Genomic DNA, 288,358 nt, shown 5'->3' on the forward strand with positions numbered 1-288,358 from the left:
AATAGCTATGTCGGAAATGGACAATCCTAAAGGAAAGACAAGTCCATCTTCAGCCACAGAATAGGTTATTCATCTATTTTCTTTCTCTATTTTCCCCACCTACTCTTTGGGGCAACTACTAAAAGAGTAATGATGTCAGAATGAATCAATGAGTATCATTTATTTTGAGTATACTGTGTTTTTTACCATGTAATTCAATTATGGATTTCTCTATATATGATCTTGCATCAGAGATGATGATCAACCCAATACAGTATCTGGCTTGCTTCTATATTCCTCTCAAAAGATCAAACCTAATCACCCTGCTTCTTTTGGAAATAATATCAGTTTTGCGCCGTTTCCTTGAATTTGTATCATTAGAATTTTAAAGTAAGTTACAAAACAAATCTCATCAAAAGACTTTATTTTGTATTTGTTGGCACATGCTCAGCAATGTTTAAAGATGAAAATACAGTACTAAAGAAGTGTCTTTATTAATTACTTCACTGTACACCATCTTTTTTTGCACTTCAGTTTGATATACAGAAAGTGACTTTAATGAGCTTCACATATTATGGGAATGAAGACAACCATATTTTGAGTAAGCCAATGCTTGTTAAATTGCTACTGTATTTTGCTAGCTCATTTTGCTATATTTGCTTTTGTCAATCCCTTTTCATAAATACAGGCTATCAACACAGATTTTGTCAGACAGAAGGCATTCTTATTCTTATCCAGGCAAAGTTAAGGAAAATAAACATTTAATTTGGATGCAATATGACTCACTTTCCAAAACACGAGAGGAAACATGACAGGCCAGATGTATACACTATTTTCTAGGCACTCTTCTTTTTTACTGTCTTAAAAACTAAGGTTATGTCACATCATTTAAACATTTTAGAAGATGTTAAAAAAAATATCACTAGCGGTTTTATTGGTTCACTTAAATAAATGTTGGAACCTTTGATTTATCTTCATTTACATTATAGAAAAGGTAACTTTCCCAATTTTAGAACTCCTCAAGTGTCTGGAAAAACTGGAATCAAATGTTGTGTTAGCAGACTTCTCATTGTACAGTATGTTCTCAACCTTTTCTGCTTTCCTGTAGGCCTAGCAGCCCAATAAATTTATTTATTTAAAAATGTGTATTCTGCCTATTCCCGTATTATGCCTCTAAGCAACTAACACGGACAAAACAACAAAATCCCAAAATCAGTTGAAGCCCACCAAAAATTTATTTAAATTTAAAACCATTTTAAAAAAGAAAAAGCTGAAACCCCTTGTAATCATGGTGGGATGGACAGACAAACAATTTGGTATAGTGGTTAATGTGCTGGCCCAGAAACCAGGAGTGTTTTAGTTCTACTGTAGGAATGTAAGCTGGATGGGTTGACTTTGGGCCAACTACTCTCTCTCAGAACAGGAAGGAATATTATCTCTGTTTGCTGCCTTGAGTTACTCACGAATTAATTAAGGGTGGGATAAAAATATAAGAAATAAATAAATCTGTTGAGTGTAATCTGTTGAGTGTAACAAGATCTTCTTAAACTTTTTAGAAATAAGCTGTGGTCTTAAGTCCACAAACCATGGTGCTAATCAACTTTTCCACTCATCAAATTCCAGTACTACTAGAACTGCATCTTTTAAAAATGTATGTATTGTATTACTTAACTAACATCTATGATTATGGAGACAAGACTATAAATGTAAAGAAAATAAACACAAACAATAACATTGATTTAAGATCTGAAATTGCTATAGTTAATACAGCTGTTTTTTAATCTTAAGAAGTTCATTGCATTCAATGATTCAACAATCCTATTAACAAAATCACATATTTAATATTTTAATACAGAACTGAGCATTGAATTTTTACATACTCCGGTGGCTACAACCTGTTAGAAATACAGGCATTTTGAATATTTTCTGTGTTGTCCTTTTATCTCTAGATAAAAGGAAGTTTACTCAAATAAATATTGAACTACGGCATATGAAAATTTGGACAATGACTCATTTCCTTCCTTTTTAACACAATTAAAGTTTTCACTTTTGTGAGAATATCATGCCAAGGAAATCTTGTTTGTGTGTGTGTGTGTGTAACAATGCCTATTGGCTCCCATCCATATAAAGAAGAAGACTGCCCATTTACATGTAAGAACATTTATAAAAACTTTAAAGCACAGTTTCAAAATTTTCAGAATTAATCTTAGTTATGTTTAAGTCTCCATAACAATTAATTCAATAATGGCATGTTCCATTCCTATAAAATAAGTATATTTTGGTTTAAAAGCTTTTATAGATAAACAAAACAAAATGGAAGCCCGTTTGAAACTCATCAGTTGCTTTTATTATTAAAATCAGGGGGGGAAAACAACTTATATAGTATTTCCAAAATAAGTAATTTTGTGAACTTACTTATATCCACTCATTCTTTCTTTTTGCATAACAAAAACTGCAACAAAATTATTCACCAGGGACCCCTAGAAACTTCCATCCCAGACCAGAAGTCAAGAATTCAGTGTGAAACCTCAAAAATCTTAACCCTTTTCTTTTTTCCTCCCAAACCAAAAATATCTCAACCTATTATTTTAAAACCATAACAAACTAATGAGAATGCATCTATTACATAAGGTTGTATTTTTTAAAGAAAGAATATATAAAGGAGCTTGTGACAACTGGGAAATCAGATCAGAAACCTTGCATGCTACATTGATGTTGAAAAGTTCTCACCCACCTTCCCACCCATCTTCTAGTTTTATTTCTATCCTTCTTATCACTAAAGTTTCAGTGATGTTACTTCAGTAGTCCATGGCTGCTAATGAGATAGTTGATCTTTTGGTGTGTTATATTTAAAAGGGAAAGCAGCTTTGCAGGGGAGGTCTATGAATCCTCCCAAACTAATGCAGGAAGTCCTCGACTTACAACAGTTCATTTAGTGACTCTTCAAAGTTACAATGGCACTGAAAAAAGTGACTGAGGACCATTTTTCACACTGATGACCACTGCAGCATCCCCATGTTATGTGAGTTACGTTCAGATGCTTGACAATTGATTCACATTTATGATAGCTGCAGAGCCCCAGAGTCGTGTGATCCTCTCTGGTGACTTCCTGACAAGTAAAGTCACTGGGGAAATCAGATTCACTTAACAACCATGTTACTAATTTAAGAACTCCAGTGATTCATTTAACAAATGTGGTGAAAAAAGTTGTAAAATGAGCAAAACTCATTTAACAAATTTCTCAGTTAGCAACATACATTCTGAGCTCAATCGTCGTTGTAAGTTGAGGACTACCTGTATTTGAAGTTCTCCCAAAATGTTCAAATGCCTCCCAGTCTTTTAATAGGTGGTTGCCTAGACTCCATGATTATCCAGTTAAGTTTGAAAGCTCAACAGTATGTGTGTGTCACACATATACTGTAGTATATACCAGGGGTGGGTATACTGAAGCTCTGTGGGCCAAATCCGGCTCGCTGGGTGCTTAGATCTGGCCTGCAGGTGCCTCTGCCAGCAAAAATGGAGCTTGGGAGGGCTGCACACTCCGTTTTCGGCTGTGACAGCCTCCTGCAGCACTCTGCCAGCGAAAACATAGCTCAGGAAGACCGTGTGCGGTTCTCACAAGCTCTGTTTTTGCTGGAAAATTGCCATTGCAACCAAAAATGGAGCCAAAAATGGGAGTGCTGGCAGAGTGCTGCACGAGGCCATCGCACAGGGGTGGGATCCTACCGGCATAACAACTGGTTCACTTCACGCGCATGCGCACCAAATGCACGTGTGCGCATTACTTATAAATTACTGGGTCCAGCAAGCATTCACCTGCTCCAGCTGAACTGTGCCGCGCAAAGCAGTTGAGAAGAAAAAAGCAGAGAATAAAGGACAGCCTAGAGCCCCAGCAGGTGGGTGGACCAAACAGACGACCAGAAGATCGTCCCAGAGAACCGGTTCTGTATCAGCTGCTCTTCAGAGCTACCGGTTCTATAGAACCGGAACGAACCGATAACATCCCACCCCTGCTGTCACAGCTGAAAATGGAGCCAAAAATTGAGCTCCATTTTTGTTGGAAGGGTGCTAGCAAAACAAACTACTAGCAAAGGTGGCATTTGATCTCACATGTGAAGAGCTGGCCACACCCACCCCAGCCCTCCAAGATCAAACGCAACTGTGATGCGGTACTCAATGAAACTGAGTTTGACATCCCTGATATATACTATACACACCCATCATCCTATCAGCTTTGTCTCTCTGGTAAAATATTAATTGGAAATCTTTCTCACTGCCATCTTCAGGTTAGTGGCATTGGCTGTTACTTCTACCCAGTGATGAAGCCTCTCTTCAGCTATTCTGTTACTCCTTTTCTCTAAATGTCTCAGCTTATTTTCAGGATACCAATTAATAGTATCTGCAAAACTGCCAATCTACCCTGCTCAGAAAAACATGTGAATCCCCCTTTCCCTGTAACAAATCCTGATAGTTGCACTATCAAATTGTTTCAGATGCTTCAAAAATAGATCGCGATGTATTTCTCCCTTTACTTTTATTCAATTATATTTCTTTTCTATATTTATCTATTTTATATGTTTTTATTCACTATACCTATTTTTCCTTCTGACTTGCTTTATTCTCTTCTATCTTTTATTCTCAATTGTCCTCTTCTAACATTCCTCCAAGGTTTTATTAGCTCAATCAAACATAAACACACAAAAACACAAAACATAAAAGAAACTTGAAAGGATATGTATGTGTTTATAAGGAGATGTGCCAATGGTGTATAAAATGTTTTATTTGTTTTGTTAAAATTTACAAATAACTTTCAGAAAAGAGGTTTTATGTTCTTATGTTTCATGTTTTGTATGTCTTTAAAAATTAATAAAATTTGTTCAAAAAAAAAAAAAAATAGACCGCGATGTAATAGAATACAAGTCTTCAACCATGGCTCAATTATCCATACTATTTTTTTTAGTAAATTATGGCAAGGCACAGCACATTTATGAGTAATAAGTATCAATACAGGAACATGTTCAGTTTGAATATGAACAAGTTCTGACAATATACAAAATATGCAATTCACAAATATGTGACTTCAGAAGAGGTTATATTAATATATATAAAGCCTTCAGCAAAAAAAGTTGAATAAGTACAATTATTTAAAACATCCCCACCCCACCTGCTTTTGCTTAGCCTTCTTATTTTGCAGAAAAAGAACATTCCTGTCCAAACACTTTTTCCACAATTTTTCATCAGAAATACATTTGAAAGTTATTAAAGTATTCATACTTCCTTTCTATAAGAAATGTTTCCACCATTCTCCTGATAATCGAAGAAACAGGCAATGCAACAAAACATCTGCTTTGCACTAAACAAATTAGATTGCAGGACAAAGAGCTGCTTCAGACCAAAATTAAAAATCATGATTTAGCAATATATCCAACAACCAATGACCGTTGTGTCTTCATTTGAAATATTCCCTTACCGAAACAGAAAATCCCTATGACCAAGGGTAAAAAAGCAGTGGGGATAGGAGCAATGTCCAACTTCCTGCCAGCTTGACTGCAGCTGACCAGTCTATGGCAACTGATAGAAGGATCATTCTATCTCGCCTCTGGAGGATTAGGGGGAGACTGGTCTACCCAATCTCCAGCAGCTGAAGGAAGAGCTGATCTAGTTGGCCTCTGGAGGTATAGGGCAGGATTGGTCTACTGAATCCCTGGGTGGTAGCACAGCAGTGCAGCGACACTCACGATGTCAACTCCTCACCTTGTTCAACCAGTACCATCCAGGACTGTTTTGCAGGCAACTAAGACTGGAACAAAGGTCAGACTCTGCTGTGATCCCAAAACATAAAATGAGAATTTATAATCTAGAAAACCAAAACATGGTGATGAAATACACCAAATCAAATGGCGGATTATACAACAAATGTGTTCTTTTCTCTGCTGTTCATCAATTTGTTTCCAACTTTCAGCAAATGTTGAAGAAGTCTTACTTTCCTACTAAGCTATGATTTAGCCCTAACTGCAGATACTGCAGATTACATAGTCTCCCTCCTTTTCCCACATATGGGAGTTTCTGTCTCCATTTTGGAGTAACTGTAGCTTGTTATGACATCTGAACACAAACAATGTTTTGTCAACAGATAGTGGGGAAAAATTCCAAACTAATGCTTATAAAGCAGACTTATTTTAACATACCATTATTTAAGATATTGCATCTTTATGGTATTGTCAATCTAAAGTAGGAGAACTTTTAACTGAGCTGAAAAAGAAATCAGGACTGATATCCAAAACTGACTGCCAATTCAGTTAACTCAATTCACAGTCACCCATAAATACAGTTTGCAAATTTCTACTGAGTTCTCATTCTAGTCTACCAAATTGCACAGTTAAATATTGTGCCAAACTCTAGGCTTTCTCAGTCATGTGAATTGAGTTTGTCTCTTTTCACCTAAAAATAGAAGGCTGCTAGGGAATAATGCCAAAATATGATTTAGTACTATAGAGATTCACTAGAAAAATTGTCTACTTTCAGATGTCTCTTTTCTTCTTCTATTCGACTTAGAAAAAATCCACTTACTGTTTGCACCAAGGCAATCGTGATTATGTAAATTAAGGTGCTTTAAGTTTACATAAAATAATAAAATCTGGTTGGAAATAAGGTACGAGCTGAATATTGTAATTTTTTTTCATGAAGTGGAAGAAGAGAAGCAGCAGTAGCAGCTACAATTAAGGTGGACCCATATATTAGTCTGGGATTCAATACAGGTAGTCCTCACTTATCTGTTATGGCCTGCCGGCTGCCAGCAAACCTAGCTGCAGAGTCAGACGGGGAGGAGGTTGAGAGAGAGAGTCTGGACCAGCTTTTGAATCTTTAGAAGGCTTTGATAAGGAAACAGCAACAGAGGCAGAGCCGGGGCCTTCTGTCCTCCCCCAGGTGGAGAAACAGCTATCTTGGGGCATGAACTCAGTGAGGGGGAGGAACAGATGGGGCCCATCCCAGTTGCGCATATGCACAGAGAGAAAAAGAGAGGAGAGCAAAGGAAAGCAGTAAGCCGGCTCTCAAAGAAAAGCAGACATGGACACTAGCTAGCCCCTCCCTGGCTGGGAAATAAATAGTAGGGGTTTGGGAATGGCCGGATGTCACAGACAACTGTTCACTTTTAGGATACAGCAAGCAATTCGGATTTCATGGCCAGGTCTGTTGGAACTAATTACTTATGATTTTTGTTTATCCACATAAATAAAAGACTGTTCTTATCCTGTTTGAAAAGGGGTTTGTTTGTATTTGTGAATAAGTGACTTATCATTACTTGCTAAGGGCCGGTCAGAACACTTATCAACCATTTGTTCAGTAACCATTCAAAGTTACAATGGTGCTGAATAAGAAGACATATGACCAGTCCCAAATGTTGCAGCTGTAACAGAATGCTCACAGTCACATGATCACAATTTGTGTGCTTGGCAACAAGCATAAACTTTATGATTTGCGTGATGATTATAACATCCCATGATTTCTAACCTTCACAATTAGCTTCTGATAAGTAAAGTCAGAAGGAAACCTGGCAGGAAGTTGCAAGCTGTGGTCACATGACATTGCACTTAGCAGCTTGCTGTGATTCGCTTAACAACCACAGCTGGATCTGACGAACACCATTGGGCACCATCATATGATTTTTCATTTTACAACCGTGGCACTTAGGGATAGAGTTGCCAGTCCCAATTGTGGCGGGCAAAGTGAGAATTACCTATATTATATTTGGTTAAATGGGTAAAACTAATTTCTACTAAGTAGCAGACTGATTGCTTTTGTTTTTGCAAATGCAAAATCAATAGGTTCTTAAATGATAGATTTTTCAATATTTCACATAGGGAAAAAATAAACAGATAATTCAAGATGGTTATAAACTAAGGTCTATGTCCTATGACCTAATGTCCTATGACCTTGATGGCACGCAGAGCCATTTGTGTGGGCACGCGAGCCCCAGACAAACTTACCTTTTTTGGCCTCCCAGAGGCTTGAGGAAAGCGTCTGCAGCCTTTGAGGCCGAAAAATGTTTTTCAGTCTCCCGAGGCTGCAGAGGCTTCCCTCGAGCCTCTGGGAGGCCGAAAAAGGCCTCAAATAGGCTGAAAATCAGCTGGGAGGCACGCGCATGTGCAGTGCAGGTAAGGGATGGGGGGTTGTGCGCACATGCGCAGGGGCATTGCATTGTAGGTGCCGGCACGCGCATGCTTTTGGCACACCACAAGAAAAAGGTTCGCCATCACTGTCCTATGACCTCTCAATTTAGGACCTGGACCCCCGACTCATTTGCATGTACAATTCAAACCATTGTTGGCACCTTTAAAATGGTTTCTGTAGTTCCTTTTCGGATCACTTTTGGAAATTGCTTGTCAACTGTTTTTCAGCTATTAGGAACCTTTAAATCAACAAAGTAGATAAAGAGTGGATATAGGAAGAAGAGATAATTTTTTTGTAATTTAAGAGAAGGTAATAAGTTATTAAAATTGTTTATGCTTGTTATGATGAAGGGAAAAGTCATTCCTTTACATATTTCTCTTTTTTTCCTTACAGTGTGATTTTTTTAAAATTTGTTTCTATTTTCTGTTTCTTTTCTGTACTTTTTTTTTATTCTTTTACATTTTTATTTTGTTAAGACTTTTATTATTGTAAATGTAATAAAATTAATATTAAGAATAAAGACACTATCTTTGTGCTGGTCAGACAGAAATGAAGGTAACTATATTTTCACACTATGAAGACAACTATGCAAAGATTGGATATTAGATGAATCTCAACATAATTGTGAGTTATACCTTGAGGATTCCTATTACAATCCAATAAAAAGAACTTTGTATGGAAGCCTTTTTAGTGTTTAACTTCTTATCTCAAGTATTTGAGAAGATAAATCTTGCTTGGGACAAGACAATCTTTATATTTTAAAAAAACCTACAACATACTAGAAAATTATTTTATTTTTATTTTGTCATTTATATGTGATTTATGAAAAGATATTAAGGTTATGGTTTTCACCTCTTTTATTTTTTAAATAATTTTGGAATGTGTCTAGACCAGGGGTCACTAACCTTTTGGACCTCAGGGACCACCAAACTCATAATTTTAAATCCCAGGGACCACTAACTGGTTCTGTGGGCATGGCCTAATTTGTGGGTGTGGCTTGGTGGTCATGTGACTGGCTGGGCATGGTTTGGATGTAAATATTATAAATATTTATATAAATATTAATTTTTTTATAAAAAAGAGCAACTTTTATCCAAAATCAGGCAAAGCAGGCAGGCAGATTGAGTTGCTCACAGAATCACAGATTCATTCAGAGATCTATCTATCTGCCATCGGCTAGCTCACTCTGTCACATAAAATTTGCTAGCAAGCAAACTCACAAAATTAACTCACAACACACCATGTATGTAAATATTGAATTTTTTATTTTAAAAAAAAGAGCAACTTTTACCCAAAATCAGGCAAAGCAGGCAGGCAGATTGAGTTGCTCAGAGAATCATTCAGTGATCTATTTATCTGCCATCGGCTAGCTCAGTTTACACTGTCTGCTGATAAAATTTGCTTGCCATGAATCTGCACTGAATAATAGAACCTTCAGTCCTAAGGGAGGTTTGGCTGTGCTTAAAAGTAGAGCCGAAGATCTAAAGACTAGCTAGAAGGCAAGAAATTCAACCATTTCCTGCTTCCTAGCTAATCTAAATCTCCCGGCACAGCAGAACAGCTGATGGTCGGAAAAAGGAAAAATAGCAATTTAGCAGGCAACTTAGCTGGGTAAGGAGTGAATGGGTGGGGAGGGTTCCTGTGTGCCATATGGGCATCGCAGCCTTGTGTTTCTATGCAGCCTGGATTAATTGCTTTGGGGGGTACTCTGGGGTGAGATTTCTCTGCGGCCCACCAAAATTTTCTCACGGCCCACCAGTGGTCTAGACAATATCAATTATTGGCTGATTAAATAATACAAAGAAATCAAATCACTACTAATAAATTATTGCTATTATAAATCTACTAGGAAGTAATTCAATTCGCAAAATGGGAAGGGATCATTTTGGAAGAGTGCACGAGATAGCTATGATTTTCCTCCAACAGGCAATTTATGCTACAGACAGAATACAACAAACCTCACTGAGACAAAAAGACGATACACCTCACAACCTCTACTGATATTTGCAAATCCCAGAATAGGCTCTCTGTGGCTAACCAAAAGCATTAGAAGATACTTCAGGATCTTTTCTGACACACCCAGCTATTTGAAAAATCTACTTATGATTCATGAATCTACTGTACGTACCCAGTCCAATTATTCAGTCACAATTAACTAACATTGCCTTGTCCTAAAAGAGTCATATCATGCCTTGTCCTAAAAGAGTCATATTGAGAGCTTTTCCCAATTAGCCCTGGCCCCCTCAAACTAGCTTCAAGACAGTCAATCAAGTTATTTAGTAATTTGTTTTAAGTGGTCATAGAAACATTTTGCCTTTACAAGTCTCTGTGAAGTTGACTTAAATATTTCAGGTAGAGGTGCCAAAGACAGTTTTAAATATCATGGACCACTGACGGTTTTAAATATGACATTTTAAGTTGTAATTTTAAATTGGGGTTATATTATAAAAATAACCAAATGATTAGGGGGATTGGTGGGATTCAGTTCTCTGGGCGTGCCTTGGTGGGCATGGCTATGTGGTTATGTGACTGAGTGGCATGGCTATGTGGTCATGTGATTGGGTGGGCATGGCTATGTGGTCATGTGACTGGGGGGTCAAAAGACAGAAACTCACTTTCTGGAGCAGGGGTTTGGATTAGATGGCCTCCAGGTACCTTCCAACCCGGGATTGCTGTGCTGTTTCAAAGCATCCTCTGAAGCTGCGTCTAGTCTAATTGCAAGGTTTGTGGTCCTTCCTTCCTCTCCTTTTTGCCTCCCTCCCTCCCTTTTTCTTTTTTTCTTTCTCTTTCTCTCTCCCCTCCCTCCCTTTCTTTCTCTCCTCCCTTCCTTTTTCTTTCTCTTTTGCAACATCTCCCCGCACCTCATTTTTGGCCTAGTGGGCCTCAGGGAAGCCTCCTGCGAGCTGAAAAAAAGCAGCATTTTGAAGCGAGGGGGGGGAAATCAGCTGTGCCGCACGATTTAGATTAGCCAGAAAGCAAGAAATCCAACGATTTCCTGCTTTCTAGCTAATCTAAATCTCACGGCACAGCTGATCGTCGGAAATACTGGCTTGGCTGAACTGGCAGATTTTTTACTACCAGATCAGATGAACTGGATTGAACCAGTTGAATACCACCACTGGAATGCTCCCAGAAACAAGGAGCTTCTTGTTTCTTCAATATGGAGCAACCCCTAGAAGACGTGCATGGACAGCCATTGTATCCAATCATCTGCTTAGTGCAAGAAAGCAAATTAAAATACCCCACAGAAATGGCTTTACAATCTCTGCTTGAATATCACCCCCTTTGGTCATGTGTTTTCCTTTTGTGAAGTTGCTCTTATTGTTAGTAAGTTTTTTTTCCTAATATCCAGTCAGATATGGTCTTCCTGCAACTTAAAATTGATTGTCCTGGGTCCTGAATTCTTGAATGAGAGAGAATATCTTCTTCCATTGTGACATCCCTTCAGATATTTGCTATCATACTCCACCCCAGTCATACTTTATGTTTTACAATATTGCCTCAGTCTTTCCTTGTAAGACTTCTATGGTCTTCTGATCATTCTCACTGTCTTCTTTGCACTTTTTGAATCTCACAATATAGTATGTGGCAGTGGATATGAGACCAAGTACATGTCTGCCCAATATAGAAGGTAGTGGAACTATTATTTTCTGTGGTTTGAAAACTATACCTCTATTGGTGCATCTTGTAATTGCTTTAGTTGTATCGCAGCCATGTCACATTGCAGCTGACTCATATGCAACTTGTGATCAATTTCACTTCCAAGATTTTTTTTCCAGTCTTCTTTTCAAAGCCAGATATTTCCTATCCTGTACTTGAGCCTTTCATCATTCTTTCTGGTGAATATTTTTGCATTTATCTTTCTCTATTCTATGAAGATTTTGGATTTTTTCCCTGTCTTCTAAAATATTATGTGGGAGACACTTCATACAAAAAATATATACCAACAACAGGCTGTTCAACCATCTTGACATTAGTCAGATATTCTGAAAACTTTTTTGTCAGGTACAAAAGACTGTACTCCCATAATATGAACTAGCAACTATGACTCAAAACTTTTCTGACTTAAAAGAATAGATTATAGATTATTAACCCTAAGCATGGCCACTAACTCTTTCTGTTGTCCAAAGTCACTAAACCAAATAGACTGACTCACCCTCTCTTTAAGTATTTGGATAAGTTGTAAAAGGGTTTGTGACTGCACAAAGCAAATGAATATATTCAAATGTGTATTCGTATGATTCACTCGATGTAAAAGACCAATGGGCCAATAAAAGTACAGCCCAATGCAAACAATCAGCTTTAAAAATGCAAACTGAAAGAATGTCTATGGTATCACCCTCTTCTCCCCTTGATTTTTTCTCCCAACATTTTCTCCAATCCTTGTTTCCTGCCTCAGCAGGTAAAAATTTAGGAATTGGCAAACTTCACCCTCCTCAATTCTGATGCAAGTACAATTTTCAGAAAACAGCAGCTGTTGTAAATCCCACCCCTTCTGTTGGCTCATCCCTCAGTCTCTTCAAGCCCTAGCAATAGAAGCATACAGACCTCATATCCACATTCTAATTCAACTCCAATCTGGAGACAGTAAACAACTCAGTGAGAATGGCTGCTCAATATGTATCAGTTACTAGATGACACAAGATAAGCCACTAAGGGGACTGAACTTGGAGAGGAAAGAGGATGTGAGTAATGACTGCAATGGAATTCCTATGTCCTGATGAACTAACAGCAATTGAGGTTTAATATACTTCATGTGTATGTTAGGTACACAAATACATATACATATATATGTAGGTACACACACACCCACACCCACACATATATGCAGTAACTACTGAGAATATTTGACTTAAGCATAAGTATATCAATTATTCATATTGTTCGTATCTTTGAAAAATGAAATCCATTATTGAATGGAACAGATACTTTATTATTACTTGTCTTCTGCAACAAGTGGAACACCTGGGAAAATCAGCTTCTCAAATGAGAATAAGAAGCAAACTGCATGTGATCTGGGCAGCCATGTTTGTTGCTTAAGCCTCTGCACATCAAAAGTCTGTCAATTTCAATTACCATATCTTACGGTGTATACGATGCACTTTCCCCCCCCAAAAAAGTGGGTAGAAACGTCTGTGCATCTTATACAGCGAATACAGGCCCCATTTTTGGTCTCCCAAAGCCTCTGCACGTCCCATTTTTGCCCTCCCCAGAGTCCAGAAGCACTCTGCAGGCTAAAAACGAGTACATTTTTGGCCTAGAAAGTGCTTTTGGATGCCAGGAAGAGCAAAAATAGGATGCACGGAGGCCTCTGGAGGCTAAAAACGGGCACATTTTTGGCCTGCAGAGTGCTTCTAGATGCTGGGGAGGGCAAAAACGGGATGCGTGGAGGCAAAAAAATCTTTCTTATTGTTTTACTTCTTTAAACCAAGGTGAGTCTTATAGTCCGGTATGTCTTATACTCTTATATATGGTAGTTCCTTTGCCTCATAGCAGTATATTGTTCAGCCTTAACATAAGAAAACACTGAGACATCACCAATCTTTCTCAATCAGCCATTCTTATCAGTTAGGAGTGGGGTACCGCAGCATTTTACATTCTACTTAAATCTTCATTAAAACACATCATCCCTTCTAGAATACATAAGATGAATATGTAATTGAGTTTATGTCTGTTTGGAGAAGTGATAACCCGGGAGCATGCTGTTCTCCAAAAAAAGATATTTTATTTGTATTTGTATGTTTTGTGAAAACCCAAATAAAACTCTATAAAAAAAACACATCATCCCTTCAAAGATTTGCACAGCTCTATTCTTTATAGTAGAACCTCTATAGTAGGTTTTCCCCACTATACATCCTGCAAAACACTGAGCAAAGGGATGGAGTAGTTTTCCTGTCAATTTTTCTTGAAAAAGTGGGCATCCTTCCAAACAAAATGCTAAGTCACAGCTATCATCCATTTTCCAAGGAATTCTTAGAAATAAATATGATGTTGGAAGCTGCTCTGAAACCTGTCAGTTTCCCATTTTATAAATTTTATTAAAGTATTTTTCAAATAAATCAGATGCGTCGGAGAACGTAGCAGGCACTAATGGAGACGTCTGAGAGGACAACACTGCCTCACCTTGCATTCATCAGAAGTTCTTACTTCTTCTTAAGTTCTTCATTTTACTGATCTACAGTAGCCAGGTTGCTTGCCATCTGTTTTTGTCCTCTGCTCACAGACCATTTTATTGAATTTAAAGCCTTGTACATGCATGAGTAATTTGCAGTGTTTTGCTGGAGCAACCAGCCAGGGTAACAGGAAGCAAGCCTCAGTCCTGATAAATGCAAAACCAAAACAAGGACTTTGGATTTTACAAGGTTTTCCTCAGGCTGAAAGCAGGCAGATGTTTTAAATATAAAATATGTTTAAGTATTTTTAAAAAATTAAAGCTGTCATATACTAGGTTCTGGCAGAGACACCAGGCCCTCTTAACAAGGAACCAGCCTCCTCATTACTAGCCAACTGGAGCTGCCCCACTAAAGTCATAGTACTTATTTTGTGGCTAACCAAATGGGTGGAGAACACTTTATGTCTCAGCTTTAGTACAAAACTTTCCAGCTGTTTTATGAAATTACATCCTTCTACCCTACTGTCGCTGTAGAGCATTATTTATGTGAAAGAATGGACTAGAAAACAAATGTACTGTATGTAAAAGGAAGGAAGAAAAAATATAAAGGAAAGATGTTCAAATTCAAAATCCAAACCAGAAAAGTAGGAGTTTGGGAGTTAGATCCATTTGATGATGTAGTTTTTACTACAAAACATTTTTGCCTACCAAACAAGACAATTAAGCACTTTCTAAGGATTAAATAACTTGGTCTAAATTAAACATCATGTCCTTAAAGCAAGCAATTGCCATTCATTTATTTGCAAAACTTATATAACTTGCTCTTAATTTACCTATTTTGTCATGTACAAACAACTTCATCAAATTAAGAACTAATCAAAACATCAAGCCCAACTGAGAACAAGGAAGACTATTTAAAGACAGAAGCATTCTGTTCCTGTTCTGCAGATGTTCAACAGAATATTGCTTTATAGAAGCCATTCATAATTAGTCCATTTGCATTTGATTGGATTATTTGAGCTAGAAAAATGTCACAGTCTACTCACATGAGCAGCATATAAAAAGAGTCGGATAAATTGTCCCTGAAGTGTCCGTGTCATGAAAAAGTTCAAGATCTCCTTACAAAATCTGTGCTCCCACATGTAGAGCAAGCAGTCAATTAAACAGGCTTTGATCGAAATTGTGGAACTTTTATTTATTATTTACACAATGGCATCAGTGCCTTATCGTTATGCAGGAGCTACTCTGGTACAGTGGTCAAAGCACTGGACTAGAAACTGGGGTGTCCCCTTAACAATAAAGCTCACTGAATGAATTTAGGCCAAATCACTTTCTCTCAATCCAATCCATCACAGAGGGTTGTTGTTGTTGGAATACAGGAAGTGGAAACATTGTGTTTTCTGCCTTGAGTTACACAAAATAAATCTGCATATAAATATAATTAATAAATTTACATCACATACTTTGGGTGCCCACTGACATTCCGAGAATGGCTGACAGTAAAAAGCACAAGTTGTTATGTTACTATCATAAAACAATTTAAGTAGTCCCATTCTACGATGGGTTAGTTTGTAAAGTAGAAACAAAAATATGCTTCTGTTTAAACAAGGAATCCTTTTGTGATCACCTGAGTTTTCAAGCCAGTGGAGGCTCCTATTCATGGAAGAGAGAACACAATCTTCATCTTATTTTTTTTTCCCCTCTTTCCTTTAAAATCTCACTCCCTTTCTCGGGTGTGAAGAGATACGGGACATCAATGAAACGGTCTTACCAACCTTTTCTTAATAAGTACATAGAGCGCCACTAGTAAACTCATGCCATTCCCATTTTAGATACAGATTAAAATTCTCACAATCGATTCCCTGGAACAAAAACCCATCCATGCACAACTTTAGCACTTCAGAATAAGTGTTTGATGGAATTCCAGAGGAAACATTCAGCCCTGCACACTGATTAGCATTCTGAAATAGTACAACCCAAGCATATGACCTCTGTGAGAAGCTAGCTTTGGTAACAGAAAGGATTTTAAGACAACTAGGTCTTCAAAGTAAACGTTTAACAAACCTTTGGATTTCTTTGGTTAATAAACAACAAACAGCGGTTAATGGCACTCCTGATCTTGATTATGAATGTTTAATTGGCAACGTAAAAGTTAACTTCAGGACAACAGTGGGAAGGATTTTGTGTAGAATGCCTCTCTCGGCACCATTTAATTTAGAATACAGTTCAGTTTGCATTGTCTGTGCCACATGCAGCCAGTAATAAAGGCTCAATAGGTCAAGTATGACATGACAAAGGAAAGACTCTGTTTTCCCCGTGGCTGAATGGATGCCCAACACCATTTCAGTCCCTGCAAATCAAGCCATATTAGCAACCAGGTCTATTTTGTAGATGTTTACAATTGCAAACTGTTGGTATTAACCAAGCTCTCACAATATATTTGTCATTTCTAATACTGCCCATTCTGGGCAGGCTGCCTTGGAAGAATCAAGGCTATTCTGAGCAGGTCAGCAGCTTGGAAAGATTAAGGAAGAAAATATTCTGCAAACTAACTCCTTAAAAATTCAAGTGTTTACTCAGGAAGGGAAAGCCAGCCTTTTATCATAAAATACTGCCGTGATATTTAGCCAGTGCCAGGATTATTACATCTAAAAACCTTGAACGTGGAACCAAGCAATTGACAAGCATATTTAAAAATCTGAAATGAATTACAATCAGGTGTAAGACAATATATAAATCACCACAAATACCAACAACTCTTGGATCCAAACAAACAAAATTGCTCCAGGTTATCATTTGTAGCCCTGCTAGAAAGAACATTCACTGGATCCAATCAGAGAACTGTTCAAGAGTCCTTAAGAATTTAAAGAATTCCATTTCCACCACCCACTCATTTAACACAATAAACCAAACCCATACTAAAACATAAACCATTTAAAAAGCAAAGTAAAAAAGGCAGGGTTTTAAGGAGTTTTATTCCTCTTGAAAGGAATAAGACAAATACCTAATTTGGTGTGGCATTTTCTTCTCATTTCCAAAAATCATGCAGGTCCTGGCACTTCCCTGAAGTTTCAAAAAAATAGATCAACTATTTTTTCTTAAGAAATGCATTGCTCTGAATGAACCTACAAATCTGCCTCAGTATCAATTGGCAAATAAATGCAGCAAATGAACTATCACAACAATAGTTTATCGAATGGGCTGACAAGTTCTTCCTGCTATTGTGGAGAATTCTGATATGGGTGCATTTAAGAAATCTAAGACCCTGTCATATTCATCACAAGAGGGGTAAGTAACCTAAGGGAAATCTGGAGATATATATCTCTCTCTGTCTCTCTCTCTCTCTTTATATATATATTCATCAGGCTTCACAATACAGAAGCCTGATGATGGCAGATGAGATTCTGCCGAAACGTTGCTACAACTTTAAAAGCACAACTATAATGACGTGGGAAAATACCCGAACAAAGCTGAATACCATACATGTAAGTACCCGCGAAAACTTAAGAAATATATACATACATACATACATACATACATACATACATACATACATACATACATATATTTATTTATTCCAAAGCCTTCCCCTTTTTAAAATTCTCACAATAGGACAGCATAACGCTGGCTCTAGAACTGAAGTAATATGATGCTAAGTTGGAAGGTCGTACCCAAGGATCCATAAGCTGTCCCAACTTTCATCTTGGCTAATTTTGAGAAGAATTAGATGTGAATGTTTCAGGGGGGAAAAAACAGGAAAGGAACATCCAGCTGATATTTCCTTCTCCAGTCAGCTGTTTCGCATTCCCTTTTTCAAACCTCAAAGGGAAAGTGTTCCTTCTTAAGAACCATAAGATTGTAACTTTAATGTATTAGTCTGCTAAGACTCACAAAAGGCAGATTTGTTTAATAATTGGTTGCAGGTAATAATTGCCAGAAAGGACAAGAAAAACTTTCAGTATGTTCAGGCCACAGGCAGCATTCTTCAGTAGTAAAGCTATTGTTGAATCATACGAAAACTCCTATTCAGGAAATCCAGCCATGAGACTTTACACAAAAATATCAGGTGATCTACCAGTCTTATAAGATTTTGAGCAGTTATCATTTTTAATTAAAATTAATTTCAATTTAATTGTTGGGAGACTTACAGGCACTAATTTTAGGAGTGACTGAGACTCTTAAATGTCATAAACACTATTTTGTTCACCCTGCCTACCTTTATGTCTTAAAGACTTAAATCAACTTCAGCTTTAATTGGCTTGGAACAGCAGTATAAAAACTTTACTTATTTTCACATTATAAAAGTTGTACACCAAATTTAATCATGTTTAGTTTATAAAAGCAAAGCACAAGCATCTTCATTCACTATAAATCTTCTGTTAGAAGTAATGTGAGATAACAGAAAGGGTATTTTATATATTTAAATACATTATGAAGGTGTGAATTCCATCCAAGCAATCCCTTGAATTGATTCCTATATTTGAAATACCAACACACAATCTTCAGAGATTTCCAGGCATACCTATTTATACTTCACAATAAATTTAGGTTCTTTTTCCATGTAGAGTTGTAGACTATGCTGAGCCAATATACAGACATTAAAATAGTAATAAAAAACATACTACTACTTACATAGAAATATAAAGATCATATAATCTGAAACTTAACTGATTAAGGCCATTCAGTTAACAAAAGTACACCACAAATGCAATTTATTTATTTTATTCATCCTATTTCTACCCCACCCATCTCACTTAAGTGACTCTGGATGCCCATACACTATATCAATGGTAAGTTTCAAAGTAATTTACCACCGGTTTGGTGGGCGTGGCTTGGTAGGCGTGCTTTGCACGTGCGCGCATACTTTGTGTGTGTGCATCAAATGCACACTTTGTGCAGGTGCAGAGGCTTTCCGACTCACCTCCTGCAATCCTGCACTCTCCCTGTTGCTTCAGCAGCTGACGCGCGGCAATCTGCTGTGCCGCGCAAAGCAGCTGTGCTTCAAAAGCAGGGAATTAAGGTCAGTATGGCAGCCCACGCAGGCAGGTAGGCCAACAGCAGCTCCTCAGAGAGAACCGGTTCGGTCTCTGCTGATCTTCGGCACTACCGGTATGCCAGAATCGGGCCGAACCGGCAGAATAGCACCATTGATAAAGTATATGTTTCTGGCATTAAGATAAAAATAAATGACCAAGCACAAGTATAAATAATGATGAATTCTGACTGAGAAACAAAAATAGCTATCATCCTGCTGCAGCCATTTTTTTTTTTAATGTCATATTTCACTTCTGAAAAGTTTAGAGTACAAGAAATAGCCAAGTTTATGTAACTATAAATCTGTTACCATGTATTAAAACTTCATAACCCTTTCCATGGGAGGATAAGAACCTAACATTAATTCTGATGTACAGTATTAAAATAAAGATCCAGCCAACCCAGCATATTCCCAGCAATGGCTCAAATTCTTATATACTGTGGATGAAAATAAGCATATATCTTCTAACAGCAAGGTCCGTATGCAAAAGAAAGAATGAAGTACCGCACAGCTCACCAAAACCACCAAAATCTGCTGGGAGGAAGGCTGGGAAGCTTCTTTAATGAATATTTGTAAGGACATGAGGGATTGGGGCTACAGGTGGGAGGAAAGGGATACAATAGAGATTTCTATTCCACAAATAACATTCATCCAATTTGTTCATATGTTGTACTTATCCAAAATAAACGAGCAGAAGAAACATATTTTGATTCTTCCACTGACTCTCTGCACATTTACCCAGAGAGTACAACTATGAATATAAGATAACCAAAAAACTTAGAATTGGCCATCAGATGAAATTATTTATCTCTCTTCAAGGAACTTCTCCACATAGTGTGTGTGTGTGTGTGTGTGTGTGTGTGTGTGTGTGTGTGTGTGTGCGTGCATACACACATGCATATATATGCGTGCCTATGCCAGAAATTACACTATATTACACTATATACCCTATAAAGAATGGCACATTTCTAAAATTCATTCCCGATCTGCATCAATTTTCTTTCTCAGAAACAAACCATTTAAACACACATTGTCTACCACAGGGGTGTCACACTAGTAATCCGCGGGCCGGATACATCACGTGAAGGCCACACCTACCCCAGTTCTGCAAAGTCATGATATGTCATGTGACGGCAACGTGACGCCACAAGTTTTACACCTGTGGTCTACCACCTTCTAAGTAGAAACAGCACAAAGGAGTTTACAGGACAAAAAGAAAGTACAACAGAAAAGATAAAAGAGGATGAACAAAACTTGAGGAAAATGAATAAGAGGATGAAGAAATGGAGCAGGGAATAGAAGAGATGCCTTGTTAGATACTGTATTAAAAAATTCAGCAGATGAAGCTCTTCTCATCCTGCAGGTAACCTTCAGGCTTTCATACTTTTCAGCAGTGATGTTTGTAGACATGTGCACCTCCTACCCATCTGCCTGTTTTCAGCAACAGATGACCATCACTTGTTTTCACAAGTACGTCTTCCAATTAGATATATATGGCTCATCAGTTCTCAAAAATCTGGCCTCAAGATGAAATGAGGTAACTTAGAACTATATCACAAATTTGGTGGGTGGAATTAAAACTGAAACCGGCATAGGGTACGTGATTGAGGTATACAAAATTATGCATGATGTCAATAAAGTGGACAAGAAAAAGTTATTTCCACCTAGCTGGATACAAGTGTTTTGGAGACAATTCACACGAATTCTTATTTGTCAACTGTTAGGTCTCATGCAACATCTTCGTTTTTAGACCAGATAGCTGCCATCATGTGACTAAAGAACCATCACTGAGATGAGTTGATTTTTCACTAATGCATTCCTATATACATAGCATACTGCACAATCATATGAATGAACTCATAGCTTCTAATTTACATTTCGGCCTTCAGCACCAGAATGGTAAATTATAGGGAGAGGAAACTCAAAGATTCCCATGATCCATTCAGATACTGAGGTTCATGAACCTGTGTCAAATGGCAGAAATGACCATCAAAGGGCATGATTCAGAGAGTGAATGGTAGTTAGTCAATCTAGAATGACCTACACTGATTACAATTCCACACCTCAAAGGTTCTAAACTTCATCTAGATCTGTGCCAAGACTGTCAAAGACCAGCAATAAAAATCAGAAATAGGCATCAAGGCATCAACTTAGTAACTCCAGCTCTTCAAAGCTTATTCAGAAATGCTTGATGCCAATTTTGAAAACACTCAAATCTTGTTGGAGGATAAGGAAAACCAGATCCTGGCTCAGCATCCCAAGATTAGAAAACACTACCAACTCTTGAAGGAATACTATTATCCTTATTGGTGATGAATTTCAAGATTAATATATTTACTTTGGGTTCAGACAGCACTTTAGGTGTACCTTGTGGTTACTTAAGAATGTACCAAGAAATAGCACAGGTACAAACCATCTGTCCATGACATGTTTAAGGCGCCTGTGCTGCTGAATGCGAAGTGACAGCCTCTTCTGAACAAACTATAAACCCATCGCAACATGTTCAAACAAACTATATATTAAATCTATTCAGTAAAGGACAACAAATATACTCAGAGATTTAGAAAATAAGTCCTTTGAGTAGAGGAATAAGAAACTAGAAGTTTTTGGAGGCATACAGTAAGAGAAAGAAGGATAAGATAGCACCTGTAAGGAATGTCACACACACATACATACATACATACACACACACACACACACACACACACACACAAGATAATGACCCCAACTTTCAAAAAGGAAGATTCTGTATGGAAGCTATTGAATGCCTGAATTAGTAAGGTATGTTTGACAGTGGAACCAATTATTCAGACAATTGGGAGGGAAGCTTCATTGGTTATCTTCACTCAAAAGGCTGGGGAACAAGTTGTTGTTGGTATTTACATTTGGATTCCTACATGGAGCAGGGGACTGAATTCAAAACTTAAATGTCTCCTTCCAACAAGCCACAACTTGTTGATTTTTCAGCTCCTGATTTTTCAGGTTCATTAATGGGTAAGCCACAAGTTACGGTTGCCATGCCAATCAAAAGCACCATTAGAGACTTTAACATAGATGGATAACAGATAAATATTTAAAGAATATAAAGTCTCATTTCAGATCTGGGCAGCAATGAAACCACAGCTATATCATTGGTCCTGAATCACATAAAGACATATGCAGAGCCTATAATCTTTTTGTTGTTATTCAACAACCCTTATGGGTCTGTTACAAATAACCAAACTGTGCCAATATCTAATAATAATTTTTAGCCCAACCTTTACCTACTTTCATTATATTTTTATTTAAATTTATGTTGAATATATTTATGTTTTACGATAATTAGTATTTATAGACAATTGGTTTTTTTTCTACAATGCAGGTGATACTTTAAAACAAAGCTCTTAGTTCTTAAAGCTTAGAATACATTTTCGACAAAAGCCTTTTGGATTATGGGAAATGTAAATTGTAATTACAGGCTCACCTATTATTAAGTTAGATTAAAGAAAAGTCCATCTATTTTGTTACACCATTGAACACTTTATTGTGGAAATATAATTATAACAGTTATTATTTATAATGAAAATCAGGAAGTTGGTGAAGTTCCTTCTGTTCTGCAGGAGTTAATCATGAAATTATTCAATGACTCAAAAAGTAACCAGCAATGTTTTAAAAGGTGTTTCTGATGACAAGGGAATCCAACTGAAGAAACAAGTATCAAAGACAATTAAAGCAATACAATATTTTTGCCCCAGGCTTGTGAGCCTGAATATTAGATGTTCATATCCTGGGAATGAACGATGTGGCTATTTGCTTGAATGTAAGGTTGACTCATATTTTTAGCTTTATTTATTATTATTTCAATGTTCTTCTAGCTGGCCAGGACTACTCTTGGGGAGTGAGCATATAATTAATAAATTGCATATACATACACATATATAATTTATGTATTTATTAAAATATATCCCAAGTTATATTCTTTTGTTCCCAAGTTTTGTTTTGTTTTTGTTTTTTCAATTCACTTTCATTTTTGTTTTAGTTCTATTTTCCCCCAAAGTTGGGTGTTTTTTTTAGTTTGCCATTTAGCTTTATTTATTGCATAAAATATATATACCAAATAAATACACATAAACAAATCGTTGCAAGTATCACTTTGCAGGTACCACTTTGAAAACTGGTTCAGCACAGGGAGGTATTTCATAGCAAAATTAACTTGGCCACTATACTTAAAAATGTCATGTAAGTTGCTTTTATGAGTGGGTAGCAATGGGGAATGTCAAATAAAAAGGCTGAAATGGAGATTCTTCTATGCCGTAGAAAAATGTGACTGGCTGAAAACTATTATTTTACTCAGAGCGTATGTCAAAGAACTAATACAGCACTTACACATAAAGTATAATCTATTGAGTGAACTGTCATCCTACTCTTAACCCTTGATGTATGGGTTAACAATGCAATTATGGGTAATTTTTGAGTTATGAGTATAATGGAGCCTGCTGCTTACGATCCTAATGTTGTTTTTCTATTTCCATTTCAAAATCTGGAAATTACTGTACTGCACAGCTTTCCAAGAATGCATACGCTACATATGCTCGACACTGAAGGTCAATAGTAGAGCTGCTGATTCACATGCACAAAATCCCAAATTTAATTCTAGTCTCCTCCAAGTAGGACTGGAAAAGATGCCTGCTGGAAATTTGGTAGGTCAGATTTTGTTGACAGAATTAATTTAGATGGATCAATAGTGTAATGATGCAAGGCAGAATATTATATGACAGGCACTGGCAGAAAATTTAATGATCTAAAATAGAAATGGAGAGCTTTTTAACAATACTTCCAAATGATCATTCTGTCTGCAAATTGTGAGGGTTGTAGCGCAACTCATTTGGAAAGCACCAGCATGAACATAGCATTCACATTTTCTAACTTCTTCTCCACTTTGTTACAAAAAAGAACTGAGTGCCGATAAGTAATTGCTAAATAAAATAGAATCATTAGGCCAGCTCAGAAACCTAGTTTTGATCTGCTAAACCCATAAGTGGAAAGGCAGAAAGCACTGAGCCCCCATGCTCCACCCTTTTCTTTTTTTAATTCCTTAATTGTCTTGGTAAACTCAAAGTTTGGGCAAAATGGGACATTATGGTTACAGAGAAAGTTCAAATAGTCATGTTTTTTCTTGCCATTTTATCTATTGCCTATCCAATCATGCAGAGAAAGTCTGCATAAGGGGCAAGTGATGAATGTTCCATTCCAACTTTCCCAATGTGATTACACTCTCTAGATAAATGTGTTTTCTGACTTCCAAAAAAAATGACTAAGGAAGCCAAGGTGATAAATATGAATTAGGCCAGGGAACAAACTGGACAAATAAATACTGGAATAGATCTGTGCTAAAGCAAGAGAGATCCAAATGTTCTTTAATTCTGTGCTTCCAAAAATCTGAACAAAAGCACAGAGTGCTGTATCAAATATCCATTACCCACCTGCTGCTAACAAAGTAAGAATAGTACAATACATTGTCCAGGGAGCTACCCAAGGGTGGGATTCAGCCGGTTCGGGTCAGTGGTGGTATTCAAATAAAGTTGCCACCGGTTTGGTGGGCGGCTTGGTGGGCACACTTTGTGTGCACGCGCGTGCCAAACGCGCACTTTGCGCAGGCGCAGAGGCATTCTAACTTGCCTCCTGCAAGCCTGCACGATGCTGGTCGCCGCAGCAGCTACCGCGTGGCGCTATTCTGTGCCACGCAAAGCAGCTGCACTTTGAATTCTGGCCATAAAAGTGAGTATGGGAGCCCGGGCAGGCAGGTGGGCCAAACACAGAGTAGCGGAGAGAACCGGTTCTGTCTCTGCTGCTCATCGCCGCTACCAGCTCTCCAGAACTGGTCAGAACCGGTCGAATACCACCACTGGTTCGGGTGAACCGTATGTTAATTGTATATCCAGTTCGACAAACTGGTAGTTCCGACGACCAGGTGGCCCCTCCAACCCTACCCTGCCTCTCCCAGGAGTTCCCACGAGGCCCGTCTGGCTCCCAGGTAAGTGTAAGGAGGCCTCCTGGCAGCAAAAATGGGGCACAGGGGGGTGCAGGGCCACCCCCTCGCACCCCATTTTGGCTGCCAGGAAGCTCCAGGGTGGCTTTCTAGGCCCAAAATGGGGCATGGGAGGGTCTGGCGCCTCCCCCTCATGCCCCGTTTTGGCTGCCAGGAGGCTCCAGGGAGCCTTCAAGGGAGAAAGTAAGCATTCAAGGAAGAAAGAAAAGAAGGAAGAAAGGAAGAGAAAGAAAGGAAGGGAAGTGAAGAAAGGGAGAAAGAAAGAAAGGGAGAAAGAAAGAAAGGGAGAAAGGGAGAAAGAAAGAAAGAAAGAAAGAAAGAAAGAAAGAAAGAAAGAAAGAAAGAAAGAAAGAAAGAAAGAAAGAAAGAAAGAAAGAAAGAGAGAGAGAGAGAGAGAGAGAGAGAGAGAAAGAAAGAAAGAAAGAAAGAAAGAAAGAAAGAAAGAAAGAAAGAAAGAAAGAAAGAAAGAAAGAGGGAGGGAGGGGAGAAAGAAAGAAGGGAAGGGAAAGTGAAAGAGATATGGATGAAGGGTGGGAGGGAGGGATGTATAGACGGAAGAAGGGAGAGAGAGAGAAAGGAGAGGAAGAAAGGACCACAAACCCTGGCACTAGACGCAGCTTCAGAGATGCTTTGAAACAGCACAGCAATCCAGGGCTGGAAGGGACCTCAGAGGTCATTTAGTCATCTGGGTTATTTTGGTGACTCACCCATGATCACCAAGCCTTGCCCACCTGCCCAGTCACATGACCAAGCCACACCCACTAAGCCATACCCACAGAACCAGTTGTTAAAAAATTTGAATCCCACTCCTGGAGCTACCTCAGGATCATTCAGGAAGTTTTTTTTTAAAGGCAGATATGTGACTATGAAGTGGACTACCACACTCTGAGGCAGATAAACCATTCAACCATAAGGATTTTGACTGAGGGACAAGCTTTATTGCTTTCTGGTCCTCCATTCTTTACTGCAATGATATCAGGCCCTTCATGAGAAATTTATATTTCAGAATCTTCTTTTCCATATAGGAGATGGAAGTATTAAAAATGAATTGATACAAAAACAAGCATAGCTCTGATGAATGAATAGAGTGGCTTATCTGTAAGTGCTTAATTGCTTTGAAGAATAACTGCTGAGTAAGGATAATGCCATTTCAAAAGCCTGAATACAAATATGACTGAAACTGGGATGTTTTATGCAAAGGAGAGGAAAACATAATAGAATTTCCTTTCCTAAACATTTTTTTTATTTGTTCATTTCTGCAATCTTCTATCCATAGATTCCATATTTTCCCACCACAAACGCAAAAAAAAAAAATGCATAGAATACTACAGTATGATAGATACCATCTGGTTCAAGGATTCTTATCCAATAAATAAAGTGGTCTTAGCTTAATAAATGAAAGCCTTTTTAAAAAGTTACAATGTAACTATCACAGAGTTACAAGTATACACAATTTGAAACAATTCTGGTTTTGTATCCCAATTAGAAGACAGGGCTTAAACCAAACATTCTTGCATTCATAAATAAACAAAAATGTAGATTCTAAAGCAAGTACATTCCCAAGCATGCAAAGAACATGATAAAAGAGATAAACAAGCTGAATGCACAATCCCACTTCAAACCAAAAACTTGCTGTTGTCAGTGCAAAGTTATTTTCTGAAATATGCAGCCTTTACATTGTTTCTCTATACAAAAAACCTCCTCCTATGTCTAATTATTCTGTATGAAGTAAAGCAGTTTTAAGACCATGAAGATTTAAATACCATAGGAGCCATTTTTCTATTACAAAAAAACACCTTATCTCATGAACCATGGCTGGCTCAGAATTCTGGGAGTTGAAGTCCACAGGTTGTAAGGAGCCACAGTTGCCCACTCCTGCCTTATCCCAAGGTATAAGAAAGAAACCATTTCAAAAATGAAATCTATGCATCCATTGCCCTTTCCCTCATATTCCACATATCACATGTTATTTATTTCGTCATGTACTTGTTGACATAATGTTCCCAAAAGCTGAAGTTCATTGATAGTATCTGTGCTTGTTTCTTGCCGCATTATATGTTTGCTGTATCAAGCTATTACTTATCTCAATGGTTTTTACTTATTTTTCTTGCCTTTTTTTCTGCAATGGTGTCAAGCAATTTCTCTCCTCATTAACAACACATTTCAATAATAATAACCAAAAGAACTCTTCTGCTTTTTATGTATCTTGGAATTATCTTAATGCAGCTACCTGATATTGTAAAAGAAAATTAAATAAATGACCAATTTAAAAAAAATTAAAAAAATAAAAGTGCCTTAATGTTTATGCTTGAATTCTAAAAGTTCTCATTTGACTCACTTTTCCTGCTCATGAACAAAGAAGTCTTGTTTTTAATGTAATCATCAAAGCAATATCTAACATTACACTCACCAAGTCTGAGAAAATAATAACATGGAAGGTATTCAGCATTCTTTCTTTCAATAATGCTTTCCATGCATCCTACAACTCAGCAAGAAAGTTACTGGCTGGGGGGGGGGGGGGCACACAGTAAACAACACTGTAGCAGGCAATTTTTTAAGTCTACATAATCAAACTGGGGCAAAATTCACAAAAGTAAACATTACTAACCAATTGTCCATTTTGAGAGAAGAATTATACATAGGCACTTTAACGGACAACACAGACTTCAATGTAAAAACACCAATGACAAAATGAAGCAGCACCCCAAAGGCAAATGTTTATGGTTGACTTATCTGAGAAGGAAGCGAGGATTAGAAGTTTCAAAGCAAAGCTATAACAGGGAACTGTCATAGAAAGACACATGTGGACCTAATCCTTAATGGGATTTGTTTGTGTAGGGTGTTATCTGAATCTAGACAACTGTGATCTACCAAACAAACCATAACTTTGAATGGTATGTGAATCCTATTTACAGCAGACTAGTTTGGTTCAACTGAAAAAATACACAATGTTGCATGACATGCTCTCCTGATGCTCCCTCTTAAGTAGGGCTTCTAAACTAAGCACTGAACTACCAGAACATCATCACCCTTTTTAATCTCTGAGAAAGCTTATTTGTCACCCTTTGGCTTTTTTTGCAGATAAAAATCATGCGGCTTGCTTTGCAGCAGGCAGATTTCCAACTCTGTTTAGTTAAAATCATGTTTTTAAAAAGTCAGGCATGGTAGAGAGTCTAGCAATGTCATCAGGAAATGTCAACAAACATATTTATGCCCCACAGCATTAGCCCAAGGACCCAATTTCTTAGCTAAATATCACTTGGGAGCAGTTGTTTAAAATGACGACATATGTCTACATTAATCCAATGGTTTCTGCCATTTCATTCCAACATTCAATTACTGAGGATGAGATGAAGGAAACATTTCCTATCTTAATTCCAATATACAGTATATGTTTTAAATAGGTTCAGAAGCCCAAAGATTAAAATATGAAAAGTACAAATATAGGGACATTTATAGGTTCGCCTATCAATTTATTCTGTGGTTTATTTAACTGTGGCTTATTAATCACAATTATCAGGTTTCACACATGACGAGCCTAAACAAATTATTCAATAGGTTTGTACCATGTGAGAATCCAGTCCAATATGGGCATCCTGTACATGTGTTAAAGAAAAAGAAGAGCACAGAAATCAAACCCAATGTTAGATTAAGCAATTACTTGATCATTTTAGAGCAGAACTTTCCTCAGTTTCCTGGGCCAGACCTAGAACATTTGTTTTGGGATTTTTTGGGGGGGGTAGTCAATAGCTTTTACACAGCAAGAGCCTGATACAGCAAGCCTATTAACTCAGGTATATCTTGACTGTGTTAAAAACCTAAACAGAGTTGGGTTAGGATCTGGATATGAGGCCCTCTATTTCTACAGGCAATACATAAAAAAATAAGAAATAAAAACCCCAAATTATACCAACAGATGACAGTGACAAATTCTTTCTTTATTGTTGCTAGGAGAGTTTCGTGGATATGTTCTGAAGACACCTAAAGTCAAGCTTGACTGAAAGGAGATTTTACATAGAAAAGTTTCATTTCTCCTTCCCATACGACCTATCCATCCACTCCAAATATTATAGATCCAACTTAGACCGATGTTAGCCCTCCCAGTAGAACAGACAGGCAACACAGTTAGATCAACATAACTTCATTTTATAGAAAGGTTATAGATGGAGGGTGTGAAACTGGTGGTGTCACAGCGGCATCATGTGATGTATCAGGATTTCTCCCCCTTCACTAAATTGGGCGGGGGTGGGTCCAGCACGTGATGCATCTGGCCCATGAGTTTGACACCCCTGCTATAGATTGACAGAATCTTGCAAGTTTAGTAATACAAATCACCTGCTGTCTCTTTTATAATCTGATAGTTTAGGGACATTTCTTTTTGAAGTTTTTTTCCCCTGCCCAGTAAACAGCTAAGGCCTCTCTCCTCTGATTGTTCCCTAGGCAGCATCTCTTCCCCGTCTCCCAAGGTCATCCCAACTGACCATTATAACATACAAACAGCATGTAGGCGAAATGACAGTCTGAAATAAAGAGGTTTGATTATACTCTACACAACTGACTGATAAATTGTCTGCAGGCTCTTCTGAAATTCTATTACAAAGAATCCAAGCAATATGCAATCAATTGCCATTTGACACGGCTAACACTGCATAAATTCCCAGTCCTAGGCATGCAGTTGCCAAAAGTATGTCTTGTTCAGAAAGGTCAAATGTATGAGAAACACTACATATAAAAAATGCAATCTATCCTATCAGAATTGTCCTTAAAGTAAAAAAGGAGTGTTAATATAATGTATAACTAAGAGTAGACAGAGGAAGGAGGAACAGATAAAAAGAACTAATGAATCATAAATTATTATTAGCACAGAATACTTTTCTGTTACTATTCAGGGCTTAATTCTAGGAAATATGAAATGTTCTTAACTGATGTATTCAACCAAAACATAAAAAATAAATTGTATTTAAAAAGGAAAGGCATACTATTAGTTTATGAGCATGACGCAAGCCTGTGATGCAAGAATTATAAACATTTGTGCTGTTTATTATTGAAGGAGGTTCTGACATGAATATACTGGCTTAAAGATTTCTTCTTTGACCTTGGATTGGGCCACTTCCTCTTTTCTGGCACTGAGGCAAAATGGTAGCCTTCACTCACCATGGCATACTTCAGATGTGTGTGTTTCCACCTCCAGAATTCTCAACAATGCCTTGTTAGCTTGAGCATTCTGGGGAATTTCACAGATGTAGGGGGAGACCAAAGATGCAGTATTGTGTGGTATGCTGTTGTTCAGAATTAATTGGTTCTTTCATGTAAAAATTCATTATCAAGACATCATAGTCTAGCAGAGAGTCTGCAGTGGAATGCAAGCTAAGCAAAATGAGAGAAAACCATTTTCTTTTTGATTAGATGCCACTTAAGACAGCTAGCAATTCCTTGATCTGCCTTTTGTCTGACCAAGAACACCTCTGCCTAATATTATCAATAATAGCTACAAGAAGAAAAGTTAACTGTAAAAACTATTTCAGAGTCTGATGGTTTTCATTCTGTGAAGACTTTATTCAAAAAAGTACTATAATGTCTTCATTAACCAAATATGATGATTGCCCAATTATATTCCTTTGTCCTCCTCTCAGAAGAAATGAATCAGACTCTGCTATACGCTCAAGAATGTTCAATATATTTCAAAGATGGTCAGAAGGGTGATAATTCAGTGTCTAGTGACTGGAATTTCAATTATCTATTGGGACACTATAGCTCCTAGAACAAACAATCACAAAACAGCAGTCAAAAGGAACAGAAAACTCTTCTTCAGTGATGCCACCCTATAGCTACCTGGATTTTTGTAGCCCAGTTATGTAGCTGTACCAAAATACACCAGAATTATAGCAAAATACATACCAGAAGTACATTTGATTGTTGGTGATGTCACTAAGTCGTAATACTGAGATTTCAAAGAGATTGTTATTGTTTAGGTTCTGCTTGAAAAATACTAATTGTAAATATCATGATTTGGCTCCCAAAACAGAGAAGAAAATCATTTTCACTCTGCAGTTTTCTTGGCTCCTTCTCCCACTTCAGCCCCTGCATTCCTAAAAAAGTCATTTATAAAAGTCAAGGGACCATCTGTATTTGATAAGACTGCTCTGCAGAAGAGAAAGGACTTTTTATTGTTATACATATTTGATTTCAAGCCAGTATTTCTTTTGGTGAGCAACATTAGTTTTATGGCAGAGCTACCATTCTGCTCCCCCCAAAATTGTCTGCTTGATTCACGATGTATCCAATTTAAAAAGTCAGAGATCAGTTAAAAGGAGAACCAACAATCTGGAGAGCTGTTGAAAGCAGAACAGACAATACCGGCCTAGCTGGATCCATAACCTAGCCTGGTTTTAGAAATATTCTCTGCTGAGCCACCTCTAGTTAAATATTTGCTGGAGGCCCGAATTAGTTCTAGGGATCACTACTATGACAACAGGAAGTTTTGCTGTTATCAATTATTCAAGTTAACAGATACAATTACTCTGCAATTTTTCAACATGATCCACTAATTTGTTGTCTTCTCCAGATATACTTCATTGAAATTCCCACTGGAATTATGAAAACAGTATATATGAAAATGCCAGGCTGAAAATGATTGCTGAGGTCACCCAATGTAGACACTCTGCAGATGTGCAGATCGTAACTGCCTGAATTCCCTAGCCACTGAGAATTCTGAGAGCTGAAATGTGCGCATTTGAGTCTTCAGAAAAGTTAGCATAAATATACAACTTAGAAAAAATATATATTTTTATTAAATCAGCCAGTTTTTTACATGAAATTTGCCAAAGAGAATTATTACAGTAAAAATTAGACACTGAATCACTTCTTTATAACAATGTTGAATACTGAACACATTTATTTCTATGTAAAAATTCCCATACCTATTTCTTACTTTTAGCCCTTTCTCTTTTCAATACACTTTTTGGCACAAGAAGGTGGAATAAAGGTCAAATATATAAATGTCTATTTTGACAACAGGTGTTTAACTTGTTGCCCAATATACTATAAACTATGGACTTTTCCATCAAGGAATTCTTCTACTATACAGTCAGGAGCACCAAAGTGCTTCTGGATTGAACGTATTGAACGGTGATGTCACCATTGCTTGGGGGAACGGTGGCAATGGAGACTACTTTCACATCCGCATAAACGGCCACCAAAGTGGTATTCATGTATCTACACCTGGTCGCCCTCTTTTAAACTGCTGGTTTGGCAGGAACTGGAGCATGTGGTAGGAGCTCATCCCATCCTGCAGCAGCAACTGGGTCTCAAACATGAGTCTGGTAATTGTCAGCCCAGCATTCTAAACTCATCAGCTACTGCGCTTCCTAAGAAATTTTCCTGAAGGTTCAGTTCATGTCTCAGGTACATAAACTGATAAATAGACTGAGGACAATCCACAAAGGTTGACAGAGTCACTGATGGCAAGATACAGAATATAATTTTTATAAATAAATAAGATAGACAAACTTACTTTGATTTTTGTAAACAGAATTTAACACTTCCTTTCTGGTTAAATCAATTGAAGTGAGAGAACTTTACACACATCTACTTGGTAGTAAAACCATTTCAAACAATAAGAGGTCTTTGTACTAACGTCTTACTGGATTTTAACCCAACTATACCATTACAAAGATCTGAAAAATAATGCCTAGGTTTTTAATGCCTAGGTTATAGGGAGAGGATATTCCCAGAAAACCTACCCAGTAGAATTACTTTTCAAAAATCAAAAAAACATTTTATCAAAAACCACATTGTCTGCATTAATGCACGCCAGTTATGGTAGGCTGATCCTTGCATGGTGCAAGTTTACACCTGAGCTCTTTTAATTTAAGCAATTCCACCTTGTTAACATAGTTGAGAAACCTTTAGCAAGAAACCCCCACATCCAAAATGTACACAAAACCTTCCTCCCCACTCACTGCTACATTTCTCAAATAAGGCAATATGCTGAGAGCCATGAAATTGCCCCTGCAGATTTACAGAGCCTTTACTCTCATTAGTATATTTAAACGTATTAAATAGTGCACACGGTACATTTTCCAAGTCGCAAACAGCAAAAGCTGCTAGATAATTCTATAAAGACAACATTGGACATATGGCACTTTATAAAACCCAGTGCAATTGGAATATGGAGTAGAGAGGAGATTAAATAAACAGACTTGACTTGAACCACAGAAAAGCAGAGGCCTGTAATTATTATTATTACATTACAATTGCCTCAAGTGGTTTATCAAACTGAAGCAGGGATTCAAGTCCCTAACAAAAGTTTTGACAAGCAGATGAATCAGAAAGGAACGAGAAGGAAAAACTCCACATTATGCAGTAACATGTCCCTTTTGTTGTTAAAACCACAGGCTGGAAAAAGTTGAAGAATTGGAAGTCAGTTGAAGCACTGAAATTTATCTCACAGCCCTGTATAATACACATTCTTCTACTGCAAATATGGGACACTGTTTGGAAGGGAGTGAAAAAGAGCAGCAGAAATTAGGATAATGGCAAAAAGACAGAGGACAAAAAAAGAGTTAAAAGGCTCTGCCCTGCAATTCTGTTCCTCTGTTCGAATCACACCCTTCTTAAACAAGTTTTTCCTGTTTAGAGGGACATCATGCACTTGTACATAACATGCATTCTGGCCCTTCAATTCCAGTCAAATAAATAGCACTTCCTTTGTTTTTACAGTGGAATGTTCCTAGGAAAAAAATACTTGCAAGTGAAACTTACCAGATCTGGATTTAATGATGTTGCTAAATTCATTGTTACCTCCCTCAGATTCTTTATCAATGTCCAAAACTTTGGCCATCCTTTTTTCTCCCAGTTCAAAATCACGATATAGAATTATTTAAAATCTCTGCATGCTGAACTCACACTCTTGGCTGTTATGAAATTAATATCTGAAATGTAAACACACATGCAAAAAACATAAATATACTTATTTTGGAACTACGTACCGTATTTACTGTATTCCATATACATTCTAATGCAACATATAGAGTGTATTTGTACACAATTATTTCTCTGAATGGAGTCCAGTGGATAATTCTATAAAAGTATAGACAAACGTGCAACCTTGCACTTTTTCTTATCACTAGCACTGTATGTCTATAGACCAGAAAACTGTCTAGAGTGGCAGGATTGATTCCTTACTAACAAAATGTTGCAAAGAAAGCACTTTGCTCTCTATCCCAAAGTCTGTCTGGAGGAGTTTGGATAACTCTTGCAAGATTATTTTGGGGGATATTAGTTAACTAAACACTAGTTATCAACCCTACATTTGTTCATTTATTTATTAAACTCTATAAAATAGGAGTTATATACACTAGCAAAGGCACAATGCATGATTAATACTTTTCTGCAAGGGCTCAGAATCGATTCTACACCACATGTTTATACAACTACACCTTGTAAAGTTCAGTGGGGCTGGGAATAGAGTGGAGAATTTCTGGGGGTAATTTAAGTCATACTAGGAATAAAAACATGAATCAGGAGATCTCTACTAATATAAGCATATAACTACAATGGGAAACAGCAAACAGATCAAATAGTAAGATATGAAAATAATGTTTAAGATAGGGAAATTTTATTTAGACTTTTATTCAGCTCATGATCATTTCCGCTACCAATCAGATTTTGCACATAGCACAGAACTTGGTTTCCATCCAATTTACTTTTCAGCCCTTTCCAGTTCTGCAAGCAACCTGTGCGTGCACACACTCTTTCTTCTACAAGCACACAGCATGTAATGGATACTCCAGTTGCTCATTCAAATGTATCACTGTGACTTTCTTCCAGAAAGTATTTTAAAGTGTCCTCCCCTCAAAATTAGCAACAGAGCCAAACTCCTACTCAAATTATTATTTTGCCTTCCCCTCAAACAGAAGCCCACTTCAGCAAGCAAGTTAATGCCTACACAGGTTCCAGCCTACTTGCAAGCAGAACTTGCAAGGATTTTAAATTAGAAAACAGCAACAAAGATTAGGTCATCCTATTCTTCCTTAAAATAACCAGTGACTATCCCCCCAAAAAACCTCCAGATATGCATCAGGAAGGAGGTGGACTAAGATGGATGATAAAGAGGATTGCAATTACTTTCCGCTTCAAGTGAAAGCAACAGCTGTTTTCTTCACTCACTTTACAGTGCCTTCCCCAATCTGGTGTGCTCCAGAATTTTGGGAACTGAAGTCAAAAAAATCTGGAGGAAATTCTGGAGAAATCTTGGGGAAGGCTGCAATACAACTTGATCACAAACAGAAGCAGCACTTCCTAATATATTAAAGCAATTCAGGAAATATCAATGACATAGCTAAGGTTAAGCCTCAGGACTGTTACCTATCCCTTCCCCCACCCCCAATGCATGCAAATGCTGTTATTGTGAGACCTGATAAATATTTCAGAGTAGTTTTCACATGCCAAGAAATCTAAAAGTTAGTGGGACAAGAAATCGATTTGCAGAAATGTACTATGTATCAAGAGGTTAATAGAGGTCACCTCTCCCCAGCTTTCAAAAAAAAAACACTTTAAAGAGATCCATAAAGTCAGCAGGAGTTAAACTTGGATCAACTAACTTTATCTAGCATAAAACACAACTAACTTTATCTAGCATAAAACACAACCCAATGAAAGCTATTTGCATTTTTTTTTAAGGCGACAAAAATCTGGGCATGACTTGGTGGCAGCAAAGAGATTATTTAGTGCTGACTAGCGGCTGCCCGGAGTTTTACAGGTTGCATTTGGTAGTCAGTCTCCAACATCCATCCCCAATACTCCGGGTAGGTAAAAAAATCCCAGAAAATGTCCTCAAATGGAAGAGTTCCCTAGATCATTCTAAATAAAACATGTATCAGCAGGAAGTTAGATCGCTAAACTTTATGCCAAAGGGAAGGGGGCCTTTTGATGAGTTACATTGTTTAGTTGCGTGCATCCAAAAGGTTCCTTCTCAAAGATAACAAACAACCTAAAGATCTCCCCTCTTTCATTTGCTGCAAGGAAGCCAGGGTGAGGAGGGGTGGGGGAAGAAATTCCAAACAATCAAAAGAGTCAGAGAAGTTCTTAAAAGGAGCGCTGGAACCGACTCAGTAAGCCAAATTAATAATAAAAGTGCCGTTCCCACGTGGAGCAAAACTTTTCCACAAAAGTTGTCACTTGGCAGCGAAATCCTCCAACCTCTGGCTTTACTCTAAGCGAAGATAACTCACCCCCGGTAGCAATTCCTCAACGAAATTGCCCCAAACCGAGAATCAATTACCGTAACGACGGCGGGAGAGAAGTCGGGAAGAGAGCACTGGATTCTTCGGGTGCCCTTTTGTCCTCCCAGCCCTCCGCCTGGAGGAATCGCATTGCTTTTATTTTTTGTTCTCCTTTCCCTTCACCGTCAATTATTTACCAGCTTACCTGCGGGAGGGTGAGGGGAGGAGGAGGAGGCGGCAGAGACTTTGAAGTGCGCCGGACGGTCGATCCTCCGTGGCGGTTTTGCTGCGGCTTCCCCACGAACCGTCCCAAAGAAACCCAAAGCGCTCCCCTCCCCGGAGAAGCAACCGCCTCAGGCAAACCGCCCCCGCCGCAGCTTCTTAAACAAGTCGCTAAAAAGCAAAGCCAACTTTCGCCCGACGCGCTCGGCTGCTCTTTCGTTTGCAGCCCCGAGAACCCTTTGGCCGCTCCGCTTCCACCGGCTGCTAAGGAGGGAAGGAAGGAAGGAGGGAGGGAAGCGCCTTTCTCTCTCACCAGCCGGGCAAGCTCAACTTTAGAAGAAGGGGGCGGTGGCGACGGGGCGGTCCCTCGGCTCGTCCCGGCCTTTCCCCGGGACTCCTCCTTTGTTATTAGGTGAGAGTAGAGCTGGGCAAGGAAAGGGAAGCGGAGGGACGGGGGGAACTCCGCGAAAAGTTATCTCGGCTTCGGCCCCGGCTGCCTCTGCTGCCAAGGGAAAGGGAGGCGTGTGTAACTGACGGAGGCGAAGAACCTCCGCCCGCACTCCGGGCATTGAACTCTTTCGGCGAACTTTCCGCTGCGCTGGGAAGTTTCCTTCTGCGCGGCCGCGCTCTTATTATCCCTTCGCTCACCCGCCCTGGTAGAGCAGAACCTCTCTCCGGCGGAGGGAGGTGGCGTGACAGGAGCCACGTGACCGCTTGCCTTGTCAATCACCCGGGCCGCTGGCCTTTTCCTTTGCCGAAGGTGCTGCTGCTGGTCCGAAGTCGACGTCATCAAGCCCTACCAGGAGGGAAAGCAATACACACACTCTCACTCTCTCCCTCCCTCTCCCTCCTTCTCTCTCCCTCTCTCCCTCTCCTTCCCTCCCTCCCTTTCCCTCCCTCCCTCCCTTTCCCTCCCTCTCCCTTCGTCTCTCTCTCTTTCTCTCTCTCTCTCTCTCTCTCTCTCACACACACACACACAGAGACTCAGAGATTCTCTCTCTCTCTCTCTCTCTCACACACACACATATATTTATGTATGGTATTCAGCTTTGTTCGGGTATTTTCCCACGTCATTATAGTTGTGCTTTTAAAGTTATAGCAAGAATTTCGGCAGAATCTCATCTGGCTTCTGTACAATACAGGCTTCTGTATTGTGTTCCTCTGTGAGTCAGACTTTTACAGTTGTAAAAGTGTACTGTAACTGTAAAAGTCTGACTCACAGGCGAACACAATACAGAAGCCTGATGATGGCAGATGAGATTCTGCCGAAACATTGCTACAACTTTAAAAGCACAACTATAATTACATGGGAAAATACCCGAACAAGTTGAATACCATACATGTAGTACCCGTGAAAACTTAAGAAATTATATATATAGAAGAATAAGTACCGCCTGGATGAACACAAAATGCAGTCAAAAAGCTGGAACACACTTCCTCACTAGTCCAACACATGGAAGCTACAGGTCATAGCATCAACTTCAATGGCACCAAAACCCTGGCCACTATGGAAAACCCTAGCCACAGAGTCATCAGAGAAGCCATAGAGATTGAAAAAGACCAGAAAGCATGAACAGAAGAGATGATTCCACCAGGCTGTCAATCATTTGGAAGCCTGCACTCACAAACAAAAAATCTCCACACCACAAGCCAGGCAAACACCTGGGCACAAACAGATCCCCTCTGATACCTCCAGCTCAAACACACCCCAACCAGGCACCCAGATGAAACCCAGCTTCCTAACTAATGATAGCCGTCCATTTACCCGAGCCAAGCTGCACTAAAGGCCTCCATTAAAGTAACACAATGCTGCCAGCCAATCAAGATACAAAAAGAGCCAAAAACAGACAGAAGATATCAGAGACACCCATCAAGCAGAACACAGCAACTCCGAGACCAATAAACACAGACCAAGACTCCCAACCAATCAGGATGAAGAAAAAACCATTCTGGCACAGCAATAGGCTGCCCCAAATTTAAATCTGAAACCACTGTAAAAGTCTGACCCACAGACGGACACAATACAGAAGCCTGATGATGGCAGATGAGATTCTGCTGAAACGTTGCTACAACTTTAAAAGAACTACAATGACGTGGGAAAATACCCGAACCAAGCCGAACACCATATACATATACATATATACATACATACATATACATATACATATACATATACATACACACACACACACACACACACACACACACACACACACACACAAGCCCTGCCAGGAGGGAAAGCTACACACAGACACAGAGCCTCCCTTTCCCTCTCTCTCTCTCACACACACAGACACACACAAGCCCTGCCAGGAAGGAAAGCTACACACAGACACAAAGACTCCCTCTCTCTCTCTCCCTCCCTCCCTCACACACACACAGATAGATGACTCTGGAAAACTAAAAACCAAGAAAAGATGAGCCTGACCAGCCCTTGGACGGGAGACCACTAAGAAATCCCAGGTCTTGTAGGCAAGATTGGGAAGTCTAACGTCCAGGGAAAAGTCCCAAAGGTGCTTTTTCAAGAGGCAACTGGACTTTCTGGTTTCTCTTTGAAGACGTTTTTGCTTCTCCATCCAAGAGGCTTCTTCATCTCTGCAAGGAGTATAAATCCTTCCATTCCCCACTGTTAGGAATAACATTGGTTACCTAACTTAGTTTGACGATATTACATAGGTGATGATATTACATAGGTGACGATATTACATAGGAATCTCCTCCTTTTCAGTTGAGGACTACCTGTAGAATCTTGCAGGTTTGAAAATACTGTATAAATATCCAGCCATCTCTTTTCTCAACCATAAGATAAGAGGGGATCCTTTCTGGATTTTTTTTTTTGGCTTGTTATGCAGCTGCAGGCTCACTCCCAGCCCCGTCACCCCACTATCTGATCTTTCCTAGGCAGTATGTTTTACCCCATCCCCCAGGGTCTTTCACACATACTATTACAACAACTCAGTACAGTACCTCTATTAAATCAAAGTCTTAAAAATAGAAGATGAAATTATAGTTTCATTTGATGTCACAGAAGTCTTCACTTCCATAGATAAAGAACTAATAAAAGAATCCATGCAGGATACATATCTGACCTTACCAAATGCATTTATGATTGAAATACCAAGAATCATGGACCTCATCAACCACTGTCTTACTATTTTCAGTTTGATAGACAAATGTATCAATAAATCAGATGAACACCCATGGAATCACAATTCTCACAATTCATAACACAGACCATGGTGCAGCGTCTAGAAACTACCACACTCTCATACCTACAACCAAAAGTATGGACCCAGTATGTAGATGATACCTTCATCATAATAGAAAAGCAATTGGAGAAGATTCATCAAGCTCAAAATGGGACAGTTGTTAAGTGAGTTGTGCCTCATTTTAAAACTTTTTTGCCACTGTTATTAAACAAATGACCTTGTTAAGTGAATCATGCAGTCGTTAAGTGAAACTGGTTTCTCCCATTGGCTTGACTTGTCAGAAGCCAGCTGGGAAGTTTCCAATGGTGATCACATGACCCTGGAGTAATGCAATTGTCATAAATATATGTCAATTGCCAAGCAACCAAATGTTGATCACATGACTGTGGGGAATGCTGCAAAAGTCATAATGTGAAAAATGGTCGTAAGTCATTTTTTTCAACTTCAGACAGTCACTAAACCAATGGTTATAAGCCGAGAACTATCCGCATCAACTACAACTTCAAAGCACTAAAATTCACAAAGAAAGAAAGAAAACAACATGCTACCCTTCCTGGATATCCTTGTCAGCAGAGGAGATGATGGCAAATCAGAAATACAAATCTGTCAAAAAAATAACCCACGCTAACCAAGTGCTTCACTACCAAAGTAGTAAACAATCTCCCACAAGAGGAGCTGTGTAAGAACATACAATATCTTCCAACAAAATAGATACAGGTAATCCTCAACTTGTGGCAATTCTTTCAGTGACCATTTGAAATTACAATGGCACTGAATGAATTTACAAATTTTAGCCAAAGTAAAATTGCTGCAGTGCCCTTGCAGTCTTGTGAACAAAATTTGAGTGCTTTGGCAATCCATCTGCCTTTATAACTGACATGGCTGAGGGATCTGATCGCCCCTCTGTTACTAGAAGGACATTGTTGAGGATGAGAATGCCTAAGCGGAGGTTGCTGGAGAATAATAACACACTGTGTAAAAGTGGAGAGACGCAGAGTCTGGCCCACTTGTTGGACTGTGAATTACTACAGAAGTATCTGCTGAAAGTGGTTTGTTTCTGGCCAACGATAAAGCCAAAAAGGTGTCCTCGTTTTGGTAGTTTAAGGTTGGATCTGGACACAAATAAATAAATAAAAACTGGCCACAGGGATACTCTAGCAATCCCCTGAAGGCTGTGAGGTGGGAGAAGCCTCATTCTAATTAAGATAGAATCTGGGAAAATAAAGCTATGTCTCTGGAAAGGAAAGCCTCACTGGAATGTAAATGACACCTATACAGGTAGTCCTCAACTTACAAGTGTTTATTTAGTCATCTGACTGGATGGTGGGGAATGGAAATCCAAAAAAAAAAAAGAGACAGCCATGACTTGGATGACTGAGAATCTCCATAGACATCTCTGAAAAAGTGACTTATGACCGGTTTTTACACTTACCACCATTATAGCTTCCCCATGATCATGTGATCAAAATTCAGATGCTTGGCAACTGGCTCATATTTATGACAGTTGCAGCGTCCCAGGGTCATGTGATAACTTTTTGCAACCTTCTGACAAGCAAAATCTGTGGGGAAGGCAGTTTTACTTAACAACTGTGTTATTAATTTAACAAGGGCAATGAGTCGCTTAACAACTGTGGCAAAAAAGTCATAAAACAGGGCAAATCTCACTTAACAAATTCTCCCTTAGCAACAGAAATTTTGGGCTCAATTGTGATTGTAAATTGAGGACTACCTGTTAAGAAAATTGCAGTGGGTTTCAAGCAAAATGAGAAAATTTGCTGTACATCTCAAATTCTTCTATTTCTCCTTCCAAACAAAAATTTGCCTTTTGTACTATACTGTTGTGATGAACAATTCTGAAGCACTTCAATGTATGTACCAGTATAAACTTTCAATTCATCCTGGTTAGTTCATGGACATTTTGCCCAAATCGCAAATCCTTGATTCTCAAAGCATTCGTGAAGTTGTCATAACCACAAAGGGCCACTAGGGGCCACACTTCTAAAGAGATTTTTTTTCTTTATTTGCTGAAGCCATACATTTCACCCTGGAACAAATACTACTTAAATGCTGAATCTGTTTCTAAAACTGTCAAATGTTTATAGTAAATGGTACTAAATGGTACAGACTGCTCTGTTCTCAGTATTACCATTGGGGTATATCTTTGAGAAGAAAGAAGCCAAATCATGTATCTGGTTAAATACTATATATTTAAATATTTAAATACTATGTATATGTTTATATTATATGTAGAAATAGCAATAGCACTTAAGACTTATGTACTGCTTCACAGTGCTTTTACAATCCTCTCTAAGCGGTTTACAAAGTCAGCTACAGTGTAAAGCTATACTTGCCCAAATCTCCTTTTTTAAAGGAAATTTGCTTTTATCTAGTTCAGTATTTAGAGAATGTTCAGTGTGTGGACTTCAACTCCCAGAATTCTCCAAACATTGCTCTAAAAAATAAATTTTATTTATTTCATTATTTCTGGAATTAATATACAGAATGGCTCACTATTGTTTAGCCACAGCCCACATGAAATGTCAGACTAATCTTCACCCACAGGGCGAAATAAAGGTGATTAAATTATAACTCAGTTAAGAATTCATCTCCTTCATTATTAAATGCCAACTGTTGGATTTGTCTTGTGCTGTACCTTTTGCTATTCATAATTAAGACTCCATGACAGGCTTCACAATATAAATTGATTAGGTAATAGATGGATCATCACTAATGTATCATCACATTGATATTTCTGGACTGCATTCTGTTTACATACTTCCCTGATGTATCATTTTAACTTCAGACTTTATATTGTATCAAATCCTTAATATGAGAGCCAGGCCAAGACATTTATTTACTTATTTATTTATTTATTTTTTAATATGGTCTTCTCATAATCTCAAGGCAGTGAGAAAGACAGTAAATCACAATAAAACCCATCAATCCATGCCATGGACCCCTGGCAAAAACTAGACCCCTTCTCAGAAAAATATATTTAAATGCATGAAATAAAATACATAAAATTATGGTGTGTGAGAGAGAAAAAGAGAGATGGGTGCAATGCATTAAATCAACAAGACAAAGTAAATTTCAACTAAAGGTTGTTGGGTGTTTTTTCCTTCCTTGGACTCATTTAAATCTATTAAAGTAACCTGCTGCTTATTTTTTTATTTATTTATTTTGTCAAGCAAATATAAGATAACAGGTATAAGTATAAGCATAGTTATGAATACATGGATACATATAAGAAAAATAAAAAGAAACAATAGGACAGGGATGGTAGGCAAATTGGTGCGCTTATGCACGCCCCGGGCCTACAGGCCTCTTAGGAAAGGGGTGAGGTCAATAGTAGATAGTCTAAGGTTAAAGTTTTTGGGGTTTGGGGAAGAAACCACAGAGTCAGGTAGAGTATTCCAAACATTGACCACTCTGTTGCTGAAGTCGTATTTTCTGCAGTCAAGTTTGGTGCAGTTTACCTTGAGTTTGTATCTATTGTGTGCTCTTGTATTGTTATGGTTGAAACTGAAGTATTCATTGACAGGTAGGACATTGCAATATATCATTATATATATATATATAATGTTGTAGTGGTAATCGTAGCCCTGACTGTTATATAAAATTTCACTTTTTTCATGGATCCTTCCATGAAATGCAATTAATACATTGATGTTTCTTTTTGGCGTCTGTATTACAGAAGAAGAAGGTTTGTTTGCTTATGATTGCTAAGCCCGCACCCCACCATCACCTCTATTATATCTCAGTCCTCTATCCTTCTCATGCTTCGCTGGAAAGATTGGGAAAGTAAGGATACAAGGACAGGTAGCCCGAAGTAAATGGGAATCGAAATTTAATTATGCACCACATAATTATGATACATTTTATCATTTTAACAAAACAACATATGATATAGCATATATGTGTACAATATAACACACTATAATGATCTGCACACAATCAGATTCCACTGTGGTTATTTTCTGCCAGGAGTTCAAAGTAAAGTGTTTCCAACATAAAAACTTCTGAGGTAAGAGGCCTTTGTGAGAAACATGTCAGCCTCTCTGATGTGGGATAAATCTCCTAAACACTGATGATGTTACCTAGTTTGGGTAATGAAACAAGGCAACAAAGCAAGCTGAGAGAGCACCAAGGGCCACTCATTTCAACTCTGAGCTACAAATATTCTCCTTTATTGATACAACATAGGGAAAGGGAGGGGATAGGAATGTCCACCCCCACCCCCCAAAAAAAAACCACATTCCTATTATTTGTTTGAATGAAAATCAATCCGCTTGCAGTTTATCATTCTGGAGATTCTGTAAGAAAATCTTTCGTCTCTGTTCCGATGCTCTCCATGTGAATTTAGATTATGGGTAGTTGGGCTGGCCAGGGATGATGGTATCTGTAGTCCAACACAGCTGAAGATCACCGAAATAAACCTCTGGTCAACTCAGATCAAACCCTCTTCAAATTGTACAATAGTGTCGCTTGAAAGTCGTGATTTCTGCACCCCTATGCACCACGGAATGGGGAATGAAGTGGCGGGGGGGGGGAGAAAAGAAGCGTCGTCGTTCATATGTTTACAATTTTACATCGAGCCCCGCGAAAATGACGCGATCTCATTTTCGTGCAACCCAGCCTCGCTTTGCTTTCGGTTATCGTTGCAGAGAAGCGGCACCCAGCGGGAGAAGGCGGAGGAGGACTCGCTGAAATGGCGGCTACATCCTGCCGGGCGTCCGTTCAAAGGCAGACGCCTCACCTGATGTCTTCTGTGGAATTTCTCCCGTTTCCTCTTTCATTCCTCTTTCATTTTGCTGGGCAGCAAAAAAGCCATTTACCAGGAGTGGGGTTCGAACCCACGCGGACATACGTCCATTGGATCTTAAGTCCAACGCCTTAACCACTCGGCCATCCTGGTACGGTTGTAAGCCCCACCAGCAGGCACTCTTACATAGAGCGAGCTGCTGGGTCACCGCCTCGTTTTTCTCGTTTGCTCCCGCCAAGGTACGGCGGGCCCCTCTTGAGTACAACTTACGGGCGAGGGGAGAGATTTAACCGCGTTCGGCGACTTCTTCCTTCTCTTCTCTCTCCGCCCGCTCTAAGCGTTTATATTCGGCGCGCGGGAGGGCGCAGAAAGAGAAAAAAGTGCAACCCGGATTTCAGGGGAATAAAAAAAGCACGCGAGCGGTCGGAAGTAGCCTCCCTTCAAGTACCCTCCTCAAACAAGGGCGAATCTTTAGCAAATTTCGCGAAAGCAGCTTTTTTAAAGCTACCACCTTTCTTCGTTGCCAGCAAGTCGCACAACCGTGTTCTGCCACTGAAGGGAGGTTGGGCTGCTTACATGGCCAGTGACGTAGTTAAATGTTTGGGTTCACACATTGCATAAAGCCCAGGTTTGTTTTAGAAGACTGAGCCACCTCTGGCTGGCTTGGGCACAGCGAGCTAACTAAAGTTGGTTTAATGATAGTTTGAATTAAACTCTACTTGGCTGCGTTGAGACCAGTGAGACCAAACACATCCCAAGATGGCATAAGAGGATCTGTGAAGCTTTGCTGACTTCTGGAAGAAGTCTTTTCTTTAACCTAATCTAGTTCACCTTGCTTTCTTCTTACCTGAGGAGGTGTTTATTCTTCCCCTCCCACCTTATTGATAATAGGTATATTAGAGGCTGTACTATACAGGTAGTCTTCAACTTACAACCATGCCTTTAGTGGCCATTCAAAATGCACTGAACAAAGTGACATGACCAGTTTTTTTTCACACAACTGTACTTTTTCTAGAGTCAACATCTTTTTTATATAACCACATTATAAAAAAAATGTTGAGACTCTAGAAAAAGTACAGAGAAGAGCAACCAGGATGATTAGGGGACTGGAGGCTAAAATATATGAAGAACAGTTACAGGAACTGGGCTTGGCTAGTCTAGTAAAGGGAAGGACCAGGGGAGACATGATAGAGGTCTTCCAATATTTGAGGGGCTGCCACAGGGAGGAAAGGGTCAAGCTATTTTCTAAAGTGCCTGTAGGCCAGACAAGGAATAATGGATGGAAACTGAATAAGGAGAGATTTAACCTGGAAATAAGGAGAAACTTTCTAGTAAAGGGAAGGACCAGGGGAGACATGATAGAGGTCTTCCAATATTTGAGGGGCTGCCACAGGGAGGAAAGGGTCAAGCTATTTTCTAAAGTGCCTGTAGGCCAGACAAGGAATAATGGATGGAAACTGAATAAGGAGAGATTTAACCTAGAAATAAGGAGAAACTTTCTGACAGTGAGAACAATCAACCATTGGCTTTGGAAGTTGTGGGAGCGTCATCACTTGAGACTTTCAAGAAGAGGTTGGACTGCCATTTGTCAGAAATGGTATAGGGTCTCCCGCTTGGGCGGGGGTTTGGACTAGATGACTTATAAGGTCCCTTCCAACTCTGATTATTTATTAACTTTAGCACATTTCCCAATGTCTTGTGATCTGTTGGAAGAAATGTCCTTCTGGATTCAGTTCCAAATGGGGAAAAAGACACTGGAAACATGGAACCCGCTTGTAAAGATGGTTTATTGATGAACAGGATGGATTCCTGGGCAGAAAAGGGAAGATGCTGAGAGCCCCTGGGTTTTATACCCTCTCTGGCTTTGAACTTCCTGGGGCACAGGAAGAGTATCCTGATTGGTTGCTGAAGAGTATCCCGATTGGTTGAGGTGATAGCTATAGATTGTCGGTGGGCTAAGTTTGGTTCAAACTTGGTGGGTGATGCAATGAAGGGCAAAGAAATGACTCTGCTTGAAGGAGGTAGACCTTTGTTATGTAGAATAGACTGGCCCAGGCCTTAAGGGCCCATTAACAGGTGGGGGGAGGGAGGGCTGAGTTTCTGCCTCTCTGAATGTCTACTTTTCTTTTAGGGGAAATATTCTGCCTTTTTCAATATATCTTAAAATATTTCATTTTTCTAGGAGAGGAGTGGATTTTAACTTCCAACAGATCAAAATTCCAGCACTTGGCAACTGCATGTCTTTATGATAGTTGCACTATCCCGGGATCACATACTCACCATTTCTAACCTTCTCAGCTGGCTTCTGACAAGCCAAGTCAATGTGGAAAGCTAAATTCACTTAATGACCACTTGATTCACTTAACTACAGTGATTCATTTAACAACCCTGGCAAAAAAAAGTTGTAAAATGGGGGGCAACTCACTTAACACTTAGTAAAAAGGCAAAATTTGGGCTCTAAGTTGAGGACTACCTCTAGTTCCCTTGCCTGTACATTTAATACTAACTTGTCTAGTGAAATATGCTGCTTTGATCATTTAATACTGAAATATAATATTAAACATAGATCTAAATAAATATGTGCTGGGGAGAAGGAGAGGGAGAGGAGATGTGGGCTATGGGGATAGTTCATCATAACTGCTTGGGTTCCTTCCCCATCAGGTCCCTTTTGATGTCTGCCATGCAGTTGCTTTTGAAAGTGAGGGGCCTTTCAGAATTGGTTTCTAATATAACGAGGCAAGAATCTAGTTCCTTGGGGGGGAAAAAGGCTGTCTTACAGGATATGGTAACCTGCTGAATGAAATAGCTCTTTGCATTCCTTCTTCTTCAGCCTCGGTATTTGTGCTTCAGGATTAAGATAGCCCCAAGCTTTTCTGTAAAACTTTACTGGCTTGTTTACAGAATAACTTTTGTGAAAAATGAAATATAGCTGGTTTACAAAAAAAAATATGAAATATAGCTAGTTTGCAGAATGGTTTACAGAGCTAGTTTACAGAATTAGTAGTGTCAAAATGAATAAGTAAAGGCGTGAATGAAAAAGGAAGCAAGTAACTCGAGAAAGAAAAAGAATTCAAACTCAGTAATGAATAGTGTAGAAGTAAACTGAATTGTTCCTGTTGAGGTATTGCCCAAATGTATTTTGAAAATATTGGCTAAGCTCTCCCATATTTCTCATATATTTATATTTACTGATATAAGCTCAAAACCTGACGTCTGGCTTCATGAGCCCTACATTTCTGATGCTAAATGACACAGTTGTTAAGTGAATTTTGTCCCATTTGATGACCTTGCCACAGTTGTTAAGTGAATCACTGCAATTGTTAAGTTAGTAACATGGCTGTTAAGTAAACCTAGCTTTCCACTGACAACTTGTCGGAATGTCGTAAAAGCTGATCACATGACCCCGGCCCATTGCAACTGTCATAAATATGAGTCAGTAGCAAGGGTCTGAATTTTGATCACATGACCATGGGGATGCTGCAATGGTCTTAAGTGTGAAAAACGGTCATAAGTCACTTTTTTCAGTGCCATTTTTAACATCGAACAGTCACTAAATGAATGTTGTAAGTCAAGGACTGCCTGTATTATACAAGGAGAAACACCCAGAAGAGAAGTAGAAAAAGAATAAGGGACTCTTAACAACCACTTTCTCCAGAATGATCAAAAACTTAAAAAGTAGGACTTTTTCCTATGGTCGGAAATGTCAGCAAGGTCTATGGCATCTAGAAAACAGTCAAATAGGTTTCTGTAGGACTCCCTACAGAATAGGACTCCCATGTTTCCGCTGTTGGCCTGAAAGGCGGGAATGCAGGGTTCGAAGTCATCTCGATTCAGCGGTGCTGTATCTCTCAGGAAAGTTGAAATTCGCGCTCGCAAATAGTGATGGTAGCTCTTTAAATGACAATCAGCTCGGTAGTGACTTCGGCTCTTTTTTGTAGTGACTTCGCTCAGCGATTCTTTGCCCGGTTGCCTCTTATACAGATCCCGCCCTCATCGCCAGTGTTGTAGAGCGGCGGAATAACCTGAGGCAAAACTCGGAGCGAACTTCAGCTATTTCTTTATTTAGACAATAAAGGGTTGCCGCGGCTGCCGCGCTAACAAGGCAGCCAGCTGGCGGACAACAGCTGATGCCGTTTGACAGTTCCTTTTATAGCTGTCTGTCAAACGGCATCAGCCAATAGAAACGGTCTGTCTTCCCGCTGGAAACACGGACTGGAGTGAAGACTTCGGCTTAGTCCATTGCGAACGCTACATGCCTCAAATGAGAACTCTAGATCAATTTCTTCTATGCTCTATTAATTTGTTTTTCTTCAACACCCAAATTCAGAAGCACTAACATTCTTTTTATCCTGTGTTTTCTTTGTTTCATACTTAAATCAGTGCAGTTCTGATCTTAGAGATGTGTTAGGCCATCTGAGTATCTTTTCCAAGGATTGTCTGTGAAGTCTGATTAATATTATTCAGTCACAGATTGCATTATGTCTAAGCAGTGTTCCTGCTGTTCCTTCTTTCTTTTTCATGTAATGAGTAGTATCCAATTTCAGTCCGATTCAGTTTCTTGATGCCTAGTATCTCAATATACAATCCATTTTATCTCTGAGTTGAACTTTCCATGTTTGTACTTCTTATGTCCCACATTCACCCTGTAATTCTTTCTTTGCAACCTTGCTTTCCTTCTCTGCATGGCAACTTTAGCAATCAAATGTCTGGAAGGCTTTAATGGATACTAACCAAATGTCTGGAAGTAATCATAGATCCTATTAGTACTTCAAAAGATCCTCAGTTCTTCTAGTAACATGTAGTTTGTCATTTGACCTGACAGGCCCATCATCTGGCATTATCGGTAATTTCATTTAAATTTATTGGCCACTCCAATTTTATAGTGTCTATTCATGGGTTTTTTCTTGATAAAATAGAAGTAGTTTACCATAGTCTTCTTCTGCACAATACGAAATGATGGTTTTTCTGCTGTCACTAATAGGATCATCTTCCTCCAATATTCTCCTATACTGTATTGCTGGAAATAGTAATGCAAACATGCTCATAATCTATTAAATTATTGCTTCTAGTTTCAGTGTGTTTTCTTAGGGATTATCTTGTTGGTTATTAACTACTTTAAACTATCATAAGAACATTCCTATTGAATCAGACATTTGGTTTCTTACAGTAACCAACCAGATGCTTAAAGTGAAAGAACTACAAGTAAGTGAGATGCAAATATACATAAAAACAAGTTCATTTAATGGAAATACTGATACAAACACAAATAAAATATATGGAGCTGAGTAAAACTTTCCAGTTTGTAAGCAAGAAACCACAACCGATTCCAGCTTTTGCTTCTACTGTATATCCGATGTGAAGACTGCTGTTCTAATTCTGCACTCCCCTCTCCCTTCCCCCAATTATATTACATTAACTTGTGACTCAGAAGTTAGGAAATGGCCCTAAAAACCTCAAAGAGCTTTAAATATCACCAGATGACACTTCAGATTAGTTTTAACCCTCAGTTTTAACACTTTTTAGCTGAAGTGACAAGAGTCCAAGTCAAATGATGGATAGAGCATGAATGCTTAATATGTGCATTTTTTAAAAATGACAAAAAGCAACAGATCTATAGTTACAGTCTTGAAAGACCACTTCCTGAGGTTTAACTTCCAATGCAAATAGCAGGCAGGATAAAATATCCCCACGGGGAATTTTCTACGCAGAGAGAAAGAGAGATTAATCTCTCCTATCACACGCATGCCCTAATTTCCTGCAGCTGCTTATTGAAATTTTTAAAAATGCAAAAAAATTGCATTTTTGCAGTGATCACTACATTTAAAAAATGAGCATGTCAACGATTCATTTGATTGTGTAGTATATACGCCCTCTTAAATTACAGTTTAGAAATCTTAATGATTTCACATCTCTACTAGACTCAACCTTGACAAGTTTAACATGTGTGGACTTCAACATCCAGCATTCCCCAGCCAGCCTGCCTCTGGGGAATGCTAGGAGTTGAAGTCCATGCATCATAAAATTGCCAAGATTGAGAAACCCTGCACTAGACAGTGGGAATGACTAGATGGGGATCCTCATTCATTATCTCCCAACCTAACCTCCCTAACAGATTATCAATAGGAAGGGTGGGGGGAAATCGTGTATTATGAGTTCTTAAAGGAGAGATAATTAAGGCAAACTTTTTTTTAATCTGTTAAAGGCAACATGGCTGCATGGGCAATATGCTGGGAATTGCATCATATGCTTTCTGCAGAAATCAAAAAGTCAGAGCCAAAGATGATGTTAGGGCCACTTATTTACTTTTATTCCTAACCTCTTCTTTTGATCTCTGATACCTTCTTTCCTTTCTTTTTTCCTTCTACATTCAACCGGCTATGGGATAACTTTTCTAAAGGTCAAATATAATCAGTTGAAAGAACTTTGGAAATTATGTTGGTCCACATGAAATTAAATCCAATCAATCAATCACTCCAGTTTATTGCTGTCATAGACTAGTACAAATGAAAAACAAAATAAAGTTTAAGACAGGATTAAAAACCAGTTAACTAACATCTATAACAGAGATCCAGGATGTTGACTATATTAAAGTATAATGTGAACACTAAAATTATGAAATTAAGTCAAATATTCCAATTGGGAATTATTTCAACGAGAAAGTGAGAAAAAAGAAACAGACTTGGGCAATCACACAAGTCATTTCAAATTATTTCCCAATTGCTACGAGTTTTTTAAAGTGCAATTCCTTTTGTTGTGACACTCTGTGGTCTGCATTTTATAGATTGACTTTGTGAAGGTTAATAGAGCTATGGTTTTCTGTTTGGGAATACAGTAATCTGTTTGGGAATGACACAGATTGATATGTTTGACAGATACATTAGATCTAGTGCTTCCTTAAGGAAAATGACACAATTGTGTGTGGCCTTCAGGTTCTGTGGATAGAGTCCAGGAAAAACAAAATAGTGTTTATTATGTCATTTTTCTTTACTAAGGTGATACAAAACTATTGCATTTCAGAGAAGGTTACCAAGCAGATTTGTGCAAAATCATCTAAGAATGTTAAGAATGGAGACACAACTTTTTATATAAGGAAATAAATGACAGCATAGACAAGAACAGTAGAATTAGCAGGGAGGAGGGGCAGTGAAAAAATCAAGATGGCAGTGTGAGCAAAGCCACACCTCTTTGTGTATTTGTGCAATACCCACGTCTCTACAAGATGAGCAGGAGTTTTGATTATGACACTGTGACCACTTTTGACTTCTTACCCCTCTACAGTATCATTGTATGAAAGACACACTGGCTTATATATAAATGTTGATTGAATTGATGCATAATACTAAACATCATATGCTTAGTTATAATGATTTCTCTCTCTCTAATAAAACATGATTATGATTTTTGACTTACCACAGAGTGAATCCTTCTTTGAAAATGACAGTGGTTGTGTTTGTGTATGCCTCTAGCTTCACATGTTGTTCCTGTTAATCAATTATGGTCACTGCTAGACAAATCATGAAGACTGCAGTGCAGACTGCAAGGGAGATGAGACTGATTCCATCACTTCTGAGCTCCAAAAGTACCTCAAGACTTGGTTATACTAGCCAGCCTAGAGAATCCACGGGACTGGGGAGCTAGTGAGGTGGCTTCATTATTGCTATTATTGTTGTTGTTTGTGTCCCTTTGTCTACTATTTCTGGTCTTAGCTTTGTTTTTATATTTTTAATGTTTGATGATGATGTTGGGTATTTATTGTTTAAGTTTTGTTATTTGGTGGCCAGAGTCGCATGTTTTGTGAGATGGATGGTTATATCAATTGGCTAGATAAATAAATAGTCACCTTGTAGGGGGAGATGGGTAGCATAAAAATTAATTTAATAAATAAATAGCCCTGCCACAATCTACAGAGACTAAGCATTCCATGCAAACACATGATACCCAGATTCATTCATTCTATTCACAGCATATTCACATCTGATACAATTGCACATCTCTCCATATATCTTTAGTGAAGTATGCATACTGAATCCTGGTTTTTATATACATCTCTCTTCCCTTATTAAAGGAAAGTACTTATTCAGTCTAAGGGGCAAGGCTACAACTCTCTTGTCATTCACTTAGTTGAAGCAATTTACTTTGCTTTTACTTTTATGTAGTTCTAAAATGTGAAATGGGCTGAGAAGCCAAAATGAAGTAATAATATGTGTATTTTATTACTATACACACTGAATTTCAGATTTGATGCAGAATACACATTTGGACAAAGACTTGGTTCAATTATCAAACTGGCTCACAATATGGTTTGTTTGTAACTTAATCTCTTACTCAAACCCAGCCACATGTGCTTTGTTCTAAGTAAAATATGACTTAGTCATTGCATAAATTCATCTCAATGTGAACACACATATTACACTGAGTAATGGCTTAACCAAGGCCGACAGAAGGAATCACAAATGGTTCGGTTGAGACAATATGCAGTCAAAACCAAACAAACAATTTAGCAAGATATGTTAATAAGATCCTGTGCTCTACAATGTGGACAGCTAATAGATCTCTGGAGGATTTACACAGATCAGCAAGAATTTCTGACTCATTACTTAATCAGCAGCTATGTAGCCCCCACAATCTTTCCACTTAAATTGTGTATTACTGCTGAAATGAATAAAAGGTGGAGGCAGAGAAAAATAATTATGCATGTGTGGAAGGAGAGATATGCATTTCCTTCAACGTCATTATTTATTGGTTAATGGATCTTACTGTTCCAAAATAAATTGGATCCTATTCTTCTAAGAATTCATAGAATATTGATAACCTAAAGATTTATAGTTTAGGATGACAGTAATGAACATAATAACAACAACAAATATTTTGCTCTGAATCTGATTTTCTCATTTATAAAAGAGCAGGACTCTTATTTCTAATGTTTTGTTCATCTGTTTAACAAAAAAAAGCATAAATTTCAGTAACAGAACTTTTTGAAAAATCCATTATTTAAAAATGGTGATTATTCATTTAAAAAAGAAAGTACAAGCATATAAATGAAAAACCTATCAATTTTTAGAAAAATATTTTAATTAGTGAGTTAATTATCATAAACTTACAAAATACTGCAAACAAATTTACATTACTTATTTACATTTGTCTGAAAAAACATGATACACCGAAAACATGAATTTCACACACCAGTCTCAAACATATGAACGGAATCCTATTATTATTTTTGAAGCTGGTCTTTCAACAATTAAACGAAGGAGGTTCTTGGTTTCAGCTTTTTCTGCTGTGATTATTCTTTAAAAACAGACAGACAAACTAGCGTGACTAAAACAAATCTTAAGCATGAAGATCTATTGCTTTGGATGTTTCTTTTGGGCTTAATGGGTTCATGTAGTTGTTCAATTCTCCACTATACCCTAGCAATATATAGATGAAAGCATCCCTTTTGCTTCTTCAGACACAGTTTGCTAAAATTCAGGCAAAGCCTAAAGAATGAGTCAAATCCCATCTCCTTTAGGCATCTGTTGAGGCCACAAATGGGATGCTAGCAGGTTGCAGGCAGTCCCTCAGCCACACATTTTGCATGCCAGCACAAGAAACAGCCACACAAGTTCACAGTGTCTGATTTCTGATCCCCTCTATTGTCATTCCTATAAGACAGGGGTGTCAAACTTGTGGCCCGCAGGCTAAATGTGTCATGTACTGGCCATGCCCACTCCTGGTTTAGCGAAGGGGTGGTGGAAAGTCACAATACATCACGTGATGACAATGTGATGTTGCAAGTTTGACACCCCTGCTGTAAGGCTTCCAGATTGCTATTAGCTCCAGAGATAATGGCTCCAATCTAACTTTGGCATATTGTGTAAATGAGACCTCATTTTCAAATTTTGTGGACTGTTGGGTTATTACTTTGGTTCCATTATCAGCAAGTTTCTCTCCGATAATCTAAACTATGGGGTAAAAAAGAAGGACTTTCTTTATATAATAATTAGAATAAATATTTTTTTCATTTAATTGTATAACAATGCATTTTAGAAATGTATACTATTTACCTTATAGGAAATCTTTTATCAAAACTCTAAGCTCAACTATGACTGCCAGATGTCTAAACTGCATTATCCATGTAATACAGTTTATATATAATTTATAATTAGGGTTCATAATTTCTTCCATATTTATTTTCTCCAAGAAAAAAATTGACAATTGCAATTGCTCCCTTAAAAATCCATAGGATGTATTTATTTGGGAATAATTTATTACCCACCTCATCAAAATTTCCCATGGTTTTACATAGGTTCTGGTATGCCTTTCATTTTGGTAGCAATGTGGGGGTTGGTAATCTTGTTTCTTATTACATAAATTGAAATATATGAATGGGCAGGAATCTGTGGCCCTTTAGATGTTTCCAGGCTCCAATTTCAATCCACCAGCATAGCTCATTATCAGATATGATGTAATCCAACAGCATCTACGGAGTCACAAGTGCCCACAACTTCAGTATGTATCATACTGCTACTATCCTTTGGTTTTAATGAGAAACATACACATATATAATTAATAACAAATATGATAACCATAAAGAGATGAGTACAAATTATAAGCATTCCCATAACACTGATCAAGTAGCTTCAAGAGGGCAGTTAGCCTTTCATGCATGATAAACAGCAGCAAAGGATTGTTCGGCAAGGATGTTTTCTCCGGTATTCAAGTGCTTTCCTCACTTCGTCTTTAGCATCCCCAACATATTCTTGGACATTCTGCATGTTCAATGCAATGACATCAAAGGTGTCAGCCTGCTCTTCCACCAGCAATGCCACCTGTAGGAAAAGTTCATGGACCTCTTTGATTCGAGATTCAAGCTTCATCAGCTCTTTGTGCCGAGTTTCTATCTCATTCAAGGCAGAGCGAGCTCCTTTTGCGTCAGACAGCAGGTTCTCGGAGAATACATCCCATCGGCCTTGCTCAATTATGTCCTCTATCTGGTTTCCAGATACTTCTTTGCCCATGATTTCCAGCTGCCGCTGAATCCTAATTTTGCAATTGTCTCGCTCTTTCATCTCAGTTTCATTGTACTTAAACATAGCTTCCTGAAAAGCATGCATGAGATCGACGTAATGGTCCTTGCACACACGGGTTACAATTGTATTTTCACCATATTTTGTTTCTGCATCTTCACTCAGATCTCTCAGAACCTGAAGTTTTCTGTGGATCTCTTCCCCACGGGCCTTAATGTCCTTTGCTATAGTGTTTGTGTCTCGCTTTATGCTACTGAAACGACGCATTGATGTCAGGAAACGGCTGTTTTGTTTGCCCAAGCGTCTCACATCTTCCTTCAGACGGTGATTGTTTGTTCGAATCTCTTGAATGTTTTTGTAAAGATTTGCTATGGCATGGTCAGTTTCAAAAAGAAGCATTTCATGAGGTCTTTGAAAGTCATCCTCGGCATCTCCACTATGTTGGCTGTACAGCCTAGATAATTCATAAAACTCCAAGAGTCTGTCTCTCATTTTTGTCCTAGGAAGAAAAAGCAAGTAAGTCAGATCGCAGTGATGAAGACAGATTTCTTTTAATTACCATATATGAATTGAAGTTTGATATATCACATCTTTCCATATTAATCAGAAATATTCCATATTAATCAGAAAAAAATACTATCAGAAAGACACTAACTTTCTGATTAATTACTGAATTTCATGAATCCCTTTGTCCTATTGACAAATCAGAATATTTATAGATCCCCTTTGTAGAAGTAGGAAATATTTAACTCAACCTTTCCCATTCTAAGACCCTCCAAGTCTAAATTTAGAATATTCTTACTGAGTAACACAGTATATCACAGATATACGTAGAGGATACTAGGCTGACAAATAGTATAAATCACAGAAGTGTACATTGCAATTCAAATAGAAAACAAAACTGATGTATATCAAAGCCAAGAAATTTTCTGTGCAATAATTCTGTACAAAAGCAGAATTTCCCACATGAAATTTAAACCAAAAACCTGCGGAAAATCTTATTGATATTGGAGTTATTCAGAGGTGGTATTCAGCAGGTTCTGACCCGTTCTGGAGAACCAGTAGCAGAAATTTTGAGTAGTTCAGAGAACTGGCAAATACCACCTCTGACTGGAGATTTTACACTATCCTTCCCCTGCCATGCCCACCAAGCCACACCCACAGAACCAGTAGTAAAAAAAATTGGAGTTATTTTAAGAAGATTCTCCAGTAGATATTTTTGCTATTTGTGCAGTTTCGCTTCTAACTACCTCAGAAGAGCTGATCTCATAAACTTGTCTACTTACTGTTTTATGTCCACTTTTGAAAAGTCAGTCAAATATTTAAATATTATTCATTACTTATCATCCAAAGCCTTCCAGTATTTCATTTATTCATTATACTTTTATTCATCTGAAGATTTCAGGGGGGTTATAGCTCTGAAAAATAGGCTGGGCTGAGACAATAGTGAATGGATCAATTTAAACTCTGGGCTGGGCTTCAGGTTCTGTCTTACCTTAGCACTACATTCAGTCCACTACAATTGACTGCTTCTCTTGGACACCAAGTGGCAGCTGGAAAATAAATACTTCCATCTGGTCAGAGTTTGAGTTTATAAAGATAATAGCCACAAGCTCAAACCTCTTAGATATGAACCCATAATTCAGAATTAATTTATTAAGAGGCCATTAAATATGCTAATGATTTACTGAAGAGATTCCCACACTTTTCAGCTCATTGACCCCTTCATGAAGTTCCACACTGTTCACTGAACCCCATGCTACTTTAAGTAACAGTACTATGAGTAATAATGACTTTGAATAGTCACATTGGCCATTGGAAGTCAATATTGATGATTTTGGGGACCCCTACTTTACTGGGATTGTCATGCCAGTCAATCAGTCGAACATCATCCATGGGGTGGTGGGGGCATAGATGAATTAAAATATCAAAGATACAAATATCTTCCATTAACTATTTTAAATATTATCAGCTGAATCTTGACCAGAGTAAATTATTCCATGAAGCTTTATTTTATTTTTTTTGCACTTGAGTCAGAAGCCCCAATGCACATCCAGGTTGAAAGGATTAGACACATTTGCCCTTGGGATGCCCAGTTGGGGGCTCCTTTCATATCGCCAGCAGGAGCTAGAGTGAAAGACGAGAGCTCAACCCCACTCCTTGGCCTCTCGGGTCTCGAACGTGGGCTTGCTAACCTCTTGCCCAGCATCCTAACCACTTGTGGCACCACACTCTTGTATGAAACTATCATGCTGGCTAAATTTGAACTATTTATCTGAGTTGCAGCATAAATCCTTCCTTGGCATAACGTTTCCTAAAAAAACCCAGCTTTTATTTAGTAATCTTATATACTAATTTTTATTTCCTTTTTTAAACATTGAAGCGCTTGATAACTAGAGAGCAGATGCAGCATCGTAAATTAATCACCTCTACAGACACATTAAACACTAGTAGTTAATAAATTCACAATTTCGCAACTAAACTTTACAAATTATATAATTTCAAATGTACTATTTAAGTAAAATGACTGTTTTAAAAATATTTATCCAACATTTAGCTTCTCAGTAAATATCCTTTTTTGGTCAACCAAATACCCATCACTAATGTTTCATAAGAAAATGCCTTTAAAGTAAAACCTTGTAATAAACAACAGCAAGGTAGAATTTGAGATTTATATACATAGAGTACAAGAGGATTTAGGTATCCAGAAATAAACTAAGGTTATGTCAAGTTGAGAATGATGCTTCCATCTTTCCAGTCAAACTGCATTCCTTACTCTTACCACACTTTTCATGCTACATCTACATTTGACATGTTACTCAAGATTAGAAACCTCTGTCCTTCCACTCAGTATTCACAGCATAATATGTTTCTTATTCTTTTGAAACAAGAATCAAGACGTGCACTACTTTGAAAATAATCGCTGTTGCAGTAACAAACAGGAAATTTGGCATTGCAAGGCATTACAAATATACCTGCCCTGGTGAGATTTCACCTCCAGTACTAAATACAGTTCAGAAGACCACCATTTAAGAAGGATTCAGACAAACTGGAACTACTTCACAGAAGGGCAACCAGGATGATTCAGGAGCTAGTAATTAAATCCTGTGGGGAAAAAAGGATACAAGCATTTGTAATATTTAGCTGAGGAGGATATGATAGTAGTTTTTAAATACCTGAATATTGCATGAGGCCAAGACATGTTCCCAAGCATTCCAGATGATAGGGAAGAAAATCATATTTAAATTACAGGAAGCAGATGCCAAGAAATTATTAGCAAAGCCTCCTTAATATAAGAGCAACTGAATAGCAATAGCAATAGCACTTAGACTTATATACCGCTTTATAGTGATTTACAGCCCTCTCTAAACAGTTTACAGAGTCAGCCTATTGCCCCCGACAATTTGGGTCCTCATTTTACCCACCTCAGAAGGATACAAGGATGAGTCAACCTTGAGCCTGGTAGGATTTGAACTACCAAATTGTAGGCAGCTGGCTGCAGAAATAGTTTGCAGTATTGCACTCTAACCACTGCGCCACAGAGGCTCCTTCCTGTGAATGGTGGACCCAGAAAGATGCCGTTGGTTCCTAAACTCCAAAAGGAGTTTAGACAACTATTTGCTAGGAATGCTAGTTGGAATCTAGCACTAAGCGCAAGATTTTCAACAAGATTCAATGGAGTAAAGCAGTGATTCTCAACCTTGGCAACTTTAAGATGTTTGGACTGATTCTCAGGGTTCCATACATTTTAAAGTTGTTTATGTTGAGAAACGTTGTCTAAGCAACTCCCCTTCTAGCTCTATGGGGCTATAATTCTGTAGACAGTTTCTGTCTACAACTGGGAAGATGGAAGTCAAGGATTTTCTAATAAGATTCACTCTTAGGTCTTTCAGTCCATCCCATTCCAAACTACCGTAGTTGGTTGGGCCAGTATGTAGATTCAATTTCACTTACAGTTAAAATTAAATATATTTGATAGTTTCCTGTCAAGTGTTTAATCATGTGCCTTTTTTGTCACAGTACAAATGGCAGTTTGATAAGGGCTTCTAGAGGTCTGTGGGAACTATATGGATAGATGTGGTTTAGAAGAAAGACAAAAGGAAAGCTTCTAACCATTTCCTCCCTGTGTTTTATGAGATGGCACAATCCACAATACATCACATATCTGATTAAATTCTAAATTCATAGGTAAACCAGCGGCAGCCAGACTCATCAGCTAAAGGAAATATTGCTAATCACATCTTCATGCAGGAACACCCACAGTTCTTATACAACAGCCATGGCACACATTTTGAAAAGTTGTGAGGATTATGTTGCATTAACACTACAGCCACAAAATATTTTGAAAATTTTTGTGCTGTCTGTGAATTATTTCAATCAGACAACCTTCAAATGCACATAATAAACTTAGTTTGCATTGGTCCCCCAAAATCCAAAATCCAGGAACAATACAAAATTAGAATAGTTAAAATTCTATCCATTTATAGTTTTTATTATATTTCTGTTTTTAAAAAGTGGATGCCTACCATCTAGATATCTAGAAGGTCTAATAATGTAAGGGAAAAAACTCTTTTTTGTAGAAATATTAAAGAGGTACGGCTTATAGGATAAATAAAAGGAAAATAAAGTAAGGAGATAATTAATTACAGTAGAAATGAGGGGAAACCCATGATTTCTCTCCGTCAAACTGACCTTTCACTAATCTCATCCCATCATTTTCTCCTGGGTTTTAGTTTGTATTCTATAAGATTTGGCATTGATTTAAATTGAAATTCCCCAAAGTGGTCAATATCAACAACTTTGGGATTGATAAGTGGCTGGAAGTGTCAAGGGGAATCAGTAAATGTGTGATAATTAATAGGAACAAACTGAATCTACAGTAGAAGAGCATGGTGGCTACTAAAATATACCAATCTCCATCCATATATCAGTACCTTTATTGATGCTCATCAGATGCATCCCCCCTATTTATGATATTAACAGTTTCAGTAAAAATGATATTTTATATTTTCAAATTTTAAATATTGCCTATTTTTATGAAGTCATTATTGTTTTTCAAAGATTAAAGTAGCATTTATTAAATTATTTTCATATACATTTTTCATAGTCATCATATCCCCTATAATAAATGCTTGGGATTTGATGAGCAATCTGGAACTTCATAAAGGGGTTCATGACTTTGAAGAATTTGGGGGCTTCTGATTCAAATGATTAATAATGTAGCATGATACATTCTGCTTCAGAAACCCCTCCCATTGGAAGTAGAATTTGCTTCATATTTTAGGACAAGAATTGCTGGTATCCTTTAGAGTGTCATTCTCAGAATGAAGCTTTTAGATAATCATACATGAATTTCCTCTATAGCTGTTTTTCTGCTCACAGCTGGCAGTTCTGTTTTTCATCACGAAAGCCCCGAAGTGACCAAACTGCTACTGTATATGGCTTTGCCTAGTAATGCTGTGACAGCAGAGCTCTTTGGCAGAAGGCTCTTATAGATCTGTCACATCCTTCTAATTCTGCTACAAAGACATCCCACTAACCACTCTCAGAGAATGTGTTCTTGAGATATTGTCTTTATCTTGTTCCTAGTCCGCAGCAGAGGCGAGCTTTCATTGGGCTATGGCTGTAGTTTCTCAACGGTATTTGTTTTCCTTGACAATCAATCAACGAAAGCACTCATCAAGTCTTATTTGGGTTCTCAATTTTAAAATGTGATCAATCATTTGGTGAGGGCTGGGATCACGTGCCCAAATTGGTCACTTTAAGCTGCCCCCCCGATGGTTTAGTATTGTTCTACATGGCCTTTTTGGATTGGACTTCAGGAGAGATTGGATATCTGCTTTCAGAGAGGTATTGGCCTAAATATAGACCTGACCAGGACCTTCCAAAGCACTCATCAAGTCTTATTTGGGTTCTCAATTTTAAAGAAATAGAATTAATGCATACTTGATCTATCACTGGCCTCCCTTGTACGGGCCCTCTCTTGGGTTTAGGATGACAACAGGACTACAATGGTCATATGGGACTCACAACAACTCAGCAAATGCTGGTTTGGATTTCATTGAAATACACTAAAATCTGTTTGACTAATGGTTTAAGTCAGGGGTGTCCAACCTTGGTAACGTTAAGCCTGGAGGACTTCAACTCCCAGAATTCCCCAGCCAGCTTTGCTGGCGGGAGTTGAAGTCCTCCAGGCTTAATGTTACCAAGGTTGGACACCCCTGGTTTAAGTGTTCCTTTGGGGGTCACCTTAGAATTAATCAATCATTTTTTAAATCTCCAAGAGTTTCTTCAGACAGCCACTATTGATCTGCAGTTGATTGCATGGATTCGAGCTTCGCTGGGAAAGGGTATTTATATATTTCTCCTGCTTCATTGTTTTTCATCTCAAAATCCCCATTTCCTTCTAATTTGGATCACACATTTTATTCAATGAGGCAGTTAGCAGTCCTGGAGGAAAGCCAAGTAGGGTGGGTGACTTTAACTGAGAAACTGATTAACGGGAAAACATTCAACTCTTTTCTTCAAGCGGCATGCCACCAGTCTTCCTGCTAGACACCTTTTCAAAAGAAGGCATCTGTGATGACTCGGGACATGGCACAAAGGCAATACAGTCAGATAAGCAATAAGAGTCCCTTTATTATCTCCAACTTTGCCCCCAATGTCCAGGTTACGTTCTGGCTGGAGAAAAACTCACCCAGGAACAGCCTTTGACTGCAGGAAATGAAGTCCAAAACATGAGCAACACAAACTGTAACTTAAAGTTCAAACAAGCCAAACTGAAGTAATTAGTTTGGCAGGGCAGGAGCAAGAATTTCAGACTTGAAGACACGGCAAAACTCACACAGCTGGGAAGACGCCAGGAACACAGATAAGCCACGACAACACAAGACAAAGTCACGTTTGCTCCCAACAGCTAATGAAGGGAATCAGGGCTCTTTCCTCCCCCGTAAGCCATGCAACCCACGTTGCTCTCTTCTCTATTCCTCCCTGCGTGCCCTAGATGAAGAAGGGGTGGGCCTGGTTCGTCCTCTGAACTCCCTTTCTCTTGTTCTATCTCCCTCCTGCTCTGCCCAGCCAGACTTTGCCCTTCCCTAGCCTCCTCCACAGCCAACAGAGCCACACTCCCATTCCTTGTCAGCGGTCTGGCTTCCTCCTCGGATTCAGACTCTGATAGGGGCATGACATCATCGTCTGGCAGAGAACGTAAACTTAGGCTCTATTTTTGATAAGCTGGGATAATCACATCCCCATCGTACATATGAGCATGCCTGAGAGAAAATAGGACACTAGCTTGCTTCAGTAAGAAAGAAATTCAGATAAATGGCTTTGAGGCCTAAGATAGTTAACCCAGGAGCACACAACTTTTTTTTTTTTGTTAAGCAGAAGATATGATAATTGGAGGCTGTATGCCAAAAGGTAGCAAAAACCAGGACACGTATTACATCTAAAGTTAATTAAATGAAATAATTACTAGGCTTGTCCTAGTAATTTAGCTATCCAGGTGAAAGTGCCTTCTGAGCGTGCAGGTGCCTACCCTAGGCAATTCCAGCTGGTCTTAAAGGAACCATGCCAAGCTTTCATCAGTCACTAAAAGAAGCTGATACAGAAGAGATTGTCAAATGTTTTGCACAGTGAATACGATCCCCTTGCCATGTATGAAATAATTTCCCCTTGTCATATTGAAAATGAGCGTGTCACAGCAAGTCGGAGGGCACTTCAGGGACTGTGCTCAAGGATTTAGGGGGCTGCCACAGTTTATGCTCCCCTATTTAAATTGTATCTAAGCAAAACAGAAGGTGAGGGTCTATTGTTAATAAAGGAAGTGTGAAAAACATTAACAGCTTCACTGTGTTTATATTTTGTATCTAGTGCCAAATATCATCACGTATCTCTTTCAATATCTCTTAAACTCATAGATTAGCAGGGTAATACAAGTCATAAGACACCATTTGTAATTTTACATGCTAATCTCTAATTGTCTTGTAACAGCTAAGAAGCAAAATATGCACTGACGTATTATGACTAAGCACAGAGAGCTCTGGGCATTCTGCATTGTTACAGCACCTGTATTATCTAGTCACTTGATACATCACCCTTATAAGGTATATACTATTAAGTGACACAAAACCTCATGATTTTCATGCTCATAAGTGCTAGATGCATTATGTAATAAAGTTGATTACACAAATACTAACATAAGTTATCCAATTACTGAGCACAAATTCCCAGCGTATCTCAGATTGTTTGTTTTTATCCTATACATTTTCCATGATATATATCTATGTATATTCATGCCCAGGCATACAAAATGCTGAACGATTTATAACAAGCAAGAAATGCATGCAAAATTTAAAATAGCACTCCAAATAACAAAACCATTGATTGCTAGTTCTGACCTTGTGTTTTGTTCCATACATTCTGAGACCTTCCTTACAGATCTTAAAACAACGTAGGATTTGGAAGAAAGCTCCAAAACCTTAAATTATATTGTTTTTAATATGTTAATATGGTAACATTTTAAAATTAAAATAAATTAAAATCTTAATAAATTAAACATATTAATTACTACATTAAAAATTAAACAACTTTGTTATTGCTCATGAAGAAAATATGTCATATGGTCATTGCTTCTTAAGTTACTATCAACTGCATCCTATTCTTCTGTACTCAGAAATAAGAGCCACTGAGTTCATTGGAGCATAATCCCACCAAATGAATACCCTGTTTCTCCAACAATACGGCCTCCCCAATAGGAAGTCCCAGCATGTTTTATAGGCATGAAATGAAATTAAGCCCCTCCCCCAATATTAAGGCCTATATTAAAACATGCAAAATGGGGGGCAATGGTGGGGGGGCTTGCCGTTAGGAAGTACTTTTGTTGCACACCCGGATATGGTGCTGCCTGTGTTGACCCACCAACACCGAGGTCAACATTCAAGCCGTCGCTGCCCGCCCGCCCAAAGATGCAAGGGGGGGGAATTAAGTCACCCCCGAAAAGACGGCCTAGCCATTTTTTCAGGGCTCAAAAAAAAAAAAGACCCGGCCTTATTATATGAGAAACACGGTAGTTATATAAAATTAAAAATAGTAGCTGTAATCTAAGTGAGATCTATCATTAAGAATAATTAATAAACACTCTCCCCACACATTGGGTTCCAGAAAAACTATTCAAGTTGTATTCCTCTTCATATTTTTGTTGAATTTCAATAAGAATAACACTTACTAATTTTTTTATCGCATTTGCCTTAACTTATATCCCAGACAGGTAACCGTAATACATCTCCATCTTTGACAAGGTTTATTTTGAAGGGACTGCATTAAGTGGCAAACTATGTAACTTTAATAGATGCTAGTTTACATCAACTTCAGGATTGTTCACTTTCCGCCCCAATTCTCCCTTCTGCAGATAGAGCTCTGGACACAAACAAATGTCTTGGAGGCACAGTCTTATAGAATTCTTCCATATTACAATTCTTAGGCTATGCAGTATGAAACTAACATTTCAGTTCCCTCAACTTTCAATCCATATTTTACAATTGCATCCTGATATACTAGACAAAGTCACTGAACCTTAGTTTTAGAAGGCTCTTGAGTATGTGCAAATCTGTATCTCATTTTAATCCAAGATCAAGCATAACACCAGTACAAACAGTGGAACTTATTTCTGCTGCCCTAATTCTAAAAACATTTATTTGGGAACCAGCATTGTTTTGTTGTAGAAAAGAATAATACATCCTTAAGGAAAAAAACAAAATTAGTATCTGTAACTATATGTCTGCCTGACTATCTCTACGGAGATTCTCAGCCATCCAGGTCATAGTTGTCCCAAAGATGCTTTTTCAAGAGGCAACTGGACTTTCTGGTTTTTCTTTGAAGACATTTTGCTTCAGATCCAAGAAACTAAAGAAGCTGAATAAGTTTCTTGGATGAAAAGCGAAACATCTTCAAACAAAAACAAGAAAGTCCAGTTACCTCTTGAAAAAGCATCTTTGGGTCTGCCTGACAAGTTGTCCCTTTGCTATAAACTGGTTTTAAAAATGAGAAGTTAAAAATTATGCTGCTTTGAAGAATTTAATCACCAGGGTGAAAATGTCAGCATGTCTGTGCCAGTCCAGATACCATACTGGGACTGGATGGTTTTGTCTCTGAGCAATCACATGTTATACTGTAATTATCCAGACCTGCAGGGCTCCAGGACTGATGTTCTGTCCGAACAGCAGTAGAAGTCACATATTTAAGATCTAGCCTCACTTATCTCATACAATATATACTGCTATTGGCATGCTCTCTCATCTTTATTCACCTGTGCTTGCCGACCTTCTAAATTTACTTCCGTCTCTTTTCACATCACATTTTTTTCCATTGAGCTGAGAGATATCCTTTGGACCTCCTTATATTCTCTCACCTCCCACCCAAAATCCAGCCCTGTACCTCTTCTTGGACCATTATTTGATTTCAAGCTGAAGGACTGTAGTATTTTGGCCTGGCATCTTTGAATGATACTTATGAGATGTCTAGAAAAGCTAGAAACTTGCTAACTGGGGATTATGGGACAATCAATCTGCCACATCAGGTGGGGACCAGATGTGGTTCTCCTTCGCTCATGACAATAAAGGAACAAAGTTCATTTTGAATCAGTTTGGGAAAAGGCAGAAATATTTTCCTAAAATACCATTTTATGTCCAAGAGAGTAAGTAATATAACACTAATATACATATAAATACATATCCAGGTCAAAACATTATAAGGAGTATAATGCAGATTATATTTGTTACAAAAGTTACAAAAGATTTTAAAACTATAGTAGGCATGGAGAACTACAAGAAGCTTTGAAAGTAACCAGCTAAGAAAAATAAATGTAATCCTACTGAAAGTCTGAGTTTAAAATATTTATTGAAAAAAATGTCCAGTGCAAGTTCTTATTTCATGGGTTTCATTTCATCAGCCAAAAACGGAAAAGAGTTTTTTTTCCCTTTAATTAACTTTCACAATAGAATTGTCATGCTAGTACAATTCGCAATAAAACCTATCAGCTTTAAAAATCATGGGTGCTCAGGACATACCTAATATAGGAGTAAAACATCTACCAAAATTCTGTAGATCAGAAGAAAGAGCCACTTTAGACCCAATTTGTTCCCAAAGTTGGAAGTCACTTATGTAATCACTAGCATGATTAGTAGCCACAGATAATCTTATTTTTCCATGAATTGTTATCAACCATTTAAAGCCCTCCAGCAGATACTACAGCTGAACTGTGTTGCCTTCAAAACTTCCTCTTGCTTGGTTTCAGTTTTCTCATGGTCAACCGAAGTGATTTCTGTTACTCAACTCCCAGCAAAACATTTTTTAAAAATATCTCTGCTCTCACTTCCATCTCAGCCTCTTTGCTAAGCCCCAAAGCCACACGCACAAAATGCTTGTGTCATTTCTTCATAAGAGAGATTTTCCTGCTTCTTGACAGATTTTGGTAGCTCTATCTTCTTCAGCTATATAGGTGGGATGATTAAACTGCCCCTAAATCCTCTATTTCTCCACCATTCTCCCGAGAAAGAGGACTTTCTCGGGAGAATGGTGATGCCTCTCACGGACTAAACTCCAAGGGAGAAAATCTTTGACTCAAAACTTTATCAAACCAGTCAGCAGTTAGTGCAGGGGTTTCCAAACTTGCCAACTTTTAAGACTTGTGGACTTCAACTCTTAAAGTTGCCAAGTTTGGGGGACCCCTGGGTACAAAATAGATTCCCAGTGCAGGTGATAAAAACCACAATTGTCGTGGTTTGGGACTGTGCAGTAAAGACTCCTTTCAAGCAGAGAACACCTCCCACAACACCCGTCTGGGAAATGAAGCAAACACTTACCGCCTTGCGCCGGGAAGAGAGCAATCGACTTCCCGCCGGGTCGCTGTCCAGCCAAGACTACGCTGCCTCGTGGAAGAAGCACCTGTCAAACCCTTCCATCCTGGGAGTTTCCCCGCGGCAGGTCTTATCCCCGCCCCTGGCCCCGCCTGCGCGAAGCCCATTGGCTGCCTCCGTTGCTTTTTTTTTTGGAGTGCGTCAGGGATGAGCGATGCTCTGGTACGCGTGATGAGTCGTAGTCTTGTGAAGGGCGAGCGGGTGGGTGGAAACTGCCTGGAAAGACAGCGGCGGTGTCCGGCTCGCTGCTGCGCGGCAGATACCGGGCTGCCCGCGTCGATTATCTGCTGAATTCTTGGCAGGATCTCCTGAGGTGTCATCGCAGCAAAGGCGTGACCCTGAAGCCCCGGTGTCAGCATCAGGGCAACTACGCTACTTCGATTTCTCTCTTCATCCTCAGTTTCGCTTTCAAAAAGCCGGGCCAAATTCCTGCCGATTACCTGCAGAGAATATATAGGAAAGATGAAGTACAAAACGCGTACTTCAGTTTTTTTCGGTATTTTTTTTTTAAATTGCACAGGTGTTTTTGTGCAGCAAAAACTCCCTGGAAGACAAAAGTTAGTTCACGGATTGATTCCATTTCTGGAAGACTCCTTGGGTTGGGTAGATGCTGAAGTTGTTTGGAAACAAAAGTCTGAACATTAAAAGGAAGGCGGGAGAAAGGAGTATTGTGCAATTTTATCAGAATGGGCATACTGTACATGTATTTCGACTCTTTGTTCTTATTGGAATAATATTTATTTATTAATCACATTTATACGGCCACCCATCTCACACAAAAACGCTGTCAATTATGCAAACTTCTGAAAAAGTCATCACCATTGTTTTTGGGAATTTAAAAAGACTATTTACAAATCAACTGCATATACTAGTTTCTGTTTTAATTTCCTTTTTCTCCCTTTTGCTATGCTCTCTATAATTGTTAATAATTTAACTGTACATCACAAGATGAATATATGTGGTGAAATATTTTTTATTAATACATGGGAGTACTTATATTTGTTAATATGTACATGCTTATTTCTCTTCCCTTTTCTTTTTTGCCTCTTTTTTTGTATGTAAAGTAAAATTTAGAACACTTTATATAAATAGTGTGCCCTGGAATCAGGTCATCATGAATAGGTATAAGCACATTTTAAAAAGCATTTAAAAATAATATTTTTATTATTAATGGGAAGGAACCACTAAGAGAGATTTGCTGAAACATTTTAAACAAAATGTTTTAAAGTATGTGTGTGTGTATATAATATATAAATATATACTTTTATATATAATTTATAACTACATACTTTTATATATAATTTATAACTATATACTTTTATATATAATTTCAGATGCTGCTAACCACAAGATAATGTGCAGTTATGTTTAGACCCAGAAGTAATAAAGGTGAAAAAGAGTGTTGTGTATATTACCTGTAAACATTTTCAAAAGAAGTTGAATGAGGCCAGCTAAATTAAAGCTATTTTCTCCTCAAATTCCATAAGAAACATAATATTTTCTAAAAAAACATAATATCAGGGCCCTAGGCAAGGTTAAATTTTGTTTTTCCTGTAATGCACATCCTTACTTTCCAACATATAATGAATAGTACCATAACAGATCATGTAATGATAAAACATTGATTGCCATATATTGGTTTTCTACTTTTGATAAGTGGAATTAACATTTTTCCACTGAATAATTAACCTTTTAAAATATTCCCTGTTGAGTTATGCATGCTTATACAATTGGGTGGCCTAGTTATTTGGTCTAGTTATTTCCCAATCAACTTACATATCTATGTCCATTTATTTAAATATTATATTCACTAACAAAGTATGAGATTTCTGAGTAAATATACCAAGATTTCTTGTGTACGTGAAGGGATCAGAGTATCTATTTTAGAGTTTTCATAAATTTGTTTTATTCCAGTAAAGGGGTTAGCTAAGGGATCTTTCCAGTTGGCATTTTCTTGCTCATATTTAAGATTTTATTTTTACACAGTAGTTAACATAAATATTGGCAGTTCTGGGAAATGCAGATTTTTTTTCAGTGGTGGCGAAATTCTTCATTTCCTGCAAATGGTATGATGTGTGGTGTGTGTGCTTCTCCTTTCACTTTGGCCTTGAACGGACTTCCCTTTTTCTGTGATTTTGCAAACTTTGAAAAAACAGCACAAGGTACCCATTACAGCTTATAGGTTGAAAATTTTGGTCATGTTGGGTTTCCCCTCTGAATACTTTTATCCTTATACTGAATTTATATAATTCTTCTTTGAAATGTCCAGATGGCAGAAAAGTTGTAACAAATACATTCCAGGCTTGCATCAGAAACTCAATAAAACCCACGGTCCCCATTTAGAAAAATTAGCTTTGCATATGGAATAAAAACACAGACAAAAGAAAGCATAGCTAGGAATAGGTCTTAAAAAGACAAATACTATGTTAAAACAGGAAGAATGCAGAAATTAAAGATAGGGCTATGAAAAAAAATATAAGTGGCAGAGCAGTTCCTTCTGTAAAAGAAGGGCATAAATGGAAACATGGAAAATATCTAAACGGGTAATGGGGGTGGGGTTGACAGGTTAGAGTAATCATGGTTTGCTGCTGATTAAGGAATTAATATATAATAAATGAGACTGCAACCTCAAGTTTAATACTTTACTTGGATCTTACAAAATTTATCATGCTAAGGCTAAGCTATGAATTCCATAATAACCAATTAGTTGTATTCAATGTTCTAATCATAAACCAGGTTTTCAGACAGATTGACAGATTGGCTAGATTGACATGACATGCTAATTAAGTGCAAGCTTGTAGTAGACCTTAAAATCATAGATTTGGAGTAAGAAAAATAGGGTAAGAAAAATAGTCAGTTTGGAACAGGAGACAGGATGATGAATGCCAGGCTTACCCAAAGCAGGCACAAACTGGGGTATAATTCTACAGAGACTTGGGTGAACACAACAAGAAACTAAATTGCCATTCTGAACAGCAGCTACAACAGAAAATTGGCTGTCTCCATTAACCAGGTAGGAAATGTACTTCAGACCCTGTATACTCCAGTGCTTCTCCCTTCTGCTGCAGAGAATACTTACAGAAATAAATAAACAAGCTTATACATTAAATAAATAAAAATAAGAGAAGGCTTATCCTAATGGGGGAAGGCTAAGGAAAAGAGCACAGATGTATTTCATCTGTTGAAGACATAATGTTACATTCTTTATATTTTTTATATATTTGCCAACAATTCCCTTCTGCTAGATCAGATTCTCCTCCCTGATAATAGATCCCTGAAAATAGATCCCTGAAAAGCAGAGGAGATACACCTTGCCAGATAAGAAAATAAGAACAGCTACCATAGTTGGCATTCATTACAATGAGGAGCCAAATAAATATGTATTAATTGGAGGCTTCATTTATGAAGTGTGTTGTATGTCAGGAGCAAGGATCAGGGATGTTACCTAAGATTCCTCTCTTCCTGCTGTCCTAAGTAGGAGCAAATAATATGAAAATGAATAATTACCATTTTATCATTATTTACTTGGAAGATCCAGAAAGGACATTGGAGCACCAAGGGCTCAGATAGACTTCCCATTAATTCAGTTCTAGAAGAGAACTAGAAAGAGAAAGAAGAATAAACACCATTATGTAACTGGCAAGGCAGATGGTATAAATGAGGCTATGGTCTGAGGCTATGGTTATGAGTTAAAAGAGTGAAGGATTGCTGGTTGGAATGAGTTGCATCTCAGAAGGATTGATAAAAATGTGTTTTAACAAAATGTGCTGATATTGCTTACTTCATATAATTATTTGAGATGTAGGAGATCAAATCTTGACATAAGGCCCTCAGATAAAGAGGTAAAGGTAAGGAAAATGGAATGTTTCTATAATGTGGCTTATTAAGCTCAATGAAAAATCACAGGGGAAAATGGCTTGTTAACGCACACAGTGTTTGTTGTTTCCTCACAATATGGGAAAAAAACCAAAATAAGACCAAATTCAAACTATAGGAGGGCAAGTAAAATTACATTGATTGCATGGTTTGTTGATTGGAATAATAAAGAGTAAGGGAATCAATTTCTTCAATCAGAAGACAAGAAATGTTAAGGGAGGAAGTGTCATACAATATGTTAAAAGTATCTACACACTTACTTAGAAATCCAAGTGGAAATCAAATTCCAGTCAGCAGAATATCTTTGCCATGTAAATGTAACTGTTTTCAAGGCTGGCCTACTGTTAGGCAGAGTGAGACTGCTATCTCTGGCTCTAATACCTGGATATGTGCTAGAGGAGGAAGGAGCAAGAGCTCTATTAGTTTATTCTTGGGCGGGGGGAAGAATCCGAGTTTGGTGGTTTGCTTGCAGACGTTTCATTACCTGACTAGGTAACATCTGATGTTGTTACCTAGTCGGGTAATAAAACGTCTGCCAGCAAACCACCAAGTTCAGGGAGTGCCTCGGCCCTGCCTCCCTCAGCCCCATCCCTCAGGTGTCTCCCTCCCTCCCTCAGGTGTCTGCCTCGTTCCTCTCTCAGTCGCTCACTCGCTGCTCCACCAGCCCAGGAAGAAACTGCTTCAAAGAAGCCGGGGGTGGTGGCTTTTCCTGTCGCCACAGCTCCTCTGAAGCGCCCGTTTACCCCCACCCCGCCCGCCAGCGCGGTTCAACCCAGTGCTCCGTTCTGCCTGCCTGCCTGCCTGCCTTCGTTTCGGAGCAGCCCGGCTGATAAAAAGAGGCGAATAGTTATTATTCTCAGCCGAAGCTGCTCCCAAACAACCAGACAGGCAGGCAGGCAGAACGGAGCACTGAATTGAAGCGCGCGCGGGCGGGGTGGGGGTAAACGGGCGCTTCGGAGGAGCTGCGGCGACAGGAAAAGCCACCACCACCACCCCCGGCTTCTTTGAAGCAGTTTCTTCCTGGGCTGGTGGAGAGCGAGAGAGCGACTGAGAGAGGAACGAGGCGGGAGGAAACCGAAGCTGCTGAGCCAGAGAGCAGGACAGGCTTCGGTTGCTTCCTCCCTCCCCTTCTTTCATTTGTGTCCTTGATCCCCGATCCCAGGAGCATTCACCGAAGGCGAAGAAAGCCGCCATTTTTTTTAAATTTTTTTTTATTTGCGGCCCGGTACAGAGTGCTCCATGGACCGGTACCGGTCCGCGGCCCGGTGGTTGAGGACCCCTGGTTTACAGGATCAGCACATCACCCCCAACAATCTGGGTCCTCATTTTATTCACTTCGGAAGGATGGAAGGCTGAGTCAACCTTGAGCCTGGTGAAATTTGAACTGCCAAATTGCAGGCAGCCTGCAGGCAGCAGAAGTAGCCTGCAGTACTGCACTCTAACCACTGCACCATCATGGCTCATATGATGATGAGCTGATATTAGGCGGAGTTGTCCACTTCTGTTGAAAAGCAGACATCTGCCTTATTTTATGCCCACTTAGAATCTTATAAGTACATTCCACACTGTATAAGATCACCCTTCTGTCATTCTATGATAAATTGACTGATTTAGATAGGATTTTGACAGGTACTGATGAAAAAGGGATCAAAAAATTATATAATTATTTGTTGGAAATTAAATTAGAGGAAGAACAGGTTAAAGAAACAATGATTGCTTGGGGGAAGAATTTTGGATATGGGATTGATTTAGAGAAATGGCAAAAATTGTGGTCTCAAAATTATAAAATGACAATGTCAACAGCATATAAAGAAAATTTGTATAAGATGTTTTACAGGTGGCATTTTCCCCCGACAAGAATAGCAAGAATGTTCAAGAATAAATCTGAAAAGTGCTGGAAATGTCACCAGATCCCTGGCTCATATTACCATATATGGTGGACTTGTGAGGACGCTAGAAAATATTGGACTAGAATTCGCATATGGTTGGAAAAAATGACAAAGAAACATATAGATTTGAAACCAGAGATTTTTTTATTGGGAATCTTACCTGATACATATAATAAAAACTTAAAGTATTTGATTGTAAATGTATTAACAGCGGCTAGGATTGTATTTGCTAAAAATTGGAAGAATGAGAAAATACCATTAGAAGAAGAAGTTATTAAGAAAATATTGGAATGTGCTGAAATGAGTAGATTGACATTTGAAATTAGAGAACAAGAAGATAAACAATTTTATGAAGTTTGGGATCTTTTTTATCAATGGTTAGATAAAACAATATAATAATAAAATATTTAGAAACCTAGGAAATAATGAATATACATTTTTGGGGGGGGTTTTGATAATATTTTGATAATATTTTATTAAGATAGACTTGGTATGATTTTATGATTTGTTAGAAAATAAATTAACTAAACTATAGTTATCTCGCTTAAGTATGAATGAGTAAAATTATAGTCAAATGATTGTTTAATAATGATATTAGGATATATAATTGTTGATTGATAATATGACTTATTATGTAATATAATTACTATGATGACTATGGATGCACAAAAAGGAGTGGTAAACCAACCGATACACTGTCTGTAAATTTATGAAGGATGATGATGTTTTTATGTTATGTTTTATGTTTTATGTGTTTTTTGTTTGTTGTTAAAATTAATAAAACTTTTACTTAAAAAAAAAAAAGATCACCCTTCTGTCCAAGAATGGAAACAACTTGATTATTTTTGGAATTCCATCCTATTCTCCACTGAAGGCCCTTTGTTTTTTCTTTAAGTTGCTACTGCCATTTTCACTCAACAGCAGGGCTGACTTAGCATATGTGAAAAAGTATTCAAAAGAAATGCTTTTGACATTCTGTGTGCACCCAACATATTTCTCTGAATTGCTATATATATATATATATACATATATATATACATATATATATACATATATATACATACATCATATACATATACATATACATATACATATACATATACATACATACATACATACATATATATATATATATATATGGTGTTAAGCTGTTGTTTTCCACGTCATTGTAGTTGTTCTTTTAGTGTAGCAACGTTTCAGCAGATCTCATCTGCCATCATCAGGCTTCTGTATTGTGCCTGATGATGGCAGATGAGATCTGCTGACTGCTAAACAAAGAACAACTTGGGAAAATACCAACCAGCAACACCTATACAGTAAGTACCGCGAAAACTTAAGAAAACAAATATATATATATATATATATATATATATATATATATATATATATATATATATATATATATATATATATATATATATATATATATATATAATTATAATATATTATACTATTATACACCAATATGTGCACCTACACAAACAGGTACAAATGCATACTCATCCAACATAAAAACAAAAAGATTTTTTTTTTAATTTCATCTGTTGGGATAAAGGATTTAGAAAAATGTGGAGGGATTACACACATGCATATACATGTTTTTATAAATGAAATTGAGAAGAACATCCCTCCCCTGTCATGTAAATTGAAGGGAAACCACACCATAGTTAGGGTTATTTTCACGTGGAAATTGTGGGTAATTATTTTCTTCTGGAGGTTCTGCCTTTTGTGACCATGAGATCACAGCCAAATGAGGTTGCCCACTAAGGCTCCTTGTGATTGTTTCAACTGGGATCCAGTCACCCATCTGTCTTTCTGTATTGGTTATAATACCATTGTTTAAGCATTCCAGGGGTACATAGACAGCAGGATTACTCACCCTAGGGAGAGATGTTTGTTATCACTTCATGAGTCATCATTTTAGCTTTTACCTCCTAATCATGAAACAGCCCACTGGATTATATAATGCTCTCATAGACCATGGCAACCTGATTGGTTGGATTCAAAGCCATTCTCTCTAGGTCAGTATTTCTCTACTTTGGCTGGTCTAAGATCAGTGGACTTTAATTCCCAGAATTCCCTAGCTAGCATGGGAGTTGGTCCACCCATCTTAAAGCAGCCAAGGTGGAGAAACTCTACCTTAGGTTCTTTCATTCCACCTGCTTCCTGAACTTTTTATCAAAGAGTTAGGGGATTAAATCAGGAGTTTTCATCCAGAGATAGACACACACTGCTAGCAGGAAGTTGTGTCTTTTTCCTGTAAAAGAAACTCATACAATAGTCAGAAGCAATTCTTCCTCTTACTCCCCAAATACTAGTCTTTTACACATGTAAGGGTAAAGTGTGCATGAGATAGCAGAAGTGGACAAATTCTGACTTGGAATCAGGTCAACTAAGAAAAAAAACAATGTGATAAAGAGGCTAGAGGCAAAAGAGAAAAAAACCTCCTCCCCCCTGATGTCTATACAGTCTTTAAAAACAAAAACTTGATTTTCAGTTTACTGCTATTCTGCAGCAAGAATAGATTGCCTGTATTTCTGAGGAAGGATCTGACTATAGGAACTGTGTCTTTTTGTGTCCTTTTAAGTAATCCTCTTCCTTGGGTGAGTTAGTTCTCCTTTTGAAGTTCAATATGACTGAATTAGATTTGAGCCATTTTCCACCCATGCAGGTTATTCTATATAAAAAATAAAAATTTTATTTATTAATTTATGATTTATTTTATTTTTATTCTTTCCCTTTTTATTTTTATTTTTTTTTTTTTTTTTTTTTTTATATTTTATATATATTTATATAAATAAAAAATAATATAAAAAAAATTAATAATTTTTTTATTTTTAAAAAATTACCCTCACCCCCCCCCCCCCCCCCCCCCCCCCCCCCCCTTCCTCTTTTCTTTTTTATTCTTCTTTATCTTCTTTACTCCTTCCTTTTAAATAAATATAATTATTTAGTTAGCCAGAGGTGGTATTCAGCAGGTTCTGACCAGTTCTGGAGAACCTGTAGCGGAACTTTTGAGTAGTTCGGAGAACCGGCAAATACCACCTCTGACTGGAGATTTTACAGTATCCTTCCCCTGCCACGCCCTCCAAGCCACGCCCACAGAACCGGTAGGTGAAAAAATGTGAATCCCACCACTGTAGTTAGCCCTTGGCAATTGTATAAAAAACTAGCTTCCATTTAGAGTAAGAATTAGTTTTACTTACTAATAAGGATTATTTAGATATAACATTAAGTATGGTAGTTTCTGCAGATAATAAGACCCATAAATTCATTAATTAGTGCATCTAATTGTGGATTCAAAGCGTTCACATGGATCTGCATCAATTAAAATTAATAAATCAGTACTAGAATAGTTTAGCTTAGTGTTAGTGATCTCTCCCAATTTTCATTTCCCCTGGATGATCAATACAGCTTTTGTTGTTTTTTAACAAAATACTTCAATTTGTACAGAAGTTCTAGAATACAAACATACAGTGGTCAGATCATATACAAATGAGCTGGACATACCAATAGATCTTTGACATTTCCTGTCTAAACCAAACAATGTTACATGATTATACAGATTATACAGATTATAAACCAAACAATGTTACATGATTATATATAAACATGATTACCAAACATTTGCAGTTCAATATGCACTTACATTTTTTAGCCATTTGTCTTCTCTTCCTGACCTGCTGTCATGCTATTCCTTTTTTAAAATGAAACTAGTATAAAGCTAGTACCAAAATTTGAGATTTTTAACATCTGATTTTCCTGGAAAAATACTTTATTAGTTTTACCTTTAAAAGAACAACATAACTACAAATTATGTACAACTGTTTTCCCTACTCTATCCTTCCCCTCCCTTACTCTTCCCTTTCCCCTCTCTTAGGCTTTCCTCTCTCTCCCTCTTGGCCTATGCCAAGGCCTATTTGTCTTTTTGTTGTATTTAACATCTGATTTTCAATGAAATATTGTAGTGCTCCATTCCAAAAGACAATTGGCATTTGGCCCACAATAACCAGTATTTGTCCCATATTCCAGAAAGAACCTATATATAATAATAATTCTTGCAGTACCTGTTTTACAGGCCTAACATGAAAAGTATTTTTACCCTGGTCAAAACAGTTATTCAGTGAAGAAAAGGAATATAACAAAACAGGAGTACATTTTATCTCATCTGGCCAAGCTCTGAATTTTGAAATAAATATTATATGAACTCAAACAATTAGAATTATTTCTCAAGTTAAACTCCTTGATTAAATAGAGAAATAATTCATGCAGTTTTCAGAGCTTCTATGGTTCAATTACTAAATCGTTCACTGAGACTGTAAATAGGTGCGGCAGGTTGAAGACTTTTCTCACCATCTTCCATTATGAGATAACACTGAAAATATTGCATTGAAGAATGTATTAATATCGAAACTGTGAAACTTTTTAAAATATAGTAATATAGAAAATATTGCATTGAAGAATGTATTAATATTGAAACTGTGAAACTTTTTTAAATATAGTAATATAGAAAATACTGCATTGAAGAATGTATTAATATCGAAACTGTGAAACTTTTTTAAATATAGTAATTGTTTAAGTGTATGAAGGAAATCAGAATCCCCATGGTTTGCTCTGCTCCTGTATCAAAACAAAAGAATAGGAAAGATCTCCTACAAAAGCCTTACAACCAAATCCTTATTATTTGACTGTAGATAGCTAACAGTAAAGCCACGTGATCAGAGATAATTCCTTAAATTACTTAAATCTTAAATCTTTCATACAAACGCTGGTGAAAACACTTGGCTGCTCTGAGAAATGAAGACCTGGCTTGCACAAGAGTGATTTGGGATTAGCTAATAGATAGACACATTCAATATTAAGAATATAGACAAGTTATTCTCTTTGAGGGATTGCTTTATACCAGCCACCCAACTTAATCTAGAGATAATACTAAGAGTTTTGAACTTCCCATATTGAAGTTATCTGGAAAAATAAGCAAAATTCCGCCTCTTTTAACTTCTGCCTAGGAAACTATGCCGAAGTCATTTTAAAAATCCCAGAAGGTGGCAGAGCTAAAAAGCATTTCGTAGCGCTGCCGAGAAAACTACTACAGTAGATTGTATATATAGTGTCTCCTGCTTGAGCAGGGGGTTGGACTAGATAACCTACAAGGTCCCTTCCAACTCTTGTTATTCTATTCGTCGTGTTCTTCATCGTCACATGAGAATTCCTCTCCAAAGACTCCAACCCCCAAGATGCACTTCGACTGGCTCTCTCTCTCTCTCTCTCTCTCTCTCTCTTTGACATTTTAAAATTAAAAAGGAAACCGGCCGTTCCATTCGTTTAAAAAAAAAAAAAAAGGCGGGAACAACAATTACTGGGCTTCTTAAGGATCTAAAGCCCGCCCCTTCCCACCTCGTGAAAATTATGATCGTAACCATCGAAGGAGGGCTAGAGCGGAACACTGGCCGCAAGGCGATCTGCGGGTCGTAAAGCCGGAAGCGGAAGTGGCGTCGGGCCGCCTTTTTTGCTTCAGGTTCCATTTTCTTGAGGACCGTTGGCGTGTGGTGGGGCCTGTTTCGGGTTGGCGTCCTAACTTCCCTGCGCACCATGACGGACCGTTACACGATTCACAGCCAGTTGGAGCATTTGCAGTCCAAGTACATCGGGACCGGCCATGCCGACACCACCAAGTGGGAGTGGCTCGTGAACCAGCACCGGGACTCCTATTGCTCCTACATGGGCCATTTCGACCTGCTCAACTACTTCGCCATCGCAGAGGACGAAAGCAAAGCCCGCGTCCGCTTCAACCTCATGGAGAAGATGCTGCAACCCTGCGGGCCGCCCGCCGACAAGCCCGACGAGTCTTAAGCTTTGCAGCCGTGCAGCCCACCCCGAGCGAGGAAGGATGGATGGATGGATGGATGAATGAATGAATGAATGAATGAATGAAGGAGCTCAGCCTTGCCGACCCTGCGGACCCCTCGCCCCACTTGGGGAAACATTGGATTCTGTACCGCCTCCTTCCATCCACCCGTGACTGCTTGTGGACTGCCGCAGTTAAACTGATCCCGACGTGTTTCGTACACCCTACATGGCGGGGAGGGCATTTTCTGAACTTTTGCCCTCTGTATCCTGAGGGGACTTGGGACGAAGACGGAGCAGAGCGAGGCCCGATGGTTTCACGCAGACGGGCACGGGGGTGGCTTGCTTTAAAGACTTGCAAACGGATCTTTTTTTTCCCCCTCCCTTCATTTTCCACTTTGGAATGTTTGGGAGGCGTTTTCACAATTCGGTTTAATAAAAGAGGATGCTTTTTTTAAAAGAAAAGTAAAAATAATTGTGTGGGTAATCAATTGAAATAGCAAACCAAGGAGCCACTGACAGATGGCATAATATTAATGCAGCTCCAAAATAATCTCAGTTTGTACCTGGTGGCTATGCAGCCCTTGAGCAATCTCAGGTTTAAAAAAATGTATAGTTGGCCATCTGTATGATGGTTTCTGTACAAAGATCCCTATGCTTGGTCATCCTATTAAATTAGCTTTAATGACAAAGCCAAAGGTTTTTATTTGTTAACCAGTGCATTGATTAATAGCCCTGTCAAACTGTTTTGCATAACATATTTTGTGATACCTAACTGGGTGGTGCTGCCAGATAAAACCAGTACAAATTTTGGGGTCCTCCTGGATTCTGAGCTGCTCAATGAGAAAGTAGGTAACTGGTCAGGAGGGCTTTTGAACAGATCTATTTGGTGTACGAATTATGTCCTTTCCTGATGAGCAGGCCATTCACACAGTCATTCATCCCTTAGTCACTTTCCATTTGCACTATTGTGATATTCTCTGCAAGAGCCAGTTTAGTTGTTAAAGCAACATGCTAGAAACTGGGGGACTAGGAGTTCAAGTCTTAAGGTTAAAAGTAGCAGGGTGACTTTGGGCCAGTCAGTCCCAGACCTTGGAAGAAAGCATTGGAAAACCACTTTGGGAAATTTTTGCAAAAGGAATTTCACTCGGGGTGTCTAGTTAGCTACAGGGATGTTTTTCTCCTATGGTTACTGCCTAAGTAAGATCTGAAAGAATTGGAGACTTTCTGTTCCCAGCTATAAAACACAGACCTTGTGATACCTAGAAGACATTTCTTGATAGCTGTCTTGTCCTGTGGAACAACATGTCCACTGAATTCTTTGTGAGTCAACACTTTGAGGCTTCCATAAAATATATTTGTACTGATACTGTTTCATTGTTTTTAGTTATTTACCGGACATCTTAGTTCTATTGTGTAAAGGCTCTAGAGTCATTTTTTGATTAAAGCAGCATAGGAGTTGACCAAAGGGAAAAAATAGAAAACATAGACCATAAAGCCGGAAACATTCTTACTTACATAAGATTATCACCTGTAAAAACTGGAATATGACTGCTAGTTTTATTATCACACTTCAATCCATCATACAAGCTTTAAAAGAGATGAGAGGCTGAATGTATGTAAACTGGTTTGCTGAACTCTTCTAATTCAGGTGCTGTAAAAAGTAAAGGCCTTATACTATCAGAAGTTTGGTGGGCATGTTCTCATCTTCTTCCTTGAGTTGGAGCCCTAAGAGCAGGCAAGCATTAATTTAGGTAGTCTAAAATAAAGCAGATGATAACAAAGCAAGCCTGATGGACTGGCCAATTTGAGAAAGTGCAATATGGTTTCACAGTTCATTAGTAGATATATTTGTTCTAGTATTACATTGCATCTTTGGAATATAGAAGAACAAGTAGCACAGGAGAAAAGGGAATATGAACAAAAGTTGGTTTAAGAGGCTGAGGGAAATAAATTAGTTAAGTATCTACAGGATGGGAAAAAATGGGAAATAATGTGCTATTGATAGCTCCAGTTTACAACTCTTAAATTTAGGTCAACTCTATATCAATCACTACACCAATAACAAAGCCAGTTTGATGTAGTGGTTAAAATGCTGGCCTAGAAACCAGCTGGCTGGGTGACTTTGAGCCAATCATTCTCTCAACCCAACACTCCTCAGGGTTATATGGAAGAAGTATCAGGCATGTTTGTTGCCTTGGGTTATTTATTAAAAAAAGGTGGAGTATAAATAAACTGACTAGGGAGGCTTAATAATTCACAGGAAATATCAGAATTTTGGAACAATTTTACAATATTTTATCACTAAAGCCTTTGATAAAGCTGTCAGTATAGTAGTTATGTTTAACTAAATTGATCTGTGGCTTGCTATTTCAAGTAAATCAAATGTATATAAATCAGAATAAGTCATGCAAATGGTATGTTTATGTAAACATAAACATGAAAATGAAGTAAAAAAAATTGAGAAATAAATAATATGTCATAGATATGAAGCATACAGTAAATGCTACAGTTTTCCAATTCTAAATTGAAGGCTACCTGTACTCTACTTATCTAGGAATCATATGGGCCCAAATCCTCTCAGATCAATATGCTGGATTAGACTATAGCCTTTTAATCTATATAATGTATCTTACCCAGATTCTGTTCCAGAGGAAATGGGAGATATTTTTTTGTGTACTGCTCCAGCTGAAATTTCAATACCATGTCCTTTAAAACAACAAGAAAGAACTCTGAAAAAATACCTTGAGAATGATATATTTGAATGAATCAGCAAATTCAAGTAATTTGAAGCACTGTTAATTCAAATTACATTTGCCCATTTTAAATTAAACACTGGAATTTAACTAGCTCAGTAGTTAATCCTAAATCCACTTTTTGAACATTACTCAAATAGAGGTGGCTCAGGGACGCGGTGGCTCAGTGGCTAAGATGCTGAGCTTGTCGATCAGAAAGATTGGCAGTTTGGCGGTTCAAATCCTTTTTTTTGTTGTTGTTGAGCAAATAGACTGCAAGCTTTTGCATCCCATCGCGTAATGGAGTGAGCTCCCATTGTTTGTCCCAGCTTCTGCCAACCTAACAGTTCAAAAGCATGTAAAAATGCAAGTAGAAAAATAGGGACCACTTTGGTGGGAAGGTACACCTTCTGTGCACCTTCACTGTTTAGTCATGCCTGGCCACATGACCACAGAGATGTCTTCGAGCGCGCTGGCTCTTTGGCTTTGTAATGGAGATGAGCACCACCCCCTAGAACCGGAAAAGACTAGCACGTATGTGCAAGTGGAACCTTTACCTTTACAAATAGAGGTATGATTTGTGCTGCTTGTATGATTTTACTTTGAAGTTAAGTCAGAGTAAGATTAATCAGCAAAAAGATCTTGAGCATCAATTTTAGCTCACCCAAATGCTATATGCTAATATACTATATAATATGTAACTGGGGAAGCAAACATTACAAATTATACAATCCTGTTTTTAAAATAATAATGTAGAACAGCAAAAAACTTGCTGAAAACTATACATTAGACTAATGTACTGTTCCATTGTATGTTAAGTTAATATCACATAATTATACATGACTGCAGTTGGCATATAATTAGCTAAACTTGATTTATAACATAAGATTTATATAACAATCGAGAAGATTTTTTTAAAAAGGATTTCCAATAAATTCTGTATTGGACATAAAATTCTACATATACAGCAGAGGGTTCCAGCCTTGGCAACTTTAAGACCTGTGGACTTCAACTCCCAGAATTCCACAGGTTGAAGTCCACAGGTCTTAAAATTGCCAAGGTTGGACACTTCTGATATATAGTATCTGCGAATATGGCATTACTGGTGAAATACTCCAGTAGGTGTTGTGTTTCTGATGGGATGACTTTAAGCATTCAGTATTTCTAAACATTTCAGATATGTTGCCTACCTGTTAAAGATGGGCCAGTATTTGCTCCTTGTAATCTGTTCTGAAGTAGTGTCCCCACAGCATTTGTTAAAGTTGGTTCTTTTTTGGAAATTCCTTGTTTCCCCTAGAAAACAGCATAAATAACTAAACAGCATCACAACAGAGGCTCAGAGTATAATATAATCTTGTTTATATTTAAAAATATCTTCAAAGGAGCAAGAATAAAAGAAGATAAGACACTGATATTGATTGAACAATTTTTAGATATTCCCAGTAAACTTCACTTGGAAGGGAAATTCCTATCTAAGCAATTTTCCTAATTCATTACTGTCTACCACATAACTCTGATTCTCAGTTAACGGACTTTGTCATAACAAAATGACATTGAAAATTCTTTATAATTGTTGTTGAGCAAATAGACTGCAAGCTTTTGCATCCCATCCCAACCAAAACCTGGAATACTTTGGGAGAAATTACTAGTTCTCCTTGCTTGCTAAGTAGTAAAATAGAGTATTACAATCTAGTACAATTTTCAGTTAGTTATGTGAATGATAAGGTTATAAAGGACAATTCGGTGAGTCTTGATAAACATGGCAGTATTTGCAGAAAACCATCAAACTCTTGCTTCCAAATAGAGCTTTAAAATCTCTTGTATTCTCAATTTTTTTATTTCAGCTCTACTCATAACCATGCTGCTGGACAGAATAAAAAATAACAATAACACTTAGACTAATATAGTTTCATAATGTTTTACAGCACTCTAAGCAGTTTACAGAGTTAGCATATTGCCCCCAACAATCTGGGTCCTCATTTTATGAACCTTGGAAGGATGGAAGACTGAGTCAACCTTGAGCTAGTCAGGATCAAACTCCTGGTAGTGGGTGGAGTCAGCCTGTAATACTGTGTTCTAACTACTATGCCCCAATGGCTCATTATTAATATAATAAATCACAGTTTATAGTATATTAATAAAAACTTGTTTGTTGCAAAGTAAAGCCAATTCTTTTCACCTTTGGAAAAGTCTTTAGAAAGTGAAATTCCAAACTTCTACAAATGACAGAACCCAAAATTTCTTCTAAGATTTTCCTTTGATTTTTGCTTTAAGCACAGCATGTAAAACCACATAATCCTCCTCTGGTCATTGAACGAACTATTGTCTTCCAAAAGCATTCACTTTGAATACATTTTAGTATGGTTAGCTTTTTTTAAATTATGGCTTCTGAATATTTTATTCACATAATTGATCCACCATCTTTTTCTAAGTTTTGGAAAAGATGACCATTAGGAATTCTAATTTAATATTCTAGTCCAAAGAAAGCTTTTATGTAATTACATGAAGAATAATTCTAAAACAATTAACTTAAAGGAAAAGTGAAGAACCATTATTGGAAAAGAAAAAAATGTAGTTTTCATCTGTTCTTTATTCCAAAAGATTACTTGTCATTTCCTGAACCTGAAGTGAAAGAGCCACAACAATGACAACTTTGGTCAAAATTCTATAGTGTATGATGATCCTTCAAAAAAGGATGAGAGAAAAATGGTAGAAGCAAAGAGCTTGAATAGAGTCCAGTTACTTACTGAGGCTGGTTTGCCTCCCTTCTGGCCTGGTGCAAAGGATTGTCTGGCAGCTTGTTCTTTGCAAAAGTTGATGTGCCTTTCTGCAGCAGTCTGATTAAACCTTCTCATACAGTAAGGACACTGAATATAATCTGAATACAATAAAGCACCATCGTTATCTCAAATGATACTTGGAGGATGAGTATATGAATGGCAATTTAATAGAAATGGAGCAAATGAATGAATGGTATTTTATTTATTTATTTATTTATTTATTTATTTATTTATTTATTTATTTATTTATTTATTTGATTTGATTTGCCAATTGTTTACAAGATAATAAGTATAAGTGTATACATAGTTGTGAATACATGAAATGGGTACATATAAGAAAAATAAAAGAATAAGAGAAACAATAGGACAGGGACGGTAGGCACGATGGTGTGCTTATGCACGCCCCCTACAGACCTCTTAGGAAAGGGGTGAGGTCAATAGTAGACATAGTTTCCATAGTTCTACTCTTAAGAAAGCTATATTTAGTGTAAAGAGCCACAGAAATGACCTTGGAGAAAAGGTTATCAAAACAAAAGCATACATTAAGTCCATGAAACAGAAAGTGTGAGAAAGAAATTCAGACAGGCTGAATTCTAATTCACCGTGATGTGAGAGAAGGGCAAACACACTCCAGCTTTCAAGATTTTAATTATAACTATATCAATAAAGCCAAAGTTTCCTGCTCTTCTCCAAAGGTTGACAGCTGGTTTCCTAATATGTTTTCTTCAAAACCCTTCCAAATTATTTTTTAAACACTTTCGAGTTTTGAGATTAGATAGAAACACTATTTGAAAATATGAGGGCCACTACACATTCACTGAATCACCATCTGGAGCCATCATATAGTAGGAAAAAATTAGGCTGAGAAACCTTTAGAGACTATTACTGTCTACAACCATGAGCCAGAGACTTGGTTCTTCCAAGAAATTTCTACTTTTAAGTCAAGATGTAGTTTCAGAACAAGTAAATCACCTGGGTTAATGGACGGAGGTGGTGGTGGTGGAAGAGGACGGCCTTCTTTCATGGCTCGAGTTGCAAGTTTTGCTGCTCTGATGGCTGAAATAAAATCTTCATGCTGTTGTCTCCAATTCGACTTTTTCTCTCGTCCATTCTGGAACGGAATTAGATGTTGTTTTGAAAAACAATTTTAAGAGATTTTGAACAGATTACAAATAAGATAACATTCCAATGGCTATTATAAGAGGCAGCTTGAATAATAGTATCCCCATTTCTGGATGGAAATGGGGATACTACGGTATGAGTTTTAGTCCTGCCTTAGGCTGGACTAAGCTGGGTGTCCCTGGGGCAGTCACACCCTCTCAGCCCTAGGAAGTAGGCAATAAAAAACCACTTTTGAAAATGTTGCCAAGAAAACCGCAAGGACTAGTCCAAAGAGTCTCCAAGAGTCAATATTGGCTGGAAGATACAAAATATGTATATTGTTATCATTAGTTGTTTAGGACAAACATAATTTTCCCAAATTTGCTTTTGTTGTAGGAGAGCCAATAGTCATTGGATGGGAATGACGAAAGTTTGGAAGAGAAGATTGCTTGGGAGGTCTGACAGACTACTAGGACAAACGGAAGGGAAGGTGAGAAGCAGCCCATTTCATCACACCTTTTCTACAGGAACATAAATCAGCATACCCAACACTCCCTCATTTTTCCCCTCCCACCACAAGCCTGAGAGATATACTGGGTTCAGATGGAATGACTGACCCAAAGCCATTTATTTGCCATGGCTGGGTATATGGATAAGGTGAGAAGCTAAATTCATTCACTCAGGTGGAAGAACATGGTTGAATCCTGATAGCAGCTACATGGATGAGGCAAAAATGGTACACCCTTGAAGTTTACATTTCTAGGCCTGGAAATACAAATGTCACCTCTTTGCAAATAAGGGATGAACCCAACGGTGGTATTCAGCAGGTTCTGACCCGTTCTGGAGAACCGGTAGCAGAAAGTTTGAGTAGTTCGGAGAACCAGCAAATACCACCTCTGACTAGTCCCACCCCCATCTATTCTCTGCCTCCCGAATCCCAGCTGATTGGCTGGGACTTCTTTTCTTCTTTCTGGGACATCAGGAGAACGGAGTGGGGTGGGGAGGGAATGGGATTTTGCAGTATCCAACCCCTGCCATGCCCACCAAGCCACGGCCACAGAACTGGTAGTAAAAAACATTGAATCCCACCACTGGATGAGCCCCCTAATGCTATTCCTGTTAACAGGATTTATTTCAAATGAATGTTGGCAGGGCAGCAGAAGACAAATAATGTTCACCCCATTTTATATCTGATAAGGAAAGGCTGGAATTCCATGCATTAGCTAAATGTTGGTGATCAAGTAATAAATGTTAAGGGACTTTCCAAGATCTCTATATTAGGTCAGCCCCAGTCTACAAAAAGAATCCAGCTTCTTCCTTAAAGCATATTGATGGAAACCTGGGAATGGTGTTGACAGGTCTACCTTCGTGGGTGGCTTCTTTTTCACTGTTGGGATGTCAGTTCCCTGTAGTCGTTGTTTCAAAGAATTGAACGGTTTGCGCTTCTTGTTGAAAATTCTTTTGCATATCAGATTGTGCCTTAACTAAAGGAAAGGTAAAGTCATATAGTCACATTCCTAAACTAGCGCAGTCGTATATTATTTATTGTACTTCAAACTCTTCTCTCCCCTCCCGCCCAGGGAAAATTATGATCATCTCAACCTTTAGTGTATTACAGTATCTTGATGCTTAATTGGGAATAATAATGTGCTTGTGTGTCACACAAAGTTACAGGTTCCTTCCTTCTGTCTACCCCAATTCATGGCATGTAATCACTGTTTTTAGTAGGCTAATTGGCCAATCTGTTTTGAGTCCAGTTTAACAGGAAGGATTGCATACCACAGAGAAAAACTGAGCCAGTAGCTATTTTTAATCTGTATGTATCAAGTTTATATCCCACTTTGTTTATCACACAATCTATATGTGGCATGCTTGTGTAGTGACTCCAAATGTTCTGTTTAATTTTCTCTGAATTGTGATACAGATGCTGGGAAGATTTATAAACCATTACTTAGACCCCACTCAATTAAAATATTAAGGGCTTGGGTTTTCCCTTACCTAATATGTAGTTACAGGTAGTCCTCAACTTATGACAATTGGGACCAGAATTTTTGTGGCTAAGCAAGACAGTCATTAAGTGAGCTGTGCTGGATTTTATGAACTTTTTTTTTGCCACAATTAAGTGAATCACTACAGCTGTTAAGTGAATTGTAAGATTTTGAATCCTGATTCTGAATCAATAAGCATAAATTGCCAGAGTTGGGATATATCACCACTTTCACATTTAGTACAGAATTATATTTTTATGAACAACTCTGCTTTACAAAGGCTTTTGTTTTGCTTGCATAAATCAGTACAATTGTCATCAACCTGCTAAACATCTTCCTGTTTTTATTTCAGTTGTTTCTGAGGAGATGTTCATTGAGTTTGAGCAAAACAGGCATTGGTTCTTTTTTTTAAAAATCACTTAAGTACATTCAGTACAAAATGCTCTTATTTTACCAGTGCTTCTGGTGCAAAATGCCTTCCACAAGTGTCGCAAAGAAACAAATTTGGTGCGCCAGCCTCTGTGTGGAACAGGAACAATGATTATTTACCTCTAAAGTATAAGCAGTTTTCAAACATCTCTGTAAATATAGTCTTAAGCATCCTTCCTAAACCTAAAGGAAATAGATTAATATGTAGTATCCAGAACTTATTTTATCTACTATGAAGGAATAACTGAATAGTATACCCTAGCTGAGTTAAAAGAAAGTTCCAGTGCTCGATAAAACTTAATTCTGAATCAGTACAGACAGGATTGACCATTCAGGCTGAATATAATGACTTAATACTGTTATGAATTGCATTGCAAGAACTGTCCATTTTATATTTCTTAAGTTATATGTCTATAGCTTTAAAAGTGAAAGATATCTTGAATCTTCTGCCTCCACTGAATTTCTTAATATAACTTTGAAGCAGAGGATGCAGAATTTTAATGAAAATCCTCAGAAGCTTAAGATAAAAATTGACAAAATTAATGGCATCATCTTGCATGGGCTATTTCAGGAATTTTCTTTCAACAAATTTCTTTGAACACAGATACCTTAAAAATAAAATATTGCAGCAAGTCATCTACACATTTATTTTACTGCTTTTAGGATACTAAAGAAGCCTAACAAATGTTGCTTGAGATAGCCTGTTGGAAATAGGAGCCTACATGCTAAGCAGAGTAATTACACTAAATAAATATTCTGAAAACAGTCACTCATTTAAAATATTTTTATCCCAAATATTAATTCAATTCTCTCAAGGTAGAATAGTTTGCAAAAATAATGAGTTTGTGGGGCTATTTAAAAACTGTTTAGGAATCCATCTGAAATTATCAGAGTATGACAGAGCATACTAAAACATAAGTTTATTTGGCTTTTGGCTTTGGCACTGTAGCTTATTCAAAAATTATCAATTGCCTTAGCATCATTTGCAAACCTGGCTAATGCCAAGTGTAATGTAATTAGAGAATCATGGCTACACAGTCCTGGCCACAAAGTGGTGTATGTGTGTGTGCATGTGTATATATTCCCTCTTTTCCCCTGAAGTATGGTGAATCATCATGATCAAATATAGGGCATAATACAGGAGTAAATTAAATATCCTTAATTGTGCATTTATATTTTAATTCTTTACGTTCTTTACATTATGCTGAACCTAAATTGAGGAGTCCTGGTGCTCTCTCAGCTTGGTTGTTTGCTAGCGGACATTTCATTACCCAAATTATTTATTTATTTTTATTTATTTTATTTTGTCAAACGATTATTAGATAAGAGGTATAAGTATAAACATGGTTATGAATACATGAAATGGATACAAATAAGAAAAGAAAGGAACAATAGGACAGGGACGGCAGGCACGTTGGTACGCTTATGCACGCCCCCTAATTTGTACTGTCAATACTAGTAGGGAATGAGATTTGTTCTCAATTCTGAAAGTAAACAACTAAGCTCAGAGAACACCAAGGACGCCTCATTTCAACCTTGACCTACCAACATTCTCCTTTTAACATTCTATTGGTGTCCACAAGTAAGAGTGTTACAGAAACAAACATGTCCTCTCCTAAGAAACCATCCAGGATGAAAAAAAGACACGTCAACAATGGCTACCTAAAAAGAGTTTTTTGTTTTTTTTAAAAAAAGATTTTTTAACACAGTTACATCACTGCATGGGATTTATCATAAGATAGTAATTGAATAAAGACTGCAGATACTTCTAAACACATCATAGCAGTTTGAAATACTTTTATATAAAAACACTGTCAAATTGTTTCACTGTGATAGTTACCCAACATTCAAATTAGCTACGTTGTTGGGTACTTCATACCTGTGGCACATGCTGTGCTTTCAGAATCCAAACTCATTTCATAGCGCAGTGCTTTCAGGTTCTCTTTAATTATTATTTTTTTCAGGAATACAGATGTACCCAATAGCTGACTTTCTGTTGTCTAGTTCCCTTGCTTGTAGGATTCCAAGTGAAATGTCATTGGCTGACCAATTAAACAATTATGACACAGCCAGTTCACCCATTATGTAATGATGCACAGTATTATGTATTTTTGATGCCTTACTTGTAAAATAATAAAGGTAGGATAGAAATTTAATAAATACTGTAAATATGGAACCTTTAGCCAGTTTCAAAGCTGTTTTTAAAGATAGTTTAAAGAGCAGTGCCAAAGTACTGTAGATACTATTAATATGAAATTATACAGATTCCTGTAAAATCTTAAATTTAACTCCTGCTATCTAAGCCAAGTAATTTTCCTTGAATCACTCTCCTGTATAAAGCAACCAAGAAATATAAACATAAATTCCTCCTCCTCCTCCTCCTCGCATTATTCCCGCAAGTGCGGGGTCCAATTTTTGAATTGACAAATGCCATCTTGTATATCAAACGTAGCATCCAGGTCCAACTGGGCAAATTTCATGTCTGCATTTCTTGTGTCTTGCCATCTCTGCTTCAGCTTTCCACTGGGTGCTTGCCATCTGTGATAAAATGGAAGGTGATGCAGATGAAGGTGTGGGGTGCTGCTCATAAGACATGGCCACACCACTGTAGGGGTTTCTCCTGCATTTTCTCAGGTATTGGTGCAATGCCCATTTGCTGTCTGTGTCATTGCTGACATGGTCAAGAAGAGAAACACCTAATGGCCAATAAAGCATGTGCATCTCCATGGCGTGTAAAGAGCAATGAATTTTGTGATTGGCCAGCATTCAGCGCCATAAAAGTGAATTAATTTTATTATAAGGAAAGGTGACAGATGAATTTGAAAAGGGGTTTTATTGTTACTGTGAAAATAGAAAAACACCCTAGTTTTATTGTTGTGGTAACCAAAAAACTGTTTCCATGTAAGTAAACATTGGTGGTTAGACATGTTTAAACAACACAGTCATTATTTCTACACTTCTGGTGTGTTAAATCAAAAGTATCTTTTCCAGTTAACAACCAGAAGGAAATGGCCATCGTCCTTAACAAGAAGCAGTTCTTCCATTATGACAGCTTGAGTCCTTGAAGATTCTGTTTCATGTTAAGCAGCTCTTTCTCTTGCCTTGTCTTCTCTTGCTTGAAGGCCGACTTGTTTGCTTTCTTTTCTATCCTGCGTTCCTAATAGGGAAATAATTTACAATATTAATATATTGCTTCATGAAAATGTTCTCAAAGCAATTAGCATTGCAGATACAATTTCAGCAATATCTTTCTCAGAACTCTTGGCAGAAGAGACTTAATGTACTGAAAGGATGCCTAATTTTTCAGATGTTAATAATTCACTTCATACTTTTTAAAATAGGGCACACATCTTCCGTTTTTCTTTTCACTGCAATAACAGTAAAACAAACAACAAACAAAAAAAACCCCAGGAATTCCCCCCCACTCTGCATATAGTGTATGCCATTTAGAGATGATCTAATCAAATCAATATAAACACCATTCCAAATCATTCTACCCATATCTTGCCTAAGGGGCAATTCACAAGCCTTAGCATCTTATGTCTCCCTGCTTCTTCCTAAAGAAACATTTTCCACAAGAAATAAGAGGAAAAAAACTCACTGAAAGGGACAAAGTGAGTAAAAAAAACAATGGACTTTTGGGGAGACAAAAAGAAGGGGCAAGATTTGTTCCAGTTTTATCTTACCAGTAGTCTGTTGTGAAACGGGTCTCTCTCCTCTATAATTACTAAGTTACAGTGGAAGACATGGAATTTGCTAATTGACATTGAGAAGTCCCACCCCTTTTGCTCTGGGATTCTGGGATTATTTTTTTAAACTAACAGGTTTTTCCACAGCTTTGAGTTAACCTTAAATATTTTGACTGAGTTCTCAATTACTGCCACTGAACCATGTAAAACAACAATTTCTATTTTACTCCGCTCACTTACACTTTTTAAAAACTCAGGACAATTTATGAAAAGCAAACAAAAACAATAAGGGTAAAAAGCAACTGTCACCTCTTTCAAAAATACCCCTCCCCCCCAAAAAAACCAAACAAACTATAAAAGCAGCCCATGGCCATCATCTGAACTAATCTATGGAACAAGATTCTTTCTACTGCCTTAAGTAGAGCAAACCCAAATCCTCAATGGACAATGGTATTCCATAATGTGAGAATTGCCATTGAGAAAGCATGCCTGCAGGTCCCCATACCTTCCACTTCACAAGAGCCAGCCCCCTCAAAAAGAACATACAAGATAGCCTGAATCTGACAGGGAAAGAGGGCATTGTAAGTACACAAGTGGCAAGCCACGTTAGACCTTTACTGATTAAAACCAGTCCTTGAACAGTATTTGGAATTCAATTCAGTTCCAAGGAAAGGCCTTGGCCTCGTGGATTGGTGGAGGGCCTGTGCCCTATCTCTGCCCCTTCCCACCCAGTGTTCCTTTTCCTCAGTGTTCCAGTTAATGACCCTCACATTAACTTAATGATTGCTTTGCTCGATTACCAAAATTCAGGGCCCAGTTGTGGTCTTAAATGGAGGACTACCTATAACTTAAAATGTTTTTTTTTAATCCCCCTTTCTCTCTACCGTGTAAGAAAAAAATGAGCAATTTATTGATATTACCCTTAAATTTTACCTTAGGCCTTCTATTTAGGTTCATGCCATTTCTTTGTTCATTGGGATGGCTTTATAGTTGTCAAGTTCTATGTGTGTATGAAGCCACAATCTCACTAAAGCTAAATTCAGTGCCTAAATGGGTATCCTAAATAATCTATTTTGAGTTCCATACTGTGGGAATAATATATACACTAAGCAACATTTCTGTTGTTTAATACCTTATATAATTGAGTTATGACATAACAGTAATCCATCTTGCTTCAGTCAATTACAGGTTAATAAGGTTAATTAATTAAATACATTTATTTTAAAAAAATCAAATAAAACTTACTTTTCGCTCTTCTTTAATAGCTTGTTTCCTAGCTTTCCGATCCTCCTTACTCTCATCCTTAGAGCGTGGTTGTGTGGATATTCTTGGCAAATCACCGTCATTAATCTTTTGCATGCGCTCAGTCTGTTTAGCTGTAGGTCCTCTCTGAGGCAAAACATCTATTGGGATTCCTGTCTTCTTAGATACTTTAATTGAGTTAAGCTATAAAAAATACATGGAACTAATGAATTTTTTAAAACAATGAGTTAACTGGCTCAATGAAATGTGCAGAAACCAAAATACTAAGCCCGCCAATAAACCGAATAAAATGTTTAGGTGCCATTGGGGGGAAAAACTGGTGCCTATGTTAATTCATATTTGATATGTGAATTCATTATACATACACTATATACTCATTCACTCATTCATTCCTGTTCAGCACTTTGATAAGGTACAAGCTGGATCCTTCCTTCCTTTCCTCCCTCCCTAAAAGGGCTAACTTTCAAAGAGACAGATCACAAACTCTACACTGTTTCTACAGTATGTTCCCTCTCCCTCTCTCTCTCACACACACACGGCAGCTCAACTCACACAAAATAACTTTGGATGGTGTACAATTGAATAAAACAGCAAATGGATAAAAATGATTATTATAAAAGGATAAAAAGAAATAATTAAAATAAGGTTATTATCAAAACATTTTAAAATACACAAACCCCATGGAGAGAGCAATATCAGTCACAATGGAGCCAACTATAATTGTCTCTAGTTCCCAAAAACCCAGTCTGGATGACATAACTAGAGGGACTTCCTAAACAATAGCAGGGAAGGAGTGAGCCTAACTTCAGGGGGGAGAATGTTCTACAAGGAGAATGTCCTGGAAGAGAAGGCCTGCCTCCTGGGACCCATCTAAGGAAAATCCCTGGCTGCTGGAAACCATAACACATCTTCCCTGTTAGATCTAAAGGGAAGTTAATCTGTGACTTTTTTGCCACTTCCTGACGTTTATTTCCAGTTTCCAGCAAAATTTTGCAGAAAACAGATTCCCTTAACTGTCATAAAAAAAGTTTGTAACTTTGATTCCAGTCACATGATACCTCAGTGTACCATTACAATGATTTACGACCATAATTCTGAGTTCAATTACGGCGGTAAGTCGAGGACCACCTGCATTTGAAATTAAATATCCCTTTAGTCAAATTTTTGAATATACCTCTTAATAGTTCTTTGGATCCCACTCATTGCAATAAGAAGTTTTTAAAGTGTAATGGAAATTTCCACTCACCTTTTTTGGCACCTCAATAAGTTTTGGATGGTTGTATAAGTTTGAATAAGTACCTTAAAGAGAAGACATAATATCAAAGGTTAGCTTCTTAAGAAACTAATTTTCTCCTGAACTTTTGATTTGAAATGTCTGAAACACCTTATTAATAAACCATTTTTAAACCTATGGATGTCTTTGAGGCTAATGATAATTCTGTGATAAATATATTAAAAAGTGAAAGCTCTTAAAAGCAAATAAGTAAACTTGACTCTTAGCAAAAGTAGGATTATTCCTATAAAAATATTCATAATTCTGCATGAGGGGTCCTTGGTACTCTCTGAGCTTGTTTTCTTATAGATGTTTTATTACCCCAACTAGGTAACTCTGTATATTGCTGTTGCTATTAAATGCCAGATTAATAAAGCTTCTTTTATGGCTGACCTGATGTGGATTGTTGAGATGTTACTAGGTGTAGAAATTTCTCTTGGAAATGTGCCTATATGAGTTCTGGGTGAAGCATTTAGGGTGAGGGATGGTAATTGTTATTTGGGAATCTCGGATGGCTTTCAAAGACACAGCTCCACAAGTTACTGGATGTGAGATTCTGTTCATTAATTTGGGATCTAAGGATCAGTTGAGATCCCTGCATCCTGCTGCGTAGCAACATCCCTACCTGTGCTCCTTGACACCATCTTAGGGTTGGTAGTGGAAATTCCCGGGCCTGGGGAATTTCAATTAGCATTCCTTGGGAGTAAGCTCTAGAGTTCCTCAGGAGTTCATGGCCACCATGGGCCTATTCCAGGTCATTCAGGGCCAGTGGTCACACATTTGACTTGTTGTTTCTCTGTTGTTGTGGCAGCAGTGGTACAGTGATCTGGAATTGGAAGTCCTCTCTGTGGCTCTTCTGTCATGGTAACCTTGAGATTCTCTAGTGCTGCCCTCCACCAAAGGAAGACTGGACCTGTTCGATCAATTCGTCTATGGCAAATGATGGGCCTAGAAGGGTTCCAAAGGGGTTGGGGGTTGTCTTAATGGTCTGCAGCATAATCTGGTTCTGGCTGTCACTTGGAATAAGAGGCAAGGCTTTGGATCACATACACATGCAACCTCCTAGTTCATGGATCCTGTCACTTTCCAACTTTCAAGGAAGAGCTAAGGGAGATGAAATGGGTTAAGAGATATCTGTAGTGTTTCTGGAGATCAGTGAGGAGTGAAACTTGAGGGGTTTTTAATGATTTTTATACAGTATATTCTTTTATTATTAGATATGCCATCCGGAGTCACTATATGAAAAGAGCAGCTAATACAAATGTGAATAAATAAATACTTACTTAAAATGGATTCACAATCCCATTTTTCTTTTGGTTCTTCAATGATTAACGTTACCATTTCTTCAATCTCATCTTCTTCCTCATTCAAGGGCAACTCTGCTTCTTTCTTGGTTTCAATATCATCAAGTTTCACACAACTTTTAAAGAAAAAGAAAGATACAGAAGGCAAATAAATTAAATCTTTTAAAATACTGTCATTTTAAAAAAACTTGCCAGCTTTTCTTTCTTAAACCAATATTATTTAGCTATTTACCTGACAGTTACGGTAATTAAATAGATCATGGGACTGATTTTATGACCTTTTTTAGTGGTGAGGTATTAAGTGAACATTGCGGCTATAAAGTCAATTTTTGCCAGAAACAATGCCGAATTTTGGCAAAAACATTGTAAATTGCAGTCATGTGACCATGAGAAACTAAAAATGTCTGTAAATGCAGGCTGGTTGCTAAACTCCTAAAAGGTATTCATAGTTTGGAACTGGGTCATAAGTACCTTTTGAAAAGGACATTGTAACTTAGACTGGTTGCTAAACAACTGGTTCGTGGACCTGTTAACATTAATCAATCCAGATGTAACCAAAGTCTTAACTGAGTTCTTTCCCCAAACGTGCCACAGCCATATAAATTGTTTACATACTCCTTTGCTTTCTCTCTGAAGTAGTCATTCAAAACTTCTTGTAATCGAACACTGTCACTTTGGATGAAACCTTCTAATTCAGCATTATCCAGTGGTCCAATTTCATCATCATCAAATTGTTCGAAAAACTAAATGTGAAAAAAAAATATTGTATTTAAATCAATCCCATAAACTTTCAGTAACAAACTTAAATCACAACACTCAGATACATTTTAAAATGAATTTAAAATGTATTTGAGGACAATTATTTTTTCCACTGATGAAAAAAGCTCATGAAACGAAAGTTATTGTTATTCCAGTGATTGAGTCTATCTCTTTGTGTAATTTATATAGCCACCCATCTCACAAACAGGTGATTCTGAGTGGCATACAACAAAACTAAACCAATAAATATCCAAAATCATCACCACTGGCAAATATTAAAGTGTTAAAAACTTTAATTTCTTTTAGTGAAAAAATAAGGAAAAATTCAAGGTAAGTCATTGCATTAGATGCAGTATTATAAAACTCCTCAAAATTCTTAAGAAAAAGCACATTAATAGAGCAATACAAGGAGTGAAGAGATCAGAATTAAAATTAATATTTTTGAAGTATATGTCAATAATTACAATAACCGTTGTAAGTTTATTTCACCTTCTCAAATCTTTCATCCAGAAGTGTCAGTTGTTCATTTCTTTTCATGACTGAAGAGGTCATGGAATACTCTGTGAAACGGCTCTTGGTCTCTTCTTCCATGAAGAGAAATTCTTTCATCTTCCCTTTAAAATCACTGTCATCTGACAAAGGACCCTCAGAATCATATTCTTCATCACTCTGAAAATCTTCTCCCTCCTCTTCCTCCTCCACATCTTCCCATGCATCCTCATCTTCAGATAAGCTGGCAATAGCATATAAATTAATTGGCTTCCTTAGATTTACACTTCATCTTACTAATATGCTGATTAATAGTTCATGTTTTTTCATGTACTACTGTAAAGTATAATTAAGAATGAAATAGTAATCAATGAAGACCTGAAAAAGGAGGGGAATAATTTTGATACACCCAGTATTGGGATTCCCTCCCCAGTAGAAAACTGAGTAAAATAATAAAAATATAGTAGTATGGTTTTCATTCCATTACCAAGAGAGTTCCTTCCCCTGTTTGAGGCTTCCAGGTTTATTAGCTGTTAAGATGAAGTCATCTTCAAGCAGATTATCTGGATTTTCAAAATCAAAGTCATCATCTAGTGCTGCAATAATGTCAGGATCAAGATCCGGTCTAGGCCCTATTGTTAGATAAAAGACGTTTAAAAAAGCAGTGAATTAAGTCATTTCAAAGAATTGTCAATTTCCCTGAACACAAATTATTTACCAAAAGAAAAAAATAATTAACTACAACAGCAATCAGTTAGAAAACTACTTTCTCCTGTTACTCTCAGATCAAACCTTGGAATTTTTCAGAAGTGTTTTAAGACTAAATTGAATGGAATAGTAAACAGTGCTGTCTTCTTGATGAAAATAATGTGCTGCCTCAGTGGCACAAGGTATCCATCAAGGCAAGCAACAGTTATCTTATGCACCCTTGTAATTTATCTCTTTTTACAGATTAGGACAGTAACAGAAGTCCTCAATCACATATACGTCACTAATAATGTGAAGGACAGATTAAAAATGTATTTTAAAAAGTTTCATTTTACAATATAAGTGCACATAAAAGAATATAGTGTAAATGAAGTACCTGGAACAGGAGCAGCTTTGTTTAATAGTCCCACATCTTCTTCAAATTCTGATGCAAATACTGAGGAGGGCAGCTTAATGGTGGGAGCCTAAAGAACAAAGAATACGTAGCATTTTCTTTTAAAATGTCCAAGACACCAAGTATCCTCACTGAGTTTCTAGCATACTTTTCATTTGATACAGTGCACAAATCTTTTAATGCCTCATAATAAAAAATTTTGGAATGCTGTCAGTAATTTTATTAGCACCACTAATGAATCAAAATGTAGTAGTTTCTATCATAAAAGAATTCAATGGGTGGTTGAAAAAAGGCACATGAAAATCAAAAACATTGTTTAAAAATTTAAACTTTAAATTTAAGAAGTACTACTAGTTTGATTTGAACATACATATGGTAATCATAAGAAATACCACCACAGCAGCCAAGGACATTTTTACTTACTGGAATGTGTTGAATTTCATCTTCTACCTCCCCTTCTGTGAACACTACAATCCTGCCCTGATTTGGGAAGCTTGATGGAACAAGTTCAGAAGATCCTGAAGCTTCCTTCAAATGTTGCAAGTAATTGTAATCATCATCAAAAAATACTCCATATTTCCGCTGTTCTTCTTTTCTTTTTTCATCATTTCTCTAAGGGCATTGAAGAAGGAAATTAATGAATTCAGCTAATGTTGCTGTCAAACTTAAAGGGAAAAAAAGCATAATGGTTCCAATTACACATCTTCGTACCAATGTTGATTCTCAGAAAATTCAGAATTCCTCTATTAGGAAGAACATATGGAAAGCCTTGACATTTTTTCTGCAGCATCCTTTTCCCACAATGGTCAGTCAACTCAAGTATCTCCTGAAAGTCCATCCATAGGCAGAATAGCCCTTCCCCATCCTTCTACCTAAAGTAAGCATTAGCCTGCTTTTCTTCAGCTTTGTCATTTCTTATTACCTTTAATGTAGGCAGCAGAACTCTCTGAGGTGCACTATCATCAGCTGTCAAAGGGTCCTTCTGACTTCTGTGCACTACATGAAATGTTACAGCTTTTTTCTTTTCGATGAAAGGTTTTTTCCGTCTGTGAGGCTACAAAACAAGAGACAGTTCTTTGAAAATGGAACAAAACTGATAAGGGTTTCATTGCTTATCTATGTAAATGGGTTATTCAAATCCTCCCATGGAATATAATTGTAAAAAAACAATGTTTTATGATGCACAGAGTCACATTACTTTGATCTGGGCAACCATATAGACCAAATAAACAAACAAACAAATCTGTTTCATCTTTAGTTAACATACATATTTAGAATTCTTTTAGTTTTTAAAAATGTGTTAAATGTAATAAGTTGATTGAATTTTGTTGGGATGGCTTATCTGATTCCAAATTACACAGAGTAATTTGCAGAGCTCTAGACATCTTCTGGCAGATATGTTTGGATCATCCCATTGCAGAGAATTCCACACTGAATGTTTTTCCCTTTGATAAGTTTTATGCTTATCTCTTTCAGGACATCTAGATGATTCTCAAGTTACCTGACTTTATATACTGTATACTAACAAAATATCTCTTCAGTGTATAATAAAAAGCATGAAACCAGACTCCACAGTTCCAGTAAACCTGATACAGAGAAGACTGAATTCAGGTTGCCAAGAGAAACCTTCATCACAAGTAAATCATCTCAGCTAATCCCAGCATATCAGAGAGGGAGAAAAATGGAAATTATAAAGGAGACATTTGCTCAGTTAAACTTAACACAAACCATTTAGATTTTAAAAGTAATAAGTAATTTATATCTCATCAGGAAACAAATCACCAACCAACACAATGCCCTCAGCATAAGAATTTGACTCCACCGTAACAGCATCTAAGAAAGTAAGGTGAACAAATACTTCTAAGTGTCACAGTTACTCCAATCTTCATAAAAGACAGGAGAGGATAGTTATGATTCCTTTTCCTGGTCAAATCCCATATCACATGCAATTTGCAGTTACCTTTACCAGGTAGGTACTTCACACAGATATCAAAGTGGTGACAGATTGTGGAAGCTACACATATTTAATGGCTACACAAAGCAACACCAAAAGATTTACCTATTCACAGGAAATTATATCGTGCAAACCTAGAAACAGTTATGTTGTTGTTGCTATGTGTTGCTATGTGGAGGCCATAAAATATGTGCAGCATCCTGACTCTGTCACCACTTGGATTTCTGTGGGAGGCTTCCTGCTGGCAAAATCCTAATTGATCTGGTCACATATCCATTCTTTTACTAAGTTTTCAAATGCCAAGCTGTTCTTGACTCCACACCATTTTCATTAACTGTCAGTACAGTTGCGTATTTCAATCAGCTGCGTTTCTTAGTAACGCAGCCTCAGATTCAATGCCTGCATGGCATTACAGGGCATCAAGTGCAGGTGCCTGAACGTGCTGGTGCCTCTATTTGCATTTCTCTGGATTTCACCCATCCCGAAATGTTCCCCCTGAAAGTCACAGCAAGCTCATAAATGCTCTGCCACTGGTGAGATAGTCAGATTAAACAGAGTTGGAAGGGATCTTGTAAGGTCATTTAGTCCAACCTCCCCGCCCAGGCAGGAGACCCTACACCATTTCTGTCGATGACAATCTTTCCCAGATTATCCACCTTCCTCCATAAAAGGGTGAGAGAACGGACAGCCGCAGCCCAAGACTGCCAGCCTGCTCAAGGCTGAACTTCACGCCCCGCTCACCATTGTGCGAGGCTCCGACACTAATGGCCGTCAAGCGCCGAATGATCCACCGAACTCGCGAACCGAGTTCCCACACCTAACGAGCTTTGCTGCTCCCCGTTTTTCCGGTTCCGGAAAGAGATCGGTCTTCCGAAGTTGTCGCTCTCCGTTTCCGATCTCGTTGGTGCACTTCGAGCCATCTTGGACTATACCAATTGTTGTTGAAAAGGGTGGCAAGCAAATAAATTGTCTGGCTACAATATCCAGCAACGCTAGAAATATCGTCAAGCGAGAATGGAGTATACAGTTTTTCTTTCCATGCAATAATAACGTATTCATGCCGGGAATGATCCCAAGAAAACCATAAGCTTCAACAATGCGCTCTCCCTTTTCCGGCGGAAGTATTGGTAGAGAAGAGAAAGGGCTAGAGCGGCATAGTTCATATTACAGAATGATGTCTTTAAATAAAACCCTATAGTATACCGGAAGTGCCCATAAATGTATCGTTTCTTTCACGTGAACTTTTGTGGCTTACAGCTTGCTTACTCCGAGTGATGGTCGTCATTGACGTCTATTCTGCCTGCCCTGAGTGATGTTCGTCACTATGTGAAAGAGTATTAACGCACTATAAATCTTACGGTTTGTAATACTGAATTACGGAATAACAGAGTTGCAAGGGTCCTTGGAGGTCTTCTAGTCCAGAGGTCTCCAACCTTGGCAACTTTATGATTTCCTCAGCGGAATTCTGGGAGTTGAAGTCCACAAGTCGTAAAGTTGCCAAGGTTGGAGACCTCTGTTCTAGTCCAGCCCCTGCTCAAGCAGGAGGCTATACCAATTGGAACAAATCCAAAAAGTGCTTTTTCAAGAGGCAACTATAAGCTTCTTCGGCTCTGCTTCCATTTCCCACCAGCCACCCAGAGCCTAAGAAGCTTCTTGGATGAGAAGTGAAAGGTCTTCAAAGAAAAACCAAAAAGTCCAGTTGCCTCTTGAAAAAGCACCTTTGAGACAACCATGACCTGGATTGTTGTGATTTGAAATCTTCTGCCAGGTCTAAGGAACGAGCGGGAGCGTTTAACAGTGCTATATAGAGGGCTGTCAGATGCGATCAGCTGTTGCCTATCAGCCGCTGTGTTAGCGTGCGGTTTAGATATTTTAACCCTGTTAACTTTTAAATAAAAGGGTTACCCTGAATCTGCTGGTCTGTCTCAGTTATTTCCCACCACTGGCGATGAAGATGGGATAAGAAAATGGAGACAACCAACTGAGAGATTCAGAGCTTAAGTATTCAGAGCTGAAGTCACTCAGAGCTGTCCATTGCTGACCATGGAAATGGCACTCTCCTTTGCCTCATATCAGTTGGGAACTGATACATGGGAGTCCTATCTCGAAAGATTCGAGTGTTTTATCAAGGCAAACGATTTGAGGGACATCTCCGCTGAGTGGAAAAAAGCGTTCTTTTTGAGTTTGTGCAGTGCTGAAGTGTTAGACATGGTGGCAGCGTTTCTGTCTCCTCAGACAGTGCATGAGGTAACTTGGGAAACCATTTTGACAGTCCTGGGAAGCTATGATGCCCCCAAGCCTTCCAGAATAGCTTGAAGGCATGCTTTCCATAGGTGTTACCAGGCTGAGGGAGAAAATATAAGCAGGTACATGGCTGATCTAAGGAAAGCCGTTCAACATAGCAGTTTCAGAGCTTTGGACGATATTATTTTGGACCAGTTAGTTAGTGGGGTTAAAGACCTTCGACTTCAGCATCGTTAGCTAAACCAGATTTGACACTGCAGCAAGTGATTGATGAGGCTCAGGCATACGAGCTGTCCAATCAACCAGCTCCTAGAACAGGGTTGTAGTGAAACTATTCCAGCAAGAGGGAATCAGTCTGTACATATGGAACAGACTGAGGATGAGGATAGCGTAGATCCTGACCATGATATTAATCGCCTTAGACTAGAGCACCTATGGCTAGAAAGTGGTCTGGAGAAGCCAAAACCTTGCCAGGCAAAACCTCTGTGTTTAGGCTGTGGAGGGAATCGCCCCAGACAGGCCTTTAAATTCAAAAATACAATTTGCCTCAGGTGCCAAAAGAAAGGGCACTTAGCCAAGGCTTGCAGGACTCTCCTACCACCCCTTCAGAGCCCTAATTTCCAAAATACTAGGGAGAAGGGCACTGCGTATTACGAAGACTGCTTCACATTGAAGAGGATGGATAAGAAGTTTACAATTAATTTAAGACAAACAAATAGACTGGGGGAAAGAAATTTTTCGTGAAGATTAAAATTGAAAATAGTCCATGTAAAATGGAAATTGATACAGGCTCCTCCCTATCAATTGTTTCCTGGAGTACCATTAAACGTTTAGTTCCTCAGATATCAAAGAGATGGATACAGCCCTGCAGCCTTCACCTCAGAGACTACCAATCAAACCTGGTGCCAATCATTGGAATACATAAATTTAGGATAAGTTTCTAAGATTTCGTGGGAAAGCTGCCTTTAGTTATTGTGGAAGGTTCACTTCCAAGTTTATTAGGTTTGGATTGGTTTAAATCATTGGGATTGGACATAAGTGGCATCAATTCCATACAAGAATCTGAGTTAGAAAACCTCTTAATGGAATTTAAGGATGTGTTTGATGGGACTCTTGGCAAATACATAGGCAACCCCATTACATTCAACCTGGATCCTCAAAGCTTACAGGGTTCCTTTTGCACTTAAACCAAAAATAGATGCACAGTTCGATAAGTTTATTGCACAAGGTATATTGGAGCCTGTTGATCATTCTAGATGGGAGACGTCCATAGTAACACCTACCAAAAGTGATGGCTCAGTAAGAATCCGTGGAGATTTCAAGTATACCCTTAATAAAGCTTTATAGGTACTCTTACCCAATACCTGTGGTGCAGCATTTAATCCACTCTATAGGCCACAGCACTATTTTTGCAAAATTAGATCTCTCTCAGGCATATCAACAATTGCCTGTGGACAATTTAACCGCAGAGGCACAAACCATCATTAGACACAGGGGGGCTTTTAGGTGCAGGCACCTCCAGTTTGGGGTAAGCGTAGCCCCAGGGTCATTTCAAAACTTAATGGAGTGCATATTGCAGGGTATACAGGGCGTAATACCATATTTGATGATATTCTTATAGCTGCCACCTCAAAATAACAATTATTCTAGCGATTACGCATAGCCCTTAAAAGACTACAAGATGTAGGTCTGAAAGTTAATAAAGAGAAATGCAGGGTGGGAGTTCCCAGGGTAGAGTTCTTAGGCTACTCTATTGATGCCACAGGTCTCCATCCTATTGAATCTAAAATTACTGCCATTCAAAAGGCATCAGTACCTCAAAACAAAACAGAACTGCAAGAGTTTTTGGGGTTATTAAATTTCTACGCAATCTTCCTACCACACAAGGCTACCTTAGCAGAGCCTTTACACAGATTGCTGGACAAAGGCACACCTTGGGTCTGGGGCAAGAGGCGGGCTGCTGCATTTCAGGCTGTGAAATCTCTTTTGACATCAGACAGTGCAGTGATACAATTTAATGAGAATGTACCTTTAGTACTAGCATGTGATGCTTCACAATATGGCATTGGGGCTGTTCTGAGTCATAGGTTGTCCAATGGAAGGGAAACCCCAATAGCCTTTTTCTCCAGGACTTTCGCTACAGCAGAGCGAAATTATAGTCAAACAGACAAAGAGGCTCTGGCTCTGATGGTGGGAGTTAAAAAATTTCATGAATATTTATATGGCAGGCAATTCGATCTAGTTACAGATCATAAACCATTATTAGGATTATTGGCTGGGGACAGACACCCCAGGCGTTATCCCCACGTATGATTAGATGGACAATTTTCCTGGCTGCGTATAGTGTACACTGTTGCATCAAGCTGGAAAAAATGTATGCCACACTGATGCTTTGAGCCGCTGCCCCTTACCTATAACTGTCAGTGACCCAGCTCCTGTTTCCTCCATTTTGATGATAAATGAATTGCAAGCACCTATAACAGCTTCTAATGTGGCAAAGGCATCTACACGAGACAGGGTAATCTCTCAAGTCATAGACTGGGTTAAGAGGGGGTGGCCCACTCAGCAAAATTCTAAAGAGTTTCACCCCTTTTACACAAGACAGCATGAACTCTCAACACAAGGGGGCTGTTTGTTATGGGGTACCAGAGTAGTTATACCTTCATCATTACAGAAGCAGGTTTTGGAATTCCTGTACGAAGGACATCCAGGAATGGCTGAAATAAAAAGTTTAGAAGGAGCTACGTCTGGTGGCCCCAACTTGATAAAGACATTACCAGTTGGGTTACTGGGTGCCAGCCCTGCCAGGCCTCACGCTCTGCAGCCCCAAAGGCAACACCAACAGAATAGGAAAATATGAAAAAACCATGGTCAAGAATACATATAAATTTAGCTGGCCCATTCCAAGGGAAAACTCTTATGGTTGCAGTAGACTCATATTCTAAGTGGCTGGAGATTGTGTCCATGTCCTCCACCACTTCTGATGCCATAATCAGATCATTGAAAAGACTGTTCACAACTGAGAATTTCCATAAACAATCCAAGCAAATGGCTGTCTAGTCTCTTTTCTAAAAACCTCCCATGATGGATCACCTACTACTTCTGAAGTCAAACCACTGATTGTTTTTCACTGACACGAAATTTCTCACTTAATTCTAGGTTTGGATCTCTTTTTGTAAAGCTTCCCCATCTGTTACTTCTTGTCCTGCCCTCAGGTGCTTTGGAGGATAGGCTGCCGGCTTTGTTTCTGTGACAGCCTCTCAAATATTGGAAGATTGCTATTATGTCAGGCTGAGTCCTTCTCTTTGTTAGTCATACTCAGTTCCTGCAACTCTTCAACCTATGCTTTAGCCTCCTGTCCTCTATATTTATCTTTGTTGCTCTTCTCTGTACTCAGTTTCTGAGTCTCAACATTTTTTTTTGTTATTGTGGTACTAACACTTCACATGATCCTGATGCTGTCCCTCTGGGGGTGCAGCCTAGGACGGCATTGGCTTTTTGGTAGCTGCATCACACTGCTGGATTAAATGATTGGTCAGTAGGTCTCCTAGATCCCTGTCACAGTTACTACTGTTAAGCCAGTTATCACCTATTCTATACCTGTGCGTTTGGCTTTTCTTGCCTAAGTATAAGATCTTATTTTTCTGATCACTGAATTATATTTTGTTGGCTAGGGCCCAATGCTCAAGTCTTATCAAAATCCTCCTGTATCTTGAGCCTATCTTCTAAAATGTTGGTTGTTTCCTCCAGATTGATGTTGTCTGCAAATTTGATGAGTTCCCTTTCTATTCATTTAAATCATTTATGAAGATGTTGAAAACTTACTGGGCCTAAGACAGAGCCTTGTGCTATTCCACTGCATGCTTCCCTCCATGTAGATGTAATTCCAAGGAGCACACATTGAGTGTGATTGATCAACCAATTATAAATCACTGCTGATGATGCTCTCTGTTCCATACTTTTCTTACCAAGAAGAAAGCTTGTCAAATGCATCACTGAAGTCAAATTTATACTATGTCCACAAATTTTGCTGCTCCACTAATTTAGTTACTTTGTCAAAGAATGCAAAAAGTTTTTGTGGACATGATCTGTTATTTTTTTTGTTTTTGAGTTTGACTATACTAAAGTGATCTTCACTATTTATTTATTAAGCTTACATGTCACATATGTTGCCTAGAGGTGACTTACATGGTAGATATATGGCCTATGTATAAAGAACTTATAAATTTAAAACTAACTTTAAAAAGTTAAACTATAAGTTTGAATATTTACAGGAGTTCATTGCTTTATATTAACATCAAACTAAGTTGCTTATACCATATATATTCCTGCTTTTAGACCAGACACAATCTCAGACTGTATCTGCCTTCAAACATTACAAAGTAAAAAAATGAAATGAAAGCAATCAAAAAAGAAAAAGGGAAGGCACTAATTTTTAATTTTTTATCTTTATATCACAACCAAAATTTGTTAAAATTGTATATTACAATTCAAAGATTTTAATACTCCTCCAATATTGCACAGTATTCTAAGTTAAAATATACAGCTAGTCTGTGGATGGTGCTGTATAGCTATATTTTTGTAACTTGTAAAAAAAAGGAAAAATGAAGAATAACTCAATCATTTGATTCCAATAGAAGACACTATGTATTTCTGGGTTGAATTTACAGTAGAGTCCTTGGTGCTCTCTGATCTTGGAACAAGGAACAACTAGAGAAGACATATTAATAGTATTAACATTATCTTCAACATTGTTGGGTAATGAAATATCTGCCATCAAACATCAGAAAGCACCAAGGAATCTTTTCATTTGAGTTTGAATCCTGGGACTATTAAAGGTACCATATCTGAAATGATCTATAAAATCTGCAAATATTTGGATAATCACTAGATGGCACTAGAAAGGCAAAAAATATATGGTACCAGTGGTTATCTGGATTTTTTCTGTCCAAATAAATTAGCCTTAGACTATGTGGACACATCCATAGTTTTCTTGGTAACAGTGCAGGAAAAAAATACATTTTTCAAGATTGTTTAACTTCTAACATACAGCCTTGGAATTATCTGGAAGTTTTCATCCAAATAATAGTCTATCCTGATCCTGCTTAACTTCCACACTCCAAGTCTATGGCAGGAGTCTTCAAACTTGACAGCTTTAAGACTTGTGGACTTCAACTCCCAGAATTCCTCCTCCAGTCATGTTAGCTCAGGAATTCTGGGAGTTGAAGTCCACAAGTCTTAAACTTGCCAAGTTTGAAGACCCTTGGTCTATGGAGATTCTCAGTCATCCTGGTCATGGTTGTTCAAAAGGTGATATTTTTCAAGAGGCAACTGAAAGTCCAGTTGCTTCTCTCCACACTCAAAGAAAATCTGCAATAGGCTGATCATCCTCACAACTCACACAGATCTGCTGGAAGCCCCTCCTCTAATTATTTTATTTTAATCTACTTAAGCCTAGTTGGAATCTTCAGTTTCTTGTTACAAATAGTCCTGTTTGAACAGCCTGTTGTGTTAAATCAGTCACACTTAGGTTACTTTTTTAAAAAAAATTAGAGCTCAATGCTGTATACATTTACATAGGTATATAGTTAGGCTCTTGGTAAACTCAATAGGCCTTATTTCTAAGGACATACATATAAAGTCATTCTGATAAAAATCTTAATTTCTCAAATAAAAGAAAGGAATAAAAGTTCTGACGTTAAAAAATCATGACAGACATCATTTATTGCTGAAAAAAATACATATCTTTTATCATTAGGAACTAAAGAGAACACATGGACAAAAAATAAATGGTAGTATGTACAGACTTTAAAAAGGATAAATAATACACATATATTGTAATACTGCAATACATACCCTTGTGTATTTCAGGTCCTTAAGCTTTACCGTGTACATTAAAAGGATAAATAAGTGCTAATATAAGACAATTTTTAGTGTAAACAATGTCATAGGCTTATAATAAGCCATCATATTTAGGACCAACATAATAAAGCACTCCACCTTTTACTGTTATACTAATTGGATATTCACAAATACAGTTACAAGATAATATAAAAGTAGACCATTTGCTCCACATAACCACACATAACAAAGGCTGTTAAGTTTAAAGCCCCTTTTGGTAGTTTTCTCATGGTCCTAAATGAGGATTTAATAGATGTCTACAGCAGCAAGTCCCTTTCCCATTAAAGCATGCCATCAAATTTGCTAAAGCAAAGGACAAAACCTGAATCCTTCCAAATGCTGCTAAACTGCAACACTGGATACTTTTAGTCAACATAATTCAAATTCTAGGTTCATAAAAGTTTGGGAGGGGGGAGTATTTCCTGACTCTGATGAGGGATCTTTCTGTCATATAATAATGTTCTGCTTTGTCCCTTTGCTTCCTTAGAATGGAGATGTTCAGTGCAACAGGTTCTTTGGGAACAGAAGAACGATTCCTTTTGGATATCCCCATTATTCCTCTTCTCCACAGTGGAAGGATAGATTGAACACAGTTAAATGTGGGCAAGGCTCCCATTCCCCAGGCTGACTGGTGTAATGTCAAAGAAGCAAAGGAAAGAGAAACAAAGCACTGTTATGGTAGGAATCCATCCATGTGCAGGTGGTGTGCTCAAGCAGGGAAAACTTGTGTCTGTAAGAGTTTTATTTGCAAGTACAGTAAAACTCCAAATTAATTGGATATGGTTCAGATTCAGCAAAAATCCACTTGCCATTGTGCATATGTATATTGATATTTTTACTTGTGCATAAACTCCTATTTGCCTTTGAACAGCCATTTCAGTGTAAAGGACACTTAAACTGAACAAAGAAGATTTACTATAGTCCCAAACATGGCAAAGTGATGCCAGTTTATTCTGTGATTTGTCAGCCCCCTTTTCCCCCAAAAAACTCCTGTCGTGATCTTTCCTATTCTGATAGAAATAAATCCTGATTTCAATATAAATCATTCCTTAATCTTATATTGTTCTTACTGATTTAAGGACCAATTAAATATAGCTCAAACTATCAAAAAGGGGGGGAAAGTGTACATGTGTATTTCATCTTTGTTGACTTTTCAGTTTACCTTGAAAATCTGATTATCTCTATTGTCTGATTAAGCAAGATTAAAGATTATCTGTTCTTTTCACAGCATTCTTATTGTCTCACATTTTTTAAATTTCCTTAACATATTCTTCAATTGATTCATAATTACCGAGAACCCTTGGTGCTTCTTTTAAATTTATCAAATTTAAAAAAAGTAATTTGTGTTGTAGTCCTAAATAATAAATATACACTTAGCGGTTTTAATGTTGTACAACTCATATAATTCAGTTGTACTCAAAACTGCAACTCCCAATGGACATTTTAGAGGTCATAATCATACAATGATAAACATAACTGAATTGTACTAATTACTGCCATATTCACATATTACACCAATATGTGTACTATTTATGAGAAGTAGAGTTGGCAATTCTCCAAAAAAGACATTCTGGAAGACAGAAAAAGAATTGTTCACATTCCTGGTTTTTCATGTTGCTCTAGTAATCCAGTCTCTTCATATACTATAAACTTACTTCCATGAAGAAGAAAAAAAATATTCTAAGTATATCAGTTGGCCTACAAATAGTAGTTCAGCTATGTCTGTTCGCATTCTATTTGAAAGTGGATTGTTCTTTCTTCCTGTCAATAGTCATTTTCAGTTCACCCCTGTCAACTGTATATAAGGAAAAAAACAGTAAGACTTTTTTATTCAAAACAAAATAGTAAACATTCATATTACATGGCCAATTTTATATTCTTTTCTGTATCTCTTCTAGTTGTCTCTTTTTGTTAAATATGAAGACCTACAACATAGAGTAACTTCAGGTTTTAAGGTGCTGCAGACATTTCAGTTGTGATATACTCTGAGCTTCAAAATGGAGGACTTTCCTCAGGAAAGATAGTTGTGCTCAGCAACAGCGTATTTTCAACACTCAAGGACGATGAAACCTGAAGGTGAGAAATAAAATGTTTTGATTTTTTCTCCCATCATCCTCAAGCTACAAGAAAGATCAGTACAATTGTAAAGTTCAAATATTCAAATTCCAAATACTAAAACATCCACACAATACCCATACCATACATAACACTTTCTTTCTTAAATTGAATCCATATTTCAAAAGCACATTCAAGTCTGACTAAAACTGCTGCTAAATTTTTAAGTATTAATGAATACATGTATTTACTTCGTGGCTCATTGTGGGCTATGCTATCAGGAATAATATTTTAACAACCCCACAGATTAAAATGAGTTATCTTGAAAGATTTAGAAAGACAAAACATTTCCAAACTAGCGATGAACAGATCCCATGGACAAAAAAAATGTATTGACGGGAACCCTCTGTTTAGACACTGTTTCACATAACTGGATAATGCTGTTCAATTTAAGAACAGAATGTCGCCCTATTATTGTTATTATTTCATTTGCTACAGAGATGGGAGAACTAATAGAACAAAAGTCTTGCATCATTGGGTACATGTACAGGAACAAGGATTTTAGAAGCTTTTGATCATGTCTGAAGCCATTCATAGAAACATATCATTTGTGCCTCTACAACTTTCAAATTTATGGGTTATCATTATAAGTTATTCTTGTCTGTTTCTTGTTATAATGTTTGCAATAATTTGAAATTGTAACCATGTATATGACAAGTACCAGATTACTTTAGTCAGCAGTTTAGAACATTTGAGCCAATAAAGTTGTAGTTTGAGAACTATTTTTGGACAATAAAAAGACAAAAGTAAACAATCTGAATAAAATACAATGCCTATTCTGTCAAGGCAATGTCAGAAATTGAGTCACAGGCTGATACAACTATATTATATACACCATCAATGTGCAAGTTCCAGCAATGTGATACAAAAGTGGAAAAGAAGAGACGCATAAAACTTTAATCTGGACAGCAATGTATTTACCACTGGTCCAGAGCAATTACTGCATTGCTATATACCGAGAAATCACCAGAATGGGAATGCCTCTGACAAGCAATATAGCAACTCAGTATTATCCACCTGTCTTCTTACACTGAATATTGTTGATACCATATTCATTTAAGACAATAAACTCTTTATAACTCTGAAGATTCCATGCAATGCTGAATGCACAGCCTATATTTGCACATATGCACACCGACATGTACATACCCAAACCCCACTCCTAAACTATGCTGAAGAAGATTAATATTTGAAAGTTCTTTTCCGGCACACACTCTTTCCTAGCACAATTATACTCTTGCCAGTCTACCAATCAACCAAATGATGGACCACAAGACTATAAATGCACTAAAAAAGAAAGTAGAAGAGAATAGTCATTTCTGTGATAGGAAGAACAGTAGTGTGAATGTAAGGGGTTAGGGGATGAATTTGTGGAAAAAAGTAACAGGTTCCCACAGTGGACTATAGAGGGAGAATTGCACTATCTTGCTAAGACGCTGAATTTATAGGAATAAAATGCTTAACTTTTTGCTGCAGCTAAAATATTCTGGAGAGTTCTGTTTCTCCCTAATCCAAATAAAGACCACAAAATCAGTATATCAGTATAATCAAGGAATTGTTGATAAATTCCTAAGTTAATGTTTTTAAAATCTTGCTTTCATATGTCACAATAAAGTGGCAAATAAATCTGTTAGAATACTGTTTATTAAAAAAAACCTATGTTTCTTAACAAAATTAGTTTTCTTGATCAATCAAATAGTTGCTTAGCATTTATATTGCCAGATCAAAAGCAAAACAGAATGTATTTTTAGCTATATCACTGCTAATTTTAAGATATCAGCCTTGGGACATAATATCAATATTTTAAGTGAAGGGTAGATGATATGCAAGTGAATCTTAGGATTCTCAGAAGTATGTATCATTTTCTAGCCACCATTAGCAGCTTAGTTGGGGCTTATAAAGTCTCCACATTTTGTCAATTGCTAAGACTTCGGAGGCTGAAAATTATTCAGTATCTGGCAAGCTAGCAGTCATGGTGTTAATAAACTGTTCGTAGGGAGGGATGGTAGAGCTTGTGTATTAATCATCCTATTGAGATTCAGAAAATAAACTACTATTTTAAGTTTAAGAAGCAATCTATCACAAATTAGTGAGTCCTTATTGATTCTTTTCTTTAATAAATGGTAAACTAATAATCCAATGTTTTTTTCTTAATTTAAAGAGAAAAGTTATCTCTTCAGCTCAATAAACAATAAATAATCAGGAGTAACTTGTTTTAAAAGAGTTTGCTATCTGTGCATGGTTTCTTACCTTGTAAACTGTCTACTTTCTTCATGTACTTCCATTTCTGTGCTTTTGAATTCATTCAATTCTTTCCGTATGGCTGCCTGATGAAAAAACAAAACAAAATGTGAACTCAGATTGCTTTAAATGGAAATACATAAATACCTACAATGTAACAAAGTGGTCAATCTCCAAAACGCGACAAAATACATTTTGTGAGTCAAATTTCATAATCCCTAACCATTGCCTAAATTTCTAAGTGTTTATAGGAGCTAATCAAAAGCTGTTTGCATCCCCTTTTGTATCCCCTTTGAATACTTACTCTTGTTAGCATATGTTGCATTTAACTTGCTTTTTTTCTTCCTATATCATGAAGTTTTATTTGTTTGTTCAATTTATGTATGCAATTCTATAGTTACTTTATATTTAGTAATGCTAAATACTGTATTTTACTATGTGAAATTGGACAGTGTAGTGTTTCAAGCTTAATTAAAAAGTAACACTCAAACTTACCCATAAAGTATATTAAGAGAAACCTACTACTCAAAATAGAGAGAGGTCCCAAAACTTACTGTGAGTTTCAAATCTATCAAACCATTGCTGAGGAATAATTCACAGTTATTTCATATATCATTCTGGTAGAATTTTCTTTACAATTAACATAGGCCTAAAATATCTTACATCTCTCAAAAGAACAAACTGCTCCTAAAACTTTCGCATCTTCTATTCTAGAGAGATATATAAAGCACAAGACTGAGAACAATAAACAAAACACAAGATACATTAATGCATAATGTTATTGGCATAAACCCAACAAGTTGATTGTTAAGTTAGTTAGGCCCAATTTTACGACCTTTTTGCCATAGATCTTAAGCAAATCACTGCAGTTTTTAAATGAATCACATGATCATTATATGAACCTGGCTTCTTCCCACTGTCTTTGCTTGTCCAAAGCTGGCTGGGAGGGTCACAAATGGGGATTGCATGATCCTGGGACACTGCAACTCTTTCTTTCTTTCTTTTTTTTAAACAAGCATGGAATGTAAAGTAGCATCTGCCTGGCCATATCTAATGACTATGTGTCCAAATTCAAAGTGAAGATGAAGCAGATACAGCTGGCAACTTCTATCCATCTTTAACTAGGAAAGTAACTGGGAGGATAATGGGAATCTTTTGAGAGACGTAGACAGATATTTTAGGCCCATTTTAATTGTAAAGGAAATTATACCAGAATGATATATGAAATAACTCTGAATTATTCTTCAGCAATGGTTTCCCCCCCCTCCCCCCCCATACACCCTGTTTCTCCTTTATGCATGCAAACAGTTGTGTTTTCTATTTGCTTTTCCCTTCTTTCTCCCCCCACCCCTTCCTCCCCTCTGGTGCCAGTCACCACTTTCCTCCTCAGTAGACTCCAGTGGATTTCCCCACCTCTGTAACTGGTTGGATAGTGAGGCCACCAGGAGAGAGGAAGCCTCCCCCCACTGCCTGAAATCCCCACAATTGCAGCTAGGTAGGACCTGGGTCCCTGAGTCTATCAGGCCGAGTGAGTTAAGCTTGACGCTAGTCAGGCAAAGGCTGGGCTGAGCACTGCTGTGATGTACATGAGGGAAGCCACTAGTGGGGATAGTCCTATTGCCATTGCTGTGTGTGGCGAAAAGGTTCAGATTGGAGTAGTTTTAATGGCCACCCATCATTCTGGCCTGGCTAATTCCTACTTTCTATCCTGGAATTATTAGAGTGGTGCATGGTCCCAACCCTCAAGCAAGGCTGGGCTGGGGCTTCCCAGTGGTTGGCCCTTCGTTGAGGGGGCTGCTTCACTGCCATTGGAATTCTTGCATATTTAAGAACATAGGTGGGGGAAGTTCCTGGAGGTGGACAATTGCCAGGTGCCTGAATTTTTATCATGTGACTGCGGCAGTAATACAATGGCTGTAACTTCAGGCCCAGGTTGTAAGTCCCTTCATTCAGCACCACTGTAATTCTGAATGATTGCTGAATGAATAGTTGTCAAACAAGGATTACCTATATTCCAACATTCCAGAAATACTATGATATGAAAAATAATTACTCAGAGGCAAAGGAGCCAGATTTAATGCGCTGTTCCTTCTGAACAGAACTGTAAAAATTATTTAAAAATAGTTCTAGAACAATCATATTAAAAGAAATCATGTCTGGAAGTGCATGAAATCTTAATTAACGGAGAATTATTTTGAGATACAGAAAGACAATGTATTTAAATTTTCAACTCTTCAGCCATTCATTCATTCACTTACTTACTCACTCACTCACTTATATTTAATTCATGCAAGATTTATGCCTCTTACCTTGTCTGCAGGTGTTAATCTTGCCCAGGGTTTATCAGCACGTCGATCATAATCTGGTGAATCTGTTACTTCCACATATTCATTAAACCGTAAGATTCTTCGTGCCTGAAGTTCAGCCACTGTTGGTCTCAAACTAAGCTGCAAAGAAGCAAATTTAATAAGCTTTCTCCCAAAGAATCTGAAGGTTAGGGTTAATTTAATACAAACATCAAAAACAGGCAGAGCATAGAATTAAAAAAAATAAACATAAAGGTTAAATCATGTTGATGAAGTAAATTCACTGATAAGTGTCATAGTTTCTGCTTGATTTCAGGACAACCTTGCATTGTAAGAAATCCCTAGAATTTAGTCTTAAAGTCTTGTTTCCTAGAAGTCAAATCAATGGACTCAGACACCACACCTTCTTGAGCAAAAAATTCCACACATTGACTTTATTTTATACTTCATTGTCTTAGTCATCTGGATAATATTGATCAACTTCATCACATACTTATATTCCATTTGGCCTTCTGCAATGATGTTCCAGTTGGGACTCAGGATTTTCTTAGTCGATCTCCCATTTTGTAGGAAGTCACCTAAGTTAGTATGTATAACTGTAACACCACAGCCAAAACTCTTTTTATGTCCACCCATTGCCAGGTGAACATACCAACGTACCCTGCCTGTTTATATTTTCATCTTAATGTCATTTTTAATGCCATTATGTTAGTGTTGTTGAAATTCCCAATTATTAATTTGATCTCTGAGCAAGATATTTAACTCTGGCGCTTCCTCCTTGAACTCATTCTCATTATTTACATAACAGCTATTCCAACATTTGAAAATAGTTCCGTCATCATTCCCTCTCCCCATTAAAGTGTCTCACTCAACTCATTCAATCTTTCCTCAGAGAACAAAATTTCCAGGGCCTTCTCCAGCATTTATCAGTTGGCAATGCAAAGGATGTCTATGTGTACATGTATGGAGGAAGACCTCATACTAGTGAGAGAAAATGTTGTCGATGTGGCCTGATACTGGGAGAATGTCATTTAGGTTTAATACTATTTATAGGTAGTCCCCAACGTACGACCACAATTGAGCCCAAAATTTATGTTGCTAAGTAAGAAATTTGTTAAGTGAATTTTCCCCCGTTTTACGACTTTTCCTGCCACATTTGTTAAGTGAATCATTGCCGTTGTTAAATTAATGATATGGCTGTTAAGTGAATCTGGTTTCCCCATTGCCTTTGTTGTCAGAAGGTTGCAGAACGAGGTCACATGGCCACAGGACACTGCAATCATCATAGATGTGAGTTAATTGTCAAGCATCCAAATAAAACTCACGTGACCATAAGGATGCAGTAATGGTCATAAGTGTGAAAAACAGTCATAAGTCACTTTTTTTCAGTGCCGTTGTAACTTCAAACAGTCACTAAATGAATTGTTGGATGTTGAGAACTACCTGTATTTTACATACTTTTTACACATGCTATATTTCTATTACTAATTTTATACCTATTTATTTGCTCAGTGTTGAATCTCATACGTCTATACTTTGTAGGTGTTTCTGATACAAAGAAAGAAAGAAAGCAAAGGATCTTATGTTGAACAAAACATTTGAATTACCTTTCGGCTGAGACTGCGCTTCAGTTCTCTTTTAGCTTCTTGTTCTTCTTCTTCATTCTTTTCTATTTCCAGATGAAAGAAGAAACATAGGCATAGTTATGGCATGATGAATATGTAACAGACTTGTTACAATGTAGGAAAATAATCCTCATTCATATTTTAAATCCATTCCAAGTTGCATTTTCTTTCATTTCTTAAACTAGTCTTGTCATTTCTATGATCACTCATAGGATAAGGATCAGAGAGTAGGCAGCCTCCATTAATTTCTATTCCTAAGGTTCAAATAGAGAGCCTTCCAATGGAGCAATAGTTAAGCTACGTGTGTTAAAATGATTATTCTATCTAATGATGATGTGTTGGAGAAAAATTCATTTATTTTTCTCCCTTCACTCTCATCCTTCCTGATCGGCATAATTTTTTCTGCCTTTTCTGAAGCCATATATATGGTATAAACATATATACTGAGTAAGTTAGTAACAACATGAGTGGTTATCTCCCAAGTTAATCTCAATTTAGAAAGGACCATTTATGCCTTATGCAATTGAAGGGTAGGAGCTTCCAAGGACTGCACTGGTGATTTATTATCTATTTATATATTTGAGATCTAGGAAAAAATGCTTGTCCTATTTAAAAAACAAGTGAAATGAACAAAGGGAAGCAACAGAATGAAGCAAACAAGCTGAAATTGGTTAGCCTGTGCCACCATACCTGTGGCTTGTCTTCAACTTATGATAACTCTTGACTGTACAAGAACTTTCCTGTCCATCCTTACTCTAACAGTAGAAATATAATCACAGCTTCTGTTTTTACTTGCAATATCTCTGTGTATTTATATAATTCCAGCAGCCTGTACTGTTCAGGGAATGGTAATGCACAGGCTTAGTGAAGATGCCCAATCTTCCTCATTGATTGCCATTCAGGATAGTAAATCTCTTGCTATTCATCTAGAAAGCTGCCACCAGAGACAAGATAGAGAGTTTATGACATGTTCAACTTTTGTTATCCTTAAACTGTGCCTCTAAATGTCAAGATTAATGAACTAAGAGCTGGGATCTCTCACGACAAGAGAGTTGAGCAGATAACCTCTCAATAGTGGTCCATCCATTTCTGTATGTAATTCCTACCCACTTTTAAGCATTTGTTGTTTGGCTGTTTTGGAACATAGATACTAATTTTAGGTGGATGAATTAAATGTTACATCTCATCTGGTATACAGACAGTAGCAAATTATGCAGTAGATGCACCAAATACTCAGTTTCAGTAAATCGGTAGTTCTAGCCTATCAACATGACATGATTATAATATAGAAATGTAACCGTCTGGACCAGATTACACTGTTGCTAAAATAACTTATTCACCCACAGTTGCCACTTACCAACTCAGTTTATGTTGGCCATACTATTTATCACATCATGAAAATGCTGAAAGCAGATTGATTGAAGATGTGGTTAATACAGATTTGAGCTAGGAAAAATATGCTTGCAATTTCAGAGCCACTCTTTTGTGAGGAGAGCAAATGCTGGCATCTTATGCCAAGTGTCTCTCTGATCTACTTGGGAGGGTCTCCATCAGTCTCCATCTGCTTTTGACATTCAGGTTTGTGTCCTAATATAATCTAGGAAATTAAACCTGAACATTCCACCATATCCTGTGGGGATTTATATATCTGGGTAACAATGCATGTTTGCTAAGAAAACAAAAAACCTAAAGTAAACAAAGCTCTACTCTACTGGAATGCCACAGAAATTATTCTATCTGATAGTTGTTCCAACAATGATAATCCTTATTCTTATCTGGCACAAAGAGCTACATTGTGTTTCTAGAAAGCCAGTTTTTGGCAAGAATAGCAAACTTACTGCCCTAAGACTCCATATTTGCAATTTGCTAAATAAACAATGCCTATACAATGTAAAAGGTTAAACATATTTACATATTTAAAATAGTTATAGTTAAACATATTTAACATATTTACTGTGTAATGCACAATCAGGATGCTCAGTTCAAACCACTGGGCATGATACATAAATTGATTCATAATTTTGCATACTAAGATTTTTAGATCTAATGTTCATATTAGGATCAGTATTTCCCAAATGTTGTTGTTCCCCTGCTTACTGTCTGAGGGCCACTCCAGTCCTGCCTTGACACCAAATGGCAGGGCACACTTCTGCAGAAGTGCTTATGTTTCTATGAAGTCAGCTGCAAATTGTACATTCACACTCTACCAGTATACATGGTTTAATATTCTGGCTACACTTAGCAAAGAACTTGCAGAATTATTCACATTCATAAAACCAGGAAGTGTGACCACTCTCAAAATATAACATTATTGCCATTGCAGAATTAGATGCATTAAAGGCTTACGTTTCAGGATGTTTCTTTGTTCTAGTTCTTCAGAGGTGGGCCTTTGACTAAGCCTCCTGCAAAAAGGAAGACACACACATTATTTCCCAGTTACAACAGCTTCTTATGCAGGCATTGGGCTTATCTAGTTTAGAAAGAATCACTGCCAAAACAATTTCTCAAATACCAATTACTAAACACCATGACTTTACATATTACTTTTAATTCCAAACAGGAGTAATTTGGATTTGCAAATAGATGCATATTACCAGTTACTGTTACTGAACTAAATGTGTGTATAGAAACCACATGAATTAAGCATATAATGAATTTTGTAACTGCACTTGCTTATAAATATATACCATGGTATTATCTATAAAATGTGATCTGCATTTTTAGAAGTATCTACTTAAAATAAATAATCAAAATCCCTATTCAGAAGATGTTACAGGGGGGGGAAACGTATATCGCACATCAGTTTAAAAAAATCTGTTCTTTCAAGACAAAATTATCTTGAATTCATGGCAAGTAGAATAACTGTTGTATTAAAAGAACCTGTGGGTTGTCTAATTGAGCAAAATTTGCCTTCAATCATTTTTTTTGCAATGGGAGAGTATTTGGTCTAGCTTAAATAGAACAAGTATGAAGACCTGAAACTGAACTGCAGGATTATAAATTAATTATCATAGTGGTCAATTATTTATTTCATATCACCAATTCAAAAAGCTGATTTTTCCTATGCCTGAAGCCTCTTTATATTCTCCCTTTTTTCTCCCAGCCAATACCTCACTAGTTTTGTGCCGATCTGATGTCTGAGTTCCTGTCTCTCCTCTTCAGATGTTCTCTGTAAGATGTTTTTATCTTCCAGTTCTTTTATGGATGGCCTGTTGCCAAGTTTGATTGCGAGAGTATCCCTACGATGTATTTTACTTGCTAAAGAGCCTGCATAGAGAATGAATTTTTTAATTAATTAACGCTCACACTTAAGCATGTCAAGATCCAGCCACAACTTGGGACATTCAGTACATGAATTTAAAAACCTCTTTCTAGCTTTTCGTCCTTTTTTGTGGGGCAATTTTAGTTCATATCAAAATCACTTTTCCTTTCTAATAAAAATGTCTTAGAATTCATCTGCCAACTAAGGGAGAATTAGAACATTCAACTTTCCCCACCTCCCCCCCCAAAATGCTTATAAAATAATTTAATAGGAATATTCTAGTTGGCAAACTGGAGAATAACAGAATTGAGTGTCCTTGAGTCAATGCTGACTCTTGCAGATGGCTCGGATACGTTTTCTTGGCGACATTTCAGAAGTGGTTTACTATTAGCTGCTTCCTAGGGCTCAGTGTGTGTGACCGGTCCAAGGTCACCTAGGTGGTTTTGTGCCTAAGATGGGACAAGAATTCATGGCTTTCCAGTTTTTAGGCTCAGTTTCTGCAATTAGAAGCAATATGAGCCTCACTAGCAAGATTATAAGGAGAAGGAGGCAGGTTTATCTCTCAACCCAACAAAAAATTCCTATTTCTTTTAATACATAAATATTAAAATTTAAAATTAAGGTAATAGTATATACATTTCCTTTTCATATTTGCTCTTATAGAAATAAGCTACTGTAATTAACATGGCTAGGAGTGTAAGAATGTCCTTTGAATAAAGGAGTTTCTTACATGCCTAGTTACGTTAATCACAGCAGTCAAAGCTTTACAAGCCCTACATGGAGATGCCACTCATTAAATTAAAAAAAATTATGTGCACATCTAAAATACGAAAGTGCATTATTTGTTGGATAATCACAGGGAGAGTGAAACCAATTTTCAGCCTTTGATGCTAAGTGATTCCATCTTCCAAAGAAGGGAAGCAGAACATACAGAAAACACATGTCAAATAATAAGGCTTGCAAATATACATTGTGCCCCAAGAAATACATCCAATATATGAACTCATGAGTTCACGTATTTCCCAATTTGCTTATTAAGGACAATAGCAACTCTCCAATAGGGACATTCCAACCGTAGAACAAATATGTAGCATCTGTTGTCAATGCAATGAGTAATCACTTTCCAAAGAAGGCAACAAGTCGATCGGCAACCTCAATTTTAGAAACTTTTCTAAATGTTTTGGTTCAGAAGTAAAACAAATTGCACAGCATTCATTATTTCTTCATTTAAAATGGCAAATAATTGTTTATCAAATCCTCTTACTGTCACTGCTTGCATTTTCATCATCATCTTCATCATCATCTGTATAAAGTATAGGCCCATCTGAATCTGAGTCACTGGTATGATTATTTTTGCTGTTTCCAATTTCTGGATTTTCTTCAGAAGTTTCAGAAAGTTCATCTGTCAGAAGAGGACTAGTTTGCTCAGGGATTTCTTTTTCCTGATCTTCTTTGATAGCAGAACTATTAGAAAAACAAATACAGAAGACCAATCATACATGAAATATAACCATCCAGGAAAAATATGTAAGATAATTTATTATTTGTAATTAAAGATAAATCAAGCTACATGACTCTTAGGAAACAATCAGTTCTAAAGATCTAAAACTAAGCTCCCACAAACAACACATTTCAAATTTTCCTATACTCTAGTCTAGCATATCACTATGATTGTTACTAGTTTTAGGAATCTTACTTTAAATCCAGTGCTTCAAATTAAAAGCTCAATTTTTAAGAATCAATCTTCCATTTATGAACAGAAGGCAAATTTCTAACTCTTACAATCATATAGATGAATTAAGAAAATAAAAATAAGTTCATAATCAGTCATATATAATATTAAGCATATGTCTGACCAGCTTTCAACTCATATAAAGCAACCTTCCTCCATCTGGTGGTTTTCAGGTGGGCCATTTCATTCTTGATGCTAGTCAGTATGGCCTTTGACCATAATTGCTAAGAATCTTGGGGGTTGTAATATAATACATCTGGAGAATACTTGATTAGGAAAGGCTGATGAAAATCATGTAACTTTCATACCTTTTTTTTCACTGTGACCTCTTAGCAATAGCACTACCAGTAGTACTTAGACTTCTATACCACTTCATAGTTCTTTACAGCACTTTCCAAGTGGTTTACAGAATTAGCATATAGCCCCCTATAATCTGGCTCCTCATTTTACCAACCTCAGAAGGATGGAAGGCTGAGTCAATTTTGATATGGTCAGGATGTTCAATGTTGATTTGTACAGTGTCCCACATAATTTTATTACCTTCCATCAATTCTTAGACTACTCAAGTGTTCATTTGAAATACTGTATTTAACAAGATATAGACATACTGTAAACTGTATCTAAAAAAAATGCACAATCTTTTTCTGTTCTAAGTTATCTGCAACACAATCCTTTTTCTCTGTTTTACATCCAACACATTACAACTTTCCTTCTTTATAATCTTTATCCACTCTCCCTTGGGTAAATATTTCTCCTCATATAGAACATCCTTCATGCTGGTCTTAGAGTGGCAATTATTGAGATATAACTATTCCTGGTGTTTTCTAAATGCAGACTATATTTAGATTTTTCTAAACTGAATTAATTTACTTTGCATGCAGGCAATCAAGTATACTCAGAGAAGTATAGGAGAGAGCAAGAGGCAACATACAAACAAATGAAGAAAAGCTGCTTTTAATAGGCATAACCCTGCCACTGGAACAGAAATGGTACTTTCTAAACTGGTTCTGTAAATGACCAGGGAGGGGCTGAATTTTCCAAAGTGGTTCTGTAAATGATCAGGGAGGGACTGAACTCATTTTAATTCTTCCTTTGATGCCTCACAAATGGGCTTATTTATTTCCATTAGCTTTCTTTTCAACCTGCTACCCTATTTTCATAAATGCAGTGCTAAGATAGATTCCACTTAGTACCTGCCTTTTTAATAGTTGCTGAGGGTGCCATTTCACCACAGATTTTGAGAGCTATTCTGTCAAGATTTTCAGCAAGCATCTCCAAAATAGCTGTAAATTTGGAAACCTAAGTTGTAACTTTGAAAACTAATTTGTAGAGTTAAATGGAATCAAATCAGTCCAACCAAGCCATTTTAATTTTCTTTTCCTTGTCTGCTTGGAAGTATGAAAATAGAATTTGAAGTGTTAATTGGATTATATTTGCTCATATCTTCCTGTTTTGATACATGTTCAAATTCAAAGTCAAAGTATACAAAAACTTACCTGAGTTGTTCCACCATCTCCCCAAATGTATGGGCATCCCAGAATTACAGAACTAGCTGAAAACATGTAGTCTTACCATTCTGTGTCTTCTCCTCCAATCTCCGAGCTATGGTCTAAGACAGCATTGCTTGAAGAACTTTCACTGTCCGCTTCTGTTTTTATATGAAGAACGTTTAAATGTGTGCCAGGAACAGATGGGCCTGCTTCAATACTAACTGGCACATGTTCTGTGCCTGAGAAGCCAGCGGGCTCACAGCCTGCAGACAAAGTTGGGATGGATGGAGGAAAAGGAGCTGGAACAGGAGGAGGAGGGGGAGGAACAGTCATAGTGCTGTTCTGGGTTGTATCTCCAGCTTCAGGGATAATATGGAGAGATTCTTCTGATTTAAAGTGTTCCACTTTGGTCTTTGAGTTCTCTACTGTCGTGCTGGAGGCAGAAGTAATGTCCCCATCAGATGGTGTTCGTGTAGTCACCTGTTTCCCATGCTTCTTCTTATCCCTGGGAGTCCCTGTGCTGGTTTTACTTGTTGTTGGTTCTTTAGAAGGTTTAGAGCGAGATGATGTGGAAGAAGGAGATGATGATTTGGAAGCATGTCCTTTCTTTAAATTAGATGAAATAGCTGAAACAAGAGGGCATATCTTTTTGTCATAATGGAAAGTTTGCATTAACCTACCTTGTATTGCTAGGAAGGCTTTCACATTCTTAATACAGTGGTACCTTGGTACTCATTGTGAATTGATTCTGGGAGTACCAAAAATGATGAGTACCAAACAGTTTTTTTCCATAAGGAATAATGTAATGAATCACAAAGCAGCCGACCACGACTAGTTCTAGCTTACCTGTTGAGTACCAAACAAATGATGAGTATTGGGACAAAATTTTCACATCAAAATGTGTTGAGTACCAAATTTGATGAGTTTCAAAGCAGTTGAGTACCAAGGTACCACTGTAATGGAAAACCTGAAGGTAAATAAATGGTACTTACAACACTTATGTAGAAGTATGTAAATAATTACATATTAGCACATGTAAATAATATAATAGCAGTGCTCTTCCCCTCTACTTACTCTGAAATGTGATTTGTCTTCTGGACAAATCTTTAGGCACTACTCCTGGGCCATCAGGACCAATCAGGATTCTTAATTACTTAGCATTACAATAAGTTTTAAACTATAAACATGAACAAATTAATCACAATTAATATAGCAAGGGCATGTTCTCCCAACAAACATTTTTTGGGGAGGAGTTGAGAAGCTTTGGTATACATGTGCATAGTTATGACCTGGTGACATTAAAATTCAAGATACATTTTAAAATGTAAAGGGTATATTGATTTGGGTTGCTTGAATACAGTAATTGGACCAAGCATTTTTTTTTAAATAACTTGCAACAACTCTTTTTGCAAGCAAAAGACATCAGCAAAGAACAACATGGCTGCTTTTGCTGAGCTTGCATTTGGCAGGCAGGCTGGAAAAATAAAGCATGCCAAATCTGTTGTTTGTTCTTGCTAAATAAGTGGAATGTCAATGATTCCAGAAGAATTGGCAAAGAGGTTTTTTTTAAAAAAATCCTAATAATGAAGTAATCTATTAGGCATTATGTGCTAATTCAAAGGAATGTGAAAGAGGTATGTTTCTGCCCTTTGATACAGTAGAAAGATCTCTATCTGTTTTCTTGGTTGATGGACTGGATATATTTTTTTGATTACAGATTCTAATTTAAACTTATTTTTCAGATGTGAAAGCAGAGTTGTGTTACCCACGGTCTCCTAAAGGGACTGGTTTTAATGTTTTCAAAATCATCTCACTTTCTGCCATTTGGGTACATCCCATTTTATGGATCTAAGATGAAAAACAAGGGAGCAGCAACCGGTTTCACATTCTCATTGTTTCTTCTAGTGAGTACAACCGAAACTTTTTGTTCTGTTGGGACACAACTAACTTAAAATGCTCTGTGGAAACTTTTTCTAGGATAAACTTAAAAACAAAATATGTTTTTTATTTTGTATACATACTAATCATGAGCTTCTTATTGAAATCTGGGACTTTTTAACACTAAACTAAGAGTTTTCTCAACCTGATTACTCCAAAGACATTTTTAAAAGTAAGATTAATAAATATTTGTAGTAGAATCAAAAAATCAGAAACAAGGAAAGAGAACCATATCATTTTTTAATTATCTTTTAACTCACATATTTTCTTTCTTTCTTTTTGATTATTAAGCAAGCCTTTAATTATGAATCTATACATAACCTTTATTAACCTATACATACAAAAAGGAGTTATTTTTACATATTTTTTTAAAAAAGAAGGAAACAGGTGGGGGGAGCGCTCTTCCCTTCCCTTCTATCCAGCCCTCTTTGATCGGGGTGAGGCCGGAGAAGAAACAACTGGTGTTCAGAATTTGCTTCCGACGTTTCTTCAGGGTGGGCTGGATGGCTTGGGCTCCCCCTGAGGATCCAGGGGGTGGGAACGAGGCCTGGAGGGCTACCAAGGCTTTGGGCTCCACTGCGTCTTCCAGGATGTTTCTTGTGGGTGTGACTGCAGGGGGCTCAAAGAAAGTGTCCCCACAGGCCACCTGGGTGGGATCTTCCAGGCTGAATGTCTGGTTTCGAACATCCTCCATCATCTCATCACTGAGTAGCCCCTCCCCAAAAATCTTCTTCCTCATGTCTCAGGTGATTTTGGCCGGCACTTACTCCTCTTCCGCTTCTTCGACTGAGTCGCCTGATTCTGAGAGCAACTCCTCGGTGCTCATTTCAGATTTCGGCTTTGTGCTGGTCATCCGGTGAGGCTTTGGCTGCTTGAGGGCTTCCACCTCTTCGCAGAGTTCCTGATTCTCCTCCAGCACCTCTTTCAACTTTCCGAACTCTTCATCCTGGAATCGGAGGCATTCCAGAAGCTGCTCCTCCCGTTCGGAAGTTGAGGTTTCCAGCCTTTTTTCAGCTTCCTCCTTTTGCCGGACTTGGCTGAGCAGGTAGAGAATCTTCTCCTGGTACTCCTGCTCCACCTGGACCAGCCACCTCTCCAGCTCAGCCTCCTTCCGCTCTTCCAGAAGTATCTTATGGATGTCGACGCAGGTGGTTTTACTCTGCTGAAGGCGGCTTTCTACTTTTCCATTTTCCACTTTGGAAGCGATCAGTTCACCAATCAGGTACTTGATGGCACACTTGGCTTCTGACATGGTGGCTATATTTTCTCAGCGGTGTTTGGCCCGGTCGCTGGTCTTGGCGTCCAGCAACTTCTGCTGTAGATCTGCAATTTGGGCGCTCCTGAGTTCCATTTATATCTCCAAACTCTCGATCTGCTTGGTGATGGAATGATTGATTTCCAAGGATTGGTAGGAAACCGTGTGTCTCCTGTATTTGGACGGGAGGACTTCCCCAGCCTCCTGCTTCTCTTTCAGCAGAGCAATTTCTTTGGTCAAAGTTTTCTGGTCATCCAGAAGGTCGTTCAGGTGATGCTGAGCTTCTTCTATGCTCATAAGGACTTCAACTTCATTCACCAGCCAGTTCTTCACCCAAGAGACGGCAGCTTCGAATCCCCGGTTGTTAACATCCTGTTGCTTCACTGCTGCTTGTTCTTGCTTCTGGAGAGCTTCCTTCAAGCACTTGCTAGCTGCTGCAGCTTCTTCTGCTTTCCATCAGAGGACCTTGGAGGACCTTTCCATCAGAGGACTGCTTCTGGAAGTCCTGCTCCAGCTTGACCAGTTCATACTGCTGCTTGCGATCCTGGACCTTCAGCTGGATGACTTCCTTGTCCTTCTGCTGTTTCCACTATCGGAATTTCTCAGCATCTTCTTTCATCTCCCGAATCAGTTGAACCTGTTGATTTTTTATGGCCTGGATCTCTTGGTGGAGTTTGGAGATGGTCTGCTTGCTGGATTTTTTCATTTTCAGCAGCTTGGATTGTTCCTTCAGCTTCCTCTTTAGCTCGCTCATCTCCCCTTCCAGCTCCTGCAGATGTTTCCGGAGACGCTCACTCAGCTTGGCTTGAGTGACGTCTTTCTTGGTCATCTGAAGGGCGAGGACCAAGTCTTCCTTCTCCTTCTGCATCTTGGCTACCTCCCCTTCCAGGTTCTGGATGTTGTTCTTTGACTGGCATTGGATGGGTTCCAGTTGGCGGTCGCTCTGGGAGAGCTTCCAAGCCAGGGCCTCCTTCAGAGCAAGGGTTTGGTAGAGTTCCAGCAGCTCCTTGGACATCTGAGCTTGCTGGAGGGCATGCTGAGTGGCACAGTTGTCTGAAGACTGGGGAGGGGGCTCCAGGTCTACCGAGGACGTAGAATCAGAATGCTGTTCCATTACGTCCATGTCAGCTACAGCAGGAGGATTTTCTTTCAGCAGCTGAGCAATAATTTGTTGCAACAGGAGAAATAGTTCCAGCTGTTTTTTCAGTTCTTCATCCTCCACAGATATCAGCAGCTTTTGCAGGTCCAGTTGTAACACCGCGTGTTCTCGGAGCTCTTCCAGGTTCAGGGTAATCCTCTCATTCTGCTGTTCCGTCACAATGACCCTCTCCAACATCTGAACAATCTGACCGATCGCTTTGCTCAAGCTATAGCTGAGTTTTTCATTCTCTTCCAGGAGCGAGTGTTTTTTCTCCATCAGAGCTAGGAGGTTTTCTGCAGGTTCACCTCGAAGAGACACCAGCAGAGTTCCCCCATGTGCTTGAAGCAATAACACTTGCAATTCTTGGACCTGCAGCCTCAACTGGCTGATTTCGGCTGCATGAGGATCAATATTCACAATCGGCTTGTTCTTTATTTTTCGGGCCCGATTGGCATAGCGGAGAGTGTTCTTTCCCCCCTGCTCCAAAGGTTTTTTTATTTTTATTTTTTACACGTCTTCACGTGAGCAACGTGATTCCAGATTACAATATTTATACATAGTCATAGTTACACTTTCAACTTTCTTAATTAATATCACTTCAAATTATTATCCATTCAACTAATCTTTAGATAAATTTCCCTTTCATATTTCAATTCATTAATTCAATATCAAAATCATTTCATCCTCACATATATTTTCAATTCTTTATCCCCTATTATTTCCATTTTCAGCTTACCACCTATTTTATATTATGTATTGTTATCATCTATAACAGGGGTGTCAAACTCGATTTCATTGAAGGTCACATCAGGATTGTATTTTACCTCGGAGGGCCAGAGTGGGCGTGGCCAGAGTGGGTGTGGTCAGCTCGACATCACTCGTGTCAGGGGTGCCTGTGGTGGCCCGAGCCCTCTGCCAGAGAAAACAGGCTCCTGAGCTCCATTTTCGGCTGCAACGGCCTCCTGTAAGTAACCCTCTGCCAATGAAAACAGAGCTCAAGAGGGCTGTGTGCAGCCCACCCGAGTTCTGTTTTTGCTGGCAGAGGCACCGCAGGCCAGTCTTTCGCCATTTCCAGGGTGGCCTTGCGGGCCAGATCTAATCACCCTGCAGGCCAGATCTGGCCCCCGGGCCTTGAGTTTGACACCCCTGATCTATAACTTTCTCAAGACTTATATATAATTAGATAGTCAGTGAAGAAAAAAATGAGTAAAAGTAAGATTAATACATTTAGGATCCACATGGTATATCCCATCTACAATATATCTTAAATCTATTCCAGAAATATTCATATAATCATTTCATATTTTTTCTGTTTCCAAAATTTACCTATATAATTTTAATAAATTTTCATTCCCCTGCTTTTGATTATAATTCATTCATTATAAATATTTTACATTCCCACATATCCCCTTCTAGTTCATTATATTTTCTAATTTCTCATATCCTTTATATAATCAATTGTATTTTCTACATCATGTATACCACAAAGAAAAAAAATAAAATAAAAACAGAGTTAATTTCCCCCTTTACTTCCCTTTGACCAATTTCAACCTATAGCATTTATATAACCCTAATTCACATTTTTTAAACATAATACCAGATTTTCACCAAAGTCATCATATTCTGTTTTCCTAATATCATTTAAATAGTCATTAGCATATTTTAGAATATGTATATATATGTGTGTGTGTGTGTGTATATACATACATACATATTCATACATACATACATACATACATACATACATACATATATATGATTAATAACAATAGAACCCCTCTTAATATCACTTACTCCATCTTCATTTTTCTCATCTATAATTATCTAGTAATCTTAAGGTAATTCCCAGTAAGTTATAAACTTCAAAACTCCCCATTCTACATTTATAATAAAAAAATACAAAGATACATTCCCATGTGGTGTCCCCCTTATATGCTATATCTAACCCTTATCTCTAAATCTCTCAGCCTTGTCATTTCTCTTAGTTTTAGCCAGCTTTCCCTTTACTGAGTTTTCCTGGCCTTTCCTCTTTATCCCTCTTTTTCCCTCTAATATTACATTTATTTCCATCTTCCAGTCCCCCATCTTTCCTCTCCCCCTTTCCTTTTCTCTTTTTTGAAATTTCTTCTTGTACAACTTCTTCTTTTGCTTACTCCTGGGAGTTTGCAGTTCCAACTTAAATTCTTTGCTTGCTTCTTCCATTTTTTAATCAATGGTGTTATTCTTTATTTTATTAAAGTTAATTGTAATCCTTGCCAAGAGACTCTGTTTATATCTCTTTTCCTTGTTGGTCCTTCTGTTTCCTTTGCTCAGTCAACCCCCAACAGTCCCAAGATATTGCCTTCCTTTGTCCTCTTGCTGCAATCTCCCCCTTTTTCTCTTAAGCTTCCGGGGGTTCTTGTTATGTTAAAGTCTTTTATTTCATGTCTTTTCTCATTCACACATTTAACAGACCAGTAATTTTCCATAAAGCCATCCAGGAAAAAATGCCTTGTACCATTAGGTGGCGCTTTATATCGCTTCTACTTTTCAAAGTTCTTTTTTTCCTTTTTTCAATTATATTGTTAATTTTCTTTTTAAGTATAATCAATTCCAAGCAAGTTCAGCATTTTATTCAATGCCTAATTAATGCCAGGTTCAGTATATTATATTAAGTAAAAGGTTTGTCCTTGCCTAGAATCATCTGTGGGTCTCCAGGAACAAAAGACAAACATATCTGGCAACCCTCCGCAATTTCTTTGGGAACAAGCGGGCGGCATCTCAATGCTACCTTCACTGGGATTACACTGTCTTCCTCTTTGTTGTTTTTTGAGAGGGGAGAAACACTGAAGCGTCCCCCCCCCCTCTTTCTCACACTAAAACACACAATAAAGTGGGAAATGACGGGATCCTGAGGGGAAGGCGGTTTTTCTTCCTTCCGGCGGGTTTCCGAAGCCTTCCAGGCACAGCTCCGGCACGCGGGGGGGGGAAGAAGCGTTGGGCCTGGCAGCCCCACTTGCCTCAAGGGCCGACCGTTAAGTCAGCCAAACGGGCTAACTCACATATTTTCAAGTCCATTTATAAAATTCGCTGAATTCTAAATTGTATTTGGTAGAAATAATTATAGTTTCACCATATAGAGAGTAAATGAGGAACAAATTGCAAACAAAATATATGAAGGATGAGTTGATAACTTGAGTGGAAGGATGAGACAGAGAAAGACATGGATGTGTAGAGCTCAAGAAGAGCGAAATGAAAATTATTAAACAATGTACAGACATGATAGAAGCAAGGATGGTTTGCAAAATAGTCAAGAATAATAAATAATAATAAATCAGTTTACTGTTTTTTATCCTGTTTCTGTACCTTCCAAAAGCCCAGGTTTGAGACCTGAACATTGCCTGATGGGTTGAGCTTGCCCTGTCCTTGCCCTGCCTAGCAGCTCGAAAGCATGCAAATGTGAGTAAATAAATAGGTACTATTTCATTGGGAAGATAACATTACTCCATGATGTCATGCTGGCCATATGAATGTGGAAACGTCTTCAGACAGCGCTAGCTCAAAGGCCCTTGAAACGGAGAAGAGCACCTCCCCCCATAGTCAGCAATAATTAACGGAGTAAAATCCACATCCCAGAACTGTCTTTTTAACTATGCTATTATATCTTCAAATAGGTCTTGCCGATCAGGGGGGTAAATAAACAGTATTCTTACAAGCATTTTTAGTTTAAAAGAACTTAGTACAGTAACCACCAAATAAGCTCTTGCATTTGGCTGCTGTACAGGAAGCTCCAAGTTATCCACCCACACATTATGGAGACAGTGGATAAGACAACAAATTTAATAATAATCATTCACAGCCAACTAATGTTATATGCTTTTTTTTTAATGCAGCTGTAGCTTTTGTTCAGCTTTGCACAAATTATCTAGGAAATATTGCTTCCTATTAGACTTCAACGCTCAACACTGGATTTTGTGAGCCAAGGTGAGCTGAAAAATTATAGATAAGGGCAAGTAATAAACATAAATCCAATTTGGATAAGATTAATTCCAATTTATTAATAACTATCCACAGAGAGAATATGGACACTGCAACATTTAAAGCAAGCAATAAAGCAGCACAAATCCAAAGCCACATGTGATATTTACCAGCTTCTCGAGTCCCACTGCGGTTTGTTGGCTTGGCAGGTGGGGCAGAGGTCTGCTTGGAAGGAGATTTGCCCTTTTTTTTAGCATGTGGCACTTCATTAGTTTTATGGCTAGTTGTAGCAGCAGCAGCAGCATTTTTTGGAGGAATGGCTGCTTTTTTAGCTTTAGGCTTAGGTTTAGGAGGCGGTGGTGGTAGAGAAGGCGGAAGAGGAGAAACAGGCACGGCTGATGTTTGAAGGCCTTTAGGCTTATCTACAAATAAGAAAGTGAACACAAGCATCTGACAAACGGACAACAAGGATAAACTAGACAAAGAAACAGATTTCTTCCTGCTGCTCTGCTTTCCTGAGAATAAGGGAGCGCTTTTGTTTTAAAAAAGAAGGGTAACCAAACTACGCTTTACTGTCTAGTGCAGATTTCAACAGAATGTTCAGAATGGCTCTCAAAATGCAGAATCAAAAAGTTCATTTATTTATTTTTACAAAAACAATCTACCTTCAATAAAAGGAGATCAACTCTGCTAATAGTTTGGGGCCGTAGCTGCTGCTGCTGCTATTATTATTATTATTATTATTATTATTATTATTATTATTATTATTATTATTATTGTTGTTATTGTTATTATTTTAAAAGTCTTTTAAGCTACCCTAACTCAATTTCTCAACATTTGGTCATCAACTTGTGAAAGATGAGCAGCATTCTCATTAAATTAGTAGATGAAGACAAGCATATGAAGACAAGTACTGCAAGCTACTTTTGCAGCCAGCTGCCTACAATTTGATAGTTCAAATCCCACCAGGCTCAAGGTTGACTCAGCCTTCCATCCTTCTGAGGTGGGTAAAATGAGGACCCAAATTGTTGAGGGCAATATGCTGACTCTGTAAAACCACTTAGAGAGGGCTGTAAAGCACTGTAAAGTGGTATATAAGTCTAAGTGCTATTGCTATATACAGTGTGGTTAAGTACACATGGTAGAAAACATTCATTTTGCCATAATGGCTTTCAGCAAAACAGCTCCATTTATTGGAAAGGAAAGATCATTTACAAGAAGTCCTCAACAGTTCATTTGAGACCGTTTGAAGTCACATCGGCACTGAAAAACGTGACTTATGACCATTTCCCACACTTATGACTGCTGTAGCATCCCCATGGTCATGTGATCAAAATTTGGATGCTTGAGAACTGACCCATATTTATGACAGGTGCAGTATCATAGGGTCATATGATCACCTTTTGCAACCTTGTGACAAGTAAAGTCAATGGGGAAGCCAGATTCACTTAACAATTAGTGTTACTAATTTAAGAGCTGCAATGATTCACTTAACAAACATGACAAGAAATGTCATAAAATGGGGCAAAACTCACTTAACAAATTTGTCACTTAGTAGCATAAATTCTGAGCTCAATTTTGTTCATACATTGAGGACTATCTGTATAATATAATCTTTTTGCAACAAGTTCCTAGCCAAGGAAAGTTTAAGACAACTATCACTATGATAGCTTTCATTTATATTTACAATTTGGATAATTTATATATTTAACTATATCTATCTTTCTAAAAATATGTTAGGAAAAGCTGATCAGATTTATAAATAAAGATCAAGGACAAACTTCTTAATTGAGTGTATCATCAATAATCATTTACCTAAAATAACCAACAAATGAAAATTTGTCAGCATTTCTTATTCTGGTTCAATAGCTTCCTTTTCATTTTTATGATTGGCTCCTATTTCATCATTAAGACTACTATTCAAACATAGAAAGCATTCCTAAGCATTTATTGTATAAGTTTTAGAAGGTTTGTTTCTAGAGCTGTTGTTTTTTAGCTTTCCCTTGAAATATTTTTCCTTGTACCAGCCTATTAAGCTCTAATCACCTATGTTCTTAAAAAAAAAATAGAATTACTAATTGGGATGTGTGTTATTCAATGAATCACAGAACAATGGTACTGAGGGTATTCATCATGTCATCTGTCTGACATCAACAAGCAAATGTGCAAATTATAACATATCATTATGGAAAATGAAGTAAATTGCAGCAGAAATTTGGAAAATTGCATTGAGGTGAAAGAAAATGAGGATTTACAGTAACTGCCGTTCTGTTGTTAGTCTTTTTCAATGCATAATCTTGCGTTTTGTTATGTATAAAGCTTTCCTGATATCAGCATAGATCATGAGTGTTGTCACAGCGTCGTCACATGACGTATCGCGACTTTTCCCCCTTCACTAAACCGGGTGTGGGTGTAGCCAGTGTGTCACGCAGCAGGTCCATGGGCCGCAAGTTTAACAGCCCTGGTATACATATATGTCCATGAGCAGAATTGTAGCCACATCTTTATATCTCATTTGTCAGAGAGAAAACATTAGAAGTATACACTTTAAAAAATTAAAATGAGCAAAAAAGCACATTAACTTGCATTACTATTGGCTAAAATAGGAAAAGTTTTCATTTTCATGGATACAATTCATTTTGTAACAGATCACCTAACTGCAGCAGCTAGCAGCAAGTCCCAGAGGAAATATTTGTGCTTCTATGTACAAGGCCTATTTTCACACGGCCTAAGAAAAGCTAGGATAAGACTAGTAGCTTTGTTAAGAATTATTTTATTCCATGTTAACTTCCCAAGTATACAGCAATTGCTTATTACGATTTTGAGCTTAGCCTTCTTTCATTTGAGTTCTGTCTTCATATCGATTGTCTTGACACTGGTAAGGAGTAATGATAACTCATAAATGACAAGTTAGTAAGAACATGCATTAATCAACTAATTTAAGAATGGAAAAAAGGTTAGAAATTCCTTAAATAAATCAAATCCTCTTTATCCCCACCCCATCCCACCCTCCAGCTACTGTTTTCAGAAAATAGTAGTGATGGTTGTTAGTTTTTTTTAAAAAAAACATTATTGTTATGCAGCTTTCTTATTTTTATCCTATTTTATCCCAAATAATCTTGTGTGATACTATATGCTAACTTGATAAGACAGAAACTGCTCATCCCTGAATTTCACAGCAGAGTAAGACTTCAAACTTGGTTTGAACTACATCCCATAGATTCTTGTTGTGTATCACCAGAAGTTTCATGTAGTACTATAGGACAGAGTTCCCAAACCTTTGCAGCTTTGCGGATCTGTGGGGGTAGAGGAGGGAGAGAGGATGGTTCTGTGTGCATGGCCGGCAAGAGTACACGCAGCTCCATTTACATGCACTTGCCATTCATGCAAATGGAACATGTGTGCATGCACTCACCCGCTGCTCGCACAAGTGGAAATGCACGTGAGCATGGGTGTACTTGTCTGCTGTTTCCGCAGTCCGATTGCTGTTTCCTCATGGCCCACCAGTGGGCTGTGGCTCAGATGTTGGGGACCCCTGATGTAGGACAATCAGAAACCTGCTCTTGTTTTAAGACTTAGCACTTTTCCTCCCATTCCAACAGTGAACTCTGAGTTTTTAGTTTATCTGTTACTAAAAATGTCTGACTCTGAACAGAAATTTACTTTTCTGATTTCTATTTATTCTGCACCAAATTACACATTATCCCTTATAGTTATAAACAGGTTTGTTTTCATTTTTTCATAATATACACTGGGTGATTGTATTTTTAAAGTGGCATATACATTCTGATACATTGCATTTAAAATACCTTTTTTATCCTCCTTTTTCTCTTCAGAAACAGCTGCCTTTGCTGATAATGAACCATTGTCTTCTACATTTTTTACATTTTCTTCCTGTATGGCTTCTTCTGTAATTACTATTGTGTGACCATTAGAGGTTTCATAATTCACGGTGGCATCCACATCTGAAATGAAAACAAGAATATTGGCTAGTTCTGAAGACATTACCTTCATTTATATGCAACTAAGTTGTCTTTGTTTTCAAAATGGTACTGATATCTGGGATAGTACTACTCAATGCATAGCATCCTGATTAGAGCCAGTTTTGCTATGCATTTCTAAACAACGTCTTGCATACTTAACATGTGTTGTGGTACTAGAACAGAGGACTCCTCTCCATATTGGGGAGAATTTAAAGAAACCTTTCACAAAGTAATCCTTCCTCCTCCCTCTCTGATATTTTTACTCCAAAATAGCTCTGGGTAATGGGTGACCATTCACAAATGTCTCCCATGATCAGTGGGGTCAAAGAAATTTCATAAAAAAACTAACTGATAGGAATAGGAAGATTAAAAACCTGAACAAGAGTCTGAATGTAAGGTAGAAGTGGGAGTTCAGAGGAAGAAACCCAATCTATTCCTTTACAACCCCTAAACAGTTCTCTCTTTTACAAAATCACCCCACCAATTCTCTCACTCCATTTTCTACCAGCCAAAATTCTCTCACTCAAGCCACTCACACAGCTATTTTTTTTTCTCTGTCCCATATGAAATTCCACTGTCTTCCCGTGTTAGGTTGTTTTCTGTGGCTCCCCAGCATCCCTAATTTATCACGAGGCAGATTTCTCTCTTTCTCCCTTCCTTTGTCTTTCAGAGACCTTTGAGTCTCTACTTTACTAGCTTTTCAAGACAACCTGAGCAATTCTGAGGAGAAAAGAAAAGAGGTGGCCAAAGCTCCTGGAGTTAAAATCAGTTTTTTCAGTATTATTTTTCAACCTAGCCCTGTATTAGATATGTGACAGTCTTATTGTCAGTCTTAACTACAAACTTTGTCAACAAACTACATACATTTTAAAGCAATAGGAATAACATTTGTCATCATTCAGATTCAATATAAGGTCTATTGATCTACATTAATTGTGATCACCTTGCTCATTTATTTCCTTTAGGACACCCCTTCTTATTAGCTCCTCTCTGCTCTGCCTTGTTGATATCTTTCTTTCCAGCACTTTAAAAAAAAAATAGAGAAATTAAGACATTATTCAGTAAAAAAATAAACTAAGACAATAAAAAAACAAGTAAAGGTATTTTGGCTTCCATATTTATTATTTAGCAGTATTAGGATGAGGACAAGGATCTAATTGCAAACAAGTGTTTGAAGGAAGAGTGGATAGGTCAAAAGGAAGGAGAATAACAGGAAGCAGTAGATGAATTGCTGAAAAAGAAATTTGAGGAGTTTAAATAGCAAAAATCAATGTATAGAACAGTACATGAAAGTACGGATATGTGTGTAATTACCTAATAAGCTATATTGGTCAGAAGATAATGCTATGAAAAGGCAGTAAGCAAGTTTATATGAGTAGATTTATACATTCTCTGTTCAAGTACAGAAGCTGCATTAATTATATTTCAAGGACATATTCTTTTCATTTGTGCTGAATATAGGCATTTCTCTCTCAGAAGATAAAATGAAAATTTAAAAACAATATACTTCTGAAAACTAAAACATCACTTACAGCCTCATGGTTCAGGAAATTAAAACATCATTTACACAGTGGTCCCCAACCTTTACCAGGGACCAGGAACCTTTCAAGCGGGGGGCAGGGTGGTTTGCTTGCGAGGCGTTTCACCTGATGGACGGCGCCTCCAGAACCCGTTCAGGAACCATTCCTCCTCATTGCAACCCTGCAGACTCTTCTATTGGAATAAACGGGGGTCGCGCGAGAACTGCCCCCCCCCGCTAGCCCCCCAGGCGCGCCAAAACCGCCCCCCCCCCCCCCTCGCCCCGGCCACGGCGTCTCCGCCGTCAGACAGTCCCTGCAGGAGGCTGGAGGCCCCCCCCCGCCCCCCCCGCCTCCTCAGCCCACCTCGGGCCCTCCTCCTCAGCCCACCTCAGGTGGCCCGTTCCCTCAGCCTCCCCTCCACCACCCAGGGAAACCCAGAAGGGCGGGTGGCTTTCCTGTCGGCGCTCTTCAGCTCCCCCCCGGTTCTCCATCTCCGTCCCTGCCTCGTCTGGTGTTTCGCGCGCTGGAAAGGGCGTTATCCGCTGAGCGCACCCAAATTTACAGGCCCCCGCTTGCTGGCTGGGCCAGCAGGAGGGACGGCTGGGCCCCTCCCTCCCCTTCTTTCTGTCTTGATCCCTGACCAGCACCCCAAGCGCGCCTCATGGTTCATGGTTCAGGAAATTCCTTTAGCTAATCAATTTCTATATCACTAGCATATGTCATAAAAAATAGACAAAACATTTTTAAAATCCACAGCAGTGAGATAAAATTCAGGAAGATGCTCCCGATTCATTGGAATATAAAAAAGGGAAGGAAGTACAGAACAATCTGACTTGTAAGATTCTGTTATTATAGCCAATCTCAATAAAGCTAATGTTCCTGAGTTGATTTCCTAGTCTGTTCTACCTAGCAGAATTGACATGCTATAATTATAACGTCAAGAGAATATCTCCAAACTCATCCAAGGTTTGGTGATATGTGTACCACATTTTAATAATCTTGTTTTATGATAATCTATATACTGTATGATGTAGCATGATATAGCAGGAACCTGCCTACCAAGTATGGTTCTGACCAATTGGTCTAAACATTAGGGAAGGTATGTGCGGAATGATAATTGAAATTAATATTAAAAGAACAACTAAAAACACAGGAATATGGGAATATTATAAGAGATGGCTAATGTGCTATTCATAGCTTCATGATAGCCAGTCACAAGCATCCCTTATATTTTTGCATGCTTTTTATCCTCGTTTTTGTTTAATTGTTTGTCAGGACTGTCTATAATAATTTTAGTATAGTTTATAAATAAAAAGATAAGACTAATACAAACTAGGAAAAATATAAAAAGTAAAGAACAGAAGTACAAAGAGGTTAAAAAAAAGGAAAATACAAAAAAAAAAATAAGAAAAAAGATGCATAAAAATGATTCCCATGTCCCTCCAGGCAAAAATAGACAGCTCCAGTAGCTTAACACCTTCTCTAATATTTCACTTTTTAAAAAAACCCTTCTTCCCATATTTCATCCCTTATCAATAAACAAATTATTAAAAAATCATTCTATCTTAAACAGCAAAAGGTTATAGGCGAAGAATCGATTTTACTGGATAAAACAGAGACTGAGACTGATTTGAATGTGGATTTAAAAATGGATTTTTTTTAAAAAAAATCCCACTTTTCCCCCTTTCCTTTAATTAAAATGCTGTCAGAATGCGTAGCTCATGAAAGAACTTCCTGAAGTTAACAGTTGTATAGCGACATGTTGAAAACTGCATGGAAGCTTGTGCTGATCTATACTTAAGAGTATAGCTTTTTTTCTCTTGGACAGTTTTATTAACTAGAGATTGTGTGTGTGTGTGTGTGTGTGTGTGTGTGTATGTGTGTAAGAGTGATATGGGAAAAGTTGTTGTGGATTTGAAAATGGATTTTAGATGCCAAATTACAAGAGTGATATGGAAGAGAATGCCACAGGGGATTTACATTTGAAATTGGCTGATGTCTTAATAAGTAAAAAGTAATAAGTAATAATGACATACAAATAACAAATCAGAAGAATGCTTTGGAAAATCTTCTAACTTGGATACAAAGGGGAAGCGTTAAAACTACTAAAGTTGTTCCTGAAAGGTGATAAAGAGAGAAATGACAAGATAGCAACTTGTGGGACATTATTTTATGGGATTAAAGCTCAAGATTTTAAAAAGTAAACAAAAGAAATGTAAAGTGAATTTATTTGACTATTGTTAGTCCTCGACTTATGACCACAACTGAGCGCAAACGTTTGGTTGCTAAGTGAAATATTTATTAAGTGAGCTTTGCACCATTTTACAACCTTTCTTGCCACAGTTGTTAAATGAATCACCACAGTTGCTAAGTTAATGACACTGTGATTAAGTGAATCCAGCTTCCCCATGGACTTTGCTTGTCAAAAGGTTGCAACAGATGGTCACATGACTCCACCTTTATGACTGCAGGCGTCATAAATATGAAAACGGTCATAAGTAACTTTTTTCAGTGCCGTTGCAACTTTGAACAGTTATTAAATGAACTGCTGTAAGTCAAGGACTACCTGTATGTATCTAGTGGTTTCTGACAGCAATTAATGGAATTTCTTTTTGACCAGGACTAAATGACAAGGCTTTTCAGATCTGTTTACAAATGGGGAAAGATTGCTGATTAGGATGGAATGATGAATTTTTATAATTTAATTATTGATAGGAGATGAGACGGAGTAAAGAAATGTCTTTATCCTTATTAAAATATTAGAGGTGTTAGTTTACTGCAGCTGTTTCTTCTTGTCTGGAGTCACCCTTTATATATCTTTTCTCCCCCACCCCTAATTTTTGTATTTTCTTTTTCTACCTTCTACTTTTCATTTTCCTTACTTTTTAAAAATGTTTTATCTTTATATTTATAAACTTATATATATGTATGTATGTATGTATGTTAGTTATATATTTAATATTTAAGACTTAATAAATTATGCAAGTGGCTTTTAAGCATTGTTTGGGCAGAGAGAAAGAGTGTACAAACCTCTACACATAATTTAGATTAGTATTTTGAACACTCAAAGGAGTAAAAGTACTCTGAACTCAACTCTTTTAGAATCCAGAACTGTATATATGTAACAGGATATGTACAATATATACAGCATAGTTCTTCACCTAGTTGTACCTCTTTCTTAATAGTAAAAATATATTAAATGTGCAGTGTCTCTTGATCTCAAAAGGCAACTATCAGGATTATTATATTCCAAACTTTGCCAATGAACTATGTTCATCTCCTCTTTCTCAGTATACCATAGAAAAGTCACTCCACCAGTGAAAATGTTTATGCACAGAGCATAAATATTTATCTTAAGTTGATACATCATCACTTAAATTGTTGAGACATAATTATATTGTAATGACACTCACACAAAAGGAGGAACATTTTTCTAAAAAGACACCAATTTACTAATGTGTTATTAAACTTACATAAATAAAAATAAAATCTAGAGAGATTATGAGACAGTTCACCATAAATGCACATTTGGAATATATTATTGTTTCATTTGAATTACATTAAAATAATTAGGTTCTAAAAGACTTAGCATCTGAGCTTTAATCTGTGAAGAATAATTTCCACCCAACTGTTTGATTTTTAAGCATCTTACAGCTCATTAATTGCTATAAAGAGAAAGCTGAAGTGTGGGTGGCATTCAATGGATTAAGACACAGTATCAAAGCAATAAATCTGGAGTCAGGGGTTCAGGGTAACAAACATATTTTTTAAAGAAGTATTTTGGCACAACTACACAGTTCATTCAAGGAGGGCAAACATGCAGGAGTACAGAATGGTACAGAAGTGTTGAAGGATAGAAATGCAAGAAAATAGGTAATGTCAGGCACGTTTTTAAGAACTGGTAAAAATCATCACGAGAAGTAGGGAACAACATTGAAAGCGTTCAAATCTAAAAGGTACTATGGTAGAACTAATTGCGTGGTTCTTTGCAACTCTAGCAATTACAGATTGTCCTCGACTTACGACCATAATTGAGCCCAAAATTTATGTTGCTAAGTGAAACATTTGTTAAGTGAGTTTTGCTCCATTTTACGACTTCTCTTGCCATAATTATTAAGTGAATCTAGCTTCCCCATTGACTTTGCTTGCCAGAAGGTTGTAGAAGGAGATTACATGTCCTAAGGACACTGTAACCGTCATAAATATGAGTCAGTTGTCAAGTGTCTGAATTTAGATCACATGATCATGGAGATGCTGAAATCGTTGTAAGCGTGAAAAATGGTCATGTCACTTTTTTTCAGTGTCATTGTAACTTCCAACGGTCACTAAATGAAGTGTTTTTAAGTTGAGAATTAATAATAATCTTTTCAAGCTTCATAAAGTATTTGTCAGTATTAACAATCATACCTGCTGAGGTTTCTATAAATTTTTCACTTGTTTTCTTCTTTCGCCATTTCCATGGTTTGAAGATTTTACCGATGGTTGAAAATTTGCCCTTCCTTTTAAAAGGAGGAGTTTGAGATCCTGGATTTGTCCCATCTGAGTTGGCAACCGATACCTTGTCTATCCCATCAACTGTATAAACAAAAAACAAATATATACATATAGACAAAATATATACAACATGGGAAGACCATCCAAGTTTCAATTTTAAGATCCAACCATTAATTTATAAGGGAAAAATAAGACACTCCTTACAGGTATTATGGGTGGATTATTAAGGGTTTATTATTCTTATTATTAAGATCACAATTGGTTGACTCCACACATCATACAAAACCATTAACCGAGTAATGCTACCTAATTGCTTAGTTTCATACAAGAACCCAGGCAGTTTGTGATCGTGTTAATCGAAGGCCCCTTAAAATTAATTTTAAATGTAATAAACTATAACGAATACCAAATGTTAAAACTTGATATCACATACCTAAACACACATGAGTACAGGTAGTTCTTGACTTACGACCACAATTGAGCCCAAAACTTCCATTGTTAAAAGGCAGTGAGTTTTGCCCCAGTTTACCACCTTTTTGTGCCACAGTTGTTAAGTGAATCATGGTCATTAAGTGAATTTGGCTTCCTCCATGGACTTCGCTTATCGGAAACCAGCTGGGAAGGTTACAAATGGTGACCACGACAGTGAAACTGTCATAAATACACGCCAGCAGACAAGTGCCCAAATTTTTTCCATGTGTCTATGGGGATGGCTGCAACAGTCGTTAAGTGTGGCAACCACTTTTTTTCAGTGCCCTTGTAACTTCAAACGATCATTAAATGAATGGTTGTTAATTCAAGGGCTACCTGTAATGAGTTTTGGCTCACAACCAGAAAATACAGCAGCAAATGCAGAAGCAGCATGTTGAATATCAGGCTTATAGATATATTACTATAATATTTATTAACAGGCCAATATACTTAATGTTTAAGTCAACACTGGTATTCTTAAACCTCCACATAATAATTTCAGCATTGATATTTTTCTTACTGTTTATATTATTGAGTGAGGATGCCACATCACTACTCCATTCTGAAAAATTGCTAATTTAACTAATATAGAACCCTAGAATTTATGTAACTAGGCCACCAAGTCCCTGGCTCACTGCTAAAATCTTTTAAGTTCAAAATAGCTTCCAGTTTACTCTAACTTGAAATTCACATTCTACTGTTTTCCAGATTTGCACAGTATATTCTGAGATATTATTCCCTGAAACCTAAACTTACTGTTAATGATGCACATACTTATTTTTCATTATTTGTGGAACAGCTTGCCTTCAAAATATGTGGGTGCTCCATCACTGGAAATTTTTAAGAAGAGACTGGACAGCCATTTGTCTGAAATGGTATAGGGTCTCCTTCCAACTCTGATATTCTATGTTCCACAATTCATATTGATTATCTACATCATAGCTAAAGGATTGCTTTAATTCCTATTCATGGTAATTAGTATACATGGATTTGTGTTCTTTGTGTTCAAGATTTTATAGATTAAGGTAACTTTGTTCTTTGTACAAAATGTTTGCATTTTTAAAAAAATCTCACAAAAATTTATACTTGGGTTTGTCAGCAAATTTTTCCAAAATTAGTATATTTACACAGCTTTCCCTAATACCTGTGTGTCTATTTTCTACACACACACGCACACACACACACACACACACTGATTTGTTTTAACTTTTGAAGTCAGAAAGATTAGAAAAGTTCCATATTTATTACAGGTAGTCCTTGACTTACAACCATAATTGAGCACAAAATTTCTGTTACTAAACAAGACATTTGTAAAGTGAGTTTTTAAAGTGAGTTTTGCTCCATTTTACGAGCTTTCTTGCCACAGTTGTTAAGTTAGTAACATAGTTGTTAAGTGAATCCTGGCTTTCTCATTGACTTTGCTTATCAGGTCACAAAAGTGATCACATGATCCTTGAGCACTGCAACAATCATAAATATGAGTCAGTTTGCAAGCATCTTCATTTTTATCATGTGACCATGAGGATGCTGCAATGGTTGTTAAGTGTGAAAAATACTTATAAGTCACTTTTCAGTGCCATTGTAACTTTGAATGGTCTCTAAGTGAACTGTTGTCAGTCGAGGACTATCTGCACTGGATTTTGTTCTAAGCATGGCAAATGCTTTTACAATTACATTAATGTTGGTCTTCTAGACCAGGGGTCCCCAACCCCTGGGCCAGGGAGCAGTAGCGATCCATGGCCTGTTAGGAACTGGACCACACAGTTGGAGATGAGTGGCAGGTGATCAAGTGAATGTCATCTGTATTTGCAGTCACTTCCCAGCTCTAGCATAACCATCTCAGCTCTATTTCACATCATCAGGCATTAGATTCTCATAAGAACATGAACAGATAACAGATAATCAGAGTTGGGAGGGACCTTGTAGGTCATCTAGTCCAACTCCCCCCCGCCCAAGCAGGAGACCCTACACCATTTCTGACAAATGGCAGTCCAATCTCTTCTTGAAAGTCTCAAGTGATGGCGCTCCCACAACTTCCGAGGGCAAGCTGTTCCATTGGTTGATTGTTCTCACTGTCAGAAAGTTTCTCCTTATTTCCAAGTTAAATCTCTCCTTGTTCAGTTTCCATCCATTATTCCTTGTCTGGTCTACAGGCGCTTTAGAAAATAGATTGACCCCTTCCTCCCTGTGGCAGCCCCTCAAATATTGGAACACTTCTATCATGTCTCCCCTGGTCCTTCTCTTCACTAGCCTAGCCATGCCCAGTTCCTAACTTCATGTTTTAGTTTCCAGTCCCCTCTACATGTAAAGTGTGAACTCTACCTGTAAAGTGTGCATGTGAAGGATCTAGGTTTCATACTCCTCCTCACCTACCCCCACAGTTCCGTGGAAAAATTGCCTTCCATGAAATCGATCCCTGGTGCCAAAATGGTTGGGACCACTGTTTTAGATCTCATCCATTTTGAGTCCCTTCATTCCTTTTAGTATGATGTTCTTCTTGGTTCTTTATAATCTTCCAAAAATGACTCAGTCCCTCTTGCTTAAAAAAAATCACTGCATTGTTATAGAGGATATTTTACAAATAAAAGCAATTAATCATGTGTGTATTTTTATTATATTCTTTTCAACCTACTTATAGATTTCCTTAATGTTATCTTATTTCTTCAGCTATTAGAGAAACACCAATTTTTAACTCTCCCACCTATCCATTTTGTTAGTTATGCTTTGATTTCATATGCAAGGTCATTAGGAAATAGAAAATTCAGTGCATTCTATTGAAAAGACTGGTTCAGATGTCATCCTCCTCCGAAATCAGTCCATTGCAGGATGACGGCTATGAAACATAATGTACCAGGAAGATATGGCACAGGTTGGATGTTTTGGTTTGTTTGATTTTTTAAGTTCCCAGATTCAGCTGCAGAAAGTCACTGGGTGGCTTTAGACTAATAATTCTCTCAGATTTACCTATCTTACAAGATTGTGGTAGGAAAATGAAGAGCCGTAGTGCTATATATGCCACCATGAACTCCTGGCAGAAAGGCAGGATATATACCTAATAAATCTCTTCATTTTGTTTGTTTCCTACTTAGAAGTGGCTCTGCGCCCCCCTCCCCGAATTAATCTCTAGTTAATAAAACTGTCAAAGAGAAAAAAAGCTATATTCTAAGTATAGATCAGCACAAGCTTCCATGCAGTTTTCAACATGTCGCTATACAACTGTTAACTTCAGGAAGTTCTTTCATGAGCTACGCATTCTGACAGCATTTTAATTAAAGGAAAGGGGAAAAAGCTTGGGTATTAATGTGGGTGGTTGAACAGTAATTTCCAGATGGGGCTGCCAATGCTAGAAAATGTTAATTAAGCCTCCTGCTAGAAAAGAGATTAAAAGTGTAGGTAGTCGGGCTTGCAAACGATCCCTGACTTTTGCCTTAATATTGGGAACATGGGTAGAGAAATGTATCATAGAGGTAAGCTTCCATATATTTACTGCTTTTGACCTTGAAATATGCGAGGTTGCTCAAGATTTTTCAAGAGTTCAAAAAATGATTTCATCATGTTATCTTAACCAACTTTTTAATTTTTAGTTGTACTTATTCTACCCGTAATGATTAATTAATTTTTCTGTAATTTATTTCTATACACGGCCATCCCTATCTATGCAAACTTTGAAACAAAATCTAGCAAATATGTTTGTTTGCCTAGATAGAATTTTGTGTACAGTACTTCTGGACTGTTTTACAAATGCAATTACATTAATAATATCACATATGATATGCGCTCTGGAATGCAGCTGCATCTTGATCCTCAGAAAGCAGCAAGGTTTCTGTTAAAGGAAGAACACTCAGACATTTTAAATTAAAACAATGTGGAATAACATAACAATCCTGTTGTTTCTGCACAAGTGGAAACTGCATCTAGATTAGAAGCTGTAATTGTATATGTTTAGTCTTTGGATTTACATACTTGTCAACTTTCATAATCAAAAAAGGGAAATATTTACTGTGTATCTCAATTTCTTTTACCTCAGCAGGTGGCAGCACCTTTCTGACCTCTACTAATTTCAAAACAGCTGAGCTCAGATAAAACTTCTTATTTTAATGGGACTCCACTATGAAAAAACTAAAGGGATAGATTTTAACTGAGGAGTCAAAAGAAAGCAAGGGCAAAACCACTTCTGAAATGTTCCTGAGAATCTTATACGTCATTGCAGTCTAACATATCAGAGGCCTGACCTGAACAGGTAAAGGCGATGTGAAAATGAGGCATTCACTTCTTCTCTCTGACATACATTCTGTGTCTCAAACCTTTAATGGATATTCTTTATATAGGTGGAACCATTAGATTCCAATGTTTTATACTGTCTTCATTGGTTTACAGTCAGGGTAAAGGATTTTTTATTGTCCAATTCCCCATTTTGGCGGGATCAAAAGCAACCTAGACGCAATAAAATTAAAACTTCCAAAGTGAACCATTGTCTGACCTTGCCTGTTCAGAGGCAGGAGCGCCATCAGTTGAAAACAAAAATTGCCCTTTTTGAATCTCTATAGCTTACATATGGCTTTTGCCTGTAGGAATCTTTACAGAGAACTACGCAGTGCAGCCCCACATGTGTCTTACTCAGTCACGATTCAGCTTGTATCAGTCAATAAATTCCCAGATACAGGAAGAGAAAGACTCACCCTTCCTAAATTTTGCTGCAGCTTCTGATGAAAGACAAATGTTCTTCATTTCTACCACGAACCCCTCATCCAGAGGAACGTATTTGTAACCTAAAGCTCACTTTGCATGAAGCAGCATTCTTCCAATGATACTCATCAATTTCTCTGCTCTAAGTACCTAATAACCTCCTAGGGCTCTGGATATAAAGAAAGTTAGTTCCAAGCTGCAGATACGGAAGCAATTGTACAGGTAGTCCTTGACTTATGACTAGTTGTTTAGTGACCATTTCAAGTTGTGATGGAGCTACCTTGGGGTTAGTTATGACCAGAAATTGAAGTTCCAATGATTGCATCCCTTGTGGTGACATGATTGAACTGGCCCTGGCAACAAGGGCACATTTACAGCCCTTTGCCCCATCCTGCATTAACTTGACTGTGTTTTACAATGGTTTTGCCAAAAATCACCACTTCCAACTTTGGCAAAACCACGCCTGTAGAGAACCATTGGTTCGCTTAACAACTGCAGTGTTCACTTAACAACTGCCACAAAAAAAAAGTTCATAAATACAGGGTCTGGCAGGGTCCATTACAGTTGTAACTCAAGGACTACCTTTATATATATTTATTTAACCAATTATCAAACTGCATTTTTTCTTAATTGATTTCAAAAAGATCATATTTACAGCCATAAGAAGGTACTATTTATACTATAGAACCCAAATTGTTACCAGGAATGTTTTAAGAATAGATGCTGAAATTTAAAAAAAAAGAACAAGAAATGAAATGGCTACAGGTTTGTATATATTTATATAAAAATATGTGACCAGGGCACATTTATAGGGGTTAGAGGAAATAAGATAGTTTTAGCTGATGCTAGACTAGTAAGATAGAGATGGCAGGTGCCACGGAAGGCTTTTTCTGTGTTTTTAATTTTTTTGTTTGTGCATCCTTTTTACCATCATACATTAAGGCATGTCTTTCTTTTGGATAAATATAATAAATCCTGTGTTCATAAAATTGAGATTAAGTGACCAAGCCCAGAAAAGTTACTTTGGAGAGGGGATAAGTAAAACAGAATCTGGGTGGAATGTCATGTTCAAAATAAGTTTGCTGATTTCAGATATTTGAGATTTAGCATTTATGTGGGACAAGGTTTTACTGCAAGACCATACTTTGAGAAACATGGTGGTTCTGGGAAATTTGTGACAGTTGGTATGTAAGCACATAATGTTCTTAACACATTTGTATGCCCAGTTATTGCTACGATGCATCTTGTGAGAGAAGATTTTAGATTTGTGAAGTGGCACTATGCCCAAATTCTTTAAGAATCTTTTTTTTTTACAAGTTGTCTTTAAACTCTCTGAGCATTTGCATAAGCCTGAAAAGTGTGCTAAATAAAAGATAAGGGCTATTCAACTACAAACCACTGTACCTTTCACAAAATACCTTGCCAAACTTAAGCTTCCCTGCATCCCACCTGGGAATGAGATCAGGGGTGGGATTCAACTGGTGTTGCTACTGGTTCGGTCAGAGTGCATTTTGCACGCGTGTGTGTAAAACAATTACAAAAAACATCAGCTGTGCCTCCTGGACAGCTGAAAATTTTCTGTTTTCCTGCTTTTTCAACCTCAGCTGTGCCACGCAAAGCAGCTGAAGTTTGAAAAGCAGGAAATAAAGGACAGCCAAGAGCTCGGGCGGGCAAGCCAAACAGATGACCAAAAGGTCATTGCAACGAATCGGTTCATTGTCTGCTGCTCTTCAGAGCTACCGGTTCTATAGAACCGGGCTGAACCGGTAGCATCACACCCCTGAATGAGATCTTTCCCCATCAACTGAACTCTTTGGAATAGCGATATATAGTCCTCTCTTCTGAAAGTGGGAGTCTTTCCAATCAGGCAGTCCTTGACTTGACCACAATTGGAACTGGAATATTCCTTAAACGATGTGGCTCTTCAGTAACTCACTGAGATTTTTTGCTGTGGTGGTTAAGTGACTCATGTGGTTATTAAGTGAATCTGGCATTTCCCACTGATTTGTTAGAAGCTAGCTGGGAAGGTCAGAATGGCACGACACTGGGACACTATAATCCAGGACTCCCTAACTGTCATAAATACATGCCAGTGCCCAAATGTTGATCATACAACCATGGGGATGCTGTGGGGGTTGCAAATGCAAGGACTGGTCTTAAGTCACTTTTTCAGTGCCATTTTAATGGTCATAAAATGAATGGTTGTAAGTCAAGGTCTATCTTTAGTAGGTACAAAGAGTGTCTCTGGAAGGTTAGGGGAAGTGACCAAGAGTCAACCATGGGCCCACAAGAGCCAACTTGACTTTTATGACTGCTATTCTCCACAATTGTTCAAGCAAGCCTTTTCTGTTGCAGGCAACTGTTGGCTTTTCTTTGCCGCATCAATATGACTTTATTTTAATACTTCAGTGGAATTAGGAGTCTGACTGTGAAGTCATTGCTATTCCAGAATTTTAAAGGTGAACTGAACAAGGCACCAGGATGTTCCCATATGATGAACATAATTAGACAATAATTAGTCTAAAACTAATTATTGATAGAAAGGACTATAGTATTGTATTTAAGAAAGTTTTAAGTACAATATAGATTTGAAGAGATCTCACTGTAAAAACATCTGCTTTCCAGGTATTATTAGAGTTCAGATTTACTGGAAGCAGAGGCTTTTCTCATTCATTTCTTGCAACTTGACATCAATTTGTCACATTATAAATACTTAAAATCTCATTCGCAGAATCTGTCAGTGCCAAGAAATAGCTCTATTGCAGTCTATGATAGCCAGTCCATTGATTAACTCTAACTAGGCTTACAAATGCCGTGTGTGTGTGTGTGTGTGTGTGTGTGTGTGTGTGTACAAATCCCTCACCCTAAAAGAGTGAAGCAATGAGGAGTTCACAACCATTCATTCAATGAGCCACTGATAGGCCACTGATGCCCAGCCTTTTTCAAGCTAATGACACCCAAACTTAATACAACTAGGACAAGCATGGTAATGAGGCTAGGATAAAAACTAAATTGGATTGAGTTGAAATTAAGTTTAATTAATTTAATGAAATGCAATTCATAAGATTACTATGTACTAATATTTTTCTCCTGACATACTAAAATCACAATTCAGTGACATTTGTTGAGAGAGGCCAACTGGCCTCACAAAGCTCTGGTCTACATCTATATTCATGGCAATTAAGCAGGGCCATCATAGTCTCAGACAGTGAGTCTCTGAATAAACCAAGTCACGGCATTTAGAGACAAATGAGTGCAGGATCATCAGCTGCTGGAAGCAGAAGGAAGGAAGGAACCTGCTGCCACCACGTCTCCATTTATGTGCTCACCAAAGGCATTTAGTCAGCTGCTGCTGGCGGCAGCTACTAGAGTATATATGGCTTTGTTAGTCTAATACAACAGAGCTCTTCTTAATCCATAACAAATTGTGTTTGTATTATTTGATACGCATACATGCTCCCAAAGCACGGTTACACATATCCTGATGCACACTAAGCAACTTAATAGATAGAGAATTATTGGTAATTTGTTTATTTAGTACATTTGTATTCTGTCACATTCCCACTGGGCTCTCTTTAGCTCCCCAAATGTAGAACTAGTCTCTGCAGTACTCTTAGCAGGATTTTTGGAAATGGGTTGCTCTTTCTAGGGCTGAGAAAGAGGCACTCGCCTAAGATGGGACTAGAACCCAAGGTCTCCAAGATTCCAAATTAATGCCTTTAATCAATACATCAAATTGGCTGTTGGAAACATAAAAAGATCACAATTAATAAAATTCAAGAAAAAAAAAACCTGATACCAACCAAAGTCCAAAACAATCCAGAAAATACTCTAAAATGTATGTTAAGCCCCAAAGAACCTCTCTGGAAAAAGTTCCATCTTCAATTCTTCCCTAAGGTTGAAGTCGAGGCTAATTTAACATCCAGTGGCAAGGTCACTGAAGAGGATTGGTGCTGTTAAGGCATGAAGCACCTCTGTGCCTTTGTCCCCTCACCTTCCAAAGTGGTCCATGTTAGATATCATTATACACTGCATAATAGTCATTTTCATCCATGCCAGGGTTTTCAACCAAATGAAGGTATTCATGTCAAAAAATACAAGTTTAAAATTATAAAATGAGTACTTAACCCTCAACTTTTAAATATTTTTATTTAGAAAACTTATATTGCTGGCTACTTGCACATGGTGACTCAACAGGACATAAAAGCACAATATAAAGAAAATAAAAATAATAAAAAGTAAAAAGCCCAGGGATGGGCTTCAAAAATTTTAGCAACTGGGGATTTCCGGTTTGTCGGCTTTGCGAGCGGTAGGGATTCGCGAAGCTGCGCGATCCTGCCGCGCTAGCCGTTTTGGGGCTCCGATCCGAAAGGGTGCGGAGCAAGGCTGCCCTGCAGGGGCAGCTGAAGGTAGGGGATCCGGAAAGGGTTTGGGGGTGTTGCAGACCCCTCCCTGGCCGGCAGAACCTCCTTTTACCAAGACGGTGTAGCGGCGGTCCGTAATGGCCGCCACAAAGAAGCCGGCAGCTGGGCAAGTATGCGCAGGAGGAAGAGGAGAAAGTTTTTAAAAGTGAAAGTCTTCTTGGTCGATCCAGGACTCTTGAGATATATTTAATTTAATTCCTGGAAGTGATGGCTTTTGGATGATTCTTTCCACAAGAGAAAGTAAGCGGCAATTCTGAGGTGCTGAAGGGAAAGTTTACTCTCCTCCCGACGGAATTAACAAACGGATATTGAGAAACCTGTTTTTTTTCAGGTAAAACTAGCTTTATGGGATAAGTCGGAAGGGAGAGGACAAAAAAATATATTTATCTGGTTGGATTTTGTTGGAGGAGATGCCTTAAGGATTTGGAGACAGAAATAAAATTTTAATAAGGCTTTAAAACACAGATTTGGATTTTCTTTTTCCTTTGTCTGACACTACCCCTGGAAGAGAAAGTGGAAATTTTGGCTTGGCTTGGATTGATTGAGGATTGTGGACTTTGGGATTGTTTTACTTTTCTTTTGGAATATTTTGGTTGGAGTAAGAAGAGGGAAAAAAGACAAGAAAAGATTTATAATGGCTTTCTCCCTTGAGGAACTGAGGGATGAATATGAGCAAACAAAAGCAGCCTGTAAAGATGGTATGGAAAAAGCTTTTCTATTTTTAGAAATGGCGCTGGTTAACTATGAACAGACAATGCGACAGATGGAACAACAGCAAGAAGAAGACGAAGACACCATCTTTAATGAATCCCAAAATTTATCTAAGGAAGAAGGAAGGAAGAAAGCGAGGAAAATGAAGGACTTAAGATTTAAAAACATTTAAGAAAGAAAAATATGATGCAAAATAAATACAATGATAGCAAACAAGAGAAAAGGGAATACGACAGAGAAGGGATGCTAGCAAGACAGAGGTTAGAAGAAGGGGGTAGGAAGATCTGGTGGGGGAAGAAAGAAAGGGGAAAGGCGGAGAAAAGCCACAAAGTTTTAAAATTGGATGGGAAAAGAGGAATCTTTTTCAGGGATAAAGGGTAAAGTATAAATTTTCTTAAAAAAGATTTTGCAAGGTACATAAGACGGTATTGTAATATTTGTATTAGAAATAGAAAATTAGAATGACTTAAGAGTTAATAAGAAATTAAAATGTTGAAATGTTTAATAATGATTGATTTTTAAAATGTAATAAAATATTGAAGGGAAAGGCAATGAGAATGTTATAAGATTTATTAGTTAGATTTATTATTTAACTACGTATTTAGGAGGATACTATGTATTTAAACATTTCCGATTTATTACTCTGTTTTTATTGTTATTAAAAGTAAAAATTAATAGATAGAATGTACCAAGCAGAATCAGATTGGATATTAGGTGTCATTTTAAATGTTAATCTAATATTTAGGGAGAGGATAGAAAGGCATCATACTCTGATTAGAGATTTCAGGAGAAATTCTTTTTTTTTTTTCATTATAAGGAATGAGATACAGGGATAATAAAGGATGGGCAAAAGATACAAATATAATGATTTAAATTAAGATGGATTGAATAAGATAGAATTATGAAGAGTGAAATGTGTGGAGAAGTATATATAGAAGATACAGAATGGTAAACAAAATAGGTAATGATTTCTAAGATGAGCATGAATATAATTAAAGCCCACATAAAGAGAGGTACCGGGAGCCAAGTTACTTTACTAAAAGATTTTTATATGTTTGTTTGTGTCTGTTTATGTTTTTGAGAAGTATTGGTGAAACCTTTTAGAAACACAGAAAGAGAATGACGATAATCAAGTCAGAAAGAAATAGAGGATAAGAGATGTTTTTATGCTCATTTAGAAATGGTTTAAAATAGAATTGTATTGTATAAGATAAGGTTTTATCTGACTTGTAAAATTTATAATGGAAAAAGGTTCAAATATGTAATGGTTGATGATGATTTGTTTGTTTTTGAAATTAATAAAACTTGTTTAAAAAAAAAAATTAGCAACTGGTTCTCTGCCTGGTTGCTGGGTGGGTGTGGCCTAGTCAGCCTCCTACACCACGGTGGGGGGGGGGCATTTTTGCCCTTCCCGGGGTCTGGAGACCCTCTGGAGGTCAGAAACAGGCCTTCCCAAACTTCCAGGAGGCCTGTTTTTCACTCTCCCTGGGCTCAGAGGGTTTTCCTTGAGCCTCCAGGAGGAAGAAAATGGCCTCCCTGGGCTCCGGAGGCCCTCTGGAGGCCAGAAACGGGCCTGTTTCCAGCCCTCCAGAGCCTCTGGAAGGGCCATTTTTCGCCCTTCCCGAGACTCTGCACATGCCCTGCACTTACCTGGCATCCAAAACAGGTTGTGTGGGGACTCCTGCGAGGGACGGGGTAGGGTGGGCAGGGCTAGCCAGGGGCGGGATTTGCTGGTTCACCGAACTGGCCATAAAATTAGCTACCAGTTAGCTACGGATTCGCCTGAACCAGGGAGAACCGGTAGCAGCCCACCACTGAACCCACTCCCACCCCGGCGACAACAAACATTCATACCAGCCATTTAATGGGCTTCATCCCCCTCTGGGTTCCCCAAGCCCACTGGCAGAATGTCTTCAGGGCCTTCTGAAAGTGTGTCATAGTGGAGGCCAGTCTAATTTCCAGAGGAATGATGTTCCAGAGGGAGGAAGTCATCATGAAACAGGCCCTTCTTCTGAGTCCCGCCAGATGTATCTCTGTAGGGGACAGGACCCACAACATTCCTTGCGTCCCCACTCTAGTAGGTTGGGTAGATGTGACTGGCAAGAGATGGTCCCTCAGACAACCTGGTCCCAAGCCATGAAGGGCTTTAAAAATGACAACCAGCACCTTGAATTGCACCTGGAAGCAAATTGGCAACCAATGCAGCTCCTGCAGGATAAATGATACATGTGCACACTGAGGTCTGCACAAAACCATGAGGGCCTCTGCATTTTGCACCAACTGGAACTTCCAGATGCTTTTCAGGGACAGCCCCACATAGAGCTTGTTACAAAACAAATGCAAATACAAAATTAATTGCCTCAAATATTCTTCCTTTTCATAATTACTGATATACCAGCCTAAAATAAAGTTAAGAAATTGTCAATATATATTTTAAAACAAAAGTAAAGCAGTGGCAAGCAAACATGAAAGATTCTATTAAATATCTTCACAAACATACCAGATATTAAAAAGTCAATATCTCAAATTCCTCTGCATTAGGAGAAGGGAGGCACTGTGTGCACATAAGTACTGTGGATCAAGAAAAGCTCTTAGCCCAGCTTGTTCTACTTGATTTGATTCTTACATCATTCTTAAGTAATAATATTGTCTGTTTGGTTTTAGTTTACCATTGTGGTTTGTGAACCAGTATTTATTTACTATATTATACACACCCAACCAATTGTGGTTTATTTTATAAATCCTGGTGTAAAATGATAGACACCAGGATTAAAACCCTAAAAAGGGGACAAATCTCAACTTTAACATATTTTAAATTAATGCACCGGCTGAGAATACATCATTTTCGGAATTTCTCCTTTACTGATTTTAGATCAGATGTGAAAGAATACAATATACAACCGTTTCTGTGCTAGCCTAATGTAACCCAGGTACATTTTTTCAGTGAAATGGCGAGCAACTTTGCCTCTCAATCATTAGCACAAACTAGTCAATATGCTTACTGAGCCATTTTGTAATTGTATATGAATTGTATATGAAACTTGTCTGATTTCTTATGGATTCTGCCCACTAAACAGCAGATTCCAATCTGTATACTTCTATGTAAGAGGTCAAAATTGGATTTCATGTGTAAATCCAACAGCAAACAGAGGAAATACAGTATAATAAACCATCTGTCCCAAATTTAAATTTACCAATTTGCCAATTTGAAAATGATAAATTAAAATGGATAAGGTTGTGGTGTGATTTCAAAAAACAAGAATGCTTTCTGATTACAAACAAGAATGATCTTACCAAAGATGGGAATTGATGAACAATCCTTTGCTGTTAAACACTGTTTCATTAGAAAGCCATGGGTGTTAAACTAAAGATAATTTTTATTATGTATCAAATTTCAACTTCTGGCAAGCAGCTGTTTCATTGAATGCTTCAAGTGTAGAACTAACAACGGGGAATTATGAAATAAAAGAAGGAGCGAAGATATTCCACACAAGTCTTCTCAGTTATATCCTTTATCCAATGTGTTTACAAAAAAATAATCACAATGAAAAGTAAACACTGGAAACTATAAACAAATTCAGCTATATTTTAAAAGCTTAAAAACTCAGAAAGATTATGTTCTTGACCAATCAGTCTGAATAATGACCCTCTGTGCTGACTTTATAAACTGTAATCTCATGTATCTGGTAACAGGAAAAAGGCTTAATTTATGGAGTTTTAAAGTCATAATTTTATAAAATTTAGATTATAATCATTTATGGATTGCAGCCAAGCAACTCTGTAAATGGCCTTCTTTTCCTCAACTCCTCTCCCTCCCAGCCAGTCATCACAAACTGTCAGAATAGCAGCTCATGAAGTCTCAAGTATACAATTTTTAGCTCAAATATACCACTTCTGTGTTTAAACAGTGAAAATACATCACTGACATTGCTACCACCTACCTAGAATACACAGATGATAAAGCACACCATCATTTCTTAGCAGTATCTATAAATAAGAACAAATTCATAGAATAAACATTTAGGTAGCAAGAAAGAATTATATGCCATATGGGGCAGAAAACATTATTTATTTACTACAATTAAGCCTTGTCTGCAGTCTACAAGAACAAAGAATTTACTTTAGTATTCTAATATTAGGAAACTTAATCTGAGTCCAGCACTCTAAGTGTGTGTCAGTATGCTGTATATATCTCCTAGTTAGGGTATAGGCAAGATTATATTAGTTTGCATAGAAAAATATATGCATAGTTAGAATAAAGCTGGACTCTAATTGCACTTGCGGCACACTTGCTAAAGTGTGCTGACTGTTCCTTACCGTACCAACAACAAGGAACACTCTTTCTTGGCACTATGAAATAGTTGGGATTATTTAAACTGAAAAATCTTAAATCCCCTGCAGAACCCACTTTCGATCAATGTAGGCTGAGACAGACGTCCTAAGTCAATGTTGCATTTGCATTTGATTGTTAATAAGAAATGAATTTTATTTTGCATTGACTGTAATAAGAAATGAAAGAGAAAAAATATTGAATTAAAATATCAAAACTAAATCCTGTTTTAATGTGTAATATAAATTTATCCAGTAGAATGATTCTTTGCCAGCTATTTGAGAACTATAGGAAAATAAGATGTGGAAGGAATATTATGTAGGTTTGCCACCTTGAGATACTTATAAATGTAATAAAGGTAGGGTAAAAATCTAATAAATAAATGTTCTTCTGTACAGACTTGATTTACTCATCTCTGGGTTATTCTGATAGGATTATAGTCCACAATGATGAAGCGACTGAGAGTAAATTATGCCATCTACTTTCAATTCCAAAAGCCTTTACTGAATATCATAAACTGTAGGTATGACTATTGCCTGAGCTACATGGAGAACAAAAATAGTACTTGAATAACGCATGCAAAGATCACTCTATACTGTGTTTGCCTTCTAGAGCTCTTTAGGAGGCCAATTTCTCTTTGAAATTCCTCCCTATTATCTTTGAACATATATTGTTTAATATGATTTACAATATAAAATTAAAATAACAAACTCTCAAATTACAGCCATGTGTTCTCTTTCACTGAAACATGTATTTTTAAAGAAACAAATGGTGCAAGAAATGGTTATTTTTATACAACCCAGATTTAAGTTCCTTCCATTAAAATGAATGCCTTTCTAAAGGCATTTAAAAGGAGTGGTTGGTGACATTTTTTAACTTGTAAAGGCCTAACAAAGGCTTAGTCACCAGTATTTTACACAATGTAATTTCTCAAATTCTGTTCCTGTTCCTGCCCACAATCAACCATTTCTGCATTTAAGCTTTTAATTTTATTTTATTTTATTACATTATGTAGGTGATTGCTAGTATATACTTTCTCATTTAGAACATGAAAAATATAGAAAACAAAGATTAGAACAAAAGGCCTTTTTCATTTATATTTAGAAATTTAACTATAAAGCCATATTTTATACTAGAAGAGTTTTAAAACCAAAGCACTTTATATCCTTCTCTGAAAATCCATATAATTTAATGGATGATTTAAACATAATATTTTAACATCAGCAAATACACATAATGGCTAAAAGGCAGGTGTAATTATTTGGTTAAATAGGAATAAGATATTTATTTATTTTAATTTGTCAATCGCTTACAAAATAATAGGTATAAGTATAAACATGAGTAAGAATACAGAAAATAGGTACGATTAAAAGGGGACAATAGGACAGGGACGATAGGCACGATGGTGCACTTATGCACGCCCCTTATATCGTGGCAGGCCCTACCTGTTAAAGAAAGGAAGGAAGAAAGAAAGAAAGAAAGAAAGAAAGAAAGGAAGGAAGGAAGGAAGGAAGGAAGGAAGGAAGGAGGGAGGGAGGGAGGGAGGGAGGGAGGGAGGAAGGAAGGAAGGAAGGAAGGAAGGAAGGAAGGAAGGAAGGAAGGAAGAAAGAAAGAAAGAAAGAAAGAAAGAAAGAAAGAAAGAAAGAAAGAAAGAAAGAAAGAAAGAAAGAAAGAAAGAAAGAAAGAAAGAAAGAAAGAAGGGAGACAGAGACAAAAGATAAAAAGAAAAGAAAACCCCAAAAATACCAGAAAGTCATACCATTTATGAAGCTGCTTCCTACTAGGGTATGTGTGTGCCTTCAAGTTAGTATTGGCTCCTGACAATTTCCTGGACAAATCTGTGCAGTTTTTTTCACAACAGCTTGGAAATGGTTTGTCATTACCTGGTTCCTAGAGCTGAGAGAGAATGACTGGCCCAAGCTCACCCAGGGAGCTTCCCGCCCAAAGTGGAACTAGAATTCACACTCTCCCAGTTTGTATCCTGGCGCTTTAACCACTATAACCAATTGGCTGTCTATCCTTTCTAGATCAATTATGATATTGTCTACCACCATTCTTTACCTGGCTGTCTCAGCTTTACAGGTAAGCAGATCAAATATTCAAACAGAGCATTAAAATGCAGCTTTAAAAAAAATTCTAAGAATGTCTCCTGATCCCAATGCATTGGCATTAAACACTAAGCTGAAGACTTGTACTTAAAAACTGGGGATTAATTTTGCATAACCTTAAAAAAATTAACACTTAGGTAGGTCAGGAAGCCAAATGAATATCCAGAAAATTACCTGCATGCATCCTGATTTTCCTTAATGTCAAATTGCTCACTGTTAAGATTGGGGAAAGGAGGTTGAAGAAATTCATTTGTACTACAAAAACAAAACACCCACAGAAACTTATTAAAGACTGTACTAGTGCTAATATCCATAAGCCATATGGACCCTGCCAAGCAATTCATAGCAACAAAGTCATGTCATATAGCAATAGCACTTAGACTTATATATCGCTTCACAGTGCTTTACAGCCCTCTCTAAGCAGTCAGCATACTGCCCCCAACCATCTGGGTCCTCATTTTACTGATCTTGGAAGGATGGAAGGCTGAGTCAACCCTGAGCTAGGGAGAATCTAACTGCTGGCAGTCGGCAGTCAGCAGTCAGCAGAAGTAGCCTGCAGTACTGCAAACTAACCACTGCACCAGCACAGCTCTCATATCTGTTGGGCAGACAGCAGAGGGTAGGAAAGATGCCAGTCTGGCTTCAAACACCCTACTTTCATGCTCTGGTGGCATGAAGAAGGCAACGTGGTACACAGCCGCCGCTGCCAGGTTTAGACGATTCTATAACTGACAGTATTACATCATGACCACGTGGCCTGACCACTCTCCCATATCTCTGGGGAGGGCATTTCGTGTTGAAAATGGTCTCACGTAAATCCCCTGGCATTAGGAACCCAGAGAATATCCCAAAACCTCCAATCCAGGAGTCTCAATAGTCCAGCAATCAAAAAAACTATATGGCTGTATGTTATCAATAGCATGGATCTTTCCATTCTCATGGTATAACATTCTGGTCAAACATCCTGACATGCACAGCGCCTTGTTCATCACCACCATCATTTCATAGTGCAACAGATAAAAGGGAAAAGCCCATGCAACACAGGTCTTGGGAAGGCAGTCTACAGAGATGACACAACTACAAAAGAGAATATTCTCTTTTGTCAGTCAGAGGTATCAGAGGATCAGAGGACTCAAGCAGCTCTCTGTAGAGGGTTGAGAAACAGGACAGGCAAAAAAAAATACATAACCTTCCTTTTTTCTTTTGCCAGAAACAGTCATGTTACCAGCAAAGCAAAATGAATGATTTTCCTGCCTTTCCTGTTTCAGTGAAATTAACTGCTTCATTCTTCTTCCATATTAGCCACTTTGCCAGGAAAAAATATATTCTTAAGTGGTGATCTAATAGTACAATCTATCTATTTACAATCTATCTTATACCCTTTCCCTCCTAACATTTAATAGGTGATGAAGTCTATAGGATGATCGTTGTTGAAGAAATATTTTAAACCTAATCCAAAAAGAATGTTAATGCTTTTTAGCAGATTAAGTTTAAAATCTTTTTTAACAACAATATCAACAATTAATAAGTTCCTTAATAGGGGCAGAACAGGTACTTGTGGTTCTCTTTATTTTTTATTAACTGCATCACATCTCCCAATAGAACATTAATAGAAAAGACAATACAGAAAAAGTTGCTGCTTCTCTAAATATTACTGAAATCTTGGAGTGGGATGTTTCACTTTCAGAGTTTTTGTGTAGCATCAGCTGCCACCTTTGGATGTCATACATACAACATAAAATCTTATACAATTCCAGTTTATAAATGATGCTATGTATTTCCTATAGACAGCCCTGATACCTAAAGACTTCATCTCCTGTTCCTTCCCTGCTAGAACCCAGGGTTCTGAAACTTTAGATTACAACGTATTTCAGCAGAAGTCTCCTATAGTTTTCTTATAGAGCTCTGGTGGCGCAGTGGTTAAAATGCAGTACTACAGGCTACTTCTGCTGATCGCTGGCTGCCTACAATTTGGCAGTTCAAATCTCACCAGGTTCAAGGTTGACTCAGCCTTCTATCCTTCCGAGGTGGGTAAAATGAGGACCCAGATTGTTGGGGGCAATATGCTAACTCTGTAAATCACTTAGAGAGGACTGTGAAGCAGTATATAAATCTTATTGCTATAGTTTTCAAATTTTCAGTGGAATCCTCTGAATTATAATGGTGGAATAGTAAAATCCAATCTACTATTTCTTTACTGCAAGTAGTCCTTGCTGAATGACCATTTATTTAGCAACTATTTGAAGTTACGCTGGCACTGAATAAACGATACTTACACCCAGTCTTTGAAGTTATAGCCGCTGTATCATTCACCATTGTCACATGATCAAAATTCAGGTGTTTGACAGTCTCCCTGCATTTACAACTGCAGGGTGCATTTCAACTTCCACCCACCTGTCTATCTCCCTCCTCTCTCTGCCCTTTGGAATGTCCTGCATTCTACTCCTCTGTTGCCCTGCTCTCTGCCACGCTGCATTTCATCACCCCTTGCTGGGCATGCCTCCTCACTAGCAAGAAGAAGACAACAGTGTAGGTTACTGGGAGCAGTAGGATGGCAGAACGCAGGGCAGCTCGCTCACCTTTTCATCCCAGGCCTGGCTATGTTTGTGCTGGGTCAAAGCAGCCATTGACTCATCCACCAACAAGCTTTCGAGCTCACCCGGGTTTCACATTTTCCTGCCAGCCTCCACACTAACTAGAAGCTAGCAGGAAGTCACAAGGATGGCCTAGCCCAGGCCTGTCAAACTGGTGGCCCAGAGGCATCATGCATAGGCCACGCCCACCCCACTCCGCAAAGGCAGAAAATACCGCGATACGTCATGATACGATCATGTGAAGCGATCGAGTTTGACACTGGTGGCCTAGCCTAATGACTTGCTAGTCTCACTTAACAAGAACAGTGGGGCCTGCTGGATTGCTGCCACTAACTGATGTGGTTATGTGATGTCACATTTTACAACTGCATGGCTTAGCAATGGAAATTCGAACCCCAATTACTATCCTTAACTGAGGACTTAATTGTATAAATAACCAAGGGTGGGTAATATATAACTATATAGAAATGGGGAGACAAAATGTTCTATTCAACCCTTTTTGCACCCACTCTCTTTTGCATGAGCCCCTCACCTAGCTGCTAATCTGATGCAGTGAACTTGCATTGAGGAATCCAAATGCTTTTAAAAATAACCTGCAGACAGGCAACTCTGTTCCTGGGTCTTGGCTGCTTGTTTTCCCCTGCAAGTCACTGCACAGTGACAGTCATTTCACTGTCAAAAGCCAACAGTTGAGATTCCTGTCTGCCAACCAGGGCACAGTTGCATCAGTTTTTCTGCCTGCAGTATTAGAAAGACCGAATATTGCTTAAGGAAAACGTCAGGGGCCTCTCACATCCCCAGCACATGCTATGTGCATTTCTCTATGCAGAAAGCAACGACATATGCTTCCATCAGAGTAGTACTCTGCTAAAAGCAGAACAAACCAGAACAAAGTTGGTGGTATCCATTTCAAAAGGAGACATTTTTTTTAAAAAATTAACTCTTTATGAATCTTTGGGAAAAGCTCTCATTCAGAAAGCTTGCGTCTCTTAAAAATCAGGTACAATAACACTAACAATGTTAACCACATGCGCAAGCGAAAACTCAAGAGAGAAGCAGAGATGTTGTGTAAAATGTTGTTTGTAAATATTCATTGTACAGGTAGTCCTCAATTTGCAACCACATTCATTTAGCAACCATTCAAAGCTGCATCAGCAATGAAAAAAAATGATTTGCAACTGGTCTTCTTCGCACACACAACTGACGGAGCATCCCCCCAGTCACGTGATAAAAATTCTGGCACTTGGCAACTGGCATGTATTTGCGATGGTTGCAGGGGTCATGTAGGGTCATGTGATCATCATTTGCAACTTCCCCAGTTGGCTTCCAACAAGCAAAGTCAATGGCTGAAACCAAATTCACTTAATGACCATGTGATTTGCTTAATGGCAGTGACAAAACAGGTTGTAAAACTGGTCACTACTCACTTAACAACCAACACGTTTTTGCCACAGAAATTCTAGTCCCAATTGTAAATTGAGGACTACTTGCATTACCCTGCATTTACCAGGCAATCTTCGATCATTTACAGGTAATCTTCGACTTACAACCACAACGGAGCCCAACATTTCTGTTGTTAAGTGAGAGACATTTGTGAAGTGAGCTTTGCCTCATTTTACGACCTTTACTTGCCAAAGTTGTTAAGTGAATCATCACAGTTGACAAGTTAGTAATACGGTTGTTAAGTGAATCTGGCATCCCCATTGTTTTTGTTAGTCAAAAATTTGCAAAAGATGATCCCGTGTCTTTGGGACACAGCCACGGTTGTATGTATGAGTCAGTTGCCAAGCATCTGAATTTTGGTCACAGGATTATGGGGATGCTACAAAGGTCGTAAATGTGAAAAACGGCCATAAGTCACTTTTTTCAGTGCCTTTGTAACTTTGAACAGTTCCTAAGTGAACTGTTGTAAGTTGAGGATTACCTCTATACTGTTATCAGAATACTGATACAGGATAATTATACCAATATTAATAATTATTCTCATCAGACATGCTTTGCATATAGTAAGATATTTGAATATAAAAGTATAGGGTGATACATTCTGTGGATTTAATTGGAAGTTCTTCCTTTCTTTCTAATTTTAAAATACTTTTAAAAAATACAAAAAAATCTTTGGAAAAGAACTGATTCTCACAGAAATCTTCACTTTTTCATAAAACAGATATCTTCACTTTAGTGCAACAGATGCCTACATGATCTAAAAAAAGAAGGGCAAAAACATGGCATCATATGCTGTCTAGAAATACACAGAAATTACTACCAAGGGGGATCCAAATCAGAATATTTCCAAAGGAGAGTCAATAAATAGCAATAGCACTTAGACTTATCTACCGCTTCACAGTGTTTTGTAGCCCTCTCTAAGCAATTTATAGAGTCAGCATATTACCCCCAACAATCTGGGTCCTCATTTTACCCACCTCGGAAGGATGGAAGGCTGAGTCAACCTTGAATGGATAGAGAAGTTTATTAAAGTCTGCATGCTTGTAAATGCCACTGACAATTCAAAAACACCACTTGCTCTCATAACATGCTTCTATTACACTGTTCTACTGGCCATTCTGAAACAGGATGCTGGACTAAAAAACATTACAAAATCATCTATCAGGGTTTTCTTATGTCCTTCATTGCTAAACCCTAATCAATATTATGCAAGTCACTGTAGTGGTATCATTACTGTACTAGAGGAGGTACTAAATGGGTCTTGTTTAATATAAACATGAATAACTAAGTATTTTCACAACCTCTCACAGCAGTAATGTGAGGGTCAATTTCATTACTTCACACAATCATTTATCTTATCTAACATGTTCTGTTTGTATTTTGAATGAACATTTACTCAACTAATATTTATCCACTTAGTCTCTGACAATGTTTTGTCAACAATCAGCTTGAATATTTGAAAATAGTAGTAACTCCTGGCTGCATTTAGGAAATTCTGTGCATATATTTGAAAGATAGATGAACTTTTAAGGTCAGGTACATAGTCAATATACACTGCTCAAAAAAATAAAGGGAACACAAAAATAAGACATCCTAGATCTGAAAGAATGAAATATTCTTATTAAATACTTTGTTCATTACATAGTTGAATGTGCTGACAACAAAATCACACAAAAATTATCAATGGAAATCAAATTTAGCAACCCATGGAGGTCTGGATTTGGAGTTACACTCAAAATTAAAGTGGAAAAAAACACTACAGGCTGATCCAACTTCGATGTAATGTCCTTAAAACAAGTCAAAATGAGGCTCAGTATTGTGTGTGGCCTCCACGTGCCTGTATGACCTCCCTACAACTCCTGGGTATGCTCCTGATGAGGTGGCGGATGGTCTCCTGAGAGATCTCCTCCCACACCTGGACTAAAGCATCCCCCAACTCCTGGACAGTCTGTGGTCCAACGTGGTGTTGGTGGATGGAGCGAGACATGATGTCCCAGATGCTCAATTGGATTCAGGTCTGGGGAACGGGCGGGCCAGTCCATAGCATCAATGCCTTTGTCTTGCAGGAACTGCTGACACACTTCAGAAACATGATATCTAGCATTGTCATGCATTAGGAGGAACCCAGGGCCAACCGCACCAGCATATAGTCTCACAAGGGGTCTGAGGATCTCATCTTGGTACCTAACGGCAGTCAGGCTACTTCTGGCGAGCACATGGAGGGCTGTGAGGCCCCCTAAAGAAATGCCATCCCACACCATTACTGACCCACTGCCAAACCAGTCATGCAGGAGGATGTTGCAGGCAGAAGAACATTCTCCACAGCGTCTCCAGACCTGTCATGTCTGTTACATGTGCTCAGTGTGAACTGGGAATTAAATTAGAAGAAGAACAAGTTAAAGAAACTATGATTGCTTGGGGGAAGAATTTTGGATATGGGATTGATTTAGAGAAATGGCAAAAATTGTGGTCTCAAAATTATAAAATGACAATGTCAACAGCATATAAGGAAAATTTGTATAAGATGTTTTACAGGTGGCACTTTCCCCCGACAAGAATAGCAAGAATGTTCAAGAACAAATCTGAAAAATGCTGGAAATGTCATCAGATACCTGGCTCATATTACCATATGTGGTGGACTTGTGAGGACGCTAAAAAATATTGGACTAAAATTGCATGTGGTTGGAAAAAATGACAAAAAACGTGTAGATTTGAAACCGGAGTTCTTTTTATTGGGAATCTTACCAGATACATATAGTAAAGATTTGAAATACCTGATTGTAAATGTGTTAACAGCGGTTAGGATTGTATTTGCTAAAAACTGGAAGAATGAGAAAATACCATCACAGGAAGAAATTATTAAGAAAATATTGGAATGTGCTGAGATGAGTAGATTGACATTTGAAATTAGAGAGCAAGAGGATAAACAATTTTATGAAATTTGGGATCTTTTTTATCAGTGGCTAGATGATAAAATACGATAATAGAATATTTAGAAAGTTAGATAGCAAGGAATACTTTTATTTTTCTTTTGCCTATGTTATTTGACATTATATCTATAAAGTGTTTTTAGGATAGATTTGGTATGATTATATGATTTGTTATAGAATAAACTGTTTAAAGTATTGTTCTCTCATAAAGCATGAATGATTAAAAGTATAGTCAAATGATTTATTAATAGCGATATTAGGATATATAAATTTGGATTGACAATATGAGTTGTTATGTAATATAACTGTAATTGAGACGAAATGAATGCACAAAATCGATGAACCAACCGACACACTGTACGTACATAAGAGAGTTGATGTTTTAATGTTTTGTTTGTCTTGTTTGTTTGTAGAAAATCAATAAAATTGTTTTTTTTTTTTTTTAAAAAAAAGAAATGTCCTTTATATTTCTTATTTTTAACATTATTATATTTTGCGTATGTTGGTTATTGTTATTGTCTCTTACATGTGTTTGTTGAGGTTTTTTTTAATTGGACCATGATATTTTAACTATAATTTATCCGTCTAAGTCAGCAAGTGCCTGTTTTGAATTGCAACAGTGTTGAAGTATATTTAACTTGGCTCACTCAGTTGGAAAATTTTGGTCTTCTCAGAAATTCTCAGGATCTGAACAGATACAGATATACAGAGTGGCAGGTATTTTGAAGGCCTTTAAAAAATCTCTGAGGAGGCCCTGATAATGAACTTAAACCCAATAAATATAGCAAAGCTCTGGCACAAAAAATGCCATTGAGTTAGATCTCTCAAGTATTTATATTCTGCACTGACTAGAATGACTGGATTTTTGCAAAAGGAGCACCGTGTACCCTGCATCAAACAGGAGGATTTCACAGCCTGGTGATTTGAAAACTATTTCTGTCTCAAGAGGCCAATTGCAGGTGCTCCGAGTCAGGTGGACAATTTGTGTCACCAATTATTAAGTGCTCTATAGTGGTCGGAAAGATGAAAACCACCTCTGAAGAGGGTGAACAAAACTACTGCATACTGCATAGTGTGGTGACGAAAAACTACTGCATACTGCATCCAGTTTTGGTCACCACTATAAAAAAGGTGTTGAGACTCTAGAAAAAGTGCAGAGAAGAACAACCCAAGATGACTTGGGGACTGGAGGCTAAAACATATGATGAACAGTTGCAACTACTCAGCATAGCTAATCTAGTGAAGAGAAGGGCCAAGGGAAGACATGATAGCAATGTTCCAAAATTTGAGGGGCTGCCACAGAGAGGAGGGGGGTCAACTATTTTCCAAGGCACCTGAAGGCCAGATAAGGAATAATGGATGGAAACTGATCGAGAGATTCAACCTCGAAATAAAGAGAAATTTTCTGATAGTGAGAACAATCAACCAATGGAACAGCTTGCCTTCGGACGTTGTGGGAGTTTCATCACCGGCATCTTTCAAGAAGAGACTGGATTGCCACTTGTCAGAAATGATGTAGGCTCTCCTGCTTGGGTGGGTGGGGGGGGGTTAGACTAGGTGATCTACAGGATCCCTTCCAACTCTGTTAATCTGTCAATCAATTTACCACAGAAACTCTATTTGTTTGAGCTACATTTCACCTTATTGTTTTTCAGTTATTACTACAGGTAGTTCTCAACTTATTTAGTAACCGTTCAAAGTTACAACGGCACTGAAAAAAGTATGACCATTTTTCACACTTATGACTATTGCAGCATCTCCATGGTCATGTGATCAAAATTCAGATGCTTGGCAACTGACTTATATTTATAACGGCTGCAGTGTCCTGGAGTCATGTGATCACATTTCGCAACCTTCAGACAAGCAAAGTCAATGGAGAGGCCAGATTCCCTTAACGACCGTGTCACTAACTTAACCACTGCAGTGATTCACTTAACAACTGTGGCAAGAAAGCTCGTAAAAATGGGGGAAAATTCACTTAACAAAAGTCTCACTTAGCAACAGAAATTTTGGGCTCAATTGTGGTGGTAAGTTGAGGACTACCTGTACTTCAGTATAAACTCATGTTAAGATTGAAAATTTCTCTGAAGAGCTACTCGGCATGCTTCACAAATCTGCTGTTGCAATTTTGCTCTACTGTTCATTTCCCTTCATTAGAGGTAGTTCTCAACTTTCAACCATTCGTTTTGTGACAAAAGTTACAATAGCATTTTAAAAATTATTTATGACTAGTTTTCACACTTATAACCACTGTAGCACCCTTATGGTCACCTGATCAAAATTTGGCCATTTGGCAACTGAAATGTATTTAGGGCAGTTGGGACTGTTCTGGGGTCATGTGACCATCATCTGTAACTTTCTCAGGCAGCTTCTACAAGCAAAGTCAATGGGAGAAATCAGATTTGCTTAACCCCTGCATGATTCATTTAACAACTAGTGATTCACTTAACAACAGTAGCAAAAAAAGGTTGTAAAATGGGTAGACCAGGTTGCCCTGATAAAAAAAACACTCTTTCCTTTGGTGTAGCCAACAAATTGAAGAGAGCCTGTGGCTTAGAGGTTAATACATCTACCTAATATGCAAGTAGCCTGGGTTTGAATCCCAGAAGGTTATTGCTAGCTGATGAGAGCTAAATAGCTTGAAATAGTTTCCCTTTATTTCTGTCGGTAAAACATAAATTCAACTCAGTTAACAACTGCCTCGCTCAGCAAGGGAAAATTTGGGCTCAATTGTGGTCATATGTCAAGGACTTCCTTCAGATGGTCAGTAGAGGAAGCAGGAAATAGCAGCCAAGCAGGCCTTTGCCCATTGTTTTTTTTCACTGATTCTGTTTGATTTTCATGGGGGAAATTGACCAAACTGTTGCCAATTTCACACCTGTTCCCTGTCTGGGCTTCTGAGGAGCTAGAAAACCATCAAGCCAGCATTTCTCTTACAAGCGCTGTACAAAGCAAAGTCACTACAGAAAGGCTGAAGTTCCTTCCACGGGGAAGTGGAATCACTGCACCTCCCCCCCCCCCCCAATTAATCACAAAATTACTATCGCACTGCAGGTGAGCAGGAAATAAGAGTTCTCCAACTCTGCTGACACTGTGGAAATACAGAGGTATGCAGCTGTTTTCAAATTGATGCAGAATCCTCATGGAAGAGCCCTGAGAGACCCAAAGAAACCAGTAGGGGGATTGCCAACTCATGATTCTTTATCAGAAAGTTTCCATTCCAAAATGAAAACTGAGTTTCACCTACGTAGAGAAAGAGAAATGTGTATCTTTTTGCAGTAACACATTCCTTTTCACGCAGAGTTCTTCTCTGCATGACAACAACTGTTGCATAGAATATGGAGAAATTCAAATTTGACACCTAGTCAGTCTCAATTATTATCAGGGGGCCATTTCTCATTAGCATTTTTGTAGTTTTTTTTAAATACAATTTCAAAAATTATTTCTTGAAACAGAAAAAAACCCTAGTTTTGCAGCTTATGTATAAGTAATAGCTGCTGACAGCATAAGATCAACTTGGTCACCGTAAGACCAGTTTCCTCTGCAGCTACATAGGAAAAACGCTCTTCCTACATTCATAAACAGGAAGTCCCTAAACCCAGAAGACTGAAGAGCAAACTAGTTCAAACTCACATTAATGCTTGATCTAAGACAATGCCTTTGTTGACTGCGAAACACAACAAACAGCAAGATTCTATGGAGTGAAACTCTTTGGCCACAGGAAAGAGGAAACAATATAGTTAGGGCCATTATCTCAGCATAAGAAAACACTCTGACAAATAAAATACTTTGGTTACAAAATGGCCAGTAACAGAGAATCCAACCATTATTTGGCTAGATTTTTTTTTTCTAGTGACCAAAGAAGTACGTTGGAAGTAAGTAAGATATAAATCCTTTAAAAAAAATTAACTCCTTTAAAAAAATTAACTCCTTTTTTTACTGCAAAATAGCACTGGAATATCCAGATATACTATCAAATGTTAGCTTTAAGGGGGAAGTTCTAGTTTGCTCTCAACAACCCCAAAAAATCCTTGAAATATATATGAAGGGCACTTACTTAATAGATATGGAATTTTTCAATGAAAGCTCTGATTCTTCTCCAACAGTCACAGTGGCTAGTAGGAATAGCAGTCAAAATTGTTAGAACTTTAGAGACAGATGGATGGAAGACTCAACTGTCCATTAGTGCAGTGGCCCCCAAGCTTTTTTGAACCAGGGACCGGTTTCACGATTATTTATTCTTCCACGAACCGGTACCTGAGTAACGCGAGACTCCACCGCCATCGGGACGGCTCCTCGTTCGAAGCTGCCCCCCCCTCTTCGACAAAACTAAGGCACGAGCACCCAAATGCCGCTTTCCAACCGAAAACCCGGAAGTGCCGTCGAAACAAGATGGCGGCGCCCAAGCTTTGCGGCCCGGTAAAAAATTATCCACGGACCAGTATCGGTCCGGGGACCGGTGGTTGGGGACCCCTGCATTAGTGTTCTATATAGTATCACTTCAAGAATATGAAATATGTCAGGTGTAATGTTGCATTATTATGTGTCTTCCTATCTTAATACAGGGTACCCCTCCCAACTTCTAAACTTTTAACTTTACAATCAAACCTCATAATCAATCCACAGAAATTTATGATATAAAGCATTCACATTTTATTATCTAATCCCAGCTATTTAAAAACCATACAAGTCAATTAGCTAATTTGAAAACTTTCTTAACAGACTTTTCAAGAAACAAATACAAACAAGGCTGAAAAGACCATTTTAGAGCCAGGCAGTCAATGCCAAAAAACACCTTATTTTTGAATACGGCCATCTGCTTTGCTTCAGAACAGAAGAATACTCAGTCTACACAACTCTACTCTGATATTTGCAAAGAAAGTACAAACATAGACAGAGGAAGGTATCCTGAAAGCATGTAAACTATCCAGTGATCAATGGAAAAGCAATCATGCAGAGAAATAAACAACTAAAACAGTAAATTGTAGGAGCCCAATATCTTACTGTATATTGTTGTCTTGGTGAAACTTACATTCACTTTTTAAAAATATGCTCTTTAAATATGCTCTTTAAAGTAGCTCCTAATCAATCATATTTTTTGAAGTGTGTTACCGAATGTATTTCCTCTTGGTCATGTCTTAATAACCTCTAATAAAATTTTGTTAGTAAAACAGTTCTAAACCTGTATGACTGATTATTCTTGTGACTCTCCATCCAAACGCAGAGATTTTTATAAAAGGATTGTGCTGCAATTACTGACATCTATAGAAAAAGAACAGACACTAAGCAAATTGTGATCTCTTCATACAGAAGAAACTGCTTGGTTGTTTTCAAATACTTGAATGCTTTATGGGTTTAATAATGCGTACTAAGCACAGATCTCCATCTAAGTAAAAAATAAATATTTTCTTCAGCCATTTTGACTCCAGAAGATCAAGGTAGTTAAATGTTACTCTTTCTTCCATATTCCTCACATTAACAGCTTTGTGAAGAAAGCTGAGCTGAGAGACAGTGTCTAGTTGAACAGATTCTTCCTATAAGCTTCCATAACGGAGCGTGGAATTGAACCAGGATCTCACAACACATTAGCCATTACACAACATCCACTGCTGCCAGAATGGCCACATAACTCAGGGGTGTCAAACTCATGGCCCCCAGGCCAGATGTGTCATGCATCTGGTTTACACAATTCCAGGAAGGCAGCAAATTCCACGTGTTATACAAAAATACCATATCACAATATCACCACTAACAGAAAACATGTTTGTTTTATGCTTTCTTAGCACCTAAGTGCATAACAGACAGATGTTCCTTTTGAAGTTTTCAACTGCCATTGGGCAATTCTTATAAATGGCAGCTACTTGTTCCCTAAAGCTTTCCAGGTGGGCACTTTTGTCAAAGATTTGCCATGCAGCTCAAGAAATTTACTGCTCTAAGGAGAACAATTAAGGTTTACACTAATTGGTCTTAACATGTTGCTGAGCCAATGATGTTGAAGAGGAACAGGAAGGAATGAGTTATACTTCCTATTCTACTGCATCTGTTAAATATCTGAAATACGCTCAAGAGAGGAATAATTTGTGAAACAACTGTAAAGCCCTAAAACCCTAATCTGTTAAACCCTTATTCTATGAATATAACAAAGATCTATGAATGTTCACATTTCATGTGTCTTTTGAAGGAAAAAACAGCCCCTAATTGTAAAGTATTCAACTGCTCTGAGTCATAATTACTAGGAGTGTCACTGCATCTGTATTCTACAAAAAAATGAAGAAATTAATAAATAGCCCACAGAAAAACAACTGCACTTTTTCTTAAACAATGTTCTGTATAGTGTGAATTATGTTTTATATACTTTCATAGATTCATTTGCACTATGGACACTTCTCTGAACAGAACATTTACTACATTGTCTGATGGAACATATGTCTTTAAGCTGAGATATCAAAATATACTATATTAGTAATTGGAATCATACTATTGGGTAAAATGTTCCAAAATGTTAACGTTTTATGTAGTATTTAAGGAACTCTTAACATATATCTTCCATAAAGATTCTACACAGTTCTTTAGCTTTTACAATTTTCATTTTAGAAGATCCAAAAAGTGTTATATTAAAATATTTTATGGATTGCCACTGTGCTACGTTATTTATCTCATCAACAATCCATTTGTTTTTATAGAACACATTAGGAGGAAAACAATACACACCTAAATATTTACGTGGCTCAAAAGTGAAAGTCGAATGGTGTACAAGAGGATTAGAACTAACTAAACTTACACAAACAATACAAATACAAATAGGAAACCACACTCGTAGTAACAAAATAAGAATGTGTAAAAGGAGAAGTTGGGCGTGGACTGTAAGGATTTACGTGCTACAAATCTCGGCAATAAAAATGTTGTGTTTTTTTTTTTTTTGCACCAAGCAGTTCCGATTCGAAAAATAAAACCAGAAACTTTAATATACAACTCTAAGAAGTTACACATAAACTTTGGGGGGATACAAAAAAATCCACTATTTTCGGGAAGAACTTCATGGAAAGAAAGGGCTGTTCCTTTAAGAGAAACTCTTGCCGAGATCCCGAGAGGGATCTTCTTTTGCGAAGAATAATAAGGATGGTCTGCCTATTAGAGATTGGCACCTCGACCATGTTGTTTCCATAAACGCCGGATTCTCTTCTAGCCACAAAAGCGCTCTCGCCCTCTCTCGCTGTCTCTCCCTCCCGCTTGGGGGAAGGGAGAGTCCGCCAAAAAGATCGCCTCCTTCTCCAGATTTCCAGCTCCACTTACCACTAGCCTCAGCCGAAAGAGTGGAGACCGAAGTCTGGCCCATCTCGCGTCCGGGAGGAGGGCCGGGATCCAGCAATCAGGCGGCTCTCTTGGTCCTCTGGTCCGGTTTCCTCTCGCACAGAAACTTCCGAGAACTCATTTCAGCTTCTCCCAGCGCTGGCTCTTAATCTTAGCAGCCGCCTCCGTGCAACTTCTGCCTCCTCTTGCCGAGCTACTTGTAAATCCTCCTCCTCCTCCTGTTGCCGCTGCTGCTGCTGCCGCTGCCGCAGCCCAACTCAAACTGTTCCTGTTCAGCCAAATGCCTGTCATTCCTCCATGCAGATTACGGGGAAGGGGGGGGGAGCAAAGGTCGTGGGGAGGCAGTCCCGAATCTGGGGCAGCCCCGCCGCGCCGACTGGCGGGAAGCGTCCCCCGCACAAGCAGCAGTTCGCTGCAAATCTGTAATTCCTCCCAACTCCAGCACGAAGGAGGCGGCAACTTCAGGATAGTGCTGGGGTAAATTGAAGAAAAGAGAAGAGGACAACTAGCAGCAAGGTGGAGGAGGGACTCTGTTACAACGGCGATAGGTGCGCATCCATTGGATAGACCTGAAATTCTAGGTTAAGGAGTAAGAAAGCATGAATGAAGTTCTTCCTCATAGCGCTTCGTTTGAACCGTGTGCCTTGATCTTGAAAATAGGGGTCTCCAACCTTAGCGACTTTAAGACTTGTGGACTTGAACTCCTAGAGTTCTCAGCCGGCTTTGCTGGTTGAGTTTTGCACTAGTCTTAAAGTTGCCAAGGTTGGGCCCCTGCTTTAAAAAGTTCTTGCTCCCACTTCGTTTCCCAAGTTCAAAGGGTTTTTGGGTTGTTGTTGTTTTTTTTGGATGGGCAGGTAGATTAGACTATCCTTTTTAGGTCCTTTTTTCTTTTCTCTCTTCACTCCCTGTTTACTATTGGAAAACTTCCCCCCTTATTTTGCAGGATTTGTTTTTGTTTACTTACATCTATGTTACAGCCCATATACTGATATCCTCCTGATTCAAAAGAACAGCATTTTCAAAACAGCAGCCTGGATGAATTGCTTTGTGGGCTGCTTTGTGGGTGACATTTCTCTGCAGATCACCAAATTTTTCTTGCGACCACTTGTCTAGATAATATCAATATGATGATGGGTAATGAAGTAACTGCAAGCAAACAGCCAAGCTCAAAAAGCACCACTTTTGTTATTGCAGGTAGTCCTGGACTTACAACAGTGCATTTAATGACCATTCCAAGTTATTAATGACCATTCCAAGTTACAACAGCACTGAAAAAAATGACTCATGACCATTTTTCACGGTTACAACCTTTGTAGCATCCCCGTAATCATGTGATCAACATTCTGATACTTGGCAACGGGTTCATATTTATGACCATTGCTATGTCCCGAAGGTCGTGTGGTCAGCTTTTGCAACCTTTTGATAAGTCAGTGGGAAGCCAGATTCTCTTAACAACCGGCTTACTAATTTATCAACTGCAGTGATTCACTTAACAACTGCAGCAAGAAAGGTAAAATGAGGCAAACCTCACTTAACAAATGCCTCATTTAACAGAAAATTTGGGCTCAATTGTGGTCATAAGTCAAGGACAACCTGTATTTAAATATATGTGAGATGAAAAGTAGCAATTCTAATTTGTCTCCTAGTAGCAACGGAGTATAGAAAATGGATTCTTTCCAACCATTTGTTTCTGATAAGGTAAGTTTTATTTCTTTTCAGCCTTCACTGAAAACATTCAAAAGGAAATATAGTCTGAATAAATGCTTACAACCTCCACAGTAAAGACACCTTTGAACTGAGTTCAACTCCGAATGATTACATCAACATTTTCTAAGCAAAGGTAAAGATGCCCTGGAGTTCAACTCTTGATAATTATAGGGGCACATCCAGATAATGTTTCTTGGATACAAGGCAAATATAGCTTCCCAGTATTTTCTCCCATGATGTTTTTCCAGCTTTCCAACCTAACCTAATATTTCCTGTTGGCTTCCCATCCTAATCAGCCTAACATTACTAACTCTCCAAGTGTAGGAAAGTTGGCCAGATGCTGCCACCTGCTGAGACGTAAAACATTATGTTCAATGTTCAAAGAATCCTTTTCAACACTCATAAGAATTAAACATCTGCAAGAATTTTAAACAAGTGTCAGAACTTATTTAAAAAAATCAAACATTAAAATACTAAGTGATTTGTATTTCCATTATCTGACAAAGAAGCATAGCAAAGTGGGAAGGTTATTAATTGTTCATAAGTGAAACCAGCGCCCCCACCCCCGACCTTTTGGGTACCAGGGACCAGTTTTATGGAGAGAGGTTTTCTCGTGAACAGGAGGGGGGAATGGTTTTATGTGATGCCTGAATCCTGTGGTTGGGGCTTTGCTTGTTTGCGTGAGCTGGTTTCTGGCATACCGTAGCTTGGTGCAAGTCCACACAGACCGGAGGATGGGGACTCTGAACTAAAGTAATGTTTCATCTCCATGAATTGCCTTCTCCTTTATAAAAAAAAATAACTTTTCTAAGCAAACATGGTAAGTGTTTATCCTAAACTTTTAAAAAAGTATGTGCAAATATATGTGTATATACAGAAGCAAATATATACACATACATACTTTTCATATAGTATTATTGAACTTTCCAGTTTAAATTCAACATTTTACCCAATATTTAAATATTCTGCTTTTCAATTTTTAAAACCATAGGACTGTGAAAACAGAGGATTCTACTAGGAATTCTTTTTGATAAAAAGTGTTAAGGTTGCTGTTAGCAAGCTGCAGATGGGCATTAATGTGAACCATCTGTAAAACAATTTATATGTATTTTCAAAAGCTGTATCTATCTCTCTTGGACAGAGTGAGATGTAATCATTCTTCTTCTCTGCCCCATTAGGATTACAATTTATCAATAACTTTTGAGGTTCCTGAGAACAACACTAAGATTTTGAGGGATTTGTAAGAACTGAGATCTAGGTTTTGACAGGAGAAAAATTATTAAGTACATAATTGTATTTACATTTACATTATATTAAATATTTAACATCATAAATAAAATCCAAGCAATGAAACCCTAGCATGCCACTTTAAGAGCAACTTGCAATGTAGAAATGTAGATTTGGTTACCCTCAATTTAAATTAATTTTTATCTCCTGGTAACTACTAGGAGAATTGAGCTTGTGCTGGTAGATAAAAAAATGAAATAAATAAAATAAGCAGAGCTAAATCTCATTAATATTTGGATGGAGTCCACCACAGAGAACAAGTGAGTTGGGCCAGATGGCAAAGTTGAAAAACATTTCCTAAATACAATACAAACAATATAGAAAATAAATATGTGTTTTCCCAGGAAATTACAATGAGTTGTTCATGAGGTCACCAAGCTTGATTCAGAGGAAACTCCCCACATACATATGCTTTCATACATGCACATATAGATTGACATTGCAGCATTAACAGTATTAACACTTCTTGTTCCTTATAAGGTTTCTAAAGAAAATTTTTAATGTCATATGATTATTATTTTTTTACAATTTAGTTGGATCTTTGCTATTTGTCATTAGTTCCAAGCAGATCACCTTAGTTCTCCATTCATTGATAGCAACTCACCTCTTTTCTAGTTAGGGAAGATAGATTAAGCCAGCTCTGCATTTGTAAGACAACAATTTCTATTGAAACACATCCCTCTATGTTACTAACTAGCACATGTCCTCTGATAACTCATAATAGACTCAACTTAATTCTAATAAGAATTTTTAAAATTGGGCAATCTTGACCAGCCTATATACTGTAACAACATGCTATTTAATTAGAGAAAAATAAGTAAGAACTCTTAGGGCTTTGCTCCATTGATTAGTTAAAGTTCTCTCCATCTGTCATTCAGCCAGAAGAAATCAAAATCAGATTAAAATAAGGAGATATAATGGCAGACAGGGAGTGGGCCACTCTCAGGAAAGGTAGCACAGGGGTGAGCCTTTATTAGGGATTATCTTGTGGGGATGTGAGGCGAAATGTGCTTATTTCTTTCCTCATCTTGCCTCCACAGATAGCTGATTGGAAGCTCTTTTTTCAGGCGATGGATTATGTGGATCTTTTTCCAGTCTGGATTCGGGCCCAAGTCAGACCATTGAAAACTACTAGGTGATCAAGGAGGACAAAAACCAGAGATCTACTCTGTCACAGAGGTCAACCATGGACATGCATAGCATCAGTCCATAATGACTAATAGATGATCAGTTCACCTTGCTTTCTACAGGTTCACCTGAATATACCTCCATCACCACAGACTGGGAAATATAACTACTAGCAGAAAAGTTTTTTTTACCACTATTAATCTGTCCACAGCAATAGCATGTGTAGCGTGTCCTAGAATATGGAACTCAATGTGTCTAAGAGTACCAAAATATCTGATTATTTTTCATGCAAAAGACTCTTCAAAAGAACAATTTATTATAAGGATTAAAACTGGAAAAATTGATGGATTCAGAATACAAAAGGAAGTCAGACAAACGTGCATATAGCCCCCAGTTTTGTTCAGCATACACAGCAAATCTATTACGAGAAATGTGAGATTGGAAGAAATCATAGAATGCAAATTGGTGGTGAAGCTTCTAATGATTTGAGATAAGTAGACGGCACCATTTCTCAGAGAAAAAAAAAGTAAAAAACAGCAAAATAAATAAATAAAGTTGAATAAATACTAAGAAAAAATAAAGAAGATGGTCATTTTTGAATTCTTGATTTGGAGATGATTAGGTAGGGTGCCAAAGACTGTAGAAGAACCAATCACATAGCCTGAACCAAATAAAACTCAATTGTTTCCTTGAGGAGATAATTAGCAAGCAGAGATTTAGGGCATGTGATAGAAGATATTGAGGGCATGTGATAAATACAGATGATGGACCAAAAAAGAATTAGGTAGATGGGCAGAAGAAAAGAAATTGCTAAAATGTTCCTGAAAAAGAGACAAATTATTACTAAAAACAGATCACAATGCTAGGCATTTATGCTGTTACCAGGAATCAAAGCCAACTCAATGGAATCTAACTAATTGGAACATGCATTTAGAATTTTAAATGTACTATAACAACACTCAGAAAGTGTGCAATGCTCATTGAAAGCTAGTTTAGGATTCTTTTTATGGTATTTAAACATTAATTGAGCAGGAATGGGCAAGAATATAATGCTTTTCCCCCGGAAAACATCTTTTTCTTTTATGAAATGCCTCTACTCAACATTTTTACCTAGATTAAAAATTATTGCTCTTTGTATGCATACCACTAGAGCACTACAAGAAAAAATGCTAATGATTTTAATAGAAGCACTGCTCATTATTTTGTGAAAAGCAACAGATTTGTAAAGCTGAAATGCCTAGGATATTATATATTCATACACTGTAAAAGTTTAGAAATACAGGGGTCCTAGAAGGAAATCATTGTTACCCATGCCAGGGTTGCCTTTCTAAGAAAATGGGGCGTGTAACCGTTACGCAGTTGGTAAATTATTTCCCAGATGTCCCTTTGACTTCATGCTGCAGAAAGAAATATTAAAGCCTCCTGTTTCATCAGTACTTTTATATTTTTTATATATAAAGTCTCTGAAAATTACACTTGTCATTTCACAAAATGTGTGGCAACTGAAAGCTTCTCTCTCTGATGGTAAATTGTGACACTTCCTAGATTGAGTGGTTTCTTTAGTATAACTCTCCACAACATTAAAGCAGATATTTTCCTGAACTTTTTATTTCTCAAAAACTGTGTTAACCAACAATTTCTACTGTTTTTTTTTTTAAAAAAACCATAGCTCTCTTGCTTTTTTAGCATTTGATAAACTGTATGTTGAAAGACAGCATACAAATCAATATGCTGTATATAAAATACCAAATGAAAAATGTGTGTGAAAAACAAAGATATCATATAAATCTTTTATAACTTTTATAAATCTTTTATCCTTTTTTCAATTGCATAAGCACAACATTATAAATGAATAGTTGGGAGCTAATGATTACAAACACTTGAGGAATCTGGCCTAATGTGGAGTTAAAAAGAAAATCTGAATAGCAATAGCACTTGGACTTTTATACTGCTTTACAGTGCTTCACAGCCCTCTCTAAACAGTTTACAGAGTCAGCATATTGTCCCCAATAATCTGGATCCTCATTTTACCCACCTCAAAAGGATGGAAGGGGTGAGTCAATCTTGAGCTGGTCAGGATTGAACTGCTGGCAGTCAGCAGAGTTAGCCTGTAATGCTGCATTCCAATTTGCACTACCATGGCTCGTTTGTGATTTTAATCCTAATCCCATTTCTAAGACGTATGGATTTTGCCATGTTTTAAATAATTGTTCAATCCTATAATAAAATTATGCACATCTATTAGAAGTAGGTTTATCTTAAAAATCTCAGGCACAATGATTTTTTGGGGGACATATCCCTCTTCTTGGCCTCAACCAGCTGTTAGATCTCAAAACTGATCAGCTAAATAAGCACAGCTTTTATCAGGACAATATTAGCCAGCAAACCTTGAACTGGACGAAAAAAGGAGAGAAAAGCAATGACAGGCCAATGAAATAGAACAGATTTCCCCTTATCTGTGAGATATATTAAATTTTTGTTTCAAAAAAAAGATGGGATAAATGTATCAAATGAAGAAAAATACTTCAGTATTTGCAAACAGGTTGGAATAAAATATCTTTGCTCCAGATATTAGGGCTATGTGTGTAGCGCCTAGGATGCAGTCTCCAAAGTTTTCTTGAGTATGTGAGAATCTGAATGTGGCATCTGTCTGCAACATCTTAGAACAGTTACAGCTTTTTTCAGGATCAAAGAGCAATTTATGCCTTAATCTCCAACACATTACTACAACACACCTTACTTGGGTGGTCCTTAAGGAGTATTTTAAAGCAGGGGTCGCCAACATTTTGGACTTCAGAGACCACCAAACTCATAATTTTGAATCCCGCAGACCAGAGACCCTAGGAAAAAACCCCCCAAAAAGTCTGTAGGAAAATTCCCCACGCCGTTTTCCTACTGATCAATCATTCTTTATTTGGATCGCAGGATACCATCTCCGGCTCTGTTCTCAGGGGGAAAGAGAGAGAGAGAGAGTTTTGGCTTCATGCAAGGAAAGCAGCAGAAACAGCAGAAGTCTTTCTCTCTCCCAAACTCCGCCAGAAATGAGTTTTTGTGAGACTTGTCACGCTGGCGGAGCCTCTTGGAGCAGGATGCCTTGCAGGGTCCTAAAGACTTTTTTTCTGGCAGGGTTTGGGAGAGAGAAAGAAAGACTTTTGCTGCTTTCCCTGCGTGCAGCCAAAAGCAGAAGAAAAAAGAAGCGGAAAGAAGCAGCCCAGTAGCCAGGCAAGGCGCGTGGGGCGAGTGGGACAAGTTCCCCCCTCCACCCTTTCCCCCCCCTTCCCTATGTGTTGTTTGCAATGCAAGCAACGCAAGCCTTGTTTTCCCATGGGTCATGTGGGTGGTGAAGCCTTGTGTTCCCGCGCAGCCTGGATTAATTGCTTTGGGGGTGACATTTCTCTGCGGACCACCAACATTTTATTGCGGACCACCAGTGATCCCTGGCCCACTGGTTGGCGACCACTGTTTTAAAGCTCAGCTAGCGCAAGATGTAGTAATGAAAGTTTTGGGTTCCACATGTCATGTGTCACCTTTGCTCCACAAGCTGCACCAGTATGCTTCTGGATGCAATTCGAGATGTTGGTGAATATCTTTAAAACCCTCCATGGCACGGGGCCCACGTTAATTATGGGACTGTCTCTCCCCAGTATTGTCTACCCATCCTGTTAGATCTGGCAGGTGAGGCATGTTCCAGGTCCTGTCTGTTAAACGGGCCCCCACCCCCCCCGCGGGGAAGCCTCCCCCCCCCCCCCCCCCCCCCCCCCCCCCCCCCGCCCCCCCCCCCCCCCCCCCCCCCCCCCACAACACGGTGTTGGCGTGATGCCCTCAAAAGCCTCAGGGCTCGCAGGGCCCGCTCGCTTTTTAGGCGGCGCCCCCGTTCCGACACTGCCCCCCCCCCCCCCCCCCCCCCCCCCCCCCCCCCCCCCCCCCCATCCTGTTCAGCTGCATGGGCACTTTTCACAAAGCGGCGCCCCTGCCCCGCCCAAAGTGGGGCCTGTGTTAAAGAGTTCCATGTGATGGGACCCAGGAAGAGAGTCTTTTCTGCCATAGCATTGGCTCTCTGGAATATCATCTCTCCTTCTGATTAGGTTTGCCTTAGCCCTGTTGGCCATTCACAAGGTCTTAAAAATCTGGCTTTGCCATATAGCCTGAGGCTCTGCCAGTACAGGTAAACCCATTTTTATGGTTAATCTGAAGATGGGCTATTATGAATGGTTCTTGCAGCGATTTGTTTTTAAAGTGTTGGTTTTTTATCCTGCGTTTGTTTTAATTGATAGCCATTCAGAGTAAATAAGATGTGGCCATATAATTTTATTAAATACATTTGCTATATTTCTGTCTCTATTTTGTATTCTCATAACAACTTTGGGAAGTAGGTTACACTGAGAAATAATGACTGATTCTAAATCATACTCGGTTCATGACAGTGATTATTTCAGCTTCAATTGGACTTCTGTATCATACTTAGTCATAACATGGTTTGTTTTGCATGTAAACTAAGTTTGTAGCTTAGTGCAGCATTCTTATATTTAATAAAGTTTACATAAGCAAACCACAGATTTAGATGTTCCGTAAACCCCATTATTTTTGTTAGTCCTAATCCAACGGTGTTCGTTGTCCTGGCAAATTAAGCTATAAATCAATTATGTAGGAGCAGAATACTGGACCAGAAATGCCAGCATTGTTATAATCCACTTGAACTGCTAATTAATTATGTTCTTGTGACATTCCATAAACAAGTTGATGCCACTGGGGGGGAAATATTGAGTGTTGTCCAATGTACTTTCAATAATAAAAGTGGCAACAAGAACTTTAGATAAAACTATAAAACACAGGCAGGATGGGACAGGAAAACATCTAGGTCCCAGGTTGTTTAAAGCTTTGGGACTGATACCAAAATCATTATTTGGCTCTGCAAGTAATAAGCATCCCATCATTAACAGGTCTAGTTCATTACTTTAGCAAAGAGGAAGGTTTTAGTTTAGAGCAAATGTGTTGCAATTAATTGAATAAAAATGAACACTGTGCAAAGAGTTCCTGCACTCTTTAAAAATTATTTGAAATAAAAATCAGAAAACTTTAAATAATGTTTCAGTAAACAAGAAAGCATGTTGCTTTGAAGATACTGTTGAATTAAAACCCCAAATGTTCCTTACAATTGGCAAGGATAATTGGAGCTGCTTGAAGTAATCATTCAACAATATCTGGATGCCTGTTGGCTCCCTAGCCTGCAAGCATTATAAGATACATGATATATTCTCCTTCAGAGGATAACCTGCTTAAAATAATTGTCTTAAGTTTACCTGTTTCCATTCAGTGAAATATTTCCAAATACATATTCATCGTTTGGTGCAAGTAAATTCATATTTCATTCCAACAGTGGCTTTGAAAGCCACATATTAAACTCAATGCACAAAACAGCTTCTCTTACTCCAAGAGAAAGTAGGCAGTTTCTTTTGTAACCATGACATAGGCAAGAAGGAAATCCGTTGTAGTTCAACATATGGGTGGCTCTGAACAAGTTAAAAAAAAGATGATAAAGCAAAATTTGGGATGCTTGAAAAATCATTTCTTTGCAGCTGGCGTTCATCCATGTCTCCTGAGACACTTCTCAATGGCTTACTAGATATCAGTATGGAAGACACAACTCCACAAAAGGGGTACTAGGATCAGGAATTCCAATTCAAACATGAAACTGGTTTCAGGATGGAGGTAGTTCTTACACAAAAGAAGTGATCTATCCCCTTGTTAATAATTCGGAGGTCACTAGTGATTAAAATAAATTTTATCTTCAATGTTCCCCTTATAAACAAGTATTCTTCATCTGATTCATAGTCTTATCAAAAGCATAAATGAGAACAAAAGGTTGAGTCGTTAGTGTTTATGTACCCAAATTAGTGTCTCTAGGACTCAGTAGAGCAAGCAGCTGTGTGCCAAATCATCTAGTCTTTTGTCAGAAATAATAGCTGCCCAGGAAATGATGTCAGGTAGATGAGCAGTCTTTGAGGAGAATATGTTAAACAAAAAACAATCTTTCTCACTAGCTTATAATTTAGCTGGGGGGCGGGGGGGCGGGGAAGAGTTCATGTTAATCTTTCAGCCCAAAGCAGAGTTTTTCCAAATATTTTAAGGGGATTATGCTTTCCATGCAATACTAAAGGAAGTCGTTGACTGTAGAAGTTGTTACAGGGCTTTCCCCCCTTATCTGCAGAAACATATTTGTTTGACCATTAGAACAATAGACTTGGAGGAGTAAAGTGGCAACACAAACTGATTATGCTATACAGCAGAGGAGTTATGAAGCCAGCTGGAAAGTAAGGACAAAAGAGATATATTTCTCAACGATAACATATGGATTAACAATTGTAGATAGATGTTAAAAATGGTCTTCGTGTGTCTCATGGTCAGCATTAATCCTGTAAGGTTCAGATTCATTTATCCATAGGGTGGTTACATTGGACATTTTCTTTTCTTTCCTTTTAGCAGTAAATTATGTGAAGCAATAATGGTGGCTTGTCAGTGAGTAAAACCACACTCTATAGGGGCAGGTGTACAAATTTCAATAGAACATAATATCTGTAGCTCAGGAATGAACTATAGAGTCAGTGCCCTTTGAGCTTGGATGTTTGCTTGTAAACAACAGCTCAGAGTTCAACTGTAGAGTCTTCTGAGCTTGGTTGTTTGGTTGTAAAACTGGGTGTGCAAGCCATGATATATAAACAGGAGCAAATCTCACACTCACTCACACTGATATTACCTAGTTGGGTTATTAAATGTCCCCAAGCAAACAACAAGCTCAAATAGAACCAAGGACTTGGCAGATGTATGAATGTGATGCAAAAGTATTATTTAGAGCAGCCACCAAATGTTTGCCATTATGCACATTCCTTAGAGTTCTCATTCATGTATCTTCTCTGTCTTTGGCTATCTTTCACCATTTCATGTTCTTCACTAAAACATATGGATAGAACACATAGATTTTCATGGGAAATATTTTATTTAAATAAACTCAGTTGTCCCATAAAGAGATTGTTACCCACATTATCACTGACAATTGTTGTTAGCTAAAATTGCTGTTAGCAGGAAAAAAAATGTATTTTGTTCTCCAGAAGGAGTAATAGTGAAGCTGGCAAGTTAAAAGCTAAAACTTGGGCAAGATCACCTTAAAAAATATCTGAACATTACACCATAATATTTCCACTGTCATTATTGCTTTCACATGTATTTCCTTGGCTGATGAAAAACACTTCTGCTATAGATTTATCAAGACAGTCTATCTAGTCCAAACATTTGTGTCATACAGTAACCAACTGGATGCATTTGGGAAGTTCAAAGCATAAATAATTTAGATGAGGGGATAGAAGGGGAACTCATCAAATTTGCAGACGGTACCAAGCTGGGGGAAATAACCAACATTTTAGAAGATAGACTCAGGATATAGAAGGATCTTGAGAGACTTAAACATTCGGCCCTGTATAACAAAATGCAATTTAGTGATGCAAAAAGTAATGTTTTACACTTAGGCAAGGAAAACCAAATGTACAGGTGTAGAATTGGTGGTACCTGACTTAACAGCAGTAATTGTGACAAGGATCTATAAGACCTAGTGGACAACCACTTAAGTATGAGCCAGCAGAGTGCTGCAGCAATTAAAAAGTACTGCACACCTAGACTGCGTCAATAGACAGATAGTATCAAGAACACATGAAGTACTAGTACCACTTTATACAGGACTGGTAAGACTTCACTAGGAATACTTTTGGTTATCACAATACCAAAAATATGTTGCGATTCTAGAAAGAGTACAGAGAAGAGCAACGAAGATGATTAGGGGACTGGAGGCTAAAGCATACAATGAAACTGGAAACTGAATATGTCTAGTCTAATGAAAAAAAAAGGATTAGGACTGACATAGCAATCTTCCAATATTTGAGGGGCTGACCCAGAGAAGAGAGGGCCAACCTATTTTCCAAAGCACCTGAGGGCAGAGCAAAAAGTAACGGATGGGAGATTATCGAAGAGACCCAACCTAGAACTACGGAGAAATTTCCTGACAGTGAGAACAATTAATCAGTGGAATGGCTTGCCTCCAGAAGTTGTGGGTGCTTTTTAAGAAAAGATTAGACAGCTGTTTGTCTGAAATGATATAGCAACTCCTGCTTGAGTAGGTAATTGACTAGAACAGGGGTGTCCAACCTTGGCAACTTTAAGACTTGTGGACTTCAACTCCCAGAATTCCTCAGCCAGTAAAGTTGCCAAGGTTGGACACCCCTGGACTAGAAGATTCCTTCCAATCCTGTTATTCTGGTAACTCCTTTACACTGTTGTTTACCAGAAACCAATATTTGAGGCATGGTGCCTATGAGCATCAGAATCATTAGCCATTGATACCTTAGTCATCTGTGAACCTATCTAATCCCCTTTCAAATCATCCAGAGTGGCTGCCATTACAGTACCACAACTGCTGTGTCTTACTTCATAATTTCCATACCCAGCTAAACCTGTATGGGTATTGTATATGGAGATGCTGCACAGGAGTAGGCAGCAAGCCAACAGAGTTATCTGTTCACGTGCAGGTATATTTTAGATCTGTGCATTGATTGGCTTCTTGCTTGCTTTATTTAAAAAAAATATCTTGATATAATCATAATACTGTAATTTAAATAGGAGAACACTGTACCGAAATGAGATTAATATCATTAAGTAGAGTAGGATACCCTCCAGAGTGAGTCTTCTCCAACCTGGGTGACATCTACCCTGCTTCTCCAACAATACGGCCTCCCCCAATAGGAAGTCCCAGCATGTTTTATAGGCATGAAATGAAATTAAGCCCTTGCCCCCAAATTAAGGCCTATATTAAAACATGCGAAATGGGGGGGAAATGGCAGGGGGGCTTGCCGTTAGGAAGTACTTTTGTTGCACACCCGGATATGGTGCTGCCTGCGTTGACCCCGATACGAAGTGCCCCACCAACGCCGAGGTCAACATCCAAGCTGTCGCCGCCCGCCCGCCCGAAGATGCAAGGGGGGGGGGAATTAAGTTACCCCCGAAAAGATGACCTAGCCATTTTTTCAGGGCTCAAAAAAATAAATAAGACCCAGCCTTATTATAGGAGAAACACGGTAGGTTTGTGGACTTCAACTCCCAGAAGTCTCAGTAATGGTTATTCTGGCTTGGGGCTACTGAGAGATGAAGTCTCTACTTAACTAAGGAAGATTAACTTAGAGCATGCAGGCAAAACCTTAATTAAGGAGTGGGTAGTAACTCCAAAAATTCTTTTGCTAGCCTGGAACCACAGCCGAGATACTTGTTCATTCCTTTGTATAGAGGGATCTACTTGATACTTCAGAATCCTTGTGAAAATATTATATACTGTATCAAATAACAGGTATTGTACTAATAAATTAAGGTCTGTTGGTATTTCCAGATCAGGCTTTAATGGAGCAAATGCACAGTTTTATTCATGGAATTTACAGAGAAACCAGAGAACAAGGCTTTCTTGGAAATTCCTATACCGCATTTGATAACTGAAATCTTAATTAGCTGAACATGTTTGTTCATAACAAAAAAAGAAAGCAGTAGTTGTTGCTCCTTTCAGCTATACAGGTAGTCCTCGACCTATAACAGTTCGTTTAATGAACATTCAAGTTACAATGGAACTGAAAAAAGTGACTTATGACCGTTGTTCACATTTGCAACCATTGCAACATCCCCATGGTCACATGAGCAAAATTCGAGGCAATTGACTCATATTTATGACGTTTGCAATGTCCCGGGGTCAATGTGATCACTTTGTGTGACCTTCTGACAAGCAAAGTCAATGGTGAAGCCAGATTCACTTAACAACTGTGTTACTAAATTAATCACTGCCATGATTCACTTAACAACTGTGGCAAGAAAAGTTGTAAAATGGGGCAAAGCTACCTTTAAAAATGTCTCACTTAGCAACAGAAATTTTGGGCTCAATTGTGGTCGTACGTTGAGGACTACCTATATAAGGCAGTTCAATGCTAGTTAATGGAAGTAATCCAAATGGCTGTTTCTTTGTACAAATTTGAACCAAATAAGAATCATCTAAAGACCTAAAGCTTCAATAAAATAAAGAATAAAAGCTATATATAAAATTGTTTTCCATTCATTTTCAAATAGTACTACAACTTCTGTTCAAAAAACATTGTTCTTTTACTTCTATTTTCATAAGATCTCTTACAACTGGATTATAATGATATTTTTATGATATATTTTAGGATTAGACTGGCCTGAAAGAATTTAAGACCATTATAGTAGCTTACGGCATGATAATTAAAACTAGGATAAATCAGAAGTTCTTCTTTGTATGAAATTAGTATTTACTGCTAAAGGAAGCTGGATGAGTAAAGAAAATTTTGTCTAGTCATGGCTCATTATTATGTCATTCTGTTATAATCCAGAACCAGCATATACAGAAGAAACAAAAGTATTCTGAAACCTGAATGGATTTCAATTTGGTCTGGCTGTCTTGTTTCAACAACCTATATTTATTGTAAAGTTAGAAATGTCCTGCTTTTGTTTATAAATATAAATTGAACTAACATTACATGCTCCTTCTGCACTTTGCTTTTATGTATGTTGAGTGCTGTGGGAATTGAATTGAAGACTAAAATGTTAAAACACATTTTTTAAAATGTAATCACTACTGAATAAAAAGGCAATTTCTTCTGAAAAAAGGTTAATATAATTACTGTGCCATTAAGTTAAACAAACATGAGATTTGCTTAGCTCAGGTGGGCAATTTTCTTAAACAAAAAACAAAAAAGGTACAATGAGTACTCAGTGACACAAGGAAATGTTGCATCACTAAGGTAAAATAATGCAATTATATTTCATTAGATGCATCATAGTGAAAATATGAAAGAACTATTCTTGTTTAAGCACTAATCGGATATTTAATTTAAAAGTTCACTTTTTAAACTCTCCTTTCATACTTTAGAAGTGTTATCTTAGTAAAAGATCACATTTTTAAAAATATCAGAAAGAAATGAAAGTGCACTCCTATCAATAGCTTTAAAATGCATATTTACATAAAATCATTTTAGGTGAGTGGATAGTGATGATTCTTCAAATTAGTATGATAGTTGAAAAGTATTTGAGAGTTTACATGTATGCTTTCTCCTCATCCATCTGAAGGCACAAAAGGATCCAAGTTACTCCATTCCTTTAGCAGTTTCTGAGCCATAGTTTATATCACAGTTTACATGATATTTGCTCTTTGGAGATGGAAAACAGCCCCTAAAGGGTTACAAAAGTGAATGCTAAAATGCTAATGTAATTTAATGATGGCCAATCACACAAACAGAAAAAGCAAACCTTCAGTACACACAGAAGATACAAATGAATTCTGTAGTTCAGCCAAGAATTAATGTTTATTTCACTTACCGGCAGTATCCATTTCCTCTTTTATCACAGAGCCAGCAAGCTGCTATTATTCCTTTTCTATTTTTCCTGTTCTGTGCTTCCTTGCTTGCTCTCTTCGCTTCCCCCTCCCCTTATAAAGCTCCTGCCAGCTTATTAGACCTTGCCTCAGTTAGTGCACACCCCGACTATAGCAAACATTGTCAGGGAAATTTATCTCTCTCTGCGGATGACAAATAACCATTAGCTCCATTATCAGCAGACTCTGCAAGCCTATCTTAGAGATCATAAGATAGTTGAAATCCTCATGATATTCCCTGTGGGGATGCAACGGAAGAGGAGGGAGAATTTAAAATCAGCAGAACAGCAGAAGCCATTTCCCAAACTCTTTCACCTAAAATTTCCTTCAAGTAGATGCAAAAAAGTCCAAAGAGAAACTCTTGAATAGAGATAGGTATATCCTTGAATCAGGAAATGTGAAACAGCTTTTTTTACTTCGACTTCTGAAAGCTTTCACGATTATGAGATTCTCCTAAGAAAGAAAATGATGGACTAAATTTGGGGGGGGGACAACAAGCGTAGGAAAGCTGACCTAGTCAAAGATTCAGTTGCACCATAATATTAAACCAGAATTGAACAAATCAAGTTGAATCAAATTCAGATTTATTTAAAGACAGTCAATAATCGGCAAGTGAAAAACACAGAAGCAAAGACCAAATACAAAAAAGAAATGCATTGGTTATAAAAAAATCTAAAAGCTAAGACCTTAAAAAATAAAAAAAATTGAGCGAGGCACACTAAAACAACATACTGTAAATCATAAGATACAATAGAATAGTATCAAGATACAATAAAATAAAATAGAAATTATCACAATACTCTCAATCCAAAACTAGAACATCTGATGTTTCTTGTGGAAACTCTGCATATACAAACATAGCAATTATGTCAGCAATGATGGGGTTTTAATGGTGGGATTTTAAACTACCTTTACCTCAGAACAATTTTCTCTTTTTCTTAGGATGCAATAAAAAGAATGCCTGCATAAAAATTAGCATGAAAAACCAGTGGAAAAATACATGCAACAGTGTTTCTTGTTCATTCTGATGATAGGGAAAGAATCTCCTTTAAAAAAAATATTTCTATCTCTAAACTGTTCAAAGTTACTCTGAGGGTGAGATGGATGGTATTTAAATTTGATAAACAAACGAATAAATATCTCTCCATTACTGAGATCTGACTGTATGTCCTGCATACATGTATTGCAGAGGATAAGGCACTGAAATGAGACAAATGACATTATAGATTATGAGATAACTGTTTAAGTACTGTAACCCAGGCAAAATAAAAAGAATTTATGTTAGCTATTACAAGAAAAATGACTGAAAAACATCCACTGTGGTAAAGTCTTCTACAGGTAGTCCATAACTTATGACCACAACTGAAAACCAAAATTTTTGTTGCTAAGTGAGACATTTGTTACGTGAGTTTTACCCCGTTTTACGATCTTTCTTGCCATAGCTGTTAAGTGAACCACTACAGTTCTTAAGCTAGCAACACGCTTACTAAGTGAATTGGGATTCCTCATTGACTTTGCTTGTGAGAAGGTCGCAAAAGCGAATGATATGACCCCAGGACACTGCAACTGCCATAAATGTGAGCCAAATGTCTGAATTTTGATCTCATGACCATGGAGATGCTGCAATGGTCATAAGTGTGAAAAACAGTTATAAGTCGCTTTTTTCTGTGCCGTTGTAACTTTAAGCAGTCACAAAATGAATTGTTGTAAATCAAGGACTACCAGTATGGCCATTACACAGCCCATTATACCAACATCAACTCCATCAACCAATCAAGAGGCTGCAGCACAGCCAACCAGCCCAGCACACCATCCCCCACCACTTGTATATATAGAGAGATGGCAGCTCCGGTCACACACTGCTTGCACTGGCACTAAGCCGAAAACACCAGCCTGAAGATGGCGAGTGGGACCTCGCCGAAACGTTGCCTAGATACTTTGAATCTTACGCGGGAGAAAACCCGAATAACCAAAGATCCACATACAAATACCCGCGAGAACCTCAGAAAACATATATATATATATATATATATATATATATATATAATCTTAAGTTTTTGTGGGTATATATGTATGGTATTCAGCTTTGTTCAGGTATTTTCCCACGTCATTATAGTTGAGCTTTTAAAGTTGTAGCAACGTTTAAAAGCACAACTATACTCAGAACACAATACAGAAGCCTGATGATGGCAGATGAGATTCTGCCGAAGCGTTGCTACAACTTTAAAAGCACAACTATGAATTACAGAGCAACTCTGGGCAATGTACATGTAAGTACCATTAAACTTTTATATATATATATATATATATATATATATATATATATATATATATATATATATATATATATATATATATATGTTTTCTTAAGTTTTGGTACTTACATGTATGGTGTTCGGCTTGGTTCGGCAGATGAATTTCCCACGTCATTGCTACAAGTTCTTTAAAGTTGTAGCAACGTTTCAGCAGAATCTCATCTGCCATCATCAGGCTTCTGTATTGTGTCCGTCTGTGAGTCAAACTTTACAGTGGTTTCAGATTTGAATTTAATAGCCTATTGCTACATATATATATATGTAGGTGGGTAGGTACGTAGGTAGGTAGGTAGGTAGGTAGGTAGGTCTAGGTGTGTTCGGGTCTTTTCCCGTGTAAGATTAAGAGTATCTTGGTGACGTTTCAGCGAGGTCCCACTTGCCATCCTCAGGCTGGTGCTTTCTGCTTTGTGCCAGTGCAAGCAGTGTGTGATAGGAGCTGCCGTCTCTCTATAAATACTGGTGGTGGGGGCTGGTGTGCTGGGCTGGTTGGCTGTGCTGCTGCCTCTTGATTGGTTGATGGAGTTCATGTTGGTATAATGGGCTGTGTGATGGCCTTGTGAGTTTTGTTGTGGAGATATCCTGGATCTTGTGCTGTAATCGCTTGGGTCGTTTGTTTTGTAGTGTTCTTTTTTCCATTAGCCTCCTGTGTTTTAATGGCTTGAGTAATGGATTGTGTGATGGCCTTGCAAGTTCTTTCGTTGTGGTATCCTGGGTCCTGCGTTGTGATCTCCTGGGTCATTTGTGTTTTGATCTCTTTTCCATTAGCCTCCTGTGTTGTAACGGCTTGGGTAATGGGTTGTGTGATGACCTTGTGAGTTTTATTGCTGTGGTGTCCTTGGTCTTGTGCTGTGATTTCCTGGGTCGTTTGCTGTGTTGCAACCTCTTGAGTTCTTGTGGTGTAATTTCTTGAGTTTTTCTGATGTGATATCCTGAGCGGGTGGCTGTGATGTAGCGTTTTGGTCTGGCTTCGAGTTTGGGGTCTGGGTCTGTGTTCTTGGCATGTGTCAGCTTGTTTGGTTTTGGGATCAGGGGGTGCATATCACAATATGATATTCTACTGCTGTTTTATGATCGGTTTTTAAAAGAAAATACAATACAAAATCAAGATCAATACAAAATATTGATCTTATCACCAAAAATAGGGGAATAAATATATTCTCAAAGTCTAAACTAAATCACCATCTATCAGTTTTAGGGAGACTTTTACCAGTTTCTGGTACCCTCATTATTAGCCATACAATCTAAATAAAATGCATAACGATTGGGAATGACTGTGGGCTTGACAGAATCGGGAGAGAACCAAAAGAGTGTTTTCTGTTATTCCTTTTCTCTTTTTATATAGCAACAGATCAGTACTCCTTGATCCCACAGACACAAACTATAGATATCAGCTTTTTTAAAAGGGCAGACATGGATAGAGATCAGGGGTAGGATTCAAATTTTTAACAACAGGTTCTGTGGGCATGGCTTAGGTGGTAGGTGTGGCTTGGTGGTCATGTGACTGGGTGGACATGGCATGATGGTCATGTTATTGGCTGGGCGTGGCCAACTCAATATCACTCACATTGAGGCACACATCTCCTCGCCTGGTCTCTCATGACTGTGGGGATGCTGCAACAGTCCTAAGTGTGAAAAATGGTCATAAGTCACTTTTTTCAGTACCATTGTAACTTTGAATGGTCACTCCACACAAGCAAAGTACCAGCAAAAGAGGGGGGAAAAAACTCCAGAGACGTTCCAGAGACAGGAAGTCTAGTCCTGCCAAGAATGTAATAAGAGTTAACGGAGAGGCAGTTTCTGTAAGCAACACCAGAATGTTTCCTTCCTGCCTTCCTTACAGGATTACGCCAGTAATTTCTTCTAACAACCGTTTCTCCGAACTGCTTAGAATGTTAACAACCGGTTCTAGCAAATAGGTGTGAACTGGTAGAATCCCACCGCTGATAGAGATGCTTCCTGAAACACCCCCCACCCCCCAAAAAAAATAAACAAACCCACCTTCTCAGGATTTTTGTTTAATCGTGTTTCTAAAAATAAAAAAAAGATAGGATTTGCCTCAAACGTTTTTCAGGAAAAAAAATAGCGAAGGAGGAATAATTAATATCCAAGCTACCTCTTTGGTGACAAGAATGAAAAGCAATGTTAAAGAACCCAGAAATTTTAGGGATTCCCTTCTTTAGAAATGGGAAGGATTATGTGGTATTTTAGGGATAGAATTTCATTAACAGGTATGTCTGGGCTTGTGCCAAGATTCTTGCATTAGCATTTACACACACATACCCAAGAGAGAGACATGAGGCGGAGTTTTTAGTGGTCTCAGTACTTGATTGTTTGCAGATATTTCATTATTCAACCAGTTAACATCATCACACTGATTATGATTTGTTGCATCTGTAAGAAAAATTACAGCAAAAAGTTGTACTCAAGCTTACATGTATATGAAATTACTTTTTCCAGCACTAAAAAGAGTGGTTTTATAACCACAATATTTTTCCAACAAGTCTTTATTTTCAACATCATACATTAGCAATAATATAGGTTCAATGACAATTCACTTCTCAAATTTCCCCATGGAACTGTATGTATCCTGTAATTTACAGATTAGAGTGACCATAGATTTGAAAGGGCTAGACTGAATAATATAAATCTAGACCCTTGAGTCTGTCAATAGGCAAAAGAAACAATAACAACAACAATAACAACAAAAATCAGACAATGTACAAAGTCACAATGCAGTACACCAAAGTTTGAATGACTAGTGTTGTTAAAAGAGTGCGATTAAAAAACAAACAAACCAGACTCTCAAAAAACTTGGAAATATTTAATTTCAAAGCTATGCCTGTTGGATGGAATACATGAGGACAAAAAGGAGAACATGACCTCATTTGCTGGACATCTAGTAACCTTCATGTTGAAGATATAAAGAAAGAAGGGAAATGTTAAATCTAAGCCAATTTCCTTGACTCTTGTACTCATCATGATCCCATGTCAGATGGAAGCACAATAGATATAAAAAACAGAGGGATAGGACCATTTATGCATCTTTGTAGCTGTAAAAATTGTTGACAATACTGTAAATCATGACAGAATAAGACTACCGTATTTTTCACACTATAAGATGCACAGGACCACATGCTGCACATTAACTTTAGAGGAGGAAAACAAGAAAAAATTTGGCAGCAGCAGCAGCAAACAGCGGCGATCGGCAGCAGTGGTGATCTCCGCCACCTAGAACAGCTGATCAGCAGTATTCCGGGAGGCCAATCCAACTGCCAATCAGCTGCTCAGCAGTGAAGGCTCCAACTGTCAGGTTTCCAAGTGATGAAGTCCATTTAAAAAGAAATGAATAAAGTCCATCTTCCAAGACAATTTATTTTATTTAAGAAAGCATCAAATTGGCAAAATCCATGGTAATTCTGGATCTGACACAATCCAGAATTACCCCACAATATTAAAAGTTAGAAACATCCACCAAAAGTCACATTCTCCAACAGAAGTAATTCAACGTTGCTTGATGACATAAATCTCCACCTCAAGGGGCCTAAGCATGGACAGCTCGTTTTCCCACGGGAAGACTCACCTAGCCAAAACAATTCTATCTCCACTCCTCCCCCCTTAGAAATGTGGCAAGCTCAAACCCCTTCCCCCCATGACTGCCACTGAGAAAATAAGAAAAAGAATATATACTAAGTCTAACTAAAATGGCTACACATATGTCAATTTTGGGCTTAACAGCAGCGTTCCCCAGCTGTGGTGAATGGCGGCTGCGGCAAATGCCACTGCTGCCGTGCCCCACCAACCCCCTTCCCCCCACCGCAATATTCATTCTAAAAGATGCACAGACATTTCCACCCATTCTTGGGGGGGGCGGAATGCATCTTATAGGGTGAAAAATATGGTAATTAATTAATGCTAAAATAAATTACCCCAGCTATATGTGAAAGCCAATAAACATTTTCAACATATGAAGCCCTAGTTTCTTTTCTTGTCTTTTTGGCTGATAGATAAGGGCATATCTCTATTAATAAAAAGGGCTTTCTTAAGTGAATTATGAATTCCAAAGCACTAGCATCTTTAGCACTTAGAAGATTGCCAAGAAATGCTTAACAGGAATCTTGGGATCTCTTTAAGATTTTCTTCTGCATATCCATTAACTCAGAGCTAAATTTCCTAACCTTAGATCTCTTCTGATGGAAGCCACCCTGTGAACATTACTGATTTCCTAAGCCCCAGAATTATGCCTGTACTGGCTTTAAACTTTTATTTAAGTAGCAAAAGAATGCAGTCATACAGTTGCATTATGTATTTCCTTGTAATTAAATTCTATGTACTTTAGTAGAGCTTATTCACATGTGAAGAGAGTTCTATTTCAAGCATTTAAAGATTTAAATCTGCTTCTTATACAGACTCTGGAAAGCTCTCATAGTACTATTGTCTTTCTACTTTAATCATTGTTTTTTTTCCTTTTGTATCTTTGTTTAACTGCAAAGCCAAAATAAAAATGTCAGTAAATATCAGCATAAAGGGATGACATATCATAACTGTAGATTTTTCTGCATATATATGAAACAAAAATAGCAAGCATGCTAAAGTAAATATAAGCTATAATTCAGATAATTTTAGAAATATAAACAATAAAAGACAACAATAAACAAATTTATTGCCTTTTGGGAAATTATTGATAGGGTTTTTTCAACAAAGAATGTTGTCATTTATTGGTTGCATTTTTATCATTTTTCACCTATTATATTTTATGGTAGCTTCCTTATATACAGTGTATATTTCTTTTTGTTTTATTCCATGAATGTTTTAATGTAATTCAATAAGACCACAAGCTGCTAAAAGTCTTTTTTGACTGTATTAGGAAGAACTCAAAATAAAGGAATGCATATATCCATCTTGTGCATGATGCATGAAATTGCTATATACTGTAATATTGGAGGGCAAACACATAATAACATTGTGCCAGAACTTTTGAAGTGATGTATGTACTTTGAGCATGTGAACATTATGTGTGGAAAAGAGAGATTTTTTTTTTCACAAACAGAAAAGGCACAGAAGATTGTAATTGATATTGCCAGAGCTGGGTGATGCTAAAAAAGAATCTTAAGTTGCTCTAGGAACAAATGTTGACCATATTGTACTTGACATCAAGATCTCTGAGTCAATTCCATTTGTCACTGTTTCTTCATACCATTAGGGGGTAATCTAATGTGAGGCCCTGCTAAGTGAATATTGGTGATTCTGTTAAGTATTCTGAAATTGTGATTAACTCACTAGCAAGCTGCAATGCAGGTACTATTATTGTTTTGAGGTCTTTGGCAATGATGCAAAATGCACTACATTATAGAGGGTGGGAGACAAAAAGCATATTGTTTATTACACAGTTTTTTTTCCCCACCTGGCTGCTCACCATTCACAGCATGCCACAGGATTCTCTCTATTTCTGAAGTGATCACAAGTCAATGCTGTTTGGATGACGTGTTCCTAGGGTAGTAATCAGGCTAATAATCCACTGTATTCCTTGCTTTTTCCTTCACAATAGCATCCATTAACACTTGTACTTTAACTACTTGTTTGAAGTGAAACTGAAGATACTGTAATTAGCACTGTAACATTCAAGTTTATATTAAGACCCTGAATGTAATGGGGGAAGTAATATAACTACTTTACCCCCAAAGTACAATTTTCAGCAGGAGCATTTGCTTCAGGAGAAAACTGAGGCATCCCAGGACATAGGAATTCCCAGTGATGCCAAGGCAAGTTAAATAATACACCAGAAATTTATTTAAGACATTTTTACTAAAGCAACAACATAGAATGGGTGTGTGTTGTGTATACCAGTGATCCCCAACCTTTTTCATGCTGCGGCCCGGTACCGGCATCAGCTGGGTGCCGCGCCCGGTACCGGCATCAGCTGGGCGCCGCCATCTTTTTGATGAAAAAGTGTTTCCGGTGACCTCACCGGAAGCACTTTTTCATCAAAAAGATGGCGGTACCAGCGCTCGTGCGCTTTTCCGGTAGAAATGGCTTTCTACCCGGAAAAGCTCACCGAAGCACTTTTCATCAAAAAAGATGGCGGCGCCCAGCAACCAGCGGCCCGGTAGGACTTGTTCCGCGGACGGTACCGGTCCACGGACCGGTGGTTGGGGACCCCTGGTGTATACTACAAATTGAAATGTTTAATAATAAAACTAAAAACATCCTGGCAATCTCAAATATTATAACAAGTTTAAATTTCAGTTTTATCCCATGTGCAATATGATAAAGTGTTTTAAAGAAATAGGAGAGACCAAGATAATTTGATAAATAAATAAATACATATAGAACATTTCTACTGTTGTAGAATTCTACAATTACCAAAATAAGTCATATTTGTAGAATAGCTATTGAGAACATGCCTTCATTTCCTGACTTTTTTTGACACTTTTCCATTTTGTTTCATTTTTCAGAACTTTTTGACACTTTAACCTTTTTCTTGCTTTCTCTTGATCCAGATAACCAGTGATTGATCCTTTGATTTCATCACTGAATAACATTTTTACAATTGTTCCATTGGCAGTTTCCCTTCTCAGAAAAAAAGTCTTTAAATATTCTAATCATAATCCATCTGGATATCTGGCTGACTGTGCAACAGACCACAATAATAATAATTCCTAACAATGATAAGCATCAAACATCCACATCATTCCAGGTCCTTGGAAAGGACTCGATAGATAGATAGATAAAAATGCCAAATTGGGTCTGAACATCTGGCTGACAATGTGATGGAGCCATATAATAATATAGCAACAATGGTGCAATAAATACCATTTGCCTGCAAGCAAGATCTGGTGGGAAGTTCTTGCAAAATAGACAAAGTCATAAAAAATGGATAAGCTAAAATCTCTGGGATATAACACCCGAGAGTTAACAATTATTGGTAAGAAAGAAAAAAAAACTAGATAGTGGACTTGGCAATACCTGGGGACCGCAAAATAGAAGAGGAAGAACTGGAGTAAATGACAAAGTACCCAAATAAAAAGATGACTGTGGCAAAACAAAGCAAAGATAATAGTAATAGGCACCTTGGGTGCCATCCCATCTGGACCAACACTTGAACACTTTCAGCATTGACAAAACCACCACCAGTCAATTGTAAAAGACAGCTTTACTTGGAACCGCTTACATCCTGTGTCAATAGCTTTAATACCATGAAACAACATCTATCTATCCCAGGTCTTGAGAAGGATTCAGTGGGTAGATAAAAATGACCAATCCATTTTAAACTTCTCACTGACTATGCAACAGATCTTTATAATAATAATCCCTCAGGGAGGCACTACCTTGATGTGATTGTGGGACTTGCATACTCTGAGGAAGATGAGAGCTATGCCAGAGGTTCAACTGTTTGGACAGAACTCATCAGGAAAGCCAGATGAAGAGTGTCTCCTCAATAAGCAATATGACAAGATGTAATTTACTGAAACCCTTACCAGGTTGGGAAAACAAAGAAGTTCTGCTATTATAAATTAAGCCCAGTAAGAAGATATCTGAAAAGAATGTGCCAGTTCTGAAAGGAACAACATCCAGAATCCAAAATTACAGAACAAAGGCTAGTAGATCAGCATTGATTTATAATATGAAATAAAGTATTCACAGAAGCAGACTTGGAAGAACTGCAAAGGTCTATCTAGGGCAAAGAAATCAAAGCCTTGCCAGTAGTAGCTCAAACTGTAGAGGTAAAGCAGGAGCTGTTGGAAGTAGAAGAATCCAGCAGAGATATAGAATTGTTTTCATTTGAAAACTGTCACCCTCTTCTCTGCCTCAGAAAGAACAAAGCCCTCCAAATAAAGAAGTAGAAGAACTGAAACAAAGAACTGAAACGAAGTATAAGAAGCCAACATAGCTATTTAAGTTGTTTTCATTCTCAAACCAGACATCATTCCTTCTGCCTTCTCCTCAGAAACAACATTAACTAAACAAAGAAGAATTGAAACAAAGAATACCTGAACATCCAAAACAGTGTACAAACAACAGAATAAGGTTCCCTGTGTTGAAGTTTGTTCCAAAGAAACAGTCAGCAGAAGTAATTAAACATGCCATTACTATAATATCAAATATAAGCACCAGTTCATTGCAAGAAACAAACCAACTAATGTAAAGCATGACTGCAATTATAATTGAATACCTGAGATGCTGAATCAGCAAAAAAATAAATAAAATCCAAGCAGTGCATCATCTAAATGGAAGATGAAGCTGGAAAATAAGATCAGCAGGCTAAGATCAGATGCAAGCAGTTTAGAACAGATGAAAGAAAAGAACCTGAAAAACCAGACTACTTTATCAAGAAATATCACCTAGAAACTAGGAAGATTAAGGAAGCATTGGAAATAAGAAAGCAGAACATAACTGCTATAGTCAGGAAGATCAGAAGATATGAAGCTTAAATTGCAGATTATGGGCAAAATCTCCAATTTCAGAAATGTTTCCATCAATCCATCAGTGGAGAGACTGCAATGATATTAACTGATATTAACACAATTGAAAAAGCCCAGAAATATTTCACAAGAAGAGTTCTCCGCTCCTCTACTCATTGCAGAATACCTTATGCCACCAGACTTGAAACTCTAGACCTAGAAAACCTAGAACTACGCCGCCTCCGGTCCGATCTAAATATAGTATATAAAATCATACATTGCAATGTCCTACCTGCAAATGAATACTTCAGCTTCAATCATAACAATACAAGAGCACACAATAGATACAAACTCAAGATAAACTGCACCAAACTTGACTGCAGAAAATACGACTTCAGCAACAGATTGGTCAATGTCTGGAATACTCTACCTGACTCTGTGGTTTCTTCCCTAAACCACAAAAACTTTAACCTTTGACTGTCTACTATTGACCTCACCCCCTTCCTGAGAGGCCTGTAGGGGGCGTGCATAAGTGCACCAATCGTGCCTACTGTCCCTGTCCTATTGTTTTTTATTTTTCTTATAAGTATCTATCTCATGTATTCAAAACTATATTTATTCTTATACCTGTATCTTGTAAGTGATTGACAAATCAAATAAATACTAAAATATTAAATACTAATTGAACCAGTCAGCACTACACAAAGAAAAAACAGTGCAGTTCTGGGCTCAACGATTGGACTACCCAAAGAAATACAAGAATGCAGCTTGAATAATGGAGGTGGATAAGAATAAAAAAGAAGCTTTTTGTGAAGGAGACTATAAATATTTTTTTTAAATTAAAACCATAATAATATAATAAACTGCAAAGAGCTGAAGAAGCAGTGAATCACCTAATTAACCACTGCGAAAAGATTGCACAGACTGACCCAAGCAACGGCATGGCAAAATAGCAACTATGGTACATTGGAAAATCTGCAAGAAATATAATTTGCCTGCAAGCCAGAACTGGTGAGACCATGAAGTAGAGAAAGTCATAGAAAATGAAGAGGCTAAAGTATTCCGGGACATAACACCCAGGACATAACATTTGTTGATAAGGAAAACAAAAAAAGTCTGGATAATGGAGATGGCAATACCTGGAGACAGCAGAAGAGAAGAGGAGGAACTGAAGAAAATTAGAAAATACAAAGACCGGCAAATAGAAGTAGAATGCCTGTAACAAAAGAAAGCAAAGATAGTACTAACAAGCACCTTGGGTGCAATCTCAAAACATCTGGCACACCACTTGAACACCAGCAGCACCGACAAAATCACCAGTCAATTGCAAAAGGCAGCCTTAATTGGAACAATCCACTTCTCTTCTCCCTATATACCAAGGACTGCATCTCAAATGATCCATCTGTTAAAATACTGAAGTTTGCTGATGACACAACAGCGATTGGTCTCATTCGAGACAACGATTAATCTGCATACAGACAGGAGGTTATACAACTTGCCTCGTGGTGTAACCGGAACAATCTGGAACTGAACACACTCAAAACCGTAGAAATGGTGGCAGACTTTAGAAGAAACCCTCCCACACTACCACCTCTTACAATACTAGACAACACAGTATCAACAGTAGAGACCTTCAAATTTCTAGGTTCTACTATATCACATGACCTAAAATGGACACCTAGCATCAAAAACGTTATCAAAAAAGCACAACAAAGAATGTTCTTTCAACTCAGAAAGCTCAAACTGCCCAAGGAGCTGCTGATACAGTTCTACAGAGGAATTATTGAGTCTATCATCTGCACCTCTATAACTGTCTGGTTTGGTTCTGCAACCCAACAGGACAGACACAGACTTCAGCGGATAATTAGGACTGCAGAAAAAACAATTGCTACCCACCTGCCTTCAATCGAGGACCTGTATACTGCACGAGTCAAAAAGAGAGCTGTGAAAATATTTACAGACCCTTCACATCCCGGACATAAACTGTTTCAACTCCTTCCCTCAAAACGATGCTATAGAGCACTGCACACCAGAACAACTAGACACAAGAACAGTTTTTTCCTGAAATCCGTCAATCTGCTAAACAAATAATTCCCTCAACACTGTTCAACTATTTACAAAGTGTGCACTACTATTACTGTTAATCATCTCATCACTCCTTATCACCCATCCCCTCCCACTTGTGATTGTAGGACTGTAACTTTGTCGCTTGTATCCTTACGATTTATATTGACTGTTTCCTAGTATGATTTGATTGCTTACTGTACCCTATGACTATCATTAAGTGTTGTACGTTACGATTCCTGATTCTTAACGAATGTATCTTTTCTTTATGTATACTGAGAGTATTTACACCAAGACAAATTCTTTGTGTGTCCAATCACACTTGGCCAATAAAGTATTCTATTCTATTCTATTCTATTCTATTCTATTCTATTCTATTCTATTCTATTCCATTCCATTCCATTCCATTCCATTCCATTCTATTCTGTGATGATACCTTTAACACCATCAAAAAACATCTGCCAATTCCAGGTCTTGTAAAAGATTAGATAGGTGCCAAATACAGTTTAAACATCTGGCTGTCTGAGCCACGAACCATAATAACAATAATACAGCACTTTGGCCATTTTAAAAGATGAGAGAACATTTTTTGGCAACAAATATTCTTGGCAAATATTTGTTCAATCTGAACCTTGATGGATACACTTTCAAAGGGACTTGTGCTTAGATCTGGCTGGCAGAATATATATTGGCATCACAGGCAGACAATAATGGCCAAGCTTACTGAAGAACATGAAGTTAACAAATCTTTTGCCAACCCTAGGATATAAGGTGGAGCTATAAAGGTGTCCACAGTGGGTGGTTAAAAGAAAAAAAAGTTGAGCTTTGATTACACTGTCATGTCATCTTTCACTTTTTTAAACTATATCTTACAGACATCCCAGGGTGGCAATGTAATAATGCAAACTTGCTTGTAGGGAAGTTTTAAGTGACAAATTATTTTAAACCTTTGAACCTACATATCTAAATATAAAAGGGAACATATTAGAAAAAGCAAAGTACCAGGAAACAAAAGGAAGGGAAGCAACAATCAGGTATAACAAATCCAAAACAAAATCAGCTTAGTTAAAAAAGTTATTCTTATCTGCTGGAATAAAATCTTGGATTTCAGAATATGGCCGGAGTTCATTACAGGGGAAGATAGTTGGAGAAGGATTATTCAAAACTGAACATGGTGATCTGGGTCCAGATTCCTTGGCTGTGATGTATCCTGAGTACAAGTAGTCCTCAATTTACAACAGTTCATTTAGTGACCGTTTAAAGTTACAACAGCACTGAAAAATGTAATTTATGACTATTTTTCACAGTTATAACTATTTGTAGCATCCAGGGGTGGGATTCTACCAGTTCGCACCTATTCGCAAGAACTGGTTGTTAACATTCTAAGCAGTTCGGAGAACCGGTTGTTAGAAGAAATTACTGGCCTAATCCTGTAAGGAAGGCAGGAAGGAAACATTCTGATGTTGCTTGCAGAAACTGCCTCTCCGTTAACCCTTATTACATTCTTGGCAGGACTAGACTTCCTGTCTCAAGAACATCTCTGGAGTTTTTTTCTCTTCCTTTGCTGGTACTTTGCTTGTGTGGAGTGACCATTCAAAGTTACAATGGCACTGAAAAAAGTGACTTATGACTGTTTTTCACACTTACAACTGTTGCAGCATCCCCACAGTCATGAGAGACCAGGCAAGGAGATGCGTGCCTCAATGTGAGTGATGTTGAGTTGGCCACGCCCAGCCAGTCACATGAACACCAAGCCATGCCCACCAACTAAGCCACGCCCACAGAACTGGTTGTTAAAAAATTTGAATCCCACCCCTGGTAGCATCCCATGGTCATGTGATCAAAATTCAGACACTTGGCAACTGGTTCATATTTATGGCCGTTGCTGTTTCCCAAGGTCATGTGATCACTCTTTGCGACCTTCTCACAAGTAAACTCAACGGGGAAGCCAGATTAATAACAGGGATACTAACTTGTCAGCTGCATTGATTCACTTAACAACTGTGGCAAAAAGGTCATAAAATGGGAAAAAACTCACTTAACAAATGTTTTACTTAGCAACAAAAATTTTGGCCTCAGTTGTGGTAGTATAAGGACTGTATTGCCACATGCTGCATGTATGGTGGGATACTTCACTCCAGGAAGATTTGCAGAAAATCATTGTACAGCAAGATGGGGTTGCAGCATGAGCAGCAACCACAGACTGTGTTTCTAGCTCTTCAGTCAGTTGCTGTCCATAAGTATACCAAATATGCAAAATAGATTTTTTTTCACAATGTTGCAAACCTGAAGTAAAGTATATGTCCAGTTCAAATGCTGCTATAACTTATGAATTAATCCAAAGAGCTAAGATATATATGTAATCATAATAATAAAAGTTGGCTTTGGATGGCAAACTAACTTTATGAATCTTTTAGACATGTATCTCATATATCAAAATGCACCAAATCTTTTTTCTCAGAAAGTTCTGAACCTCCAGATGCTTATTCGAAAGGCATACTACTATTAAAATCTGCAAAATGTGTGCCAAAAAGTTTAACCTTAAAATGTTACAAGTTCCAAATTATTTTGTAGTTTATATCTGGACATACAACTGTCCAGCATTACATCTCTTCTTTAGGAATATGCATTTTATTTAAAAAGCCCTTTTTGAGAAATTAAAAATTCAAGCTGGCATTTGATATTACAGTAAAAACAGTTTATCTATCAGTGTGGCAAATGCTCCATCTAGTGAGCTAATTCTGCACAGCAATCTTTTTTCATAATTATAGTAATTTTTAGTATATAATTTAGGCCTTTTTTCTACTAGGTTCTCCTCAGAGATTTGGTACCACCAGCAGCCTCTATAATATCTCTTTATCTGAAATATCTTCAAAGCATTACTAAAAAATGTGAGGAAACATCAGATTCTCACAAGCAACAATAAAATATGGAACAATGATGCTTGCTACTCATTCCACAATAAACCCAGATGTCTATTTGCCCCTACATTTATATCAACAGCACGTCATAGACACCAATAATTCCACACACAAAATTACAGGTGGCTTCACATGCTGTCCTTTCATCTGCTGGTAATGTCCCTTTAGATTCCATTGAGGGCAAAGGGGACAAAAGAACTAATGGATACAAATTTAGTCTCAGGACTCAAAGCAAGGACAGAGTATTATTAGAGCCTTTTAACCTTCCAGGGAGAATGGTGACTCATGTGGTTAGGACACTGGATTGGAGGTTAGCAAGGCTGCGTTGGAAACCCAAGTACTGCTGCATGGTGGGGTGAGTTCTTGTCACTTGCTCCAGCTGCTTGATGGGGACATGAAAGTAGCCCCCAAGAGCATCCCCATGGCTACGGTGATGTCACCAGCTAATCCTTTTAACCCCGAAGTGCCTCAAATGGTGCCTCTGACACGAATGGGACAGGATATCTTCCAGAGCACTGTTTTTAAAATCTCAAGATAGCAGTTTCAGAAGAACCAAACTACACCAGCATTATAGACATGAGAAACTGCATAACTCATATTAAAAGGTTTCATGCCATCTCTGAAGATTTTAACAACCACAACGGTGTTTTAATCTGTTACTTAAGGAAATACTTATAATCTGAATCATGTGTATGAATCTTCACAACCACTCTTTCTCCACCACCATCCACCCAGCTCAATGTAAAGCCTGTATCAGTTTAATCTTATCAGAAAAGCTTATGCCTTTAAAGAAATTGTATTAGTATGAAAAGCTTTTACTAGACTCCTTCTGACTTTTTGCAGCCATAATACAGCTCTCTTCCTACAATGTCTAGGATAAAATAGACAAAATGGAGATCAAATGAGAATAAACTCTCAATTTTGAAAGTTGTACTTCCTGAGCCCAGTCATTTCTTGATTTCAGAAAGAAACAGGAAATTGCAAATATGCCCTGGGAGCAGTTAAGCCAGAATTTACACATAAAGACAATAAAAAGTTCATTGGTACTTGTTCTGTCCCTCTTACTTGAAGTTGTTTTGCAGATAGATTCAATTTTAGGTAGAAATTTATTGTATGGTTGAACAAGAAACTTTATGATACACAGTATCCAGGAAGAGGAAAGCTGTTATCTTTAAAGAATATATGCAACCATAAAACACAATTTTTAAAAAATGGCTAAATATCTTCTAAAATGTAAAAGGTATTTTTGAATCTACATAAAGTCAAAAACATCAGGATTGAATACAATAATGTAACTTGATATAATTTGTCTATCATTAGTTTACATTGTCCAATTACAGGGTACTCAATTTGGTTTCCCAATTTGGTTTCTTATACTGTACAGTACATGTGTCATGCTGACTTGAAATTGATGCAAATGTTATCTAATCATGGCAGACCAACTTCTGATTTGAAAAGAGCACTACATATTTTAAAATAATTATTTTCAAATGCATTCTTTGCCTTTTATATTAGTTTATGTGTATATTAACAACAGAAAGAGATACTATATTTTTCTGTCTCCTATATTCCAAAGAAAATTTTCAATACAAATTCTAATAATAGGGCAGTTCTGAATCCCAGACAAATTATGTTATATTACTTGGCTGTTCCCCTTAGGACTACTAATAAAAAATATGTATGTATGTTTTCTTAAGTTTTCGCGGGTACTTACATGTATGGTATTCAGCTTTGTTCGGGTATTTTCCCAGGATTCCCAAGATTAATATTTGGGGTAAAAGTAAAATTTTTATAGCTTTCAATTTTCTACATGATAAATTATCCTACCAGGATTGAATTCAATCCAAATATGGATCCTCATAAGTCCAAATTTACATGTGGATTTCTGACCTGTTTTTAAATACTATAAATTGGATAAGTACTCAAATAAATGACATAGCAATTTGATGAAATATTTTCCTCGAGTTCTTGTTTTTATCATGAATTTTTCAGTTTTGGATTTGTCAATAGGACTATCAGATCTTGCTTTCCAGTCATATCCACCCCATTCCTGTATATTTATTTCCTGTACTTAATGGAACCTACTGTGTACCTAGAACAGCATGCGTAGGATTATCATTGCCATTTTGTGCAGAAAACCATCTAGACAATATCAATATAAAGCCAACCATTTAATTGGCTAGTCTACTTAATGAGGTCTACATCTTAGCAGAACTCTATAGACAGATGGTAGGATATTGTTTTCTATGCGGGAAATACCAATTATCTTGTTTAGAGATGCAAAGATTATACAGAATGATAGACAGATGGATTCTGTGAATCATTGCCAGAATAGCTTTTAAGGCATATTGTATTGCTAACCAGAATTTTATCATGAACAGTTTCTTGCAGCAATTGATGCATTTCTTAGTTCTGTGCATAGTAGTGAAGATTACAGTCAATAGATTGCCCCAATATTTTGATGTCATCATGGAAGGAAGGTCACATTTCTCTTGCACAGCAGTTCCAATGCAAAATTCTAAGAAATATTGTAGAAGACATTGGCTTACCATTAGAATCCAGCATGTCTATTTTTGAAGGGATGGAAATATACTTTTAATATCATCATTACAGCTATATAATGCAGTATAAAAAATTAATAAACTATATATACAAGTCGAGTGTCTTCAATTGAAAATGAACTATAATTGTGATACTGCTCCAAAGCAGTTTTGTCTCTATTTTAACCTCACAATTCTAACCCATATAAAAGAAGTAAACATTATTGAATTGAAATTGGTTATTTACTAATAGCTTTAGTAGCTGCATTCACATATAATTATAAGCCAGACATGCTTTGTTGAACATGGTTCAAAGCGAGGACTATTGCATTCAACTGTAATGTGTGAAGTTTGCACATATCACACTAAGCAAGAAGCAAGTAAATAACATTGCAGTTTATGTATTGCACAAACCCAAATCAGTTTGGAATTGGGCAGAGTCTAAATTGAATTGAATAAAGGAAAACAATGTATAAGAAATAAATCCTCCACCCTTTTATCCAAACTATCTGTCTTCTTTTTCATGTGCTTTAAAGAGGCCTTGTTAAAATTTATCTTTTATGATTTCCCAATACTGTTTCTTATTTCAATTCCTTCTTTAAAAATATGATTTACTAAGTAGAAATTTCATCATGTTAAAAATTGTTTCTTATCTGCACTCTTGTATATGTTTACTGTGTACAATATACTAGTTTTAAAGTATCTTTCCACCCACTCAAAATTAGTATATGATTACACTTACCAGACAGTACTTATCCACTTGGTCTACACCCTTTTCCAGTCCAAAACAATCTCAATCAGTATTAGCTCTCCTTTACTTTTTTCTTTCCTAAACTTTTTCCTGCTCTGCTGGAGCAGCAGTTAGGCCTTATGATATCTGCTGCTGCCAACTATCTATTTTAAACAACACCCCCCCACCAACTTTCTGTTTCAGATATAAATAAAGACAGAAGGAGGTTTCCCATTTATCTTCTATAAAACGTAACTCTCCTTCTGAGAATATCAGAGATCAGAAATGCAAGAAAACATTATACCCAAACAAAAGCTTTGGAAGATTCCCGAGATAACCTTTCTGGAGGCAGTAAGTAAGGGTTCTTTCTCGAGTACTGCTGCAATCTGAATTGAAATAAAAATGGAATAGGATGCTTTAAAAACAGAAGAAGAAAAAGACTTAACAAAATTGTATGAAAGTGCTTCTCTTCAGCCAGCAGTTCCTTTTTCTGAAGTGTAGGTCTCTATGCAAATGTTTAACAATTAGGAGGAGATATCATTGCAAAGTTGTAATTTTTACACAATCAAGCATACAAGAAGCTCAGCCTTGGAAGTTGACAGGATGATATTAGGATCTGTCACTCCATCTGAGTACTACCTATCTTGCAGGGTTGTTTTTGCAGGGGGGAGGGGAGAGTGGAAATTAGGTCTTATATTCACTTCAATAACAAATAAAAATAGTATCCTATAATGAAAATAAGAAGCTCCGGATAACAGATCTATTAACTCAGGGGTCCCCAACCACCGGTAAAAGGTTGGGGATACCGGGCCGCGGCATAAGAAAGGTTGGGGATCACTGTATTAACTGGTCATTAGATGGTAGCAAGAGACAATGAAAACACCAACACATGTCTCCCATCTAGTGGTAGTCTCCATTTTTGCACCCCAGCCCTCATATGTGGGAGGCATGTGGAGAAAAATTAAGCATTACTAGATATTTAATGTACTGTATTGTAGTGATTGTTTTTAAAAGCTAAGAAGGACAAATGGAAGCAAATAATAACCTTGTACAAAGATTTTGGTCTTTTTAAAATTGCTCTGGTTCTTCCTTGGAGCCTCCCTCCCAAAAGAAGGTACAGACCAGTGATGTCAAATTCGTGGCCCGCAGGCCAGATGCATCATGCACTGACCCTGTCCCCACCCGGTTTAGCGAAGGTGAAAAAAGTCCTGATATATCACGTGATGTCGCCGTGACAATGCAAGTTTGACACCCCTGGTATAGACAGATATAAAGTAGGATGCAGCCATATATCCAGGGGTGGGATTCTACCGGTTTCTACTGGATCAGGTGAACCCCTTATTCCTATGTTCACCTTGCTCCAAACTGGTTCGCTGCAATGAGGAAGTGGGCCTGCCTGCCCACCCCTGCTCTTTCCTGTGCTTTATGCCTTGTTTACAGCAGTGGTCACCAACCAGTGGGCCGGGGACCCCTGGTAGTCCGCATGAAAATTTTGGTGGTCCGCAGAGAAATGTCACCCCCAAAGTACCCCGCAAAGCAATTAACCCAGGCTGCATGGAAACACAAGGCTGTGCCGCCCACATGGCCCGTGGGAATACAAGGCTTGCGTCGCTTGCATTGCGAACAACATGAGGTAGTGAGGGGAGGGGGGAAAGGGCGGAGGGGGGAAACTTACCCCACTTGCCCCACACGCCTGGCCTGGCCGCCGGGCTGCTTCTTTCCACTTCTTTCTTCTGCTGCTTTTGGCTGCACACAAGGAAAGCAGCAAAAGTCTTTCTTTCTCTCCCCCAAACTCTTCCAGAAATGAGTCTTTGGAACCCTGCAAGGCCTCCTGCTCCAAGAGGCTGCGCAGGCACAACAAGTCTCACAAAGACTCCTTTCTGGCAGAGTTTGGGGGGGAAAAAGAAAGACTTCTGCTGCTTCTGCTGCTTTCCTTGCATGAAGACAAAAGTCTCTCTCCCTGTCTCTCCCCGAGAACAGAGCTGGAGACAGTATCCTGCAAATCCCAAATAAAGAATGATCAATCAGTAGGAAAATGGGGTGAGGAATTTTCCTGCAGACTTTTTGGGGGATTTTCCCAGGGTCTCTGGTCCGCAGGATTTAAACTTATGAGTTTGGTGGTCCCTGAGGTCCAAAAGGTTGGCGACCCCTGGTTTAGAGCACAGCTGATTCGCACGGCAGAGCAATTTGACGCGCCTCAGCTGTTTTCATCACAGAGACTGCAGTTGAAGATAAGTATGGGCTTGTCTTTTTTAAATGAGTGGAGCATGTGTTTGGTGCAAACACGCGACCACCGAACCAGTTGGAATCCTACCCCTGCATATATCTCTAGCCATGTTTTGGGAAACAGACACTGCATCTTCAGCTTTTATAAATAAAGAGTAAGAATGTCCAACAGCCTATTTAGTGTAGGCTCTTGGTTCATATCCTTTCCCTCTGCCGTTCCCACTGAAGTTTAATTATTGTTCACAATATAAAATTTTGAAATTAGTTCTTATGTTCTCTCAGCATGTTAAAAAATATTATATAAAGCAATAATCATTCCACTTCTCCTAAGGATTCAAAATAGTATGTTTAAATTTAAAAAGTCTCTTCCTGTACCACTATAAGTAGGTCAGTATTACTAAAACAATTAAATGGAATTTGGGCATGTCAGATTTTTTAACAGCTTGTCATGCTCATGGTCTATTACAGAATCCATTATTTTAGAATATGCCTAAAATTTATACCAAAGCACTTAAAAAAAAAATCACATCTTTGTTCTCCATTCAAGTTTGACCAGTAATTATGCCGTTCTTCACACACTCACCCATATAATTATATCAATTCGCTATCTGATTTGCTAGGGATATTCCAGTTTTTAACAAAGTGCATTTAGTTGCTTTAAGAGATTAATTTGTATTTAAGAAAATCTGAGTCTACCAATTAGTTTTGCTATTTTTAACCTAACCTGTTAACCACTAAGTTCAACAGCCATACAACTTGCAAATGGTTCAACAAGCTTTCCTGTCACTGCACACCACATGAAATATTGCTTCTTGAATGCAACCCAGGCAGAGTCACCTTAATAAGGGAGATGGGTGGGATAAAAACTTAGTAAATAATAATTTAATAATAATAAATACGTAGTGTCTCCAATTCCATGTAAAAAGTTCTAAGGCCAAGATTCTGTAGGAGACACTAATAAATGAGGATAGCAGTCTTCCAATATTTGAGGGGCTGCCACAGAGGGAAAGGGGGGTCATGCTATTTTCTAAAGCGCCTATAGGCCAGACAAGGAATAATGGATGGAAACTGAACAAGGAGAGATTTAACCTGGAAATAAGGAGAAACTTTCTGACAGTGAGAACAATCAACCAATGGAACAGCTTGCCCTCGGAAGTCATAGGAGTGCCATCACTTGAGACCTTCAAGAAGAAGAGGAATAAAAGCCATCCATAATCTTCCGCTACACAAGTTTATTCATCCAATCCCTATACATTTTCTCTTAAAAGAGAAAGGAACAACACAACCAACAACACTTAGAGCCGAATTGCTGGGTAGAGGCTATCCCGTGGCTAGTAAAAAGATTAATCTGGAGACTAAAATCAGTGGACAACATGCAGCCCATGCCATTGTTTTCTGGAGATAATTGCAGGATATCCCCTGAATTTCCGCCTGCCAAGTAGCGAAGAAAAGCCAAGAAACCCAATCAATCAATCAACCAATCAATCAATCAGAGTAGAGCTGAAAGGGACCTTGGAGGTCTTCTAGTCCCTGTTTAAGCAGGAGACCCTTTACCATTTCAGACAGTCAGTACCATTTCAGTCTTTCCTTAAAAACCTCCAGGGATGAAGCCCCTCCAACTTCTGAAACCCTAACTGCCAAGAAAAGGGTTTATGTGAAAATCAAGGGTTAGCAGATGGGAGCTGCCAAATCCGGGACGCCAGAAAACTCTCTTTGCAACTCTCCAAATACTGCGGCCAGTATTTCCGCAGCCCACCTCTGGTGGCCCGCAAACACACACACACACACACACACACACACACACACACGGCCCTACCGGACCCTGAGAGCGGCGCTCGGAGCAAGGGACTCTTCCTGAGGGTCCGGAAAGCGGAGATATCGCTCTGGGTGCGGCCTCTGGGTGCGGCCTCGGTGGGACGCGGCAACCGGCGAGGCGAAGGAGCAGCCGCTTCGGCTCCAGGGCTCCCCTCTTTCTCCTCCATCTCTCCCGTCTGCTCTCCTCCTCTCGAGGTCCCGGAGCGGTCTGGGCGCGCTGGGCGCCTTCTTTCGCAGCAGGTGCAGCGCCTCCCTCGAGCAGCCGCCCGGAGCAACCAGAGGGGATCCGCGCGAGAAAAGTTTTGACAGGAAGGGACCGCCCCCACTCGCTCAGTTCCCTCGCCGTCAGCCCAGCTGCCGCCGCCGCCGCCGCCGCCGCCGCCGCCTTCATTGCCGGGAGTTGCCGCTCAGCCGTTCTCAAGGGGGCGGCGTCCCTCGAAGGCCGGGAGACCCCTCCCTCCCTTACGAGCCGAAAGCCAGAGCCCCAGGCGGGAGGTGAGGGGGTAGGTGGGGAGGAAGAGAGCCCTCCCACAGATCCCAACTTAGCAAAGACAATCGCAGGGAATGAAAGTGGTGACCTTTTCCTTCCTCCAGCGCTGAGATGGGGGCTGCGTCCATTTATTTGACAAGAGGCGTGGTTGCCCTTTGATGACCCTTTGAGGATTTGCCCTTGGAATCACGTTACATGGGGGGGTTTTTTGGGGGGGTGCGGGGGTGTTTTTTGGGCAAGGCATGAATTTTGAATGCGGTGACGGGCTTGTAAGGGAAATTGCCTTCCAGTAAAGTATCCATGAGCAACAGATAACAGATAATCAGAGTTGGAAGGGACCTTGTAGGTCATCTAGTCCAACCCCCCACCCAAGCGGGAAACCTTACACCATTTCTGACAATGGGAGTCCAATCTCTTCTTGAAAATCTCAAGTGATGGCGCTCCCACAACTTCCGAGGCCAATGGTTGTTTGTTCCGTCAGAAAATTTATCCTTATTTCCAGGTTAAATCTCTCCTTGTGCACAAAACATAGATGTGTGTGTGTGTGTGTGTGTGTGTGTGTGTGTGTGTGTGTGTGTGTGTGTTTTCCTTGCCTTCTTTCTAGGGCTGAGAGAGAAGGACTAGCCCAAGGCAGCTGGCTTTGTGCAAAGGCAGAACTAGAACTCCCAACCTCCTGGCTTCTAGCTTAATGCCTTGGCCACCACCTTATCATGCCTGACATTAGGTGTCTAGAAGAGACCCAAGCAGCAATTTAATAGCTTGTGTGCTTTTTTGAGGTCCTGTGGATCTACCTGAAGTTAGAAATATGGCAAGGTTTTCCAGGATGGGTCCTTTCGGGAAGCAGAATTCTGTGCTTCTTTTATGGTCTTTTTGCTTTAGGTAAAATGTTAATTTGCCCAAGCCTCTTAAATATGGGTTTTCTCTCTGGCTTCATTTCATTTTAATATCTATTCTTATGTTTATTTTTCACAGTCTTCCTTATCTGATTTTTGGGGTTGAGTGTGATGTACTGTATCACCTTTTTAGGGATAAAGAGGATAGAGAAAGGTTGCTAATAAATAAATCGGGGATTTTCTGTCTCTGTGTGTGTCATATCACACTAGAATTCAGAATGCTTGACAGTTTACCCATCTTTTGGTAGTTATTAGTGAAAATGGATCTCACTATTTCGTCCAATAAAAGCAAACCTGCACTACTTTGAAAAATTGTTAACATACTACTCACTGAACTGAAATGAAGGAGGGGTTAAGTTGAACTTCATTCATAAAATCTGACTGCACCAGAATGTCTTTCCTCAAAAACTGATTATTTAAGAAATATATTCTAGCAATTCAAGGTAGCGGACAATAATAAAACTTTTACATATGAAAATAGCCATAAAATAATAAAAGGAATATTGAAACAGAAGCATGTTTTTTTTCTCTATCGTATATTTAAATATGTACCAAATACTGCTATAAAGTTACTTTCTTTCCTAAACTTGTGAATAACAAAAATACAAGTTTCAAAATGAAAAATACCCCGTATTTGCCGGCGTATAAGGCGACTTTTTGCCCTGAAAAGATGCCTCCAATTGGGGGTCGTCTTATACGCGAATGCATCTTATACGCCCGGCAAATAGTAATTGGGAAGCACTGCGGCTGCCCGCGGCTGAGGCACTTTTGCGCACCGTGGAAAGCGAAGTCCCGTGAAGCCGAAAGGAGCAGCCAGCCTTCTCCCAGCTCCCAAGGAAACGAGGCTCGCACCGCCCGAGCTCCGCTGAGGTATCCGGCTGGGGCTGTCAGGAGTTATTTACCGCTGGCGCGGCTCCGCGCGGCTCCAGTCCCTGCGTTGCCTCGGGAAGGAAAGGCAAAAGCCGCGGCTCTTCCTTTTGCCTTTCCCTTCCCGAGGGTGGCGGGACTGGAGCATGGAGCCGCGCCAGCGGTAACAACTCCTGACAGCCCCAGCCGGATACCTCAGCAGAGCCGGGCGGTGCGAGCCTCCGTTTCCTTGGGGCTGGGAGAAGGCTGGCTGCTCCTTTCGGCTTCACGGGATTCGCTTTCCACGGTAGACAAAAGTGCCTCAAAAAAAAAAAGTGCAAAAGTGGAAGGCGTGCGGAAGAGGGGCGTAGTATATAACAAACTATATTTTGAGTGGAAATGTTGGGAATTCGTCTTATACGCCGGGTGTCTTATGCTTGCCGGCATATACGGTACATTGATTCTGTGATACAAAACACTATGGTCCTGGCCATAATCAAATCATTAACTTTAGTACAAAGATGTGTAATATCTCTCTTAGAATTATAGGGCTGAAAGGCATCTTGGACATCTTCAAATGTAACCCTCTGCCCAAGGCAGGACTTATACCATCCCAGACAAATGAAGGTCCAATCTTTTGTTGAAAACCTTCAGTGATGGAGCACTCCCAACTCCAGGAGGCAAGCTGTTCCATTGGTTAATTGCTTTGTCAGGAAATTTCTCTGTAATTCCAGCTAGGATCCCTCTTTAACAAGCTTTCACCTGTTACTTGTCCTGCCCTCAGGTGCTTTGGAGGATAAGACAACTCCCTCATCTCTGTGACTGTCCCTCAAGTACTGGAAGACAGCTGTCATGTCACTCACTACTCCTTCTCTTTGTTAGGCTACACATATCTAGTTCCTTTAACTAAACCATTGTATGTTTAGACCTTCAGACCTGTTATCATCTTTGTTGCTTTCCTCTGCTCTCTTGCTAGGGTATCAGCATTGTTTTTGTATCATGGAGACTAGAAGAACTGGACATAATATTCCAAGTGTGGCCTTACTAATGCAGTATAGAGCAGTGCTATCATTTCACATAATCTTAATGTCATCTCTCTGTTGATGTAGCCTAAGACTACATTGGTTTTTTTGGCAGCTGCAGCACACTGCTGGTTCATACTTAAGTGGTGGTCCAGTACACACCTAGATCCCCCTCAGTTACTATTGTTGAATCAGATACTGCCTATTCTATACTTGCACGTTTGGTTTTCTGCCTAAAGGACCTTACTTTTCTCGCCACCAAACCTCATCTTATCAGATAGGGCCTATTTCTCTAGTTTGTCAAGATCCTTCTGAATCTTAAGTGTATATTTCAAAGTGTTAGCAATTCCCCACAACTTGGTGTTATCTGCAAATTTAATGCCTTCCCCTTCTATACCCTCAGATCATTTATGGAGATGTTGAAGAACACTGGGTGCAATACAGAAGCTTGATTACTCCACTACATGCTTCCATCCAGTTAGATGGAGTTCCATTGAGGACTACATGCTGAGTGTGGTTGGTCAGCCAATTGCAAATTCATCTACTGGTGGTACTGTCTACCCATATTGTTTCTATTCCATATTACAAGTAGACTTTGGTTTACTTTGTCAAATGCCTTAGTGAAGTCCAAGTATACTATATCCACTGCATTTCCTTGATCTAAAAAATTAGTCACTTTATCAAAGAAGGCAATATATTTGTTTGGCACAATCTGTTTTTAACAAACCAATGCTGGCTTCTATTAATCACCTTGTTCATTTCTAGGTTCTCACAAATCTGTTGCTTGATGATATTTTATAAGATTTTCCCAGATATTAAAGTCAAGCTGACTGCTTTGGAATTTCGTGATTCCACTTACTTCCTTTTGAAAATCTTCTGCAAAAAAATCGAAGATGGCTGATTCGACAAGGTTTTAGTTTTGCTAATGACTCTGAATAAATAAGTAAACTTTCTAGTATCGACATATGATATTGTAATGTCTCTCTTATGTATTGCTAATGTATCTGACACTACAATCTTTGGATAGTGAATATAAAATCAATGGTTTCATTAAAATTTCATGGAAAGTGCTTTAATGTCCATTTTCCAAATCAGCAGTTACAGTATAAAACACTTTTATTCTTTTATTTTCTTGTCTTTACTGACAAAATATTCTATATGGAATCTTCTATAGCGTGCCACTTAAATATGTTCTATTAAATATTTTGATAACAGAATTTTAGCACTCTTTATTGCTAGTCTATACTACTGAAACATAGTTCACCTTTATCTGTAAGTTCATAAATATTGGGCATCTAGAACTTATCCCAAAGGACAGGGATATCTTTGAGTACTCTCATATCTCATTTAGTATTTAAAAAAAATATTTTGAAAGAAACCAAATATCATAATTTGGAAGTTCAAACACCTGTGGATGTGTATTACCTCTTCCCCTGTGGTTTTCCCAAAAGGAGTTGCTGTCTACCTACAATTGATACTTACCTTGTTATGGAAAACCATAAGGAAATTAATAACCTTTTATGTAGGATCAGGCTTAGCATTTAATTTTCAGTCAATGTATATACAGTTAAGTGCATGTCACAAAATGTGGAACCTAACCAGTCTTTTTGCTTAGTCAATGTTTCTGGAGAAAATTTCTGATATGTTGTAATTATGATTGTTGTTTCATCTGGGAAATTTCCTCTGCAATTGTTTTTAGGATTAACAATGCAGCCATAACACAGAAATAAATCCCACAGCATCCAGTGCAGTCACTTCTAAGTAAGAATTCATAGGATTGGAGCCTAAATATGTTAAAGATGGTGGCATTTTGCTTTGTTTGAGATTGTTGAGTCTTGACATTTCCAACCTTTTATAAAATGGCTGCAAAATAAATTATTCTGGCACAATTGCGTATCTGTATATCAGTCACATTTCTTACCCATGATCTCAAGTGCTGAAGAAGGATAAAATGGCATTCTTAGAAACTATATTTGGCCAAGCAGAGTATTAATATATGTATTTTCTTCTATCATGCTAAAGTCATTTACATACTCCCAATTGAGAAATTAAGATGATTGCCATTTCTGAATTACCGTATTTTTCGCACTATAAGACACATCTGAACATAAGACTCACCTAGGTTTAGAAGAGGAAAACAAGAAAAAAAAATATTCTGAATCAAATGTTTGGATCCCAGCCTCCCATAGCCCCACTGATCAGCGGCCTGGCTGACTGGAAACGTCATCATTGCTGCCTTCGCCGTGTCTGCTGCCTCCGCCGGGGAACGCTGGAGCCTATGCCACTGAGCAGATGATTGGTGGTTGGATCAGGCTCCCAGAATTCCGCCAATTATCTGTTCCAGGCTGCGGGGATTGCTGCCAACGTTCGCTGCTGCTGCCTGTCACCACTGCACCAACCCCCTCCTCCCAGGTACGGCAAACCCCCAGAGGGGGTTTGGCACTGTAAAAGAACCTCACTGCCGCGGCCCAGTCTGTGATACAATATTCGCTCCATAAGATACACAGGCATTTCCACCTACTTTTGGGGAAGGGGGGAGTGCATCTTATGGAGCAAAAAATATACTATCTATTTTTAGGAATTACATGGAAACACTTTTTCCTTATAGTAGATGAAGAAAAGTTTGGCTTATAAAGTCTCACAGGGATATTTCTCTTTAATCATCTTATATATTTCACTATAAATAACATGTGAAAATATCCTTTTGAACTGTTGCTATCTGGTTACTATTTTCCTCTGAATTTTTATGTGTAACATAACAATCAGTCCAATATATTTTTCCCCAAACTGGGTTTCTTTCATCCTAAACTGTACTGCAGCATATGCAATATCATGCATATCTATAAAAAGTAGATAATTTTGAACTCAAAGGCACTTCCACCCAATAAGTGTTTTCAGTTTGCAGCCATTCATATTTCTGATGATCAAGAAGAATCTTTGGCTATTCTTTCATTCAGCTGAACATCTCAGAATTGGGCAAGACAGCCATGTCATGCTAGCTTAATTTGTTTTGTTGTGTCCTACCTTAATTTTGGAGCCCTGAAACTCAAAATCATGGTTTATTCAAGTGTTGTTGTTTTTTACCCCAGCAGCACTAATATTATCAAAAGCTACAGTACAACTTTTGTGCATTTTCTTAACAGACATTTGTTTGTTTATGTCAGAAGCATCACAATTAAAATAAGGCATACTATAAAATTTAAAATACAAGATTAAAACATGTAGAAACTAAACAGATCTTTCCCAGAAACTAGCAACTTTGTGTTCTGTCATACTGCCATGAGGTCTTCAAGTGTACTTTGATCAGGACACAAAGGGAAGGTATACATATAATTAACAGGTTATTTTTAATAAAAAACATTGAGGAATTTTTATTTATTAGTAACATTTACATCTATCTTTCTGCCCATTTGTGGCAAGACAGGAAAGTTACAAAAGGAACATTAAGTATTAGGACCCCATTAATAAAACATCATGAATGTAATGAGACTATTAAATAATAATTGAATTTAAATGAATACTTTATTTGGCCAAGTGTGATTAGACGTACAAGGAACTCATCTCCAATCAGAAGCACTCAGTATACTTGCATTATTATAATTAAAGATATACAGGATTCAGAAAACAATAAGATTGAGTTATTCTTAAATTGTGCTAAGCTCACAAGATATAGATATGACACATGAACAGTAAGTCCATATGGTTACTACTCTAGGTTAACTAATAAGGAAGATTGCTGATCTGCTCTTTCAGGAGGCCTATTAGAAACAAACATTTAAAATGAAACTTGTCAGTTGGCAAAGCAGAGGCTGGATATCATTAGGAACTGCTGGTATCATCTTGATACTCACAATGTGTTTCAGTACCTGAGCTACCATTTCTACGGTAGTAGATACCGTAATATAAATAATTATATACAGCTTTAGAGATTCTAGTTACAGGAATTTGGCTAGCATAGCTAAGTTTACTGATATTCATCTCAAATGTTTGCTATATGGGCTTTTTCATAAACAATAGGCTGATTATAAATATAGGGGAATGCAGTTACAAAAATTTCCTCCTTTGAAAGTGCTAGGCATATCTGGTTATTTATAGGTAAGTAGTTACATTTGATTCTGAATCACATATGCTGAATTACATAGAACTGATGTTGTGGTATAACTTCAAACTTGAAAATAATGGGGAAGTTGTTCTATTGGAATGCTTGAATTAAACAAGGGATAAAGATAAAAATCTATTGATTTTTCACTTTGTTTTAAATATTTTGAGATATTTCATTTTGACTTATCACATGTATATGCTGGCAATATATACAAATGAAGCATGTACTAACTGAACACTATGCCCTGTAGGCTTTAAAAATCTCCACGACACCTGCAGTTCTAACTTATTTATTTCCTTGACTGGAAACCAACAGTTCAATTTTATAAGGTATTAAAGGGTGACATAACAGTTAGTGTCATTTTTACATTTCAACTGTGGAAAGAAGGATTGGTGTATTAGCGTTTAGAGAATAAATGGATTTATTCATTAAAGTATTAAGTTTACTTCATATGATTAAAAAAATTGATTTAAAATATTATGTCAAGTTTGTTGAAGCCCTCAAATAATATTTAAAAATGAACATTAGATCCTTGTTTATTTCCCTAAAATTATATCTTATATATTATTAATGTTCTTATTTGGAGATATAAGCTGAATGGAATGGCAGATTATAATTTTTCTAAATAAGAAAGAAAAATTCTTCCATTCAGTCATGTCTGATTCTCAGAGATTGCCTAGAGAAGTCCCTACAGTTTTCCTGGCAATGTTTTTCAGAAGTGGTTTGCCATTGCTCCTTCCTAGGGCTGAGAATGTGTGGCTGGCTAAGGGTCACCCAGGTACCTGTGTGGCAGGCCTCTAGTGCTCATGGTCTCCTGGTTTCTAGGCTGCTACCTTAACCATTGCACCAAACTGGCTTTCAAATAAGAAAACAAGTAACAGTTAATCACATAAAACCAAAAGACTGAACCAATTGATTCATTGGTTGAACAATCAACATTAACTACCGTTGTTTATTTAAAAAGCCAGAGGTCATTTTATCATTATTTGAATAATTGCATTTGATGTTATGATGCATTAGTCATTGGGTCAGTTTCCCCTTTTGATACTAAATAATCAAACGGGAGTCAATGCAAACTAAGGTTAAGGAGGCAATCCCATCCATTAAGAAGCACTCTTCCTTTCAAAATATAAGAGTCTGCCAATCATGCCTATAGTATTGTATAAGAAAACTATATTCAGACCATCAAAGGCACTTACTGATAAAAGGTACACTTATGCTGCATTAAACATGAGCGGCTCATCATTCAAAGATAATTGAATGGGCAAGTAAATAGGCAAAATTCACTCAGCTAAAGTTTCTGGCAGGATTCAAAGCTAAAGAATTTTCAAAAGATTAACATGAAACAGTCGCTTGATATCCGATAGCTGTCAGAGCAGATATTCTTCAATACAGATCATTTATAAATGCATATGTTTCATTATATAGTTACTGTATCATTGTATAAAATGGACAAGTATGGAAAGGTGGGATGGATTTAAGTCTTAAATGATCTGAAAAATCAGCACAGCTGATTGTGAGCTCTAGCTCCCAAGTCATCTCTTGGGAAAACAATTGTAAAGAAAATGGTGTTCTCTAGGTATGTAAACCAGAATGGGAAAGTAGCCATTTGAAATAGAGCCTTGTTCTGTCCCAAGTGCCTCTTACTCTGCCCGTTATGTCAGATCAGTGTTTTCCCAACCTTGGCAACTTTAGGCTATGTGGACTTCAACTCCCAACATGCTGGCTAGGCAATTTGAGAAGTCCAGAGTTTAAAGCTGTCAAGGCTGAGAAACATTGCTTCAGACCCTCAGCTAAACTATCCTGCTTAGCACTGGTTTTTCCCATGTTTAATAACGCCTATGACAATTCATATCTGAAATAGCCATGCATGGATGCGAACTGATCACAAGATAACCCTAAGGGCTTTGCAAGCACCAGATATTCTGGGATTCTTCAGTACTAAGATGCAATCGCCAGGACTCAACAGCTGTGATGCCAACAAACATCCCTCTAAAACTAGCATCTGCTCTGAATAGAAAGGAACTTTGCTTGCATTTATACTGCACTGTGAGCTGTCTCAAAGGTGCTTTTTTCAAAGGCTAATTGGACTTTATAGTTTTTTTGTTTGAAACCCTTTTGCTTCTCACCTAAGAAGCTTCTTCAGTTCTAACTGACTGGTGGGGAATGGAAGGATTTACATATTTTACAGTCATCTGGTCATTTGGTCATCTTCACTGCATGTGAATGAGGCACCCTACATTATTCTATCTTTCTTTTGTAAGCACCATTGCAAGAAAATCTGGCCAGCTATGGTTTACATATGTGAAACCCTTACCATAGAGAGCACTTATTTGCTAGGTTTATATTCCCTCCTGTTCCAATTATCTGGAGGATATATATTAAGTTCATTTCCATGTTTCTTCAGGGATTGCATGAATGGATTATAATTATAGCAAGTGCAAGCCAATGGCTCTGCAAAAAGGGAAAATAAAGCATTTGAAGGCATGCCTCTATGTAATTCAGTTTATCAGCACAAATGGGCTTTTGTGGAGGTAAAGCTTCTGAAAGATCGTTAGAAAAGGATGTGGTTTCAAGAAGGAGAAATAAAAGGCAAGTAGTACGATAAGAGAATAGAAAAATCTGACAAAAAGGAACAAGAGGGACATTTTAGTACCACTAATATTATGCCACAGATAGCAACAATTTTCACATTTTGGGCCACTTCCTGGTGATGGGCCACACTGTTTTCCAAAGAACTTTAAGGAAAATGCTCAAGATTAGTTGGATGAAAGGAATTTAAGCACCAAACTAAAAAATACGCATACTTGGAGATCTCTTTTGAGAAGATCAGAAGCAACTGTCTACAAACTGGACCTGCCATGAGGAGATTATGAGATGCTACTAAGGCTCATGGAATTAGCTCACTACAGTTCTGTCCTGCTGATTGGGTGGAAGCAAACAATATAGAAAGAAACTATATGAACAGTATTTCTTTAGGATGTTAGAAACTGGGACAGAAAGATGGATCTCAACCTGAACAGATGACCCCATTAACTGTAGTCTGAGAGAAGCTCTCATTTTGTGGGCTGTGGAATCCAATAGAAATAAAAATTCAGGGCAGGAAGCAGAAATATATCATAGTTCTAAAAAGAATGCGTTTAGCAGATCATGCAAACTTTAACAAGAGAAGTTTATAACAAAATTTTGCTGAGGATGAGTGGCAAAAACCTTATGGCTAAACAGCAAAATATTAGAGACAAAAATATGCATGACAAAGAAAGTGGCAGTGAGGCCAAATGACCTTCAAGTAAATATAATAGAGAAATTAGGAAGATGCACTATTCATAGCATCCAATACCTATATACTAATGCATGCAGGGGAAAAAAACCCAGGATGAAATTAAGATCTGAAGTCCTAATGGAACATCTAATGTATTCTTGTCTTGCTGATATGTAATTTCTGAAGAGATGGATTATATAATTTTTTATACTAGATTTAATCCTGATCGATAAGAATGAATTCAATGAGTTTGAAATTCATGGGTTTAGTCAGACATGTATTAGATTCCCCCCCCCCCCCATGACCATAAGGATGCTGCAACGGTTTTAAGAGTGAAAAACGGTCATAAGTCACTTTTTTCAGTGCCGCTGTAACTTTGAATGGTCACTTGACTAAATGAACTGTTGTAAGTTGAGGACTATCTGTACATTAACCTCAGGTCTGGGATCAAAGCTAGGTCTTTTTGAGCAGGGTCCTCAACCACCGGGCCGCGGACCGGTCCCGGTCCGTGGAGCACTCTGTACCGGGCCGCAAAGAAAAAAAATGGCGGCTTTCTTCGTCTTCGGTGAATGCTGCTGGGATCGGGGATCAAGGACACAAATGAAAGAAGGGGAGGGAGGAAGCAACCGAAGCCTGTCCTGCTCTCTGGCTCAGCAGCTCTCGGTTTCCTCCCGCCTCGTTCCTCTCTCAGTCGCTCTCTCGCTGCTCCACCAGCCCAGGAAGAAACTGCTTCAAAGAAGCCGGGGGTGGCTTTTCCTGTCGCCGCAGCTCCTCCGAAGCACCCGTTTACCCCCACCCCGCCCGTTTGGGAGCAGCTTCGGCTGAGAATAATAACTATTTGCCTCTTTTTATCAGCCGAAGCTGCTCTGAAACGAAGGCAGGCAGGCAGGCAGGCAGAACGGAGCACTGTGGATTGAACGCGCGCGGGCGGGCAGGGTGGGGGTAAGCGGGCGCCGGAGGAGCTGCGGCAACAGGAAAAGCCACCCCCCGCTTCTTTGAAGCAGTTTCTTCCTGGGCTGGTGGAGCAGCGAGAGAGCGACTGAGAGAGGAACGAGGCAGACACCTGAGGGAGGGAGGGAGACACCTGAGGGATGGGGCTGAGGGAGGCAGGGCCGAGGCGCTCCTGAACTTGGTGGTTTGCTGGCAGACGTTTATTACCCGACTAGGTAACAACATCAGATGTTACCTAGTCAGGTAATGAAACGTCTGCAAGCAAACCACCAAACTGGATTCTCCCCGGTCCTTGAAAAAGTGTTTGTGCTTGAAACTGGTCCCTGGTACAAAAAAGGTTGCGGACCACTGTTTTTGAGGACTTTTCAGAGTCCCAGGAGAGAGGCTGGATCCTTATCTTGGAGTGGGGGCACAGAGAAGGCACATTTTCTTAGTCCCGCAAAATGACAATGTTTAATAGTGGTGAACCTGGGGTGCACGTGCTGTGGGGAACATATCTGGCAGGGAGAATTGATTGGAGACAGTCAGTCCCTGAGATATGCAGTCCCTATGTCATGCAGAGTAATAGCCAACACCTTACATCACACTTGGAAGTCAACTAGCAACCAATGCAGCTTGAGTAACAGTGCCGACATATAAGCATAACAACATTACTATATTGTTTGCACTGCACTACTGCAAGACAGTTGCTTCTTTCCCTTGACAGTTGAGGTCATTGTGCATGCTTAAGACAATGGTCATCATTTAAAGTTAAATAAATAAAATAGCTGGAGAAATTAAAAGAAGATACCTAAAATGAAGTTTCCCCAGTCTGCTTCATTAAAAACAACCATTCAAAATTTAAAATTAAGACAGCTGTCCTTAGTTGAAATACGTTGATGCTTATTTTTTTACCAGACTTGCATTTGTTGGATTTATAAATCATTTACCAGGTTTTTATTATCTTAGAGAAAATTAAATATTAAAAGAAGAGCTGGCATTAAATCACAATAAGAGAATAGTATAAAAAACATCCGAGAGCCAGTTGCATCGTCAAAAAGGAAGGATATGAAAATGGCCAATAAAGGTAGCTTACATCACAATCTTACCTTATCTTATATACAATCGTAATAACTGAGCTAGTTTGGACTAGCGTTTAAGGCACCATGTAGAAATTGGGAGACTGTGGGCATGAAGCCAGCTGGGAACCCATGGGCCAGACACTCTCCCTCAGATCTAAGAAGCAGACAAGGAAGGGCAAATCTTGCCCTCAAAAGTACAGGGACGTGTCCAGGAGAGAAGCAACCTGAAATTGAGGAGAAATTTTCTGACAGGGAGAACAATCAACCAACAGAACAGCTTGCCTTCAGACGTTGTGGGTGCTTCATCTCTGAAGGTTTTTAAGAAGAGACTGGACAGTCACTTGTCTGAAATGGTATAGGATCTTCTCCTTGAGCAGGAGGCTGGACTAGAAGACCTCCAAGGTCCCTTCCAGCTCGATTCTGATCCAATCTACACTTACTCAAAGGCACAAAAGTAGTGAATACTACCAGAGAAGTGTTACAAGATATTCTCAAGCGATTCTCCAAAGCCCCTGAAGGCAGGACAAGAAGCAATGGATGGAAACTAACCAAGGAGAGAAGCAACCTAGAACTAAGGAGAAATTTCCCAAAAAGTTAGAACAATTAAATGCCTCCAGAAGTTGCGGGTGCACCAGCACTGGAAGTTTTGAAGAAGCAACTGGATAACCATTTGTCCGAAATGGTGGTATAGGGTTTCCTGTCTGAGTAGCGGGTTGGACTAGAAGACCTCCAGGGTCCCTTCTGTTATTCTTTCCCTCCCATTTCTAAACGGTGGGATGCCTGCCTTTGACATAATTTTGCTTGTCCATACATCCCACCGCCTTTCCCGTCGAAGAGGGCGCCTTTAACGAGTCTGCAGCCTTAGACAAACCACCCTCTCGCAAAACACTGTTACCCAACCCGTGTGTAATTGCAACCACCCCCAGACCCGAGACAACCCCGTTCCGCAGAAAGGCAGACCTCAAAGCTTCGCTGGCGGAAGCAGCGGGTCCGCCGATCATGTGACTCGGCATCATGTGACTCGGCGGGCGGTGTGGGAAGCAGAGAAGCGAAGCGGGAAACGTTGGGAGTTTAGTCTGGGTTCTTATGGCTGAGCCGGACGGTTCACCCCTTCTCCGGCGGGAGTTTCCTCGCTTCTTGCTGCTCATCTTCCTCCTGCTCCCCTCAAGGGCCCAGGCTGGCCGCTACGACCCCACGTGGGAGTCTCTGGACTCTCGGCCGCTTCCGACCTGGTTCGATGAAGCCAAGTTTGGGATTTTCATCCACTGGGGTGTTTTTTCCGTGCCAAGCTTCGGCAGCGAGTGGTTTTGGTGAGGTTCCCCCCTCTGCCAGCTCTGGCACGCGTTTTCTCTGACTTCTCCTCCCTTGTTTTACTACCCGCCTCGGTGGTTTAGGATTCTTCTCTGCTGTGAAGACGGGCGTAAACGAAACGGGCATGAGTTGCTCTGAATCTCATTGCAATTCCCCCCACCCACCCCTTGGGGTAATGTGAGAATCCTGCTCACACCAAAGGACTTGCCCCCTTCTACTCCTGATCCGAAACACTCTACAGACCCTGGAGGTTTGGAAATCATGGGTGTTTGCCGAACACTTTTGAAGATTCAGGGAGAGGCACCCATAGGCGTTGTATTGCCTATCCCCGTTTGAAAATGAAAATCTTACATAGCAGGATTCCAGCTAACAATCTCAGCTGACTTCATTATTCTTGGGCCTTTGGAGAACTCTCTCATTCTTAGTTCTGGTTGGGCAACTTCTGCTTTTGTTTCTGTTTTTAATTTAAAGGTTTGTGTATGTGTGCATGATAGGGAAGCCTCGTGTATGCAGAAATGCCTGCCTTTGACATAATTTTGCTTGTTCTCGTAAGGATAAATAACAACATTGATTTTGAAGTGTAGTTTATGGGTTAAATGTTAAGATGTGAATAACTCAGTGTGAACACTGGAAGTGGGTCAAAGAACAGAACTAGAGGTCAAGCCAGGAAGTTGAAACCATTATCAAACCAGGCTCTGCTTGCCTGGAAGGATTTTCCTGTCCAAAGGGCTTTATAATAATATAATAAACCCTGCTGTTTATTATATTATAATAACATAAGAAATCCTGCTGTCACTTTGCTTTCGAATACACATAGTTTAAATCAGCAGTCAGTTTCTTGGTACCTTATTTCCTAGAGGAATTACTCTCATAGCAGATTGGCTCTACACCAGGTATGAACAATATTCTGATCCAGAATGCAGTGGCACACAGTTTGCAATGCATCGATATTTATCCATATGACACCATTGTTGTACAAGATGCACGGGCTCCCTGTAGACTTCCGAATGCAATTGAAGGTACCACCTTTAAAATCCTGCATGGCATAGGACCATCCATCTCCAATGGTTTCAACTATAGGACCCAGCCTTTGTTGCAGTACCTATGCTATGAAACAGCTTCCCTCCGAGAGTGGATAAACTGATCCTATTGACCTTCTGGAAGGTTGCAAAGACCTGGTTTTTCCCTCAGGCATTCATAGATTGATTATGTGCCATCAACTCAGTATTGTCTCCTAGGAACCATATAAACATTTTTCCCCATCATAATCTATCCTTAATATGGTATTTCATGTCTTCCAAAGTTACACTTATTGTCACTATAACTGACTACATTCAATTTGCTACTGGTCATCTTATTTATTTCCATATTTCCCAGCATCCTTCCCCAGTGTTCTTGGGAAAGTTAGCAAATTGAACCAAATTATACTCTGCTTATCTCAAACTTTAGATTTTTATATTTAGCATCTAAAGTTATGTTTCCAGAATTCTGTGGGCTATCAATCTTTGAATTTGATTCATTCAGAGAACACATATTGAGATTATCTGAAAAATTATTTTAAAATACTGGTCTGCACTTGCACAAAATCTGTTCATATAGTAGTGTGTTCAAAACGTGTAGGGATTTGCTCCTGTATATCTTTGTTAGTCCTTCTGTCATTGTATGCAGATACACGGGATGTTGTTCCTTTGCAGGTGGTATTGGCAAGCAGAAAAGAAGGAACCTTATGTAACTTTTATGAAGAAAAACTACCAACCTGGATTCACTTATGAAGATTTCGCCCCTATGTTTACAGCTGAGTTCTTTGATGCCAACCAGTGGGCAGATATTCTGAGTGCTTCAGGTGCCAAATACGTCGTCTTGACTTCAAAACATCATGAAGGTAAAGTGACCATAGTTCTTTTGGATCTCAGTTGGCTCAATTTAGTTATTTTAGCAGATTAAAGGCTTGGGTAAGATATCCTCATTATATTCTAAAGAAAAAGATGACTGAAAATAATGTTATGATAAGCCAGGATGATGATGAAGAAGATGAAGATGATGTAGTGGAAGAAACCAGGCAGCAGGTAGCAGAAGCAGATAGCCGTATCTTAGAAGATAAGTTGAATTGGCTCTGGTTGATATTTGGATACAGAATTACTGGAAAATCTCAAAAGTTAAAAAAATTTCATGGAAGAAAGCAATGGCAAGCCATTTCTGTAACCCTTACATTTCTGTTAAAAGGATTCCAGTTCAATATCTTTACATCCTTCCAAAAAGCCAAAACAGCTTGGCATGTGTGATAATCTGTAAAGGATGGAGGTATATGTCATGTTGGGCCCAAAATAAGCATATTGTGTGCCTAGTATGATGTATTAATAAATCACTTATATCTTACACTTTCTCCTATGATACTGCAGAGAGGTCAAAAGAATATAGGACAAGTGATGCTGTATCATCTAGTTATAACTTGTATCAGTATCCAAATTTAGATCACCTTGTTGAAGATGCCTTATACAACGCAGTCTCATTCGTCTCATATCAGGGGATAACAGTGGCAAAAAAAAAGCGAAACAAAAGTTTCCAGAACACATACTGTACACATCCAAAATAGTTAATTCCTAACCATTTTCTTTCTTTGAGCAGGTTTTACTCTGTGGGGGTCAAAATATTCCTGGGCTTGGAACAGTGTGGATGTGGGACCAAAACGGGACCTAGTAGAAGAGTTAGCTACATCCATTAGAAAGCGGACAAGCTTACGTTTTGGGCTATATCACTCATTGTTTGAATGGTTCAACCCTCTCTTCCGTGATGATTGTGCTAGCAAATTCAAGAAACAACAGTTTCCAAATGTCAAAACTCTCCCAGAACTTTATGAGATTGTGAACCGATATCAGCCAGAGATTTTGTGGTCAGATGGCGATGGGAATGCTCCAGATACTTACTGGAACAGCACTGCCTTCCTCGCATGGCTTTATAATGAGAGGTATGTGTTATTTTCATATTGATATAGTGCATTTTGCCTAAATATTTAGAAGGAAATTGCGTTCTAATCATAATACGTTGTATTATTGATTGCTTTAAGCTCGAATCCTGGTTCACATTGCTCCCTTATTTTTAAATAGTACTAGGATTAGAGTATTGCTCCTAAAATAATGTAATTGGATTCTATGATCTAAAACAGTGGTGTCAAACTGAAGGCCTGCGGGCTTAGATCTGACCCACAGGGTCAGCCTGGAAACAGCAAAGGACCGGCCCGCGGTGCCTTTGCCAGCAAAAATTGAGCTTGTGGGGCTGTGCAGGGCTCTATTTTAGCTGGCAGAGGGCTGCAGGAGGCCGTTGCGGCCTAAAACGGGGCACGGGAGAGCTGCATGTGGTCCCCCTGGGCTGTGTTTCACTGGCAGAGGGCGAGCAAAACAAACTAAAAACAAAAAGAGAAATGTTACCTCTTTTGAATTTGAATATGCAAGAAGGGACAGGAAAGGGAAAGAGGAAAGACAAAGAAAAGGAAAGATGGGAAGAGAGCAAGGAAGGAAAAACAAGGAAAGAGGAAGAAGAAAGAAGAAAGAGGAAATAGAAAAGGAAGGAAGGAAGGAGGGAGGGAGATTATAATGAGAGTGAGTGAGGGTCTCAGGGAAGTCCTGCCTTAGCACTTGGCCACCACAGGTGCCCCCGACATGAGTGACGTTGAGCTGGCCATGCCAACCTCTGGCCACGCCCACTCTAGCCCTCTGAGGTCAAACACAACCCTGATGCAGCCCTCAATGAAATCAAGTTTGACACCCCAATCTAAAACAATATTTTGATGGAAAGAAAAAAATTAAACATTTCACATGTCACTTAGGAATATTTCTTGTGACCTTCAATCACAGCCAGCTTTGGAGAAAATCTGGCCCTCTCTTCACAGAGCTGCCACATAATTTAATCTCTGAGTTGCTTGCATAGTTTATACTGTTGTAATGGGTTAGAGTAGCTTCCCTGGGCTTTACTGTTGAAGGCAAAAAACTGAAATGCAACCTTATGATGCATTTAGGCAGTAGTTCCCAACAGGCTCTGGATTAAATCTCTTTTAGCAGGGTGGGGGAAAGGAGGGAGTTATGCATTAAATTGCTAATTCATCCTGGCACTAGTTGAAGCCTTATCTTCCCAGCCATTAAAATTTCTTTTAGAACTTCAAACCATTTATTTTGTTGCCGGTTTTACTCTAGTTTTATGTGTTGCATTTCATTACTACTGTATTTTTATTACTGTTCTTGCAGCTTCTTATCTTGGTTTTATGATGCTTTTTTCATTAGTTCTTTATCTGGCATTTTATGTTCTCAATTTGTAGTGGCCGAAGAAATTCAGATACAGGATGAATTAGCAATTTAATGCATAACTCCCTCCTTTCCTCCACCCTGCTAAAAGAGATTTAATCTAGAGCCTGTTGGGAACTACTGCCTAAATGCATCATAAGGTTGCAACTCCTGCATTTCAGGTTTTGCCTTCAACAAACATTGTTCTTTCTATTTGCAAAGATTTGCCGTTCTACTGTGTTATGTTTATATTTACTGTTTTAACTCTGATTTTATATTTAATTATCTTGTGTTTAAAACATTTGAAATATACTTATGTATCTTTTCTTTTTGTATACTGAGAGTATTTGCACCAAGACAAATTCCTTGTGTGTCCAGCCACACTTGGCCAATAAAGAATTCTATTCTATTCTATTCTATTCTATTCTATTCTATTCTATTCTATTCTATTCTATTCTATTCTATTCTATTCTATTCTATTAAAAATAGGCCCCCTAAAGACCAAGTATTAGACAACCAAGAGAACTGGCACTTCTTCAAAATTGATGGAGAAGCAATGGATTTAAAACTGGCATTTCTAGAAATTCTAACCCAAGAATTTATAATTGTTTTGAGAAACGTATGTTTTCTGGAAATGTGTCAGAATGGCAATATATTACTTGGCAGAGACTTTCAGAATAGCAAATTACATGTGTTAAGTTCTTCTTTGCCCTTTGTTAACAGTAACCATGCTTATGTACTTTGAGTATTTTCAACCTGAAAACCTCATGTATGTGAGAAGTTTGCCTTAATTATTATGTCCCTTTTAATATTACTTTTGCTTGAAGAAAGAGAAGGGCCAAGACTAGTGGTATAACCACACTGCCCAGCATCTCTCACATTGCCACAGGAGCTGAGGTGCAGAATTCCCATCACTAAGTGACAGGGTTGCACAATGTTGTGCTATACAACTGTATTCCTTAGCAATGGAAATTCTAGCCCCGATCATCTTTGTAACCTGAAGATTATTTGTATGATAGACAAACAGACAGAGACTGATCTGATTGTCTATCATACATTTGGGAATAAAGGATCTATTTTTTTAGTTCAGTTGAAGTAAGTTTCCCCATAGCCTGAGTTTTCTCTCAAGTTTATTTCTTACATTCAGTGAAGAGTATAAGTGAAGAAATGTGCCTGCAGGTTTGATTTGGTACTACATACCAACAGTGTATTTTAAATTTTCAGCCCTGTTCAGAAAACAGTTGTAACAAATGATCGCTGGGGCGCTGGCACAATATGCAAACACGGCGGGTTTTTCACGTGTGCAGATCGATACAGCCCTAAACATCTTTTGTCCCATAAGTGGGAGGACTGTATGACAATTGACAAGAAGTCTTGGGGATACCGAAGGGATGCACAATTAAGTGATTATCTGACTATTGAAGAGCTCATACAGGTAAGGCAATTGAAAATGGTACCTGTAATTGTATGGGGACTACTAGTTCTTATTTTTCTCAAAAACATTAATAGCTTATTTCAAAAATGTAACAAATTATACATTTAGTTAGAATAACTAATTAACAGAACATCTTACTGTCCTCGTGCATATCCTGTACATAGGTCAGGAAGCAATAGTATGGACAGAATATGGTGTAGTAGATTGGTTCTAGGTTGGCAAAGGAGTGAGACAAGGCTGTATCTTATCCCCTTATTTATCAAACCTATATGCTGAATACATATTAAGGATAGCTGGATTGGAAGAAAATGAATGTGGTTTTACAATTAGAGGAAGACACATCACTAATCTGCCCCAAGCTAATGATACTATTCTGATAGGTGAAAACACAAAGAATTTGTAAGCTCTAGTAATAAAAATCAAGAGCACAGTGAAAAAATGGGACTAATATTAAAGATGACAGGTAGAGAATCAGCCTCAGAATGGACAATGAAGAGAATGAATAGCTTCTGCCTTTTAGCATCAATTATCAACTGTTCCAGATCCAGCAGAAGTAAATCACAGATTTGCATTTGGTAAAGTAGCAATAAAGGCCTTGGAAAATATGTTCATATGCTAGAATACATCTACAGTTATCAGACTTGTGCAGGCAGTGTTTTTCTCTGTAATAAATGAAGGTTTCTATGGAAGTAAAAATTGTAATTTAAATAAGTAGACTAGAAGGAGTATTGATATTTTAGAATTTTTGTGTTGTAAAAGATTTAAAAATTCGTTGTTTAATGAAGAGAACAAACAGATGGATCATCAAAAAGATGAACCCAAAGTTCCCACATGAGGCACAGATCACTAGCCTCAGATTGATAGAGTAAAATCCAAGATCTAGCCCTTTGGAGAAATCTGTAATGTTGGGACAGCAGGATGACTAGCAGTAAAGTGGATGGATTCATTTACAGCAATGGCTTCACTATTGGAAGACCTGAAGGAGTAGGTTGAAGACAGATTATCCTAGATAAAATCTATTTATGTGGTCAATAAGTATCAACACAGATTATAAACTATTTTATAAACTAATTACACCCTACAGTTTGTTATCCTAGAGCAGGGGTGTCCAACCTTGGCAACTTTAAGACTTGTGGACTTCAACTCCCAGAATTCCTCAGCCAGCTTTGCTTTGCTGGCTGAGGAATTCTGGGAGTTGAAGTCCACAAGTCTTAAAGTTGCCAAGGTTGGACACCCTGTCCTAGAGGTTGCAAAAAGTACTGAAATAGGAATATTTCCCATCTTTTCATTGCCTTCTCATCTTTTCTCCCCAGTTTCACTCCACAGTTTACTCTTTCTGTTTTGGTTTGTTTCTTTGATTTGTATGAGAAACTTTGCAAATACAGGATGTAGGTACTATACAATCTAATTTTGAACCATTCTCTTATTGATGTCACATTACAAAATTTAAGCCTGAGTATTATGTGATTGATTTTTTCAAATACAAAGAGAAGCTAGAATATATTCAGTCAGTTTTTGCTAGCCAATTCCCAAAGAGCATCCAGATTCATTCAAAATCCTGATCTTTTAAATCCATCATTGGCTTAGCTCAATGTGTGATCCACCCTGTATCACCTGTTTGTATAAAGTTTAAGATGCTGTACTGGAAATTTATTTTATGTTCATTCATTAGGTCAATTCCAATAAGAAACAAATTTCTCCCAGCAGAAGCCTTGAGGTTATTTCTTTGAGCAATTTAGCAGTACAAGAAGTTCCTCATAATCCTGAATATGTTATTCTGTAACATCATAATTTCAGCCTTGGAAAGAAGCTATACAAATGCTTAAAATATGTTTTTACCAGTTTACTTTTTTATGAATTCAGTGGATTTTAAACAGATATAGGGATGGGAACTTTGCAGTTTTAATCTGTAAGTAATCTGCTATATATGTATCCCTCTAGAGAACATAGATCTGTTCTTCAGCAAATGAGCAAAAGGAAACACCAGGAAGTAAGAGAAACTTCACCTATTAGGTAGTTGAACAGAGCTGACCAATAGGGCGAAAGGACAATGTAAAGTACAGAACAGGATGTTGATGAGCTCATGAATAAGAAGTTTGTAGTGATTCATAGAATTGTCAACTCCACTTGAATAGTTGTACTTTGCTTCAACCTATAGCAGTGCACTGGCAGCATTGTAACAAAAACTGATTAAAACCGGAAAAACTCAAAACGGATATTTTGAATTTTAGAATCTTGTGTTGATAATTTTCCTAAATTGTTTCAGCAACTTGTAGAGACAGTAGCATGTGGAGGAAATCTTTTGGTGAATATTGGGCCCACCCATGACGGTCGCATTCCTATTGTATTTGAAGAGCGTCTGAAGCAAATGGGGACTTGGTTGGCATTGAATGGTGAAGCTATTTTCAACACTACACCTTGGCGAGCCCAAAATGATAGTATAACATCAGGAGTCTGGTGAGTTTATGAGATCAGTGATCTGGATAATATTAAAATAACTAAGTAGTCTTAAACATATGTAAAATGAACAAGATTTACTTGTGAGTAATCTGGGCCTCATGTTGCAATCATACAGGTAGGGTGATATTGTTAAAACTGGGTAAGATTGCACCTGAATTTTTATATTTAGATGACTGCAAAAGTGGGAGAAAACCAAAATAGATGCTCAGCTGAAGATGAACAGTTACAATTTCCTATTATTCACATTGACCTGGCTTTGAATATACATAAAAAATTGCTGCTCGACATTTCATCAGTTGAAAGTGCTCTGAAAACATTAATTTGCAGATAACATAGTTTTTAAAAATTCTGTCAGAAATAAGAATGTGCAGGGCAGTAATGATTAGATAAAAAGCTGCATTTAAAATTAACTAAATTATAAGGAAGCATGCCTTTCTTATTTGTTTCAGTGTTAGATTTAATGGTAGAAGTGAGAGATTTACACATTTAGATGTTTCCAGTAGGATTGTTTATTTATGGATTGGTAGATTATTGGCTAGAGACATCAATTGCTAATGCATACTTGTATGATTTCTAATATATTTTGAAAGAAGTAGATATAAGGGCCAAACATAGGTGGGAGGGACACTATTTATTCTGATCCAAATTAATCACTTCCTGAGACGGCTGTTTGCTTCAAGATGTGATTTCAAGATGTGCTTCCTTCCTGATGTAAGATAACAACCCTAGATTGGTATAATATGTTCCAGAATATGCCCTGGCTCCCATCATCTCCAATCTGCTACTTATTAGGACTTCAGTACATATACTTCAATATTAGTGTTACTAGCATTTCTAAAAACTGCAAGCTATTAAAAACATTTTCTTCACAAAAAATAATGCAATTTTAGAACATTTAATGATCAAGTATTGGTAAACTATTAGATTATTTGTCTGTGGAAATAGTCATCACAAAACTCAATCGTCATTGCATTCTCTCTTCACATATCAGCTCTCCCCATTTGGGATAAGAAGCAGGGCGGCAGTCATCTGTTTTTTCCCCTTAGATTTTCCTCTTCCTCAAAAAAACCAAAAAAAAAACCCCAAGTATCATACTGTAATTGTTCCTGGCAAGCGATTTAATGTTTAAAAATATCTGTTATAGTTTTATTACTGTTACTTCTCAAAGGTCTTGGAAAGATTTGTATTCTGAAAGACTGAAGATACATAATAGAATAAAATCTCCCCATCAGGTACACATTCAAACCAAAAGAAAACATTCTGTATGCCATTTTTCTTAAGTGGCCATCTTCAGGAACTCTGTCGCTGGGTGAACCAAAAGCCGTTCTTGGGAAAACAAAGGTAAGTGATTCTGATTATAGCTGAAGACATCAGAAAATGTCAATAGGCAGCCTCTTTGCAAACTATAGATTTTTTCATATTGACCCACTCATTCTTCCAATGCATAGGGGTTGTTATATCTATCTTTTTGGGGTTGGGGGAGCATGGACTTTTAAGATTGTTTTTACTGCTGCTTAGGTGGAACTTTGGAGAAATAGTTAGCACTAGCATACAGAACACACTATGTCAGACTGGACTGTGTAAGTACCACAACAAACTGATCTTTCAGTAAATCAGAAACATCTGATAATTGATGTAACTGCTCATCTCTATCAACATGTCCTATTCCACGCTCCAATTTCCTTTCAGAAATCTAAATGGGAAACTAGAATGTGTAATAAGTTTCAGGAACCAAATAGTCTAGCCATGAGTGGTTTCATAGCGCTGAGACAAAAACCATAATAGTACAGGGTAGCAATAACAAGTTCACATAATAGAATGACTTATTTCAAGTACGCTTAAACCAAAAATGACTTATACTCCTGTAGCCAAAACAAATTTTATTTCAGTGGAAGAAGTTCAAAGGAATTGGGCATCCTAGAACTTTATTTGGGCATGTAATTTAGCAATCTCTGTGCATGAAATTTAAGTCACCACTAAGCAAATGTACAGAACACTGCTAAATTTACATAATGGCTTTTTTTTTTAACTTAATATGCTATGTGGAAGGTAGATGAAAAAACAGAGTTTTAGACTATCAAATCAAGATAGCATTAGCCACTACTACTGTGGCTGAGCATGGTATATGGACAGAGATCCATATTTTAGTTCCTGGTTTGTTTTTGTGGCTCAATGTCTGTAGAGATTCTCAGTTGTCCAGGTCATAGTTGCCCCAAAGGTGCTTTCTTGCAAAAGGCAACTGGACTTTCTTGTTTTGCTTTAAGACATTTCACTTCTCATCCAAGAAGCTTCTTCAGTTCTGACTGAATGGTGAAGAATGAAAAGGTTTATTATATTCCTTGCAGTCACCTGGTTGTTAGCTCTTTCTGAGAGTTGTTGAAGCCACTTGGAGGTTTATCTGTGCTCCCAGGGTCACCTAAATCCTGTAGTCTGCAATTCTCTACCATTCAGTCAGAATTGAAGAAGCTTCTTGGATAAGAAGTGAAATGTCTTCAACCAAAGCAAGAAAGACCAGTTGCCTTTTGAAAGAAAGTACTTTTGGGACAACCATGACCTGGATGACTGAGAATCTACAGAGATATTTAGATACCTACTTTGTGATGAACTCCCTTTGAACGGTGTGGGAATTTGAATGGATTTCCAGGGACTATAGGATTGAAACACCAATTAACATATTTCTACTTTAAATTGTACTTCAAACAACCCATGATTTTGTGTAATCCATGAAAGCAGCTAATTATTTCTTCTTATTGCACATGAATCCATTTTTCATTTGAAAATGTTTCTTCCTACTTTCCTCCCATTTATAATAGTTTTTTAAAATTTCAGGTGAAACTAATAGGATACGAAGAATCATTGCCCTGGATTTCTATGGGAGAAAAAGGAATGATGGTGGCTGCACCTCTGTTGCCATTCAATAAATATCCCTATCAGTGGGCCTGGACTCTACAGCTTACTAATGTACAGTAGTGATAGAATCTTCCTCTGCTGAATTTTTGTAACTGAAGAAATAAGGATAGATTTAAAATAGAAAATAATTCAGGCACCAATCTTCTTTTCTTCTCTTAATACTTTTAAAGCAAAGTTGATGGAAGAATGCATATAGCAATCACAAAAGCTGAATAGGAAAGGTTAAGTAAATTGACATTGTCCAGTGAATGCTGAGTTATTGAAATAGCAATAAGCACTTTTATACTGCTTCACAGTGCTTTACAGCCCTTCTCAAATGGTTGACAGAGTCAGCATATTGCCCCCAACAATCTGGGTCCTCATTTTACCGACCTTGGAAAGATGGAAGGCTGAGTCAACCTTGAGCCCATGAGATTCGAACTACAGAACTGCTGGTAGCCAGCAGTCAGCAGAAGTAGCCTGCAGTACTGCATTCTAATCACTGCACCACCATGGCTCTTAACAGAAGTATTGAAGTTTATGATGTTAAATATAGCTCTTAATACAATCTATCTTTTGTGAAACAGAATACCAAATTGAGTGAAAGAAGTTACCACGGGAGTTTCAGAATTGTTTTAAAATTGAGGCTTTAATCTTTCCCCTAACAATATACTTTTATTCTAATTATTTTGAATACCTCAGAAGATTCCAAAGAGATTAGAAAATTGTCTACTGGCACTTAGATCTTAGTTTTGAGGAGATAAAAGTGATCTAGTATTCTGGTATACATGTTTAAAGCCCTGCATGGGATGGGTGCAGGCTACTTGGACCGTCCCAATGAGACTGGCCCACCTCATGCGCGCCAACAGACAGGTTATACTACAGATCCTGTCAGTTAAGGAATTCTGGCTAGTGGGATCCAGGAGAAGAATTTTATGCCATGGTTCCTGCCCTCTGAACATTTTATACCCTGAAGCAAGATTGGCTCCCACTCTTCCTGACTTACTCTCCTGACTTAGAACCTGAAGACCTGACTCTGCCAGATGGCTTGGGAACTTAAAGGGGAAACTTCACACTAGATGTGTTTGACTAAAACCCGTTCCCACCTCTTCCCATGCTTCAACCCCCTCCTTTGCCATCTTGTGTTAATGATTTTATCTGTTGTATTCTTTTATAAATGATGATTTTAAATGTTTTTATAATGTTTTTATGTTGCAAGTCACCCAGAGTGGTCGGATATGAGATAAGCAGCAAATAAATTGCATAATAAATAAATATAGTGGTTATAGAAAGTCCTGCTAAACACAGCCCTGTTAAAATGCCAGGTTTTTAAGATGTAAAAAAAAAATCAGACCAAGATTATTTCAGATTTTTCCCCTATCTTTAATAGAACACATAAGCTGTACAAATCAATTGAAAAGCAAACTAAAAGCTTTTCGGGGGGGAATTAATAGCTTACAATAACATGGTTGGATAAGGGCACACACCCTCCTATAAGTAGGGACGTGGCTATGTTCAGAATTAACTGATCACATTCAAATTATGGCTAGAATAGTAGTACACAGTAGTGATTAAAGTGACCGATCAAGCCCATTTTCAATTGTTCTAGTACGATTTTTTGACATATACTCTGTTGCCTCTTACAGCAAACAACAACTATTAGTTTAAAGGTGTGCACACTTATGCAACCACGTTATTGTATGTTTGTTTTTTGTCCCTGAAAGATTTCAGTTTTTCAACTGAATTGTACAGCTTGTATTTCGATGAAAGTTGGAAAAAATTCTGAAGTAGTTTATCTTGGTCTTTTTTTAAAAAAAAACCTGATGTTTTAATAGGGCTATATAGCCTTTCTACATGCACTCCATTTCCAGGTGACCTAGTTCATATTTTAAAATACATCGGATGAAAAATAAGTTTTTAATCTAAATGTTTATAATATATGTCTGTGCAGAGCATCAGTAGTGAAATTGTCTAAAACAACTTCAAAAGGAATAAATTCACTTTGAGATTTAGCTACTGTTACCTTGTATTGTTACATTAGATCTTTTATTATTTGTATCAACTGATTTCACTGCAGCTTTGCAACTATCTTATGTTTTACTCTATATTCAAAGAACTGGGGATAAGATCTGAACAATCAATTCCTAATTCCATAAACAATACTGATCAGGACAGCATATAATCTGTCAAAATAGTTTATTGTGATTCAGATATTTTGTAGGGCTCCAAGTAAATACAAATTAAAAATATTTACAAAATGAATGTATACAGCAATAGCCATTTATAAACAGTGTAAACATAATTTTTGCTAGAAACAATACATTTCAACTCCAAACTCATACAGCAAGCTCAACACTGCACTTTTCAGATACCAGATGATCTTTAGCATATAGTAGTAGTCAGTAGTCCCAGTTCGAAGAACCTAAACCTTTAAAGCCAACTTGTTGCTGCTGGGTTGCTTATCTGCTCCCCCAAGTCAACTTAAGAAAAACATTTCGGTGGTTAAAAAAGAGAAAAGCATAATTACTCATCTACCACCAGAAATATAATAGGAATATATGATGATCTTTTGATCAAAGCCCCTTTTATTCAGTTGTAGTGCAAGAATTGTATGGTGGTTTTGTGCCAAGAAAAACTTCAACTAAAAGCCATTCTCACTTACCGATGGAGAAAAATGGTATCAGGTACACCAGAACTGGCTTTGATTATTTTTGTTCCATCTGCCCGCTGTCATGTTGTTTTTCTGATAGCAACTGATAAGTTGCTGAATTGGAGAGGGACTGCAGAAATATTTATTACTCCAGCCTAAAAAAATGACTGGACTTAAGTTTTTCCATCATGGTTTTTTGGTTGTCTGTGCAATTATAAAAACTGCCATTAATCTTCAGAAACCATCAGCTGACACAGTGTTTATTGCACTGCTGTTATTTTTGTAAACAAGTTATTCAAAATTGACTGCCTCAATGCAAAGGCTTACAGCACTAAGATTTTTTAAATATTAATAATTACTTTACTCAGCTTTAGGAATTCCAATATAAAAATTTTGGAAATGAATTTTTTAAAATGTTTGCTTTACAAGGATAGTCATTCTACTGCACTTTGTTAATGAGTTTCATTATCAAAATGAATAGTCACAATAACTAAATACTAAATAGTATCTTCTGTACATATTGAACAATAGTTTACTTCTCTAGTTGTTGTGGGGTACTGAAGGCTTCATATACATTAGCAGCAAAGTCTTTCACTTGTTCCATCATTAATAAGTCCTAAAAAGAATATTCAGATCAGTTTTTGCTCTGTTTTATTATGGCATATCATTTTTACCATGATATCAAGAACAGAAATCGAACCTTTGCAGTATTAGCATATCTACACTAACGCAGCACAATCAAAATTAAAATACTTATAATGAAATAGAAGAGATGTAAAACATTTAGCAAGGGGTGGGAATATAAAGGAAGCCTAAAGACTTTTTTTCTGTATCAAAAAGATTAGGCTTTCCTCCTTTATTGCTGTCTAGTCATGAGAATAAAGAGTAGGCCGATAAAATGTCTCACTTTAATTATGAATATCCTAATCTCATGATTTGAGGTAATATTCCCTATTCCTGTTATTTTAATTTTGTTTTAAAACTCATTGGAATTTAGATTTAGCAAGAATGATATATAATTTTAAAATAGACTAATAGACACTTACCTAAGAATAAATCTTACCAAACTAAGTCAGACTTATTTTCAAGCAGGTTTGAGTAGACTTGTTTTCAAACACTTTAAAACAAATAAAGGTTTTCTTACCTGAACAAAATGGCTAGGTGTTTCACTGCAAACTGAGTGGATCTGTCCATTTATTATTGGGATTATCTTGGCTAGAGGAAGGCTGGCACTGGAAAGACTAGGATAGGGGAAAAAAAATACAGAAAAAGTTTTGTCTGCTTAATTACGTTTGCAATATACTGATATCACAGCCACCATAAAACTGTAAATATTGAATATCGACAGCAAGAACATATGCAATATAAACTCCCTATACAATGCAACAGTGATAAGCAGGTGGGAATTCAAATAGATCGATCCCAACACATTTACACACTCAGCATTTCTCAATCTCTCTGTGAGCTGAGTATACGCATCACAGTTTTTTGTTGGCTGCCAAGCATATTAGCTGACTGCAGTATCCCAATTTAAGAATTATCAGAAGCAGATTCTACTAAAATGTTCAAACAAGAAAAGACACATTCCATATTAACACCACCCCTGCTTAAAAGTTTTTTGGCAATGGAAACAGGCAAGAGCTACCATTTATATGTGATTCTTCCTAGACTGGAACAGAAAAAGTTGCTGATTTTTCTACATTTTACTTAAATTCTACCTAAATTGACAACTTGCGATAAAAACAAAATGAGAGACATTAACTAGAAAATACTCTAACTTATAAGGATTGTAAACCATGTAATAGGATAATTCAGTTCGAAGTAGTCATGTTTGTTCAACCAATCTATGCCTCTTCCCTGCTCTGCACACAATAAAAACACTTTTATTAGAACTATAGTGGAAGTTGTCATGATGGACATCTTCCATGCATCTATTTTAAATAACTTTTTCTTTCAGAGGGTTTGCAAGGGTGTTTTTCTTGAAATACCACTGTGAAATTGCCATTCAACTTTTAGTGGATAGAAAAAAACCCACTATTCTCTAAACAGCTGGGAGCATTTGTAATATTAAAATCAGTTTTACCTGTTCAGAGAGCCAGTATGGCATATGTCCAGTTCAGTAGGTCTGAAGAATTCTGCCATGTTATCCAGTAATCGACTGAATCCTCTATTTAAGCAACTGGTCAAAACTCTATTAAAATCTGGGCTGGAATGAAGAAAATATTCCCTGGTATTATTCATAATTCTTGGGAAAAAAACTAAAGTTGTATCATGCTGCCTTTTCATGCACAAACTGAACTTTTCAATCACAGTTCCCAAAACCATAAGCTATACAACATAGGCTGTACATGTTCTAGGGAATTATAGATGTTACATACAGGAGGACAGAAGTTCCATTTCACCCTCCTACATCACATATAAAGGAAATAAACTCAACATCATAGTTCAAAATGATTACTTGCCAGTAAACTCATATGGAAACATCCACTTCATTTATCAGCACAAAATGCTAATTAAGGCAATTGTTTCACTTTTCATATCAAAGCTGCCAACAACTATATGCATTTCTCCTCAGTTTTACTGTATGAATCCGTTTGCTTCTCACTCAGACAATAAACAAGTTGTTTCAGTACCCAAATTGCAGGCCATTTGGTTACAATAATAATTATGGTTTGGTCCAGCAACATCCACAAGAACTTGCATTTTGGATCATGTGTGCAATTTTTCAATGAATTTAGAAAAAGGTCTGCAATGCTAATGATGTAAATCTGATCTCCATCCATACCCCTTGTCTGTGATGATAATGATTTACTCAACACAGAAGTGGAAATTAAGGTTTCTGAGGGCATGAAGGAGATGTACGGCACAAAGGCTATTGGAGTCTTAGAATTATTGTCTGTTATTTGTATAAGTTGATCTATTAACATTTCCATTTTTTTCTTGTTTAAATGTCATAAGATGTTGATGTTTAGCATTAACTCAGGTTCAAGTCCTCAAACTTTGGCTACTTACCTTTCTAACATATCTCTTGTTTCATTAAGTAACTTAATGGTAGCAACATCTTTTTCTGTAAGCTCATTAGCCTAGAAAGAGAGAGAATAAAGGCAACCTGAATGTTTTCACAATTAGTGTAACTGACTTTATCTTGAATTCAACCATGATTGTTGTGACCCTACTCAAGAACTGCACTGGAGTAGAGTTTACTGTCTATACACTATGTTGACAAAGACATTGTGACAAATGAGGAAATCATTGCACACTGGAATTTTCTTTGCCCATCCTAATTTGGAAAAGCTGAAGCCAAATAAAAGATGTTAGATTCAAAGTAAGTTCCAATTCTACAGAAAACATACAGAATCAACCCCCAATTGTAGTTCAGAGTCAGACCAATTCTCCGCTGTTAATAACTTGCAAAATACCTGGAAAGCTAAAGGATTCTCTTCATCCGGCATCATGTAATGACATAGCTGAGAGTGTGGTACAGTTTCTTCAGATGCAGAATCTTCAGGATGTTCAATTACCTTTCTAATTTCTCTTAGCTTCTGTTCCAGTTGCAAAAGGGAAAGGGCATGCTTGAGAGAAACACTGCAATGAGAAGAGTTAAACTTACTAGCGTGCATTCAAACCAAGTAGTTTAGATTTTTAAAAGACCCTATTATACCTCTCAAATACATTCTGCACAGTCTTCTTAATCACGCTTATTAATTCAGTCAAGCCTATGGCAGAAGAGGAAGAACGATTGAAGATCAATTCCTACTTGTTCAAACGTCATAATATAATTTTAGGTAAAAATGTTTTATAGAGAACTTACCATCTCCTAGGAGGTGTTGAATACTTGATAAATATTGTTGTTGAACTTCTGGGGGAGCTAAAAGTGTCTGCAAGAAGAAAGATATTATGTATCATTTCTTCTACCTAAAGAACACTGTCCTGCATATCTTGCAGTAAATCAGAACACAGACTTCTTCACCTCTTCAGTAGCTGCTAAAATTGCTAAGATATTGTACTTCTTAAAGGACTCTGTCATCTTTTAAAGTAGAATAGAACAATTCATTCCCCCTCCCTGCCCCCGTTAAAAGCTACATGAAAGCTATCTTGGAAGCACAGCTGCAGCAAAGGCAGGCAAATCCATAGCCTTCCTGGGGTTCTTGTAGCCACTGAACGCCCAAGATTATGCTGCCAAAATTTGGTAGCAAACTGAAGAACGACACATTTTTTTTTACAAATAAAATTGATGTATTAAACCTCCAATGAGAACCAGATTTGTGTAATGGTTTAAAGGCATCAGGCTAAAAATCAGGAAATGGCAAATTCCAGTCCTGCATAAGGCAGCTGAATGACTTTGAGCCAGTCGCTCTCTCTTAGTCCTAGGAAAAAAACAATGGCAAACCACTTCTCAAAATGTTACCAGAAAACAAATGCCTCAAAGACACACAAAAGACCTATCCTCTGATAAGTTTCTTTTATTTTACAATATATCTTGATTTCTCCACCTCCCTAACTCCCAGTCCAAATGATGAAAAAGATGAAAATTGTAGTCACATCTCTTTATTGGTGCCATGGCATCACAACCAAATCCTCTGCAGTCCTTCTGAAAAACTGTTTAAGAAAAGGGTGATTGGTGCCAGGTTACAATATAGTCTTTTGAAAGTATTTTAAGATCGGTATCCCATGCTTTTTGGTCGTCATTCCATTTTAGAAAATTAAATCTCTCATAAATATTTTCAGCATGGGTCTGTTTCAATGAGACTTAAGCAAGCATAAAAATATACTGATGTATTCAAAGTATGATTTCCTTTCTGAGTTTTCAACCAAGATATTTTATCTATTTGAAAACAATCTACTTACAGTGCCATTTTTGCAAACTGCTGCATTGTCTAAGTAAATGTATCCACCAATAATATTTAATTGGACTCGGAGAAGAACTACAAGCATGCATGTGCTGTATACTGCTACAATACTTCTTGTAAAACCTTTAATAAAACAAAAAAATGACTATGAAATACTGAACTGATCTTTAAAAAATAATATATTTCATCAATAAAATCATATAGTAATGGTACTTTTTGGAGACTTATACATCTACAAATTATTTGGGGGGCAAATTTCAATTTTATTTATTTTTCTAAAAATCTCTTTAAAAGAATAGCACAATTCAAAACTCAACCTAATCAAAGTACTAGATTTAGCTAAATAAAAGCTATTATATCCATGGATTTACTGAAGCAAAGGGCTTAAAGATTTTACTTAAAATGCAAAAAATGGAAGAAACAAAGAAAACACAATTCCCAAAAGGACTGCAAAAGGGAAAATTTCAGAATGTTTATTCTATGTAACATTATTCTTACTATTATGACATGTTCAAATTACCGGTAACTATGACAACCATAAATTTTACTATTGCAATACATCATTTTGAACTGAAGTAAATATAACATCATCACGTGCATGTGTTAAGGAGACTCCTGGTGAAATTGCTTCTATTGGATAGTAGCTGATGCAACAAAACTTTTTAAACATCACAATCAGATGTACAATATAAGTTAAAGGAAAAAGATTTAGGGTGTGAAATAATAACTGAATCTGATGACTTCTTGAGACTGAAGATATATATGTGTGGCCAAGCAGGAGATACAGGTAGCAAAGATGACACCAAAGAGGAAGCATCGTGAAGCACGTGCTGAAAAATCTTGCTGAAGGCAAAAGTCAAGCGGAAAATCACCCAAAAGCCTAGCACAAAGAAAGGCCAAGTCACTACAGTATAAGTTCTTCCAGTAATTTTGGATGAAAGGCACACTGGCCACTAGAATCACAGTGAGGACAAAGCAACTCCAAGGTTGGCTACAGCTTCTAACATAATACACAGAGGGTGTGGCAGCTGGAGTTCATGTCACCATCCTGGGAATGGTGATGAAATAACTTAAGCTAAGCAGGTTTTCCAATGAAGGCATAAGACAAAAACATGGCAAGAGTGTTTCTGAGCAAGCAGCTATATTAAATAATAATACTACTACATAACACTCCAGACTTAAAATTGTTGACAAGAAAGACAAAAAGTGTGGATGTTGCAGTACCTGGAAACAGCAGAACAGAAGGAGAAAGAACTGGAGAAAATCACAAAATACAAACACCTGCAAATACAAGTAGAACGACTGTGGCAAAAGAAAGCAAAGATACTACCAATAGTAAGAGGCACTTTGGGTGCAATCCCAAAACACCTGGTGCACCACTGTACACCATCAGCACTGATAAATTTACCATAAGTCGATTGCAAAAGACAAGTTTACTTGGAACAGGGTACATCTTGGGACGATAGCTCTAACACCAAACAACACCTGCTTATTCCAAGTCTTTGGAAAGGACTATTTTCTATTCAGCCAAACGACCATCCCAACTGCTCTTGACAATAGTGTGAAGAAAGAGCTTGAAGGGACACAGAATTAAAACTTCAATTGTGCTTTGTGTTGGTGAACTGAGATTGCTACTTAATTTTAAATGGTGCTATGTGGTAAATGCTGAGGTAGTGGGAGATAGGTTGTTTTTTTAAAAACATGACATTACAAACAGGTTTAAAATTAGAGAAAATAAAATAAGGTGGAAAGTAACAACACATCTAAGGGTAGAAATCACTTATCCAGGAGAGATATGGGAATTCAAAATTAATTGTTGTGGTCCACCAGCAGCCTGCGGAGATGGCAGCAGAGTAAGACAGTGGGGAGGAACATGGGCCAGTCCGGGAATCTGGGAAGGACTCGGACTAGAGTCTGGGAAGGATTCGGACGAGGGTCCTGCGTCTGATACAGAGATGGGGCCAGGGACATCTGGGAGTTATGTGCTGACTCCAGAGCCTCCAGAATCTGACAGCAGTGAGGCAGAGGAACAATGGGAGCCTGTTCCCAGTGTGCGCGTGCACAGAGCTGCCAGAAGGCAAGAACAGTTAAGACAAAAGGGGCGACTCGGGAGTAACGCTTGGAGGTGATTGGCCTCTCCCATAAGACATAAAGGAGGAGCAAAGGGACAGGACCCTTTGCAGGAAGCAACGTTGTTAGCTTTGTTCAGATTAAACCTTGAAGCTCTGTGTGGACTTTGTCTTTTTACAGTTAATTTGGCACTTTAATTGTTGGCAGCAATTCAAAGGACAGAAAGGTGGGTGCTTATCTCAAGAGACTGTTTGGGACTCATTACAGGCTGGGAATGAGCATAATTCCCAGCGTTGAAATAAAAAGAAAATTGTTTGGACTAAGCGTGTGATTAATTACGGTCTCAGGAAGCCTTGGTCAGAACATTAATTCAACATTTCCACTTAACAAACAGTAAGGTTTACTTTTGAGTAAATGTGTTTTCTTCATGACAAATCATAATGTTCATTGGAATAGTGCTTGAAGCACAGTAGCCAGAAAGTGTAATACTGAAGAAAGAAAAGTTTCATTCTATGTATACCTAAAGAGGCTCAATGGATCACAAGCACAATGGTTCATTTGACTTACTTATAATCTTCAATTCTTCCCATATTTCTAATTTATTGGCTGGCCTACAGAAAGAATAAACACATTTATAATTAATTGAAGAGCTCCATTTCAGTCCACTTCAAACAAAAAAAAAATCAAGCATAAAAATATGATGAAGGAGAAAATAAATGCTGGGATTTTGGAAAGTGATACTGTAATAAAGAGAATGTTTGCAAAGCACAGGAGCTTATGCAATGATGCCATTCAGTTGAGAGACGCTGTTCCATCAACAGAATGGATTCTTAATCCTACCCATTCTTCTGTGCACATTGGAAAGGAACAGAAGTTCAACTGCATAAGCACGATTGCTCATATAGCACTGGAATAAATCTGTATTTGTGATGCTGAAAAAAATACAAATGTGTAGCCCTAGGTTGCCTTGGTAATAAATATTTCAGAAGACATGTTAAAAAAAAAGTAATTTAACCAGAACGCAGAATCATCTAGGAGTTTCGTGCAATAGCATGAAAAAAAGGATTCAGACACTTTAATGGCAACGTTTTCCTCCCTTAAAGTCAATTCATATAGTACACGATAAGCTATTTAAATCTTACATGACTTTGGCAAGAAAACACTTTAACCAGTTTCTCCAAAAATAAGACCTACTCCAAAATAAGCCCTAGTTAAGGTCGTCAGTGGGGGGACGTGGTCAGTACCAGAGGTGGCAGGGGTTGATGGTGTTTGGCAGCAGCCTCAGCTTGCATATCACCGGTGAGTTGATTACCTGTCCAAGTAGCAAGTGGGGGGTGGGGGTGGCATGAGATCCAGACATGCCACATGGGACGTAGGAGAGCAAAGAGTTGGTGGGCCAGAGCGGGCAAGTGGCTGCAGGATGCTCACCTTTGCACAGCGGTATTGGCAGCAGATGGAGGCAGAGGCGTGGGGGAGAAGGCAAGCGATCCTGATGCGCTGCGCAGCTGCAGGAAAGCTGAGAGACACAAAGACAAGCCTCCCATAGCCACCCCCCCACTCTGCCCCACCGTCTCTTGGCTTGCCTGCTCTGTTGTGGCCATGAACAAGAATAAGAAGTGGGCTGGTGGCCACACTGGGTCCTGCTGGATGGGGCTGCTGGAGCTGCTGCAACAAGATACAGGTGTTGGGGCATGATGGTCTGGCTGTGGGGCCCTGAGGTAAGCTGGCGCAGGGCATATGGGGCACTTCCACCCCCTTGCCTTGCTACAGCAGCACTGGCATGCCATGCGGTTTGCCCCGTTGCAGCCACTAGCAAGCAGAAGTGGGCCTCTCATACATGGGAAAAAAATAAGACATCCCTGAAAGCAAGCCCTAGTGCTTATTTTGGAGCCCCCCAAAATATCAGTCCCAGTCCTATTTTCAGGGAAACATGGGTAGAGTGTTTTGTTACAGAATACAAATCGTTTGTGCATGCTAACATTATGTACATACATACTACTAAAACCTAAAGGACAGGCATTCAAAACAAACTATTTATTTTTATTTTATTTATTTTGTCAAGCGATTATAAGATAACAGGCATAAGTATAAACATAGTTATGAATACATGAAATGGATACATGCAAGAAAAATAAAAAGAAACAATAGGACAGGGACAGTAGGCACGTTGGTGCACTTATCATCTCTTGACAGTTTATGCTTACTTGTTTTTCAGCAGGGAAGTGAGACTCTCAGAATTCAGCTGATACATCAAAGTGTCTCTTAATGTTGGAAGCATTGATAGTACTAAAAAGCAGATGATAAGAATTATTAGAAGGTATGGAGCATCATTAACAAAGTAAAAATAATAACTTGATTATAACAGTGAGGATGTTACTGTAAAACTGGATGTAAAGATCTCTATAACATAACATTGGTAGAAATATTTAAGGCTTATTTAAAATAACCTTTAGAAAACTGTAAATGTAAGGATCACTGACAGCCCATCAGTTTCAAAAGGAATCTGCTATGTGAGATTACACACTACTGATTAAAAAAAAAGAGCCCTCCTGAAAATGCAGAACTAGACATACGACTTTCTGAATCCTATTTATTATACTAACCTGTCCGTATTGGTATGACTAACAGTACCGATTTAGTTCAAACATAGTACCAAACTACTGTTAAGACTAATCATATTTTGCCTCCGCTCAGTTATGATTTATAGTCAATTAACAATTTAGAAATAGAAAAAAATAGCTTATAAATCTGTTTGTATTTATGGTAGTTATGTTTTGATGAGCTGCCCAAGTTAGCAAACATTGTTCTAAACATTATTTAATCTGCAGCAATTGTTTCATTAAAGAAACAAGAGTTAGATGTTAAAACAAGTACTGAAAAAAAGGGAATTTGACAGACAGTGAGCTTCAGACTTTGATTTCTTTGACAAACAAAATAGCTACAGTACTACCTTACCTGTCATATTGCAAGTCCTCTGGTTACTTTCAAAATGATACTGCCTTCTTGCTTGTGCTATATATTCTGCTGCTTCTCTTTCTTGAATTTCTTTCATTTTTTTCTGACCATATTTTCCGAGTACATAAACCCCTACAAAAGACATACATACATACATATCACACTACATTCTCTGAAATACCAAGCTACTGACAATTTGGGATATGGTTGATCAGCTCAAGAATAATATACATCGAGAGAAGCATTAAAGAAAGAACTGCATTTGGCAAGACCATGGAGTGAAGCTTCTGTATTTAGGAAAAAAAAGTTACTTTCTCAAGTGGGTGACAAGATACACTTGAAACAAGAAAGTATTGTACAAGTCTGTTCATGTAATTGTAAATGAAGAGGGAGGTTGATCCAGAACATGTGAACCAATTAAAGAACCTGTCTGAACTTGAATCTCTTTCATCAGTAGGCTCTACATCTCCATTGGGGGAACTTTTCAGGCAAGATAAATTCTTAACTAAGCATTTCTTAATCAAGCACTCTTCTGTTGTACAATGTATCAGTTTCCATTTCATTATTTATTTATACTAAGCTGGCAACTTGGTTTCTTTTAATTACAATTTCCCATTCAATGAAATATATTTATGAATTCAGAATCTTCTAGTGAGAGGAGATTTTAAACTCAGTTGCAAAAGCAACTACTACCATTAACAGTGCTTCAAGACAGGTTTTGAAACATTGCTTTCACCCAGGCCCAGCAAACGTGACTAGCTCTCTCATCCTTTCTTTCGTTGTCCTATTTGTACAAGGCCCCATAAATCTGCCACTTATTTTCCAGAGCCAAATGATCAACAAGAAGTTATTTCTTCTTCTTTTACTAAAGATAATGCTCTGGGAATTACAGCTAAATTTACTTGGTTTGTAACTCTTATCTAAAAAGGGGGAAACATTCAAGCCAAAACTGGCAAATATGAGCTCAGGTAAGCATATGCTTGAATCTTCTGTTCATTATTGCTTGAGTTTATTTTAACTTGGTTTGCTGTAACAAATGATATATAAATGAATTCACCATAGTATATTTATTTAGATATCAATGTTAAAAAGGAAGAAATATCAAGATATGTACAACAAGGAGCAAGAAAGACAGTCTTGAAAAGAGGGAAGTGGGGGTCAGTAGGAGGAAACTCTTACCATATCGACCCCTGGAGCAAGAGGATGGGATTTTTAGCCAACATAGGTGAACATACCAAGAACGAAGAAGAAAATGGGTAAATTAACCAGGAGTTAAGGTGGCAATCCTTATGCACCCTTTGCTTAGGAGAAAGCCCACTCGGCATAGTGGGCTGACTTCTGGATAAAACGAAGCTAAACTTCAGATAACAGATAATCAGAGTTGGAAGGGACCTTGTAGGTCATCTAGTCCAACCCCCCCCCCCACCCGCGCCCAAGCGGGAGACCCTACACACTTAAAAAGGGGCGAGCAGAAAACGTCCTGCAGATTTTAGGTGGGGGGCGGACGCGCAGGGGGCGCTCGGGATCAGGTAGGGCTGCTTGTTAACAGCTGTTTCTGGACAGCAGAGCAAGCGAAGGCCCGGAAAATGCCCGGAGTGGAGTGGGGAGAAACTCACCGCCTAGGAAAGCGCCCAAGAAGAAGCATTTCTTTTTGTGACGCTTCAAGAAGCCCCACACGGCCAGCAGCATCGCGGCGGCGGCGGCGGCAGATGAGGATTCTCAGTAAAGCCGCCGCTCCGCCCACCCGTCCCCCGCGCGCCGCAGGAAGCTCCGCCGGCTTCGTTCGGCCCACATCCTCCTCGCAATTCGAGTCTCCCAACCCCTCCACCTCACCGGCAGCTTGGCCGCGGTTCGCCCTTCATTTCGTTCCCCCTCGGATCTGTTTGCCCTTTACTTTCCGTTCCGTAAGCGGCGGCGACGCTTTCCTCTACAGAGATGGAAGCGGCGGAGAGGTGGCGGGCGAGCGCGGGGGAAACTGAGGCCTGGATGGACAAAGCTGTAGATATGGTGAGGGCTCGCTCGCAGAGAAGCAACCGAAGGGGTTATGAGCGGAGAGGTCGTCCCGCAAGCAAAAGAAAGAAAGGAAACAGAGGGTTGCGAGCTTTTCGGAGTTGGGAGATACTGGAAGAAAACGCGTTTACTGGGCGACATCCACCCGTGAATGGTTTGGGAGTTATCTTTTGTGCTATCCCTCTCTCTCTCTCGGTCAGATGTCTCTTCCGATCATCTTAAATAAGGTTTCCAGGGGATTTAAAATGAGAAGTCCTTGGTGCTCTCTGAATTTGGTTATATTCTTGCAGACATTACTATAGAGATTCTCAGTCATCCAGGCTTTTTTTCAGGAGTCAACTGGACTTTCTTGTTTTTTTTCTTTGAAGACTTCTTGTCTTCGCTTTTTGTCCAAGAAGCTTCTTCAGCTCTGACAGGATGGTGGGGAATAGAAGGATTTATATTCCTTGCAGACAACTAGACAAACAAATCCTTCTATTCCCTACCATCCAGTCAGAGCTGAAGAAGCTTCTTGGATGAGAAGTGAAGCATCTTCAAAGAAAAACAAAAAGAAAGAAAGTGCAGTTGCCTCCTGAGAAAAAGCACCTTTGGGACAACCATGACCTGAATGACTGAGAATCTCTGTAGATTTTTAGTTATCCAATTTGGGATGAACATCCTTTGAATGGTGTAGGAGTATGAATGGATTACCAGAGAAAAAAATTAAAGACGATAGGAACCAGGTGACCTGAGGACACAGACAAACCTCCAAATGCTTCAACAACTCTCTAAAACCCGGGGGGGTCCGCTCGAAGGCGAGCAGGGCGGGTTAAGCAGGACCGATCCGAGCGCGAACTGTATTATAAACCTGATGTGTCGCCAATCCGCCAAAATATTTCTTGCCCTGATTCCCCTGGCCAACAGATTTCTATACGGCCAGATTTCGACTGGGAAATACGACACTGTGACGACACGCGTTTGACACCCCTCTCTAAAAGGAGCAAATTACCATCTGTCTGCAAGGAATGTGAATTCTTCCATTCCCCACAATCCAGTCAGAGCTGAAGAAGCTTCTTGGATGAGAAGTAAAACGTCTTCAAAGAAAAAACAAGAAAGTCCAGTTGCCTCCTGAAAAAAATTGCAGACATTTCATTACTCAAACTAGGTAACATCACAGTGCTTGATGATCATTATCCAGATTAGGTAACAACATCATGACTAGTACTGATGATGTTTCCTAGTTTGGGTAATAGCAATAGCACTTAGACTTATATACCACTTCACAGTGCTTTACAGCCCTCTCTTAAGAGGTTTACAGAGTCAACATATTTATTGCCCCCAACAACCTGGGTCCTCATTTTACTGACCTTGGAAGGATGGAAGGGTGAGTCAACCTTGAGTCAGTGAGATTCAAACTGCCAAACTTATGGGCAGCCAGCAGTCAGCCTGCAGTACTGCATGCTAACCACTACACCACCATGGCTCTTGATAGACATAACATGGTGGCATATGGCAAGAAAACAAGCTCAGAGAGCACTGAGGACCCCTCATCTATCAAATATTATTGTATTTATAAACCAATTTCCCTAGCATCACCTTAGACAGAACGGCAGGAATCTAACCTGAAGAATTATTTGGAAGTGCAGTTCCAACTGTCATAGCTATATTAATAAGGAAAAGCTAATGGCAGACATTGTTGCTTAGAAACTCAAGCATCCAAGGTTTGGCATGGAGATGATAAGAACTTGATCCCTGAATTTGAGAGAGAGAGATTTTTACTTTTGCAAAAGAGGCTTCTTCATCCACTCAAAAATATGAATCACCAAATAATAGGCCTGACAAGGAATAATGGATGGAAACTGAACAAGGAGATTTAACCTGGAAATAAGGAGAAACCTTTGGACAGAACAATCAACCAATGGAACAGCTTGCCCTCAGAAGTTGTGGGAGCGCCATCAGTTGAGACTTTCAAGGAGAGATTGGATTGCCATTTGTCAGAAATGGTGTAGGGTCTCCTCCCACTTGGGCGGGGAGTTGGACTAGGTGATCTACAAGGTCCCTTCCAACTCTGATTATCTGTTATCTGTTAATTCAGGCAAAACAAAAAGCATTTATTATGGAGGGGGGGTGTCAAATCTTTAAATGAGGTACAGAAACAAATGATACATTTACAGTATTTGTAATATATCAGAAAGCAAGTAATCAGACATTGATTATAGGTGAGAATTGAGCAATAGAAAAAAACCTTGATTCTAGGTTTATGTTCAACAAGTGGGAAATTCATGGATTGCATCACTTTCTTTTCCAGACAGGTTTTGCCTCTTTTTTAAAACTTAAAAGTGTATTCAAGGACTTACAGAATATTCCCTCCTATTGTTTAGTTACCAAAAGGCTAGGTTTTGCAAGTAAAAGAAAAAAATATTTTGGCTAAAAGAAAAACATAGTTTCCTGAACTTTAACAGGAGGCATGGTTGCTATGTTAAAATGCTAACATCACCTTTATTAACAAGCTAACCATGAAGCCTAAAATTCTAGATTGACAAAATGAGTAGAAATATATTTGAGAGGGCTTTGAGTGAATATTCATGTGATGAATAGGATCCTACCCTGGAAAGATGACCCTGCCTCCAAATTACCAGCCCTCGGTTCCTTATTAATATGTGTTGCCCAAAGATAGCGTTAACCTTAGCAATTGAACCTCACCTTCAATAGTCTAACAAACAAGCTTTGTTCTGGAAGAAGGAACTGTTTATCTTTCCTGAGAACTTTTATCCATATGTCTACTTTTGCCCTCTATTACAGTATTTTATTTATTTAATTATATTTTTATCCCACTTTTATTGTTTTTATAAATAACTTGGGGTGAAAATATCCAACATACCTTCCTCCTCCTATTTTCCCCACAACCTGTAAGGTGGATTGAGCTGAGAAAGAGTGACTGGCCCAAAATCACATAGTTGGTTTTCATGGCTAAAGTGGGACTAGAACTCACAATCTCCCAGTTTCTCGCCTGGTGCCTTAACCACTAGATTAAACATATTATATGAGTAGCATTTGCTTTGACTGATTAAACAAAGGCATTGTAAATGAAAATGTAATTGAACCAGAGTAAGTTATTGATTCAGGTATAGCTCAGCCAATAAATCACAGTTGTGTGTGGCGTTTTTCTTGCTGTGTACTAATTTCGGTTTGTTTTTCTTTTGAGAATGGGGAGGGGGGCAGAAGTCAGTGCCAACATATATGTCCTTTATTTTGCTATGTATGTTCCATTCAGTGAGAAATGTTGGTTTCTTATGAGCATTGTTGTATATTATTGTTCTTGTATTAGGAAAAATAGTTGCATAGATAGATCTCATTTATGGCTGATAAGAGAGATTGGAGAGGAAAGGATTATAAGAGAATAAACAAGCACACAGTGAGAATACACATCAAAAGGTAGCACTGGCTGTTTTTTTTCCAATGCATTCCTTTTGATGTGTTTTTCCATTGTGTGCCTACTTGCTTGCTTTTAATCTTTTCCTCTACAATTAATGTAAATACAAAAATCAATTCCCTTATTAATTATCCTTGCACCTGAGTGAGCATTCCGAAGTGCTGGGGAGTGGGAAAAAGAAAATCTGAAGTTAAGTCATAAGCACAGTCATAGTCATATGATTTTCCACTTAGTGTCTTGTGTCACTTATTGACCCAAGTTTCCGGTCCCAGACTACTTGTAATGGAGTAAATGCAGCTGGATGCATTGTGCTTCTGAACTTGCAATCTGTGATAAATATGACACCACATCCTTCTTAACAGTGCTGTTGCTAATTACTTTGTATCGATAGGCTAAAGATGCGCTTGAGAATGGTGAAGTACCTGTTGGTTGCCTCATGGTCTACAATAATGAGATTGTGGGGAAAGGAAGGAATGAAGTTAACGAAACAAAAAATGTAAGTGATTTAGAGTATCCTATCCTTTGTACAACATATATAAATAGAAAGATCCTCACAAAATTCTGGCAAACTACAGTTTTCTTGGCAAGAGATCTAGCTTGCCATTGCTTTCATCATAGGTCTGAGAGAGTTCTTTCTTTCTTTCTTTCTTTCTTTCTTTCTTTCTTTCTTTCTTTCTTTCTTTCTTTCTTTCTTTCTTTCTTTCTTTCTTTCTTTCTCTTCCTTTCTCTCCCCCTTCTCTCTCTCATGTTTCCCTCTCTTTTCCCTTTGTCTCATTCTTTTCCTCCAGCTCTCATTTCTCTCTCCCTCTCCCTCATTTGTTTCTCTCTCATTTGTTTCTCTCTTTTCCCTCTCTCTCATTCTCTCCCTCCATCATTTTCTCATTTGTCTCTCTTTCTCTCTCTTATCTCTTTCTCATGTGTGCATAACGGAATACCCTTCTGAGCCATTACTGGGTTATTAATCTACAAAGAATGGGAAGAGATCAAGTATAACAATAAGAACAATTGCCAAATCTGACTTGAATACATGTTTGTTATGATGATGAACTATAACCCTACTCCTTGAGAAGTCTTCAGCATAGTTAGAGATGATGAAAACTTGGTCCCCATGGCAATTCATTCAAAATAGTGAACTCTATCTAATTGATTTTATGAGGGGAGAATTTTAACAGTTCTTAATAAGAACTGAGAGCATTTTAAGTCAGGAATTCTGCCAGCTCTCAGGCAGTGATTGTAGTTGCACCCTAGAGTGTTTTATAGCATTTATGGCACCTGCTAAGCATAATCTCTTGAAAGACTTCACATTAAAATTAATTTGTAAGATGGTATTATAACAATAGATTATAGCTAAATGCATTCTATTTGCTTCACATTTGCTATCAATCACATATCTTCAGTTCCTTTTTTTAAGTAGCATACTTTCATATACACTTTCATATCCAAGAATTAATTAAGCCATTGTTTTCAATTTGTACTTACAAATTTATGGTACAAAGCATATCATGAAATATATAAGCTATATAAAAAACAGTAAGAGTACAACCTTAAATATTTAGATTGTACATATTTTGCTAAACAGAAAACATTTCTTATTTTGTAACTGTATGTTTTATTAAAACATTTAGATTGGTTTTACAAATCACCCTTCTTAGAAAGTGATACACTGACCAAGTGATGCAATTTTGGGTAAATGTTCTATGGGCAATATTTTGAACTGTCTTTTGGATTAGTTGGAAACTACAGGAAATTCAGAATGGAGCAACGGGATTACTGAATAAACAAAAACAGAGATCATATCCTGCTAGTTTGAAACAAGGTATACTATTAGTTAATACCAGGCACATTTCATAACGGTGGTTGGTTTAAACACCCCTTTTCCTGAATTCCTTCAGGGCTCCCTTCACCTGCTTGAATCCACCCAAATACTGCAATTATTTTCAAAACTTCTTTTCCAAAGATTCTTCCTGCCACAGGAGGTAAAGGTACAGGAAGTTCTAGATTTTACTGATGATTTTTATTCTTGCTCTGTTTTTTATTTTGTTGATATGACTGCAGTTTATAAACTGCTTTGAGAGTCTTGTCAATCTCAAATGAAGCTGTGTGTTGGTGCATGCGTACCTGCCCCGCGCACAAAACCACCCCCTCTTCCCCACCCAACCCCTGTGCTGGGCTGCCAACCTGGAAAGGTTAGGGAGCGCTGATGTAGATTATACAGTATTGCAAAGAAATGAAAGTAGATGCATTTAAAGACTTTGGTGCCAAATGCTGCCATAATTGGGAAAAAAACCAGGTGATGTAATCCATGAACCTGCATAAAGCTCATGAGAGCATTTCCTATGCTGTCTGTTTGCTTTTTATGACTAGTAGATCAATCTTTTTCTTTACATTAATTGTTGGAAAGCTTAAATAGAAAATACAAAGTTAATCCCTGACAGATAGAGAAAATTTTTTGCTTGTAGCCAATCCTGTTTTTTATCAAACAGCTGTTTTTCTCCTGTTCTCTTTGTCCTTACCTGTTTCAGACATTGAGAAGGAAAAGAAAGTAAAGCAGAGACACAGCTCCATGCCTTTGTTTTTTTGGGGGGAGGTGGGGATGATCTTCATTGTTTTGATACTGAATTTCTGTGGCTATTGCAGGTGTTTTTTTTTGTTGTTGTTGTTCTGTTCTGGGATTGGCTTTTGGAATCGCTCCAGTAAAATAAAAACAGAAGGCACTGTATAAAATAACATCAGTGTAGTGAAATAAGATCTCACCTATATTGGTTGACATTGACCTTCTCTTCCTTACAATGGAAATTTTTAGAATCCGTTATAAAAAAGAATTGCAACCATTTGCAACTCTTAGATTTGTGTAGATGCTTTACACAAATATAAATATTGTACCCCATTCTACTAGGACTTTTGTTGTTAGTAGATAGTATGAAGATTCTTATATGACAGCCATGAGGATTTATCACTTAGAGTGACAGGCTAGGATTAGGAAAGCAAAAACTGAAGTCTACTCTCATCCACCAAAGTTTCCTGAATTACCTGGCCAGTTGTTCTCTTTCAGCCCAAGAGCCAGCATGGTATACTTTTGAAGACATTGGATCGACACTATCATTTGCCCTCAGCCATGGAGGCTTCCTGGGTGATTTGGAAGCAATTATTGTCTCTCAGCTCACAAGGCTGTTGTGAGAAAGAACTGGAGGAGAGGATGCTGTGAACATTATCTTGAGCTTTTGATGAAAAAACAGGATATAAGCAGGGGTGGGTTTTTACTGGTTCTGTCCACCTCTGTAGAACGGGTAGCTCTGAAGAGCAACAGACATAGAACCGGTTCTATGTCTGCTGATGTTTTTGCCCACCTGCCCACCCGGGCTCTTACCTGACCTTTATTTCCTGATTTTTTCAACTTCAACTGCCGTGCGAGTCACAGCTGCAGTTAAAAAAGCAGGAAAAAGGGGCTTTTTTCAAAGGCTGCTTCTCTGCACGCAGCATGCTGATGACGATTTACAGGCGCACGCCGGCAGCCTGCAGGGAAGCACATCGTAAATCACTGAACCTCGTAAATCACCGAACTGGTAGTTAACCTTGTCGGATCCCACCCCTGGCTATAAGCCTAGCTAATAAATAAATAAATTGTGACAAATTTCCAACAAGGGTCAGTCTCATGTTTGTTATTTTGTTTTATTTCGCTTATAAAGAAAATTCTAAAAGACATTGAGTTAAAATCTTGCCCTTGTCTTTTGGTACAATACAACAAGCATCCTCAGGCATAAGAAAATATTTCACTCCATGCTTCAGTGAATTGTTTTAATTGCCTTAATCCAAACAGAATCTGGACTACCTCAAGCAAATTAGTGTTCAGGTTTTGCAAACTATGGAAAGCATGGAGAATACAATGCTTAGCAGAGCTAAGGAAAACTAACCTTTCTCAATCAGTGGCCATACTGTCTTGTAATTCTGAAAATGCTCATCTCCATACATTAGAGAGCAGTAGATTGAGGAAACCTGTCCTAGGTCATTAGTTCCTGTAATTCTATTAAAAACAAGAGTTATTTTTCCTTACATGTGTGTTCAGAGGTGCTATTCAGCCGGTTCGGACCAGTTCTGGTGTACCGGTAGTGGAAATTTTGAGTAGTTTGGAGAACTGGCAAATACCACTTCTGGCTGCCCTGCCCACCTGCCCCCACCGCTTTGTGTCCTATATTTTAGCTCAGCTGATTCACGCCGCAGAGCGGATTGCCGTACCTCAGCTGAGCCAAAAAAAACAGCTCATCTCACCAGCACTGACTCTGGGAGTGGGCTTTGAGTGCTGCGCGCTCTCATAGAACCAGTAGGAAGCAATTTGAATCCCACCACTGTGTGTGTTGTATTTATTTTATTAAATGTGTTTGCCACGTAACTTATCACAGTGTAACTGTGGACGGCTTATAGTGTTAAAAAGGATAACACTACACAAAGCATGTATATAACAAGAATAAAGTGCTATATAAATTATTAACTCAACTAAAGGTTGGGAAGGGTGGGAGTAGGATGAGCAGGAGTGTTTGGATCTGTTATTAATCTATCCATCACCTCCAATGTGACACTTCCCTATTGGAGCACCAGGCCAATTGGCAAAGCCAGGTTTTTGAAGCTTTTACCAAAGGTCAGGATACTTTATATGCAAAGTAACCCATTTTATGTGGCACCAGTTCTAATTTTTTTTGTTTGTTTTATTCCCATAGGCTACTCGCCATGCAGAAATGGTAGCAATTGATCAGGTCTTAGATTGGTGTCAACAGCACAAGAAGCAACCTGAGGAAGTTTTTACACACACAGTATTATATGTCACAGTTGAGCCCTGTATTATGTGTGCAGCTGCACTTCGAATGATGAGTATCCTTCTCCAAATGTTGGCCACTTAATCCTTAATTTTGTTTCCCACCTTGAGGAACCATGGAAAGAAGGTCCTGTATGCTATTGTTCTTCAATTGGATATTCAGAGTCATACAAATTCTGAATTATTACTAGCAAATGTTGGTATGGATAGGATAGAAAAGTAGGTTGACATTCAGGGACAAGTCCACATCAGCCAGGGCAAGGGCTTGTGTGGTATATGAAATTTTGGAAATTTCCTATGACAGGAATATGCTAATTTAAGCTTCTTTTCTTTAAAACATTTTGTTAAATTTCTGGTTCTGGCTGATGGGATATAGGAAAGAAATTCATCAATATTTCTGTCCTTAATTTATGCATGGGAGATATCTTTTGTCCGAGTAGGGGGAAATGAGAAATATTTTATCTTGAGAAGTTATCACTTTTGTTATAAGATATCTAAGGAAAGAATGAATATATTTATTGTAAATGAAAGGAGATTATTATTACTACATTGCTTTTTGCTTTTAATGTTGTATTTTGGGGTAGTTGGGAATTGGGGCAGTACTGTGTACAAATGTAAATAATAATGATGATGATGATGATGATAATAATAATAATAATAATAATAATAATAATAATAATAATAATAATAATAATAATTTTTAAAAAAATGGAATACCAAAAAAATAAAATAATTCAATTTTGGCAAGATCTATGGGAAACTCACAAAGATTATAATAAAAATGCTGGATGGATAAAAGAACTTGAAAATGGATTTAGTAAAAATCAAATGGAAGAATTACTGTAATAACAGCATAAATGATTAAAAACCACATGAAAACAATTAATTAAAAATTGATGAGAAAATTTAATTGAAACAGTTGTTGAAAATGAGCAAGTTAAAATATTGTGGGAATTCCAAATGCAAATTGATAAAAGTCTTGGCTGATAACACACCAGATTTAACTGTGGTTGAAAAGAAGGAAATGTGGAAAATTGATATGGCAATACTAGGAGATAGTAGAATAGAAGACAAAGACCTGGAGATTACAAGAGTATTGAGAACTGAAAATCAAAGATAAAAGATTATGGTATAAACCTGCTGTGGTGATCTCAGTGGTTATTGGCATATCAAAAAAATATTGGACCGCATTTAGAAAATCTCTGCATTGTCAACATTTCCATCTGTCAATCACAAAAAAAAACCCCAGATTGGATCTGAACATACACTATGCCAATATGGTCCAATATCCTAGGTCCTTGGGAAGAACTCAGTGTGTAAGAAGGCCAATACCCAGCTAAAAAACTGGCAGCTGTGATTCCACATTGTTGTATTGATTATGGTGGTGGTGAAAAACTGGCATATCAAAATAGCTGGACTGCAAATTTAACAGGATTGTTACTATTTGTATATTATATACTATCTGTGTAGGATTTCTTATCTAACCTAGTTAATGCCTTGATTGATCTGCATAAATCCCATTGGTTGTATATGGTTGCCAAAATGAACGGTTTGGAGGCTGTGGCTCAGTTCTGGATATCTCTTCTGCTACCTTAACAGATACAGGAGAACCATTTCAAGTGAGTACTTTATTATGGTGGCTTTCTATATGTTCATAAGAATGTGATATATCAAAGTGATGTAGCAATGAAGACCTTGCTCTAATCTAGAAAGCCAAATCAACGTTTTGGAAGACAGTGTGTACAAATTATTTTAGGACTTAAGCCACCCATTTTAAAAAATTGAAATGATTGACTGGAATGCTATTCTCTAATATGGAACCCTTTGTATGTTCTTTTGCATTCTGTCGTTCAGTGGGATATTTTTCATAGTTTAATAAGAAAAATAAGACTTTGGAGTAACTGCTGATAATCAAGGTAGATTCAGTGAATGCACCTAACTATATAATACCAGGGATATTAAGTCTGGAAGTAGAAAATAGAAGGATTTTTTGTATAACAATTAATTCTTTGTTTAAATATCAAATAGAAAAAGAAAAATTATTTGTTTATTTATGCTTAGATAAATAAAATTGCAATTGTAGAAATAAAATTAGATTTTAAAAAAGAATCAACATATAAATGTTTTCTGATATTTCACCTAATGATTACATTTTGGCTGGGTGCTGTATTGCGAGCAGAAATATTTGCATTTTAAAAATCTTCAAACATTATGGAAAGCAGTTCTTCATTTAACTATATGTTTTTTAAATTTCTTGTTCACTGAAAATATCTTGTTTTATATAAGTGTATGTGGTTACATATTTCAAGAAATGAATATTATCTGAGGATAATCTGTGGATATTGTGTCATTAAGAGAGAAAACAAACTGATGAAAACAAGTTTTGGGCAGAAACACTCTGTGGACTTACTAACCAACAATCCATGATTATCTTTTCACATTTCTTTTAAAGTCATATTTCTGAGATTTCTTTAACCCCAGTTTCATAGTTTCAAGTGTAGTTTCATAAATTTGAGATTATTATTTTTTTTGAAAATTTTATTTGGGTTTTCACAACAAAAAAACATAATACAAATAAAGCAACTTTTTTTGAAAATAGCATGGTCCCGGGTTACACTTCTTCATACAGACACAAACTCAATTTCATGCTCACTTTTATGTTCTATTCCATATCTTATTACTGTTTTACATTTTTTACAAAGTTTTTCTCCTCTCTTAATTTTCTCAATTTTATTTTAATTATCTCATCTCAATTCAAATCATTATATTTATACTTTTGTCTGTCCTGTTTCAATTTCATATTTTCTTTTCTCATTAAACAAATTTTCTCCTGTAGTTACTAATTGGAGTATGACACCTTTATATCTTTTAATTTTATCCATTCAGCTCTTATTTAAGCTTCAGTATATACCTTGAGGTTGTAACATTCAAGATAATACATAACTTCCAATCGAATTCTGCTTGGTACATTCTTAAAATACACATTATATTCTTAAAAAGTTATTATAAATATATGTAATTAAAACACTCATTCCATTCCAATTCAGTTCTATCATTAATATTCACGAAAATCTTAACAACTTTAACATTTCTTTTCAATTAAATATTATACTTCCTTGGGAACACTTATAAGCTTTCCGTAATTAATTCCCCCCCCTATTTCTCTTCCCTTATATTTTATAAAACATTAAATAATTAAAATGTTCCCATCCTTTCCTAATTCAATTCTCTCATTTGTTTTATTTCCTTTATTTATTAACAAACATTTCACTAGATTACAATAACTATTTTATCCATCATTTTAATCATACATTGTTTCATATTTTCTAAAATTATTTCTAATATAACAATACTATCTTATGTACCTTTGCAGAATCCCTTTTTCAATTAAATTTTCACCCAATATCTCTAAATAGGCCCTGTTTCTCCATATCTTGTTTCTGTCCTTTATAACTTCTTTTCCTTTCCTTCTTCCCTCTCTTCTTCTCCCTCCCCCTTTTACCCCCTTGTCTCTCTACTTCTAATTCTCTCTTCTGTATTCCCCTCTTCTGTTGCTTTCTAATATTATACTTATTTTTCAAACTATTCTTCCTTTTCTTGGTTGTTTTTTCAAATCTTAAACTTTTCATTATCTTTGCCCCCTTTCCTTTTTTCCCCCACATAAAATTACTTGTTCATTAAAGATGGCTTCTTCTTTGTCCCAATCTTCTTGTTCTGCAGGCATTTCTTGTTGTTTCTCATAGTTCCAGATTTCCATTTCTAAGAATTGAAATACGAAGCCAAAAGAACCTCTCCTTCTTGTGCATCTTCTTTGTACTTTTAAGTTCCATTTTCAGTTCTTCTAAAAGTAGTGCCATTTTAAACACTTTTAAACAACCACCCAATTGATTTTAGTCATTCAAATGCAATAACCAAAAATCCAGAGATCACCAAATAATCCAAATACTCCCAAGCTGTTTCTTCATGCTTCTTTTTTCACTTTCTCTTCCTGGGGTTCTACTATTTTGTTGCCAAATTTCAGTTAAAATGTATCTTTTAGAAGTCTTGTTGAGGTTTTACTGTAAATTCCTTTTAATTACAGGCAGTCTTCTCCCTTTTTTCCAGATCCTGCCCTTTTATTCTTTTTCTCTCCTTTCCTGCTTTTAAGAGCTTTTAAGTATCCAGAAATCTTTATTATCCCTTTGACATTTTATTTTCAGCTTAAATGCCTATTGATGTCAAAGTGGATTTTTTTTTTAAATTTCTTATTTAAATCTCTTAGCTGTCAGCATAGGGAAAGGGAGAGAAGAAGAAAAAACAAATCCTTTCCCTTTTCTCTCTCCTTCGCTGCTTCAAAGTCTTCTTTGGGAACAATGTTACTTTTTTTTTAGTTTAAATTCCAGGGTACCTTAGTTGTTGCTTTTGCAGTTTAATTCGGTCAACCAAAACTTTCTCTTCTTATCTTCCTCCTGCACATTCTTTTCTGGTTAAGTTCTTCTTTGAGGTGGCCATTTCTGACCACCGCTGCAACCGCCTTCGGGAAAGGGAGTAAGGCCAGCTGAGGAGGAGAGATGCGGCTCTCCTCAACCCTGCTGGCAGTCTCCCCCCTCTTCACCACCTCTACGGGGTGGCTTAGCCCCGAAACCAGCCGGCTCAGGGCACTCCAGCGGTGAGCACAGACGCGGTTTCGGTCTGTCCGTGAAGAGGCTCAAACCGGAAGTGCATAAATTTGAGAATTGTTGAGCTACAACATTTAAGTTGGTTTGAAAGAAGCAAATGCACTTCACTTATACGTCCACTTAAATAATTTTATTTCCAGTCATAGCTATCTGAAAAGACTCCTTTAAGAATTTGTGCCAGTCAAATGAAGAGGGGGGGAGAAAGAGTGTAAAAATCTCCCCCACGTCCCTCTAAATTGCCATGAAACGTTCTGCTGAAAAAAAATCCTCTTCTGATCACATTTTTTTGTTCTGTGCTACCTTCTTGTGCTAATCAAAAGTCACACATGCATCCCTCTGCCTTTAAAAGTTACCTAGTAAACAACGTTTAAAAGGTGCTAGTCTTATTCTAACACTCCAGCATAGCAACAACAGAAGCTATGTTACTCCCACTTAAAGTTAATGAAGACTTAACTGGAAAATTCTAGCTTCACTTAAGATGCATTTTTGAGCAATGTGTTTAATTTCTTTAGTGCATAGCTGGTTATCGATCCGAGGAAGCTGTGGAGATGCTGAAAACCTTCTACAGACAAGAGAATCCAAATGGTAAAAACCTCATATCAGCATTTTAATCCGTGTAGACATTTATAGATTTGAATATTAGTGACCTCAGGGTTTTTTTTTCCTTTTTGGCAGCACCAAAATCAAAAGTTCGGAAAAAGGAATTCAGTAAATGAGAGGCTGTTGTAAAGTTACCCAGTCTAGAAGAAGAATAAATCCTTGAATGATCTTTGCAATGCTGACCTTTACTGGACTAAATTATTTAGCTCCAGAAGATGGAAAATGACAAATCTGTCCCTTTTCAATATGTGGTTGAATGTAATATGCTAGTTATGATAAATTAACAAATACAGTTGTGGGTCAAAATATCTAGTTTGTTTTCCCCTGAGTGCTAAACTGGACAGGTATTATTGAAAGAACAATTTCAGCTAAGGCTGAACTCCTACAACTATTGATTTTGAACTCGATCAGATGTTCAACTAATTAGGATAATTCATGCTTTGCCAGTACAGATTTGTGCTTACTTCTACTGTCTTGTAAATTATTTGGATAAGAACTCTGTATAAAACTCTGTCATCTTCCAGTTCACTAAATTATACATGCTGAATCAGGCTTCCCAGGTCACTTGCTACATTGGAATTTCTCTTGGGAACTAGTCTGATTTTAGGACTTTATTAAGCTATAATACAGTCCAGGCATTTAGTCATTTTATTCTAGTTGACTCTATTCTAGTGCTAACAGAGGCTTTCTTGCCATTTCCCTATGTGTGATATATTCAGCTGGAAATACCGAAGATAAGAAGGGGACCTTCTTTTTTTTTTAAAAAAAAGTTTATCTATATTTCTATTGCCAGAACTCTTCCTTTGGGATCTGTAAATACTAAATTTGCCTTTAACTCTTCTTTAATGTAAACTGCTATTCCATTCTTTTTTTCATTATCTGCAGAAGCCGTAAACACTGTCCCTAATTTGGGGCAACCTAAATATTTTTCATCTGTTTTTAAAATGTGTGTTTCCTGTAAACAAATAATATCTGCATTTTGTTTTATCAACTTTGCCAGAATCCTTTGTCTTTTTGTCTTTTAGTTTAAGCCATTTATGTTAATGGATAAGAGTTTCACCTCTTTTTCCATAGTTCTAATGATATCTAACTAATTATAATAACTAATTATATCTATTGGTGGTAATTTATGCCCCTAATGCCAATCAAAAAGAATTCTATAAAGCTCTATATGCTAAAATCATTGATCTGGAAAGGAAAAATATTTGTGTTATAGGGGATTTTAACATTGTAGCAGATTATCAAAAAGATTATAATGGGGGGAATAAGAAGGGAAGGGAAAAAAAGAAAAGAGAACTACCTAAAATTTGTGTAGAAATGATTAAAGAATTAAATTTAGTAGACGTATAGAGAAAATTAAACCCAGATAAGAGACAATTTACCTTCTATTCAAATCTCCACTAGTCATGGTCACGCATTGATATGGCATGGATGAGTGGAGATTTAGTAGAAGAAGTGACAGAAGTAGAAATTATACCCAACTCTTGGGCAGACCACAACCCTCTTAGAATCAATTGAAAAGGTAAGAAAAAATCAAGAAGTTGGACTTTAGATTCTCAATTATTAGAGGATGAGGATTTTATAAAGAAACTTAAGGAAGAACTAACTTTTTATTTTAAAGAAAATAATAATCTAGACACAACTATCCAAAATTTATGGGACACCATGAAAGCCGTCATAGAGGGAAATATAATATCTTACACTGCACAAAAAAATAAAAGAAAAACATGCTCAACAAAACAATTTATATCAAACAATCAAGAAACTAGAATCCGAATTACAGGACGCCCCACAAAATGTTAAATGACAAGAACAATTGATTCTCTATAAACATAAACTCAACTTAGTTGAACAGGAAGAATTGATTAGAAACTTGAAAGTAACTAAACAAATATACTTTGAACAAGCAAACAAGCCTGGTAGATGGCTGTCTTATAAGCTCAACCTACCAACTACAAGATGAAAGTGAAAATTATCAACATACGATAGAGAAGAAAAAAGAGATTGCACATAAATATTTTGAGAAACTGTATAAGAAAGAGAGAGTAGATGAAGGTCAGATAAGGGAATATCTAAGAGAAAAAAAGAACTTGAGAAATTAACGATGAGATGAAAGAATTTTTGACGAAGGACATATCTATGACAGAATTAAAACAAGCAATTAAAACCCAGAAAAGTAACAAAACCTCAGGCCCTGATGGCTTCCCAGCAGAATTTTATAGAGCGATAGAAGAAGTGGGACCAATAATGGTGGATTTATATAATGAGATATTATTATCTACTAAAATGCCAGACACGTGGAGAGAATCATTAATTTTGCTAATCCTGAAGGGGGACTCAGATGCCAGAATGATACAAAACTATAGACTAATTTCTTTGCTGAATGTAGATTATAAAATATTTACTACCATTATTGCTACTAGATTAAAGAAAATTCTGAATGATTACATACATCCAGACCAAAATGGATTTCACCCAAATAGACAAATTAGGAACAATTTAAGAATAATAATGGATAGTCTGGAATATTATGAAGCCCACCCGGAGAAACAGGTAGCCCTTGTTTTCTTGGATGCTCAAAAGGCTTTTGACAACCTTAATTGGCAATTTATGATTCAGCAAATTTATGACATGAATTTCGGCACCAAATTTGAGAATATTATAACAGCAATTTATTCAGTACAAAAAGCAAATATCATAATAAATGGAGAAAATACCCAAACTTTAAATATAGAGAAAGGAGTCCAACAAGGTTGTCTGCTGTCCCCTCTGCTCTTCATATTATCATTAGAAGAACTATTAGAAAGAGTGAGGCAAAATCCTGAAATAAAGGATTGAAAACTAGAAATGAAGAATATAAACTACAAGCATTTGCAGATGATATGGCTTTTATTATTGAAGACCCAATAGAAAAAGGACAAATATTAATTAAGGAATTAGAAAGATATGGAGCGGTGGCAGGATTGAAAATTAATAGACAGAAAACAAAACTTTTAGCAAAAAAATTAACAAATTTACAAACAATAGAATTAGAAAGAGTATTCGGACTTCAAACAACAAGAAAAATTAAATACCTGGGAATATGGCTGACAGCACACTAAGGCGATAAAGGAGAATAATTATAATAAGCTATTAGAACAAACAAACAAAAAGACTTAGAATTATGGATGAAAATGCAACTGTCACTACTAGGAAGAACAGCAGCCATAAAAATGTCTATATTACCGAAACTTCTTTATCTATTCCAAACCATTCCAGTTAAATTAGAAAAGACCTTTTTCGATAATCTTAATAAAATGACAGCAAAATTTATTTGGCAGGGTAAAAAACCCAGAATAAAAATGAAACTACTACAAGATATGAAGACCAGAGGACGCTTTGGATTGCCAAATTGGGAATTATAGTGCAGCAACATTAGTTTGACTAAAAGATTGGATTAATTTAAATAATAAAAGAATATTAGCTATAGAAGGTCATGATCTTCAGAGAGGATGGCATGCCTTTCTTTGGGACACAGGACCCACCAAACAAAAATATTTCCACAGACATCTTATCAGAGATTTGCTGATATACAACTGGATCAAAGTTAAAAAGAAACCCTTATAAAAATCCCAATCTGGCTATCTACAATGGAAGCGACGATCCACCCAAATAATTTAGACCTGAACAAAATGTTAAAGTATAAAGACTTATTGGATACACACAGAAACTTAAAATAATACAGGAGCTCCAAGAACAAGGGCTATGAGTAGACTGGTGGGCTTATCTTCAAATACAAAGCCAATATAAAAAGGACGTAAAGGAGTATGGAATATACTTGAAACCTCAACAATTAGACAAAATATTATTAGGGTCAGATAAAAAAAATATTATCAAAATTTATAAGTATCTCCTAGAAGTAGATTTAGAAGAAGGCGTAGTGAAAAGATGTATGATCACATGGGGTCAAAATATTGGTCATAACATAAAGTTATCAGACTGGGAGACTGTATGGAATAGAAACCACAAATTAACAAAATCAGCAGCATACAAAGAAAATGCATATAAAATGTTCTATAGGTGGCACTTACCCCCTTCGAGATTAGCAAAAATGTACCCTAAAATGAGTCCTCTATGTTGGAAATGTAAAAAAAAAAAGAGGGAACATATTATCATATGTGGTGGTCTTGCCCAGAGGCTCGAAAATATTGGCTCAAAATCAAAAATTGGCTACAGGAAATCACCAATGAACAATTAGACCTAGAACCAGAACTCTTCCTATTGGGGATCTTCCAAAAAAATACGTAAAGAGCACAAAATTATTACACATATTGACTGCTGCCAGAATCGCCTTTGCCCAATGTTGGAAACAGCCATATACACCCGTAGAGGAACTGGTTATACAAAAAGTTATGAATTGTGCTAAAATGGATAAATTAACACTGAGTTTAAAAGATAAGGAAGCTTCAATATTTTATAAGGTATGAGAACAATGGTATAGCTGGATAGATCGGAGACAGATTAAGGATAGGTAATTATTAAATATAGAATTTAGATAGAATAAGAATATAATTATGCACAAATACCTGTAAATATTGCACAAATGATTGTTATATGATAAGCACCACAAATAGCTGTTATTGAGTGATATATATTTTTATGTTTTTAATGTAATAAAAAAAATCAATAAAAAAGGAGGGGACCTTCTGCATAAAAACCATGTACTCTTTCACTGAAATAGTCCAAATATGTATAAATATCTGACAATGTCTAATTTGTACCATTTTCTTCAGTGCATCACAAAACAAATTTAGAACTTCCTAGAGGCTTCAGACTTTGGTAAAAAATATTGGCAATATTAAACTTAACATTGTGATAACTGAATTGAAAGACTTGTATTCATGCCTGATCAGTTGCTGCCATACCTCCTCTTTTCAGATGAATTCCTGTTGTGATAGCAATCACCATTAAGGATCAATTGATTTAGTTATATTTTAATATGTTTGCAATAGAAAACTCCTTATACTATTGAAGGCAGGCTGTTCAGGTTAGCAGCATCTATCCAATCTTGGACAGTATTGAAAAGCTCAGTAGGGACATAATAGTTTATTCTTAGGAAATTCCAGTACTGTTGGACTGACTGCGAAGTTGAAAAATCATTCCAGAAAAAAAAAAAGGCAAAAGAAAACCACTTCTGTAATGTTGCTGAGAAAATAACATGGGTGTAACCATGAAGTCATCAGGAGTCATGGTAAACTTGAGGGAATTTGCTAAACGAATTACCAATGCAGTACTTGTGTACCTATGTTCACTTACAACAGAGGTCTCCAAACTTGGCAACTTTAAGACTTGTGGACTTCAACTCCACAAGTCTTAAAGTTGAAGTCCACAAGTCTTAAAGTTGCCAAGTTTGGGGACCCCTAACTTACAATAATAACTTATTTGTAAGGGCTACCTTTCCTGAACATACAGGTAGCTAAAATGTTGAAGTTATATTCAAATACGCTAGTGTTACTCAGTCTTAAATGAAGTTATTTTGATAATGACTGTGTAGGAAGTTAATTATATCACCAAAATACAATATTTGGAAAAGGGTCATACAGAAGATGGCAGAAGTAATGTTAGTGAAGGAATACAGCACCATTTTTGAGCTTCCATCTTATACCTTCTCTCTCTCCTACACAGCTCTCCGATTCTCCTTCCTTATGCCAGAAAAATATGTGGAGTTTGTTGATGTTTTGGGGAGAAGGAAGGAACTATTTGTCTCATAATTAAAGATCTATTTTAACTAAGTTAGAAGTCCAAATCGTAGCTGGCATATTCTGCATTGTAGGTCCAGGGGGAAAATACCTAGACTAAGGCTACTCTGAATCTGAGAAGTCATGGGAAACCACAGCAGGTATCTATATCTTATGTCAGATGTACATCATTTCCATGTGAAATTCCCACCCAAGCCCTGCCTCCGGGACCTTCCACCTACATACTATACGACTAAATCTATATACTATAGATTTATATGCTACCTACAGTGTAGTACATACTATAGATTATCTATACACTACTAAAAATATATACTGCTAAAATTATTAATTGTTTTAATTAATCTACTATTGTCATGTTCAGTTAGCTGAAATGGTACATCATAGTGAAATAATTTTTGAATCCAGATGACCTCAAATCTGCTACCTTGAAGGCATACGAACTCTGGGACCCATTACTCCTGTGGACGTGAAATTTCAAGGACCTTCTGACCAGGCATACTGGAAGGGTTACATAGTTATGTAGACAGCCCTGCTGTACTTCTGCCATCAGCTGAGGCCATGTGATCCTGATGTATCATATGTCCTGCCAGCTTCCCTCAAGCAAAGTCAATGGGAAAGCCGACAGGAAGTTAGAAATCACTCCTACTTCCCACTGCTGTTTTGGCCACCTGTGGTCATTCTGTTTATCTCTTTAGGTAAGTATTACTGAAGTTCATTTGCCACTATAATTACTCTTCCATCATGCTGCACTATCTTTTTCTAAAAGGATGACCCAACGGGTCATCGGTGGTCCGGTAAACAAATTCCAGGATGAAGGGAACTTCCTGCTTTCTGCCACGATATACTCTCCAGGATTGGTTGCTGTGCAACAAGAAGAAAACAGAGCAATGTTTTTCCATCTGATTGTGTGGTAAGATTTGTCTGTTGACCTTGGGGAATATCTAAGCTTGGGTGGGGGTAATGAGTCTGTAGTCATTTCTCATGATGACATGCCTGAGACATCCTAACTTGTAAAAGGTAGACAGTCGAGGTGGTGTAGAGAAATGTAGAGATAATATTGGTGAAGGCATGCCAGAACTGTAAAGTGATTTTTCAAAAAAGACCATAAATATAATCTCATCCCTGGGAAAGGAGAGAGTGTAGGCACAACCCTACCGTGATTCTGGGTGGTATTATAGGGAGTAGAGTGTAACTTGGAGAGCTTTCAAGACTTTGTTAGTCTTTGCAGTGTCCTTTGACAGTCCTTGCAGTGTCTGTTTCCTGACCTGGCCCATATCAAAGGGTTGACGGGCAACAAAGAAACACAAAGCCAAAATTTCAGAATACTTACTTGAAAACTTTATTGGATTATTATTAGATGTATTGTGAGGCACATCCAGAAGAGGACCTCAGTGTTCCAGCAATGAATAGTTCAGGAAGATTGGAAGGGAAGTCTTGCTCCTCCAAAATGTGCTTGCTGAGCAAATAAATAATTTCAGCAATAATCAAGCACTTGCCTGTGACTTCTGGATTTTAATGTTATGGGTTGTGTTGAACCTTCCCCCCCCCTCAGTATTTTGTTGTTATAGGAATCAAGATCTGTGTTTCTAATACCCGTCATCCTTTTCCCAGCCTGGCTGGATTTCTTGATGTAGTAATTTCACACTGTATATAGAAAGAAGGAAAACAAATTGGTAGCTTTTAAGCAGCTGTTCTAGCACTTTGGTCTTCAACAGTTAAGCTTAAAATTATCTCCTGTTGACTTCAAATGCACCAGTAGGTGGACTGAAGCAGGTGACATAGGAGGCGCCAGATCCGATAGCTGTTCTCTTGCCCTCCAACTCCATTTTTGCAAAGGGGGGGACAACTCATATAGCATTCTTGTCAGAAGTTTGAAATGGTTGCTAAAAAATTTTTTTTAAACTGTACTCAGAATTGGTCCAAGAGCCACCATGTATGATTCCAGAAAATAGTTTACCACACTGAGGTAAAGATCGTTAATAAACATATTTATTTAGCTATAGGCTGTATGGTTTCTTGGCTAAAGCTTATTTCATTATTGACTTACAGCCATGCATTTAGTAACTATGCGAAGTTACAGCTGCATTGAAAAAAGTGGCTTATGACCATTTTTCACACTTATGACCATTGCAGCATCTCCATGGCCAAGGGATCAAAATTCAGCTGCTTGGAAACTGACTCATATTTATGATGTTTGCAGTGTCCCAGGGTCATATAATCACGTTTGCCGCTTTCTGACAAGCAAAGTCAATGGGAAAGCTAGTTCATTAAATAACTGTTAGTAATTTAACAACTGCAGTGATTCACTTAACAACTGTGGCAAGATGCATCATAAAATGGAACAAAACTCACTTCACCACTATCTCACTTAGCAACAGACATTTGAGCTCAATTGTCACAAGTCGAGCTGTATAGGATCATCTGGTACTCCTTTGAGTTATTAATACAATTAACAGCAAGGATAGGATGGCATTTCTATTGCTCTTGTACCATAATCCTCTTCAGATCCACTCAAAAGCAAACTCCTTTTGGTTAAATAGGATTTATTGTCAGGTTAGTGCATGTGTTATAGATTTGCAAACTTTACAGAATTACAGAGTGATAGAGATTATTTTTAAATTGATTAGAGTCACAATATGATGCCTATATTTACTAGTGGGCAGACCAGGTCACAAACCTTTGCATAGCAGGTCTAGTAAATTATTCTTACTCATAAGAACTATTTTTTAAAAAAAATCTTTCAGCGTAGTCCTGAGTTTTTCTGGTAATGTCTTCGTCATATGAATAGAAAGATATGCTCCAACTGTGCATAAATGGATGTGAGCACAAAATTTGGTTCTATGTTCCAAGGGGATTTGTCCCCTGAGAAGTATCTATATCAGGGGTATCCAACCTTGGTAAGTAAGACCTGTGAACTTCAGCTCCCAGAATTTCCCAGCTAACCATGCTGGCTGAGGAATTTTGGGAGTTGAAGTCCATAGGTCTTTAAAGTTGTCACGGCTGGACATCCCTAATATATATAATTGCAGCTAATAGGTGTAAATTTTATAGACACCCCTGATCTATATGATTGCGATGGTAGGTATAACCTTGATGAAATGGATTTTAAACCATATTTGTGGAAAGGTGATCCCTCCTTTTACATAGCTACTGTATATCTGGGAATGGCTGTACTGTTTTACAAATACCATCAATCATAAAGTAAACTGTTATGGAATGAACTTGTTTTTTTAAAGCAGAGGTAGGATTGAGTGATACAGTCATATGATGCAAGCTTGGGCTGCTTCTGTGCATACTTGCCTAAGCTTTCCAGGATCTTTTCTGGGTATGTCATCCTTTCCCTTCCTTCGGTGAAATTGAGTGGATCCATGGGAGAGAAGCAAATATTTCTAATTTCTTAACAGACCCTCCTTATATGCTCTGGTGGTGTCTCTTAGATTCCAGATCAAATCATTCCTCTTTTCCCCAGGATCTGGGAGTTTAAACTCATTTCATTTGTAATCACGTCACATTTTTTTTTTCATTTTATCATATTATTTCATGGATTATCATTTGCTCCAATATTGAGCCTGCTATAAATATTTTAACAGATAAAGAAATCAAGTTGATGTTTCTCAGCCACTGCCTTGTTCAAAGCTGTCTAATAAATGATGTATTGATTATCATGAGTCAGAAAACAAATAATTTTGCTGGAGCCTATAATCCTAAGAAGATGCCTAAATGGTCCCACAAGGGCTTTATATGTTCATACTTTTGGAAGAAGAAGCACATCATTCCATAAGTCTGAGTAGTTGCTGGAGCTTTACATATACTGTTTGGTTGGAAAAGCAGCAGTAATGCCACTCAGCACTTTTGATGGAAAAGGAAAAAGGAGGAAAATGAAATTTACCTCCCTGTTTCCTCCACTTAAACATCTGAACCTGATATTCGAAATGTGCTTTCCGCACATAGATTTTTTTGGCAGAATGCTTTGGTGGGGAAAATAACTATACAGTGTGCAAGCCGGGAAGGAGGGGGGAAATCTGTTTAACAGGAGGGGGCAAAGCTGTGATGCTGCTGCTACAGACCAAAGATTCCCTTAGCAACAAACTTCTGCAAAAATAAACATTTGGCTGCTGTGTTTGGTATTGGTAGCCAGCGTGACGTGACGTAGTGGATAGAGGAACATTAGACTAATTCCCTGCCCTGAAATTACAGTTGCCAGACTGAAATGTCTGCAATCAGACCATCTCTGCTAAATTAGGGCTGGTTGCATAAGTCTGAAGGGGGCAAGAACTGCCAAAGGTTTTCTCTGGCATCCTAGAATTTATTGTTAAACATCTATCAGAGCCTCAAGAGGCTTTATATGATCTGAGATGATGTGAAACACTGGTCTGAGAGGAAATGTGTTTCCTATGTTTCCATAGAGACCCTGGATGTTTTTCAGAGCCGTGCTCTCTTCCCCCTTCGCCCTTAAAATATGTGATTAAATGTACATGAGAACAAATTCTGAATTGCATCTCTGCAAATTTGACTGCTTGGATTCTTAAAACTGAATATTTTTGCACCGGGGAGAATCGTAGTCCACAAGGATGTAGCTTTTCTTCACTGCTTTCTAGCTCAGCAGCAATTTGCCAAAGAAAGCCAACCGCAGATAAATCAACCCCTTACTCTCTTAGATCTTAGTTCTGGAAAGTACTCCCAATATTACCTTGGCAAGACGGTCAGTCCTGGATTTTTAAAAGGGGGAACTAGCCAATGATCATACTTGCCAGTTTCAGATCTTCAATTTTGTCAGCCAACGTTGCTTTAAGTGTATGTATTATAAATCTAGATATTTTTAATGATTGAGAAGACCCCAAATAGATGCACTTTAAAGTTTAGTAATCAAATTATTTTTCATATCTTTTGTATATTTATAATTATTTTATATATTTTCATACCCAACTCCCAGCTACCTAGATCAAATAGTGAAGCTCTGTAATTAGATTAAAGTGCTTGATAAGTGATCAGAGGACAGCATAATTTTTTTGGATTTGTGTTTGTGTATTACAGAACAGTCAAAAAGCAATATAAGAAAATGCCTTCGTCCACACTTCATTTGATAACCTTTGCACCGACAATAATTGGCATCTGCAAATAGGAAGGTAGTAAGAAGATAATAGGTTATATTTCACAGAGTTACTGTGAGTTGGGCAGCCATATAAATTTTCTTAATAAATAAAACAAGACAAATTGTCCTAAATGACTGTTACTCTTTTTAGTTTGAAACAATGCTTATTCCAGAAATATTTCCAGAATGAGTTTAGGGAAAGGATTTTGGGTTTTACTGCAGTTGTGTTATTTCATTGCAGTCATTTAAGTAAGGAGCACAGTGGTCTTCATGATTAGGACCTTGGAATGGAAGTTAGCAATCCCATGTTCGAAACCTGAATGCTGCCATGGGGCGGGATTGAGCTCCTGTACTTTGCTCTCCAGCTGGGAACATGGAACGAGCCCCCTACTGGGCATTCCCTGGGCTTATCCTTTCAACCTGGAAATGCCTTGGTGCTTCTGATACAAGTGCAGAAAAAAATGTTCATTTGAGTTAGATCCTGCTTTTTCACCAGTTCTAGTAATCTTATATGGATTCTCCATTTTATTGTTTCAATACCACTCTGTGTGTAAGCTGCATTTGAAGGAGGAGGATAGGCCCAAAGTCAATTAGTAATTTTCATGGCAAGGATAGACTTGGACCTGGGTCTCCGAACCCTACTCCAACATCACATCATCTAAAGTAGAAATTTCCAAGCTTGACAAAAGACTTGTGGACTTTAACTCCCAGAATTCCTCAGCCAGCTATCTGGGAGTTGAAGTCCACAAATCTTAAAGTTGTCAAGTTTGGATAATCTAAAGCAATAACAGCACACTTCTATATTTATAGAAGGGACATTCCATTTCTTTGCAGCACAAAACTGCCTGAAATTCCTGGAGGAGCCTTTAGAGACAAGCACACAGGTAAGTAGGTGGATGGATAGATCATCCCTTTAAAAAAATCCATGCTTTCCCTTTTAAAAAAAAATGCTTTCCTGGCTGATTTATATTTTCATCATTATACAATGCACCACACTGACTGCATTTAAACAATGAGGGTTTTTTCCAATAGGTTGACAGAGTGGTATTTTAAGAACATGTCATATTGAAAATGTAAATCACTCACCGAATCCAACTGATTAAAAAAATAGAATTACCTATTTACCTGTTTGCAAAGGCTCCTCAAGGAAAGTCGGGTACTTTTCTGCTGTAAAGAGATTGCATGTTCCTTCTAAAAACATCAAAGTCTGCTGTTGCTGCTTCAGATAACAGGTTGATTGAATTAAGATAATCTGTTCAAAGCCATTCCGTTATTTGGGCCTACTTTTTCAACAGATGTACACTTCTACTTATACAGTTTTATTTATAAAAAGTATAAATGCAGAAGCCTCAACCACTTTTGCCAAAATGTTCAAAATACACAGTTACTATAATAATCTGCCTGTCCTCCCTTGCAGAATCATGCCTCCCAGCTGCAGTTTAGAGATAACCAAAATTTAAGGTCTGCTATAAAAAACACAAGACTATTATTTAGATTTGCTAACCCCCTCATATTACAGAAAGGCTGAGGTCTCAGTCCAGTGCACACATTTTAGGAATAAATCTTGCTGAATTTGGCAGGTCAAAGTTCTGAAAAAGTCAGGTGTTACTTCAAGGCCCAGCAGATTTATTATTGCATAACTTTTTGTAGTTATGAGAGTCCATTGTGTTAGATGCATGATATGTTAATCTCAGTTGGCAGAATACCAGAGGAGTAGTGGACATGTTGTACACTTAGGAGAGAAGAGTAACAATGTGCAAAAATTACAATGTGTGTTCTTGAAGAGTTAACAACGTGCAAAAATTACAATGTGTGTTCTTGTCAGTTTACTTTACATGTGTTTTAGCCTTTATAATCTGGATTTTTTTTCATCATTTGACTGTCATCTATAACTCTACTCCCATTCTTGTATGCTTATTCTTAATCAATTGAAGAAGATAGTTTAGACACCACAATACATTATCCTGCAATAAGTTAGTCACAAAGTTTAAGTGTCAGTAGGACTCCATTGTCATGTCATGTTATCTTCTATCCATATGGCCCTTTAACAATGTGCCTTAAGGTAAAACCTGTCCTCTGTCCTTTCCAACTGGCACTTCCTGGAAGCAGCTTATTGTTGGTGTCAAATTATAGTTAGTGATTCTTAACCCTAGGGAAGCTACAGATTAGGCTGAAAGTCTTCAAGGGCAAAACATAGTTAGATGGGCAATATGCACAGTGTCATTAATTGTTGAATTAATTATACTTTCGGGTCTGGTTACCTGAAGTCTTTGTTGAAAGTTTGTTGATGAGTCATTGTTATAACACAGTAACAAGGCTGAAGTTTCCCCAGCAAACATCATAGGACTGCTCTATAAATTAAGACAGTAATGAAAAGTAATACAAACAACTTGCTAAGAACCACAGTGTTGATCAGACTATTTTAGAAGCCGAGAGGTATGAGATGTCAGTCGCTTCTCAACCATCATCATTTTTATGAGGGGGAAAAGAAAAAATAGAGAAGCACTTTGTCTTAAGTGCAGTCTTCCCATAACCACTTTCTTATAAAAGCCAAGAACTGCAAAATGTGAGAAGTTCTGGAGTATTTTCATTTCTACTTTCAGTGACTCCACATGTTTTTTTTTTTTTTTAATAATGTTTATTGACAGTTAAAAAAAAAAGAATATTTAAAAAGAGAAACATGTTCTCACATTTTTGCAACGTTTTCATAGTAGTGCACATTTCTATTAGTGTCAATTAAAGTCATTTACTACAAGTATATCTATAACTTGTTTCCTAAATCCTTCTTTATGTTATTATTACATTTATAATACAATATTTTTATTTAATTAGACTACTTTACGTATTTTCCATTTTCCCTTGTTGTTTGTTTAGTCAATTTCACTAGACATCCCTACTTCCTTTTTATACAAGCATTTGTACTACATATTCCAAATTGTGAAAAACTCCCCTTCTTCCTTGTTTTTTAGTAACATGGTTAGTTTAACCATTTCTGCACATTGGTGGATTTTATTAGTTATTGCCAGGTCCATCCTGTTGATTTCCAGTTTTGGGCAATGATATGTGATATCAGATGCTGGTGTTTTTTGCTCCAGACTCCACATGTTTTTATGTGAAAATAAAACAGAACAAATCAATCTAATGGCAAATGCTATTTGATGATAACCCTTGATGAGCATGGTATAAGCAAACTTTACAAATTAATTTAAAGTAATCTTTCTGGGATCTTGTAAGGGAAGTGAGCACTAAGACAATTGGAAAGTCATTTTTACTAAGCATTGAAGGATTTTATAACCTTGGCTCATTTTTCGCCTTTCCTATGACGTCTACACTTTTGAAGATTGTAAGCTTGTTTTTTGTTGTGCTTTGGATCAGATCCTGCAGAACTTCTTCCACTTCTAATGAGGTTTAAAAAGAATGTGAAGTTTATGAACTTTCATTCTGGTCTGCTGCATCCTAGGCTTACAGATGCTTGCTTTGCTATTTGTTCATTTTGTTTTCCAATGTGTGGTACATTCTTTATAGATCAGCATATAAAGATGTGAGATGTGTTTTAGTCATGAGTTATATAAAGGCTGCAGTTGTTGTCCCCTTGTGCAGATTTTTTCAGTCCAGTTCTAATAATGGAACATCTACTCTTACAAGAAAACAATTGCTGGAAGTTATTTAAAATATATTTCAAATTTTCTCATTAGTTATACATCTAACCAGTCATTATAGCTTATTGTAATATGTTATTAAACTGATATCCATTCTTAGCCTGCCAGTCACATCCAGGTTATTATTTATTAGATTTATATCACCTCTTTCATTCAGGAACTCAAAGTGGCATATACAGTACCACTTTCTCCATTTTTTTCTCTACAGCAGCAATCTTGGGTTGAGCTCAGAAAGAACATTGAACCCCAAATCACTCAATAAGTTTAGCAGTTCAGCAGAGAATGAAGTTAAAATGCATTTTGGCCCATTGTACTGTTCAGAACCAGAGCACCAGTGCTTCCACTTACTAGATTTTAGTTTCCAGAATTCAGTGGTCATCTGGGCAGGGGAAAAAATGCCAAGAATCAACTTATCGGTGACAGAGGAAGGATATAAATTTAATAAAAAAATAATAAACCTTCTAGATGAGGGCTGTCAAGCTCGCGGAGTCACAGCAGCATCACGTGATGTATCAGGACTTTTTTCCCCCTTCGTTAAACTGGGTGTGGGCGTGGTCTGTGGGCCACGAGTTTGACAGCCCTGTTCTATATGATAGCTCAGCCATGGTAGCCATATTGTCATGCAGCTAAATTTAACCCTAGCTAAGTTTTTCAATCAAACAAAATTATTATTAACTCTTCATAAAAATAGTAGCTTATCAGGTCTTTTCCCTTCATACTGTTTATCTTCTTGCTCCTTTTTATGGTAATATAGTAATATTATGCATTCATACATCCTATTAAAATAGTTTTGTTTTACCGTGGTAAATAATCGGCCTTAGCCATAATTGGCCTCAGCCACACATATAATGCTAAGCAGTTCTAAAGCAATAAATTACTGGTATGTGCGAAGCCAAAACTCAGTAAGTCATGTTATGGTTCATTATTCAGTCTATGTCTTTTCTACAAAACTTAGCTGGCCTGAATAATAGAATTAGTTATGTGTAGCAAAGCTATACTTGGGATATTTTGATAACCAATGGTTGGTAGCATTTTTTTTTAAATCATTGCCTATGTTGGCTGGAGCTTGTGGGAGTTGTTCAAGGGGATCTGAAGGATCATAGGATTCCAAAGCCGACTCTACTGATTTTGCACCTGCTGGTCTACAGTATTACTATGTCTGTCTTTCTATGTATCCATCCATCCTAGGTGAAACTAACCATTGTGGAAATTACAGTTTATATCTTAGCATTATATGTGAATCAGGCAAATTGTGGCTTATTTATGTATATTAAATAGCTCTTTTGTTTTGGATGGGATCTAAGCTCTTTTCTTTTGCAGCTTACTTCTTTCCCTGATCCTTGGGGATTAATTTCTCAGTTATTCCTCCTTAGACTGTCTAAAATATATGCCTTGCGCTCCAGTCCACACCCTCTCCAGATTTTCTTCCTTTTGGAATACTGTTATTCACACCATTTTCAGGGTCATCCAAAAAAGACTCTCCAATTTCTAATCTCCCTGGCAGAATAGTTAAATAGAGCCATCTATTAAGGGAAATCTGCCTGGAAGAATGAGAAATCATTTTCTAAATTGCACCGGGCTGTGCAATATCTTCATTCTTTGTATTTATTTTCATGGGGTTCACAGATTAAATAAGAACAAACTCCTATTTAAAACTGAAAGGGTAGGGGACATTGTGCAAAAAAATATTTTTTGAAGGACTTATAGGTGCTATTTTAAAACTAGCATGCACATTATGACTGACTGCCATTATGTTGGTGTTTATGATTTTTGGTCCTATTGGTTTATAGGATTTTTTAGAGCTTCAAGATGGAAGAGTCTTACCACCAATTTTATTGGAAAAATGACTGCTGTGATATATTAGTGATGTTTACCCTTCTTTCATTCCTGAGAACAAACACACACACACACACAATTCAATACATTTGGGAAGTTTAGTAGATTAGATAGCAATATTCAATGAAGTCAGTTTGATTTGGAAAAGGACCCACAAGCTTAAAATAATAGACCACTGAGAGGACTTTACACAAAGTTATCTTGAGGAAGAAGAGGGCTGTAGGATCTAAATGGATTCTTCTTGGATCTCTGAGTCCAAAGGAACTTACCTTATATATAAAAAAAGGAAGCAACGTTAATCCTAGGTTTTATGGGCTCCTTTTTTAAGCATTAATTAGGCTTAAAAGTGTTCCTGGAGACTTGCAGACAGAAATCCAGGGAAAGTTCTGAAGTCTTCATCTGAAACCTTTTCTCCTTGCAGAAGCTCATCTCTATTCACCCACTGGCATATGTTGTTGGAGAGAGTGGATTCCACTCGCTGTCTTCTTTTCAACCCAGCTCATTCTACATGGAGTTACTTTTGGAAAGGGAGCAATTAGCTGTTGAGCTGCTAATTGGTTCAAGGGTCAGAGGTCACAGGAGGCCTGCCTGGAATGCTCCTCATTGGTGGTCAATTAGTAGGCCACAGAAGTTAAGGTATTGGATGTGTTGACCTTTCAGGTCCTGACCCTTTAGGGCCTGCCTATGACAAGTATTGCCTTTCCCACTATGAACCTGTTGGGCTCTTTGGCTGAGCCTTTTTGAAGATGCCTCTGCTGTCATAAGTTCAACCAGTGGCATGCAGGTCCCTGAGGCTAAAGCATTCTCAGGGCACAAAGGCTAAGGGCACCCTTAAGCCAGGAAGCAATGCAGGGGAAGAGCATTTGCCAAGGGCTAGTGTTACTATTCCTGCCGTGTCTTTTATCATTTGCATTGCTTTTTTTTAAAAAAAATCTGTTAGCTTCTCCAAGCGCTCTTTTGAGGAGGAAAAACAAGGCATAATTCAAACCAAGCAAATAAATAAAGATGTACAATTTCTAGAGACAGCCTTTGGAAGAGAGGGCCTGCTGACGCTGTAGAAGAGTCCTGCTTGGCTAGGACAGCCGAGGGAACATTCTGTTTTGGGGAGGGGGGAAGGAACAGTGTCAGAGACTGATGTTGTACCCAACTTGTCATGTAGCTGACAGAAACAATTAGGCTGGAGAACATGATAAAGTCAGACAATAACAAAATAGAGCCAAATCCTAGTTGCCTAATTCAGAAAAATTGCCTCAGTTTTTGAATCCAAACAATTTGGACAATGTGTTTTGTGCAGACTAAAAGTGGTGGAGGTTGTAGGGGGAAATAAGTTCATTCCTTGAAAAAAATCTCTTACACCACAAGCAATTCCTAGTATAAAAGCTAGCTCTCCTTACCCTTACGCCCACTTGGAGATCAGGAAACCCACGATCCAGTTCTTCCACATCCACAAATATCCATCATACTTCCTAGTGATCTCCTTTTGCTAAGAGGCCAAAGCTGGATTATGGTTTAGCTTAATATATGATCCAACCACAATGGGTGTTAGTAGTTCAGTAATAGATGGAAGGATTGCAGTGATCCATATTGCATCCAGTTTGTCACTGTGCTGGAATGCCCACTGAAGCCTTCCCTTGAACCCAGAGCAACTGCAATTACTCTTTATAGAAACATTTCATCTGAAAACGGGTGCTTGTTTTCCTTATCCTCCCCTCTTCCTTTTTTCCTTTAAAAATTCTGAATGAGGGAATCATTTTATTTTTACCGATTTCTAAGCATCCTCAGAACCAGTTTTAGAGTACTATTTTTGTCTAAAAAGTAGAAATTAAATGCTGGAACTCTGATTGAAGGACATTTCTACCCCCAAAAAAACTTTGTGTCAGGTCCACCATTGTGCCCTGCCATTGTGCTGAGGGGGGATGGGGGGGTGACGTGCTTGGGATTTTTCCACTTCTGCTGTACGCTTGGGAATTAGGGAGGGGGACTATCTTCGGAGATGGGACGAACTCCTTCCCAGCTGGTTTTTGCCATCATGAACTGTTATCTGCCTAGCACCTCAGCGTTCTCAAAACTTTTTTCTGGCATCACATTGGCTGCCAATGGACTGGTCAGGACTGGGAAACCAAAATAATTGCTTTTGCTTTTTGCGGAAACCTCAGTTTCTGACTGACTTTACTGCATCCAGTTTCTCTCGGTAAAAGTTCTTTTGATTCAATTCAATGGGTTCAAGAGTTTTGTTTTCCTGAGAGGGCCGACTGGGCCAAAGCCTGACACCTTGAAGAGTGGGGCTTGAAGCCTCAAAAAGTTATCACATGGACATTAAAAAATATATAAATTATTATTAAATATGTTGCTGATAGTATATTAGCTAGGTTTAATTTAATCACATATAAATGTAAATAAAATGTAATCAAATAAGCTTTATTTTTTGCCCTGAGCCCAACTACAGCACTTGTTTTTTAAATCTTTCCCTTAGGTGATATTCTGTGTCAGGTGTTGAATATGAAAGCATGGGTTGTTTCTATAAATAAATACGTGTCTATATTTTATATGAGGAAGAATTGTGACTTCTCCCACTATAGAATTCTATATGTAGTAATAGATATTGCATAATTGAAAGCATATAGGATGCATATGTATGCCTTTCAGACACGTGTATTTTGTGTACAAGAGAGCTCGGTATGACATGGATATCAAACATCTGCCAAGAAAAGAGATTTCCATTCTGCAGCCCTGCACTCTTCATCTGGATCAGTCAAGCAGCTTTAAGAACCGAAGATTGCTGAAGGCTTAAGAAAAGCTTCCATGCGAATATTCAAGGACTCCAATTGTTTTACTTTGTTTCAAAGAGACAACATTGCTTGGCGAAAAAGAAAAAAAGAGAAATAGGTGGAAAAGGAGCAAGAGACTTTGGATAATCTCTTGCAGATCATCTTGTCATCTACCAGCAAGCAAGTTAATTTGCCTTTTGTTTATTCCTGTGCAGGGGAGAATCCAAAGGACATCCAGAAACCACCCCTATACTCAATAACTGGAGCTGAATTGAAATGCCTGCAACCTCCCACATTTCAGTTAAATGCCGCTTTCACCTCAGCCAGCTGTTCCTCCCTCCTTCCAGTTTGTTTTTGTTGGCAGCCCAGCTGGATCAAGAGAAAGGGTGAGCTTGAAGGCTTGCACTTTTTCTGGCTTAAGAAAAGACTGACCCTGATGTGGTGTTCTCTTCTAAGGTAACAAAGCAAGTCAAAACTACAAAAACAAAACAACCCCCCTTCAATCACTCACATAATCATAGGACTTTTAATCATCAGAACTCTCTGTCAAGGTAAAATAACTGCAATTGAATTCATTGTGCCATATGCCTTGCTGGGAAAGCAAAATGAAGCTGAACCATGGGGATACAGACACGCGTTTGTTTAAGGACAAAACTCAGGACCTGTGATAATTTAAAGTGAGCATCCCCGCTTGACACACACACGCCCTGCAAATATGGAGGGCAGAAAGTCTTATTTGGAAAGTGTTGGCAAGACCTCCTCCTGCTAATTCTGCCTTTGGTTGTGTCTTAACTAGCTTGCATTGAAAAGCAAATTGTAAACATCATCTTTTAAGAGTCCCGTGGGCTGCATTTGGACAAATTTCTCCTTCCTACTCTCAAAGACAACACAACTCACAGCTGCTCTCTGCCGTTCTGCTTTTGTGTTTGCCTTTTGTTAGAAACATTATTTGGATGGTTGGGCTGTCCAGACAGTTTAGAGTTAATGGGATTTGGCATAGTTAATTAGGAATTGAGAGCTGTCCCCTTAAGGGAATGCATCATGGTAAATGTAGTTAAGGTATCCTGGGAAATGTAGTCCATGTCATGTGGTCACATCTGTAATCCGGATTGGTGACTAAATTGACCCTTGTTGGGTTGGGGTAGGCTCCCTCACTCTTGCCTGAATCCACCATACCATGCAGTCGCTTCAATTATCATGGGGTTGAAACTTTCTTATCTTTCTACACCACAACTCAAGATATGCAAAGGATTGGACATTAAGAAGAACCTCGTCATAAATGTGAGTCGATAAGGATGCCTGATGAACCAATAAAAAAGACTTTGTGTGGATGCTTTGTGGAGTTACTCTGTCTGCTTTATGCCATCCAGGCAGTAATAAGCAGAACAATAGAAAGATAATAAACTCTCATCCCCATGATTGAAGCAGCTGCATGGTAATGGATTCAGGCTTTGATTGAAGCAGCTGCATGGTAATGGATTCAGGCAAGAGTGAGGGAGCCTTTCCCCTCTCTTGATATGATGGTTACAGTCGGGCTGACAAAAATCCCTCCAAAAATATAAAATGGCAGCAAAGAATTAGAATGGGCTCTCTCTTTGTGGCCAGCTAATAGGTATCCAGAATTTTGCATCTCAGATCTGGTAACCATAACAAGGCAGCCACTGGTGAAATTTTTCCTTTTCTAAGAGAGTTCTGTATCTTCAGTTGGAGAGTCCAACTGTGGCTTCAAATAACAAGAAGTGTATTTTTAGCAAAATATTTTAACAATAACTCTCAAACTTGTTCACACCTCCAAGTATGCATCCTTTGTCCTAATTTTATTTAACACAATTCTTCCTCATAGCTAGATGGATGCTTCTAACATCCAATTTTAATTTTAATATGCAGAAGTCATACTTGCCTTGCACATCAGCAATGATATGTCGCAGTATATTTATCAACCCAAGTACAGCAGCTGAAAGCAAGGAAGAGTTGATAATGGCTCTTAAGTGCTTAATGTTTCAAGTTATTCTATTATTTCAATTCATATAAAGACACCGGTAAAGCTGTTTTCTTCAGAGATATTAAAGGCCTCAGGTTATTTTTTCAGAAGCCTATTCAAAATTTTATAAACCTGAAATTTTGTACATTGTCTTCATTACTGGCCCGGGAAAAAAAAGGGAAAAGGGGATAATTATGCACAGGAGTGGGAGAGAGAAAGCATCTCCCAGGTAGCTGAGATGGTTTTTGTCCTGCAGAGAGCTGAAACTTAATAACAGTTGGTTTTATAACAGTTTTTATTTTCTCCCCTCAGGGAGGACAGTTGAAGTGTATTCACAAGAGTTCCACAGCTGAGACCATATAATGGCTTAAATTAGCAGTGGTAGTTTCTAGTAGAGATCATCTCCATAGGACGAAGGGATCCCACTGATCTGTGGGAGAACACTGGTTGACTTTGGGGACTGATCAGGATCAGACATGGGTGGGAGATCACCTGGGAATTTTGGCTAGATTGTGAAATCTTCCTTCCCCCCAAAAAAATCCTCCCACAGAAAGTGACAGTGGCAATCATTTCCATACTGTTGCCAAGAAAACTTCTTATAACCCATTACCCTGTTTTTTTAATCACCGTGCTTCCAAAGCACCGATGCAATTATGTACAATTAATAGGCAATTCAATATTCATGAAAACACTGAGGCATAAAGTAGCAGGATGGTAGATCTAGCAGATCTGTGCTGGAAAAAGCCAGGCAATTGCTTGACAAAAGTAGGCATACAGAAATTCCTTCTAGTGGCCAACTGAGACCCGGTAACCCTAGAGAACATAACTTGTCAGTTGTTAATTTGGGAAAGAAGGAATGGTATATGTATCTCACATATTTCTTCTCCTGAATCTCCCCATATTAAGTTGAATTGTGATTTATGGTAGCCTTCTAAAAACAACTTTTCATGGACTGATCCATCTGAAATATATTTGCACAGGACTTATTTGGAAAAAAAAGGAGATCTCTATGGTAAATAGATAATTGATGCTAGCTTTTGCCAGTGCTGATCATCTGCTGAGGTGGAAGAGTAGAATATTTGATTTTAGAAGTTTTTGGAAGATTTGTGCACTGATGTGAAATGCTGATGCCCAATAGGATGTCTTTTTCCAGTGGCTTACAAATTCTATTCTAAGGAGTGCTGGGTTCTTTGAAAACTAATCAGATAGCCCTCAAGGATTGATTCAATATAGGTAGTCGTCAACTTGCAACCACAACTGAGACCAGGATTTCCAGTCATCAAGCACCCAAATTTGGATCACATGACCATGTGAATTCTCTGATGATTATAACTGCAAGGACTCACTTTCTGTGTCATTGTAACTTCTAACACTGCAAAAAATAAATAAATCTAGAACGTGTAACACTGTAAAAAATATTCTCGAACTTTGTGTTTGGCCATTGCTTGTTTTCTTTAGTATCCTATCCTTATGGCTCACAAGGGTTATCATGAAGTCTAGACATATCCATATAAACAGAACCTATACATCAGACCATATCAAAATAGATGCAGTGTATATACATTTAAACTGATGTGCCCAGATAGAATTTCTTGGCAGAAATGTTAGAACTAGAGAGTTGTAGTCCAATGAACTTGGAGAGCATTAGGTTGAGGAAAGATGCTTCTGAGTATCAATCCATAGTATTGCAATGATCATTTACATATGTTGCTTTCTCATTAGGGAGATGAGCTCAAAAGTAGTAGTCAAGTATACTTCCTGGGGTTACTTGCGGGCAATGAATTTCAGTTACATACCTAGACTTTAATGATTTCCTTTCTGCACACAGCTTGCCTGCATAACTAGTATTGCCTTAAAATACTGTCTTGAATTGTGGAAAGTATTATGAGACAGTCTTGGAGTCTTAAAAAAAAGATATGAGAAGAACAGGTAGTGTTAAGAATAATTCTTTGTTGTTCCAAGATTCTATGAGAAGATCAGAATGCCAATGGTTATAGGCAAGAAAGTGATACCGCTATACTCCTGAATGGTTTGTGTTAATTCTTAGGGGGGGCGGGCAGGGGAAAATCTCATTTTCCAGCCACATATTTTTTTGAAAAAAGACTTTGAAATATCTGACTTATGGTAACCTTCTGAAGGGCTGGAACCTCTCCATGGCAACTCAGACAAGATGAAAATGGCCATTCGTTCTTTACCTCCCTGAAAACATTGAGTCAAATGGAGCTTGGCCAGGCCTTGTGGAGGGTTCAGTAATTGACCCAGATCTTTCATCTGCAATGCCAAAATGTATCAAGTGAGAACAGAGAACTTCAAGTTGATAACCTTAACTTGACAATTTCCAAGGTGATGGTATTTATCTCCACTTAAGCCAGATTCTTGCTGTTATGTTAATGTCCTGAATAAATACACTCCTCATGCCAAGCCATATATTATGGAACTAGCATCTCATAAAACTGCCTTCCGGTTTTGAAATTAATAGCATTCATTCAGCAGATGGGGGTAATGTCTAAAGAGTTTCTGAAGGCTGCTATTTTCGCAGGGAAAATAATAAAAAACTCTATTTGAAAAAAAAGTAATTAATAGTGGCAACACATATATGGTGCAATGATTTGCAGGGCATCTTCTCCATTATTTCTGGCCATTTAGAATCCTTTGAACATATCTTCTTTCTCCTCTACCTCCTTGACAGCTCTGAAGATAAGCAGCAATGGGTGTGTTTTCTTTCCACAGACCTGAAACTGGACAGATTTGTTTTAGCTTCCCTCACAATGTAGCAGGTTTCTTAGTTATCCTTTTATGATTCAGCTGTTGGCCTCAGCCACTTGCAAGTCTTCTCCCCCACCATTGACTTTGTGCTTGTTTCCATGGCTACACTGCTGAGCTTTTAAGTTGTTCATATTGTTCTGACGAGAATATTTTAAGCTGCTGCACAGAAAAAAAAAGTTTAATCCACAATTTAGTCTGGTGTGCCTGTATATCCTCTAGTCCCACCACCCCCGCACCACCACAAAAGGCGAACCGCCACTGTCCTGGCCTTTCATAAACAGCAATAGCACTTAGACTTATATACTGCTTCACAGTGCTTTACAGACCACTCTAAATGGTTTACAGAGTCAGCCTATTGCCCCCAACAATCTGGGTTCTCATTTTACCCACCTTGGAAGGATGGAAGGCTGAGTCAACCTTGAGCCTGGTGGGATTCAAACTGTCAAATTGCAATCAGCTGGAAATCAGCAGAAGTGGTCTGCAGTACTGCACTCTAACCACTGCGCCCCCATGGCTCAATGCTTGAAGACCTGGCTCTGCTGACTTGCTA

General features: G+C 37.9%; 9 protein-coding genes, 1 long non-coding RNA gene, 1 other non-coding gene and 1 pseudogene across 20 annotated transcripts in view; 4 read left to right on the forward strand and 8 right to left on the reverse strand.

The window, feature by feature from the left end:
• UTRN (utrophin) overlaps nt 1-37,577 on the reverse strand; it is a 359,787-nt gene extending 322,210 nt beyond the window's left edge. The window contains exons 1-2 of the mRNA XM_026666216.2: nt 36,757-37,577; nt 34,090-34,259 (exon numbers count right to left, since the gene is read on the reverse strand). Coding sequence (XP_026522001.2) covers nt 34,090-34,168 — 79 coding nt within the window. The 5' untranslated portion in view covers nt 34,169-34,259; nt 36,757-37,577. The remainder of the gene's footprint in view (nt 1-34,089; nt 34,260-36,756) is intronic.
• Nucleotides 37,578-44,814: 7,237 nt separating this feature from the next.
• Nucleotides 44,815-44,897, reverse strand: TRNAL-UAA (transfer RNA leucine (anticodon UAA)). Its single transcript has one exon. It is a non-coding gene; the product is annotated as a tRNA-Leu (tRNA).
• Nucleotides 44,898-53,798: 8,901 nt separating this feature from the next.
• On the reverse strand, nt 53,799-68,069 carry STX11 (syntaxin 11). Of its 5 annotated transcripts, none has more exons than XM_026666210.2 (4): nt 67,615-67,748; nt 58,729-58,858; nt 57,249-57,306; nt 53,799-56,252 (listed from the first exon to the last, which is right to left on the reverse strand). In XM_026666210.2, exon 4 carries the CDS (start codon nt 56,243-56,245, stop codon nt 55,379-55,381), a length of 867 nt encoding a protein of 288 aa, XP_026521995.1. In that variant the 5' UTR covers nt 56,246-56,252; nt 57,249-57,306; nt 58,729-58,858; nt 67,615-67,748; the 3' UTR covers nt 53,799-55,378. The 5 variants fall into 5 exon arrangements, with proteins under 5 accessions (XP_026521995.1, XP_087826617.1, XP_026521999.1 ...); XM_087970491.1 differs by having other exon boundaries at nt 57,249-57,327; XM_026666214.2 differs by lacking the exon at nt 57,249-57,306.
• A 10,850-nt stretch (nt 68,070-78,919) lies between these two features.
• On the forward strand, nt 78,920-80,649 carry SF3B5 (splicing factor 3b subunit 5). Its single transcript, XM_026666208.2, has one exon. It carries the CDS (start codon nt 79,026-79,028, stop codon nt 79,284-79,286), a length of 261 nt encoding a protein of 86 aa, XP_026521993.1. The 5' UTR covers nt 78,920-79,025; the 3' UTR covers nt 79,287-80,649.
• Nucleotides 80,650-83,056: 2,407 nt separating this feature from the next.
• Nucleotides 83,057-90,229, reverse strand: ZC2HC1B (zinc finger C2HC-type containing 1B). Its single transcript, XM_026666270.2, has 6 exons — nt 90,193-90,229; nt 88,339-88,403; nt 87,261-87,380; nt 85,768-85,906; nt 84,763-84,893; nt 83,057-83,308 (listed from the first exon to the last, which is right to left on the reverse strand). The coding sequence occupies exons 1-6, from the start codon at nt 90,227-90,229 to the stop codon at nt 83,189-83,191; spliced, it is 612 nt and encodes a 203-aa protein (XP_026522055.2). The 3' UTR covers nt 83,057-83,188.
• An 898-nt stretch (nt 90,230-91,127) lies between these two features.
• LTV1 (LTV1 ribosome biogenesis factor) lies at nt 91,128-100,988 on the reverse strand. Of its 2 annotated transcripts, XM_087970530.1 has the most exons (12): nt 100,888-100,988; nt 99,115-99,246; nt 98,616-98,804; nt 98,175-98,262; nt 97,578-97,722; nt 97,091-97,334; nt 96,458-96,585; nt 95,822-95,958; nt 94,512-94,564; nt 93,248-93,448; nt 91,313-91,470; nt 91,128-91,269 (listed from the first exon to the last, which is right to left on the reverse strand). In XM_087970530.1, exons 1-11 carry the CDS (start codon nt 100,888-100,890, stop codon nt 91,357-91,359), a joined length of 1,434 nt encoding a protein of 477 aa, XP_087826656.1. In that variant the 5' UTR covers nt 100,891-100,988; the 3' UTR covers nt 91,128-91,269; nt 91,313-91,356. The 2 variants fall into 2 exon arrangements, with proteins under 2 accessions (XP_087826656.1, XP_026521992.1); XM_026666207.2 differs by having other exon boundaries at nt 91,128-91,470.
• A 7,092-nt stretch (nt 100,989-108,080) lies between these two features.
• PHACTR2 (phosphatase and actin regulator 2) lies at nt 108,081-211,261 on the reverse strand. 4 transcript variants are annotated; one of them, XM_087970537.1, is made up of 13 exons: nt 210,959-211,261; nt 141,264-141,431; nt 136,280-136,360; nt 135,163-135,318; nt 131,524-131,775; nt 123,145-123,688; nt 121,105-121,304; nt 119,689-119,845; nt 118,925-118,980; nt 116,561-116,622; nt 114,957-115,094; nt 112,657-112,733; nt 108,081-110,361 (listed from the first exon to the last, which is right to left on the reverse strand). In XM_087970537.1, exons 1-13 carry the CDS (start codon nt 211,122-211,124, stop codon nt 110,346-110,348), a joined length of 2,073 nt encoding a protein of 690 aa, XP_087826663.1. In that variant the 5' UTR covers nt 211,125-211,261; the 3' UTR covers nt 108,081-110,345. The 4 variants fall into 4 exon arrangements, with proteins under 4 accessions (XP_087826663.1, XP_026521990.2, XP_087826678.1 ...); XM_026666205.2 differs by lacking the exon at nt 210,959-211,261 and adding an exon at nt 172,341-172,775; XM_087970552.1 differs by lacking the exon at nt 131,524-131,775 and having other exon boundaries at nt 210,959-211,229.
• Nucleotides 125,278-129,481, reverse strand: LOC113411131 (chromosome-associated kinesin KIF4A-like; annotated as a pseudogene).
• LOC148132900 (uncharacterized) lies at nt 129,880-147,003 on the forward strand. 2 transcript variants are annotated; one of them, XR_015750436.1, is made up of 4 exons: nt 129,880-130,834; nt 132,166-132,356; nt 145,849-146,061; nt 146,393-147,003. It is a non-coding gene; the product is annotated as an uncharacterized LOC148132900 (long non-coding RNA). The 2 variants fall into 2 exon arrangements; XR_015750435.1 differs by having other exon boundaries at nt 145,849-147,003.
• A 13,358-nt stretch (nt 211,262-224,619) lies between the features above and the next one.
• FUCA2 (alpha-L-fucosidase 2) lies at nt 224,620-237,965 on the forward strand. Its single transcript, XM_026666199.2, has 7 exons — nt 224,620-224,894; nt 226,590-226,777; nt 227,521-227,860; nt 230,394-230,604; nt 232,871-233,061; nt 234,297-234,405; nt 235,894-237,965. The coding sequence occupies exons 1-7, from the start codon at nt 224,671-224,673 to the stop codon at nt 236,032-236,034; spliced, it is 1,404 nt and encodes a 467-aa protein (XP_026521984.2). The 5' UTR covers nt 224,620-224,670; the 3' UTR covers nt 236,035-237,965.
• Nucleotides 237,966-238,132: 167 nt separating this feature from the next.
• Nucleotides 238,133-250,294, reverse strand: PEX3 (peroxisomal biogenesis factor 3). Its single transcript, XM_026666201.2, has 12 exons — nt 250,095-250,294; nt 248,479-248,610; nt 247,728-247,809; nt 246,091-246,134; nt 243,452-243,576; nt 242,415-242,481; nt 242,265-242,319; nt 242,023-242,188; nt 241,616-241,686; nt 240,687-240,809; nt 239,748-239,844; nt 238,133-239,219 (listed from the first exon to the last, which is right to left on the reverse strand). Exons 1-12 carry the CDS (start codon nt 250,165-250,167, stop codon nt 239,136-239,138), a joined length of 1,119 nt encoding a protein of 372 aa, XP_026521986.1. The 5' UTR covers nt 250,168-250,294; the 3' UTR covers nt 238,133-239,135.
• Nucleotides 250,295-250,380: 86 nt separating this feature from the next.
• Nucleotides 250,381-265,241, forward strand: ADAT2 (adenosine deaminase tRNA specific 2). The gene is made up of 6 exons (XM_026666203.2): nt 250,381-250,485; nt 254,292-254,396; nt 258,613-258,763; nt 260,220-260,326; nt 263,878-263,950; nt 264,041-265,241. Exons 1-6 carry the CDS (start codon nt 250,414-250,416, stop codon nt 264,079-264,081), a joined length of 549 nt encoding a protein of 182 aa, XP_026521988.1. The 5' UTR covers nt 250,381-250,413; the 3' UTR covers nt 264,082-265,241.
• Nucleotides 265,242-288,358: the final 23,117 nt, after the last annotated feature.

Source organism: Notechis scutatus, chromosome 1 (assembly GCF_049901735.1).
Source record: "Notechis scutatus isolate UNSWTSFEM ecotype Mainland chromosome 1, rNotScu1.2, whole genome shotgun sequence".
In the NCBI taxonomy this organism is placed as follows: Eukaryota; Metazoa; Chordata; class Lepidosauria; order Squamata; family Elapidae; genus Notechis; species Notechis scutatus.

What these genes read in the sequence shown, in the direction of transcription:
- STX11 (XM_026666212.2), bottom strand. Translation starts at nt 68,027, where the DNA reads ATGCTGACACCGGGGCTTCAGGGTCACGCCTTTGCTGCGATGACACCT. An exon ending in TCTCTTCCCGGCGCAAGGCG is followed by an intron (nt 56,253 to 67,614) that starts GTAAGTGTTTGC and finishes TTTTCTTCCTAG; the next exon opens with GACAAAAATGAGAGACAGAC.
- SF3B5 (XM_026666208.2), top strand. Translation starts at nt 79,026, where the DNA reads ATGACGGACCGTTACACGATTCACAGCCAGTTGGAGCATTTGCAGTCC.
- ZC2HC1B (XM_026666270.2), bottom strand. Translation starts at nt 90,229, where the DNA reads ATGAGTTTGGATTCTGAAAGCACAGCATGTGCCACAG. An exon ending in AAGCACAGCATGTGCCACAG is followed by an intron (nt 88,404 to 90,192) that starts GTATGAAGTACC and finishes TGTTCCACACAG; the next exon opens with AGGCTGGCGCACCAAATTTG. An exon ending in ACCTCCGTCCATTAACCCAG is followed by an intron (nt 84,894 to 85,767) that starts GTGATTTACTTG and finishes TATTGTATTCAG; the next exon opens with ATTATATTCAGTGTCCTTAC.
- LTV1 (XM_087970530.1), bottom strand. An exon ending in ATGAAATTCAACACATTCCA is followed by an intron (nt 98,263 to 98,615) that starts GTAAGTAAAAAT and finishes TTTGTTCTTTAG; the next exon opens with GCTCCCACCATTAAGCTGCC. An exon ending in CAAAGCTGCTCCTGTTCCAG is followed by an intron (nt 97,723 to 98,174) that starts GTACTTCATTTA and finishes ATCTAACAATAG; the next exon opens with GGCCTAGACCGGATCTTGAT.
- PHACTR2 (XM_087970537.1), bottom strand. Translation starts at nt 211,124, where the DNA reads ATGGAGGAGAAAGAGGGGAGCCCTGGAGCCGAAGCGGCTGCTCCTTCG. An exon ending in ATTTATAGAAACCTCAGCAG is followed by an intron (nt 136,361 to 141,263) that starts GTATGATTGTTA and finishes TTTTTTTTAAAG; the next exon opens with TGCTGGAAAGAAAGATATCA. An exon ending in GATTAACACCTGCAGACAAG is followed by an intron (nt 112,734 to 114,956) that starts GTAAGAGGCATA and finishes TTTTTTCATCAG; the next exon opens with GCAGCCATACGGAAAGAATT.
- FUCA2 (XM_026666199.2), top strand. Translation starts at nt 224,671, where the DNA reads ATGGCTGAGCCGGACGGTTCACCCCTTCTCCGGCGGGAGTTTCCTCGC. An exon ending in GCATGGCTTTATAATGAGAG is followed by an intron (nt 227,861 to 230,393) that starts GTATGTGTTATT and finishes TTAAATTTTCAG; the next exon opens with CCCTGTTCAGAAAACAGTTG. An exon ending in CCGTTCTTGGGAAAACAAAG is followed by an intron (nt 234,406 to 235,893) that starts GTAAGTGATTCT and finishes TTAAAATTTCAG; the next exon opens with GTGAAACTAATAGGATACGA.
- PEX3 (XM_026666201.2), bottom strand. Translation starts at nt 250,167, where the DNA reads ATGCTGCTGGCCGTGTGGGGCTTCTTGAAGCGTCACAAAAAGAAATGC. An exon ending in ACTTCCCTGCTGAAAAACAA is followed by an intron (nt 246,135 to 247,727) that starts GTAAGCATAAAC and finishes TTCTTTCTGTAG; the next exon opens with GCCAGCCAATAAATTAGAAA. An exon ending in GTGCAGAATGTATTTGAGAG is followed by an intron (nt 242,189 to 242,264) that starts GTATAATAGGGT and finishes TTCTCATTGCAG; the next exon opens with TGTTTCTCTCAAGCATGCCC.
- ADAT2 (XM_026666203.2), top strand. Translation starts at nt 250,414, where the DNA reads ATGGAAGCGGCGGAGAGGTGGCGGGCGAGCGCGGGGGAAACTGAGGCC. An exon ending in AAGTTAACGAAACAAAAAAT is followed by an intron (nt 254,397 to 258,612) that starts GTAAGTGATTTA and finishes TTATTCCCATAG; the next exon opens with GCTACTCGCCATGCAGAAAT. An exon ending in AGCTGCACTTCGAATGATGA is followed by an intron (nt 258,764 to 260,219) that starts GTATCCTTCTCC and finishes ATTGATCTGCAT; the next exon opens with AAATCCCATTGGTTGTATAT.